At 36.4% G+C, this 244,021-nt stretch overlaps 3 protein-coding genes, 1 long non-coding RNA gene, 1 other non-coding gene and 1 pseudogene across 6 annotated transcripts; 4 read left to right on the forward strand and 2 right to left on the reverse strand.

Moving 5' to 3' along the window:
• The first annotated feature begins 3,139 nt into the window (after positions 1–3,139).
• Positions 3,140–36,308, forward strand: LOC144454368 (voltage-gated inwardly rectifying potassium channel KCNH7-like). The gene is made up of 5 exons (XM_078146162.1): positions 3,140–3,215; positions 5,741–6,007; positions 17,673–17,841; positions 28,395–28,587; positions 30,881–36,308. Exons 1-5 carry the CDS (start codon positions 3,140–3,142, stop codon positions 31,148–31,150), a joined length of 975 nt encoding a protein of 324 aa, XP_078002288.1. The 3' UTR covers positions 31,151–36,308.
• LOC144454623 (U6 spliceosomal RNA) lies at positions 17,162–17,265 on the reverse strand. Its single transcript, XR_013483136.1, has one exon. It is a non-coding gene; the product is annotated as a U6 spliceosomal RNA (small nuclear RNA).
• A 3,445-nt stretch (positions 36,309–39,753) lies between the features above and the next one.
• On the reverse strand, positions 39,754–79,188 carry GCA (grancalcin). Its single transcript, XM_021004886.2, has 8 exons — positions 79,041–79,188; positions 71,164–71,334; positions 49,962–50,031; positions 48,633–48,676; positions 48,178–48,325; positions 44,924–45,037; positions 44,483–44,541; positions 39,754–43,238 (listed from the first exon to the last, which is right to left on the reverse strand). Exons 1-8 carry the CDS (start codon positions 79,065–79,067, stop codon positions 43,212–43,214), a joined length of 660 nt encoding a protein of 219 aa, XP_020860545.1. The 5' UTR covers positions 79,068–79,188; the 3' UTR covers positions 39,754–43,211.
• Positions 79,189–87,443: 8,255 nt separating this feature from the next.
• On the forward strand, positions 87,444–105,999 carry LOC144454553 (uncharacterized). Its single transcript, XR_013483046.1, has 3 exons — positions 87,444–88,565; positions 93,534–93,620; positions 105,767–105,999. It is a non-coding gene; the product is annotated as an uncharacterized LOC144454553 (long non-coding RNA).
• A 15,248-nt stretch (positions 106,000–121,247) lies between these two features.
• IFIH1 (interferon induced with helicase C domain 1) lies at positions 121,248–233,383 on the forward strand. The gene is made up of 17 exons (XM_021004885.2): positions 121,248–121,338; positions 129,847–130,737; positions 139,153–139,324; positions 150,924–151,085; positions 180,308–180,412; positions 188,670–188,890; positions 200,289–200,499; positions 201,197–201,414; positions 205,302–205,418; positions 208,879–209,002; positions 210,734–210,994; positions 212,565–212,827; positions 214,849–214,998; positions 217,090–217,251; positions 228,453–228,643; positions 230,149–230,242; positions 230,335–233,383. Exons 2-17 carry the CDS (start codon positions 130,282–130,284, stop codon positions 230,512–230,514), a joined length of 3,087 nt encoding a protein of 1,028 aa, XP_020860544.1. The 5' UTR covers positions 121,248–121,338; positions 129,847–130,281; the 3' UTR covers positions 230,515–233,383.
• Positions 121,249–123,965, forward strand: LOC110220731 (protein mago nashi homolog pseudogene; annotated as a pseudogene). Its single transcript, XR_013483047.1, has 2 exons — positions 121,249–121,338; positions 123,349–123,965. The product of XR_013483047.1 is annotated as a protein mago nashi homolog pseudogene (transcript).
• Positions 233,384–244,021: the final 10,638 nt, after the last annotated feature.

The following is a 244,021-nucleotide window of genomic DNA, read 5'->3' on the forward strand; positions in this document are numbered from 1 at the left end:
TCCAAAGTTACAAATGATCTGTTAATTGAAAATTCCAAAGGCCTCTTCTTGATCTTCATAATTCCCTGTAGAATTTGAAACTGTTGACTATCCTCTCTTGTATAATCTCTTCTCTGGGTTTTCATAACACTGTCCTTTCTTGGTCATCCTCCTACCTGTACCACCACTTTTTTGCTGGATCTTCAGATCGTGCCCACTAAGTATGAGTATCACCCAAGGCTCTATCTTGTGCCTTCTTCTTTTGTCTAGGTCTTCCATCTCCAAACCAGGCGTTCTTAACTTGGGATAAATGAACTTTTTTGAAAATATATTTTTATAACTGTATTTCAATATAATTGGTTTCCTTTGTGATTCTATGTATCATATTTTATGCATTTAAAAACATCAACCTGAGAAGAGATTCATAGGCTTCATCAGACTGCTAAAGGAGCCCATAACACAAAAAGGCTTGAGAACCCCTGCTATGTACTCCCTCATTTGGTGATTTCATGAGCACCAATGTGTTCAACTATAATCTCTATACAAATGATTCCAAGATCTAGTCCTCGTCTCTCTTCTGAGTTCCAGTCCCACACAACAACATTTTAAACTGTGTACCACAAACATCTCAAACTCAACATGTCCAAGGTAGAATTCATTATCATTCCCCTGAAACCTTCCCTTCTTTTGGACTTTAATATTGTTAAAAGCAACAGTCAACCAAGATCACAATCTTAGTGTCATCATCAAGACCTCTCTCTTGCTCTTCACTGATCACTAGATCATCATTATGGAGATACTGATCTCCATAATGAATCTGTTGCCAAACCTTGTTATTTCTTTCTCTACAACATTTCTTATATAAGCCCCCTTCTATCCACTTACACAGCTGCCACCCTTATTAACCTCCTCATTGCTCTGACATCAGAACAATTTTCCCCATTACTATATTTGATCAAATAAAGCACCATTAGAAGATTTCTCTTTCACTCAAAAATAAAAATTGAAATGAGAATTCATTTGTGAATTTTAAAAGATAAAGATTTCTATTTGGACAATACTTCTCATTTACAGTATTGCAATAGCTTCCTAACTGGTCTGCATGTCTCAAGTCTCTTACTGCTTCAATCTATCTTCCACACAGCAGTCCCAATGATTTCCATAAATCATTTTGACCATGTAACACCTATCTACCCACTCACTCAATAAACTCTGGTGGCTCCCTATTGCCTCCAGAATAAAATACGAAACCGCTTTCTGGCAGTTAAGGCTCTTCACAACCTGATCCTTCCTGCCTTTACAATCTTGTTGCATTCTATTCCTTTTTGCACACTCTATAATCAGCCACATTGGCCTACTTACTATCCTTACTGGATTTGCTACATATAAATGACGCTTAGTTCCTAGTAATTACTCTGAGAAGACTTAAAGAAAATTAGTATAAGAAATCAACACAAAAGCACTTGCCCTCTGTTTGCTTGAGGTGGAGGGATTTTTATTTTATCATTTTTAGGACTGGAGGGTCAAATGCAATTCGTAGTTAAATCAGGACATGCCTGTGCTCTTTTATTCATTTGGATCCTAGGCAAGCAGCTGGGGAAAAAATCACAAATGCTTTTAAATTGGACCCTTTGAGAAAACAGGAGGTGATCAAAGAATCAACTTGCAGAGGGAGGGAGAAAGGAGGGAAAGAGGGAGAGAGAGAGAGAGAGAGAGAGAGAGAGAGAGAGAGAGAGAGAGAGAGAGAGAGAGAGAGAGAGAGAGAGAGAGAGAGAGAGAATTTCTAGTTATCTGAATCCTAAAGTGATTCCTGTATCAGTATAACAAGGGTAAAAAGATATCTTTGTAGGAATGTTGCCATCTGAAGTTATTATTCAAACTCAATTCCAGACAAAAGGGAAGAGGAAGAATAGAATGTGAGGAGACAGGGAAACTTAACAGCTTCACTGACAGAGAATTCACGGTACCATTTTCAACTAGGAGGCAGTGAGCCAGAGGAGGGGAAAGAACTAGCTTCTCACCTAAAACTATTCCATTTCAATTCAGTCACAGAGTTTAATTAGAAAAGCATGGAAGTTGGTGTATCTTGCCTGAAGACTTACCTAAAGGCCCAATTCCATATCTTCCATTAGTGCCACAATATAAATCAAATAGAAATCTTTATCTTTTTAAACTTAAAAATGGATTATCATTTTAATTTTCTATTTTTGAGTAGAAGGAGAATTTAAATCTTTAAATGATGCTTTTTTATCAAATACAGTAATGGGGGGGAGTTGTTCTGCCATCAGAGTAATAGGGAAATTAACATGGGATGTAAAGAAATTATTATATTGTGGAATGGAATATAGAATTATACTGTTTTGCTTACTCTGTACTTTCTCCTTCTGTAGCTGTATTGAAATATTTAACTGAAGATTCTAGGCTCTCTGTGTTTGCCTTGAATATGTTATGTTTCACAGTCACATTATCTATTTGGCTCTATTTGACTGAAAGGCAGCATGGTACAATGGTAAGAGATATGGCCTCAAAGCCAGTAAAACCTGAATTCAAGTCCTGATCCTGCCTGATAGTGTGATCCTGGGCAGGACTCTAATCTCATCTAGGCAGCTCTTTGTAAGTAGCAGAAAAGGTGACAATCTGCATTGATAGAGGGAATTTCCTCTTCTGGGAGTTCCCTATCCCAATGAAATCACAGATCTAGTACCAATCCTACTTGACTATTGGGTTAAATGATGGGAATTACTCTTGTAATATATTTGGTAGATACTTGGCTTGAATAAGCTAGCACTGGATGCAGTCAGGTAAATAATGTCTTGAAAGTATAATTCATTCTTTCCCTCTCTCAGCCTATTTATTGAATAATCATTGGGTGTTATACAATACTCTATTACATGTTACAAGTTAAAATTACATGGAAAATCTCTATGATACTTTCATTTCTCTAAGAATAATTAAGATTACAAGCTACCTATGCTTTCTCATGCTGTATAATTCTTGTCTGTGTTCTCACATAAATCTTCCATATAAAAGCTATTCAATGTGCTGTAGGCCTTTCTCCAGGTCTTTAACAATCTATGGGTACCCATGCAGCACTCAAGATGCCCATCTGTTATGTTTTGCTGCAGCAACTCTCTATGCAAAGATCTAAAACTCTAAATAGATGAGATGGTGTAACATCTTGCAAATGAAAACACATGCAGCTATTAAGCATGTGTCCACACTGATTGGGATTGATGGTATGTTCAGAACAATTTCTACTTTTTTGGAAAAAAAGCTTCATGAATGTGTTTAAGGGGTATTCAGATATGGTTTACTGGATGGGAAGAAAGGAGTTGCTCTAGTTATGTGGGTGCCCAATGTTAGAGACAGGGAATATGAAGAAGGCTCACCCTGTCCTGTTTAATGAGTGACTTGTGTCACCCACGTGGAGTCTAAGCAGATTCTAGGAATCCTTCACTTAACTCATGGATCATCTTTCCACCTGCCACCTTATCACTGAATGCACACACTTCACCTCTCCCATCCATTTTCTTTTCCAGTTATGGAACTATAATCAAATTAATAGTGCCATGGATACTGGAAAAGGTGTGTCGATCTATTCCCCTGAGGATCCCCTCATGATTCCTGTAATATTCAAAACCAAAATTTCCCTCCTTGGCCACCACTTTCCTATAAGTTTTACTTATACTCTTAAGAGTCTTGAGAGCAAAGACTGTCTTTGCTTTTATATTTTTCTTCTTAGAATTTAGCACAATGATTGGCATATAATAAGTGCTAAATAAATGCATTTTACTCATTCACTTAGAGCAGGGAATTCATGAGCCAAAGTCAGTCAGTCAATAAGCATTTATTAAACACTTACTTTGTGCCAGGCACTGTAACCAAGTGTGAATAAAATAAGAAAGTTAAAGCAAACCAGTAGATTGCCATGAAACTCATGATGGGGAATGTTCAACATATCTTGGAAAGAAATTGGGAGCCATTATAAGGTTTTGAGATAGGAAATGCTAAGTGCAAAGTAAACACTCATTAAAGCAAGCTCATTGATAATACCTGACATGGGTTAGACTTAGAGGTAAGCAAGCTTTTGAGAAGAAAATTTCATAGATACTATAAGACATGGAACATGTGATGTGGGTCCAGCAAGTAAGGGATAGAACTGAAAAAGATAACCTGAAGAAAAGGGAACAAGAAAATAGTGATTAACTAGATTAGTGGTAAGTAAATATCCATAAGTGGAGAGACTTTCAAAGCTTGACTGAAGAAAATGTCTGTGGTTGCCAGTAACAATAAGGTAGCTAGGCAAGTGGGAGGCCCTAAGTAGAAGAATAAGATCAGTTTTCATTGTGTTTAACTTGAGGTGGCACAACATGAAGTAACTCCTTAATAACAATAATTTTCCCATGTAGAGAACTTTAACTCAAATTCATTTTTGCTCTGGGCTGTTTTCTTGGTGAAATTATGATATTTAAAATAACAGAGAAAAATAGCTCTGTTAACAGTTTCTTTTGCCATATGGGAACTAAAGATTCTGTTGACAGTTTCTGTGGTATGGTCCTAAATCAATTAGTTTGGTCTTCTATGAATAAGCAATTAAGCATAATGTTAGGGAACAACAAAGCATAGAGTATATGGGGACACTTTTAACCATTTCTGTAGAAAATGCTATGCATTCTGGAATTATGTTGATTAGTAATTAGCAGAAACCAGATGGGAAATCATGCTGTCTCCCCAGGACACTAATGGAAACAAGTCACAGAATTTGTCTCTTGGAGCTTTTCCTGCTGAAATATGTTTTAACTCAACCTTCAGGGTTGGTTATCATCTTGACATTTCATTTTAAAACAGGCAACATGCACTAGTGGCTTTAATGTAATTAGATTTTTCAAAGTACCTTAATTACTGTATTTAAGTTTATACTCTTCACATCATGAAACACAGCCAAACTGTCCACCAAGCTAGGACTTCAAGGAGATTTTGTACATGTAATTGTAAATTGTAAATTGTAAATGCAACCTGCCTACACTTCAGAGAGACCATGATCTCATCTAGTGACTTTTATAAGGGTGAAGTCCCACAAGTGATAGACCACAGGCATAAAGAAAGCTTGTGCAATTAATATTTTGAGAACAGGGGCAATTTTTTATTCCTCTTTTTTTTTCCTGAAACAATTAGCTCCCAAACCAGATTTTTAGGACTTAAATATTTCTTGGGTTAGGTAAACAAGTTTTTTTTCAGTTTCCTACAATTTTGTTATAAAAAATAAAAGGTATCTCAAAAACCTCTAGCAAAGGTATATTTGATTTTGAAATGAATAACATGGTTCATCAAGGATTTCATGGTCTCTGAAGTTTGTTTGTTTTTCTAAGAAGACCATAGCCTAGAAATGAATAATAGAATCTCCATTTTCTATAGAAAAATAAAGACAGCTTATAGTGGTGATTTCTTAAAAGAATCATTGCTAAAGTTCTTTAAAAAAAATGCATAGGGGCAGCTGGGTGGCACAGTGAATAGAGCACCGGCCCTTAAGTCAGGAGGACCTACGTTCAAATCTGGCCTGAGACACTGGACACTTACTTGCTGTATGACCCTGGGCAAGACATTTAACCCCAATTGCCTCACCAAAAAGCCAAAACAAACAAACAAGAAAATGCATAGAAAGATTTAGCTGAGCAATAGCACAGTCCATGGTGGAAGCAAAGACTATTAACAAAATTGTACCTATTTAATTATCTTGATTAAAATGATTTCTTGTTGATAGATTATCACAAAGGAACTAGTACACATGATCCTGGAGACTTCGTAGACACCACAAGACGTTATCAGTGTTCCAAGAAACATTTTGAAGAGAAGAAAAGTGGATCATCATCATTTATCTCATCCATTGATGATGAACAAAAACCTCTCTTCTCCAGAATAATGGATTATGCTCCAGGAACAGAGAAAAGAACCAGCTTGAATTTTGAAGAACAAACTATGACCACTTCAGAAAGACTCCATCTTGATAAAAGAAGTCATTCTTACAAAGGTAATTAACTTTCTCACTCTCTCTCTTTCTTCAATACTGGTTTTCAGGTAGGGAGAAGGATGTTTTTGCCAATTAGCATAACTAAACATGTTACTTCCATTTTTTGAGGATTTCAAGACTTTGGTATTGAATGACTAAGGCATCTATCTAATTATATTGCATTGAAGGAAGGGGAGAAGCATTTATATATTACCTACTAAGTGCCAGGCACTGCCCTAGGCACTTTACAATTATTGTCTCACTCAGTCTTCACAACAATGCTGCGAGATTGGTGCTTCTATTACCCCCATTTTACAGTTGAGGAACCGAAGCAAATAGAGGTTAAGCGATTTGTCCAGTCACACAGCTAGTAAGTGTCTAAGGTCACATTTGAACTTGGGTCTTCCTGACTCCAGGCCCAGTGGTCTATCCACTGTACTACCTAGCTACCTCTGTAGTGGGACATTGACTAACAATGATTTCCAGCTAGGTGGCTCAGTGAGTGCTGGCCTAGAGTCAGGAAGATCTGAGTTCAAATCAAACCTCAGATACTTACCAGCTATGTGACCCTGGGAAAATTACTTAACCTCTGTTTGCCTCAGTTTCCTCATCTGTAAAATAAGGATAATAATAGTACCTACCTCCCAGGGTTGCTGTGAAGATTGAATAAGATAATAATTATAAAGTGCTTAGCACAGTGCCTGGCACATAGTAAAAGTTTAAAAATGTTAGCTATTATTATTAATATGCCACATGACACTTTGAAGCCTATAAAGATACTTTATTCCTTCTGTTTTGTTATTCAACAAATACTAGATGCCTTCTATAGCAAGTTCAAGACACTATGGTGGGCATGGAAAGGATAATATTTAGAACTTCAGCCCTAGATAAGAATTAGCATTAATGCCTACTTAATCACAAAGATCAAAGTTAAGGACAATGATATCTCCAAAACATTAAGAACAGTTACTTAGTGGAAATTATGAGGAAAAGAGAAAGATGATATGAATGGGAAAGCAAGACAAATAATTTGAAATCAATGCACTGTTATGCCCAATAGAGTAATGAGGAAAAAAATAGATACAGATTATATAAAATATGTGTGATATGTAAATATGTAAATATGTAAAATATGCATGAATTGAAACTAAGGAATACTTGAATTTAAGTGATCAAAATCTGAGCAGAAGAGGAATTCATTGGTGCATTATAAACTCTTCTCCTCCCGACAATTCACTGATCTTGGCCTGCCAGGAAACTATACATCCTTCAAACTCCCATCTCCAATGAATGAATGAGTGGAAAGGCACTTATTAAGCAATTTCAATATTTCAATCACTATGCAAAGCACTGGGGATACACACACAAATGAGACAGTTCCTACCCTCACAGAGCTAACATTTTAATGGAAAATACAGTCAATTAACTAGTCAACTAGCATTTATTAAGTGCCTATATTATACCAAGCACTGTGCTAAGCACTGATATACAATATATATAAGGCAGTGTAGTGGCAGCTAGATGGCACAGTGGATAGAGCATTGGGCTTGAACTCAGGAAGACTCATCTTCTTGAGTACCAATATGGCCTTAGATACTTACTAGCTTTGTGACCCTGGGCAAGACACTTAACCCTGTTTGCCTCAGTTTCCTCATCTGTAAAATAAGCTGGAGAAGGAAATGGCAAACCATTCCAGTACTTTGCCAAGAAAACCCCAAATAGGGCCACAGAGACTCAACACAACTCCAAACAACTCAATAGCAACAACAACAACAACAACATAAGGGAATGTTGGGCAGTGAGGGGTATATGTTGACTTGGAAAATCATAGGGGAATTGATTGTCATGGCCTTTCCAGAAGCAATGGTAGTTTTTATTTGATTGTGGTTTCAAAGTTAGAAAGCAAGACGGAAGGAGAGGGCATACACTAGGTATCAAAAACTAGGGTAGAATGTGAAACATATCTAAGACTGGCTAATATAGAGGGCTATGTGACATTGACCAATTCAGTCAGTCAGTCAGTCGATAAACATTTATTAAGCACTTATAATGTGCTAGGCATCGTACTGTGTAGTAAGGATGTAAAGAAAGGTAAAATGTAGTTCCCTTGCCCTCAAGGAGATCACAATCTAACAGGGGAAGACAATACATAAAAATAAGTTGAAAAGGGGAGGTAGGGAGGATACCTGGGGTGGGAGTATGATGAAATCAGGAGTGAAGCTGGAGGAAAATGATGAGAGGACAGCCCTGGATGTCCTCCTTAACTGGAGGATCTCTCCAATGTCCACCTTTCATTTTTTGTTGTACAGTTGTTTCAACTGTGTCTGGCTCTTTGGGACAGCATTTTGGGGTTTTCTTGGCAAAGATACTGGAGTGGCTTGCCATTTCCTTCTCTAGCTTATTTTACAGATGAGGAAACTGAGGCAAACAAGGTTAAGTGGATTGCCCAGGGTCACAAAGCTAGTAAGTATCTAAGGCCATATTTGAACTTATGAAGATGAGTCTTCCTGATTCCAAGCCCAATGTTCTATCCACTGTGCCATCTAGCTGCCACTACACTACCTTATATATGTTGTATATCAGTGAGTGGCTTGCCATTTCCTTCTTCAGCTCATTTTACAGATGAGAAAACTGAGGCAAACAGGGTTAAGTGACTTGCCCAGGGTCATACAACTAATAAAGATCTGAGGATGGATTTGAACTCATGAAAGTAAGTCTCTTCATGATTCCAAGGCAAGTACTCTATTCACTGCACCACCTAGATGCCCAAGGTCCATTCTCCACCCTCTCAAATTAGAGGGAGAGAGAGCCCCTGGGGCCAAGCAGTACGAAAGAGGTGTGTTTTGAAGTTAATGTGATTTTTTTAGGATGATGAGAATTAAATGAAGTCTGGGAGTAAAACTGGATGGGAAAATTCAGGCCCCAGGGAAGGAATCCTATAACTAAGACGGTTAAGTCCTCCAGAATGTGATCTGGTCCAGGATGGCAGGGACCACCTGTCCAGAAGGTGCAGTGGCAGGGGAAAAAATGGCAAGGAGATAGCCAGGGTGCCACTACTTCATGAATGAAGCTCTCCAAACAGGACATCTCTACTCCCTCTCTATTCCCATAACACTTTGCTTTTATTTCTTTTATGACCAGAGTACTGATCATATCGTGTCTTGTACTATATTTTTGTACATAGTTTATCCCTCTTCACATACGCTCACACATGCTAGACTGTAAGCCACTTAAGAGAAGAGATGATATCTTCATCTTTCTATCTCTCCCAGTATCTTGCACACAATGGGATCACAGCTTTAGAACTGCAAGTCACCTTTAAGTCCATGTACTCCAAATACCTCATTTTAGACATGAAAACTGAACAGTGTCATAAAGTGACTTGCCTGAGTTCATGCAGAGAGTTGGTAGCAAAGCCTCAATGAAACTCTGTTCAACGACAAATGAAAGAAAACTAGCTTTTGCCCCAATACCTCTTTGAAATATGCTAAGAATGTAGGCAAATGTTCTTCAGTCAATCTAAAATCTTGAGGAAATGAATGAAATAGTTCCTCATTTTTCACAATGGAAATGTGGAATATTAGCTGTGGCTACTAAATGTTTTATTTCAGCTATTCATGAAAAGTGGATATTTTGGGAACTCCAAGAATAGAAATAGAAGCAGGTTGTATAACCTAAGTCAGCAATTCTGCAAACCTCTCCACCCCCTCTGCCTTCTTATAAAGGTCAGTTGAGCTTGGTCCTGATAGAATATGTTCTAGGGCTTTTTTCCATTCAATTTTTTTCCTTTCATTTTCAATGTCTTGAGTGTCAAACTTCTTTAGGAAGCAATTTTAATATCTATAAGTGTTCACCAACAAAGAACATTTTCTTGTCCTTCAGCCTAGATTTTCTTTTGTCTTTTCTTCTAATTATTGTATCTAGCTTCCCCATCCCACCCACACAATTCTAAATAATTATTCTGCTAACAAATTTAATATCCACAATTCTTTGGTTTTCAAATGTTTGACAAATTAATCACTGTTCAAAAAATAACTATCTTAGCAGATGCATATCAAAGTATATGTCATACCAATTGGCTAAAATAATTGATGCCATGTGGCATCAATCCGTATAAACAGTTAAACCTAATTAAGGGGCAATTATTAACCAAATGTAGAGCAACAAACTTAATTAATTTCCCAGTAATTTTTAAGGGAGAATATAATGGAATGCCCAAGAAAGTGGATATTATGAAAGTTTTAGTTTTTGGAAGATTCACTTAAAGTAGCTGCAATTAGAACTATTTTCATAGAATGATTAGTTATTGTCCATTTCTCACATAATGCTGTTTCACCAACAATAAGGCATTTCATCAGATTGAATTTTTGACATCGGGTCAAAGGTTTCCCATGAGAAATATAACAGAATACCACATTTGATCTCCTTCTCCCTCCCAAAAGAAAAGTTAAGTAGAATCAGCTTCTTTTTAGAGGAAGGTCAAAAGTTAAGTCTACCAAAATTTTGTCCCCATAGCCATTTGAAAGTTTACTTTCTGTTCACTCATTTCCAGAAATGTGTCCTTGCAACTATAGCAACATTTTCCAAGGCAACCAAGTTCTGATTCTATTTTGAGCTATATTTAAAAAGTGTCTCCACAGATGTTCAGTTTGATTAAGACCACAAACCAGCACTTCCCCTTTGAACTCCTGGTTTGTTTTTTTTTAATTGCAGTTATTGAAAGTCAATTTTATTTCTTCCTATCTTAATAAAATTATAAAATTAAATCAAGATAGCTTCCCCAGAAGTATCTTGCTTTTCTAACATCATTTAGAGATCAAAATTTTCTCTTGAGGTATTGAAAAATAAAATCACCCACAATTTATTGTTCTGTGATTCAGTTTTCTCTTCTTTAAAAAATAGTAGCACCAAGAGCAGTTTAAATATAGGCTGATGTTATATGGTCTGCCTTGGCTCAATATTCTCCAGTACAATCTGTGATCACCATTCTCTGTTTTTGTCATCTCAGTATTCTCTTCAAAAAAACCAATCCAATCCAACAGGCACTTATTAAACAGCTTCTGCCCTCAAAGTACTTATACTCTACTGTGGAATACAGCCTGGTATGTGTTGGTAATGTTTAACAAGACTGAAAAAGGTAGGACACACTTTTCAGTTCAATTCACATTATTAACATTTTCTCCATCACTTTCTGAAGTCTAAATAATCAATAGAACAATGAATCAGGTCCTTATTTGTGGGTACCCATCAACTGTTAAATAGCCAATTCCCAAGGCATAAATGCTCACAATGAAAATTTAGCAATCAGCTCAAGCTGCCTCTGTATACAAAATATATACAGTAACGTTCAACAAATAAATATATTTTATGCAACATGTATATCATAAAATGCAATAAACAAGTATAATATATGGTAATTTGAGGAAGCCATATCTCCATTAACTAGAAATATCCTATGCCACATGAGCTGAACTTAGAAGGAAACTGGGAATTCTAAGGAAGCAGAAGTGAGAAGAGAATTGTATTCTAGGTATGAGATATAGCCAGTATAAAGTTATGGAGAAGGAAATAAAATGCCAAATTCAGAGAATGGCAAGAAGACCAGATTGACTAAAATATAGTGCGTAAAGGGGAGTAATAAGAAATAATCCTGGAATGATCTGTTCGAGCCCAATTATGCAGATCTTTAAATACAACCCCACCATAACCATAAGGCATGCTAAAATAAGGGTAATTACTGATATGGTTCACATAGCTATATCACCCAAATAATTTCTACATTCTGAATTTAAATTTGACTTCTCCAGGAAGCTGAAAAGCTAGTTGACAAACTCAGTAAAATAGTTGTCTTAAATTTTAAGTAGGTTCATTTAAAAAGGACATGTGAATAAAGAATTATAATTACTAGTGGAAATCTGTTACTAAATTACTCAACACTCAAACACAAACCATTTTCTTTTTTTTAACATTAATTTTCATTTTGTTTCCTCTGATAAAATATCTTCTTAAAAATATCAGTGTTCTGTTAGAAGAAATATCAGAGTTTCAATCCATAAAAGAAAGAAGATTGAACCAAAGAAAGTAACACCTATTTGAAATCTAGGGACCTTTACACTGGGGTCTATTCATCACTTTCATAGCACAAAGCTTTATTTTTCTCTAGATCTTTTTCTTTAGGCTGGCTCTGAATATGCTCGTTACTTCACATGAGCCAGTGTCAAAATTGCAGCTCTCTCATTAAAGAAATTTGTGTAAATCCAATGATAAAAGGATAACAGGAGAAAAAGTGCCCCCGCAATGGTTATAAAATTTTAATATGGTGCTGGAAAAAATAGACGTTTTTTAGTTGCCTGCCTGTATTTTTGGAGAAATAAATATTCACAGAATTATAGAGGTGGAAAAGACTTCAAACAGTCATCTAACCCAGCCTCGTCTCCAGAATTGCTTGGTAGGCAGCATAAACAACACAATGGAGATCGTGTGTTGGTATTATAAGATCTCCATTTAAATCCTACCATAAATACTTACTAGCTACATGATCATGGACAAGTTGTTTAACATTTCAGATCCTCAGTTTCCTTAGCTATAAAATGGGCATGATAATATTTACACCATTTATCTTGCATGACTATTGTGAATAAAGCCCTTCTATGACCTCACTTCACCTTTTTCTCACTGTTTTGCTGGTATGCTAAAGTCTTAGTACTAGATCAAAGCATATCATGACCACTCCTGACATCGATTTTCTCTCAATCTTCCTGGTAAAGTCACTTGTGGCAAACATAGAATTAGTCTATGGGACTAGAAAAGAACATAAAAATCATTTATTCAACTAACTTTACCTAATAATATCTAATCTCTACTCCCTTCTGGACTATGAAAGTATAGAGTTTAGCTTGATAAATGTTATTTCCAAGTAATCTATCAATTCTACAATCTTAAATAAATGAAACATGGGTCTGCTGTGACTGCTGAACCATGGAAACACATCTAATATTGTGCCTTGAAATACAAAGTGTCCCCAAAAATCTAAGAACTGTACTGTCTTGCCATAAAATTGAGAAAGTATACCTTGTCTCAGAAGTACACCTTGTTACATGGCCAGTGCAGGAATTCATTTTGCTTGATTATGCATATTACAAGGATTTTGTTTATCTTTTTCTTTCCAATGGGGATGGGGTGAGGGCAAGAGAAAACACACTTTTGTTCACTGAAAAAAAAATTAATTAAATTTTGAAAAAATGGAAGTACACATTATTTACCCAAAATGATAATACAGTTGGGCTATGGAGCATTCAACAAGACAAACGGAACAGTCTTTGAATTGTCAGGTTTTGGATCTAGTCGGATAAAAAGCCTTGAACCAACATTCTGTACGTGCATCTGAGAGGAAGAAGGACTGTGCCACTTAGTTGTGGTTTTTTTTTTTTATCAGTCATAGTTTCTTCCAATGGCACAGAATTCCAAAGGAAGTTTTTAAGTAAATGCTGCGAGAGCAGAAGCTAAGCCTTTATCTTTGTATCTCCTTCAATTCTCTGTAAGTAGAAGTCTCAATGATTTTTAATAGAATCGAATTGAATGTCAGAAATTCTTCCTTTTGGTTAATTGAAATCTTTTTTGCAGAATAAATGGTTGCATACAAACATGAGGAACAACCAGGAGTATTCTCCTTATAATAATGATAATTTTCCTAAAGAGAAGGGGAAAAAAAAGCTCCTTAAGTGTTTTCTTTCTCTGGATTCAAATTCCCATCTCCTGTGTTTTGTGGATAGCTCTGATCATTTGCCAGTTGGTCATTTTTTAATTTCTTCTATGAATTGGGGTGAGGGGGAGGAGATTTTTGTATGAATTACAGCACATGAGTTCACACTTTGAATAAAAGAAAATTAGAATTTGTCTTAAAAAGACAACTGGAAAATAAATCTTGTATAGGGAACTCTTGGAAAAACATGAGAGAAAACAGAGTCACTTTCATATACCAAATCATTTCCATATACCGTGATAATGCAGTGGAATAGGACATTTGTGAAAGAGTGAAACTTTAAAGGAAACTAATGAAAAATATTCAAATGGTTCTGTGAGCTCATTGGCAGGAGTAAACCCAACAGCAATACACATGTCAACCCATCTATGTCTGACTGACCTGTGTGACTCTCACATACATCCTCTTAATAAGTTCATCACTGAAGGTCCACTCTTCATGCTGCTGGCCTTCCTTATTTTCTCTGACATTACACAGAAGTCAAATGCATCATGCAGGATATATCTCCTTCTTTCTCTCTCATCATGTAACCAGCTTTTTTCCCTAACACATTTCTTTGATATATCTTTTACAATGCTCCTCTCTCGTAAACAAACATGCACAAAATAATTTGAGCTCTAAAAATGATTGAATAGATGAGATGAATAAGTAACATGATTTAAATAATGGATAGGACATAATATATTAATATAAAAGTATAAAAAACCAAAGATGCATGGGAAAGGTTTTTTGGTTTGGTTTTGTTTGTTGTTTGTTTGGATTTGGGTTTTTTTTAAAGAGCACGGTATGAAACGAGTATGAAATAATATTTATAGGGAAAGGCTAAATTAGGCAGATGGTTTGACCCAAAGAGATCTTTGAAGAAAATTTTTAGAATTAACATATTCTCATAACTAATTAAAAATATTTCATGATGCCTTTTTTGTTTTTGTAAGATAGACATTTCCTAATATGCTCTTCCCATTGAATCCCCCACTTTTTTTTTTTTTGAGTGAAGAATCGTTTATTACTGTTCTGGGAGAACCGGCACACCTCTGGGAAGAAAGCGCGCTGATTACAGAAGCAAGAGACAGCTTTATACTGTTAGAACACTGCGACTCCTCCCTTCCAGGCCCGGATTGGTCCGTTCCTTTCTGGGTCACACTCTTCCTGATCCGCCCATCCCATGTTTCTCCTTGTCCCTTGCTTGTTCAGTTAATCAGGCTCTAATTCTATGTGGGGTGTGTCAGTTAATTTTGTATCATCTAATTAAGCATGCGCAGTTCCGAAAGCCTTGCCCTTTGTCCTTCGTAGGGCTGGTTAAAACTGGTTCTGCGCTCTAGGAACTTTGGAGTCTATTAAAAGATTAGGGCCCTTCTCATTAGCTTGCCCTTTCCCCCGTTTTCCTGTTTTTGCAAGGTTTTACAAGCTTGTTAAAACAATGTAACTTATTATTACCAAATTCTTTGCTGAGAATTCCCCACTTTTAACAAAGAAAAACAGTTAAACAAAATCGACTGACAGAGACTATGTTTGACAGTTTATGCAACATTCTCTACCTGTAGTTCCCTACCTGTCTATCAAAAGGAGGTAATTATGTATTTTTATCTGTTCTTTGGTACCACAGTTGATTATTACAATTTCTTTTGTGTCGTTTTTGCTTATGCTAATGTATTTGTGTATATTGCTCTCCTAATTCTACATACTTCATTCTCTCTCAGTTCATATATAAAAATTCCCATATTTCTATGAATTCCTCATATTAATCATTTCTTATAGTGCAATAATGTTCCATTAAATTCATAGTACCTACTTTGTAGGTATTTTATACTAAGAAGGTGATATATATAGTTTCTGTCTATCTTTGACATCTTTATTATATTTTCCTAGTGTATAAACATTTAATAACTTTTCTTCTATAGTTCTAAATCGTGTTCCATGGTGGTAGGACCAACTAATAACTCCACAGTGAATATGTCACTTGGTAGCCCATCTAAATAACTCTTTCTCTTCTCATCTTTGCCACTTTGACTTTCTATAGTTTTTAAAGAAGCAGCTTTTTCTGAATCTTCTTAGCATCATATGCAAGTCCTTTGAAGAAAGTCACTGAAATTTCTTACTCCTTCAAGCAGAACAATTCAATCCACACATATAAAAACTACTGTGAATTCAGCAGTAGATTTGAGATCAGAGGACGATAGTTCAAATTCCACCTCTGTTCCTAAGTGTGTGATCTCAGGAGAGTCACCTAACCCCTATGGGACTCAGTTTCTTCATCTGTAAACTGAGATTAGACTAGACAACTCAATCATGTTTTTACCATGCATATTTGTTTTGTTTAATACTGGCCTACATTTTTAGAAGTGTACAATTTTTTTTTAATTTTTAATTTTTCAATTAGCAAGCATTTATTTTCTATCCCTCCCACCTCCTCCTACACTGGCAAAAAAAAAAAAGAAAGAAAAAAAAAGCCTTGTAACAAATAGGCATGGTCAAGCAAAACAAATCCCTACTTCGACCACGTCTAAAAATATGTCTCATTTGGCCTAGACCAAAGGGTCGATTATCATGTCACGAGGTGGGTTGCTGATGCCATCATCACTGGTCTCTTGGAATCATGACTGAGGCATTAGTCAGAGTTTTTAAGTTTTTCAGAATTATCTGTTTTTATAATGATGTTATCATATAAATTATTCACTGGGTTCTGTTTCTTCATTCTGTATCAGTTCATAGAAATCATCCCAGATTTCTCTGAAAACATCCTTTTCATTACTTCTCACATAAGCATCCATATACATCTCATGTTACATCCACATAATATAATTTGTTGTCATTCCCCTATTGATCAGTACCACCTTATTTCCAGCATTTTGCCACTACAAAGAGAGCTACTATAAATATTTTGTGCATATAGGTCCTTTTCCTTTTTCTTTAATATCTTTGGGAGAATGACCTTAATTGTCATATTGCTGGGGTAACTTTGCAGGCATAGTTCCAAACTGCTTTCAGTCACTTCTGACTCTTTGTTTACTGGCAAAGATACTGGAGCAGTTTATAATTTCTTTCTCCAGCTCATTTTACAGATGAGGAAACTGAGGCAGAGAGAATTAAGTGACTTGCACCGGGTCACATAACTAGTAAGTGATTGAGGCTAGATTTGAACTATATAGAGCAATTCACAGCTCTACCAACATAGCATTAATAATCCCGGTTCCACAGCCTCTTCAACATTTGTCATTTTCCTTTTTTTTGGTCATCTTTCTATCTTTCTGAGTTGCTTTAATTTGCATATCTATTTATGATTTGGAGCCTTTTTTATAAGGTTGTTGACAACATAGATTTCTTTCAAAAACTACCTGTTTATGCCCACTGATCATTTATCAAGTGGGGAATGGTTTTTATACTTGTAAATTGAATCCAGTCCTTATTTAAAAAAAAATAAGTAATGTTTTTCCAGTTTGCATGTCTTCCTTGCACAGAGGTGATAATAATCTCTGTATTGTTCTAGTTTTAGTAAGTGTTCTGCTGAAGTGAGCACTAAGGATACCATTTCTTGACTCATTTTGCCTAAGCCAGAATATACAACACATTTTTACTTACATACAGATGAACATGTGGAATGTAGAAATAGCTGCAGAGCCTAGAGTAACAGGTTCTGGACTAGAATTCTGGAAGCAGTGGATTGTTCTGCTCACGGCACAAATTCACTTCATAGCCTTGGATAAATCACTTAACTTTAACCTTTCTTTGTTTCACTTCCCTTGTTTGTAAAATAAGGAGGTTAGACTAAATGTTTGATCTCTAAAGTTCCTTCCAGCTATGACATTTGACACTTCTACAAAATAAAACCTATCTCAGTTCCTTAGATTTAGGAAGGACACTCATGCAAAGAAATGCTACCTCAAGTGTAAATATGTGTAATATAAACCTTGCTATTTTCCACAGATATCACTGATGCAAGAAATTGGGAACAAGAAAATTCCCGGGGACACCAAGAGGTCCCTAGTCCCTCAGCATACCACCGTGTTACCTGGGGGATCTGTGAAACTGAAAGTGATCTCACCTATGGAGAAGTGGAACATCGGTTAGATTTACTCCAAGAACAACTTAACAGGTATCAAAAAGCAAGTGCATGACATAAGAATGATAAAATGGATCCTTTTTCTGTTTCTAGGCTTACTGTCAGAAACTAAATCCATCCTGCCCCTCTCCCACCCTGTGTACATGCATTGTCTTTTCTCAGAGAATAGAACATTGAAGTAGCTCAGAATTGATAACCGAGCGATGTTTAAAAAAAACAACTCTCCTTACTCATCTTTTTGTAGCCTTTGGGTGGTGCGGCTGTATACTTTATTGCTACCTTAAAATTGTTCATAAAATGAACTTCATCTTCTGTCATACAGTTTATCTTGTTGTGCCATTTCATTCATGACGGAGATCCTGAACCTTGGTTTTTCCACTTACTCTTTGTGTGGCCCTGGGTAGATTCACTAAGCCTGATTTCTCACTTGCAAAATGAGAAAAATAATATTCTGTTATCTGCTTTAAAGGGATATAGAGCCAGAACTGGAGTCTTCCTGAGTTCAAATCTAGCCTCAATCACTTACTAGTTATGTGACCCTGGGCAAGTCACTTAATTCTCTCTGCCTCCGTTTCTTCATCTGTAAAATGAGCTGGAGAAAGAAATTATAAACTACTCCAGTATCTTTGCCAATAAAACCCCAAATGGGGTCACAAAGAGTCAGAAGTGACTGAAATGACTGAACAAACCTGCCTTAAAGTGTTCTTATGAGGAACATATTAGATATTATTTTATATTATTATTAAATAGATAATTAAGCTCATATAATATATACAAAGCAACATCTAATTATTAAGCTATAGGTTAAAGATTTAAAACTAGAAGAGATTTAGTCCAATGCACTTACTTTTTAGATGAGGAAATTGAGGCCCAGGGAAGTAAATAAAGTGACTTGCCCTACTAATAGAGGCAATAAGTACAAGAGGTAGGATTTGAACACAGGTCCTCTGCTTCAAGATGCTTCCTGATGTACTTAAATATAACAGGAAACTCCTGGCATGGCAACTCCCTCCACCAATAAAGATCACATACATACGTACAATGCTTCCCAACATTTTTTGTTCTGCAAACTCCAACAACAACAACAACAACAATTATTATGATGATGATGATGATGATGATGATGATGATGATGATGATGATGATGATGTTTACTATGTGCCAGGAGCTGTGTTAAGCACTTTACAAATCTCTCATTTAGTCCTCACACTACCCTGGAAGGTAGATGCTATTATTATCTCCATTTTACAAGTGAGAAAACTGAAGCAGACAGGGTTAAATGACTTGCCCAGAGTAACAACAGCTAGTAAATGTCTGAGGTGGGATTTCTATCAGGGCAACTAGGTGGCACAATGGATAGAGCACTACACCTGGAGTCAGGAAGACTTATCTCCCTGAGTTCAAACCTGGCCTCAGACACTTACTAGCTGTGTGACCCTGGGCAAGTCACTTAATTCTATTTGCCTCCGTTTCCTCATCTGTAAAATGAGCTGGAGAAGGAAATGGTAAAGCACTTCAGTATCTTTGCCAAGAAAATCCTAAATGGGTCACAGAGTCAGATACAACTGAACAACAATAACTAATTGGACTAAGGTACACATGACAACAGATGAAAAAAATAAGGCAAGATAGAGTTAAGTGACTTGCCCAGGATCATGCAATTAGGAAATATCTTAGGCTGGATTGAAATTCAGGTATTCCTGATGCCAGGAATAAAGCTCTATCCACAGTATGACCTAACTAGCTGCAGACAGCATTCTGTATCCATCCTAAACAGAGGCAGAAGATAAAAGCTTGCATTATATTTGGCTCAAAATGTCCATTCAAGTCCTCTATTCCCAGCTCTGCTACATATTACCTGTGTCACCTTAGGCAAATAATTTAACTTTGTTGGGCCTTGGGTTCCTCATCTGTAAAATGAGAGGCAGAATCTTAATCCTTTGATACTAGGGTTTGTGGTTATCTGTTGGGTGAACCTTTTTTTAAGTCATAAAAAGAGAATCTCAGTTACATTCTTACATGGAAAGATTATATTTGTAATTCATGAGACCTTTGTCAGTATTAGGGTAGTTGGAGGGGAAAAAAAATTACATGTATAGATAGATTGATAGAGGGCACAAGGTGAGTTGAAGATGAATGGGTGATATCTTGAGAATAAAATTAAGGGGTAAGAAAGGATTATACTGGGAGAAGGATAAAGGGAGAGGTAGAATAGAGTAAATTATCTCACATAAAACAGACAAAAAAAGGCTTTTACAGTGGAGGGGAAGTGGGGGAAGGTGAGGAGGAATGAGTGAATCTTATTCGCTTTGGATTTGGCTTAAGGAGGGAATAACATACACATTCAATTGGGTATGGAAAGCTATCTTACCCTACAGGAAAATAGGGGGGAAGGGGATAAGAGAGTGGGAGGATGATAGAGTAGATTGGGGGAGGGGGTAATCAGAAGCAAACACTTCTGAGGAGGGTTAGGGTCAAAAGGGAGAATAGAATAACTGGGGGACAGAATAGGATGAAGGGAAATATAGCGAGTTTTCCACAGCATGACTACTATGGAAGTGTTTTGCTGAACTATACAAGTATAACCTAAATCGAGTTGCTTGCCTTCTCAATGAGGGTGGGTGGGGAGGGAGAAAGGGAGAAAATTTTAAAAGTTTTAAAAACAAATGTTAAAGATTGCTTTCACATGCAACTGGGAAATAACATATACAGGCAATAGGGTAAAGAAAACCATCCTGCCCTACAGGAAAAGAGAAGAGGAAGGGGATAAGAAAAGGGGGGGAGATAGAAGGGAGGGCAGATTAGGGGAAAGGGTATTCAGAATGCACACTGTGTTGCGGTTGGGGGAGAGAGATGAGATGGGGAGAAAATCTGGAACTCAAACTCTTGTGGAAGTGAATGTTGAAAACTAAAAATAAATAAATTAATGGATTAAAAAAAACTTTTTGTAAGAAGGTTTTTACAATTCTCCTTAATCTTAGGTGCTCTCCCTCTGATGTTGTCGCTGTTGTTCAGTCATTTCAGTCGTGTTTGACTCTTTGTGACCCTCATTTGGGGCTTTCTTGGCAAAGATACTAGAGTGCTTTGCCATTTCCTTCTCTAGCTTTCTGATATCACCTCCAATTTATCTTGTACATATCTTTTTTTTATCCATAGTGGTACATATTCTCTCCATTAGGTTGTGAGCTCCTTGAGAGCAAAAACTGGTTTTTTGGGGGTGGGGGAAGGGTTGTTTCTTTTAGGGCTGGATTTTTTTTTGGGGGGGAGGTTGTCTTTCTCAGGCATTGGCACATAGTAGGTGCTTAATAAACACTAGTTGACTTGACCTGAAAAGTGCTACACTCAGCCACAAAAAAAGCAATCAGTCCAGAATGTCAAGAGATTCCATGGCAGATAACTTAGTGAATTAATTTCAGGAAGGTAGGTAGACCTTACATTAAAAGAAGTAATTACTCTTGTCAAACAAGATTCAAATGGTTTTAAGAGTCTAATATTAGCCAGTAAAGAGTTCTAGATCAGATGAGAGAGCAAGCAGTTTGCAGTCAGTAGAATCCACTTCAGCTTCATCTTTCTTCTTTTACATGTCAGTCTGCATGTTTGATCTTGCCTCCACCCAACTCTCAAGGTAGAGCAGAAGTCAACAGTTTGGTGCTTAGAGGAGGAGCCAGAGCAACCTTTAGCATAAGCTAGCTTTAGATTGAGCTCACTTTGACTCAAGACCAGTAAATACATATGTGTCTTTCTAAAGCAGAAAAGCAGAAACACTCTGATTTTCTATTATCAAACATCTCAATTAATCACTAATATCAACAAGTAATCATTAACTATCCCTACTCACAAGTTTACATTCTAATGGGGCAGACAACAAGTACACATAAAAATACATACAGCACAGCAATAAAGTTAATAAATATAGACATCTTTATAGAAAGTAGTAAAATACAAGGTAGCTTGGGAGGGAGAGTACTATCACTTGAGAGGATCAGGTGGTATCTGAGCTGCATCATCAAGGAAGAGAAGAATAGTTGTGAGTACTCACTACCTTACAACCTACTCACCTCCCTCACTTCCACTTCCCTGCTCCATCAGTAGTATGTTAGTGTCCCTATTTTGCCACATCCCCTCCAGCATTTGTCGTTTTCCTTTTATATCATGCTAACCAATCTGATGGCTGTGAGATGGTATTCCAGAGTTGTCTGAATTTGCATTTCTCTAATCAATAGTAATTTAGAGCATTTTTATGTGACTATTGATAGCTTTATTTTCTTTTTCTGAAAAACTGCCTGTTTGTATCCTTTGACCACTTCTCAGTGGGGAATGACTCTAATTTTTATAAAGTTGACTCAGTTCCCTATGTATTTGAGAAATGAGACCTATTTCAGAGAAACTTCCTGTAAAAAATTTTCCCCCAGTTTCCTTCTTTCTTTCTGATTTTGGCTATATAACTTTTGTTTGTGCAAACACTTTTCAAATTTCATGTAATCAAAATTATCCATTTTACTTCCCATTATCTTCTCTATCTCTTGTTTGGTGATAAACTCTTCCCTTATTTATAGACCTGACAGGTAAATTTTTCCATGCTCCCTTAATTTACTTATGATATTACCCTTTATATCCAAATCGTTTATCCATTTTGACCCTCTATTTTTTGTCAAATGCTTCCTACCATATTTTCTTTCTCTGGTCCATGGATTTCCTTATCTGTATTTTCTAGATATACAATACTATTCAACTTTTAATTAATCTATTCCCTACTTCCTCCCCCATCCCCTTTAAACTATTGAATATGGTATACCTTACTATCCCAAGTCTCTGAGATATCACTATAAGGTTAATTTACTTTCTTGTGTAACAGTCCTTATTTTTCTTCTTTATTACACATCAGAGACTATGGGTTTCATTATTCTTCTTCATGAATATTATCTCCTATAAATTTTTAGTCCTCAATCATATTATTTTTCATATGTCAGATTTGCTGTAGTTTCTGGTTTGATGGATATATGTAAGCAGTGTTTTACCTTCCCCTCTTTTTCAATCTAAAGTCTTCTTGGTCAGTTTTATGAGTGTTCAGACAAATACATTTTGCCTAATTATAGATAACTCTCATTAGATTCATTCCATCTCTGACCAAGAGCTGTATTGTGTATCTTACACCAAGGTCCCAGAATCCTAATGCCATTGTCAGCCATCATATTTTTATTTTAATTATCTTTAAAGAACATCCCAAAAAGAACATTTCCATGTACAAAGTAGAACAGAAAAAAAAGAGTGTTTCATGATTCACGAAAACACAAATCTCCATTACATACAGTTTAATTTTTCAAAGCATACAATAAATTCAACATGTCACTTTCAAGGCTATCTTGTATTTTTGTGTTTCCTTTTGAATTTCCATCTCTTCTGTACATCAAAAAAAAAAAGATTCAATGACCATCTCTTTCTCTTTCCCCCCCATTCCTCTTCCTCTCTCCCTTCCTCTTCTCTCTTTTTTGCCAACCCCGTCACTAGCTTCTACCCCACCTCCGTCTTCTGTCCCAATTGAAAAACACAACCCTGGCAACAACATATAGTCAAGCAAATCAAATCCACACATTTACCACATCCAAAACTGTATATCTAATTTTGCACCTTGAGGTGACTGGTCCTCTGGAGCCATGGTTGGTTATAACATTTAATCTTTCTAGTTTTTCTTTACAATGTTGTTAATTGTATAAGTTGTTCTCCTAGTTCTGATCATTTTGCTGTAGAAATTCATACAAGTTTTGCTAGGACTCTCTGAAACCAAGCTTTTCATCATTTCTTATGACACAATCAAATTCTGTTATATTCACATATCATAATTTATGGTTATTTTCCAATTGACGGGCACCGCAGTCCCTGTCTTCATGTTTCAGAATTCTGTCTTTCACTTCTTACTTACTTTTAATTGGCAACAGTGACGAAGATGCCACCTTATGCTCCTAAGGTCTCTAGTTTCTTTTTCAAAGGTTCCCCATTCTTAAAAGTACTTTCCTTCTGGTGGGGACATTTGTCCTTGTGAGAAATGGGTAGAAGTAATGAGGTTTAGTAAATCTCAAGAAGCTCTCCATGGCATCCTTGAATTATGCCAAGGGAAGACTGCATGTCATTTTATTCATTTCAGTGACTTATGACCACCTCAGTACCCCTGAGAGAAGGTCAGGACAGAGATTAAGGCTGAACAAATAGAGCTGAGGAGATGCTGAGACCACCAAGTGAAATAGTATAGCGGAAAAAGAGGAGACAGAGCCTTGAGGGACACCCACTGTTGGCAGTGCAAAAACTGGATAAAGATTCCCTCAAAAGATATTGAGAAGGCACAATCAGACAGGCAGGACAAAAATCAGGAGAGAGCAAAGTCACAAAAACCAAGAAAATGCTGAGTACCAAATTTTGCAATATTAGATCCAACAGATATAAGACTACTTACTTTTCTTTTAAGGAAGAAACTAGAATCCTACAGATTCTTTCACCATTTTTCTTCCTATTTGAGACTTAACAAGTTAGTCACAGCTGGGTATTGTTTCAAGCTAAATTGGGCAATGGCTGCAGGTATTTAAATATATCATGTGGAACAGTAGGGAAGCCTCACACTCTGAGCTTGTACCTGATCGGCAAGGTGATCATTTGTCCCCTGGCAGAATGACAAATGTCAGTGTCACAGTGATCTGATTCTACAATATAAAACTGCTGCCTATACTTCCTGGGTGTGTTTGTCAAAATCTGTCCTTAAAATAGATTTTTTTAAAAAAATCTACAGATATTGCTTACATAGACACAATGCATGATACCAAAATGCATCTGCTCTCAAAGCCTACTTAAGATACCTCCATCAAAGTTATAGAGAGCACAACAAAACTGACAATTTTTGAGTCTTGATTGGATTCTGAGTAGGAGAGGAAGTACCTTTTAAAAATATGACTGTTAAAATTACAGCACAGTGAATGATAAACATTTTGTTGTAAATAAAACATCTTTCAGGAGAAAAACAGGAGATGACAGTTTGGAACTGTAGCTGTAGAACAATAACATAAATGGTCAGTTTGGTCAGACAAGATATGATTCAGAAAAAAAAGTTACTATTTGTTGAGTATACTACAGACAAGTCAAATGACTAATTAACTGAAATTTTCTCTTTTTAGTGGGTTCTTGTCATATTGTGCAGGCACAGTCAGTCACATACAACTTCACAGACTGTAATTCAGGACAACTACAGGCATACTTGCCATGAAATATGGAGCCTATGAGAATAAAGTATTAGGAAGCATGGATAGCAAAAAAAAAACTTTTTAAAAATTATTATTTGAATGGAAAATTCTCAAAATGAAGATTCATTTTTTTCTTCCCTCCAGTGGGCTTCTATTCTTTTGTCAAATCAAAGGCTTTGTTTTCTTTTCATTCTCCCAGAATTGAATAAAAAATAGCGTGATTAATATTAGACAGAATTTAGTCCTATTCTTTTAAATATTATTTTTATTTCCCAGTTATAGGCAAAACAGAACTGATAAGAAATAGAGTTAGGAGAATTCTGTATAAAGACATGATCCAATTTTCTTATCCAGATGCCCATAAAATTCTCTTTGATTTTTAGTGCTAACAAATTCAGAAATGGGGAATCAGATTGATATTTTTTTCATAATTTAAACTGTAATTTTAAGGGAAAATTAAATTAGCTGTCCATTTGGCTATTTGTAAACTCTAACAAAAAATCATCAGAGTAGTAGTTGCACACCAGAGGTGTCATGGATATAAGCATCGATATGGCCTTAAGTTTGGGTCCTCAAAGAATTCAGAAGGGTAAAGAAAGCATTTATTAAGCACTTAAGTGCCAAGAACTGTGATTAGTTCTAGGAATACCAACCAAGATAGTCCCTGCCCTCAAGAAGTTTACACTCTAATAGGCAAAGACTACACATATAAAGATGTGATGGGCAGGGAAAGGTGTTTTAGTCTGGGAAGTCCCAGGAATAGTAAGTGAAACATAGGGGAGTTGATTGACCTGCCCCATTCAAAAGGCAATAATGAGTTGATTTAATTACAGTTCTCTGCGTAAGTGGAGGGACAATTAGGTGGTACAGTGGATAAGGTGCTAGGCCTGGAGATAGGAGGAAGTGAGTTCAAATCTAAACTCAAACACATATTAGCTGTGTAACCCTAGGCAAGTCACTTAACCCTATTTGCCTCAGTTTCCTCCTCTGTAAAACTAACTGGAGAAGTAAATGGCAAACTATGGTGTCACGAAGATTATGATATAACTAAATAACAAGAAGTTTAAGTGATGTAGAAAAAGGTGAGAACTGGAATAAGAAGATGAGCAGCAAGGCAGAAAATGGCTGAGGTGAGGAAGACATTGCCAGGGAGTCTGAAGCGCAGTGGCTTAGTTTATCCTAAAGACAGAATCTTGTCTTTTAAGACAAAATGTAAGTTCTTAAGCAATATAACACTTAAAACTTTGAGTTCTGGCTCTCACATACCTTGCAAAACTAATTTCCTACTACATTCCTTCAAACACCTAAACTGGCTTTCTAGCTGTTCTCCATACACATCAGTCTATCTAGTAGATTGTCTAAGTTCACATATGAAGCTCTTGCTACTTGTTCATTGTGTAAAACCAAGGTAAACGTTCTCTTGAAGGAATTTAGATCTCTCTTTTCCCCCAAAGGGGAAAATGACCAGACAAGTTCTCCAGACTTAAATTCCCCTTCTCCCTAAAAGGGAAGAAAACCAGAGGAAGATGATGCCTGTGAAATTAAAGAAAGGTTTTTATTAAGCAGGAAAGTAAAACAGGCACATGGGGAGTGCTGGTCTATGCTGGTAATGGCTGGGGAGAGTTTATATATATATTTTAATAAAGGAAGGTAAAGAATTTGGAGGGAAAGGTGGGCTTAGAAAGGAATGAGTCAATGAACACCATCCCTAAGGGGAGGAGGACTGGGAAATTCTAGGTGTCAAAGCTGTGGCCCTTTGAAATACAAATCAGAAGGCATCCTTGGTGATAAACAGTCCATAGCTCAAAGCTTGATAAGGAAATGTCTCTAAAAACAGGATAATTCCATAAGCCCCCTAACCAAAGTTAGGGGAGTCTCTGGAGATAAGGTTGGCTCCAAAACCCATTAAGTCTTTGAAGATAGAGATGTCTTGAAGGTCCATAAACCACCAAATGGCTCAGGGTCTGTCTCTAAGCTGGTATGAGCTTCACTGGCTTCAGAGGTGCTGATGTTCTGTGTGTCCAGCTAGGTTTACTCTTGGTCACTGTCAGCCAATTCAGCCAGTCCTCATATAGTTCTTCTGGTTACCTGGATAACTGGGGGGCTCGAGCAAATCAAGGTATCCATTTTCACAACTGGTTGATTAATTGATCTTTTACCTCCCTGCCTCTGCAAAAGTGGTCGTTCTAACTGGAATGCTTTCCCTCCTCGCATGAGCTTTTGAGAATCCCTTAGTTTCCTTCAAAGCAACGCTTGGCTTAAGTGCTACTTCCTGTATAAGACCTTTCCAGGTCCTGCCCTTTCTCAGCTGTTAGCAGTCTGTCCCTCTAGAAATTATTTTATATATGTAACCCTCAGTCATTAGATGATACTCCTGTTTGACGGGCAGATTTTAAAATGGCCCATTTTCATAGTAATTCTGCTCTTTGATGTGTCATTGTGAAATCTCTTGGGCTATTTCACCTTCTCCCTTTTCTCTCCTTTCCTTCCCTAGAAATATCCTCAAAACTCTTGCTATACAGGAAGACACCTGGCCCTCTAGTCCTGTCCTGGCATTAGTTCCCTCTCTTTCCAAACTGCAAAGAAATACAGCTCCCAAAGGTCTTTGAGAGGGTGGTACATAAAACTTTGCTTATGTTTAGCACATATTTACTTTTGTGAATGCTACAACTTCCCCAGTAGAATTTAGCTTCTTGAAGATGGCAGGACCTGGGATTTTCTTTTTCTTTCTTTCTTTCCTTCTTTCTTTCCTTCTTTCTTTCTTTCTTTCTTTCTTTCTTTCTTTCTTTCTTTCTTTCTTTCTTTCTTTCTTTCTTTCTTTCTTTCTTTCTTTCGTTTGATTTGGTTTTTACTGTATCCCCAGCACACTGTCTTGCGCACAGCAGATACTTAATAAATGTTTGTGGGATTAAACTGAATTAACCTTTTTCAAGATTTCCCAGAGACTGTCAAGTCAAATGTTTTTCCAAGAATATTGACACTGACAAAAGAAAATAGATAAATCAGTGTTGAAAAAATCATGAGGTACATGTTACACCCCTGAACTGAAAGGGGTTAAAAACAGGATCGTGATTGTGCTTGTCTATTTTCCTCCACCAGATGTATTCCCTATTTGTATCTTTTAAAAGTCTGAATCTTGGGAAATACTTTTTTTTTTAATTCCCTTTAAGTTGCATAAAAGAAAGCATAGATTTGGCACATAGCTTAGTGCTCCCCCTTCTGTCCTTCCTGGTTCAAGCTCAGCTTATTATCACTTTTGAGGATAGAATTTGAATTTTTCTCAAATACTTTTGAATTTCAGGTTACTTTAGGATAATTATACATGATTAGATCATAACGCAATTTCTGTCTTTCTTGCAGACTTGAATCTCAAATGACAGCTGATATTCAAACTATTCTGCAATTACTGCAGAGGCAAACTCCCGTGGTCCCACCTGCTTATAGTATGGTGACAACAGGGTCAGAATATCAAAGACCAACTCTCCAAGTGATGAAAACTCATCAAACTGTAGCATCTATTAAAACTGACAGAAGCTTTAGTCCTTCTTCACAAGTAAGTATAGACACAACTTAATTCTAAGTTAGTTGGAAACAATTAGTGTTATCTAAAAGCTCTTTTGGAATACTAAATTACTGAAGTTCTGGGAAGACTAGTCCCTAAAATATAGGGAATCAAGATAACTTCAGTTGAGTTGTGTTAGAGGGGAGGGTGTAAAGCTGCTGAAGTGGCTTCACCATAACTATCACCAAGGTAGAATGGATAAGATTGTATTGCCTTCTTCTCCCCTCCATGTCTTAATAAATGCTAAACTGATTTCACCTGTATACAAATAGGTGAAGGGAGATGAGTTACATACACTATTATATGTATAACTACGTGTGTTGGGGTAGGTAGGTGGGCCAGTGGACAGAGTGTCTGCCCTGGAATCAGGAGAACCAGAGTTTAAATCCAGCTTCAGACACTTGACACTTACTAGCTATGCGACCCTGAGCAAGTCACTTAACCCCAATTGCCTCACAAAACAAAGACAAAAAAAAACTACACATGTAATTTTGTAGCCTTGTTCTATCTCCTAAACTTTAACTTAATATTTCCAACTGTATGTCCCTAGGGCATCTCAAATTCAATATATCCAAAATGGAAATTATTATCTTCTCCCAAAACGTGCCCTTCCTCCAAGTTTTCCTATTTCAGATAAGGACACCTCCATCTCCCCAGTCACCCAGGTTCATATTCATGGTGCCATCCTCAACTCTTCCCCTCTGATTCACTTTCCATATCCAATTAGCTGCCAAATTTTATATATTTTTCTTCTACAATATATCTCACCTCAGTACCTTTGCCTTCTTACATGAACCCCTAGGATATTGCAACACCTCTAATTGGATTCATGGCATCTACCATTCTTCAACACAGCTGCCAGAATAGTCTTCCTAAAGTATAAATCTGACCATGCCATTGACCTTTGTTAATAATTTTCATTAGTTCCTTGCTGTCTAACAGATAAAATGTCAACTTCTCAGCTTGGCCTTTCACAGTCAGGCAGAATTCTGCCTACCTTTCCAGGCTTACTTCACATTACTCCCCTCAAGTACTCTGTTTCCCAGACTTAGCATTTCATTCCTATTTCCACAATTTTTATCACCTCTCTCCAGTGCCTAGAATGCATTCCCTCTTCACCTCTATTGTTTAGAATTTTTAGATTCCTTCAAGGGTCAGGTCATATATAATTTCCTACAGGAAGTCTTTCCTGAACTCCTTATTTATAAACATTCTTTCCCACCTCAAATCATCATGTACATATGTATTTATATATTGTCTCCTCCCAAGAGAATATAAGCTTCCTGATCACAAGGACTATTTCATTTTGTGAATCAGCTTGAGTATATAGCACTTAATTGTTTAATGCATATAGGTTGGATTGTACTGGACCTATTTTTTAAACACTACAAACAAAATTGATATTTGAAGTACAGCTAGAAAATATTAAGAGCTATCTTGGAAAACATTTCAGCAAAAATTATGGGAAAATTAGTGCAATGTGCTCTAGTCAGAAAAACTATGTTGGGGCAGCTAGGTGGCACAGTGGATAGAGCTCTGACCTTGGAGACAGGAGGACCTGAGTTCAAATCCAGCCTCAGATGCTTGACACTTACTAGCTGTATGACCCTGGGCAAGTCAGTTAATCTCAATTGCCTCACTAAAAAGCAAAACAAACAAAAACTATGTTTACAGCATGTGGTTATGTGCTCAGAAGAAAATAATACAAACTTTCTAAAATATGAAAGTAGAAAGTAATGTCTTTGTAGCTAGATTTAAAAGCTAAAAAACATACTGATTCAGTAGATTTTCTTTGTTTCCAAAGAATTATAGTACTTCTAATTCTACTTTATAACAAGTAGTTTTATTCCCATTCTCTTCCTTTGTGCTCCCTCCTGTCCTCTGGCCTATTCATACCTACTAAAGTACTCAACTCTCTCACACTCAGCTTTTCCTTGAATTTAAAATTCAAACAAATGTGGGGGGGAAATATTTTTAAAAGACTGGTTTCTTGTTTAATTTCCCATGCTCAGAATTCCCCAAACACCAATGTTTTGTAAATTACATGGAAACCTATTGAGGGGCAGGTTTGGATCTCCACTCCCCATCCTTCTCTTGCATCAACTTTTTTTGAGGGAAGAAACTATAAGACCATATCCTAAAAGAAATTTAGATTGATTTGGAAAGAAAACATTTTAACATGTTTAAATATTATAAATGATTTGAGAGGTAAGGGATGTGATATATTTTAGACAGCTATCAAAAGGATTTGTAAAATTGCCTTGTTTTCTCTTCTTCCCATCAGTGTCCTGAATTCCTAGACCTTGAAAAATCTAAACTTAAATCCAAAGAATCGCTCTCCAGTGGGGTGCACCTGAACACAGCCTCAGAAGACAACTTGACTTCACTTTTAGAACAAGAACCTGATCGCTCTTTAGAGCTCCATTCACAGCACAGTAAAACTTACCTTCATCCCATTAGGCATCATCCTTCTTTACCAGATTCTTCCCTAAGCAATATAGGAATCTTGGGTCTTCATAGGCATGTTTCTGATCCTGGTCTTCCTGGGAAATAATTGTTATTATTATTATTTTTTTTTACTATTTACTTCATATAAAATGTAAGTGCTTTTAATGGCTGCTTCCTTTTTTTGTATTTAAATCCTCTATACTTGACTCAGGGGCTAACAAGTTACCATTATATGCAAAAGTACTGTATATTTTCCTAAATTAAAGCTTGTAAGGTAAAGTTGAGCAGTTAGATGTAAATATACTTAAGAACTATGTTCACATGTTAACAACTGCCAGCATCTCAAGGCACCTTATATATTTTTTTTTTTTTATTTTTTAACACCTGCATGTTAGGAAACTCCAACTGATGTTGCATGGACAATATCATTTACTGCTTTCACTAAAACAGTACTTTGTTGTAAAATGCCTTCCAAGTAAATAAGAGGCCAGAGGATGATCTAGTTCACGGACATAACTCAGAATTTATTAAACTAGCTCATCTGGAGTTCAAAGGAGAACCAAAAAAAAATTTGTCCATTTTGAAAAGCTGTAATCATCTTTCCATATGGAGCATTTTCTACTCAATGGCACTTATTCCATTAAGGGATTATAAAATCACTAACAGGAGGAAATAACCTCTTCTAAGTAAGTGTAGGTACTTTAAGAGATTGAACTCTTTGACTTAAAGGACTATCACCAATTACACTGATAAAACACATTAATTTAGTAATTACCAGAGGCATATTTTTTTTACTACAAAAGGACACATTTATTTAATTTTCCTTTTCTTGACCCTCCTCAAAACTTATAAAACTTGGCTGACAGACTGATTCACACACTTCTTTCTTGTTATTCTACCTTAGGACATGTTGAACCACATCTATTTTCATGTCACTGTTCCTTTCAAAGGCTTATCCATCTTAACCCTCACTCTTAATCCCTCCAAAATATTGCATTTGCAGTAGAAGTATTTCTGTTTTTTTTTTATCTTTTGTGCTATATAGGCTAAAGAATATGTATATTATTTGACTAAAACATCATAGTAAAACCTCAGTTAAGTTAGAATGTTTACAGAATGGAGAATTCTGATTGGTTAGAAAAGGGTTTGAATCTAGGATTTTTGGAACAGAAAGGTTAGAGATCACCTACTCAAATCTCATTTTGCAGATTTGGTTTCAATCTACTGAACACTTTCTAAAGTGTATTAGTAAATTTTCCTGCCTTAAGTTAAATATACCAAAAGTAATTTCATCTTTCTTTGATGCTCCAGAATCTCACACAGCATCAAAGTCATTATTCTGAATATCATTTGTCATTGTAGAGAACTATAAAAGACAATAGAGATTAGACAAAATGTTTATTGGTTCCATGATACAATAACATACCCTGGAAGATATTTTTAAATATATCATTAAGATGGCATCCTATTTTTTTGAGTTTACCCCAAAAGAAAGGGCAGAATTGAGTTGAGTACCACTTAACTGAGGTTTTCCTCCATTTAAAAATACACCCTATGTCATTTTTTAAAATGTTAGTGTAGATGTACCCATAATTGGGGAAGGGGTTCTTTTCAATTTTCTTTAACAATTTTTTTAAACCCACATTGTCATTCATTAAAAGAGAGACTAAAAATGTGCTAGGATTCTGTGTATTACAATACTGACCATCTTTCTAGGATATACATGTAATGTTATTTATCTTTGTGTACAAATCTAACTACCTGTAAATCCAAGAGGTGATTTCTAAAGCTGCAAATTCTGCATACATGACCAGCACTTTGTGATTAGCTTGGCTTATTTCTTAAATATTTGATTGATTCACACATTGTAGATCAAGTGACCCTATTCTCCTACCTACATTTCACAACATGGCTGGGTTATTAGATAATCTTCTAAATTTTAGTTGGGCAGTGGAAAATGAATTTGCACAGATGGTGATTATATTTTGTTACTCTGCTTAATTTATGAAAAGCAGAGAAGCACAAATTATTAGGACTGGTTTACACAATGCCAAAATTTCTTTAAAAAATTCACACCAGCTCTTTGTTGTTGTGTAGACAACCTTCACAATAGGCATTTTATTGTTACATCTTCAGCTAAAATGACTTGGAAAAAAAAAAAGCTAATCCTTGGTTTAAGGAGCCTTTGATTATATTCACCAAAAAATTGCCATACAAAAAAGACTGCCTTGCCAGGCAAGGCAATTTAAACATGCTATGTTTGTAATGTTCTATTTTGGAATGTTTGTCTGGAATGTTCTATTATGTTTATTGTGAAGACAAGCACAAAACCTGGCCTTCCACAAAGACACCCATTTTTCCATAAAATTGAAGAATGGCATGATTGTAAAGATTGTGAAAGAATTTTACCGTATTTAATTTTTTGCATAAAAACAACTTTTTCTACTTTAATTCCTTTGAATTAAAATAGTGGGTTATTGTTTTTAAAAATTATAGCATCTTATGATTAGAGGGGTGACTTAAATATTAAATAATTAGAAGGATGACTCTTCTGACATTGCATTATAAAAATAGGATAGAGTAATGTATTATGATTGATTGGTCAGATGGAAAGCATTGGTATTGATAACATCTCCCAATAATTTACCACAGTTATCTAGCACTTAATTGGGAATGTGAAGCAGCCCAAGGAATGTGGAATGAGTAAAATACTCAGTTCTGATTTTCTTAAAATCATGTTTTCAATTTCCTTTCAGCTTAAAAAAATTTCTGTTCTGTCCTAGGTTACCGACTCAGCAAAGTGCAGCATATTTAGTCAGTAATAGCCTCATGGTGTTTTCTTCACCAATCTTTCATCTACACCTGGGTCCTTAAGAATCCTTTAGGCTTTCTTATAACATTAGAAATGTTACTTGGTGCCTGACCCAACTAAGTTTCTATCTAAATATATCCCCAATTCATTTAGATCTGTTTTTTCTGCTGTTACCATCAGATAGGCAGATGGCCTACACATACTTAGACTTAACATTTCATCTTGCTAGTGGATTGCCATTGTACCTATCCTTATCTAACCCCCTTTGGCTTGTTCTACACTTCAGTTATTAAAATTGAGAACCTAGGATAAAGAAACACCTGTTAATATTGTTCTCACAGTTTTTTAAAATTAATAAATGCTCACCCAACAGACACTAGGGACTGCTCTCTGTTTTCGAAGATGCACTGGTGCAAACTCATCAAGGCTACTAAGCAAAAAAAAAAAGTGGAAATTTTTCCTTCCATCCTAGACCATGCCATTTTCATACATCTTTAAACTAATATTTGATTTTCCATGTGCAAGAATTGTCTATTTTGGGGGGAACTCCTGCCAGAAGCTAACTTTTAGCTGTACAACCATAAGTAATGGCTCTAACTGTAACCACCCAGTAACTGCTGAGGGAAATTTATTGTTCCAAATGACATTTCAAATTAAAAAAAAAAAATTAATTGGGATCTGATCTACAGAGCTAATTTGCATTAAAAGCAATGATTTTAATCACATTTATGAGCATGCACAGACTACTATGCTCTGTGGAAGCTGAAAGTGATGTGATTGAATATGAATTGTTTAGGCTGTTTATAACATACTTAAGCACTAATTGTATCTGTTTGACCAAGAAGGGTTCTTAAATTGCATGACCACAATATAAAGGTGATTAATGAATTTCATTTACTTTTAAAATACCATTTTCCCAATGATAAAAATACTAAATTGCCATTAAACTTCCATTTATACATCTATAGGTTAAAAAAAAAGGAACATGCATCATATGCACGCAAATGCTTATGTCATACAGAGTAGCATGCTTGTTTTAGAAACTTCTTATAAAAAAAGTAACAGGAAAATGGCATAATTGTCCATATTTTATCAGTCATATGATACAACTAACAAGACTTTAAACCTTTCTCAAGATATTATTCTACTTGAATACAAGTCAGGAAAACTGGAATGGGTAGAATTAAGTAGTGGTCTCTCATGATATAACACCATTGCTATTCTTTGTTTCATGGTACCCTATATTTACTAGGAATGAGATTTTAAATTATATTACTACTAACTAATGATTGATTGGATTCATAAGTCTGAAGGCAAGTTCAACACTATGAGATAAAACAACTATGGGATAAAATTTCTCATTGCATATCTTTGGTGCAATAACTACAATGATTTCAACATCTCTTCTGTACCTGATTTTAATGGCCCATGGGAAAACTGTCTCCCTAAACTCACTATTGCCAGAATGCATTATTTGTAAAGGCCAACTAACTAAACAGCAAAGCAATGATAATATGGATTCCTGAGGTTTCTGACTGTCTGAGCTAAAATCATATCTATTAGCACAGAATGTTATACTTGAAATACAACTTCAAAATCATCAAGTCCAACTTATATTTATAGACAAAGAAAATGAGGCCCAGATAGATCCTCTTGCCCAAGGTCCCACAGCTAGTCAGACAAAGAAACCTAAAACTCAGGTTTCCCAGTTTGTAGGAGTGTTCTTTCTAGCAGTCCACATTGCCTTTTTGGCCCCCAAGAAATGTAAAAACTAAATGCTCAGGGCTAAAAACAACAGCAACAATTATTTTCAGGTAGGTATTCTCTTAGTCACTCCCATATCTGTCCCATTGACACAAAACACTACCTTAAGAGAACAACAAAGTGTTACACTAATATTTAAACTTAATACAAGCTTCCCCCATCCAAATATCTCAGTATTTTTTCCTTAAGTTACACTGAACTTAAATGAATAGTAATGGTAATTCTTTAGTTCTTAATTTAAAAGATGGCACTTATATTTAAATATTTGAGTAATGAATGGCAAATCAATGTGTACACTTAAAGCAGTTGACTCTGTTGTTTTTACCCAATACGAATATCCATTATAGAGTACCTATCTGTTATAGAAAAATACGCACTTTCAAAAACATAAATTAGGTAACTATTTGCATTGCAAAAGTGAATATTAGACACTTTTTAAAGAGGAAGCTGCCTTAATACAATTAAGTATGCTCACTTATATTATCTGATAAGGGATTTGGTTGGGAGGAAGCAGAATTGCAAATCAAAAATGCTACCAAACTGCCCGCTGAAGATCAAGAAGCATTGACAAATCCATGGAATGATACGCTTTAATTTACAGACCATTCTTCAGGAATACATGATTGCATACAGCAAAGCATGTTAATTTAAACATTAGTAGCACAGTAGCTTCTTCAAAAAGTCAAACTTAATTGAGCACAATAAGTTACTACAGTAGCAAAGCCTCTGAAATATTTTTGGTTTGCAAATAGTCAAGGGAAAACAACCCAAAACCAGGAAAAAATTAACACTCTCTAGATAAATCCCAACATTGTAAGCATGGGAATTCCATTCTTTTATTTACCTTGTGTTAAATGATAACATTTAATTAACTTGCAGTTTTAAAGCATGTCTGCATATGTTTAAACCTGTTTCCTTATAGCTCAGCAACCAGGTGTATTTGTATACATGTGAAATGGTGTGGCTGTCACTCTTTCCTTCTAAAGTCCTTCAATGACTCTTCTGTTATTTTTATCAAAAATCATTATGAAAACAAAGCTTTTATTTTACAGTAACACTTCTTAAGTCCTCTTGGAGTGTGCTGTAACAAAAGGTATTATTACTCTTTTGGAATTTACATTTTCCCTATTTTTAACAAGTAGATTCTCTGTGTGTCATTATAAAACATTAATTCAGGATTTAAGGAAAATATTTTTTCTCTAAAAAAAGTTCAAGAAAGTCCTTAAGAAAAACATTTCAAGAATCTCTAGTTGCAGCCATGTAATTCCCTTTGATTTTAATGGAAGGCATAGTATCAAGTGTGCATTTGTGACTAAAATATGAAATATTAGAATTGTAATTGGAAAAATAAGTTAGAATGTTTTCTGATGCTGAGATAATACATTTCAAAATACTAAACCAATGAAAAGTATATTTTGAAAGGAATGCTTTTTTAATCACTTAAAAGATTTCAACCATATAAGACGACTAAGGAAAAAATCTCATTCATTGTACCTTTGTTTAAGTAGTAAATATCCAGAATGTTTCTAACATAATGAAACAGCTTACCAAAACATGCTATACTGTTCCCTTTGTCTTTACTCATACTATGTAGCATGAAATCACGAAGGTGACTTTGAAGTAACTGTACAGAAATATTTATTTTTTAGCAAATGTTTTCTTCAAAGATTATGTGATATTGACAGCATAAACCATTTGCACAAATAGTTTTGCAATAACCCTCTGAAAATAACTGTAAATAGAAAAAATGTAAATTGCAATGTAAAAATTATTGCAGATTTTTGGTAGCTAAAAAAAGCATACAGGGAGTTAAACTGTAAAAGTTGTATTGATATTATAATGTACATATAGAATTCAAGAATGAAGGAAATCATTTCTGGACTATTTATATGAGACAATTGAGCTATTTCAAACACACAAATGAATATTGTTTAGAGGCATCAAAGGTGGTTCTCTGTCTTCTGATAATTAAGATAGAAACTTTTTGAGGGGCTAACTGCATTTCCAACATTTTTTATTAGGTATAGCACCAGACAGAGGCATGATGGTGCTGATTTATTTTTTTAAAAATCACTTAATTATAAGAACAGTGCTGCATTTTACTTGGGTTTATTAAGACACTGAGTAGTGGGACCGTATGGATGCATGATAAAACCTATTATGTTTAAAATTAAGGAAATGTCTTTTTTTTAAGTTCTTTGTTATAACTCAAAAGGGACTCACTAAAATAGCAATTTCCTTTGTAAAATCATTTGTCCTATTGTGCAAGATATCTAATCTTTAAACATACGACTTAATTTTAAACTGAAAAGTTTATATAACACACCATGTATTCATTTATCTTTTCCTTAGTTTGGAAAATGAAAAATGTCTGCTTTTTTAATTTACATAAATTTCTATGCATTTCTTAGTCTCTTCCCTAAGGGAGAAAACTGTATTTGCAAGAATTATTTTCTAATATATGATATAAAATCTAACAGTGAAATAGTTGGCCCTTCTATTGACAATGTGGACCTTTCAAATGCAAAGTCAAGTTAAGGAATGTTAGTAATTTATTTGGCTTGATATTCCTAACTTTCATTAACAAGAAACCTAAAACTGGCACAAGGAAAACACTCTTGCTTGTATAAATAAATGTTGAAACAAAAGCAAATATACTAAAGTAGCATGCATTGAGCAAATTTCATCAATGAACACTCCGCCAATTATTAGGTTCTAGACAGCATAGGACAGAAAGCCAAATTTTACAACTTCTGTGTTTTGTTATAGGGTTACAATTTTGGAATGATAGATACGGGAAAATTTTAGACCAACATTCAAAGGAGAATGCCACCTCAGAGTCAATCAAAAATTAGCCCATGATATCAAAGAAAAATGAATTTCTAATCTGTATAGTTTGGGGGCATGTTTCCTTGCACTGTTTGTTTAGTCCTTTGAAATTACAATTAACTGTAGCAATGCATATTTTTATAGTTAAGTAGTACTATCTAATTAAACTTGATTTGCTTGTAAAGGCCCATGGCTAGCTGTATTTGTATTTCACTTATTATAGGGCAGACTTTGGCAATCCTGGAAGTGTTGGAGGGTAGCATCAGGCCATTCTGTCCGGCACACATCTCAAAAATATGGCCACTGAAAGGTAACTTCATTACCCAAAAAGTTCCCAAATTGCCCATTTAATTGTATGTCTTAGTGTAATATGGAAACCATAAAGAAATGCTTCTACTGCTACCCAAGTAAATCACATGGCAAATTCAGCACCACACCCTGCCCAACTCACTTCCTAATAGTAAGCAATAGGAAAGTGTTGCCAAACCCTACTACAGATATGCTAATGAATTTTATTATTCCCAAAATACTATTAAAAGCCAAGTTGTCTTTACCAGACTATGTGAATAGAAACAACATTCAATTATGAGTCTTTTCATTATATATCAATGACATTCCCTATGTCCCCAAGAAAAACAAATAAATGGGCAAAAGTTAGCATAAATGATGGTTTAGAACTAGAGTAATATATAAACCCACATAGTGAGGATGTGAGATTTTGGAGGAAGCTTCCAAAGCTGTTGCAGGTAGTAGAGCAGTATCGACTACAGTGAAGAACAGCTCTGTAGCTCAATATATACATATATATATATATATATATAGCAATGTGAACTTGTAGCTTTAGGACCATCAAAAAGCATGTAAACATTATCCAAATATAATTAGTCTAAAGCCCCAACTAAAGTGCAGAATGGTCCAAAACACTTCCAAAACTGTAAGAAGGGCCAGCTGTCCTTCGTTGGTCTGATTCTATACACACACTAAAAGAAACCTTTATTTGAAGGAGCTAAAACAAATTGGATAAATTCCCTATATTAAGCTCTAGTCAAAAAAAAAAAAAATTCCAGCACACTTTTGATGTCTCTTTCAAGGGAAGTCAATGAACCACTTGTGCTGCATTTTCAAATGACTGGAGGAGAAAAAGATTTACCATCCTTGTGAGTTTTATTTCCTATACATAATTTCCTGGATTTTTGCGAAAATGTTAATATACCTGTTAATTTCCCAAGCACTGCTACCCTTTAACAGGAGAAAATACATTATTACAGATGGTGACTTTAAGAACTTTCTTTCAAAGACAAAAATCTAGTTTCTTACAGGTAATTTATTAAAGTTTGGTTAATCTGAGTGACGATAACATGCAAGATTACATTTCATTTGATTTCCCTATTTCAGTTAGAGAAAAAATCACAAGAGTGAATTTTAGTATTTTTTTAAAATGATGCATAAAGCATAAATCACAACGAAACCCATACATTTACTTCATGGATAAAATGCCTTTTCTAAATACAAATACATGTGGCAAATACTCATAATTCATGATTGCATTTTTTTTATTTTATGCTACTTTGCTTGCCGAATGCATGCTTATGAAGTTTAAAAGAGCACAATCCAATTACTTGGCATTAAGTTTAAGATGGACAAAATTAAGGCTGCTCATTAAGATGGCTCCACACTTCCTTATCGTTGGAACTGAAAATATGCTGCCACCTTAACAACATAGAATTGCAATGCCTGATATTTATAATCTGGCAGTTTTTTAGACCTAGGTGAACTACTGCACTGTTTTTATGAACTGTAACATCTCATAATATGTATGTTAACAGATTTTGTATAATGCAAAACTTTACAGAAAGCTATTTGGATGTTTATTTCTACAAAAAAATTCTCAAGATGACTTGGATCATTGTTTACTGTACAAATAAAAGCACTTGTACATTGACAGTGTAAGTTACTCAATAATTTACAACACTAACAAGAAGACTTAGAATATGACTGAATTCACAAAATCAACCAACCAACCACACTTATAATCCAGTCATGAGCACACACCAAAGTCTATATACATCTAAATTTTTAAGTCACTGATTTAGATATTTTATAGATATTATCGTAATTACTATAACACAAAAAGAGCTTCAAGAGCTGGTTGCATTTTAATATCAAAAATACTGAGCAAAATCATAATTATGCTTAATATTTTGTGAAAATATTTAATGTAAAAAGCAATATGATTATCTAGCAATTTACAAGAAAAATTAAAAATACACGAAAACTTCAAAACAAACCTTTAACCACCATGTGCAAAAGGCAGTGGGACTTTGAGTACACATCTTAAATAAGAGAAGTATAGAATTATCAAACTCAATAAAAAGGATGTTTAAACTGAGCAAATTAGTTGTCAACAACAGTTAGTTATAATAGACCGGCAGCATGATACATTGCAGTGGCGTCAAATTCAAACAGAAATGATTCCTGAAGGGCACATATTGACTTAGAAAACTACCAATTAATATTATCTATGTCGTACTGTATTTTTATTTATTTTAGTAAACATTTCCCAATTACATTTTAATCTGGTTCAGGCAGCACTACAGAGTTTACAGGTTCCAAGTTTGGCAACTCTGGTTTGGTTGGTAAACAGTAAGTGGGCCTTGAAGCCAGGAACACTTGGGCACTTGGGTTCGATACTTAATTGACACATAGTATCGGGTCAAGTACCTTACCTCTCTGCACCTTGGCAATTCTCTAAGACTGTCAGTTGCTGAGAGGTTGCAGACCTGCATTAGTACAGGGAGTGTCATCTCCTGGGATTTCCCTATGCCAAGGCAATAAAAGATCTAGTCCTTACCTCTACTGTTAGCTACAGCTTATGATTCTTCTATAAAGTCTAAACCAAAAATACATATTTTACTATGGCTCTGTCAACTTCTTCCCACACTGACAAACTGTTGTCATATGAAAGCAGACTGAACAGTTGATGGGAGTAGGCAGTATTTAAGAGGGGAAAGGTATTTATGGGAATAGAAAGAATTTAAAGACTGTGCATGGCTTCCAGATAAGTCCTCTTTAAACATTCAAGTTTAAAAATATACATATTACTTACTGAAATTTAAAGGCAACCAGTAACTGTAGACTAGCAATGTTAAATTGGCTATACTTTGCTTTTCAGAAATTATAAAAGTGAATGTTGATTTAAATTTCTATTTGTGCTATGAAAGTTTTTATCAATATGCTGCCATCTGCCCTCACACTTTAAATGGATAATTGTTATTTCTCTTAAACCACTGTAACTTTAAATGTTAAATTACTTTTTGGAAACTAGAGAAAAAACTGCGTATCACTTAGCTCATATACCACATGTTAACTATATTCTCTGTCATATAGCGCCACTAACCCTTCAGAAGGTTTTCAAGTAATATATAACTTAATCTTTTTCTATTTTCAAGTTCCTTGAAATGTTTAAGATAAAATTGGAAATGTCTATGAAGTAAAAGGGCTAGAAGCTTAGAGATAAATGGGACCATAGAAGTATTACAGTTCAAGCCCTTCAGTTTATAAATAAGGAAACTGTTCTCACTGAAGTGGTGACTAGCTAATGGTAGTGATGGGACTAGAATCCAGGTCTCCTGACTTCTACAGGGTCCTTTGTTTTTATCACCACATCAGGCTAAATAAAATAAAACACTTCCCCACAGTTAATTTATCTACTAATGGTAGGCCAAAAGGAGTCAATCATTCAGTTATTGCAACATGATAATAATATGGAGTTCTAAGTGAAGTTCTAAGTTTTTATAGTGCCTAGCACACTGCTGTTTGTTGCTGGACTGGTGCCAAAGCAATTCAACCAAATAAGTCAAAGCTGTTTTTAAAAAATACTGTTTAAACAAAGCAACTAGTTGGCTCATTTCTTTTAAATTTTCAACCATTATTTTGGCACCATGTAAAACTTACAGTAAATAATAGATGTTGACATTTTCATTCAAAGTACCTTCATTACAGATACTGGGATGTAAACCACATTCCCTTAACTTCATGTTTTCAGGTTTTACTTTCACTAATGAAAGAGGTCAAATAAAACTGTGAATTATAAGCTTGTCACTAAAATAAACAAATGAAACAGATGGAAAAATATGTTAGCAAAGAACAGCAAAGAAAATCTTAGGTCTACTGGTTCACATAAGAAAATACTGTGGTAACTCTCAGGCAACTGATCATCATCAAACTACTACTTCTGTTTTTCCCCTTTAGGTACAATTAGGTTTTTTCTTCCTAATTACATGAACAACAAACATTGGTACAAAAACCCAGTTTCTTCTTATTAATTTCCTACTGTTTATACATAATGTTTATAAACTACAGGAAAAAGTTTATTTTCAAGTTTTAGACTTTTTACCTAACCATTCTTCAATTTATCATTCTGGTTAAATATATTCCAAAGCCAAAATCACCCAAGAATGTAAAGGTAAAAAGATTAGTCTCATGCTTGGTATTTACTTTTCATTAATCATAACACTGGATTTTAAAGTATGCAGATAAAAAAATATGCAGTAATGCTTTTTCAGATTATGACATCGTAAACAAAACCACGTTTATTGCTCTGAACTGTGCACCAAGATTAAAACAGTTATACAGATACAGGCAGGAACAAAGAGAAATCCAGAAGAGCTGGAGTTCACAACAGGTTCAGTTACAGTTCTTTCTGAGTAGAAGAATTCACAGGATTCTCTCTCTCCCCCAACATTCTTTATCAGTTGGGCACTCATATGGCCATAGTACCCTGCAAAAACTAAAGCAAAAAGCAAAGTTACCACTTGACAGAAAGAAAAGTATGCTCAAAGATGATTCTTTAAAAAAACATTATTTTACCATGACCTGTCTTGGCAACAAGAAAATAAAGGTACAAGAATAACTGCAACCTTCAATTCTTGTCAAAATGTCAAAATTCCTAGTGTTGTTTTGTGAGGGTTTGTACTCTGATTTTAATTAAATCATCTGACTACATTCCCACAGAAGTATTTTCATAATTTCCCCCTTTGGAAATCTCAAAGGTCTGGCCATTCAAACCAGTTTCTAATAAAACAATAGTTCAAACTCCAGCTTGACAAAAGTATGCGTAACTAATATATTATTATTATGTCATGTTCTTGACAAAAACATCTCTATCACTTCTATATTTCAACAAGGTTAATAGCCACCAGACAGTGAGTTACTTCTCAGATAATAAAAATACAATTGTATGTTAGAAAATATATTTGTTAAAGCTTTTTTTGAGATGTATTTAGCTACTGATAAATATAAATCAAACCAGCATAAACAAAAATACCCTAAATATTAAAATGCAAGAAAGGCATATGCCAGTGTGTGTATATGTGTATGAGTGTGTACACAGCTTCAAAAATGAGGTTAGTAATAGAAATAAAAAGGTTAAGTTTAGAAATTTGTTAGTGATTATTAACACCAAGATTTGAAGTCTTATTTTTTTCTCCTAGAAGGAAACCAATTTCCAGTCAAATTTTATTTAAAAAAGAAAAGAATAGAATCTAGACCAGACTTATGATTTCCTTGATAATAGAAAATGACCAATGCAAATGCACATTTGCTCTCTAACTTACAGTAAGAGCGCATACTTTAAGAGTATACATAGAGGCAAGTGAGTCACTTGCCCAGGGCATGCAACTATTATATGTCAGAAGCCATGTTAACCCAGGTCTTCCTGATTCCAAGGCCAAGTTTGTTTATCCACTAAATCATGATGCCACTCACAGAAATTAAGATACCATATTCTCTTGCAAACACTTAGAAGATAGAGGGTATTCAAAAATAAAATGTTCAGAAAAGAAAGTATGCTTTCCATCTTCAACATAAAAATAAATTTTTATTTTATTTTAAAGTTTTAGGTTTTGTACAACTTATGAGAGGACAGGACAACATATTAAGGGGACCAAAGGCCCCTAATCATTTTGGACACTTGTCAAGAAAGCTAGAATATAATACAGAATGAATATTAAATATATTAAACATGGTACTCACATCATCATATACAAAGTTTACAAAACCTTGTTGCATGCTGTCTCTTCTCCTAAAGAAATCTTCAAACAGAAAGTAATTATAAATTTTTATACTTATTTTAGTAAAATTTGTATTTTTAAAATTTCTGGTACAGTTTTTAAAGTTTTTAGTAGTTATACATGCAATTAAATAAGACCTTTAGAATTCTTAGCAACAACAATAAACCTTTCATGATTAAAGTTCGAATGATTTTTTTCCTATGCTGAAGGACAAATCAAGTTCAGCGTTTTAAAATTAGCCCTAAAACTAGCAAAATATGAGAAGACATATCAAAATTATACAGGAAAGAAGTGCTTAAAAACTACAGATATTATTTATTCTGATAGCAAGTATTTAAGCACAAGAAAAGTCTGAACAACATTTTTATGCAGACAGAAGGAATACAATTTTTTAAATCAATACCTGTCAATGCTCTGAGCTTCACGCAGCAAGCAACATAATCATCAAAGAAGATTCTGCCATTCTTGCTATAACGCTTTACGATGGCCGTTAGCGTCTGAGGACTTAACCTATAACCTAAACAAGAAAGAGATAAAATAATGACCTACAAAATTTTGAGTCTTAAGAATATTCCTAGTGTTGAAAAAGAAATCCAAATGTCATTTCATCCACATAGAGAACTCCCAGGGAAGAAATTCTCACTATCAATGCAGATCACTAACTGTTTTGTAATCTGTCTTGGGGAGTTTCCTACCTAAGTGATTAATCCAGGGTCATGACCGATATATGGGAAAAGTAGGACTTTTCTAAGCTACTGTCCCTGCATACTTGCCCTGTTATAAAGGCCTCTATTTACTATGCCTCCTGCCTCTGCATCACATTTTCCAAAATGAGAGTCCCAAAAGACACCTTGTATATTTCTAATCAATTCTATTGAAAGCTATAACATAGTCAGCATTATAAAAGCTACTTCTATTGATATCATGACCATTTTATTCTCCCAGTCATCTGCCCATGCACATAACTTTGGAGTCATCCTTATCCCTCTTCCCACCCCTTACCTCCTATATGCAATCTGTTGCTAAGTCCCATCTATTTATGTTTTTAACCAGGAAGTCATGAACTTTTTAAAAATATATACTGTGCTGACATATTATAACATAAATGTCCTCCTTTGTGAAACAAATCTATTTTATTTTCTTTTAAAAATATTATTCTGAAAAGGGATCCAATAGGTTTCACCAGACCATCAAAGAGGTTCACAACATAAAAAAGGTTAAGAACTCTGCTGCAGACTTCCCCCACTCCAATTCACCTTTAACAGCACATTGCCCATGTAATCTTCCTAATAAAGATTTAATAATATCACTTCCCTGCTCACTATTATTTATATTGGTTTGTCATTGCTTAATAAGTAAACATTAATTAAAGACAACTCCTTACCCTAAGACCCTCCCTTTTCTGGCTCTACCCTTAAAGTAATATCCAGCTTCTTTCCCACCAAACTGGAGAACCCAATTGGCTCTTCCCCAAATCCCATTCCAGACATCTTCTACTTCCAAGGATTCTCATACCTTGAAGAGACATCCTTCCCATCTCTGCCTACTGAAATCCTTTACTGTACTTCGAAGTTCAACTTAACAGTGATTTTCTCAGCAGTGATTTGATGATCCACCTCTACTAATCAGAAGTGATACTTTTTCCTTTATCAGATCACCTGACCCCACTGTGTGTAAACTTGTACATAAATAATTATATCTTCCCCAACGCCCAGTCAGCTTCTTAAATGAAGAGACTATTTTGATTTGTATACCTAGTAGAGCCTTGAACAAAGAAGGCATTTAATAAATGTTTGCTGAATTTACACGAAACACAACACATACAGAATCTTAGCAGACAAAATTAATCATCAGTATGTACTAAAGAGATCATCAGTTTTCCTTGTCTTAAAAGTATAGCACAGCTGATGGAAAGAACATTATTATACCTACTAGAGCTTCATCTTCACTTCAAAAAATTGTAATTACATTCATAATACTTTATGGATTTTTGCTAACATCACTTCAAAGTTGCCTGTTCTCTACTTCTCCTCATGTATTAAAAGAATTGCCTTGGAAATGTGTAATTTGGCAGGACTTAGTACAGCTTTTGGAAGCCAGGGGATCACCACTGCTCCCCAAGAAAGCAGACAGCTAATCACTTTTATTTCTCTGTACCCTAATCTCCCACTATTGAGTGTCTTCACTGCTGTCCCCCACCCTTAGCTACTGAATTCTCACATTTACTCTAGTATTTCGTCATATTCTCACTGCCACCATACATTTTTGATACAGAAGACCTGGGACAACTGGGTAGGAAAAATACAAAGGTAAAAAATAAAGTCAATAAATGACACTGTGAAACTTTACAGTAATACTTTAATAAAATCTGAGTTTAACAATTGTCTAAGAATAAAGAGAAAAGCCTTCACCAAGAAATGTTAATTATTAACTAATGAGAATATAAAAAATATATGTAAACACATTTTGGGCTTTTCCTAGTTTTATAGTCATAGCTAAGATGTGGCTCTTCAGGAAAATTCTGATGAAGAACACTACTTTAAACTAAATTTCCTATATTACTCTCAACAAAATAAATATGTTCCATTAACACAGCTAAATCTGTTTAATTTAAAAACAAAATTACCTTAATATAAGAATCCATTCGAACAGACTGGATGTTTGTTTCATTTGGAAAGTACATTAAATTTCTAACAATTATATTAAGAACCAGGCTTCACTTGTTTTTTTTTAACCCTAATATATCACAAAAAGGATTTAAGTTTCATGTGCCAAAGAAAAAATGTTTATATAAGAATGAAATTATTTCTCTGTTGATAAAGTTTTCAATTCAAATTGTTGGTAATCATTAAAAAATCAGCTTTCCTATATTTACAGTTAAATTTTATTACCACTGCATTGGAATTGTGAAAAGTCAGCTTGAGCTAAACCAAAGTTTACTTCTGAAAGCTAACTCCATCTACAAGGCAGTTTGATAAACAAACTATCAGTGTAAAAAAAAGACTTAACAGTTTTCCTTATTTAAAATGTAATGCACTTTTAAGTCAGATTAAAGCAAGTTAATGGAAGCTAGTAATCCATGTGCCTTTTCATTAAAGCAGATGAAAAAAGACCCTTAGTTATTATAGCTGCTATTGTCAAATGTTTATTGTGCTGAATCTCTTTGAAAATATTATAGAGTTTGTGTACTTTTTTACTTAGTAAGCCCTTAAATGTCCGTGTGTAGGAACACCACAGAATACTCTGCAAACGATTAAGAAGTAGAACTGATAGCCATTGATCTTGAAGTTCTTAAAATTGAAACTTCTTCCTTTATATTTAGTATAATTAAGTGAGGTTTTAATGGATTAAAGAATATAACAGTATTTAAATATAACCTGGCAAAAATATAGTTGCAAGAGTAAGCACAACTCTTTTGTAAATTTATTTTGTAAAAATTTTTAACTACCATGAATGTAGTAATTATAGGTAAATAATTTTGCCAAAAGTATTCATCTACATCTGCAACTTGGGAATCAAAACCAGAAATCAGTGACCTTTGAGGCAAAATAAACCCCCTATATTTTAAAGTACAACAGCCTAATGCTAAAATGAATTCCATTTATTCAGAAAAGGGCAGTCATCTATTTAAATGCTCAAGTTTCCATGGTTTCTTACCCATAGCTGCAATTACTTGACTCAGTTCATGAAGTTCAACCGTCCCACTTCGGTCCTGGTCAATCATCATAAAGTTCTGCTTCCAGGCATTAAGAACTGCCCAAAGTTCCTTGAATTCATTAAATCCCATTTTTCCTGTGAAATCCCTCTGATATTATTTTCTTAACAAAAATAACTGTCAAGAAGAATTCACTAAATGAAAAATTCTAAATCAATGAAGAGAAAAACACATAGTATTTCAACTCTATAAGAGTTTAGTAGTCATAGCCAAATTCTGTATAATTTCTATGCAAACTCAGAAAGGTTGGCACTCAAAGAAGGTGTTACGAAATATTTTTAAACACTAGTTTCCCATAGCAGTTTTAAGCTACTAATTGGCTTAAAGTGATATTCAAAATGGAATTACTCTAAGTTATTCAATTTTCAATTCAAAACATTTTCTTATTTAAGGATACATCCAACATAGAGATCATAATTCTGCAGGTTTCCAAGCTGAATGCTGAAAAATATAATGAAAAGTTGAAATGGAGACTGCTCAACATCACTGGTGTCATTTTTGATAACTAATTCTTATGCTAAGCATATATTTTTTAAAATCAAGAATCAAAAATATAAAAGTAGAAATCTTATTTAATTATAAAGATTCCTAATGAAATACTAAAACTCTCATTTAAAAAATTATCCATTGGATATGATCCATTTTAATTTTTCAATCATTTATATATCACAAATACTAACTTGAGCATTGGTTGCTAATTTTGACAGTCAAATATTTCCCTCAACGGGACTATTGTGAAAACATTATGTTTCTGCTCTATTATTAATCTTCTGAAAACTGTATGAGAGATGAGGTAAAAATTGTAAATGTTCTGAATATAAATTTTAATATATACTTCAAGTTAAAAGTGATTTTTATTTAACAAACATTAGGTGCACACTATGAGTATGGCACTAGTTTAGATGTTAAAAATTTAAAGATGAAATGAAACAGTCCTTGATGTCAAATCCTTGTATTCTACTTAAGGAACAGAAGAATAACACAGCTAAGAAAATATAACCTAGTTGCAGGAGACAGACACTAACAATTTTGGCAGGGGGTAGGGGCAGAGGTGGACAAGTGGGAAGAAATCAAGGTCTTCACTAAAGGTGGAGCACTTGAACTGAGTCTCAAAGGCATGTAAGGATTCTGAAAATAAGACAAATAAGCCATGAATGTAAGGATTCTTAAAATAAGACAAATAAGCCATGAAGTTCTTAGGGCCATCCAATCAATACCTGAAAAAAAAAAAAAGAATTCCGTCTACAATTTAATTAACAAGTGATGACCCATGGTTTGCTTAAAGACCTCTAATGAGAGGCAAACCATTACTTCCTTCAGCACTGCATTCCACTTTGGGTTAGGTGACTGGATGGTTTATGCAAAATCATAGAGGCAGTTAACTCTTGAGTGGAATAGTCTGTAGGGCCCTGTTACTTTAAGTAAGATTCTCATTTCTGGGTATAAGTCAGAAATTTCTGGAAACTACATTAAGATTGTCTTTCAGCAGACTAAATAATGCTCTGCTAGGCTAATGCAGCTCAAAATTATGGAGTATGTAGTAATCTGAAAAATATAAGCCAAAAAGATAAAACTGCCATTAACCTAAGTGATAGATTTATTTTTCATTTTTAGTCTGGGACCCTACAAGTGTATACAGCATACTAAGCAAAAAAGGAATGAAGACCCAAATAAGTCTTAAAGTGAATTAAATTTCTATTTCAAAAGCAAAAAATTTAGATCTTACGAGAATAGGTTCCACTAATCCCAGACTGCGTTAAACATCTCTGAAGCTCTTCAGCATCCACTTCACCATCCTGCAGAATACGTTTATGGTTCATATTCACAGAAGATTACAGAAAAATATCATTTTGGTACTATAATCAATAAAATCAGTATGCTTTCATATAATTTCCAAAGTTTTTTTATACGCAACTATGAAATACAATAGAAAATGATTATGGAAATAAAAGAAAGATTTTTGTGGGACCTGTATAAACTGTTTTTTTCTAATAACAATGTAAATTTGTACTAGTGTTACAATAATATTTTTAAATAAAATTTTCTACAGTGATCTGGGCAACATGGCAGCCCTCCTTGTGATACAGTTATATTTTGTGGCAGTCACAGTATATTAATTTACACAGCAGATGAAAAAAATTATTAAGTAATTTATCTTGAAAAATCTCAAGCGCCTCATAACTCAAGTTTCTATTTCTTTGGGATTTTTTTCTATACAATAAAAGAAATCAGAAAATTTTACTTTTACTCGCCATTCCCTTGTTGAAATTTCAGGGCTCCCCTGTAGTTTTGCTGTTATTCTCCAAGTTATTTCCTAAACATGCTCCATCAGGAACTAAGCAGTTTTGTATGGTAAAGAAACTAACAATAAAAATAGGAAACCAAAATCAGGAAAGGAGCCACTATCAACCTATGGTAAAAACCTGAGCCATACTCTAATCTTGTACTGCCTCATTCCATTCCTGCAATCCTGTTTTATAAGGGCATAAAAACATGACATTAATTCAAATAAAAATTATACAAAAGAATATTTCACACAATTACAAATTACAAATGCTAGAGCAGAAATAGGAGATATGAGAGCAGGACAAGATGGAAAATCTGAAAGATGTACATTCCAAGGTATCCAAATATCTAAATCTGTTAAAACCACAATAGCTTTCCCTTAGAACTACGGTAAATACTTCTAACATAAATATATTATAATTTTGTCTCTGGCAAATGAATCCCAAACACAAATTCAAATTGCCCAAGCAGGGAAAGGAAAATGTTGTGAAAAGTCCCAAAGGACCACAATACATAGATTTTCCCTGTTCAGAGATTCCATGAAAGATCTTGGTTCCCACAGTATTTTTATCTGCCCTTAACTATAAAATTTTGAATACTATAAACATTAAAACCGCCCTTTTAGATTAAGCAGACTAAGATTGTTAGAATGCAAAGTTTTCCCTCAAAATTATAGTAATTAGCTAAAGACAGAATTTGTAATACAGTCTATTTTAACCAGATGAAACAGTTAAATTTCAAATATGGGCCACAGGGCAGTAGTTTCATAACAATTATACTGAAAGCCCACTTTTAAAACCCTTGGGCACACTTCTAAGGCAACCTGAATTGCCATCATTAATAGCAATGACAACAAATACAATGCAGTCTAATATATTAAAAATCACGTAATACTACCTTAGTAATAAACTTTAACTACTGTTATGGGTTTTTTTTTTCTTTCTGAAGAGAAAAAAAATTTAAAGCCATCGGTGTTTTTTTTTTAATTACTCCAAGAGTCGGGGGGGTGAGGGGGTGGGGGGAAAGAGTAAAAATCCCATTTCTACTTTTTTTTTAACTTTTCTTGTTAACTGCAAAGTAAAGGGAGAAGAAGAATATATGAAACCAACAACAACTGTGTTCTTTGAGAAAGAATGAGAATACTTCTTTAGTAAAAGCATTAAGCTAACAAGAACTTTTTAGGCCCCATCACAGCCTTACAGCCTTCCTTCAGTTTTCTATACTCGCCTATGAACAATACAGGCAAACAAAACAGATTCAGTCATAAGTTATCAGAAAGGAAGAATTTAACTTTTTCAAATCTGTATCAATACAATGGCAAAAACAAAAGAATATCAGGAGTGATCTAGTGGTGTAAATCACAAGTCGGACTCAAACTTGTTTTATTACCTTTACCTAGGCCTAAGGAAAACAGTGGGAGAAAAAACCCTTCAGCTCATAAAAGAAGCATCCATGAGCACTTTTATGCTCACAAGAGTACAGAAGGAACCTAGAAAGGTATCTATAGTGTAAGATTGTTTTTAAAAGAAAAGGAAAAGAACTTAAAAGGTTATAGGTTTAATAGATATCCAACAGTAAGAGACAAAATTAAACTTATTTTGAGTTGAAGAATAGTATTGCATTTCTGAGTCTTTTGTTGACCAGTCCCATTGAGAGTGGAATGAAAACTCAAAAACACAATTTCTCTACTTACCCTCCCCCCACCATGGAAAAAAAAGCGAGAAGAGAAAAAGTCAATAAACTCTGCATGTCAAATTTCTACCTGCTCAGTTCTTTGCAAGTCAAGGCCAGCGCTTCCATCACCCCACTGGTCTGCTTTGCTACATGGTAGATGACAGACTGTGGTAATGTGCCTCGTACATCAGGAGTGAGTATGTATTCCCCCTACAAAAAACTAAATTTACTATGATATTATCATAGTTGAGAATTAAATGCTATAAAAATCAGGAAATTCTTCATCATATTTTTTTATCAGGTCTTTAGCAATTTAAGTGTTACCACCTCACCCATAATAAAGATCTTTATTGAACATTTTATCCATAACAAAGATCTTTATTATACACTTACATGATTTATGTAAAATATATAAAATTTTAAGATAAAACCTTGCTGAGTCAAGATACACTCATCCTGAGTACTGGAATGTCTTTTCAAAAAGTGAACAGTTAAAATAGGCTAAATTGTGCCAATTAATTTATTTTATTCTATAAATATAAGATCATTATATATAACTGGAATGAGTTTGATGAATGGGAAGAATACAAGCTGGCATATAAAAGTTACAGAAAAGACTATGTCAGATCTTATTTCTCATTTATTAAGGAAAAAATAATTTTAAAAAGACAAAAGTCAGAAACAAAAGAAAGCACACCTGTCTTTCAGATTATAGATTCAATAACAGAGGCTCATAATGTTTTACCTAAACAATTTTGTTAAGAAATTTTGCTACATGTTAATTTTATACAGACAGAGAAAGAGAAACAGACAGACAGACAACCTTTGGAAAACATTACTTACAAGTGAAAACTATATTGCAAAATGGAAAAAATATCTGCTCCTCTAGCATCAGTTTGAATTAATATTATAAAAGCAAAGTGGATTATATAGTCTATTTCTTGCTTTCAGGAATACTCATCCATTAAGTGTATCTACTTGTCACATATTTATTATCTCATGCTTCTCAGATTTATCACCAAAGAAAAAGTAAGGTAACCTTTATTAAGTATAAGATGGAGGTTTTATAGTTATCTTCTATAACTATGGACCTCCAATTTTAGGTAGGTTAAATTTATATAACATGCATAAAAGACTCCACTACCTTCTAAGTCAAATGGGAACCAAATTAAGTTGACTTGACAATTCCGGGAAAATTAAACTTGTTTTTAATAATATAATTGATCCTTTACCAAAGGAAGCCTCACCATTCCTTTGAAGAGAGCTGGAAGTATTACAGGATTAATAAGGAGCACATGCACAGTAGTTTTCCAAAATAAAATCTGGGCCATGTGGTAAGACAAAAATGAACAAGGCTTTGAAAGTCTCGTTACAAATATATCGTATTTCCTAAAATTGAGATCATCTAAGAAAATCCAAAGTCGAGATAGACAACTGAGTCATTGTCTACCCTAGTAGAAGGTGTATAAAACTCTCTTAGTAAGATAAAACCTTAATTTCTATGACCCTCTCTGTTCTTTGGGTGTGAGAAGCCTAGTTCTTAAATAGTTGATAATTCTGTTATAACTAGATGGTAAAAGCAGATATATTAGTACTAGTGAAAAATGTATGGAATAACCCATGAATATATAGTTGTGTAACAAGGATAGTAGTACCTCCTACTGAAAGAATAAGCCCTGCTTAAATCTCAGCTTTCTGGATGCAGAAACTCATGCACAAAGAATCCAGTTGTCTTTTTTTGGATTTTTTTGTGCTACAGACACTTCTGACACACTATATGGTGCATAATGTATATATAGTATATAAAATATTAGTACAAATTCTCATTTATTTTCAAAAGTTGATTTTTAAAATTATGGCCAAGATACATGCATATTATACCCTTATGTTATATTACCAAAGACTTTATTTTTGGAAAACAGGATTAATAATTTACTGGAATCACAGACACCCTATAATCCAGAGAGATATTTCCTGTTTTCTTCCCCTGCACCCTCCCCCCAGCAAAACAGGGGAGATATGCATACAGAGGCACCATTATCTGTGCTAATTCTTAATCCTTTGTTTCTCAGGTTGGCTTTTATGTGTCATAGTACCTTCTTTTTACCTGCCTCCCTCTATGACTACTTGCTATTTGCACTGAAAAATGAAGCCTGATCTTAAAATTACATTAGACAAAAGATAAACAGGATGATGACTATCCTTTTGGGAAGTGGGGGAGAGGAAGCAATAAGGTCTACCATTTCAAAGCCAAATATACATGATTTTTGGATTATCTGCTGTAACACTCTCACCCCCTCTTTAATATGCGTAACTGAAAGTTGATCACAGTATTACTTTTGCCTCCGATTCTTTTCAGTTTTGTTAAAATTGAATCAATAGTTCCAGTTACAATAACAGTTGAAAAGAATTGCCAATCTTTTCAATTCCAAAAGAATGCTTATTTTGTCCTTACAAGCCTTATTTTCCAAATAATTCCTATTTACCTTAAAAAATTTTTCAGCAATTTTTAAAGATTTTGACAAGCCAATTTTATACTTTGATTGCTACGATTTATCCATAATAATAAGCAAAAGTTACCATGTACTCACAATGTGCTAGTCACTGTTAGAAATTCAAGTTAGTTAAATATAAGGAAGAAAGGGGAAATAGTTGATATGAACAAAGGACTGGAAATGGGAAAGGGATCCACAAGCTTCACCAGACTGTCAAAGGGATCATGACACAAAAAAAGTTAAGCGCTTCTGGACTAGATGGCAGCTAAGGCTCCCAACTTTGAAATTCTGGAATTCTGGGAAAACTGAGGAAATGTACAGGCAACAGCAAATAGTACAGTTTCTTTGACGTGGAGCACATATGAATCAGTATGATGTCAGCTAAGGCTAGAAAGTCAGAGCACGGCAAAATTATGGCAAGCCTTGGATTCCAAGCTGAGTTTATATTCTATTCAGTAGATAGTAGGGAATCATTAAAGGGTTTGCAGTGAATAATACAGTCAAATTAGTGCATAAGAAAGATGCACTTAATTGTAACATAACTGAAACAGAAGGCACTACAGACTAGGAGCCACAGTGAGGAGACTAGCAAAATGTTCCAGATCCTGTACAAGGATAGTGGCAATTAGACCAGAAAGAAAAGGTGTGCATGCCAGAGAATGTGAAGGTAGAGCCAATGGGTCTCAGTATTCATTGGAGACGGGAAGCAAGTGAGAGGTCTGACAGAAGTATATGGAAGAATGGGTAAATAGTAAAGCAACTCACTCCTTATTTTACCTGTGTTAATTTCTGGTAAAATTTGTACTCTGCGCTTAGAATCGCTCTGAACAGGTGAGCTTTCTCCTCATCTTACCCCGAACCAGGCCTTCACATCATTTCCTGGCCACCATTCCAAACCATGCTATTGGTCCCCTGAGTACCCCTTTACTTCCAGTTCCCTTTTATGTGTTTTCTTCCTCCTGTTAGAATTTAAGCTTCCTGAAGGCAAACACTACCTTGCGAAAGCAAGATGCCTTACTTCATATCTGTATGTCCAGTAATAGCACAGTGAGTGCTTAATAAATATACTATCAAGCTAACAAAAAGATCTACTACCAAGTTAGAAAACAATGGAATAGAAATGTACTGGGTTCTATTCATATCTGGAGCAGTGATTCAATGACCCTGACTAAATCATAAACGAAAAATGCTACTACCAATTACTAAAGAATAGTTGTACTGTTTTCTCCTGGGGTAGTAGCAATTAGAACTTGCTACCTGCCTAACCCACTGGTGTTTACAATACATGATTAGTAGTACATTATTCAAATCCTTTTCTCACCTCTATAAATAGCTATATACCTACATAATTTTGTAAAAAAAGAAAAAAAGAAAAAGAAAAGGAAGAAAAGAAAGGAAGAAAAGAAAAGAAAAGAAAAGAAAAGAAAAGAAAAGAAAAGAAAAGAAAAGAAAAGAAAAGAAAAGAAAGAAAGAAAAGTTACATTTTGATGTGGGAGATTGGTATAGTGCCCTAAGAACATTAAAAACTAAAAATTTCTTTATGAGGGATTAATTGATTACTGGATCTTAGATCTAAGATCTCAGAAAAGATTATTGATGGGAGTCTTTTTTTTGGAGGGGAGGGGAGTGACATAGACCAAAAAAAAAAAAAAAGACCCACTTCCCCCCACCCTGATTAAAAATCTCCTAGATTCACAGATACAGAATAGGTCTAAATACAGAGTACATTACCTACCCATCAACTGCTTGCTAAATATCTCAACTTGTATGACCCACATGAATTTCAACTAGATTAGACCTATACAATTCATTAAACCTAAAACCCATCCTTTTTCCAAATTTCCTATTTCTAAGGAGGATACCATCCTTCCAGTTCCTCTAGGTACACAACTACAAGTCACCCTATATTTTCTCCAAACTACTCCCACCAAATATCTAATCAGTTGCTAAGTCTTATCTATTCTACCTGTGCAACATTTATTGTATTGTTCTCCTTTTTTGCGCTCACAGAGCCACCACACTAGTTGAGGTCCTTGTCATCTCTAGTGGACTCAGGTTCTCTTCATTGTATGGAGAAGTGAACTCAAGAAAAACCCTCTGCAGAAAGAAGCTCCTCCAGTCTCTTTATTGCAATAGCTCCTAACTGGTATCTACTTATTTCCAATCTCTTTACCTCTATCATTCATTCTACATTACTGCCAAAATAATATTCCAAAGGCACAGGTTGGATCATGTTACTCCACAATTAAAAAATTTTCAATGGCTCCCTGGTTTCTCCCACATAAAATGCAAGTTTGGCATTAAAGCCCTTTACAATTTCATTTCAGCCTACTTTTCCAGACATTTCATATTGCTTCCCTTCATCTATTCTATGTCAAAGCCCATGTTCCAGTGTCGACTATATGCCAGGTATAACAATACTAACAACAGCAGCTAACACTTACATAACCAGGCACTTCGTAAGAGCTTTATAATTATTATTTAATTTGATCCACATAACAATCGTGGAAGGTAGGTGCTATTATCATCCTAGTTTTATAGATGAGGAAACTGAGGTAAACAGAGGTTACATGATTTGCCCAGGGTCACAGAGTTAGTAAGTGTCTGAGGCTGTATTTGAACTCAGGTTCTTCCTGTTTTCAGTACCAGAACTCTATCCACCATGTCACCTAGCCTCCTAGTTGATATAAAGACAAAAATAAAAGTCTCTTCTCTCAATGCATCTCCCTAACAAAGGAGAAAGCATTTACATGTCTAAGTATATAAAGAATAGACACAAAATAAATTCAAGGTAGTTTAGGAAGGCAAGGCACTAGCTAGTCACTGAAAGAGCACCAAAGGCTTCAGGTATTTTAACCAAGTCGCAGAAGAAGTTTTAATCGTTGTTCAGTCATTTTTTGGTTGTGTCTAATTCTTTGTGAGTCCATCTGGGGTTTTCTTGGCAAAAATACTGGAATGGTTTGCTGTTTATTTCATCAGCTCATTCTACCAATGACGAATTGAGGCAAACAGTATTAAGTGACTTGCCCAGGGTCACATGGCTAGTATCTGAATCCAGATTTGAATTCATGAAGAGGAGTGTTCCTGACTCCAGGTCTGGCACTCTATCCACTGCACCACCTATCTGCCCCTTAATTGAAAGAAGTAAGGAATTCTATTAAGCAGAGGTGAAAAGTAAGAATATTCATGGCATAGAGACAGCAGGTCTCTAGGCAAAAGACAAAGGTCTGGAGCCTGGAGATGAGTGCAGTATGTAACAAACAAGAAGGCCGGTTTGGCTAGACCACAAAGCAAAAGATCTTAACCTTTTTTTTTGGTCACAAACCCCTTGGGCAGTTTACTAGTTTACTATACTCATAAATGAGAAAAACACTAGATTTCAATTAGAGGCTAGTGAAAATAATGATGTAATTTTTTTCCGCATCAACTTGAGAGATCCCTTTGAAATCTTTCTAGGGACCTTCAATTAAGAATTACTTAAGAGTCTGGAAAGGAGGGTATTGTAACAACAACATTTATAGGGTTTGTAAAGCACTTTACAAATATTACCTCATTTGAAACTTACAACAACCCTGGAAGGTAGGTGTTGTTATCTGCTAGCTTTGTATTTTTACTCTTGTTCAAGGACATATCTTAAATACATTCTAACTACTAAGTGTGTTTGTCATGAGAACAAAACAGAAGCAAACAAATGTTGAACAACAGAGACTATTCAATGTCACTTATTCTGGTAGCAAAGTGATACAGAGCTGGACTTGGGGTCAAGAAGACCTGAGTTCAAATTTAGAATCAGATATTAACTAGCTATGTGACCCTAGACAAATCGTTTAAACTCTGTCTCAGTTTCTTCATCAAATGAGGATAATAATAGCACCTACTGTACAGGATTGCTGTGAGGATCAAATGAGATAACATTTGTAAAGTACTTTGCAAACCTTAAAGAGCTAGATAATGATGAGGATGGTGATGGCTACTATCTTTTACAAATAGTTTCTCTTGTCAGTAAAGTATAGAAGTTAAAATTAAGTACAAGTAAGGGAAAACAGGTACAACAAAAAAAGAAACAAGGAGCATGATTTAGATATTAGTGATGAAGATTTTCCTCTATTTCTGTCTGGTTGGACAAATCAGTCTGATAGTCTCATATCTTGGACTTCTTGTCAGCTATCTCCCAAGATGGGTGGGCAGAGGGTGGAGGAAAATTCAGTGGGAAAAATTCAAGTAATAAGTTATATTCACTAGAATAAGGTGAGATGAGTGGAATGAAAAACCAAGAGACAGGGGCAGAGCCAAAATGGCGGAGTAGAAACACAGGCCAGGAAAGGAGTAAACACCTCTCCTTAGATAATACCACTGAAAACATGGAAGAACTGAAAACTTACAAGTCCCTAGAAGTATCTCTGAAAACAGCTGCACAAAACCCCTGAAGCTTAGGACAGTGTGCCCTCCACACTGGAAGCAGAGCTCTACCTTAACAAAGAGTTAAAAAGTCAAGTAATTGGCTGAGAAAATGAGCAAACAATGGAAAAAAATCAGACTACAGAAAGTTACTTTGGTGACAAGGAAGATCAAAACATACAATCAGAAGACAACAAAGTCAAAGCTCCTCTATCCAAAGCCTCCAAGAAAAATATGAATTGGTCTCAGACCACAGTAGAACTCAAAAAGGATTTTGAAAATCAAGTAAGAGAAGTTGAGGAAAAACTAGGAAGAGAAACGAGAGTGATGCAAGAAAATCATGAAAAAAGAGTCAACAGCTTGCTAAAGGAGACCTAAAAAAAAATACTGAAGAAAATAACACCTTAAAAAATAGAATAAATTCACTATAATGTAAGAGCAAGTGATGCTGAAAAAACAGTAGTAAAAATGTTCTCTCTTCTATGTTTCTTGTAAGTATTGCCATTGTGGTGCTACCAAGAGTTTTGGTTTGGTTAAAAAGAAAAATGCCATGGGCTTCAGTCCTCTTCCGTGATTCTTCCTTACCAGTTCCATTAATATGCTTGTAACGCTACTGCCAGTTATGCTATTTTATAATGCTCGTTATGATATTTGTTTGCAATCCAATTTTGCTCAGTAATATAAGTGTAAACTGCATACCTGAAATAAATGTAAGTACTAATAAAATAAAATAGACTAGACCGAATGGCAAAAGAGGTCCAAAAAGCCAATGAGGAGAAGAATGCCTTAAAAAGCAGAATCGGCCAAATGTAAAAGGAGGTCCAAAACCTCACTGAAGAAAATAATTCCCTAAAAATTAGAATGGAACAAATGGAAGTTAATGACTCTTTGAGAAATCAAGAAATTATAAAACATAAAACAAAACCAAAAGAATGAAAAAATAGAAGACAATGTGAAATATCTCATTGGAAAAACAACTGATCTAGAAAATACATCCAGGAGAGATAATTTTAAAATTATTGGACAACCTGAAAGTCATGGTCAAAAAAGAAGCCCAGACATCACCTTTCAAGAAATTATCAAGGAAAACTACGCTGATATTCTCAAACCAGAGGGTTAAAATAGAAATTGAAAGAATCTACCAATGACCTCCTAAAAGAAATCCCAAAAGGAAAACTCCCAGGAATATTATAACCAAATTCCAGAGTTCCCAGGTCAAGGAGAAAATATTGTAAGCAGCCAGAAAGAAACAATTCAAGTATTGTGGAAACACAATCTGGATAACATAAGATTTAGCAGCTTCTACATTAAGGGATCAGAGGGCTTGGAATATGATATTCCAGAGGTCAAAGTAGCTAGGATTACAACCAAGAATCAGCTACCCAGCAAAACTGAGTGTGGGGGGGAAATTGACATGACATAGAGGAATTTAATGCATTCTTGAGAAAAAAACCAGAGCTAAATAGAAAAACTGATTTTCAAATACAAGACTCAAGAAAAGCATGAAAAGGTAAACAGGAAAGAGAAATCATAAGAGACTTATTAAAGTCGAACTGTTTACATTCCTACATAGAAAGATGATGTTTGTAACTCATGAGACCTTTCTCATTATTAGGGTACTTAGAGGGGGAAAAAAATATCTATCTATCTATCTATCTATCTATCTATCTATCTATATATATATATATAGAGAGAGAGAGAGACAGACAGACAGACAGACAGACAGCACAGGGTGAATTGAATATGAAAGGATGATATCTAAAAAATAAAATTAAGGGGTGAAAGAGGAATGTACTGGGAAAAGGAGAAGGGAGAGGTAGAATGGGGTAATTTATCTCACATAAAAGAGGCAAGAAAAAGCTTTTATAATGGAGGGGAAGAAGGGGGAGATGAGAGGAAATGAGTGAACCTTATTATTACTGGATTTGGCTTGAGGAGAGAATAACATACTCAATTGGGTATGGAAATCTATCTTACTCTAAAGAAAAGGAGGGGGGAACAGGATAAGGGAGGGGGGATGATAGCAGGGAGGACAGATTTGAGGAGGAGGTAATCAGAAGCAAACACTTTTGCAGAGGGACAGCGTCAAAGCAGAGAATAGAATAAATGGGTGGGAGGGGCAGGATAGGATGAAGAGAAATAATAGTCTTTCACAACAGGACTATTATGGAAGTATTTTGCATGTCTACACATGTATAACCTATATCGAATTGCTTATCTTTTCGATGAGGCTGGATGGGGAGGAAGGGAGAGAATTTGGAACTTAGTTTTAAAAACGAATGTTAAAAATTGTTTTTACAGGCAACTGGGAAATAAGATACACAGGAAAATCTATCTTACCCTACAGTGAAGTAGAAGAGGAAGGGGATGGGAAAAGTGGGGGGGGGGTTGACAGAAGAGAAGGCAGATTGGGGGAATGGTTAATCAGAATGCACACTGTCCTGGTGTGAGGGGAGGGGAGAGATATGGAGAAAGTTTGGAACTCAAAATCTTGTGGGAGTGAATGCTGAAAACTAGTAGGGGAAGTGGAGAGAGAGGAAGGAAGGAAGGAAGGAAGGAAGGAAGGAAGGAAGGAAGGAAGGAAGGAAGGAAGGAAGGAAGGAAGGAAGGAAGGAAGGAAGGAAGGAAGGAAGGAAGGAAGGAAGGAAGGAAGGAAAAAAGAGAAAAAGAAAGAAGAGAAAGAAAGCAAGCAAGAAAGCAAGAAAGCAAGCAAGCAAGCAAGCAAGCAAGAAAGAAAGAAAGAAAGAAAGAAAGAAAGAAAGAAAGAAAGAAGACATTTTCAAATTATTCATTTTAGGGTTTCTGGTTTTGTTATTTAGCAAAATAGGAGAAAAAATTACATTTGAAGTGATAAATTAGGGAATATTTGTATGAAAAAGAAAGGCAAAATTTAAATATTTGGTTGTTTTTAAGATAGTGTAGAAAAGTCAGTTCAGGAAAGAGAGTATGCTCAAACCAGAAAAAGGTTACCTAGTAGCATACCTATCCATACTTTATCTCTTCATAACCCAGATGTAATATGAATAGGTCTTAAGTAGGAATTTTCCAAAAATCTCTTTTTGAAAGAACTATGTTGAAAATTAAATATCTAATGAATTTTAAAGCAATATATTGCCATACAAAAAAAATTGAGTTTAACTCCATTTCTAAGTAACCTATATGGTTTTTATAAGAATGTCAGTAAGTACATAAATACATTTTGATCAGATTGAAAAAAATAGATTTTTATACTCATTATAATGCCTGTTACAGTCAAAGATGTTTGCCCTTGTTGGTTGGTTAATGATTATGGACAGCATACTCCATAGGGCAGAGGTTCTTAATCTGGGGTCCACACCCATGAATCTGTTTCAATATTTTAATAAATGTATTTCAGTGTAATTGGTTTCCTTTGTAGCCCTAAGTATTTTACGTATTTAAAAATATTATTCTGAGGATTCCATATATTTCACCATACTAGCAAAGAGGTAGTCACTACTAAGTCATTAAAAAAATACTTATAAATCCTAACTTTAGGGCTAAGAGAAAGCCTATTTCAAAAGGATATGAGGGAGATTAGTTGCAGGTCTTTGCTACTATAACTAAATTCTAGAAAGTGTTAAGGTAGATAACTATCAACAAGAGAACCCTGAATAAATATAATGCTGGCTGGACTCTATTATTAAAATTTCCTTTAAATCTCTGCCCTCAAGAATTTAAATGTTAGGGTGCCATTAACTCATGTGTGGGATGTGCCTACATAAGAATCAGTTCAAACTCCAAGCACCCAAAAATGATTATGTACCTGTTAGCCTGAGGGAAACTGTAAAAGACTGTTCTTTTCCCCTTAACCCTTCAATATTATATTTTTTCCCCCAAAGCCACTTTGAAATTTATTCTTTAGAAATTCACAATATTGACATAATGGATTATAGCTCAATGGATAAACTGATATGCTGGGGGGGTTTTTGTGTGGCAGGTTTCTTTTCAGCTGCAGCCTTCTTTTCTCCTAGCTTCTTTTCTGCTGATTTCTTCTGCCCTGGAACCTTCTTTGCTCACGCAAGCTTCTTATTACCTACAAGCTCCTGCTTCTTCTCCTCCTCATCCACTGCTTTCTTTGCCTCCATAATCTTCTTTAGTGCAGCAGCTCTTTTATTTTCTCTGATTCTGCAATTTTTAGCCTGGCATAGAATTGTATTCTGGTGCACTGTTTTGGCATATGGGTTCAGTTTCACTGTGATTCTCGAGTACTTGTCAATGAATCTTTTTGCGTGGCGCATAGAGGGCCCTCCGGATCTCTGTGCTTTTCAAAGTCCTGGTAAGATCTGTGTGGGTCATCTTACACAAGGGAAGATTATAATGACTCTTCAGAGTAGCAACATCACTAATGTGAAAATATGTTTAATAGAAATGTATATATTTAGCCTTGCACACCTTCTTGGAGAGGGAGAAAAATTTAAAACTCAAAAACTTATGGAAATGATTGTTGATAAATCAAAATAAATTAATAAAAAAAAAAAGAAAATTACTGTGCTGAACTCTTATCAGTGTAATGACCAAACATGATTCTAGAGGACTAATGATGAAACATGCTACCCACTTTCTGATAGAAAGGTTAAAGCCTCAGAATTTAAAATGAAGCAAATACTTTTTTATATTTAACAAACACGGAAAATTATTTTGATTGACTATACATTTATAATAGGTGGGGGTTTTCTTGTGTTCTCAACTGGTGCAGAAGAAGGAAGGTTAGAGTGGGAGTGTGAGAAGGTAGATTTTGGCTGATTAAAACAAAGAAAATATTTTTAAAAATAATTTGCCCTGCAAAACTAAGCAAAGAATATATACATATTCTTCAAAGAAACAGAGGATTTCTAAGCATTACGGATTACAAAGGAGTTAAGAGAAATATAAAAAGGTAAACATGAATGATCATAACAGACTAAATAAGGATAAACTGCTTATATTCCAATATGTAATATATATGTATATATGTATATGTGTATATGTATATATATATGTGTATGTATATATATATATATGTGTGTATATATATATATATACGTGTGTGTGTGTGTGTGTGTGTGTGTGTGTGTGTGCGTGTACATCCCTAAAACCTACAGTTATCAGAGGTCACAGAGGAAGTCTAATTAGACAGAAGGCATGGGAATGGTTCTGTTAGGTCTTCATGATCTTTAAAGAATGGAAAGAGAAGGAAAGGGGGGTAAGGAAAACTAGGGAAAATTATCTCATAATCACAAGTGCAAGTTATACACAAAAGAAATGACTAGGCCACCTCCTTTTCTAGTCAGATATATACACATGGTTTCTTTAAAGAAATTTTATTCTGGTAATAGGCTACATACTATTTATGCTCACCAAATAACTGTCCCTTGGGTGATCTGTAATTTAATTCTTCAGAGCTTTTGATATGTCATGATTCACACTCATAAAGCATCACAAGAAGGAAGCAGTGTTAAAAAGATAGGGTTTTGTTTCAGTGAAAAGCTTAGGATTATTAAAAGATTAAAAGTTAAGTGTAGTAAACTGAATGCCAGATTTGGAGTCAGTCACTTGCTAGCTGTGTGACCCTGGGCAAGTCATTCAACCTCTCTCAGCTTCATTTTCCTTGTCTGTGAAATAAGGATAATAATAGCACCTATTTCACAGGGTTGCTGTATTGAATAATATACATAAAACACTTTGCAAACCTGAAAGCAGTACTAAAATGCTAGCTATCATTATTATGATTCACTATTAAAAGCACTGCAAAGGTAATCCTTCTTCCTTCTAAAGTCCATCTTTAATTCTGAGCTGTTAATTGTGCAACCCCAGTGTTTCTCTGTGCTCTAGATTAACCAGGTTTATGGTCTATCCATTTTAACTGTGATTATAGCCTTACTAATAAGCATACTTCATCCACTTGGTTTTTCAGGGCTGTTATGAAAATCAAGTGTGAAGTACTTTGAAAACTTTAAAGCACTATATTAATGCTAGCTATTATTATTTTCTCTCCAATCAGACCATAAGTTCCTTGAGGGTAAGGACTATCTTTTGCCCCTTTTTGTATCCTCAGCACTGAGAACAGTAGGAGACACATAGTAGGTGCTAAATAAATGTTTATTGATGATGATGAGGGATCTTACTAGGAGGCTCCGTAATATCCCATGACTTGATAGAATGTCAACTCTAAATAAAAGCATGTGAAGTATCTCAATGTCTACTGGAAATCCTTTTTCCTCTTAAACTCTACTCTGAAAGTACTGATAAGAGTCAAAAAAAAAAAGTATCTTGAATGAAGGAGCACTTGAGCTGAACCTTGAAAATAGTGGAAGGAGAGAATTCTGGGAAGATGGAGAAGTAGATCAGAAAACTTTCAGCTCTCCAAATTTCCTCCATAAAAAAAGACAGACCATCACCACAGAAGAGCAGAAATAAATATGAGGTAAAGCAGTTGTCCTCCTAAGGCAATCTGACAAGACCCCAGGAAGGACCAACCTCCAAGGACAGAGGTTTGGCCTGAGTAAAATGCAAACACCTCTAGGCCAACTTTGTAGAATCAACAAAATACAAGTCCTGGAGGCAGCTGGGTTGAGAAGCTCAGCCTTAGAAACTTTCATCTAGCAAACAGTGTGGGTGTCTGACAGCTGAATGGAAGAAGACTAAAGGACCTTCTACTGTGGAGAGAAGTCAAGCATAGCTGTGCTGACTGGACAAGTCCCAAGGAATGGCTGTAGGGAGAGGGAGCCAGCACACACTTTGTGAGTTACAGTGGCGAGGGGCCAGGACTTTGCTGGCTGTGGGCATTTGCGAAAGAGCAGACTTCCTGGTTTCAGTTCCAGGACAGAGAGGACAGCTGTAGTTTGCTGCCACTGGAGGGACCACAAGGAACAAGCTCATTTGCAGGACATAGCTGGGGGCCCTGGCTATGGCTTGGGAGTGGAAAGGAGAGCCCAACGTTGGGCCCCAAGACAGACCTCAGAAAAGAAGGACCTGAGGCTTGGGGCAACGTTCCCCATATCTCGGGATTACAAGCTGATTACACAAACAGCTGCTAAAAACAAATAAAAATAAACAAATAAATTAATAAATAAAAATGAGAAGCAAAGGAGAAAGAACCTAACCATAGATAGTTACTATGGAGATAGAGAAGATCTGGGTTCATATGGAGCTAAAAGAACCACTCTTTTCTCAATAAGAAACATCAAATGGTCCCAAGTACAAAAGAGTTCTTGGAAGAATTTAAAAAGGACTTTAAAAATCAAATAAGAGAGACTGAGGAAAAATTAGGAAAAAAAATAAGAGCAATCCTAGAAAATCAAGAAAATTATGAAAAGCAAATCAACCAACTGGAAATAGAGAGAATCAAAAACTTAAGGAAGAAAATAATTCCTTAAAAACTAGATTGGGCAAGGAGAAGCTAACGATACTTTAAGACACCAAGAAATCATAAAACAAAATCAAAAGAATGAAAAAAATAGAAGAGAAGGTGAAACATCTCATCCAAGAAACAACTGATCTGAAAAACAGATCAAGGTGAAATAATATAAGAACAGCCAGACTACCTGAACATTATGATAAAAAAAAGAATCTTGATACAATATTACAAGAAATTATCAAGTTCAAGAACAAGAAGGCAAAGCAGAAATAGAAAAAAACCACCAATTACCACCCGAAAGAGATCCCAGGAGGAAAACTTACAGGAATATCATATCCAAGTTTCAGAGTTCCAGGTTAAGGAAAAAGTACTGGAAGCAACAAGAAAAAAAACAATTTAAATATCATGGAGCTACAATAAATATTACACAAGATCTGGCAGCTACTATGTTGAAGGACCATATGTCTTAGAATACTATATTCTATAAAGCAAAAGGGCTGAAGTTATGACCAAAGGTAACTTACCCAAAGTTTAGTAAAATCCTGAATGAAAAAAAAATGGACATTTAACAAACACAAAGACTTTCAGGTTTTTATGACAAAAACCCCAGAACTTAAAGGAAAATTCAACATATGATATCCAGGAGAAATATAAGGTAAACATTAAAGACCAATTATAAGGGCCTCAATAAGGTCAAATTGTTTACTTCATATATCAGCAGTACTCTTATGACTGTCATCATTATTTGGGTAGTTTTAAAGAAAGGCATGGGCTGAGCTGAGTATGATGGGGTAAATCTAGAGATAAAAAGAAGTAATTATACAAAAGAGGCATAAAAAGGAAAAAACAGTGTTACTTATATGTGTATGAATGTCTATGTGTATATATGTGTATGTTTATAGACATCTACATATGTGTGTGTATATATATATATATATACATATACATATATCTCCACATTTAATTGTAGCCTTCTTTAAGGTGGTAGGGGGAGGGAAGGGGAAAAAAATAAAGTAAAACGTGTACAGCAGAGAACAAAAGAAAACCAAACAAGAAAGCAAAGAAAAGCTGAGTAGCTTTGAAAATAATGTGTAGTATTTATTATATAGGCTTTGTTGAAATGGAAATTTTTTTTATATTGAATTCCTCTTATGGCCTGCTGGGCACATGACAATTCTTTTTCTTTTTTCATTTTGTATTTAAGTTTAAAATAAAAAAAAATTTAAAAAAGGAAAGAAAATAGTGGGAGTTTCCAGGGAAAGAGGTGAAAAAAAATTCCAAGCATGGAGGGCAACCTGGCACAGAAATGCCTAGAATTTTCTTTACTTCCTCATCCTCTGCAACAGATGTTGGGGCATAATTGCCACTTATCTCCACAGTGGTCTTTTTGAAAATGCTTATAAGTAGCTCTTTGACAATAAGGACTATTTAATTTTTGTCTTTGCATACACAGCACTAGGACAATAACTTGAACATACTTAGTAATCATTTAATAAATATCTGTTGAATTGAATGACATTTCCAGATGCCTTCGGAAACATAATAAAATCTATTCCTTTATTTCGTCTTTGAGAAGATCTTGTAAAAATATCCTTCCATTTAAATAATAGCAGACATTTACACAGTGCTTTTAACGTTTGCTTTCAGTTGATACAAAATCTCTTGTAAGCCTCATGAAGTCTTGTGAGATAGATAATAAAGGTTTATTAACTCCATCTTCTGAGGAAGGAGACTGAGGCTTGGAAAACGTTAAGTGAAAGACTTTCCCGGGGTCTCACAACTATAAGTAGGACTTCAATCCAGGTCTTCTTACTTACTCCAAAAGTATTCTGTTATAACTTCAACTTTCTTTTGTCTTCCGGCTTCATTTATAACAAAATGTGAATATTGATATAATTCAGTTCACCCCAAGTACTGTTAAGTGGATAAGGATCTCTCTCATATTTAGAAAACTAATAGTTAAGCTACTATTTATATACACTAACTACTCCAAAGGAAGGATGAACTGAAGGAGGACGAAATGAAAGAATGAGGATAAAATGAAACAATGGATGTGAAAGTACTTTTAATAATATAAAGCATTAAAATATTACTATATTACTATTATTACTACATTTCAATAACAGGAATTTTTTAAAGCCATGTTATTAAACTGACCATTAATCTCAAAGTAAATTACTTACTAAGAGGGCTTATATATAAAATACTGAATCTAAGCCATTAAGCCCTATTCCTTTATTTGTTGTTGCTGAGTCATTTTCCTTCTCTAGTTCATTTTACAGATAAGGAACTGAAGCAAATAGGGTTAAATGACTTGCCCAGGGTCTTGTGTACAGCTAGTAAGTGTCGGAGGCCAAATTTGAATTCAGGAAGATGAGTCTTCCCGATTCCCAGCCCTGTGCTCTATCCACCGATAAACTGGGCTCCTTAAATCCCTATATCAAAGTAAATAGAGACTGTAAGCATTTGGACTTGACTGGTGAAACCTAATATAACTAGGACAATAGTCCTTATCTGTGATCTGTATCAAAAAGCTCAAGTTGTAACAAAAAAAATGCAACTCTAAACCCTTATTGCAGGTTACTTTTTCTAATAACATGCTAAAATTCACCTAGAGTAATAACTCCCATAAGCAAAGCTTAAATTACCAATTTACTGCATAAGAAAAATTTATAAAGTATTTTAAGAAAAACACTCATAACATCCCATAAAAAAGTCTGATTACATTGTGATGTAATTTAGTATTTACTCACAATTTATGTATTTAAATATAAGATTTTAAAATAATAATTACTGAATTCAAAAGCCCACCTCCCTTTCCTAAAAGTCTCTTGCTTGTACCAACTTTCTCCCCACATAAGAAAAGTAGATGGGTTAAATGTGTTTTAGTTCAAAACTCCAAAGCACTCACCAGTATAAAGATTTCCCTAACTTTCAAATTATAGAAAAGGAAAGCAGCACAAAAAAAGTTTTAAAAGAAAAAAGTAAGGAGACAATATAAGTATTTATAATATTTGGGGGGTGGGGAGGTACCGACTTGTGATTTTATTGGTGTAGGGAATTCAAAGGAAGGAAAATCTCCTTGTTCTGCAACTTAATAGTCTTAAAGAGTTCCCAGAGGCATTGAAAGGTTAAATGACTTGCCCAGAATCACACAAACAGCATAGTAGACTTGAATTTAGGCCATCTTAATTATAAAGCTTGCCCTCTGTTCACCAAGCCAATACTGCCTATCACTTAAAGCTATGAACAACAAATCTACAAGAGTCTGTGGCAAAGATTTCCTGGAATGCAAAGGTAAAAGGTAAAAAAAAAATGAGAGATGAATTTTTTCCTCCTTATAATTCTGCACTGTCTATAGTTAAAATTTTAAAAGAAATATGTGATTGAGAGGAAAAAATTTCTGCACCAAGTTTCACTGATAAATGTCTCCTATCCAAGATATGTACGTAACTGATTCAAATTAATAAGAATAAGAGCCATTCCCCAATCAACTGATTGTCAAAAGATATGAACTTGTCAACGAAAGAAATCAAGCTATCAATAACAACATTAAAAAATGCTCCAAATCACTCATAATAAAAGTAATGCAAATTAAAACAATTCTGCAAAATTATTAATGTAATAACCATATCCATCAAATTGGGAATGATGACAAAATAGGAAAATGACAATTGCTGGAGGGACTGTTAATGCACATTAATGCACTACTGAAGAAGGTGTAAATTGATTCAGCTATCCTGGAAAGCAATTTGAAATCATGCCCAAAAAGTCACTAATGCCCAGTAATCCCACTATTAGTCATATGCCTCAAAGAAAGAGGAAAAGAATCCATAAGTATAAAAATATTTATAGCAGTTTTCTGAAGTAGCAAAAAAAAAAAGAAAAAAAAAGAAAACTAAGGGGATGCCCAACTGTTAGGAAATGGCTAAACAAGTTATGGTATATGAAATGTAATGGAATATTACTGCCTCATAAGAAATGATGAAATCGGTAGTTTCAGAGGAAATCAGGATGATCATAATGAAATGCTCCAACAGTGAAGCGAGCAACAACTGAATTAATTTCTACAGTAGCAACAACATTATAAAGAAAAACAACTTTGATAGACTGCAGAACTCTGATCAATGCATTAACAAACCAGGATTGCAGAGGACCAAAAATGAAACATGCTAGTCACCTCTTGCCAAAGAAATGATGATGGACTTAAAATGCAGAATGAAACATATCTTTTTGGACATGGCCAATATGGGAATTTGTTTTGTATGACTATATAGATTTGTTATGAGGATTTTCTTTTTCTTTTTTGTATTCTTCAGTTGGGGATATGATAATAATAAGAAGAGAAAATAAATGCTTATTAATGAGAAAAAATAATAAAATTAAATTGAGGGGAAGAAAAATACTAACTAGAGAAACAGATTTTTCATCAACTAGAAATAATCTGTATTGTCAGTTTTTTTTACTTTAAATTATACATTTAAATGGAAAAAATATTTTTATTCAGTTTAGTCAAATAAACTTACGCATCACATTTCACAAACCTAAAACTGATATAGTTGTCCTCACCTATAAACTATTAAAAAAAACTATTTCTAATAAAATTAAGATTAATTTACATTAGATTAGGATAAAGAGTTACAGTAAGTTTTTTAATACAAATGTTACCATACCTGTTCTCCAACACTAATATTACTATACAAAATTTGGTATTTTACCTGTCCAGCAATAGCAGTGAAGTAAGTCCACATAGGGTCACTTGCTGAATAACCACCAGAATATCCAGAGTATCCAGAGTATCCACCATGAGGCATATTTGGTACTGTTCCTGGCATTGGCTGTCCCATTTGCATCTGCATCCCAGGCATCTGACCACTATAACCTCCATACTTGTAAAAGAAGGAAAAAAAGAATTTAATATGCTGCATTACCTACTGAATTGTTAAATGATGTAGGAAAAGAGAGGGTCAAGAGGGAAAGAGCAGTAGTTTATTTGCACTGCTGAAATCTCCAGTAGTAGTTAAGAGTTAAAATACTCTCCATTAACTTCTAAGTTCATCAGCTACAGAAGCTCTATATATCAAATCCTGGAATTTATATGAGAAAACTTCCCTCCACACACAGCATTAAATAGGATATAGTAAGGTAACAAAAGAAACACAGGCACATCTTGCCTAATATAACTAACTGGTCTGGTAAAAAATGTTACCGAGTCAATTAATTTCCTAAGAACAATATTATAAATGAAAGATAAATTCTACAGTGACAAAAATTAAAACTATTAAAGTTTTAAAATAGGTCTTTTTGGGAGCTCTGAGACTATATAATCTTTATTATACTAATATATAAATATTAAATACAAGCAATAAAAGTAACATCAAATTTTAAAGAAGGACTTTTGTAAGATCTTAAGCACAAGGAGCATTATCCTTATTCAATATTTATTATTGTGTTATTCTAAAGTTTATAGAGAAATAGTATGTATTAAAACATTAAATAGCTTACCTTTACTAGCTTGAATTTTTGCTTATATAAAAGTGTGCACTGAATCATGAGGGGATAAAGTAGCAACTTCATAAATTTAACTCTCTTCTTTAATCCTTTTTGGAAATAAGCTATTTGTCACTTCAGAGTTCTGGCATCTAACTTTTAAGGGCAAAATAGTGATCACAGACACCTGAACAGCAACCTCTTCTTCTCATACAAATTATTTATAGCATTTTTATTTATCAGCAATACCCCTGTTTATTTTAGATCTTTATTCCACAACTGGATCACTTCTCAAAAATTTTATTAGCCTTCTCAAGACAGGTTAGTACCTCAAAGTTCTTTCAAGTTAATAATCAGACTCAATACCTCCTCCTCAGTTTTATCTTCTTCCTCTTCATGATTCTGATTATTCAATTTAATTAAATCTTAATTTGAACAGCCACATTGTGCGATAACTAATATTGATACACTTGTTGGATATTTCTCAGCAATACAAGCATCTAAGACATCTCCAAAAGCCTCCTGATGGAAAATGCTATCTACAAAGAAGAAGGAACTATGGAGTTTGAATGCAAATCAAAGCATACTATTTGCTATTTTTTTTTCTTCTGTTGTGTTTTGTTTCCTCTTTCTGGTGGCTCCTCCTATTGGTTCTAATTCTTACAACATCACTAATGTGAAAATATGTTTAATAGGAATGTATACATATAGCCTAAATCAGACTGCGTGCCGTCTTGAGGAATAAGGTGGGGAGGGAGGAGAAAAATTTAAAACTCAAAAGCTTATGGAAGTGATTGTTGATAATTCAAAATAAATTAATTTTAAAAAATCTTAATTTGTTAGTTCCTAATTGTGAGTTTTAATTATAACCTTAAAATTTCTGTTTTCTAATTCATAAAGCCCTAAGGATACAACTTCTACTTATGATTATAAAACCCTCTGAAATCCTTAATACAATCTGGTCACAACTTTTGCCTTGACAGTATTCATGCAATTTTAGGAGACTTCAATCCAGGTTTTCACATTGATTACATCTGTCTCAAAAATGTTAAATTCTTTCCAAAATTGTTTGATATCTCTATCATCAACTCCTCAGCTAAACCAGTTTGACAAAAAAACAGTGCTTATGACAACAACGTTTTAAGATAGTAATAGCATCTTGATCCACAGACTGCAATAATGATGATGTATTTGGAAGACAAAAACAGAACTTCCACTAACTTCAGTGATCTTTAGGATGCCCAGAGGCACTGTCAAAAACTAGCAAAACTGTTAGGACAGTTATTGTCAAAGCAATATTTAGTCACTGTAGGTCAAAAATATCCAAAAACCATTCCTAAAAAACATTCAGTTACCCAAAGCTGTCTTATTAGTCTTCTAAAACACTGACAACTTATGTTTAATCATTTTGGAAGTAATATTCTAAAATCTAGCTCACTTTTTTTCTCTCCACATAATTAGGCCAGTCTCAGTTACACTGAAATACTTGTTGAGCACTGTAATCACTTACCTTAAATATTTCTTTAAAACTATCTGGACAAGGCCTGACTCCTTCTCTAAACCCTAGAGTGCGCAACAAAGGTATACACAACATATGTTGAACAGAACATAATTTAGCACTGCTTTATCCAACAATCTAACAAACTACTTCCATCTTGCACTGATGATTCTGCAGCAAAAGACTCATAAATTATAATCCTATATCTCTTTCAAGTCCTAGAAAATACTATCTATACTCATTGCTCCCATTTCTTCTTACTTATTCTTCTACTCCTCCAAATCTGCTCAACATTCAAATGAAACTGTTCTAAAGTTAACCAAATTCTCTTAATTGCCAAATCTGATAACTTTTTCTCAGTGTCATACTTTTATCATATTTTATCACGCATTTAATGCTATTAACTATTCTCTCCCCCTAGAATACTCTCTCTTCCTTGAGTTTTTGTTACTCTTTCTTGGTTCTCCTACCCATCAGACGTCTCATCATCTTCTGGTCTATTGTACATATCACACCCCTAACTAGGAACATTCCCAAAGTTCTATTCTGGGGTCTCTTCACTTCTCTTCATGCTCTCTTGGTGACATCATCAGCTCCTATGAGTTTAAATATCATCTCTATGAAGATGTCTATGCAAATGATTCATATCTACAGATCCCAGTCTCTCAAGTGAGCATCCTTTCATCATCACCATTTATTGGTTGAAATGGATGTACTAGAGACATTTCAAACACAGAACTTATCTTTCTCCTCAAACCCCTCCTTCTTTCAAACTTCCCTATTTCTGCTGAAGACAATACCACAACTTTTCTTGTCTCTTCAATTCATAACTTTAGTGTTATGCTCAACTCTTTACTCTTCCTCATGCCCCATAGTCAATCACTTGCTACATCTTGCACCTTTGCACTAGTAATTCCCCATGTCTGGAATGAAACCTCTTTCTTCACCTCTTCTCACAAAATCCTTATACTTCAAAGTACAGTTCAAGCACCACCTACTGCATGAAACCTTTCCTGACCCCTGAAACAACAAGTGTCCTTCCTCTCTAACTACTGACTTAAACTGCCTTCCTTGTATTTATTCTCTTTATATTTATTCTATATATACACCTATATATTATATATGTACTTGTCAACTCTTCTGTTAGAATATAAACTCCATGAGAGTAGTAATTATTTCATTCTTTGTATTCGTGTCCCAACATCTAGGGCAGTGACTTGTATACAATATTGTTTGTTTAATGACTGATTAATAAAAGAATGTGCTTCAAGTGAAACTTGAAGGAAATAAGATTCTATGAAGCAGAGGTAAAGAATAAATGCATTCCAGGTATGGGGACAGCCAGTGCAAAGACACAGAGATGAAAGAGGAAATTTCATGTATGAAGATCATTAAAAAGTCCAGTTTACCTAGACTATAGAGTATAAGAAGAGGATCAACATAAGAGAATGGAAAGCCATGTTGAAGCCAGGTATTAAAAGAACTTTAAAAGTCAAAGAAAGGCATTTGCCTATAGGAAACAGGAAGCCACAGAAGCTGAGTGAGGAAGTGATCTCAGATCTATACTTAAGGAAAATCCCTCTGGCAGCTGTGTAAAAGTAAAAATGAATGGGAAGAGACTTGAGACAGGGAAGCCAATGCAATGAACTAGGACATGAAAAGTGATGAGGGCCTGAAATAAGATAGTAGCTATGTGAAAAATAAAGAGACTAATGTGAGAGATGTTGCAGACTTCAATTTTTAAAGAGTTGCTTGAGGCAAATGAAGAGTTAAAGTCTTTACCAGGGTTATACACAGCCAACATCAGAGGTAGGACATGAACCTCAGTCTTCCTGAGGCCAGCCATCTATCCACTATTCCACACTGTATCTAGGTTTACTTGTTTTAAAATCCCCATGTGCTGTATTTTTAACATACATACTAATATTTAAAATTACCTAATGAAAAAATGATCTTCCACATACCTACTAAATTAGTATTACTTCATAAGCTATTTCAAAACATACTTGCTTCGGTGTTAATTTTTTGCCACATAAATCACATAAATCAGAAAATACTAGTATTTGCAAATGTAATGCAAATAATTTTGTGTTAGTGTACATGCAGCTAACTGGTGATCATTCAACAAACAAAAATCTGTGAGGTTTTGTTTTGTGGCTAGAAGAAAAGGGGACAGGAGACCAAATTCTAGTATATCTATTTAACTTTTGTGAAGCATCTAGCAAAACAAATTGTTAATTAAATCCTTTTTAAAATGACAATTCTAAACCAGGACACTAATGGATTGTTGGTGGAGTTGTGAATTGATCCAACCATTCTGGAGAGCAATTTGGAATTATGCCCAAAGGGCAACCAAGCTGTGCATACCCTTTGATCCAGCAATACCACTACTAGGTCTGTATCCCAAAGAGATCAAAAAAGGGGAAGGGCCTTACACGTGCAAAAATGTTTATAGCAGTTCTTTTCATGGTGGCAAAATATAGTAAATTGAGAGCAATGGCTGAACAAGCTGTGGTACATGAATGTAATGGAATACTATTGTGCAATAAGAAATGATGAGCAGGCAGATTTCAGAAAAACCTGGAAAGACTCATAAAAACTGATGCAAAGTAAAATGTGCAGAACCAGGAAAACATTGTACATAGTATCAGTAACATTGTGAGACAAGCAACTATGAATGACTTAGTTCTTCTCAGCAACACAATGATCCAAGACAATTACAAAGGACTCATGATGGAAAATGCTATCCACATCCAAATAATGAACTGATGGCCTCTGAAAGCAGATTGAAGCCCGCTTTTTTTCCTTTTTGTTCCCTTTTGATCTGTTCCTTCTTTCACAACTGTGACTAATATGGAAATATGCTTTACATAATTACATATTGTGAAAAATTATTTTAATCATTATCTTGGAAATTCAGAGTTTCCCCCAGCCCCCTTCTTCCAAAGTGCAGTGGACATTACTGATAATGAGATTATATTGACTCTCCTTATCCTGGTCAAATCCCAAGCCAAGCTCACAAATAATTTAATCTAAGGTACAGAAGCCCCACTGTGTTCTGCTCAGGCTTGGGTGGAGACAAATTCTTTTGTCTAGATAGCCCAAATCCTGGGGGTAGTCTGATAGAAGAGGTATTTCTTTGTCCATAGATGAAATGATGATGAAATGATATCAGTTCCTGTTGGAAGGATTTAAAAACTGTGTACCTCAACTCCAAAGACAATTCAGTTCCACACTGGCTCCCATGCATGCATGCCACCAGCTTTAAGGGAAACAAAACCTAATCATGTTTTGTCTTTCTTAAACAAAATACTGAGGCTGACAACATATATAACCTACATCAAATTGCTTACCATTTTAGGAAGGAAGGGTAGAGGGAGGGAGAAAAATTTGGAGCTCAAAATATTGTAAAAATGAAAGCTAAAAATTTTCTTTACATATAACTGGGGGGAAAATGAAATACTATTAAAAATAAAATAAAACTACAATTCTAACTATTTAATGACTATGTATCACTTTCCAGAACTGATGATAGGGGGTTCATTCCCTAACAACTACAAGAATTTCCTGTCCATTTAAAGCAGTTTTTAGAGCTACCATGTTAAAAGACTTAACATGGCTATGATTGGTTGTGATTGCTTTAGGGCATTTTTAAGACTATTTATGAACAGATGGATCTTTTTTTTTAATTAAGTCAAAATGTGGTTGCCCTTTCTCCTTAAACAAGATATCTCAAGATTTAAACAGATACAATAGCAAGAAAACTGTATACATTTCAAAAAAACTCATTAAAAAGTTTCATTTCATGAAATTAAAAATATGGTTGTACTTACATCCATACTGATAAGTCACTTCTGCTTTGAAAAATCCTTTTAAACATCTACAATTATCAGACTCTGCTTAGTTCTATAATACTTTCATTTAATGAGCTGCTTCAGCCTTAATATTAGACTAAAATATTCACACAACACACAACCTTCTGATAAATTACTTTCAGAAAGTATGCATTAAGCAACCATTGGCATTGGTGCTTACAGTGCTACAGAAAAATGAGTACCTTTCCCTTGAGAAACAGTCAAAAGAGAAAATAATTCAAACACATTTTAGATATATTAAAATATATATGGGACAAAAGCAATTAAAATATATAGTATTGCAAGCTTATTTAGTGAAATGGTGAGTGAAGCTCTAGACAGAATATCTATGACAGACCAAATGGTAGGGAAATACTCTTTCATCATGCCTATAAGAAGAAATTTCTAGGAAATTCAAGGAAAGCTTCCTGAAGCAAGTAGGGACTTAAGAAACTAACTGATGAAAGAGGAGAGGGTTCACTGGAACAGTGAACAACTTAGTAATTTAGCTTTGGGAGTATGGAGCTGGAAAAAGCAGAGAAGACTATATTGAACAGAAGTCCAAGAAAAACTAAATAGCTCGAATGAAGTATCATTTGCTTGAAAAGCAAAGTCTTCCAGACAGTTAAATAGAGAGTTTTGAAGAAGACGGCAAGGATCTTGGTACAATTCATTCGAAGAAGTTATTATCTAACACCCTAGACAATGATAACAATTTCGAAACAAAAAATTTAAAACGGAAGCCCTTTTCCCACAATTCAAAGACGATGGTGCCTGATAATGATGAAAATAAGTATTTTATTCCTGCAAGAGAGTGGTGAGAGACACTGCCTTCCCTTTCTTTATGGGATTCTAGTTGCTGGCATTAACCTAAGAATGCGGTGAAGAATCGAACCCCTAGAAAGCTACAGGTTAAGTACTGAAGCTTCCTCAAATTTTAGCGACTTTTCTATATTAAAAAACAAAACAAAACAAAAAACTTATCAGGACACAAGTTCCACAACAACGAACTCAAAATCGCTACGTGGCAAGCACACTGGACAAATTATTTTGCCAAAAAACTTTGTTAGGGAGACAATACTTCCATTAAGGATTGTCAACATGCATCGTACGTGTGTGTGTGTGTGTGTGTGTGTGTGTGTGTGTACACATACAAACATAGAGGCAACTAGTCGGTTATTTACTCATTTGGATCACGGCTATGCAAAAGTACTGAACAGTGAGAAGAGGAAGTAGTCTGACTGGGGATAAGGGAAGGTCTTTCAAAAAAAAAAAGAGTAGGGCGGGTCTTGTGAAAGATTTACGGGAACCTGAGCAGTGTTTTCTTCTTCCTCAGCCTTTGTACAGACTGAAGAGGAAGTCTCCATCTTAGGAAACTGAATTTCACAAATCACCAGCTCAGGTGAAGCACGAACCGACCCAATTACCGCCTCTCCTTTTCTCCTCCGAGAGTGCACCACACTCGGGGGGGACACACAAATCCCCCCTCCTCCCCAGGGCCGCCCCCCCCGCCCAAAGCGGGGGGGCGGGGCCCGGATGAAGGGAGGGAGAGGAGGCACGGGCTCCAGAGAGGAGACCAAGTGAAGAAGCACGCGCTCAGCCCGGCTCCTCCACAGCCCCGCCCGCAGGGAGCTCTGCAGCCCGCAGGTGCAGGAGGCGGGGCCTAGCCGCGCTGGCACCGCCCGCTGGGAACGGCCACACCCCGAGGGGGGCGGAGGTCCACGGCCGCGGGGCGATGCTCTTGGCTACTTACCCCACCTCCGTATCCAGGATAGGCCATGGCGAGTGCAGCCGGGGCACACCGTCCGAAGCGAAGGTAAGGGGAGACAGAACAACACGAACGAGTTTCTTCCTTCTGCTCTGAACCCCGCGACCCCCCCTCCTCGTCCGGCCCCGCCTTCCGTTCCTTGGCTCCTGATTGGTTGCTAAAGATCTCGCGAGACTTCCTTCATCGGCCGCGAGGACACGCGTGTGTCCTGCCCCTTGGGCTCGAGGGCGCCCTACCTTTTCTCAGTCGCCGGGGGTCGCTGGGGTGTTTGGTAGCTGTTGTCTTCTCTATCTGGTTCCCTCGCCTTTCCTACTGGTCACTGAGGCATAGCCATCACCTCCCTCAGGCTTCCTCCTGTGAGCCGGGCTTTGCCGAGGTGAGAGGCTTCTCGCCCCGAGATATCAACCTCGTCCTTCATTGACGGGATAGTAACATGAAAGGCCAGCTTTCTTGTTTATGCTCAAACGGGACCATCTGTGTAAAGCGCTTTGCAGGACTTAAAATTGCATTCTAAACAATGTTAGCTGTATGATTGTGGGTGCTCCTTGATCCCCTTCCCGATACTATCCAAGCCTTGGTCAGTTCTCACATGCTTGGCACCAGTGATGAATCAAGAAACATTTCTTAAGGACTCTTACTATGGTAAGAGCTGGAAATAAAAAGAGTCAAAAGATAGTCACTGCCCTGGGGAAGCCTACAATCTATGGGGGTGGAGAAAATGCAAACAAATCAAACCAGAATAAATAGTAACAGGGGGAAGGCACTAGAATTCAGAGGGGTTGGGGAAGGAAGGTTTCCAGTAAAAGGTGGAATTCCAGTTGGGCCTTAAAGGAAGCCAGGGAGTAGTCAGAGCTGAGGAGGGAGGCATTCCAATTAGGGGAGGACAGCTGGAGAAAATGCCAGAAGCTGAGAGAGGGGGCCAGTTATGAAAGGCCAAAGAGCATTTTTGTACTTAATCCTGGAGCCAACAGGAACCATTGGAGTTTATTGAGTACAAGGAAGTGATCCATTGCTGGTGACGCTGAACTTGGTTCTAAATCACAAAATGGATTAGTTAACAAGGAAATCTGTTACCTTGAAAAGGAGGTGAGCTAGTCTTGGATTCTAATGCAAAACATATGCTTGCCAAAGAAGACTATTTTGTGGAGAACTCACACGGGGCAAGCATTCACATGTTGGTCAGAAGAAGCCATACAAGGACATTCTCAAGGTCCCTCTTAAGAACTTTTAAATTGATTGTATGACATAGGAGACCCTGGCACAGGCCCACTTAGCATGGCTTGCCCACATTAGGGAAGATGCTGTGCTCTGTGAGCAAAGCAGAATTGAAATTGCTCAAGAGAAACACAAGCTGCACAAATTTAGAGAATCTGCCCCAATGTTCATATGGACTATTTGTGCCGGACCTGTGGTAGAACATTCTGAGCTCATTTTGGTCTGATCAGCCACAACCAGACACACTGAAACTTGACTCTAACCTAGCAATGTCAGTTTGGTCATAGGACAACCAACCAGTAATATTTACTCATTGATGCTGGGGAGGAGAGCACAGAAAGTTATCCACCTCTGCTTGGAGCCAATAGCCTGAATTACTTTAAAAAAACAAATCTTCCCTAGGGTAACAGATATAAAGGGAAGGTAAATTAAGGATACTGGAACACAGACACTTTATTTTACAGATGAGAAAACTAAGCCTCTGGTTAAATGATTTGCCACGGGTCACACAAAGTTTTATACCTGTAATAGGAGCCCTAGTCCTAGAACTTCAAACTGCCCTCTCCTGTGGTTGCCTCTAAGTAACATTAGAATCTTAGAACATTAGTACTGAAAGGGTCTTTAGAGCTTAGAGCCACCTAGCAATAACATTTGTTAAACTGGGACACTTTGCAAACCTCCCTCCATCTCTGTGAAAAAAGGATTGGCTTTCTAATTTTCAAGTAAAAATAAGTGATGAATATTACTTGTTTAAATAGGCCTGGGGGGGGGGAAGAGGAAGGAATAGTGGAAAGACCCAAATGTTCCTTTAAAATATAGTGGCACGGTGGATAGAGCACTGGCCCTGGATTCAGGAGGACCTGAGTTCAAATGCAGATTCAGACACATAACACTTACTAACTGTGTGAGCCTGGGTAAGTCACTTAACTCCGTTGCTTACCAAAAAAATAAATAAAATAAAATATAATGGGGAAACAACTGAAGGATATAGTCCTCAGTTAACTTTCCCTTGTCATTTAAATTCCAATGATTTTTTAAAAAAACCTTTTTATTCTGAATTTAACAATCACCAAAAAAAGAGAATATTTAAGGTGAAACAGAAAAAGAGATGTATTAAAATGCACATCTCTTTTATGTACAGATTGCTTTTTTTTAAGTATACAGGAAATTCAATTTGTTCCTTTCAAAGCTGTTATTAAGTACCTACTCTGTGCCATGCTCTGGACTAACAGCTGAGTATACAAAAAGAGGCAAAAGACAATCCCTACCTGCTCTCAGAGAGTTCACAATCTAATGGAGGAGGCAATAAGCAAATAAATATGTACAAGCAAGCAAGCTATGTACAGGATAAATAGGAAATAATTAAAGAGGGAAAGTAGTAGAATTAAGAGAGTCTATATTTCTAAGTCAATGACCCTTCTTTCTTTCCTTCATTTGATTGGCAACCTTTCAGTAGGGTTCTCAATTCAAAAAAAAATTTTTTTAATTAAAACACAAAATCCTTGTAACAAATAAGCATAAGCAGGCAAAACAAATCTACATATTTGCCATATGCACAAATGTATGTATAATTCTGACGTTTAATTCCTTTGTTGGGAGGTAAAGTATTATGCTTTCTCATCAGAGTTTTTAAAATTTTCAAAGTTGTTTTTGTTAACAATGTTGTTACTATATCAAATATTCTGGTCCTGCTCAGCTCACTATGCTTCAGTTCGTAGGATCTCCTCAGGTTTCTCTGAAGCCATTCCTTTTGTTTTTTCTTATAGTTCAATAATATTCCATTAAATTCATATTTAATGGGCAGCTAAGTGTTGCAGTAGATAGAGTGCCAGGACTGGAGTCAGAAAGTCCTGAATTCAAATCCAGCCTCAGACATTTACTAACTGTGTAACCATGGGCAAGTCACATAACCTTATTTGCCTCGTTATCCTCATCTCTAAAATGAATTGGACAAGGAAATGGCAAAGCACTCCAGTATCTTTGCCAAAAAAAAAAAACCCAAATGGGGTCAGGAAGAGTCGACACAACTGAAAAAAAAATGAACAACAACAAATTCATATAACTATTTAGTCATCCACAAATTGATAGGCACCTCTACTGTCTCCAGTTTTTTGCTAAGACAAAAAGAGCTGCCTCTAAATATTTTTTGTACATATAGTTCCTTTTCTTTCTTTGATCTCTTGGTGTATAGGCCTAATATTAGTATAACTGGGTTAAAAGACATGCACAGTTTAGTGACTATTGGGGCATAATTCCAGATTGCTCTCCAGAATGGCTTAACCAATTCATAGTTCCACTTAAAGTATGTTAGTGTGTATTAGTGTATAAAGTGTATTAGTATTCCTGCAGCCACTCCAACAATTGATATTTTCCTTTTTTTGTCATCTTTGCCAATATGATGGGTTTTAAAGTGAAACCTTAGAGCGGTTTTAATTTTCATTTCTCTAATTGTTAGTGTTTTGGATCAGTTTTTCCTGTGGATTGCCTAGATTCCTTCCTTTGAGAACTGCCTGTATATATCATTTGTACATTAATCCATTGAGGAACGAATAGCTTTTTATATATTTGAATTAGTTCCACATATCACATATATAATATGATATCAGGCATTTATCAGAGAAACAAAGTAAGTCTGCTTGAAACATATTAAATAAGCGAAACTAAAGAAAAAGCTTCTTGTAAGGAGCAAGGCATCTCATTGTTTTTTGGACTTCTCAAAGAGGGATAAAAGCTACATAGGCCCTATAAAACATGGAACAGTTCTATTTTGAACAGGAAGAAGCAGAAAGGTCCATGGCAATGGTCCAAACAAAACTCTAGAAACAACTGGTAAAACCTAGGTTGATTAATACACCCAATTAAAGGTCTATACTTTTAGATGAAACTAAATTATTAATAGAAATTGGGGTGGCAGTTTAACAGATGGTTCTGTAGAAGTAGAAGGAAAATGTTGCTCATAAAAAGCTTCAAATGATAAAGTAAAATAAGAAAAAATAAGAAAAAAATTGTTAACAATTCAGGCATGAAAAACTTCCATCATTAAGAGAACTGCATATTTTTTAGCTTTTACAAAGAAGCATTTATTTCAAAGAAACACCAAGAACATAGGTACAGAAATGTCCCTCAACATATAGGGCCACACTCTTGATACTCAATACTGCCTATACTGCACTTTCTACCATGTCATCTTAATCTCTGGGGAAAGTGGGTTTAGCACAATGTCTACCTAGCATTGGTCCTACCAGGTCCAAATTTGGCTACAATGTAAGTCTTCATCTCAACTATTACCTCAAGGCCTTAATGCTGGGTTAGTTGCAAAACCTTTGCAAGGATTTGATTCCTAAACTCCCCTACTCCCAGATGGCTTGCTCTCCTGACCTTTCAAAACTCACAAGTTTCCAAGCTCCAACTTCATTTTCCTAAAAGAAACAAAGAAATGAAAAGGTAGGCAAAGAACAAAAGCTCATGTTCATTCAGTCATATAAACTGAAATTTTGTTTTATAAAATTTATTTTATAAAATTTATTCAGCCAAAATAAACATTTATTGAGCATCTGCTATGTGCCAGGCACTTTGCTAAACTGGGGATACAAAGAAAGTAAAAAGGCAGTTTCTGTCCTCAAAGGCATCCATGGGGGATGCATCCATGGGAGAAGACAAAGAAAACCACACACAGAAGGGGGGAGGAGAGAAGGTATAACCTGGAGGAGTGAAGCCCAGTGGTAAATGAAGAGATGGTTGACCCAAGCACACTCCTAAAATTAAGGTTCTGAGAAGAGCTCTCCTCCTTCCCAACAGAGAAGATACCAGTTCATGGGGCCACATTTCCAGCCTTGAATAAGGGAAAGCCAAAAGCTTTTCCTTTTATAGCTTTGTCTCTTACTGCAGGTCATCAATCAGGAAGAAGTCAGCCAAGGAAGTAAAACTAAAAGGGAAGGAAAGGCTGGAGCCAGGCCTTTTGAACTCATCCTCAGTTCAAATTCCATTTCTAGTTCTACCAGTACAGTCAGTCAAAGAGGTTGATATCCACCATTTGGTTGGCAAACCAGAATCAGCTACCAAAAGTCTGTGTTTGCTTCAAATCTCTCTAAGACATTTTTACTATATATCATCTTCTCCCAAAAGTAGGCTTTCCAGCCTCTTCTGTGTAGGGAATTGCATCATGGGTACTCTCTACCTACTCATAATAACTGTTATTTGAAGAGGACCACTGACATCATGGAGTGATGTCTTGACTTACACATGAGTTGGACTTTCCAGAGTCACCAAAGTCCAGTGACAAGACAACTGGCCTTGACTCAGGATGCAGTGGATGACCTTGACATAACTTTGGTCTGACCAAGTACTCCTCAGCACCTGCTTTGGCTGCCCTTCATGGTCATGGAAACAAATTGTTCTCATCTGCCCGTGGGGGCGAGGTAGAATCTTTATGTGTGTAGGGTAGACACTCCCCTAACTCACCCACAGGTTTGAGGTCCATTGGTTACCCTCAGACTGTTTTAGCGTATCTGCCTAGACAGTTTACCAGGTGTGGTGCCAAAACATGCTACAGCTTTTTGGAGCCACAGAGGAGAGTTGAGTATCTTAAAAAGGGCTCACACCAGAAATTCTGATCTTCCCTGAGGTCCCCATACTCTCTGTAATGACTAGGCTCATAGGCAAGACCTGTTACATTCTCCTCCCTGTCTCACTGTGAAAAATTCCCTATGCTTTGTAAGCTAGGGGAAAATTCAAATGAAAATAACCTGGAAGCTTCACTTTACACTTAGAAAATTGCCATAACAGACAAAAAACAGGTACAGTCATTGTAAGGAAAGTTGACACTATGAATTAATCTAACTCTTCTAGAAAACAATTTTATGTAAGAAAAGTTACTCAATTGTTCATGTCATCTTTACCAGTTTATCATATTACTGGGCATGTATGCCAGAAAGGAGTTATATATGTATATACCATAATATTCAGGGCAACTATGTGGCACAGTGGACAGAGTGCTGGGCCTGAAGTCTGGAGAACCTGGGTTCAAAGTCAGCCTCAGACACTAGCTGTATGACCCTGGGCAAGTCACTTAACTCTGTTTGCCTAAGTTTCCTCATCTGTAAAATGACTTAGAGAAGGAAATGGCAAACCACTCCTGTATCTTTTCCAAGAAAACCCCAAATGAGGTCACAGAGAGTCAGGACTGAAAACAAACGACAGTTATAATGTTCATAGTAATATTTTTTTTTGTGTGTGCTAACAAAGAATTAGTGGATACCCATCAATAGGGAAATATATAAACAAACTGTTATAAAATGAGGGTTCTAGAAGAGATTGCTGATAAGTTCCCTCTAACTCTAGTTCTGTGATTCTGTGATGCTCTTAATATAATGGAATATTATTGTGATAGAAAGGACATTGCAATTTATTCATCAATAAGCTTGTCAAATTAGTGCATGTGATAGTTTTTCCACCCCACTGGAACTGAACAATGATTAACTTTCTCAGTTTTTAGTAAAATATATGTATACTAAATTGTGAACATTGTTCAATTAAATAGAACTTTAAGGTCAGAAGATCAGGGAAAGACCTAAGCATTCCTTTAAAATGGCATTGAAACATGACCAAGACACCTTTCATATACTAAAATGTGAGGAATTCAGAGAAGCCTGAGAAGACTTATATGAATGAATGCAGCATGAAGTAGACTCAGGAAAACAATATAAAGGAAGAAAGGAAATGAGCATTTATTAAGTGCCTGCTCTATACCAGACACAGTGCTAAGCACTTTACCAATAGTATGTCTTTTGACCCTCACCATAACACTGGAAGGTAAGTGCTATTACTATTCTCAGTTTACAGTTGGGGAAACTGTGACAAAGGTTAAATGATTTGCCCAGGGTCACACAGCTAGTATGTGTCTAGTAAGTAGTGAGTAATATAACCAATGACTACCATATTTTAAAGAGCAGGGGGGAAAGATGAGTGATAAGTAATCGTCCCAGAGAACTGGTAACAAAACATAACTCCCACCTCTTAGCAAAGCTTTCTTCACTTTGTTGTTGTTGTTGTTGTTGAGTCAAGACACTGGAGCTGTTTGCCATTTCCTTCTCCAGTGAATTGAGGCAAACAGAGGTTAAGTTACTTGCCTAGGGTCACACAACTAGTAAGTATCTGAGATATCAACCCCACAGTTTGGTCTAAGAAAGACAACAGAATTAGGTTGTATGAGTGTTTTATTTCTCTCAAGCTGGTGGCATGTGTGCAGACCTGCTGTTGGAACTGAGCTAGCTTTGGGGTTAGACTGCACAGATTGTAAAGACAAAAAGAAACTGCAAAGCTGGTGTGGTCATATCATGCCCCAATCGGGTACTGCCACAGGGGGGTTGATTTTCTCCAAAAAAGGGTTGTTTCATATAAGTCATGAGACATCCCAGGGTACACGGAACAAGGAAGAAGTCCTCAAGGTCCTAGAACTGTGATGTTTGTGCTAGTTCTCTCCCTTAGAGCTAGTATGAACTGGCTTAAGTCAGTTCTATGGTCACTGAGAAAAGCAGAGGGAATTCCAGGTTGCAGTGAACACTACAAAGGATCTCTGGTATGTCAAGTTCAAGGGATGCTCAGTCTGCCTCCTGATTGGCTGATTCTAATTCCCAGGTTAGTCCAGGCTTCTCTAGATGGTAAAAACAAATCAAGATAGTAAAGTCATTAACCATTCCATTTCCACAGAGGTTAGATTTGAATTCAGGTCTCCCTGACTCTAGGCCTAGGCAACAATAAATTGTTCTGTCTCTCTGTTCAGGTAACGTTAAGCATTCTTTTGGCCAGCGCATAAAACTTTAGAGTAAAGTAGTAAAATTAATTTATATGTATTTACAAAAGGGAAAAAGCAACTACTCTCATGCTAATAGGGAAGAGAAGAAGGTAAGAACCAAATCATACCTGAGACACAGATAAATTTTGTGAACATTGTGTGGGACAAGTGAAAGTTTCTCATGTAAGATGTAATCTATGCTCAATAAATGTAGTAAGGCTTCAGGATGAGCTGGGCCTAAGTTTCACTTTCGTTTTTGGGGAAGTGAGTTGTGTACCAGCTGCCCATCCCCCTCCCTTGTTTTATAACCACCCCTCTCTGTTGTTTTGTGCCTTAACTTTACCAAATAAGGCAATGCCCTAGCTCCCAAGCTAGTTTTGAGTAAAATGTATCTCTTGGGTTCTAAATCTAGACTTGAGGTCTCTTGCTTCAGCCAATGAGGATAAAGAGATTGAGACAAACAGGTGGGGAGGGGGGCTTTTTGGAGTGGTTTGTCTAAGAGACTATATATACTGCTTGTGTTGTACCAAGAAATCAGCAAGCGAGACCCAGACATAATTTAAAACGTGGATTTATTGCAGCTGCCAGGGGTATGCACATCCAAGTCAAGCAGCCTGATCAGGGGTCGAGCTGGAGTTTATATGGAAAAGAGCATGGGAGAGAAATGCCAGGAACACTGATGAGGTAATCCAAAGGTGCAGGTGTCTTTGGGGGCTATGGATGGGAAAGTACAGGGAGTATACCGGACAGGGAGGAGGATGGATCTTTGGAGTCTGGCAGGAGGAAGAGTCCTTGGGCTGGCCAAGGACACCCCTCTCCCTCTGTCTTGATGAAAGAATGCTCTGCAACAAGGGAAAGCTTTCTCACAACACAGGAACTTACTGAAGAATTGGGAGGCTTCCAGAGACATGATCTGAGGGCTGGGGCCTGAGCAGCCCAGCTCTGTGTAGCTGTACCAGGGAGAGAGGTAAGGGTCATGCTGAGGCCCATGCATGAATAACTGCTAGGCATGGTGTCCTTGGGCTGGGGAGTGGTTGTCAGAGACAGTGTTTCTGAGACTGGGGAGAAATTGGGGCACAAGTACAAGCACAAGCACTAGAGCACCCCATTATTACGTGTCAGAGATCACACAAACTAGGCCAGGTGTCCTGGTGTCTGGTATAAACATAATTATCTAAAGCAATTATATTGCAAGCTTTCTTATCCATTTGCATTGGAGGTATGGGCTATGCTGAGCTATGCAAGAGTACATTTCACTATTGTTTGGATTTAGGAGGAAAGAGGCCTGGGGCAAGATTAAGCACCAACTTTTGCTTTCCATGGCTTAAAGGGCCCTACTACCTAAATGGCAAAATAATGTTCTGCATTACACTTGCTGTTGTTTGTGCTTCGCTGCTCTACACCAGTCTGGCCCAGGTAGGAGACGCCCAACTCTCCTGAGAGACTTGCTAGAATAAAACCTTCTGTTTTCCACCTGGAGATACCTCTGAGTTTTCATTTGGGTAAGTGATCTCTATTCTACTCAACATCCTAAAGAATAATCAGTTGGCATATAACATAATAATCAATCAGCAAGTGTTCAGTAAGGGCTGACTGTATTCCAGGAACTGTGCTAGATCCTGGGGATACAAGTACAAAGAATGAAACAACATTAGATACTATCATGTGTTTCTACTGTCAGATGCCATTGCAAAAGTGAGGGTAGGAGATAGGCAGGGAGAGAAATCTCCAAGAAAAAAAAGAACAAGAAAAAGTTGGAGAGCAAACTATATTTTTCCTCTATAACTGACATTCTGTTCTTCAGCAGCTCAGATGTTATCAAGGTCACCCCTTACTTTTGCACTCCATCTCTCTTTTTTCTGAACCTTTTCTCAGGTTAATGAATTAGAAGAAAAAAGGCTCATCTGGGGCAAATCCATTGTCTCTGACAGGCCTCTTGCTTAATTTCCTGATAATTTCATAGCACATAGGCCAGAGTCTGAAAGGAGCACACCTTTCTTTTTTTCTCTAATACCTGTTCCTTAATTTCATGGATTATGGGACTGGGTTGTTTAAGAGTCCACTGATCAACAAATCACAATCAACAAACAAATATTTATTAAGCACTTTAGGCCAGGCACTCCAGCTAGGTTGTGAAGATGCCAGTAAAAACGAATGAAAAAAATCCCTACTGGCAAGATTTCATTTTAATGGGGGGAGGGGACAAGTATGTGTACAAGTACATATACAATATAAATACAAAGTGAATGAATACAAATACATAACCATAGTTGGATGGGGATCAGAAAAATCTTCATGGAAAAGTTTGAACTGCATCTTAAAGAAAAAAGGGGCTTCATGACATGGATTTAAGAAGGGTGTATTCCAAACACATGAGACAGCCAGTACAAGACACAGAAAGTAGGAGACAGTGTGTTATGTGGATGAACAAAGAGAAGGCCAATTTGGCTAGATCAAAGGGTATGTGGAGGGGAATAATGTCCCGTGAAACTGGAAAAATAAGTTGAGATCAGGTTTGATAAGGCTTTGAAAGCTAAATGTTGTTTTTCAGTTGTGTCTGTGACCCCATTTGGGGTTTTCTTGGCAGATATACAGGAGTGGTTGCCATTTCTTTCTCCAGCTCATTTTACATTCGAGGAAACTGAAGCAAACAGGGTTAAACAACTTGCCCAGGGTCACACAGCTAGTAAGTGTCTGAGGCCAGATTTGAACTCAGGAAGAGGAGTCTTCCTGACTTCAGGCCCAGCACTGTATCCACTGTGGGCTAGTTTTAGGGGCTAGGTGCCCCTAAAAACTAAATAGAGGAATTTATATTTTATTTGAAGGCAAAAGGGAACCACTGAAGTTGCCTGAGTAGGTCTCAGGTCTGTCCTTGAAAATGACTTTGGCAGCAATTCCCAGGATGCATTTGGGGTGGAGAGAGAGATTTTAGGAAAGGAAACTAAAGAGGCAAAAATTAGGTGACAAAATCCAAAAGATATGGTCATTAGGCCATGGCCCAAAATATCTATTCACAATGCACAAAATATGGGTAATAAGCAAAGCACAAGAGCCTAGTACAAAACTGACCTCATAATATCACTGAGAGTTGGTTGGATGGGGCTTATGACTGGATATGATCCAGGAACCTCCATTTTGAGGAAAGTGCCCTGGCCAATTGTAACTTCACTCCTCTCCAGGCTCTATTCCTCATTCTCTGGACTTTCTCTGCTGTGTGCTACAAGCAGACCTGACCCTCAAGAAAGCCGTCATGTCCTGCCGCCCCCCTTCCTTTTCTGTGTTCTTCACTCATTAGGACATAAACTACTTGAGAACAGGAATTGTCTTTCTGCTTATATTTGTAGTCTCAACACTTAGTAGCCCAATGCCTGTAACATAGTAAATGCTTATTGACTTCAATCTGCCAGCTAACAAGTATTTATTAAGCACCTATTGTGCCTCAGGCATTGTCCTAAACTCCTTCAGAAATAAAAACAATCCCTGCCTAGGAAGAGCTCACAATCAGATGGGGGAGACAACATGTAAACAATTATGTATAAAAAAGCTATTGACAGAATAAATAGGAAATAATCAACAGAGGGAAGACTCATTTTAGCTGGGACTTGAGGAAAGCAGAAGGTAGAAATGAGAGGGAGAGAATTCTAAGCACTGGGGACAGCCAGTTAAAATGTCCAAAGTCCAGAGATAGTGTTGTTCCAGGAAAAGCTAGAGGTCAGCGTCACTGGAACCAAGGAGGGTTAGGTGTGAGGGGGGAAGATAGGTATAAGGTGTAACTAGACTGGAGAGGGACAAGAGAAGAGAAGGAGAGTTGCACATGACAGACTTTGAATGCCAAATAGAGGACTTTTTATTTAAACCAGTAATAGGGAGCCACTGAAGTTATTTGAGTACAGACTTTAGAAACTTGATTCTAAGATGTTGTTACTTAGTGAACAACTTTAAAATATCTACACAGAGAGAGATTATTAATGAAATACTTACTAAACAAAAAACAGTTAATTTTTATTATTTTATTATTAAAATTTATTAAGCACACAGAGGCTACACAAACTTTTTGAGGATGGGAACTCTGTGTTTATATTATTTTCTGTTCAACTCTGAGTTCACTTTCAATCTATAATAAATACTGAATAATAGCAATAAACCTAAAGAAATAATGTATTATTCAAATGAAATGTCGTCAGGTTACTTGAGTTTCAATATATATTTTTAAAAATCAATGTAAATAAATAACAGATAAAATTCAGTCAGAAAATTAGTATTCCAGAAATATATTCATTTCCCAGATGGAGCAAGATGGAATATTTTTGTTGGTAATTACCCTTTGAATGGCAGTTTATTTGAATGTTTAAAGTAGTTCTATATCAAAATTTTAAAACGCTTTCATTTAAGAATACAAATTATTTGAAAGAAATTAGTGACTAGCTAGCAGCTGAGCTCAGTCCATTATTAGAGGTCTCTTTCACAATAGCATTAAGGTTTTTTTGATGCATTCAGGAAATGTAGATGCAGAAAGTCAACCTATGGATGCAGGAAATTTCTGGTAATAATCTGAATATATAGAAGATTTTATGCATTTCATGTTTGTTTTTCCTTGTACTTCATTTAATCTTCACAACAAAGTTATAAGGTAGGTAGGTCAGGTAGATTTTTATTCCCATTTTGATAGATTAAGAATAAACCTAAAAGGTAAATAATAATATGTATATATATTTATATATACACATGTATATATATAAAATGTATATGTATAATGTATAATACTATATACACTATATATGTGCCATATATAAATATATAGTACTATATGTTATATATGTATGTCATATAAATATGTATATAATATATAGGTATAATATATAATACATAATATAGATAACATAATACTCGGGGGGGGGAAGCGTATAATATATAGGTGGGGCAGTGGATAGAGTACCTGGTGTGGGGTCAGGAAGACTCATCAACCACTGGGATGATGGGTAAAACTACTTGTATTACCCAAGTTATAATTTTAAATATGACCTGAACAAACAATGAGTTCGCATGCATCTGGACTCCAAACAAGTGCATTGTACTGGTTTGAATCCTAGCCTCAGCTTCTTACTATGTAATATTAGGCAAATCTTTGGGTCTCAGTTTCCTCAATGTAAAATTAAATGGTAGGACTGGATGATCTCTAAAGTCCCTCCATCTCTAAATCCTGTGAAAAGTGCTTCTTGACTTTTTCAGTGGAAAAAAAAGTAATATTTGAATGTTAACATTTAGATATTCCTAGTTATAGATCTCGATGAATAAAAGTCTTATGTGTATAGAAAACTCTCCATAATTTAATCACATTATTAACCACTGTTGGTATTAATTCTGATTCTATGGTAGATTGGAGAGGGGAGATACTTAAGGCAGGCAGACCCACCAGTAGGTTATTGCAATAGTCCAGGTGATAAAGGCCTGTACCAGAGTTGTGGCAGTGTCAGAGGAAAGGGCCATATTTGAGAGATGTTGCAAAGTTGAAATCTATAGGCCTTAGCAACAGATTGGATATTAGAGGTGAGAGATAGTAAGGAATCCAGAATAATGTCTAGGTTGGAAGCCTGAGGGACTGGGAGAATGGTGTTGCCCTCTTCTTGTTGTTTGTCCTTCCTTCTTGAAGAGGACCATGACATTAAGAAGGTGGTGCATGATATGAATTTGATTTAAGTGAGAGAGGGCTGCACAGTCACCAGCCTCACTTTCTCCTCCAGAGCCGTCTGGAGGCAAGATATAGATCAGGATGACTGAAGATGGCCCCTGATGCACTGGGAGACCTTGGCCTTTTTAAGCTCACTTTTACTGAGGCAACACCCATTCAGTGATTAAGGCTAAAGTAAGAAATGAGCCAAAGAATGGCCTGTTTTACCTAATTAAAAAAAAATAAATCTGGGAGGGGAAGACCCTCAAGATTTCTGGCCAAAACAGAAACAACTACTATTTGTATTAACTCATCGCCATCTGGGCCCAATGACCATTAAGTGGGACTTAGACTGGGACCTATTGTTGGCCAATCAACGAGAGCCAGAGTGAATTGGGTTTAAGGCATGCTCTTTAAGAAAGAAATCTAGCCTGTAAAGCCCAAGATATCTTGCTAGGTTCAGCCATCAAAATTTACATTCCTTTGAGCAGAGAAGGTAAGGGTATTGTATTACCTGTATGAACAGAGAGAGTGGAGGGAGTGAAGGGAAGAAAAAAAGGAGGAAGGAAGGAAGGAAGGAAGGAAGGAAGGAAGGAAGGAAGGAGGGAGCAAGCTGCATTGCCCAACTAGAACTAGCCAGTTGGGTCCATAGTGGGCAGCTCAGACTACTCAGCGGTTGTTGTTTGTCCTTCATTCTCAAAAAGAACCTTGACATCAGGAAGGTGATGCCATGACTTGCAGGTGAGTTTGATTTAAAAGAGGAAGGGCTGTGCAAAGTCACCAGCCTCACTTTCTCTTCCAGAGCCTTTGGGGCCCAGGACAAGATATAGATCAGGACAACTGGAGATGGCCCAGGCTGTTCCCCTCTACAGAACAGAGAAGGTAGGAGGTAAGGAGAGTGTCTTTGATGATCTCATTAACTCCCATGGATTTAATTACCATCTCCATGCAGATAATTCTCAAATCTACCTATCCTCAAATCTACCAATCTCCAATATCACATCTCCAGCTGTCTTTGAAACATCTCAAACTGGTTGTCCAGTAGACATTAATTCTAATTAATTAACCATTATTAGTAACCAATTCTAATGTAACAAATTTGTATACAAAACAGTAATTCTTTAAATATATTTTTTTTCAAATGTGCATGGACTTGTCTTTCAGAGAATGGTATTAAATTCTAAAAGTGTTTATGAAGCATCAAATTATGAATGACACACTATTATAAACTCCTCAAAGAACAGGACTCATGTTCCTTTACAGCTAGAAAAGTGCTATGCCAGTTATAGAAATGCAATACTTATTTGTTGGGTGACTAATTTATTATATAAAGAATTATCTTCAATTTATCCCTGGACTAAAAGAATTTTTATCCATTAGCAGGGACCAAGTCCTACGTATTTTAAAATTGGATACTTAGAAATCTATTTGGTTTTCTCGAAGTACTTCTTTCTAAAATTCTGGGTCAGTATCACAAATGGGGTGTGGTGTGAAATTAGTACAATTGGAGAGGTAGATGAGATTCCTATTTTTATACTGTTTGTTTAAACTAAATTGCAACTGCATTTTTATGCTTTCATTTGAAAATCTGGATCATCTGTTCTACTAACTGAGAGGAGGAGAGGAAATCCATGGAAAAACTATATATTATGCTATATCATTTTGCTTCATTGTTGCTAGCTAAATCAGACAAAACTGAACAAAAATCACTTCAATGTGGTTACTTTTTAAGAATGATGATTTAAATTCCACAAGGTGGCAGCAGAGAAAACTCCATGTACAATAAAGTTCATAGAGTACTGAATGGCCAGGGATTGTGTATTTCTGGTTGAAACCATAAATACAGCTTTGGTTTCTAGCCAGGTTTTTCGTGCTCTTAATTTTGATAGCTTCTCAAAGAAATCTACTCTATTAGCAATACAGCTAAAGTAGCCTCAGGTCACCCAACCTAGAGACACTGGATGAATATTCCTGAGTAGGCATGTACATAAATGTGTAATATAAGAGCTAGACAGGACCTTAGATGACATGTAATCCAGTTCCTACATTTTACCTATGAGGAAAAGCCCGCTTCAGAATGTTAATTCATTGCCCAAGTTCACATAGCTAAACAGCAGCAGAGCTGGGACTAGAACTCAGATCTCCAGTTTCTTGGTCCAGGGGATTTTCCATGATAATTAAGTTCTAGTATATTGTCTATGGACAGCTAGGAGGAGCAGTAGATAAAGCATTGGGCTTGGAATCAGGAAGACTCATCTTTCATGAGTTCAAATATGGCCGTAGACACTTACTAGCTCTGTGACCCTGGTAAAGTCACTTAATCCTATTTGCCTTAGTTCTTCATTTGTAAAAACAAGCAAGAGAAGGAAATGGCAAGCTACTTCAGTATCTTTTCCAAGAAAACTCCAAAATGGGGTCACAAAGAGTTAGACATGGCTGAAAAAGAATTTAACAACAAATACTATCTATTATATAGTCTGGTTGGTTGTTGTCCTTCATTCTTAAAGAGGACTAAAATGACATCACTAGGTTAGGGTCAAGTTACGCTGTGTCTGACTGTGGCTGAGCAGACCTATATAAGCTCAGAATGTTCTACCAGCCTTTAGAGGTAATTCTGGACTCCTCACTCTCTCTCACCTCCCATATCCAATTTGTTGCCAATGCCTGTAGATTTCAACTTTGTAACATCTCTCAAATATGGCCCTTTCTCTCCTCTGATACCGCCACAACTCTGGTACAGGCCTTCATCACCTGGACTATTGCAGTAACCTACTGGTGGGTCTGCCTGCCTCAAGTTTCTCCTATCTCCAACTATCCATTCAACCACCAAAGTAATTTTCCATGTTATCCCCCTACTTCATAAACTCATGTGCTTCCCTATCACCTCTGGTATTAAATACAAATGCTCTATTTGGTATTCAAAAGCCATTCATAATCTAGGCCCCTCCTCCCTTTCCAGTTTTCTTATATCTCATTCCCCAGCACATACTCTTCAGTACAATGACACTGGCCTCCTGGCTATTGCACAAACAAGACACTACATTTTCTTGGCTCCAGAGTTTTTTCTGGCTATCACCATTGCCAGGAATACTGTCCCTCCTCATCTCTTCCTACTGACTAATCTGGCCTCCTCTAAGTCCCAACTAAAATCTTATCTTCTTCAGCAGGCATGCATAACCTGCGGCCTAGGGGGCACGCCAAACAATTTTGGGGGACCTGTGAAAAATGTAGAGGGTGTTTTCCACTTAGAACCTATGGACCACAGATTATGCAGGCCTGTTCTACAAGAAGCCTTTTCCTAACCCCTCTTAATTCTAGTGTCTCTTTTGTTTTGTTTCCTATTTATCCATTATGTAGATTATTTACACATATTTGTCTGATTGTCACCTCCTCCATTAGATTGTGAGCTCCTTGACGGCAGGGACTATCTTTTGCCTCTTCTTGTATCCCCAGATCTTAATACAGTGCCTGTCACAGATTGAGTACTTAATAAAAGTTTATGGTTTATTGTTGTTTATTGGTCCACTCTCTCTGATTCTAGCTAAATACACTGTCTGCTACTTGTCTAGGCTTTCTAACAACATCAATAAGATAAGGAAGAAGAAAAAAACTAATTTCCACATTTTCCCTCAGCCCTAGAGATCAAATCTAGAGCTGCTAGTGGATAGAATATTGGGGCTGAAGTAAGGAAGACTCATCTTTCTATATTCATATCTGGCCTCAGACACTTACTAGCTGGTGACCCTGGGCAAGTCACCTTAGTTTCTTTTTCTGTAAAATGAGCTGGAGAAAGAAGTGGCAAACCACTGCAGTATTTTTGCCAAGAAAACCCCAAATGGAGTCACAAAGAACTGTGTGTGACTGAACAACAAGACAAAAAGATCAAATCCTTCTCAGGGCTTAGCTGCAACTCTTGGACTCAAACTATTATTCTTTGACCATTAGGCTGGTTCACTACGTAACTAATCAACTCTAAACTGGCTTTCCATGTTATGGGTAGCCCAAGAGATGTGACTTGATCTTTTCAATAAGTTCTTTCCTGTATGGGGTTATATGCCTTTCATCTGCCACAAATCCTGTAATCCTCTCAAATTGATCCAGAACTTATTCACACCTAGTTTACACTTTGGATAGAATAATTGATTCAACCTATATGTCTGGGCCTTCTGTGATGATATTAATTGGTGGGGGCAGGAGGGAGTATGGAGCTCACTTCTTATATAATCAGCAGAGTTATTAACACCTAATAAGCTAGGTTGAAGACACAAATTGACCTTTCTTAAAATACAAATTAAACTATCAGGTTTCACAATCCTAGTAGCCAGTTTGACTTTGTTATAATCTCTTAAAACCATTATTCTTATTTTCTAAAAGAATAAGTTAATGTACAGCTTCAAATTAAAAAAAAACTCTGACATTTAAAGTGTACAAAACTTACTAAACATGATCTCATTTTAGCCTTACAACTCTGTGAGATAGATCTTATTATAACCATTTTAGAGAGAAGGAAAGGAGAGCTCAGAGAGATTGAATGACTTTTCCAAAGTCATGTAACTGACTATCAGAGGTGGGATCTGACTACAAAATCTTCTTGACCACCAGTCCAGTCCTCTGTCTGCTGTGCCGCTTCTGTTGGAGTGTATGGGATGTTCAGGAGGACTAACGCCTCTGGTGTGAGTGCTTGCCAAGCCCTTTTCAGGGCTGCTCATCCACCTTTGGTGTCCACCTGTCACCCAGCTCTCACCTGTGGTTCCACGAAGCTGTAGCATGCATGTGGCCTCACTCCTGTAAAATCACTCAGCAGACAGCTAAACCAGATTGAGGGTTACTGATAGGCCTCAAACCCGTTGGTGAGTTGGGGGAAGAGGTGTCTACCCCAAGCATGTGAAGACTTTCCCCTGCCAGAAATGGGTGGATGAGAACAATTTGTTCCTATGGCCATGAAGACAGCTGAAGCAGGAGCTGTGGAGTTGCTTAGAGCTTGATCAGATATCAAAGATGCCAAGGTCGTCCGCTGCATCCTGGGCTATCAACAGTCTTCTTGACTTTTGTCTTACCACTGGACTTCGATGACTCTGGGAAAGAGAGAGTAAAGCTGACAACTTTGTGCAACTTTGCTTCAATTAAACCCAACCTACACACAAGTCAAGACATCACCTTGTGATGTCACTGGTCCTCTTTGAAAAGGAAGGATAGGGGCCAGCTAGGTGGCACACTGGATAGAGCATGGGCCCTGGAGTCAGGAGGACCTGAGTCCAAATTCAGCCTTAGATACATGATACTTACTAGCTGTGTGACCTTGAGCAAGTAACATAACCCCAATTGCCTCACCAAAGGGAAAAAAAGGAAAGAAAAGGAAGGATGAACAACAAACATTGGGAAAACAATAAAATAAAAAAAAATTCATATTTACATGGCACTTTTAGGTTTACAAAGAACTTTTTTTTATAACATCACTATGTGAAATATTACCACGGGGGGGGAGGGGAGCTAGGTGGCACAGTGGATAGAGCACTGGCCTTGAAGTCAGGAGGACCTGAGTTCAAATCCAACCTCAGACCAAACACTTGACAGTTACTAGCTGTGTGACCCTGGGCAAGTCACTTAACACCAATTGCCTTTAAAAAAAAAAAGAAATATTACTACAGGATGAATAATATCCCCATTTTACAGAAGAAGAAAATGAGAAACAGAGATTAAGTGACTGGCCTTTAATCACACATTCAGTAAATATTGAGGTAGAATTTGAACCCAGGTTTACAGACACCAAAACTAGGATTCTATCTAGTATGCTGCCTTTAAAATAAATTTGCCCAATTGGCAATCAGAAACAATAGGAAAAAAATAGTTAGCATTTATATAGTGCTTTATGGGCAGCTAGGTGGCACAGGGGATAGAGTATAGAGGATAGACTCCTTTTCCTAAGTTCAAATCTGTCCTCAGATACTTACTAACTCCATGATCCTGGGTAAGTCATTTAACCCTGTTTTGCTTCAGTTTCCTCATCTGTAAAATGTGCTGGAGGAGGAAATGGCAAAGCACTCCAGTATCTTTGTCAAGAATGCCCCAAATGGGGTCACAAAGACTTGGACATGAGTGAAGTGACTGAAGAACAACAACATATGCAGACTTTAAGGTCTGCAAAGCATTTCACAAATGTTATCACATCTGAAACTCACAAAAACCCTGGGGGGGTGGGGAGTAGATGCTGTTATTATCCCCATTTCACAGATGAGGAAATTGTGGCAGATAGAGGTCAGGTCACTTGCCCATGGTCACTGAGCTAGTACATGTCTGAGGACAGATTTGAGCCCAAGTCTTCTGGACTACAGATCCAGTGCTATGTCCACTGAACCACCTAGCTGCCTTTAAGCAATATAATATGTCCACCCAATATAATGTGTCTCTCATTATATTTTAAGTATATTTGAAGGTTAAAAAAATCTTCTACTCTAAATCATCTGCTTGAAATACTTTGAAATTTTTGCCAAAGGCATCAACATAATATAATACTTCCTTAGTTGGTATCAGACAGCTGTTCCTAGATCTGGCTCTGTAACTACTAACTTGCTATGTGACCTTGGACAAGTCACCTTTCTAGTATCAGTTTTTCTCCTCTGCAAAAATAAATAATAAGGAAAAAGGAATCTAAATGAAAAGATAACCTAGAAAGTCATTTCTAGCTATAATAGCCTATCTAAAAGTGGTAAAGGACTTGGAGAAGTGTTTTAGGCTTCCCTCTAGCTTCCTTCCTGACCCCACTCACCCCAATCAATGAGAGATTTATGTTCTGAATGCTACATTGGCAGCCTTGAATTTTTTTTTTAATAAGCAAGAGGAGGATTCAATTCATAAATATTAGAATTTGTATAGAATAATTCAGGTTGTGATGGGGCAGGGATGCACAGGATGAGAAGGCACATGTAATCTGCAAGGCCGGTTTTGTGTCCCCAACTTTTAGCACAATGCCTGGCACATAGTTGGTGCTTAATAAATGCTAACTGACCGACTGACCAACTCTACTACATGTAATTAGAAGTTTAATCCTTATTCCCTGATAGCTTTTAAGTGTAATCAATCTTAACTTTAAAAAATTTAACATATAAAAAAAAAATTAATAAAAAATATTTACTTATTTATTTTAAGGGATCATACAAAAACTTGCAAAAGTGAATGAGAGCCCATTTTATAATTTTCTTAAATTCCCAGAAAAGGAGAACCTAAAACATTCCTTTTTAATACACTTCAATATTTAAAAACTCTTCTTGTCAATTAGACCACATTCATGTTGCTCTTCCATGCTCTTCTATAATCCAAACTATGCTGAGTGAGACTGCAGAATACAGTACTCAAACTGGAGTATATTTTTCTGAAATAAATCCAAATACCATGTTAAGCCGTTTCAGTGGACTGACTCAGCCATATAAAAAGAAAACCTGCTTTTTTCTTCAGCAACCCTGATTACTGAGTAATGACTAGAGTCTTCCCTAAACAAGGGCACTATGGCAACCAGACTGCCCAGAGGAAAAAGGGAGGGAAGGAAGATGTTACTTAGCAACAGGAACCTTTATGCAAGAGGTTTTCTTGTTTTTGTTTTTGTTTTTGTTTTCTGCTAAATTGCTAAAGAAAATTGCAAGCAGTTGGTAGGATTAGAAAATGTAATCAAAATAGAGGAAGTACAAGGATAATAGACTGAGAAGAAAAATTTAGGGATGTTGAGCAGAGGAATAGGAAATTACTGTAAAGGAAAAAATACATGATTTTTATCAGTAACATTTATTAAGTGTCTACTATGTGCCATGCAGTCTAAGTGCTCAGGATACAAAAAGAGGTAAAAGAGACCTCAAAGAGCTTACAATATAATGGGGGAAATAAGCAACAAATGTTGCTGTTATTTTAGTCATATAAGATGATTATTATTATTATTATTGTTATTATTTGGCTAGACAATTGGGGTTAATTGACTTGCCTAAGGTCACACAGCTAGTTAAGTGTCAAGAGTCTGAGGTCACATTTGAACTCAGATCCTCCTGACTCCAGGGCTAGTGCTCTATCCACTGCACCACGTAGCTGCCCCCATGTAGGATTATTCTTGACCCCATTTGAGATTTTCTTGGCAAAGATGCTAGGTTTGCCCTTTCCTTCTCTGAATCATTTTACAGGTGAAGAAACTGAAGCAAAAGAGTGACTTGCCCAGTCAGACAGCTATTAAGCAACTGAAGCCAGATCCTGACTCCAGGCCCAGCATTCCAAACAAGTATGTACAAACAAGCTATACATGGGGGAAGTAGGAAATAAATAAAAGAAGGAAGGCAGTAGAATTAAGAGGAGCTGGGAAAGGCATCTTGCAGAAGATGAGATTTTAAACATTTGTGTTTATTTTTTGCTAGGCAATGGGGTTAAGTGACTTGCCCAGAGTCACACAGCTAGTAAGTGTTATGTGTGTGAAGTTGGCTTTGAACTCAGGTCCTCTTGACTCCAAGGCCAGAGCTCTATCCACTGTGCCACCTAGCTGGCCCAGAAGATGGGATTTTAGTTGGGACTTGAAGAAATCTAGGGAAGCCAGGAGGCAGAGATGAAAAGAGAGAGAGAGAGAGAGAGAGAGAGAGAGAGAGAGAGAGAGAGAGCATTCCAGGCTTGGTGAACAGCCAGAGAAAAGGCCCAGAACCCAGAGATGGAGTACATATCAAAGATTGTTATTTCAAAGGAAAATCAGAGTAATTAAATATTTAGTAACATTCTTAAAAAAAAAAAAAAGAAAAGAAATGTGGTAGTATAGTTACCATGAAAAGAAAATGAACTTCAGAAATAAAGAACAAATTGATCTGTGATCAAAAGGAACAAAGAACATAATTTTAGCAAGGTCATTGACCAATGATCATCTAAATGAAAATCCCCACATTTTATACAATAAAGAAATAACTCCATACCTAAAGTCAGACCTGTTTAGAAGGTAGTTAAACCTGCTGCAGTTAGACCTATACCGAGAAAGAATTTTTTCAGTGCAGATTTTGCACTATAAATGACGAATAGGCTATCTTTGAAGGTCACTTTTCAAAAAGATCTTTCCTGTGGAATGGTCAATTCCTATAGGGTGAGGAATCACCCTTTCATTTGGAGTTTTTGAAAGTCCTTTGCCCTTATCCACAACAACAGTTAGCATTTACTGAGTCCATTAAATAGTATACTCAAGGATTGGATCTTGACCTGATATTCTGCAAATAAGCCAAACATCTTTTGATGATATTCTTTATTTAGTTTGATAATGCTTTTTTAAAAGCATGCATAGTCCATGTATACGGAAGAGCAAGGCTTCATTAATATAGGGGTGGCCTTTGTATGAGGACATATGAGAGAAGGGAAAAGTAATATCTGTTGTCTCCAAAGCTCACTCAGGCTTTCTGAGTTGTGGTGTCATGAAAATTTGGCAAGGAAAGTCTTGTTTTGATGTAGAAAATTCAGAAAATCCAAGAAAGCAGTTGATTTTTCTATAGATACTAAATCAAGGCCTTGCTGTCTCAGAAAAACATCTGCTGCCTCAAGCTCAATGGATTTTCCACAAATACTTCCCTATGCAATTCAGATCTAATTATTGTGGAGAGAACTAGAAAACTCCCCCCTCTCAGGATGTATACCCTCTACCTCTCCAGCCTCATTTCATACTTCTTCTCTTTATTAACCAGATTACTAGCTATTCTCCAAACTTGTCTCCATTTATTTATATAATAGAGATACTCTCTTACCCATATGGGTTTTTCAGAAACCTCATCTTCCTTTGGAGCAGCTATGTGATGCAGTGGATAGAGCACTAAGCTTGAATCATGAAAACCTGAGTTCAAATTTGGCCTCAGACACTTACTAGCTGTGTGACTCTAGACAAGTCACTTAACCCTGTTTGCCTCAGTTTATTCATTTGTAAAATGAGCTGGAGAAGGAAATGGCAGATCACTCCAGTATCTCTGCTAAGGCCCGAATGGGGGTCACAAAGAGTCAGACACAACTGAACTCCTCTGGAAGTCTTCCTGATCCTCCTCTACCCAATGCACTTTATACTCCTCTTCCAGTAGAATATAATCCCCATGAGGGCAGGAGAGTTTTATTTTTGTCTTCCATAGCTGTAGTCTATTTCCCTCCTGCTATGCTTTTGTTGCTCCTCCGGTAAATGTGTTTTCAATAGACAAGTCAGACCAACAAACCAGTCTGGTTAGAGCAAGTAAGAAAGGAGCAAGAGATAAGATTGAAAATATAAGTTGTGGTCAGATTGTGGAGGGCCTTTGATATCATTGTAGAGTATCTGAAATAGAAGAAGAAAAAAAGGGAGAAAAGTGGCAAAAATTCAAATGACTCTTAATTAAGGATGGTCAAGAAGGATGACACATTAAAAAAAAATTCATGTAGTTACAGCGCTTTATATAAATGCATGAGTGAATGAATGAATTAAAAAAAAAAGAATTTAACAAGTACTTACTATTTGCAAAGCACTATGTGAAGTATGAGACACGGATAGGAAAATAAACCTGAAATAGATTAGAAAAGTGAGATAGTCCGTGCTCCCAAGTAGCTCACTTTCTTTTTTTTTTAAATTTTATTAATTTATTTTGATTTATCAACAATCACTTCCATATGCTTTTGAGTTTTAAATTTTTCTCCCTCTTCCTCCCCACCATTCTCCCCAAGACGGTACACAATCTGATATAGGCTATACATTTACATTCCTATTAAACATAATTAAAACCAATAGGAGGAGCCGTCAGAAAGAGGAAACAAAACTCAACAGAAGAGAAAAAAAAATGATAGCGATGCAACTTCCATAGTTCTTTCTCTGGATGTGGATAGCATTTTCCATCACAAGGCCTCTGGAGATGTCTTAGATCCTTGTAATGCTGAGAAGGGTTAAGTTTATCAATATTAGTCATTGCACGACGTGGCTGTTATTGTATACAGACTTCTCTTGGTTCTGCTCACTTCACTCAGCATCAGACCATACAAGTCTTTCCAGGTTTTTCTGAAGTCAACCTGTTCATCATTTCTTATAGCACAATAGTGTTCCATTATATTCATATACCACAGCTTGCTCAGCCTTTCCCCAATTGATGGGCATCCTTGCAATTTCCAATTCTTTGCCACCACAAAAAGAGCTGCTATGAATATTTTTGTACATGTGGGTCCCTTTCCCACCTGTATGATCTCTTTGGGATATAGCCCTAGAAGTGCTATTGCTGGATCAAAGGGTATGCACATTTTTATAGCCCTTTGGGCATAGTTCCAAATTGTTCTCCAAAATGGTTGGATCATTTCACAACTCCACCAGCGATGCATTAGTGTTCCCATTTTCCCACATCTTCTCCATCATTTATCATTTTCCTGTTTTGTCATGTTGGCCAATCTGATAGGTGTGATGTGGTACCTCAGAGTTGTTTTAATTTGCATTTCTCTAATCAATAATGATTTAGAGCATTTTTTCATATGACTATAGATGGCTTTAATTTCTTCATCTGAGAACTGTCTGTTCATATCCTTTGACCATTTATCAATTGGGGAATGGCTTGTAGTCTTATAAATTTGTCTTAATTGTCTATATATTTTAGAAATGAGGCCCTTATCAGAGAGACTGGTTGTAAAAATTCTTTCCCAATTTTCTACCTTCCTTCTAATTTTAGTTGCATTGGCTTTGTTTGTGCAAAAACTTTTCAATTTAATGTAATCAAAATTATCCATTTTGCTTTTCATAATGCTCTCTATCTCCTGTTTGGTCATGAATTCTTCTGTTCTCCATAGATCTGATAGGTAAACTATTCCTTGTTCTCCCAGTTTGCTTATAGTATCAGCCTTTATGTCTAAGTCATGAACCCATTTTGACTTTATTTTGGTATTTGGTGTGAGATTTGGGTCTATGCCTAGTTTCTGCCATACTCTTTTCTAGTTTTCCCAGCAGTTTTTTTCAAAGAGTGGGTTCTTATCCCAGAAGCTGGGGTCTTTGACTACTGTGTCTTGCATATTTAGCCTATTCCACTGATCCACTACTCTATTTCTTAGCCAGTACCAAGCAGTTTTGATAATTGCTGCTTTATAATACAATTTAAGATCTGGAATAGCTAGGCCACCCTCCCCTGAATTTCTTTTCATTAATTCCTTTGATATTCTGGACCTTTTGTTCTTCCACATGAATCTTGTTATTATTTTTTCTAACTCTATAAAATAATTTTTTGGTAGTTAGATTGGTATGCACTGAATAAGTAAATTAGCTTAGGTAGTATTATCATTTTTATTATATTAGCTCGGCCTACTCATGAGCAACAGATGTTTTTCCAATTATTTAGATCTGATTTTATTTGTGTGAAAAGTATTTTGTAATTGTGTTCACAGATTTCCTGGGTTTGTTTCGGTAGGCAGACTCCTAAATATTTTATAATGTCTACAGTAAGTTTAAATGGAATTTCTCTTTCTATGTCTTGCTATTGGGCTTTGTTGGTAATATATAGAAATGCTGGTGATTTATGTGGGTTTATTTTATGGCCTGCAACTTTGCTAAAGTTGTTTATTATTTCAAGTAGTTTTTTACTTGATTCTCTAGGATTCTCTAAGTATATCATCATGTCATCTGCAAAGAGTGATAGCTTTGTTTCATCTTTGCCTATTCTAATACCTTTAATTTCTTTTTCTTCTCCTATTGCTAAAGCTAACGTTTCCAGTACAATATTGAATAACAGTGATGATAGTGGACATCCTTGTTTCAGCCCTGCTCTTATTGGAAATGCTTCTAGCCTGTCCCCATTACATATAATGCTTGCTGAAGGTTTTAGATAATCTGATGCTATTTATTATTTTAAGGAAGACTCCATTTATACCTATGCTTTCTAGTGTTTTTAATAGGAATGGGTGTTGTATTTGGTGTCAAAAGCTTTTTCTGTATTATTCTTGTGATAAGTTGCTGTAATCTATTTGCTAATATTTTGTTTAAAATTTTTGCATCTATATTCATTTGAGAAATTTGTCTATAATTTTCTTTCTCTGTTTTGACTCTTCCTGGTTTAGGTATGAGCACCACATTTGTATCATAAAAAGAATTTGGTAAGACTCCTTCTTTGCCTATTTTCCCAAATAGTCTATATAGTATTGGAATTAATTGTTCTTTAAATGTTTGATAGAATTCACATGTAAATCCATCTGGCCCTGGAGATTTTTACCTAGGGAGTTCATCAATGGCTTGTTCAATTTCTTTTTCTGAGATGGGGTTATTTAAGTATTTTGCTTCCGCTTCTGTTAATCTGGGCAATTTATATTTTTGTAAATATGTATTCATTTCACTAAGATTGTCAAATTTATTGGCATATAGTTGGGCAAAATAATTCCTAATTATTGTTTTAATTTCCTCTTCCTTGGTGGTAGCTTCACCCTTTTCATTCTTGGTACTAGTAATTTGGTCTTCTTCTTTCTTTTTTTTAATTAAATTAACCAAAGGTTTATCTATTTTATTGATTTTTTTATAAAACCAGCTCTTAGTTTTATTTATTAGTTCAATAGTTTTCTTAATTTCAGTTTTCTTAATTTTTCCTTTGGTTTTCAATATTACTAATTTAGTGTTTAGTTGAGGATTTTTAATTTGTTCTTTTTCTAGTTTTTTTTAGTTGTATGACAAATTCATTGATCTCATCTTTTTCTATTTTATTTATATAAGCATTTAGAGATATAAAACTTCCCCTAAGAACTGCTTTCGCTGTATCCCATAAGTTTTGATATGTTGTCTCATTATTGTCATTCTCTTGAATGAAATTATTGATTGTTTCTATGATTTGTTGTTTGACCCAATCATTTTTTATGATTAGATTTATTTAGTTTCCAATTATTTTTTAGTCTATGTTTTTATATATTTTTTACATATTACATATAATTTTTATTGCATCATGATCTGAAAAGGATGCATTTAATATTTCTGCCTTTCTGCATTGAATTGTGAAGTTTTTATGCCCCTAGTACATGGTCAGTTTTTGTGTATGTGCCATGTACTTCTGAGAAAAAAATATATTCCTTTCTATCCCCATTCAGTTTTCTCCAGAGGTCTATCATACCTAACTTTTCTAATGTTCTATTCACATCCTTTACTTCTTTCTTGTTTAATTTGTGGTTAGATTTATCTAGTACAGAGAGGGGGAGGTTGAGGTCCTCCACTAGTATAGTTTTGCTGTTTATTTCTTCCTGTAACTCTCTGAACTTCTCCTCTAAGAATTTGGATGCTATACCATTTGGTGCATATATGTTTAGGAATGATACTATTTCATTGTCTATGGTGCCTTTAGCAGGATGTAGTTTCCTTCCTTATCTCTTTTGATTAGATCTATTTTTGCTTTTGCTTTGTCTGAGATAAGGATTGTTACCCCTGCTTCTTTTACTTCAGCTGAAGCATAATATATTCTGCTCTAGCCTTTTACCTTTACCCTGTATGTGTCACTCTTTTTCAAATGTGTTTCCTGTAAGCAACATATTGTAGGATTATGGGTTCTAATCCATTCTGCTATCCCTTCCCTTTTTTTATGGGAGAGTTCATCCCCTTCACATTCACAGTTATGATTACTATCTGTGTCTTTTTCTCCATCCTTTTTACCCCCTGTTTATGCTTTTCTTTCTCCTTTCTCCTTTTCCCCCTCCCACTAGTGTTTTGCTTTTGACCACCACCTCCTTCAGCCCCTCCTCCCTTCTATTATCCCTTTCCCTTTTCTTCCCCTTTACCCTTACTGCTTCTTCTCTCCCTTCTATCCCCCCTCCCTTTTCTTTCCCCTTTTCCCTCCTACTGCCATTTTCTAAGATCAGATTAATCCACTTATTTGGATCCATTTAACCCACTTGATTCGATTTTTTTTATCATTACATCAAAGTCAACTAATATCCACCCTCTTTATGTATACTCCTTTAACATGGTGTTATAAGAATGCAATTCTCAAGAGTTGCAAATGTCATCTTCCCTTGTAGGGATGTAAACAGTCCACCCTTATTAATAACATTTTGTATCTTTCTGTCCCATTTACCTTTTTATGTCTTTCTTGAGTCTCATACTTGAAGATCAAATTTTTTGTTGAGCTCTGGTCTTTTTATCAGGAAGGTTTGGAAGTCCCCTATTTTGTTGAATATCCATCTCCTCCCCTTGAAAAGTCATGCTCATTTTATCTGGGTAGTTGATCCTTGGCTGCAATCCAAGCTCCTTTGCCTTTTGGAATATCATGTTCCATGCCCTGAGGTCTTTTAATGTAGAAGCTGCAAGGTCCTGTGTAATCCTTACTGTGGTTCCATGATATTTAAATTGTTTCTTTCTGGCTGCTTGCAGCACTTTCTCTTTCATCTGGTAATTTTGGAATTTTGCTATCATATTCCTTGGTGTTGTCAGTTTTGGATCTTTTTCAGGTGGTGAGCGGTATATTCTTTCTATGGTTATTTTACCTTCTGGTTCTAGGACTTCCAGGCAGTTTTCCTTTAAGATTTCCTGAAATCCAGGCTCTTTTTTACATCATGATTTTCAGGTAGTCCAATAATTTTTAAATTGTCTTTCCTGAATCGATTTTCCAGGTCAATTGTTTTACCAATGAGGTATTTTACGTTTTCATCTATTTTTCATTTTTTTGTTTCTTTTTGACTGATTCTTGCTCTCTCATAGAGTCATTAGTTTCCATTTGTCCAATTCTACTTTTTAACAGATTGTTTTCTTCTGTTAGTTTTTGTACTTCCTTCTTCAAATGGTCAATTGTGTTTTTTAGGGACTTGTTTTCTTCAGTGTACTTTTTTTCCAATTGGCCAATTGTATTTTTTAAGGACTCTTCTACCTGTCTCATTTGACTTTTAAAATCCTTCTTGAGCTCTTTTAAGAAGGCTTTTTGGGCTTCAGACCAATTCATATTCCCTTTTCATGTTGCAGATGTGGGTTTGTTGACAATGTTGTCCTCTTCAGAATTTCTGTCTTGATCTTCAATCTTCTCATAATATGAATCTATGGTATGTTTCTTTTTACTCATGGTGTTTCTTTATTCCCTGGCCTTTAAAGAGATTGAACCCCTCCAGCTGGGGAACAGAGGGCACTGACCCAAGCTTCTTGTGTTGAGAGCCTAGGTCTTGGTCACTGGCTGTGTGCTGGGGCCTCTTATGTTAGCAATTGGAGGCTGTAGGGTTTTGGCAGCTTACCTGGTGTTGGGCTGGAATTGGCAAGGCTGGAACTTTCAGGCAATTCTAGGTTGCCTGCTTTTCCTTTCCTTTAGGTTTCTCAGCTCCTTTTAGATGCGTGCTGCAGGGTGTTTATCTGCCTGGGGCCCCTTGTAATGCTGCCTCCCTTATTTCTGCTAATGCACTGGGAGATTCCTTTGCAGTAGAGTGCCGAGGCACCTGGTGGTTTTCTGAGCTGTTTTCCACTGGTTCCCCCACCCTCATTGAGGCATTCAGAGGTCCAGGTGTTGGTGTTTGCCTGCTCTACCACCTGGGCTTCAGGATCTCTTCCTGGGGTTCTGATAGCTTACCAGGTATTGGGTTGGAATCAGCAAGGCTGGGGCTTTATGAAGACTTTAGGTTGCTTTCCTTGGCTTCTTTCAGATGGATGCTGCAGGGTGCTTATCTGCCTGGGGCCATTTGTAGTGCTGCTTCCCTTATTTTTGCTGAGGCACTGGGAGACCCATTTGCTGGGGTGCTGCTGCTGCTCCCCTCTTTCTTCTAGTTCAGTTGTTCCAGGGTTTTTTTCTGTGGTGATATTTTCTGGGTTTTCAGAGGTTGATAGGGGAGAGTGAGAGCAACTACCTTTTTACTCTGCCATCTTGGCTCCCGGAAGTGGAACTTGCTCACATTCTGATGCAGAGACCACACAAATAGAAGGTTTCAGCTGTGAATCAAATAGAAAGGTCTAGCGATCCTTTAGAGTGCAGTGGAAAAACATGATAATGTCTCACTTTTAATTTACATTATAAAGTCACAATTAATTCCAATACCAAAATCATATCAGTTTATGGTAAACTAGTTAAACAGTGCCAAGGACTTTGGTGGCAAGAAATTTCTTTTCTGGGCCTTCAGTAGTTGTGGCTGCAGCACCTAATAACTCTTAGTTGCTAGGTTGCATCTCCAGGAGAGTTCTTACTGGGATGGTGACTTCAGGGTTTGGTTTCAAAGCAGGGCAATATGGTGGTAGGGGGTAGCACCGCCACTCCCATAGCCCTTGGACCTACCTGTCTATCAGTGGCATTTGCTGGTAGTGGTGGTGATGGTAAGTCCTTTTTCCAAACTTTGAAATTGTAAAGTGCTACATAAACGTTATCTAGGATTATTTTAAGAAAATTATTTTTCTTAACCTTATCCACACCTGGCAACAGTACCACAGCAAATCTTAATAGAGAATTCTCTGTCCCTTGTCAATCCCTGAACAATAACAGAAAAAGAAAGGGCTTAAAAGTCCATAAATTGGATAACTAATAGCTGAATAACTGGAAAATAGTTATATTTACAATACAGGATTAATATGCCAGATTCTAGTTTAGTAGCATTCTGCTGCTGGACAGGCTATCTGGATACAAAACACGCTCCAAACCAATGTGTTAACTGTGATGTTTGTCATGAGAATAAGTATGGTAGTAATTCTAGTTACCTACTCAAAGAAAAAATCTACACGTTATTTGTATTAATCAAAATTTGCTGTAGTTTTCTTTGAACAAGTTGTTATTGCCTAAATTGGCTATATAATTTCAAAGAGTGATTTTTACCTAGTGGTCATATGTCATCAGTCATAATAGCTGCAAGCTATTCTGTTCTTAAATGTGGGAAGCTCTTCAGAGAATAAAAGGTCAGTTAACAGCAGTATCCTATGACTGCCTTCTCTTTCCCTCTATTGGTATTTAAAAGAACAAAATGTTTGTGGTGGTGGCCTTTGAAACATATTAAGAATGAAATTCTCCTTCTGGGCTTTAAGAATAGGTAAAGTTTGAAAGGGAAAACTCAATCAGCAGGATTTGCTTTCTCTACCTCAAAGATACAGCTGAAGAGACTTGAAAAGGAAACAAACTTCTTACATAAAAGAAAAGATGAAAATGAAAGTGATTAGAAGAAAACATTGTGAAGGAGATAGGAAACTGAAACCAAATTGAAACTAGAAGATAAAATAGAAAATGCAGAAAATCAGTAAAATAGACAAAAATAAAAATTTGAGAGATTGTAAGATAATGATGGTAGGGAGAACTAGGCATTCCCAAAAGGTGATATACCACAACCATGGGAAACTTCTAAAAGAAGACAGCACCCTTATTTTTCCTATACTCCATATACATACATCCTAACCCTAGCTTTCTCTCCACCTAGCAGAGTGACATAGTCTTTAGGTAGTCAGTAAGTGACTCTTGGTTAGCCAGGTGACTAGAGTGCCATGGATAGAGTCCCCTCCTGAGTCAAGAAGACTCATCTTCCTGAGTTCAAATCTGGCCTCAGACACTTACTTGCATGTATCCTGGGCAAGTCACTTAACCCTGTTTGCTTTAGTTTCCTTATCTGTAAAAATGAGCTGGAGAAGAATATGGCAAACCACTCCAGTATCTTTGACAAGAGAACCCCAAATGAGGTCATGAAGAGTCGGACACAAATGAAACAACTGAACAATAACAACAATAAAGTGAATCTTATGTTCTGTGTGTGGGTGTACTCTAGGGTTCTGTCCTGGTCCCTCTTCCTGCATCCCTTTATCACTGTCAGTGTTCTTATCATCTTCCATGGGTTTAATTATCATCTCCACGCAGTTACCTCCCATGTCTACTTCATGATGTAGCCCCATCTCTCTAATGAGCTCCAGTACTACATTATTAGCTGCCTACTAGACATCTCCAACTGCATGAACCATAAGCAAATCAAACTGAACTTGTCCAAAACAGAGTTTATTATCTGTCCCCCTAAATACTTCTTCCTAACTAGCTTTTTCTGTCAAGGGCTCCATCATCCTTCCAGTCACCTAGGTTCATACAGAGTCTTAGGGTCGGGCGCCATTCTTCCCTTGACCTCACTTCCCATATCCAAACATTTGCTAAGCTGTGTTGATCCTAGCTCTATTGCATCTCTTCCCTAAATCCCCTTCTTTGCATTCCTGTTGCCGCTCTAGTTCAGGTCTCCATCTCTTCTTGTGCAGAGTCCTTGCAGTAGCCTCCTACTTAATCTCCCTGTTGCTAGTCTCCTCTACTCCAGCCTTTATAGAGCTGCCAAAGTAATGTTCCTAAAGCACAAGTTGCCCTCCTGCTCAATAAACTTCACCAACTCCCTGTTGCCTCTGAAAGAATACAAGCTCTTCTCCTTGGCATTTAAAGCCCTTCAAAATCTGCTTCTCATCTATTTTTCTAGATTTATCCCACATTTGTCTTCTTCATCTGCTTTACATTGAAGCCAAGATGGCCTACTTCCTCGTAAATGAATAGGATGGTCCTTATGTGGGCCTTAGCACAGGTTGACCCCGTACTTCTCTCCCTGCTCACCTTTGCCTTTTGGAACCCCCTAGAATAGACTCATTCAAGACTGCTCAAATATCACCTCCTACATGAAGCTTCTTCTGATCCCCCCAATTGTTAGCACTCCCAAACCCCCACCCAAAATTACTTTGTATATGTGATAATTGCTGAGATCTATGTATACACTTGGTGGTTCTGCAGTAAAAATGACATGCTACACCTAAGTTGTTGCTCTGCTTTCTGCAATCTGCAGATAAGTTGGTTAAGTAAATTAATTATCCATCAAGAGAATATAGTTTATAGTTTGTCTACGAGGTAGTACTACACTTAAGTCACCTACCGTTTGGTTTTCTCTTCTCAGAAAGCATCCAGTACATCTCTGTGAGCTCTCAGTGCCTGTAGTATCTCCACTACTCATTTGACAGTGCTCAACTGCAAACTCTTAGACTATGGCCCCCTCCTATCACAGGCACAGCTGGGAAAGGTTTAATTGCCCTTACTAGTTGGATTCAGAATTCAGCCTAGGGGGGAAAAAAAGGAAATATCACTCTGAAATGTGATTTGTTTGTTTGTTTGGTTTTTTTTTTGTTGTTGTTATTTTTGCTTTTTGGTGAGGCAGTTGGGTTTAAGTGACTTGCCCAGGGTCACACAGCTAGTTAAGTGTCAAGTGTCTGAGGCCAGATGTGAACTCAGGTCCTCCTGACTCTAAGGCTAGAGCTCTATGCATTGTGCCACCTAGCTGCCCCTCACTCTGAGATGTGAAAAAAAAATTATAAAAATCTTGATTTGGCTCACTCACACCATGTATTTGGGAAACCTGCTTTCAACCAAACTCATTCATAAGACTCAGATGGTTGACTTGTTAGTGGTCACATAATTTATTAAAACTGAGTAAAAAAGATAACTGTATAAGAACTGTCACAGCCAAACTGATAGATGATAATAAATATGTAAAAGATGATAGATAATAGATAGATAGATAGATAGATAGATAGATAGAAAGAATTACTTCTCTGAATATTTTTCTCACAGTGGATTATGTGAAGCAAGAAAGTTCAGATAAAGAACAGAGAAACCACACAGATATAGTAGCAAACAAAACTTTATGTCTACGCCAAGTGGAGGAAGAAAATGGGTATCAATAGGGAAAAGTCTAGGCGTGTAGCTCTCATCACCCCTGGTCCCAAGATGAGGGCAGTATAAAGTGGAATGTCTTCTGGATGGAACCGTGTGATGATTTTCACACTCTAGTTAAAGGCTCAGAGACGTTCAGGGCTCAAACATATGCAGAGTTTTAGCCAAAGAACAAACTGGCATCAACAGGAGACTGCTCTGTGATCCATAAGACAAAACAGTAATATAGCTGGAACCAACAAAATTGTGGCATTTTCTACATTGACCAATAAAGAGTGAGAAATGAGGGTCAGGGATGTAGTGAACTTAACTCTTAATTCTGTCAGTCTGTCAAGAGTTTGGAGGGTAGAGTGTTGAGAGTTGCCACAGAGGTAATGCTCAGTCTTATTATCCTTTGCATACATGCGTCCTTGGGGGCTGGGGCCATACTTATCAAATCAGTTTTCACTGTTCAATAGATTTTAACTTGCTTAAGAATAGAGACTGTTTTCATTCTTGTCTTTCCATTCCTAGCACCTAGCATAGTACCTAGAACATAGCAGGCATTTAATAAATTCTCATCAAATTGAATTAAATGACATTACTGTTTTATTTGTTCATAAATGCTAATAAAATATGTAAAAGCTGAAATGACTAATCAACTATCAAAAACCATTATATCCCAACCTGAATCCAGAAACCTGCTTAGTCAGCCTAAATCAATTTACAAATGCAACACAAGGTCAACCTTTGAACCTTTGATTTTTGACTCTCCCAACAGGACAGATATGCTCTTGAAATAAACAATCAATCCAGAATTTGATCAGTGACTCCATTCCATTGCCCTTTATTCTCATACTCAATGAAAACGTTGGTACGAAAGGGATACTACTGTAATTTAAACTAGATTTGTTTCCTGGACTTCACTTCACTCCTCCACTTCAATCCAAAGCAACCTAGCCAGGGTACATATAATAAAGATTGTAACAGAAATCAACAATTTGTAATTATTTTGGAAGAGAGAAGATCACTTGACACAGTCTGACTGAAAGCATGAATTCTGAGACACCTGGTTACTAAGGCAACGTAATGTGCTAAATATCAAAGGGCAGATATACTGGATTATATGAAGACACACAAGGGGATGGGAGTAGATCAGTTGCAGCAATCAGACCACAGATTCAGTTCAAATCAACAAAGTTATTGACTCCCTATGTAGTGTCCAGCATCAATGCTAGATGTCCCGTAGGGATTCTGGGGCTTTGCTTTGGAATCAGGCATTTGAAATGTCACTGACAACACTTCTCTAAGAGAGAAGGCTGGGAAAGAGCTAATGGCAGAATAGTCAGAACCAGGATGGGCCACTCCTTCAGGGTCTAATACTAATGCTAACCCTAACTATTATTCTGCATATTCTGTCCCCCTCTTCCCCCCAAAAAAAAGGCATCCAAGAAGCCTATGGATGGAAAGGGCAAATTCTTATTGGCCCACAAAGAAAGGGATACATCTCAGAACACTATGGAGGGCAAGGTGCAGTGGTGAAGCCTGAGCCTAACTCCAGGCAGAGTAAGGCTTGGGAAGAGAGGGAGACCTTCAGTCTCTACCTTCCTGGTGACACTTCTGTGTCTCCTATCCTGGGAACCTTTTTCTTTACCTTTAAGATTTTCCCTTCCAAACCTCTCAAACTTTCCTGTTTTTAGGAGAAGATGGGGGTAGGGAACGGGATGGTGAACTTGGAAACAGAGTCAACTGCTCATCCTAAATCACGAGACCAAGGACCACTACTCTGGAAGGTCTGATGTCCCTGAGGGAAGCCAGATCTACAAAGCTCTGTGCCAAAAAGAGCTAGGAAAACTGATGTTCCTACTCTGAGACCAACTCTGTTTCCTAGCGGTCTTGAAGTTCCCCCTTCCAGCTCCGTAATGTGAGATTTTAGCTGTATTTGATTCCCCCTCATCTCAGTTTCATTTTTAGTAAAGCTGAATAAACTTCCTCTGTGAATTTCTCTATTTAGGGGGTCTCAGGTTCTTCCTCTATAAAACTAAATTGTATCAGAAAATTTCCAGTTTTTTCCAGATATAAGCAGTCCTCATTCAGCCCTCCCCTTTCAGTCTCTATTTGTTTAATATAAAGGTCACCACTGTCCTCTAAGTAATAGCTTCATTGATCTTAGCACCTAGTTATTGAGCACAGTTAAAGTAGACAGCTACCAAATAGCCTGCTTCCCTGGCTAGGGACAGGAGTGGAAAACCTCCCCAGGAAGGGCCTTCTGGCATCCCACAGTCTTTCCTCTTTCCTTTCATGAATCAATATGTGTGTCTGTCCTCTGACAATCTGATGGAACCTTTCATGTTGTTTGTCTCAGGTTTAAAAATTCCCAGCCCTGACTCTTCCTGGAACACTGTTATAGGTGATATAGGAATACAGAAAGGAAGGGGAGGGAGAACTACATAAAATGACTCCTATTCCCAAGATGGTGGGGGGCAGGGAGGGACGATAAAAAGGGAGAAGTGGGTAGATACAAGACTTAAATACATGACAATTAGAGGACAAGACAAGGTAATATTTAATAAAATACTAAAGTAAATTTTAGTTGTTCAGTCATGCCACACTCTTCATGACCCCATTTGGGGTTTTCTTGGCAAAGATATTGCAGTGATTTGCCATTTTTTTCCTCCTGCTCATTTTCCCTATGGGAAACTAAGGCAGACAGGGTTAAGTGACTTGCTTGCCCAGGGTCACACAGCTAGTAAATGTCTGAGGCCAGATTGGAACTCATGAAGATGAGTCTTCCCAACTCCAGGCCCAGCACTCTATCCACTGTGCCACCTAGTTGCCCTACCAAAAGGAATACATCTAATTAAATGCCAAATAAAAAAAAAAAAAGGAAACAAGAAGTGCTAATTCCTGTCTTTGTTTTAGATTGTTCTCCTCTCTCCTAATGTAAACCTACTTATCTTTTCAGGACCAGCTCAAGACTCACTTATTTCATAGACCTGAATGAGACCTTTGACCTTTGACACAAAGATAAGGGAATGGCTGAGACAGTACTATGAAAAATACAATTTTCACAAAGAAGCAACAGGGTAGAGTGATGAATCCAAGTTTGGAAGGCTTGGGTTCAGCCGCCAACTCTTCTGCTTACAAGCTGTATGACTTTGGTCAAGTCACACACTGTATCTAGACCTCAGTTTCCTCCTATGTAAAATGAGAAAGTTGGACTAGTTGATCTTTGAGGTCTCTCCCACTTTTAAATTGTGCCAACAATTTAAATTGTGCTCTGATCTAATAGCAAAGTACCCTGACAGCAAAATCCCTCTGATGTTCTTCTTGCCCAAGGCCTTGTACAGTTTGGCAATATGATCTGGCACACACAAAATCCCTCAAGGGAAGATTTACAGTGCAGAAGAAATGCATTCACTCACTGAGAGGGCAAGACACATAGATGCACCCAACCTCTATCACAGTTCTAACGTTAAGGAACTACAGTTGGTCCCAAGAGAATTGAGGACTGTTCCCACTTTCCTTTTTCCACTAAAGGGGTCCTTTCACTAGTCCAGACCAGGTTTAACCCCAATGGGCCATCTTCAGTATTTTGCCACTGGACTCAGATGGCTCTGGAGGAAAGAGTGTGATTGGTGACTTTGCACAGCCCTGCCTCACTTAAATCCAATTCACTTGCAAGATTTCACTTTCCTGATGTCATTGGTCCTCTTCAAGAATGAAGGATAAACAATAGCAGCCCTAGGGGAAACCCAAGCTCTAAAGAGAAGTTAGGTTTCCCTTTCTCATGTGCTTTGGCTAATTAAACCCCCACTTCAGAGCCCTGGGGAAAACTTGTTTCAAACTTAGGTGCTGAATCATATGTAAGTCTCCCCAGAAGAGACAAGTGGAAAAGCTATTCAGTGTACGGAACCAGTATTTATTTCCTATACACAAAAGAAAAGCAAAAGAACACAGAAGACCCACAGAGTACAATGATGAAAAGACTTAAAATAGGATTTAAGTAACTTAACTAATAACCATAGTCATAATCTTTCTGAAATATAAATCATTCTGTGGCCTCACTGAATAGGCATTCTACATTTCGCCTAGTCTTTGTACCATCTAAAGAAGGTCCATATCTTCTGATAAAACAAGTCATGCTTGGGGTAGGCCTCTTGTTGGTAGTTATCTTCTCCACAATCCTTGGAGCAGTTGTTGGAGACTCTTCTTGCTACCAGTCAGTTCCAGTCAAAAAGACCTAGAACATTTGGACCTCTTGAACTTAAAATGGTGCCTCCAAGCTTGGACATGGCCACTTGAAGCTTTTATAGGCTGTACATGTGCATTAGATACCATGTGCTTACAGCTTCCTGGCAGCCAGAGTGAGATATAAGACAAACTCACCCTCTAACACCCTGCCCCCCCTGAAGCACCTTCAAATTGTGCTGGCAAGATCTGTATCTGGAAGAGAAAAGAGCACTGAGGGTGAAGTCACTTCCTTGTAAATATTTATTGAGTCTTTAGCTCAGTGGCCAATGAGGGGATCTGGTTGTCATTATAGTACAGGTAGAAGGGCCTGTGGGAATGGTAAGCAGTAGCTGTAGCCAATATCCCTCCTGAGTATATCAGCCTCTCTACCCCTGGAGCTATCTACAGCCAGACCATGGAGAAGTAAGATGTTTAGAAACTAGCCTTCATCCTACTGGCTGTGTAGAACCTCTTGGTGGGGTGGGGAAGGGCGGTGGGAAAGTGGTGGGGCAATTGGAGGGGGTGGAGAAGGGAGGGGCAGGGTGGGGAGAGTATGCTGAACTGCCTTTAGTCTTTGACCCTTCCAATATGTCCTACATATTTCAGGCCAATGACTTCAAATATTGCAATAATTTTCAAGAAAGTTTTAGATTTATAGGCATGGATATTTCCTCCAGCAAAGCACATGGCAACTCTTCTTTAGTGAATGGGTTTTTAAGAGTTAATGTGGCTGAAAATGTCATCATTCTGTGGCCAGCCATGTGATTAGCCTCTCACTTGGCTGGTACTTACCCAACAGACATACAGTAGTCTATTACCAGGCCCATATTTGAAGCCTTTCCAGCTTGGTATCTTTTGAGAACCTTTGTTCAGAGTCTGTCACAGTCAATAAACATTTCTTAAGCACCTACTATGTACCAGACACTGTATTAAGTGCTGGGACTACAAAGACAAGCATAAGATGATCCCTTGCCCTAAAGAAGCTCACAATCCAAGAGAGAGACAACATGTAAAAAGAAGGTGAAAATTGAGGTTGAAGAGAACCTGCTCAGTGACACGGTCCTGCTGGAAAATTAGCTGAGGAGATGTGAATTATACAGTTGAATTCGTCTTGCAGAATGGAGATCAAGAAAGCAGGCTGGGAAACAATTACCTTCATGACATGTGGCTTCATTGACAAAGTTTCAGTGGCATCATAGCTAGATTAACTTTCCTCACATACCACTTTCATTATGTTATCCACCCACTTGAAACCTTCAGTGGTTCTCACTGCCTAAAGGATAAAATCCAAACTCCTTATTCTGATGTTGTGATAGTTAAAATCTTCCACAATCTAGTTTAATCTTTCCAGTCTTAAGTTCTGTAATTCCTCAATATGAATAGCCTTCTTCAATGAGTAGGTCTACTCAATATTCCTGAAATATATCCTTGCAATCTCCCTCCTAGGATTCTCACTCACTTAGAGCAAGAGTTCTAAGGTATAGTCTATGAATTAAAAAAAATATATATCTTGATAATTGCATTTCAATAAAATTGGTTTACTTCTTTGCTGTTGTTGTTTAGTCGTGTCTAACTCTTTGTTACCCCATTTGGGGTTTTTTTTGGCAAAGGTACTGGAGTGGTTTTCCATTTCTTTCTCTGAGTCATTTTACAGGTAAGGAAACTGAGGCAAACAGGGTTAAGTGACTTGCCCAGGGTCACACAGCTAGTTAAGTGTCTGTGGTCAGATTTAAATTCAGGTCTTCCTGAGTCCAGGCCTGGTGCTCTATCCACTGTGCCACCCAGCTGCCCAGTTTACTTCATAATCTTATGTATTTTATGTTATATATTTAAAAACACTATTTGAGAGGAGATTTATAGGCTTCAGATGGCCAAAGAGAGCTGACCAAAAAAAAAAAAACTCTTAAAGATCTATGTCTTCTCTCTCTACCAATGTAAATGCTATCCACCCTGGCATATTCAAGATAGACTCCACTCCTTCAGTGAAACTTCCTCTGACCATCCTAAGATTCTTCTCTGTCTCTTCTCACAACTAATATCATATTTATTTCATATTAGATTCATTTGACACATGATTTAATACTTACTATTGCTTGTTCCCTTTTTATAGTTTCCTAATTAAGTAGTTATCCTCAAGAACAGGGATTATGTTTTATATATTTCTGTGAGCCCCTCTTGATTCTTAACATAGTACTTTACTCAGTATACACTGAGTATGAACTATTTATTGACTGATGTCCTTCTTCTCATCACTCTATATAGTTCCTGAGTGGCGATTTGATATGGATCTCCAACCTCAGAATACCCCTTCCTGTGAAACTGAACTTTGTGATTCTAATTATGATAGTTGCAGTGACCCTGGGTAAGTCACTTCATTCCCTTTGCCTCAGTTACTCATCATAAAATGAGTTGTAGAAGGAAATGGCAAACTACTCCAGTATCTCTGCCAAGAAAACCCCAAATAGGGTCACAGGGAGTTGGACAGGACTGAAATGACACAACAACAATGCTATCAGAAATAATTAGGGATATTTGCAGGTCTTGGTTAGTAGCAGCTTTAAGAACTTATTTTCATGTGGGTTTTATATTGTAATGTAGCTGCCATTTTCTTGATGTGGGTGTCTTTTTTCCCTTATGACATAGACAAATGTTGATGTTTACTACAAGTTGCTACATTAGTTGCTAATTAAGTTGCTAGTTGCTTCAGCCAAAATTTGTTGTATTGAATCCAAGAAAAGAATGGCAGCTTTATCAAAAATAAAATTTAAAAAAAGAAAAGTTGTATATTAAAGAGAACTGGGAACCTACATGCTAGGAGACAGGAATCCTTCCCACTTGGATTCCTGATAAACATAAAACAACTTTACCCTTGTTAGGTCTGTGCTTGAAAGTCCCTATGCAAATGAAGGGGGAGAAACACCCTATTTTTGTCTGCAAGGTTCTAGGGAAAGCTATGCAAATAGGCTTTTGGTACAATGGAAAAGGCCAGCTGGGTGGTGCAGTCAGTGGAGGTGGATCTGAAGTCAGGAAGGCTTATTTTACTGAGTTCAATCCTGACACGAGCTGTGTGACCCTGGGCAAGTCACTTAACCCTGTTTGCCTCAGTTTCCTCATCTGTAAAATGAGCTGGAGAAGGAAATGACAAACCACTCCAGTACCTTTGCCTAGAAAACCCCAAATAGGGTCATGAACAGTAGGACAGGACTGAAAGAATTGAACACCAACAAGACAATGAAAAGAGCACTGATCTGGAGTCAAAGTATGGGGTTTCAAGTCCTACTTTGAACTGCTTAAATGACTTAAGTCATTAAACCTTCATGGACCTCAGTTTCCTTATCTGTAAAATGAGGAAGTTGGAGTAGATGACTGCTGAAGTCCTTTCCAGCTCTATCTCTTTCCGTCGCTGATTTTGTGATATGAGACAACATTTTACTTTGGGACAAATCGGTTCATAGGGGAGTTTAGGGCTTTTTCATAAAGTACCTAGGAATCTGGCATTGTTGTTTGTCCTTAGTTTTTCCAAGGGGTCCAGTGATCTCACAGGGTGATGTCTTGACTCATGCTTGAATTGGATTAAAATGAGGTAGAGATGCACAAAATTGTCAACCTCACTCTCTCTTCCAGAGTCATCAAAATTCAGTGGCAAAACAAAAGTCAAGACAAGCGGTGATGCAGTGTATAACCTTGGCATCTTTGATATCTGACTAAACTCTAAGCACCCCTCAGCACCTCCTTCAGCTGCCTTCGTAGTTGGTCATGAAAACCAACTGTTCTCATTCAGCCATTCCTGGGGTTGGAGGAAGTCTTCACATGCTTAAGGTAGACATCCCCTAACTCACCAATGGGTTTGAGGCCTATTGGCTATTCTCAACCTGGTTTAGCCCATCTGTAGACATGCTTTTACTGGGGTGTGGCTGCTGTGTATGCTGTAGCTTCTTGGAACCACAGGTGAGAGTTGGGGGACAGATAGATACCAAAGGTGGATGAACATCCCTTAAAAGGGCTGGGCAAGCTCTCACACCAGAGGTGTGAGTCTGGCATTAGGGATCATTCAGAAACCCCAGTCATGTCACTCTCCTCATCACCTTTCCCCACAGACTTCATCCCTACCAGGCCCTACACTTCTGAGGAAGAATGAAAACTTAATTATACTCAGTATGCAACACTCCAAAATAAATAGCCCAAATAACACTCATTTTATTCCTTGTAGCAGGGTCTGTGCCAGATGTTCTGTTGCGGCACCTTCTGTTGTTCAAAGACTGTTAAATGGCATAGTACATGGAGTGCCAGACTTGGAGTCAGAAAGCCTTGAGTTTGAATGCTGCCTCAGAAACTTACTACTTTATCTCTCAGTTTCCTCACCTATAAAATGGGGATAATAATAGCACCTTTTTACAGAATTGTCATAAGGATCAAATAAAACAATATTCATAAAGTGATTTGCAAAGCTTAATGTACTACATAGATGTTAGATATTATTATATTATCTAATGGTTTATATGAAATAATTTGAGAGTTAGTTAACAGGGAAATCTCAATTCCCATGTTGAAAGAAAAAATATGTGCATATATGTATATATATATATGTGTATATATATATATATAGATAGATAGATATAGATATATTTTAGGGCAACACATATAAATAAAGCCTAGAGCATTAACACAACTACTCTCAACAGCAATAAGAAAGTTAGGAAGAGAAAGGATTGGGGAAAAGATAATGATTTCATTTTTTGGACATGTAGAGTTGGTTTTTGGGTTTTTGTTTTTTTGGTTTTTGGTTTTTTTGCTGGTCAATTGGGGTTAAGTGACTTGCTCAGGTCACGCAGCTAGTACATGTTGTGTGTTGTGTGTCTGAGACCGGATTTGAACTCATGTCCTCCTGACTTCAAGGCCAGAATTCTATCCACTGTGCCACCTAGCTGCCCCTGGACATGTAGAGTTTAGATGTCAACAGGACAACCAATTTGAGATGTTTAATAGGCTGTTGGAGATAGGAAACTGGAGATGATGCGAGAGATTAGAAGGGAAACTAGGAGACAGGAGTGTCACAAAAACCTGGAAAAGAAAATATCAAAGAGAAGAGGATGATTAACAGTGTCAAAAGCTGGAGAGAGGTCAAGACTGATGAAGAACTAGCAAGTACATTGTATTTACGAAAGATTATTTTCTATTACTAAAAATAAGACAAAATAAAAAAGAGGCCTAATTTTAAAGAGAAATAATGAGAAAAGATTTTAATCAGTACCAGATGTGAAATGAATAGAGTAAGAGTGAGTTACCAGACAAGTGATGTGGTCAGTTACTGTAATATTAGTGTTTGAAGTGACATAGGCTGTGATACTGGCCAGAATGTTGTAAATAGTTACATATATCTTTATGCTTATTATTTTTTCACTCATTGTACATATGCTGTAATTTTAATATTTATTTAATAAGAATAATTGCTATTGAGAAAGGAGTTTTATCCATTCTATTTCATTTAAATAATTAATTTTTAGTGAATAGAGTAAGGGCTTGAGATTAATTAATATATTATGTTTGTTAATGTAAAATAAATTATCAGCAGCTCAGGATAATTGCATTAAATATATAGCAGGAAATCAAGTGGAAGTCTGAAGTTGGGCAATCCACAGGTGAGAGGGTTGACCAGATTCTGTATAATCTATGTTACACTTAAAAATTAATTCACATTGACATAAAAGAAAACTATTGGCCACCTATTTTCACTGCATTGATATGTTCAATTATTGGGTTTTGGTTTCACTTTTTTAAAGACTCCTCTTAGTAAGTTTAGAGGTAGTCTTCCTCTGCTGTATCCCACAGATTCAGGCCCAGCTCTGCTCTGTCCAGGGTCCTCAACTTCTACCTGTGCTATTACATGAGGCACAAGAGCAAATTTGGTCATGTATTCCTGAGGTCTGAGTTTGAGCCAGATGGACAACTGAGGTATGCCAACAACATCCATTACAAAAATGACGTCATGATCAGAAAAGTGGCATATGTCCATAAGAGTATGATGGAGGAACTGAAGAGACTCATTGATGACAATGAGATTACAAAAGAAGATGATGCTTTGGGGCCTCTGCCTGACAGGGTGGGCTGGCCAGGAGCTTGAAATTGTGTTTGGAGACTCACACATTTTTTTTTTTTATCATATCCAAAATTGGCTCCCTTATTCATGTGAACCAGTCCAAGGATCCTGAAAGTTTACAATTGTTTTATTACCTGGTCCAGGACCTGAAGTGTTTAGTCTTCAGTCTTACTGATTTGCATTTCAAGATTAAGCCTATCTAGGCTTTTTTGTTAAAGTTTTTGTGTATGCTTAGATGGTGGCTTTTTTTTTTTCATTCTCAATGTCAAGACACTTTTGTGTAAGCTAGGAAAATATGTTTTTTTTATGCTGTATGATTGTCTTTAATAAATATGCAGGCGAAAAATTATATGCTTTCTCTCTTCAGTGGTATACAAGGATCCTTCCCTTTCCCACCCCATATTTCATTGAAAGAGAAAAATGTCTCCTGTTTAAAAGAAATTTTTTCTCAATCTTGCATCATTCCCAATAATCAGAGGTCAGCTACCATGGGTTTTCTGCAGGGGAAAGAAGAAGCAGTAAGTGAATAATTTGGACTATCAATGAACAGAGAGAGCTCCTTTGTCAGGAATAGAGCAGGATGGGAAATTAAGATATCAGTTGCCCACTTTGGCCATGGCTCTGTGGTTTATCTCTTTTTTTTTAACCTCTAGTTAAATATTTTCTGTCCCAATCAACAAAACTGGTGTGCCTTTGGGTACACCAACTACTTCTTATCCTTATTCTTAATGGTTCTCTGGGGCTTGTGGAAGTTCGAAGAGTTGTCCTCATCTTGATTGCTTTCCCTAAAGCAGTTTTAGCAGTTTTCAAACTTTTTGTTCAAATGACTCCTTTACAATCACAAAAATTATTGAGGACCCCAAGGAGCTTTCTCTTATGTGGGTTATATCTATAGCAAAGGTGTCAGACATCTGGGCAGCTAGCGATATTACAAGCTGCAATGTTCTCAGTGCTGCCAGAACCAGATTAAAATGTACCTGGGAAACATTTAACAAAATAAATTTAATATACAGTAGAACACAGATAATGTTAATTTGTTTTCTAAGTCAATATGCTACCAGCTGGGATCCTTATATACAATTTAGTGACCACTATTTCTATTTGAATTTGACAGCACTGACTTATATTGACTATTTTAGATATTAAAATCTATATTATTTTTATAAAAATGGTTTTTACTTCACAGACCCCCTGAAAGGATCTCCAGACACTTTGAGAACTGCTGTTGTAAACTAAGAATCACAGGATGCCCATCAGACCCAGTTCTTAGACACTCCCCAAATTAATAATCTTTTTTGAGAGCCCAGACCCATTGCTATTCAGCATAGAAATTATACCAACACCCAAATCAATTCAACTAACAAAAAATGTATAAAGGGCCTATAGCCCATACTTCCTCTTGGTGTTGATAGGGGCCTGTCCCAAACCAATTAGAAAATAAAATTAATAAAACTAAAATAAGCAATTAATAATAATAGGGAAAAATAATAAGGAAAGACCAAGTTTCTCTTCTCAAAAGAAAAGCACTCAGGTGAACCTCAAAGATGTATCTGTATAATCATACATGCTTAGTGAGTCTTTCTTAAGTTATTCTAATTCCTGTCATAAGAGAACTAACAGTCCAAGTCTTCTCCAAAAATAAAACTCCTGTCTATGAGATGTACTAACTTGTTCCTTGCTAAGACAAATAATCTAGCTCTAAAAATAAAATAAAATATGATGAGCTTCCAAAATGTATAGGACTCTTCCTAAAATGGATTTGTTACTTGAGATGGATTGGAAGTTGACCCCTTACCCTCAGGTGAAAAATCAATTTCCCTGATGGATCCCTGCAACACCTATGGCAACAATTTATTCAATGGATCCCTGGAGTTCATAAGATAATCCAAAATGTAGACCCAGATGGATTGTCCTCACTTATCCCATGATAGGGCAAGATAAGTTACCTAAAAGAGAAAGAAAAAAAAAATTAAAGCTTAGATGAGTCCGTGTATGTGGGGAGATTGAGTGCTTGAAGTTAACTGAATTTAATTCCTCAGATTCAAAATGAGTACCTAAGATATAACCCATAGCCCAGGCTCCTCAGATCCTCTGGGCTCACACATGGTGTTTGCGGGGGGGGGGGGGGTGTTAATCCTGGTGGCTGATCCAGGACAATAATTTTCTATTTTGGGCTTATTGCTTCCACCTAGAGTTACTTTAGAAACATTCTCTTAAATAAAAGTATAGCTTTTATCTAGTTTTCCCTAAATATAGATAAACAGTATTCCCAAGTCCTATATAAACTGTCAATAAACAGCCTACATTTCACCCCACAGAAGCTGCAAACAATGCAGAGGACACACAGGAGCCCAGAAACAAATAGAGAAAATACATAATTCACTCAAACGTGTCCATAGACATCCCATAGAAGGTAGTCTCATTTGGGAGATGCTTGAATGAGTAACCCTTTTTCTTTGCCCTGTATTGTCTGAATCATTGTAAATGTGGACACTGGTACCTTATACTGCACTTGTAGCCTCAGTGTCCATGTGGGCCTTTATTTTTCCAAAAGGCAATGTTATCTGGGAAAATTACCTCTAGAAGACTAAGTTTCTCTTGAACTTGGGAGCTCTTGAACTTGAGCTTAGCCTTGAGGCAACCAAGAGTTAATTGGATTCTGCCCAAGAAGTCTCCCTTCTCTGGCTAGGAGGCAAGGTCACAGGTGTTTTGTTACATAAGAAGATCTTAACCACACCCCCAGCTCCTCCACTTAGGTCATTGGGGTTTATGAGAATTGTCCATCAACTTTGCTCTTGGGCTGAGAGGTCCATCATATCAATCTTATGTGGTGGTGTAGGAACTTAATCACCCTAGGGACTGTAATCTCTTGGAATGCAAAAATCCTTTATCAAGTTTCTGGTCTACAGCCTGTATTTAGAAAGTTGTAGACAAGCATAAGTGGTTCCCAAGTTCCCCTACTCTAGGCAGCCTTTACCAATTCCAGAGGCGAGGCAACTGGGTGAAATGACATGCTCCCTCTCCTTACCACCCTAAATAGAATACAGGCCTGATCTGCTGTGAACCTCTCTGTCTTCTAACAGGGAAGAGGTCAAAAGACAAAAATAGAAGTAAAAAGAAAAATACTTGGTCTCTCAGTTCATTTTTGTAGATCACAAGCAGAAGCAACTTTTCTAGTAAGATTTTGGTCCCTTGTTTTTACACGAGCCAATCATCTCCAGTGACTAGAAGCCAATCAGAAGTTGTCTTTGTCTTATTTAAAAAAAAAAAAGGTCAATGCTTTTTCTTTGGGGAGGTAGTTTCTTGACCCCAAAACAAAGGCTCCTGACCAGAATACTCATTAAATTGACTTAAATTGACCTCTGATAATCCTCCTTTGAAAATCTCCTCAAAAAAAAAGAAAGAAAGAAAATCTCCTCTAACACATAATACAGAAAATAACAAGTACTGCTAAATAGCATAAGTTAAATGCCAGAGTAGTACAAATAATGAATGCTACAGAAGTTCAAAGAGGAGGACAATCACTGATCTCAAGAAGGTCAATGGAAGAGTCTCTGAAGAGGAAACACAATTTGACCTGGGCCTTGAAGAACAGGTAGGACTTGAAAAAATAGATATAGGAAGGTATTTTAGAAATTCAATTCCATTCAACCATCTGATGTGAGCAAATATACCAAGAAATAACCATGTGCCTGGTGTACTAAAGGAGAAAAAAATGAATTGACCCATGGAGTTAGTGGTGAACAGTACTGACAAATAAGATTGCAGAGGTGGAGGACAGATTATGGTGAGCCTTGAATGTCAGGCTAAGGATCTGGAAATTTGTCAGTGGACTGTCACTGAAATTTTTTGAATGACTTATAGGTAATGATGTGCTTTAAACATTTTTATTGGAACGGTGTATAAGATTGATGGGATTGGGGATAGACTTGCAAGCAGGGGAGATGTCTACTCCATAGAGGAGTCTTTACCTGAGATGTTATTCCAGATGGTAGGGAACATATTCTATTTATATGTAAAAGAAACCTGGGGAAACTGAGTTCCACACCCTCCTCCCTTCCCCTCCTTAGGCTATATATAACAAAATAATAGGAGCATACTTTAATCTAAAGTTTTACCAATCTCTCTTTACCTGTTCATCCTGAAACATGTCTTAAACTGAAATGTTTTAAAAATCACTTTTATTGAAAACTAGTTTCTAAAGAGAAAGGCCTGATCAATCAAGGAAGGACTCCTGCTTGAAGTAATTACAGCAATGATTTATGAGAAGGAAGAAGTTTTTTATTAAGTCAGTTAAAAGAAGTATCTCTTGAGTTCACCAGCTACTGACCATCTGCCACCCATGAGCATCTAAGGCCAGACGTGGGAAACTTGCAGCCTCAAGGCCACGTGTGGCCTTCTAGATCCTTGGGTGTGGCCTTTTGACTGAGTCCAAGTTTTACCCAACAAATCCTTTTATTAAGGGGATTTGTTCTGTGAAGTTTAGATTCATTCAAAGGGCTGCACTTGAGGAACTAGAGGGCCACATGTGGCCTTGAGGCTGCTGGTTCCCCACTGCTGAAAGCCCAAGAACCCCAGGAATGGCAGCATCCCCAGATCACCAGTCTTGTTTCCAGTTCATTCCATCATTCCAAGAATTTCTTTTCCCTCCCCCACCCCAGGACATATAGCAACTGCTTCTGTGGGTGCTTCAGCCACAGCTACTGAAGGCCAAGAAAGGAAAATTATTGCTTCTCAAGTCTTTAACACTGTTAAATTGTTCAGCATCACAAACTGATATGAGTTAACCAATGAAAATGACATTGAATATGATGTATTACCATATGCTTTGCTATTACAACCTAAGGACCCAAGACTTTTCTATCTGACTTGCAATTGAAACCTTATATCTATGGATTCTTCCTCATTAAAATGTGAGCTCCTTGAGAGCTAGAACTGTCTTAAATTTCTATTTGTGTCCTTAGTCCTAACTCAGTGCTTTGCATATAGTAAGTTTTTAATAAATGGCATTCATTCATTCATTCATTCACCTTTAGAAGCAGTGGTTAAAGAGGGATTGAAAGTTGTTATATCATTTGGATTTGATAAATCTGAGTGTTACCTAAATTCTGAACCTTTGTTTAATCTTGACTGTAAAATTTTGTCCTTGTTTCTGAAAACTATAAAATGTATGAAGAGCTTGCCTGTGGAGGGAGAGTTTCAATTAATATGGGTAAATTTGCCATTTGTCTCCCTCTCCAAGAAGCAATGTGTGTGTGTGCACGTGTGTATGTGTGTGTGTGTGTGTGTGTGTGTATGTATATACATATATATGTACACATACCCACATACATACATACATGCATGTACATATATACTTATATAAATATATGTGAGTGTGTATATACATATATGGCTAGCTTTAAGGTTTGCAAAGTACTTTATATATGTTACTTCATTTGATCCTCATGACAACCTTTGTGAGATAGGCATTATTTTTATCCTTATTTCTATGAATAAGGAAACTGAAACTCAGAGAAGTAGAAGTTCCTGAAGTCACAAAGCTAGTAAGTGCCTGAGGCTGGATTTGAACTCAGGTCTTCCTGACCCAAGTCCAATATTCTATCTATTGTACCACCATATACATTAATAAAATGTCTCTGACAGACGAAGTCTAAAACAAAAGTACTAAATTTTTTCTTACACACACACACACACACACACACACACACACACACACACACACAGAGGAATTCCTTCACCTAACTCTGATGACTACAGCCTGGTCTTTATAAAATTTGACTCAACTGCCAGAAAATTTTCCTTACAACTATCCTGAATCTATCACTGCATCTGTTGGGAACAGAACAGTTGATTATATACGTCTTTCACAAACTTGAAGCCTTTTCTCAGTTTCCTCTAGAGCAAGCAATTGAAGTTAATTCATCTTTTTTTATGTGTTTTCCCCAAAAGCTTAAACTAAATTTGGAAGAGCCCCTTGAGATCATTTAGTCCAACTCCTGCATCTTACAGAGGAGAAAATTAATGTCTAAGTAATCAGTCAGTCCCTGGGGTGGCAAATTTGGGAATGCACTAGGCACTTCATGGACACTTATTTGCCTTTCATGCAATGCAGAGCTTCTTCTTTGTTTATTCACAAAAGGCCTAGTTTATTTTCCTTTGAATATGTATGTTTGTATGTATGCACCCTTCCCCCAACAAACAGCCTGGCTCCACCACTTTCTCTGTAGAGACGGAAACCCCGGAGACCAGGAATCGAAACAGAAACTGTCCCAGTTCAAACTTTAAACACTGACTTCCTCTCTGGGAACCAGTCGGAAGTTTGGCAACTGAAGCAGCAGAAACTCGGACCCTTGAAGCAGAACGCAGAGAGGGGACAGGATAGTGTCACTGTACGGAGCACCGCCACAGGTGGCAACTACCGGGTCCGATTCCGCGGAGTAGCCTGGTAGAGCTGTGTAGTTAGTTGTCTTTCAGTCTGCGCGGAGTCCTTGGAGGGCAAGGCAGAGGGCACTGAGGTCCCAGCAGGCAAGCAGAGCTGGGCGCACTTTAAACCCTACGATCAACTTCGAAGCAGAAAGAACGAAGTTCTAAGGACACCAAGGAACGCGCAGAGGTGAGAACGCTGAGTGACTGCATCTCCAGGGCCTGTCTACCTGTGAAAAATGTCAAGTGAATATTCCCGGGAGGAGAAGATTTTCCTTAATCTGATCCGGTGCTTGAGTCCGAGGCTGACACAATATATCCAAGTGGAACCAGTGCTGGACTACCTGACTTTCCTGGGGAGAGTTGAGAAAGAACGTATTCAGCACACCGCTGCTACTAAGGGAAACACGATAGCCGCAAGGTTACTGTTGAGCACATTAGAGAAAGGGACCTGGGGACCTGGCTGGACTCAAGTGTTTCTCACAGGGCTTAGGAAAGGGGGCTGCACTTTAGCTGCTCGATACATGAGCCCAGACCTCGCTGACTTGCCTTCTCCATCGTTAGAGACCTGTTATGATCAGTGTGCCCAGCTGCTGGACATTTTGCAACCCACCCTGGTCGACAAGCTTCAAGCTACTGATGTTGTGGACAAATGCTTGGAAAAGGCTCTGCTAACGAAGGAAGATAGGAATCGGGTAGGTGCCTCTTCAGATAGAGTCCTTTTCCCCCTTTGGGTGTGCAGTTGTTACAAATGGAAATTCCTGTGTGTACTTGTGTGTGTGCACATGTGTGTATTCTATTCCAAGCATTCTTTGGGGTACATTTGACCAAATTATTCTTTGATAGCTCGCCTGGGAGGGTGAAAAGAGAAGTTTGAGGATTAGAGGACCTGGGTTCAAATTCTGTCCATCTCTATGATCTTGGACAAATGTGAAATAGATGGGGCTCAGCAACAGATTTAATAATAGTAATAGCTAGTAGATGGAAGAAATGGGAGGTGAAAGATTTAAGATGAAAGAGGCTTGATACTTATGATACAGGTGTTCCAGAGGGCATAGTGGAAGGGTTGGGTGGTGTTCGGTTGAAACTGGGGTAGAAGGATTGACTGGAATAGGAATGAAGAAAGGATGGGAGTGGAGAATGAGGTTTAGATGAAGATAGGAGTTGAGTGACCTTAGTTGTAGCTCCAAACCTTTTGGGAAAAAAAGTGCAATAAGAGTGAAATCCTATTAAATCTATACATAAAGATCTAGAATCTTGATCTATGAACTGTTTTCATATAATTGGTTTCCTTTGTAATCATATGTATTTTATTTGTTCATTTAAAAGCATTATTCCAAGAAAGGGGGCTGTAGATTGCATCAAACTGCCAAAGGCATCCATGTCTCACACACACACACATAAAAACTAAGAACCTTTACTCTTGGTAGATATTTTGTTAGCCCAAGGAGTCAGATGTGTTCCTCAGACCCCATAACATAACTTTTTTGCTTGTTTCTTGGGAAACTACCCCAAGAGCATAATGTCAGAATAAATAATGAACAAGAACCTTTAAAAAAAATTAGTCATGAGTCAAAATCTTGTTCTGAATTCACGTTAAGCAATGTGTTCTATGACCAAAGTCAGAGGTCATGTCTTGAAGGTCTCACCAGTTCAGCAATTTTTAAGAGCAAATTAATTTTTTAGACCATCACTGCCATTGAGTTCCAGGGAATGCATTAATCGTTGTTAACAGTCAATTCGGTTTGGTCATTTTATGATTCATATTCAATCAACTTTTTATAGTCTTGGCAAAGATTGAAGCCGAGATATAGATTTAATGGCCCAGTTTAACTGAATTATTTAATTCTACTCCTCTGTAATCTTCATGTTGTTTTGTGTATTGAGAACCAGAAAGATCACATTACAGTAGTCCAGCTGGATATGACAAATGTGTACATCACTGTGGCAGAATCTTATTTTGGAAGAAAGTACGCAGCCTTCAAGCCAGCTGGAGATGGAAGATGGCATTTCCAGCCACGGTAGCTGTTAGGGAGTCCAGAAGCAACAGAGTCCAGTAACACCACAAAGTTGTTTATATTTGCTGGGTATACTCTTCCAATTGCCAGTGAAGTGGCACTTCTCATTATTTACTCTAAATACTTCTGCCTATCAGCATCACTTTTGTCTTGCCTGGGTTGAATTTCTGCCAGTGAGATTTCATCCAAGATCTGATTCCTGGCAAGCCCTAGGACAGCTGGGAATAACGCAAGGGGACTGACACAAAGGCGCTATGGAGTTAGGTGGCATTTGGGTATAGATGGCACTCAAGGCCAGAGCAACTCCCAACCCATAACCTCACCCAAATAAAGATTTCCAAAGAGGGGGACCATAACTAATGGAGAGCTGTATCTTTCAGGCTCTCTGAGGAAGATAAGTTTGCATGTGAGCCTTTGGAATATTTCTGAGACAAACAACTTTGCCCATTATAATGTATTTTTAGTTCTACTAAAGGATATGGTTGACATTGTCAGGGGTAGTATACATCTAAAAGACTACATATTAGCCCGTGGAAGTACCAGTGAATTTTAAATTTCTTACTAGAGGCAGGCTTTTTAGGCCATGTATCTTTTTTTTTCCATATATCTTTTTTAAAAGATTAACATGCAGATACTTTTCAACTGGCTTAAAATCTAGATAAAACACTTGTGTTGAATTTTGAGTCTTTACAGATTATATGTATCTTTCTGAATGATTCATGAAGAAAGACATCGTTCTGGCTTAAAAAGATAATAATGGATAAACTGTTGAACTAATTTGCCAGCATGCCTTACTTATGCATGTAAAATCCCCAATTTACTTTGTGGTGAAAAGTACATGATTTTTTGATATCTTAAGTTAAAATGTACTGTTTCCACAGAAGTCCTATTTCAGGGTCTCATTGTGGTATAAAGGTAACCCTGGGGTTTTGAGATTTCTGCTGGCAAAATTCAACTCAGATAAATTCCACCATGTGGCAAAGGAGGCTGTGAATACATTCACAATGACAGATTGAATCTACTTTTGGAGGGCCATCTTAGCTACACATGGAGAGGCTGATCACTAGTAAGCTGGTTATTAGATGATCAATGCCTTAGCCATAGTGATCTATGGGGAAATAAGTGTTCCCCAGGCCTATTAGCCCTCATTCTGCTTCTTCAATGACAGTGGTATGATGGTGCTAAGAAATCACAGTTTTTACACTATCTAGAAGCATGAATTTAATTATTGGTAACTTAAATGTCAGATCCTTTTCTAGTAACAAATGAGTTGACAGTGAGCTGCTATGGAAAGACAATTGGGCTTAGATTGAGGAGATCTAAGCCCTGAGCCTAGGTTTTCTACTACTCATGTTGGACAACTCATGAACTTTTCTTGCTAAAATTGGTTTTCTCATCTATAAAATAAAGGATATTGATATCCAAGGTCCATTCCAGCTCTAAATCTATAATCCTACCAGTACTGAAATTCTCATTAAAATTAAACCAGGAGACATAAAAAAGTAGTAGCCAAATGGAAGGATGGGTTACAGATTCTTCTTGCAGAGTTTAATAAAGAGGTGGTGGAATGTGTCCAAAGGCAACAAGAAACATAACTTTATGGGATACTTGGTCATCTAGTATTGCCATACTATTGAGCACCTTTGCAAAAAGACCAACGTGAAAACTAATTGTAGCTCATATGCCAACACCTTTTACAGAGTATGGAAAAGAGAGAAAGCAGCCCACAGAGAACTCTATAAATACCTCCAAATTAAATTAACTTTAATACTCCATGACTTCAAAGCAAAGGTGGGCATGAAAAAATGTGTTTGGAAATATGGCTCAAAATTAATACATGGAAGTGGCCAAAAGCATGTAGACTACAGAAGCATCACACCTATATATAGAAAATACCTTCTTGAACAGGAGTATAGGAAGTCAAGCACTGATATGATGACCATAGTTGAATCTGATTATGTTTTAATACAGAGGAAATGATAGCTTACTGATGTGGGAGTCATTTCCAGATCAGCTATCTGTATATAATCAGATCATTGACTTGCTAAAAAAAAAAGTGCAACATTTAAAAAAGATTAGAAGAAAAATATAGATGTTATGGCGTTTAATTAAAACAGCTCCATTCAGACAAATTTTAAAAAGTTATTTACATCCGCAGACAAAAATGGATGAGGGATAAAGCAACAGACATTGATACAGATATTCAATTTCTAAGGAAGTTTAGCTGATGTAAATCAGTTGCTAGAATAAGAAGTCTAGAGTAGCCCAGAAACTGCCTTAAACAGTTAGTTCTGGCCTACTCCTAAAATGGACTGTATGATGAGACTGTGTCTTAGTTAGCCAAGTCTGTGGAATCCTCTGACAAAAGGCTGGCCATTTTAAATTAAAGGATAAAGGCATGTGACATTTAAAATGTTTGAAACATTGTTTCTGGGTAATTAGTAATTTTATTAATAATGCTAGCATTTTATCAATAAAAAGGTCAGTGATACTCTCGAATGCCAAAGACCTCTCATGGAACCCACTCAACCCTTAAATGCCCTTGGAAAGGTGGGTGTTCCTGAGGGTGATGGTGGGCTCTGATTGGTTAAAAAGTAATAAAACAGACAGTTAAGTGGCACGTTGGATAGAGCACCGGCCCTGGAGTCGGGAGGACCTTAGTTCAAATCCCTTTTCAGACCTGATACTTACTAGCTGTGTGACCCTACGCAAGTCACTTAACCGCAATTGCCTTGCCCAAGTTAAAAAAAAAAAGTAATGAGAGAATACATTTTATAATGAGGTAGGCTTATTCCAGTGAGGGTCTTGAGGTATATCACACTGAGCACCCATATCTTGGTTGGGATTTGTCAATTTCCAGTTTGACAAAAGGGAGAATCTACATTTTCCCAGACCTGTTTGAGTAAACACAGTAAGCAGGAATCCACCCATCCACTTAAACTTAGAATTTCTTTACTGTCTTTGATTAGCTCTTACCCTGGTTAAATCTTTGCCCAAGATTTCCCACACTCGTTGATTTCTGGATGAGGAAGTAGAAAAGGGGGAAAACCTTGGTCCTAATTCAATAATTAATTATTGAATACAAGAGAGAAATAACATTTCTCTTAGCATCCTTCTACTGAAGATGAAGGAGAAATTGAGGAGCTCAAGGAAATGTTACTAAGCACAGAGACATGATAGCTGAGAGCAGTGCCAGTTTAGAATGTCATCTCATCTTTATAATCTGATGGAATAGAAGAGCAAAATATAAGCAGCATTACATCATGAAACAATGAAATGCACTGGATAGAAGAAGCAAGTTACAGTAGAAAGACTACTGGCTCTGGAGTCAGAGGACCTGAGTTCAAATTATGCCTCCTACACTGATGATCTATATCTATAAATAACTTGGGCCTCACTTTCCTTATTGATAAAAAGAGACTACTAGATGGCTTCTGAGTTCCCTTCTTGATCTAGTTTTATGACACTCTGAGCCTTTAAATATTCCAACTTCATAGGAAGTTTGGCAAAGTACCTAATTAATCTCTACCCATTAAAGGATGAAACAGGAAGGACAACAAAGAAACAAAAACTGTTAAAAGATATGTAAAAGTTTCTATAACAGTTTTCTCCCTCAGTGACCACAGGGCCACTACATTTGTTCACAGTCCCCATCCCCAATGTGCTACATGAGGAAATAGAGATGGCACAAAGAAAACCCATATAGAAGAGGACAAGACCAAGTGTGCACAAAAAAGATCCTGGCTGGAGGGGATATGATTTTAAGATCGTCAAGGGATCAGTTCCCAAGCTAGACAAAGGAAGTGAGGAGGGAATTTAATTTAATTTAATTTAACTTTATATGCCAACTTTTACTTTTACTCATTGCTTTTAAGTGGCCAAAATTTCACCCCCAAAATCTAGATTTATAGTAGAAAGTTCAGTTTGACCTTACCAAAGTTCTTACTAATTAACACTAGAAATTTTTCATATGGTTTCTTTTTTTGTAATAAGTTCTTTTTTATTATTTTATTTTCCCCCCAATTATATGTAAAAAAAAAATTAACATTCAGTTTTAGAACTTTGAGTTACAAATTCTCTTCCTTTCTTTAACCCCATACCCTTCATTGAGAAGGCAAGCAATTCAATATAGGTTACACATGTGTAGTCATTCAAAATACGTCTCCATATTAGTCATGTTGTGAAAGAAAACATAGACCAAAAAAAAAAGCCTTAAGAAAAATAAAGAAAGTTTAAAAAAAAGTATGCTTCATTCTGTATTTAGACACCATCAGTTCTTTTTTGGGGGATGGGTAGCATTTTCATCATAAGTCCTTCAGAGTTGTCTTGGATCATTGCACTGCTGAGAATAGCTAAGTGATTAACAGCTGATCATCTTACAATATTGCTGTTACTTTGTACACAGTACATTTCACTTGCATCAGCTTCTGTAAGTCTTTCCAGGTTTTTCTGAGAGCATCCTGCTCATCATTTCTTTTAGCACAATAATATTCCATCGCAATCACATACCACAATTTGTTCAGCCATTCCCCAATTGCTGGACATCCTGAGGAGGGAATTTTAAAAACAATCACAGATTAAGTTATTACTACTGAAAAAAGCAATCCAGATAGTAATAATCATAAGCTCAACCTTAGGAGAATAATCTGTTGTGTCAAAATGGCCAACATAGAGGCAAGGGAAGCTGTGCCCGATTGAATCCATGCTATAACCTTGTTGATCTCTTTCCCAACTGTGGCTAAATAAACTTCCTTAAGTTTTCCCTTAACTTTGATCCTGCTGAATACTAAAGCTTTATAGCTAATTGGCATTTGCTATGCCTCCTTTATAGAACCCTTACTCCAAAACCTCAACATGGTATGCAAGTGATGTTGGATTCATGTTAGCATGGTACATTAGTATAAGGCCTCAGATATCAGCTTTGTATAGACCCTAAGAAGGACTGAGTGCTCATTGTTTGAGGACCAACCTAGCTAATTATAGAAAAACTCATCATCAAAAGGTTGGCCACCATATGAAAGCTGGTTATTGTTTTGTTTTGGTTTGTTTTTTAGTGTTCCCGCCAACTCATAAAACCAGCATTGACAATTTTCATCCTTTTTGTTTTTCCCTCCATTTGCTAGTAGTGAGGCAAAACCAGTTATTTAAATTTGCATTTATCTTACAAGTAGTGGTTAGAAGTATTCTTTCCTATGGTTGTTGGTACCTTACTAGACATTTCTTCTTTGGAAAACTGCCTGCTTATATCCTTTGACAATTTTTCAAATTTTTTTGTTTGTTTTTGTTTGCTTTTTTAACTAGGGTATCTTCAGATTTCAATTACTTTTCAGGAGTTTAGTGGCAACTTATATATACATATGTGTATGCATATTTATTTCAAATATATATACATATATGCATGAAAATTAGATTTCTTTAGGCTCTTTTCAATAGATAATTAGGTAAAACTATTGCTTCCCAAGGATTTGATAAGTTTGCCAACACCCAAAGTGGAGGATTTATTTACCAGAATATTGATTAGGCTGCCCAAGTTATATAAATGGGATGAAGAGTTTCATATGAATATTAAAACAAAACAAAATCTTTAAGGAATAATAGTATTTTGAGGCTCAGTCTGCATGGATTCAGGGAAGACAAAAGAATCACAAATATGATTGCTTTTTAAAATCAAATTAGCAGATTAAAAGTAGAATGAAAAGTAGTAGGCTAGACTTGTAATAAGATATTCATTATAATTATTCATTCTTGTTAGAGAAATACTTTCTGATTTGCTTGTGTATGAGCTCTATCAGAGGGATTGAAAAGTGATTAAAGGCCAGTATAAATGAAAGATGGGAATGTCTTGGGTTAAGAGAAGGTGTACAGTCTGGTCATATTGAACATCTTTATCAATTATCTCTTAAATCAGAAGATAGTAGTACATGTGATATAAATACAAGGGAACAAGAAATTTACAGAGGGAACTTCAGGGAGTTAGTAATATAGAAAAGAGATTTTAAAAGCATCAAGCTATAAAATGATAAATAATAGGAAAAACAAGTCATCTTTTATGTATTGTTTAAGAGAATAGTTTAAGCTTGTAGGCAATGTAGCAGATAGAGGGCTGTTCTTGGAGTCAGGAAGATCTGACTTCTGTCTCAGATACTTAAAAACTGCCTCACCCTGGGCAAGTTATATAACCTCTCTCAGCCTCATCTGTTTCCTCATTTGTGAAATGGGAATAATAACACCTACCACTCAGGGTTGTTGTCAGGACAAAATAAGATAGCATGTGTAAAGCACTGTATAAAGCTAGCAATGATTATCATATTTATTAAAATAAAAAAACCCTTTAAATGAGTATCAAAGAGCTTGATTAAATGGTATAATAGCCTTTCCTTCACCCCTAGCCCCAGATAACTGTAAGATTTAAAAAATTTGAGTGGCAGTGGAGGAAAGGTTAAAGGTTGCCTATTACTATTGTGTTTTTACTGCCCTCTTTGGGGTGCAGCATGATGTATTGGAAAGCATGCTAGGTTTGGAGAGGAGAGATCTGAGTTCAAAGCCTGGCTCTGCCACTTATTAACTGCCTGGACTTGGACAACTGAGCCTCAGTTAAGTTAACTGTAAATTGAGGGAATTGAACTAGATGTCCTCAGAGATTCCTTTTGTTTCTAAATCTTTGGTCATATTACAGTAAATGGATTGCAGAAATTATGCACTTTATGTGTATCTAATAATTTGTATTATAAAATTTTAATATTCTTAACTTTAAGCAAACTATTAACTAAGGAAATATGCATATGTTATTTTAAGAAAAATGAGTGAAGAGATGATTTCACTCATTTATTATACTTACTTATTATTATACTTATTCAATCATTTGTTTATTTAAAAAGGGAGAGTGTTACTCCATAAAGTTTGGAAACCATTGCTTTTGGTGGTAAGAGCTGTCTCTTTGCCAGGTAGCAACATTCTAGTTTCTTTGTCCTAATCTGAGTCTTTATTTATATTTGTGACTAATTACAAACTTTTTTCTGATAATTACTAACATCATTTTGGATTTGTTAAGAAGTTTTAGATTCTTTAATTCTTTTCTTCTCTTTGAACTAGGTTGTTCATCTTGATGAAAATTATGGAAATGAACGTGCTGTCAGGGAACTGCTGAGCAGAATAGTGCAAAAAGAAGATTGGTTTTCTAAATTTCTGAGTATTCTTCATGAAGCTACCTATGTTCAACTTGCTGAAGACCTCACAGGCATTAACTGCTTGAAAGACAATGAAGGTTATTTCTTTTTTTTATTTAGATGTCAAATGAAAACAAATTTTGATACCTTACCAAAGCGTTGAACATTTAATGAAATTTCTGTTTACATAATGCCAAACATCTAAACTATTAGAATAGTGTCTTTGAGGGCTGGAAGAATTTTAGATATCGCCACTTAACCTCCCTAGGTTTCAGCTTCATCTTCTTTTTTTCTTTTTTTTTTGGCTAGACAGTGGGTTTAAGTGACTTGCCCAGGGTCACACAGCTGGTAATGTCAAGTATCTGAGGTCAAATTTGAACTCAGATCCTCTTGACTCCAGGGCCAGTGCTCTATCCACGGTGCCACTTAGCTGCCCCCAGCTTTATCTTTTAAATGAAGGAATTGGACTAGATAACCTCTGGGCAAGATATTGTAGGGAAGGATATTGTTGACAAGTGATCATTAACAAAACCAAAATATAATATAATACAATATGAAATATTATAAATGTATATGTAGAATAGAATAATATATTGTAAAATACAATATAAATATAATATAATACAATATAAAATATTTTATTTATTTTCAAAAAAAGATTTGCCTTACAGGAGGAAAAGTAGATGATAGTCCGAGTAAAAAGATAAGTTAATTTGGAAATAACTCCTACATTAAAGGTTTCTGCATGACATCTCTACATAGAGAGAAGGACTTCCAGAGCAGGTGTTGTGAGTGAAACCTTTGTCACACATACATTTTACATGAATGCCTCAGTATTATTATGGTCTAAGTTTAAGTCTACTCCTCCCATGGATGCTTTGTGTATTTATGGGAAGGAGAGAACCAGGTTTTAAGAGAATGTTTTCTATTAACTGGCTTTAGCATGTTATTATGTTATCTGAGCATAGTAGTTAGCTGCCCTCTGGGCATGCAAATGGACAATTTGAGCAGAAATTGGGGAATGCTGCTGTTTTCTCCAACTCTTCCCCCTCCCTCCTTCTTTCCCTCACTCTTTCTTCCGCCTTCCCTCCTCTTCCCCTTCATCTCTCTTCTCCCTGCTCGTTTTTTACAGAACAATAGTAGTCCCCAAATTGATGGAGATCACCTTAATTTCCAATTCTTTGCAACAAAATATTCTTGTACAAATGCATCCTTTCCCTTTTTCTTTGCTATGTGGTATAACTGAGTCAAAGGCTTTGCACATTTTAATAGCTCTTAGGGCATGGTTCCAAACAACTTTCCAGAATGACTAGACAAATTCACTACTGCACCAACAATGCACTGATGTACCTGTTTTCCTACAGCCCCTCAAGCATTTGTCAGTTTCCCTTTTTTTGACAACTTTGCCTATCTGGTAGGTGTAAGACAGAACTTTAGAGTTGCTTTAATTTTTATTTCTCTAATCATTATTGATTTAGAGCATTTTTATATATATCTATGAATTTCTTCCTCTGAAAAATGTGTTTTCATATCCTTTGACCATTTATCACTTGGGGAGTGATTCTTAGTCTTATAAATTTGGAATCAATTTCCTATATTAGAGGCATTAGATTATTTGAAGAGAGAAATAACAGTAAGAATGAGGGTGATCAGGAAAGACTGAGGTTACACATGGTTTAATATTAAAGCTGGGGATTCTGAGAATGAAGGGGATTTGAGACATTTAAGGCCTGGGAAGATGGCCCCTACAAGTGTCCTAGCCTATGCAGGAAAATGGAGGCAGAAAGGACTAGTTTGATTAGAAAACAGAGTGTGTAAAGGGGAATAACATGAAATAAGCTTTCAAAAGTAGGTTGGAACAAGATTACAAAGGGTATATTAAACTGAAGAGTTTGCATTTTATCCTAGAAGCTGTCAGCAGGCAATCACAACATCACGAGGCTTATGTGAAAACCGGATTTATTACAAGAGAAATGAACATGCATGTGGAACCCAAAGAGTTCACAGTCCTTAGAGAAGTCTGCATATTTATGACAGTAAAGGAGGAAGAGAAAACAGGAAGGGGTATGTCATGGGAGGGAACAGGTACAGTAAAGCCTGGAAAAGGCCAAAACCACTCTTGTCAGAGAGGAACAGGCAAACTGCTTGGGGACTGCTAGACTGAAGATAAGGGGAGAGTCTGCTTATCTGCAAAAGACCCCACATGTATAAGCATTTTCCTTGTCTAACACAGACTGGCTGGTACCTACCTTCCCTCCCAAGGACACACAGGGAATCTAGCTAGGAGTGTAAAGAACAAATTATGTCAGCGGCAGAGGAGGGGCTCTGTCCTTGACTCATTCAGGGCCTCCTGCATGCTCTGGTCCAGTGTTTCTGGAAAATATGGCAACTCATAAAGACGAGTTCAGGGGATCCTTTAACAGCCCTTAACAAAGCAATAGGGAATCTGATATTTCTTGATCAGAAGAGTGAGATAGTCAGATTTATGGCTTAGGAAGTTTATTTTGACAGCTATGTGGAGGATGGATTTAAGAGGGGAGAGACAAGGCAATGATAGCAGATAAGAGGTTGTTGTAATAGTCCAGGTAAGAGTTATTGAGGGCCTGATCTCAGATTTGAGCCATGTAAGTAGAGAGAATGAGACAGGCACTAACTATATTGTTGAGCTGGAATGAACAAATCTTGGCAACATTTTAAATATTGAGGATGAGGAAGATGGAAGAGAAGAAAATCACCTGAGGTTGAAAACTGGACTAATTAGAGGAATGGTAGTATTTTCCACAGAAATAAGGAAATTTGAAGGACATGTTGAGTTTAAGATGCTTAAGGGACATCAGGGACTTAGTGAGGTAGAATTCCAGCTAAGGAAAAGAATTAGGACTGGACATATAGATATGGGAGTTAAATGCATAGAAATGATAACTGAAACGATGAGAACTGATGAAATAACCCAGTGAGGGTAAAGAGAAAAGAAGAGAGTCAGGACAGAGCTGTATGGGTCCATCCTAGTTTAAGGGGCAGGATATGAGTGATAAAACAACAAAGGAGATTGAGAAGGAGCAGACAGACAGCAATGAAGAGAGCTAGGAAAGTGTGACAGCATGAAAATTCAGGAAAAAGAGTCATCATGAGGAGGGGGTTGTTAATTAATAATGTCAACTTATAGGTCAAGAAGGATGCAGACTGAGGAAAGGTTTTGATTTTGTTTTGCCTATTTATCATTAGTAACTAGACTGAGAAATTTCATTTGAGTAGGGAGGCAAGAGTTACGGCAGACAGTTGAGAAATCAATGGGAAATTGACAACAATATGTATTGCAGTTCTTTCTTCTGTGGCAAAAAATACCTGGAAACTAAAGGAGTAGCCGTCAATTGAGGGAAAGGCTAAACAAATTGTTGTATATGAATGTAATGGAATACTATGATGTAAGAAATGAAGAAAGAGATGGTTTCAGAGAAACCTGGGAAGATTTGTATGAATTTAATATAGAGTGAAGTGAGCAGAAGAATTTATACTATCTGTCAACATTATAAATAACAAATGATTTTGAAAGACTGAAAAAAATCTGATCAATTTAATTATCAATTATGATTTCAGAGGATCAACAGAAAGGTGATGACAGATGAGTCAAATTTGACAAAAGTCAAATGAGACACATTTTAGCTCATTGCCAATATAGGACATTTATTTTGCTTAACTATGCTTATTTGTTATAAGAATTTTCTTTCTTTCATTCTCTTTTTTTTGAGGAGTATAGGTGGCAGGGAGAGGAAAAATGTTTAATAACAAAAAATAAGTGAGTTAGAGGTGATAAAGGAGAGGTAGAAATAAGAGTTACCTTTCCTTAGAATTTGACTAAGGGAAAAAAGAAATGGGATGATAGCTTGAGGGGATGGCAGAGTAAAGTGAAAGATGCTATTACTACTTTAAAAAAAGATGATTGTGAGGCCATTTATAACTACTCACCCACATTCCTATTTCTTCATTTCTGGAAAACCTTGATAGAATGACCTACACATTTAAGTGTGTAGGCAAGCTTTAATAAATGTGTAAGGCAGGCTTTAATAAATGATATTCTACAGTAGTTCTTCACAATTCTTCACAAGCAGCAATTCTTCACAAGTTCACAATTGACTTGAAGATTCAGAATGTATAAGATAGCAGTTTCTTTAAAATCGATTTTTAAAAAGCAGCGGTAGCCAAGGCATAGTGGATAGAGAGCCAGTCTCAGATTTTGGAAGACCTAAGCTTACGACCCATTTCTAAGACATATCAGTTGTGTAACTAGGCAAGTCACATAACTTCTTAATGCTCTAGGGGTAGGCACATCTCTAAGACTATAAATTTAAGAAAAAATGTACTGACTTGCATCTTGAGTGAATTTTCTCTTCCAAGAATTCCCTTTATGAATGAAAACACTGATCCACTCTCTACCCCTTGAAAAAAAGTTTACTTGGTAAGGAAAATATGACCTTAAAGGCTTTCTTCTGAAAAGGAGTATCTATTATTGTCCCATATATATATGTCCCAAGTATATGTTATTATAAGTTCCTTTGAAAGATGATGTCACAGAGATAACTTTACTCAATAATACTCTGATTGTCAATATCTAATTAGACATACAACTAGGAGTCATATCTGCTTATCGGAAGTGTTCTCCAATGTTATGGAGGATCTTTGGCTGAGTCAAAATGGAAGAGGGAGTTCCCACAGATGCCTGAATTTTTCCTGGTATACCTGTTTGCAGGTAACACTCTGATGATTGCATCAAGCCCAAGAACCTTAGACAGACTCCTTACTGAGAGTCACTACCACTCAAAAGAGTTTGATTAATGAGTCATGCTGAAGACCTCAATGGATGAAGAATGTCTGTTGTCTGCTCTAGCCTTACTTTCCTCCTTTCTTAATCTTGACTGTAGTTAATCAGTTCAATATTACACTATCATTTTATTTATCAGTTCAATATTACACTTCCCTTAACTCTCTAACCCCCCACCCTGGATTATACCCACCTCTGCCATTTACATTTCTCATAGGCTGCTGAATGAAAATTATAATCAATGCTGAGTGAAGTCATGCAACCATGCAGACTGGGTCCACTACAAGTATTTCTAATCTCAACTTTGCCATCACTACTTAAAGGCAATGCTTTACTCTTCCTTAATTGATTCTTTATTTCACAACCCATGCTATTCCAGACCTTCTCTTCTCTCTTATAACTTCCCAAATCTCTATTCCCTCTGCCTTATAAGCAGAATTCACCTCATACTTTATTGAGAAAAGAGAGGTCGTTCATTTTTTCCCCTCTGTCCTGTGTATCAAAATCTCTTGATATCATCCCGAATTCTGACCTCCTTTACTCCAGTCTCAGATGATGAAATGGCAGCCAATCTCTCCACTTGTATCATTGATCCCATTGCTTCCTTTCTTCTCTGATAGATTGAAAGTATTCTTGATAAATTAGATGGGAACAAGCAGGCTTCTGTAGATAATTCACTATAACAGATTATACCTTCTTGGTTATACAATTAACTGGAAGGTTTAGAGAAAAAGAAACAGCCTAATGTATTTATTGGTTGTCCATTGCCCCCCAAAAAAGTTTGAGTTGGTAGTCAGCCTTAGTCTCAACCGCTCTTAGCCTCAGCCTCAGTCAAAAGTCAGCCTTAATACTCTTCTTCAACAACAAGATGTTTCACATATTCATATTGTGATCCTATAAAATTCCTTTATGGGTGCAACCACAGAAATAATTTTGTTTAGAGATCTTTAAATGACCCATATCAAAGAAGGCAGGAAACAGGGAGATAGAGGCCTACCAAAGGTATTCTCCAATGTCAGGGAGGGTATCCTGTGAAAAGTCCACATGGAAAAGGAATTCCCTGTAGTTGGTGAAGTTCTTTGAATGTTCTTGCTCATCATGAATGAAATAGAACATTTGAGGCCCTTTCTCAATGAGCTATATTAAGAGAAATCGGCCTAGTTAAAAGAAACAAACTAACTGGACAAAGACTATTTGGTTCCTAAATTGTGGCATGCGAGTATGTGAGCAGTGTGTTGAGTTGGTGCCACAGAACACAATTAAAATGAACAATGACTTTGATCCATGATTTAATACGAAGATGAGAGCAAGCTGGATTACGTTTGAGAAACCCAGAATTACTTTCAATGATCTTAAGATGCTCCTTGTCCCCCAAATCCGTATCCTTAATACTTTACTTGTGAGGCTATGTGGGTGCAAATTATAGGACACTACACTGTGAGAAGAACTAAAATTGCAGATGACACAAAGGACCATGAAAAGATGCATAGTGGGCATAAATACTCATATTACTAATGGTGACTTTCTTTTAAGAAATGACAAAAAAGTCATAATTAGGGACATTTATAACTGGAAAAGCAGGTGGTGATGGTCAGTCATATGATGAAAACATAATTCCAGTTTCTGGGAATTGTTAGCATCTTTCCTTCCCCTTAGAAATTTACAATAAACTCTTCAGTGCATTGATGGATCCACAATGATAAATTCATGGAAGGACATGTATGAGAATCACACAGAATAAGAAGGCCTTATGGACTTTAAGTTATGATCTGTACTTATAGAAAAAGGTCTCATGCTGGAGGTGATAGAGAAGGAAAATATTTTACTTTCATTGTATTTACTATGAGGGGGAAATCATTGATTAAAATAAATTTAGGCACATGGTAAAAATAATAGATGATGTTTGTATAGTGCCTCATCAATTTAAAAAGTTCTTTAAATATATCATCTCATTCTATCCTCAGAAAAATCCTGTTAGGTAAACAGAGAAAGTTATTATCCACAGTTTACAGGTAAGGAAATGGATTCATCAAAGGGAAACGACTTTGCTAAGGTCACATAAACACTGCCTGGCAGAGTTGTACCTTGAACTTAGGCTTTCTCACTACTTACTACCTTCTTAGACTACTTCTAGAAGTATTCATTGCCCATTCCAATATTCTTTTTGTCTAATATGTTTACATTTTAGAAATATAAACAAAAATTTTGCTGACTTTGTCTTGTAGAAACAGTGAGTACTATGTAGTCACACAAACTAACAAAGGTGTGTGGTAATGCTTACATTATAGATAAGTAATATGGGTGAAAATTGATAATTCACTTTGCTTTTAAACTTTTGCTCATATGATCTTATATACCCTTTGGTTATATATATATATCTATTAGTGATTATACACACACACACACACACACACACATATATACATATATATGTATATATATATATATATGTATATATATATACATATATATATATACATATACATATAAAATTCCATAATTTTATCAGTCCCTTGGAGGCAGATCACAGCTTCTCCACATTTCCATGAATTAGTAGTCAAATAATAAATAGGTAATCACCGGGTGATCAATTTTATGGTGATGTTCTGCTACAAACTTAGCTATGTTGATCCTTGGACAAGACATGTACTCAATAGGTCAATACAAGAAGCCTTACCATCTTGGTAAAACTTACCACAGCTAGAGATTTGCCATAACCTTTAAGAACATGAGATTACCCTATGCCATAATGAGACACTATAGTAAGGCATTAATGAAGGACATCCCTATTAAAAATATAAATACTGTTACTTATATACTTTGATGGATCTGTGCATTGACATATGTGCTCCCTTCAACAGTATGGTAGCAAACCCAACACAACTTTACATACTTCTTGCATGCTGTCTGTTTTCTTTCCTAAATCTTTCACAGAGGTACCACCCAACATGTTGGGAAATCTTTCTTCAAATCATTTGACATTGCACAGATACTATTAGGTGACGTGAGCTTTTCATTTAAGTATGCCTGGATCTTGCTATATGACTCATCTAATTTTCCATTATACATCTTTCTGATGGTATCCTTTGCAATTCTTCTCTTGTACAGTTTTTTGGTTGGTTGGATGTTGCAGCCTACTCATGCCCACCAGAGATGTCTGTCCATTATCCTTTGAGTGACCAACAACTTTAATTCTTTGGAGGCTGTGGTATTTTATATCTTTCCGTTATACAACATCATTGAAAGAAGATTGGGGTCATTGAAAGCATTGAAAGATTGGGGTCGTTGAAAAATTTCCAAAGACATTCTGGACAGTTATCTCCCTAGTATTCTATTCTATTTCCATTTCATTTTCCATTTATGGTTTCTTTAAAATTTTGTGTCGATGAACCAGCTCTGTGTGTTGTTTATTTGGTAACATGTTCTGATCAGGGTAAAAATTTCTTTTTATCCGCTTGGGTTTTTTCTGTGTAGATGGTTAGATCAGTTCTCTTGAGTGATTTTGGAGGTCAGTTAGAAGGCTCCACAATCTTCTGAAGCTTGATGACATCAGCACAATGTCAACAGAAAATAAAAGGATTTCCCCATCTATAAGGAACCCCATTTGTATTTAGATAAACTTCTGCATCTTTGATAACAAATGGCAAAAATCTCTGGTGAGCACCCTTCTCCCAATTCATATCTTGCTTGATATTCATATCCAGAGATTTTTTTTAACAAATAGCTATTAAATATTTCAAGGAATATTATATAATTTTCATATAGTCACGAGAAACATCTTTGCAGTCTGACCCCAGACTCATTGCTAAACTGAAACAGCTTTCTCTGAAAGTACTAGTGATCTCTCATTTGCCAGATCTGATGTTCCTTTCTAAGTTCTTATCTTCCTAGACCTCTGCTGCATTTGTTGCAACATTATTGACTGTCCCCTCTTACCAGATCTTCTCTTTGGAATTTTGTGCCACATCTTCTCTCTGCCTAGTTACTTCTTCTCAGTCTTTGTTGCTGGCTTCTCATATCTTGTCTCCTAACAGTGAGTATACCCCAAGGATCTGTCCTAGGCCCTCTTCACTTCTCTATTTACATTCTTCCTCTTGATGACCTCAACAGCTACTGTAGTTTTAATTATCCTCTCTATTCAGGTAACTCCCAGATGTGAATTGCTACTCTCTCTCCTAAATTCCAGTACTGTATCACTAACTGCCTAGAGGACATTTCCATAAAACACCCCCCCCCCAAACTTAAGACTGGGTCTCCCATCTCACCCAAGTGGAAAGTTTGAGGGCTACTCTGAGGCCCAAGATCACCATTGATTAGAAAAGCAGCTTTGACCTGTTTGACCTTTGTTCTGTTTCCAACCTAGGACTATTTGGCCCTCCTTAGGTAACCCAGACAGCTAATTAATATAAGCTATTGCAGCTCACAGCTCAGAACTCAGCCTCCACCTCTCTGGTTAGACATTTCTACCTGGATATCCTGGTGACATCTCAAATTCATTTTGATCCTCTTGTTTTCAGTTGTTCTTGTGCTGATGACATCAAATAAAATTCATTGTCTTTCACACCCAAACCTACCCCTCTACCTAATTGCCCTGGTTCTGTTGAGGGCATCACTATTCTTGCATTTTGTCAGGTTCCTAATCTTAGTTGTGTTTGACCCCTCATTCTGCCTCACTCAGTATATCTAATTACTTACCAAATTTTGTCATTTCTACATACATAACATCTCTCAATCTGTTCCTTCTTTCTACTCATATAGCCACCAAGTTAGTTCAGGTCCTTATCACTTCTTTCCTGGTTTATTTATTACAGTAACCTCCAAATCGGTCTCCCTGTCTCAAGTCTATCCCTACTCCAATGCATGGTTTATAGAACTACCAGGGTGATTTTCTTTAAATACAGATCCAACCATATCACTCCCATAATCAATCAATTCCAGTGGTTCCTTATTACTTGTCAGATAAAATACAAACTATGCGATTTGGCTTTTAAAACACCTTATAATGACTCCATCCTATCTTTCTGGCCTTATTAAATATACACCTCTTTCCACTTAATAAGGTCCAGCCAATCTGATCTTTTTTTGTTTCTCACACATGGAACTCCATATCCTTCTCAGTGGCTGAAAGTGATGAATTGGAATCATCTTTTGGAATCCTTTGAGAATTTACTTCCCCAACATTTTCAGAATTATGCTGCTTCTAGAACAGTGCAAATCTGAGTATCTTAGTTTGGCCAGCCTCCTCTTCCATTTTTGTTTTCTTTAACGAGATTCTGTTTCCTCAGTTAGGGCCTCATGCTACTGTAACAGACTATAATGTTAGAATTGAAAGGTGGTATCTCGGTTATTTTTCATTCTGGACTCTTTTATTGAAGAAACTACTCATGATACGTAGGTACAAGGATTCTTTATATTTTACAAGCCTTTTGTTTCTTATTTCTTACCCCTGAACCATGTTTCCAACATTTTTTGCTGTCATCTCCTATGTCTGCATTGGCATTGAAGTAACTGAGCATTAAAGTAGATGTTGATTTAATTAGAGGTTCCTATGGAATTCTTTTGTAGAATGCCTCTGGCTTCTTATTGTCTGTAAAAAATACTAATGCACAAACTGCAGTTATTTTAATGGTGCTTTTTTTTTTGCAAATGTCTATTGTGAACATTGAAATATAAGATGATAAAATGTCCCATGAAATGAAATTTCTTGTTGCCTTTGGATATACAATAAAACCAACTTTGTTAGCAGCTCCTTTATTTGTCTCTACAAGAAAACTCAGGAAGCCATCCTTCCATTCAGCTGGAATGTACTTTTGTCTTCTGGTTTCATTGGTAATGAGAATGTCAATATTTATGATACATTTACTCTAATACTATGTCAGTACTATGTTGGTCCCTGGACAAGATCTCAGATTTAGAGTACCAGGACATTAGATATGATCCAAAAAATAGCATGGTTTTTGGCACTCTTTGCCCAATTTAGCACCATTCTCTCCTGATTACTATTCAAATGGAAGTGGGCCACACAGGATTGAGGGCTATTTTGTATTTTTCATCATTTCATGGATTGCAGATCAAAAAATTCATCACAAACTGTCTAGCATGTAATGCAGCAGGGAATAAAACCAAGAACTTAAATAATTTAGAAAGAAGTTTATTAAGTTGTCAGGCCGAGAGGAGAGCAAAAAAAGGGTGCTCCCCTACCCAGGGTCTGTAAGTTATATATTATATAAGATTCAAACAAAGGCGCAAGGAAACAATAGCTGATTGGCCAGCATGGGGGAAGTTTAGATAAGACAAACAGGTTCCTTAAGATGTATAGCAAGAGGAAACTCCTCACATTCCATCCATCAATCTTCAGATCTGATTGGGTTTCTAGACAATATAATCTACATCCTGAGTTTTGCATTAAATAAATCTGGTCTCTAGGAAACAGGTCTGGTTTCTCAGCCAGGCAAGGTTAGGTTCAAACCATGCCACTAAGTATTACCACACTCAACGGTGATGAGCCTCACTGTACTTAGCTAGGCTGGTCCTGGAAAAAAGTATTACCACCACCCTACTTAAAACCTTTCTAGCTTAGGAGCAGCTTCCAGAACATGAGCTCCAGTGATAAAGCCTTTTAAAACCTAGGATCAATCCATGCCACAAGGAGGAACTTGAGTGAGATATTATGGAGGATAAATATTTTTATAAGGTTAAAATACATGATCCTAGCTTTTGTGAATTGAGTCAAGCATTTGAAACTAAACTTCAATTTTAAACAGAAATGTTACTTAATAGAAACGTTTCTGTTAAAGATATAAATTTATATGTTGTCTACAAAAAGCAACTTGTCTTGAAATATCATTTGTGTTTTAATATTTTTGCTCAAAAAACAGAGATTAAGGAAAATGGAATTGAAAAATTATCCCCAAAGGATGGTCATGTCATTGAAGAGACACTTATTTCTTTATCGGATCATCAAGAAGAAGAAAATGATAGTCTAACTGTTGAAAATGATGAATTGGAATCATCTTTGGCCGACTCTTCTGTGGTTTCAGGTAACATAGCAGTATCTGATATTATGAACACTTCACAGGGTCTAATCTTACACAATGAGTAATAACCATCTTATTAGGTACAGAGGAAATCAAGAGTCAATCAAAAAAAAAGGCAAATCATTTTGGCATACATGCTTTTCTGAACATTTAAAAAAATAAAATCATACTTTAAAGCAGAGATAACCAGCAACACTTTGGAGTGGCTAGAACTAGATTAAAAAGTAATTGAGAAATATTTTAAAAACTAAATAAAAATACAGTAGAACATAGTGTTAATGTGTGGTGTTTTAAGTCAATATATGACCCGCAGGGTCTTTATGTGTAGTTTAGTGCCTCCCTTTCTTTCTATTTGAGTTTGACTCCACTGCTTTAAAGGAATGAAACAAACTTTCTTTCCTTTGATTAATTTACATATACATATATATATGTGTATATATATATATATATATATCTTATTTAAGTTATTAAAACAAACTGGGGGCATTTGAAAAGATTTTAAAGCTATTGAACTTAAACCATTGCTGGTAATTTTAGGTGTAAAGACAAATAGCAATTATGAAGTTGCCTATAATTTGTGTGGTATTTTAAGATTTACAGTTCATTATTGATGAATAATTCATTTATTTGATGATTCAAATCAAATTAATTTTGCTTCATTTGAAATAACATTTTAAAAACTATTACAGCATCTTATATTATACATGGTATCTTATACAAAATAATGTATTTTTTGGGGGGGGAGAACAGTTTTAGCAGATAATTGCATGTTTATGTTATATCATTTGTAATTGATTGATAAAAAGCCATTAAAAACTATGTAAAGGTCAAGTTTTCATAACTAGAAAGAATAAGATTGGAATATTAGTTGTTATTAATTAGACCTAAAATTATAGTTGACTTGATTGATTATAAATTATATGATATCTACATACCAATAGTGCAATGAGCTGAATTTGGACTTGACTGACTGACCAGACTCAAATGTGTCAATGTCAACTTGGAGGAAGAAAAATGACTCAGGAGTACCTTCATCTCATGCTCTTCAACATTGTTATTAATGATTTGAATGAAAGTATAGATAGTATGTAGTTATCCTTATCAGATTTGCAGATGACACTAATCTGGAATACATAACAGAGTCTGGGCAGCTAGGTGGCACAGTAGGTAGAGCCCTGGGCTTGGAATCAGGAAGACTCAACTTTATGAGTTCAAATCCAGCCTCAGATATGTATTAGGTGTGTGACACTGGGCAAAGCACTTACCCCTGTTTGTCAGAGTTCCTCATCTCTAAAATGACCTAGAGAAGGAAATGGTAAACTTTGCCAAGAAAACCCCATATATGGGGTCACAAAGAGCAGGATACCACTGAAGTGAAACAACAACAACAACAACAACAGGGCCTAGGATCCAAGGAGATCTATTCAGGCTAGAATGATAGCCTGAATTTAATAGGGATAAACAGGATCAGTAGAATAAAACGCCTTTGTTCCTCTACAAGATATTGTTGTTATTTGTCCTTCATTTTTCAAGACCTGACATTACAAGGTGACATCTTGACTCATGTCTGAATTGGATTAAGTGAGGCAGTGTTGACACTTTTTCTTCCTGAGTCATCAAAGTCCAGTGGCAAGAGGAAACTCAAGATGGCTGGCAGTGGCCCAGGATCCAGTGGATGACCTTGGCATCTTGGATGTCTGACCAAGCTCTAAGGACTCCACATGCCTGCTTTAGCCTCCTTTACAGTTGTTGGAACAAATTGTTCTCATCCACCCATTCTGCCAGGGGAAGTCCTCATATGTTTTGGGGTAGACATCCCCCTAACTCAGACGGGTTTGAGTAGTTTAGCCTTTCTGTCAAGACTGTTGTGGCTGCTGTACATGCTGTAGCTTCCTGGAGCCACGGGTGGGACCTGGTTGATAGATGGATACCAAAGATAGATGAGCAACCCTGAAAAGGCCTTGGCAAGCCTCACACCAGGGGTACTAATCTTCCCTAAACACCCCATACACCCTCCCCTGCACAAGTACAGGGTCGGGAAGGTGTGGCTGGGTAACATCTCTTAAAAAATTCCGGGGGGAGGCGGAGCCAAGATGGCAGAGTGAAAGCAGTGACTTGCTTGAGCTCTCCTCCAAACCCCTCCAAATACTCATAAAAAATGGCTCTAAACAAATTCTGAAGCAGCAGAACCCACAAAAAGACAGAGTGAAACAAAAATTTCCAGTCCAAGACAACCTGGATGATTGATCAAAAAGGTGTATGGCGCTGGGCTGGGAGCGCAGCTCAGTGCGGCGTGGGTGTGGAGGCCGCCTCGAGCCTGGAGCAGGCCTCAGAGGACTGAATCTCGGGCAGCTGTGGAGGTTTCCAGACTCCTCAATCCACCAATGCCAAAGACAACTTAGAAGGTCAGTGGGAAAAGTCTGTTTCTGTCGGTGCTGAGAAAGGAAGGCGGGGTGTCAGCTCCATTCCCCAAGAGTGTGGCGCTGGGGGCGCAGCTGCTTCCCGAGCTTCTGGCCCACAGACTGAGGGGGAATCCAGTGGCTGATCAGAGAGGGATTGCAGGGATCTCTTTGCCAGTGCTGAGGCAGGAATCTCTTGCTTTGCCTGTGTGTGGATCTGGGTCACAGTTCTGGGCGGTGGTGCTGGGGTGAGGAGGAGCGCTGGCTGGTGGAGCTTGTAGTGCTGTGGAGAGGACCCTCCTCACAGTTACAGGACAGAAAGGAGTACTTGTGGTCACAGGCCAGGAAAGGAGTAAACACCTCGCCCCTTATCATACCACCTTGGAAGAACTGAAAATTTACAGGTCCCTACAAGTATCTCTGAAAACAGCTGTACAAACCCCCCGAAGCTTGGAACAGTACATTCTCCACATTGGAAGCAGACTCTTACCTTAACAAAGAGTTTAAAACTCAAGTAATTGGCTGGGATCATGAGCAAGCAGCGCAAAAAGAGTCAGACTATATTATCTTACTTTGGTGAAAAGAAGATCAAAATATACAACCAGAAGAAGACAACAAAGTCAAAGCTCCTACATCCAAAGCCTCCAAGAAAAATATGAATCAGTCCCAGGCCTTGGAAGAGCTCAAAAGGGATTTTGAGAAGCAAGTAAGGAAGTAGAGGAAAAACTGGGAAGAGAAATGAGAGTGATGCAAGAAAATCATGAAAAACAAGGCAACAGCTTGCTAAAGGAGACCCCAAAAAATACTGAAGAAAATAACACCTTAAAAAATAGCCTAACCCAAATGGCAAAAGAGGTCCAAAAAGCCAATGAGGAGAAAAATGCCCTAAAAAGAAAAATTGGCCAAATGGAAAAGGAAGTCCAAAAGATTACTGAAGAAAATACTTCCTTAAAAAAATAGAGCAATTGGAAGATAGTGACTTTATGAGAAATCAGACACTGTAAACAAATCCAAAAGAATGAAAAATTAGAAAACAATGTGAAATATCTCATTGGAAAAACAACTGACCTGGAAAATAGATCCAGGAGAGAGAATTTAAAAATTATTGGACTATCTGAAAGCCATGATCAAAAAAAGAGCCTAGACATCATCTTTCAAGAAATTATCAAGGAAAACTGCCCTGATATATTAGAACCAGAGGGCAAAATAGAAATTGAAAGAATCCACAGATCTCCTCCTGAAAGAGATCCCCAAAGGAAAACTCCTAGGAATATTAGCCAAATTCCAGAGTTCCCAGGTCAAGGAGAAAATATTACAAGCTGCCAGAAGGAAACAATTCAAGTACTGTGGAAACACAATCAGGATAACACAAGATTTAGCAGCTTCTACATTAAAGGACCGCAGGGCATGGAATATAATATTCCGGAGGGCAAAGGAGATAGGATTACAACCAAGAATCACCTACCCAGCAAAACTGAGTATAATCCTTCAGGGGAAAAAATGGTCATTCAGTGAAATAGAGGACTTTCAAGCATTCTTGATGAAAAGACCAGAGCTGAATAGAAAATTTGACTTTCAAATACAGGACTCAGTGGAACATGAAGAGGTAAACAGGAAAGAGAAATCATAAGAGACTTATTAAGATTGAACTGCTTACATTCCTGCATGGAAAGATGATATTTATAACTCATGAGACCTTTGTCAGTATTAGGGTAGTTGGAGGAAAAAAATTATATGTATGTATATGTAGATAGATAGATAGAGGGCACAGGGTGAGTTGAAGATTAAGGGTCATATCTGGAGAATAAAATTAAGGGATGAGAGAGGATGATACTAGAGAAGAAGAAAGGGAGAGGTAGAATGGGGTAAATTATCTCACAAAAAAAACAGAAAAGAAAAGTCTCTTACAGTGGAGGGGAAACGGGGGAAGGTGAGAGGGAATGAGTGAATCTTATTCTCATAGGATTTGGCTTAAGGAGGGAATAACATACACATTCAATTGGGTATGGAAATCTGTCTTACCCTACAGGAAAATAGGGGGAGAAGGGGACAAGAGAGCAGGGGGATGATAGAGAGGAGGGCAGATTGGGAAAGGGGTAATCAGAAGTAAATACTTCTGAGGAGGGACAGGGTCAAAAGAAAGAATAGAATAAATGGGAGGGCAGGATAGGATTAAGGGAAATAGAGTTAGTTTTTCACAACATGTCTACTATGGAAGTGTTTTGCATAACTGCACATGTACAACCTATATTGAGTTGCTTGCCTTTTCAATGAGGGTGGGTGGGGAGGGAGGAAGAGAGAAAATTTGAAACCTAAAGTTTTAAAAACATATGTTTTAAAAAAATGTTTTCACATGCTACTGGGAAATAAGAAATACAGGAAATGGGGTACAGAAGTCTGTCCTGCCCTACAGGAAAATAGAAGGGGAAGGGGATAAGAGAAGGGAGTGGGGAGAGATAGAAGAGAAGGCAGACTAGGGGAAAGGATATTCAGAATGCATGACATCTTGGGATGGGGGAAGGGGGAGATGGGGTGAAAATTTGGAACTCAAAAACTTGTGGAAGTGAATGTTGAAAACTAAAAATAAACAAATTTATATTAAGAAAAAAATCGGGTGGGGGGAGGTAGTTAAAAATAAGTCACAAGTGTGTCATGGCAGCCAAAATTGCTAGTGCAAGGCTATATTTAGGCTTATCATTATACTGGTCTATATTAAGAAGGCAGGAAGGAAACCAGCAAAGTGCCTTCTCTGTGCCAGGCTTTACAAATATTATTTCATTTGCTTCTTACAACAACCCTGCATGGTAGGTGCTATTATTATCCCCATTTTGCAGCTCAGCTCTGGTCATTTCCTCTGGCTGTTCCCTATGCCTGGAATGTTCTCCCTCCTGCTCTCTGACTATTGACTTCCCTGGCTTCCTTTGAGTCCCAACTAAAATCCCACCTTCTGCAGGAAGTCTTCCCTAATTCTAGTGCTTTCCTTCTTTTAATTGTTTCCTATTTATCCAGGATGTAGCTTGTTTTGTATAGTTTGCATGTTGTCTCCCCCATTAGATTATAAGCTCCTTGAAGCAGGAACTGTTTGTCTTTTGCCTCTTTTTGTACCCCCAGTGCTTAGCACATAGGAGGTGCTTAATAAGTGTTTATTGAAATGAAAACAGAGGTTAAGTGACTTGTCCAAGGTCACACAACTAATAATTATCTGACACTGGATTTGAGTTCAAGTCTTCTTGATTCCAAGCTCATTGCTTTATCCTCTGTACCTCCTACCTGCACCATCCAGTATCCAGAATAATGGTGGTTAGCATCCCTACGGTACATATTCTGCCATGGTCAGATCACATGCCGAGTATTTTGTTCAGTTTTAGGAGTGATATTTTAGAAAGGACATTGACAATACAGACTGTATTCCAGGGAAGGCAGTTGTGGTGATGAAATGACTGGAGATCATGTCACCTGAGTAGTGCTTTAAAGGAACAATTGAATGAGTAACAGAGGAAGGCAAAGCCTGTAGGGAAAGATGGCACCTATCTACAGGTATTTAAAGGGCTATCATAAAAGCCCTTTTAAGATGAAAGGAGGATAAATCTTGTTCTCTTTGGCAGAGAGTAGAAGTTGCAGAAAAGTAGATTTTTACTTTATTTAAAGGGGAAAATATTCTTTGTATGACTTATATCTGTTTTTTTAAAAATGGAATGTATCTCAGGAGATAATAGCTGACACTTGCATATACCATTTTAAGATTTGCAAAGTACTTTACATTTGTTTTCTCATTTGAGTCACAAATAACCCTGTGAGATAAATACTGTAAATATCTCCATTTTACAGATCAGAAAACTGAGCTTGAAAGAGGTCAGTAAGTCAGCTAGCATTTATTAAGTGCTTATTATGTGCCAGACTTGCCCGTGATCACTAAATTAGTACCATTTTGGGTCTAGAATAATTTCTTAAAATGTAAAAGAAAATCGATCAAATACTTCCCTCCTCCCAACCCTACTTGATTTACTATATTTAACAATACAGTCTCTTTAAGGAAATAAATTGCCCAAGAACAAATATTCCAGATCTAGAGGTTTATTGAAGGGTATTATTATTAGCTTGCCAAAGCCTTGAGAGGGCTGATTTAGAGGATGCTGCATATTGGACCTCCACTGTGCATCCTGTGGCATCAGATCAGCTCCTATGCATGCATTAGCACTGGTTACTCAACTTACCCTTGTTCACACAATCATCTGCATCTCTGATGTGTACTAAGAATGTTCCTTCAGTTTTCCTTGCTTCTCAGTAGCTCTAGGGTAGTATTTGGTAGCTAAGCAAGGTTTTAGAAATAGACTTTGAGATCATTAAGCACTGAAATTGGTTGAGTAGTTGAGGGAGGGAAAAGGAAGGGAGGATGCAGTCTGACTAGACCCATGCTTGACTATAGATTTATTAGGTCCTGTCCCATGACCTTGGTTGGACTCTGTGAAATATTTATCTACAAATTTCTCAGAGCCCAGAGGCTAGCCCTGCTATGGAGACAATTATAATTCAATGGAGAAAGGACTTTAAGGCTCAGGAATGACATTTTAGCAAAATGTGTATAGCTGCCATTTATTTTTCTCATGGTCTAAATTTCTGACTTAACTCTGGTTTCTTCCAAGTCTGTCTCAGTATACTATAGATATTTTATACAAGTTAATATTTATCCATTCTAGGCTTTTGTTCTTTACTTCATATATAGGTGTGTTTTGCATGTATGAGATGTATCATCGGGTCTCGTCTGGGGGCTAGCATAAGCCTTGTAATAGTCACATAATTACTGTGTCAAAGATAGAATTCTAGTTCAGGTTTTCTTGACAATGCATCCGGCATTTTATCCTCTCCATCTGGTAGTAGTGTCTCCTTTACTGAAGGTCTTAAATCAAACACTGGATGCCCATTTGTTGGTGATATTGTAGAAGTTATTTTTGTCCAGGTATGAACTAAACTAGATAAGCTTTGAGATCTCTGGGATTTATCTTGTTGTGTTGTTGTTTGTCCTTTGTTCTCAAAGTAGACCATGACATCAGGAAGGTGATGCCATGACTTGCAAGTGAATTGGATTTAAGTGAGGCAGGACTGTGCAAAGTCACCAGCCTCACTTTCTCCACCAGAGCCATATGGGTCCAGTGGTGAGGTATAGATCAGGATGACTGGAGATGGTCCCCATGATTTATTTAGCCTTTTTATGGTTAGGGAGGAGGAATTACCTTTGTTCCTTTAACTTTTGCATAACCAGTTGTTTTTATAAGATGCACCCCTAAATTAACAAGAAGTAATAACAAATGGAAAGAAAACAATATTTTTCTTTAACTTTAGGCCATTCTGGACATTATAATTTTCAAAGGCTAGACTAAACACTAGTGAAGGGAACTGGGATTTGTATCTTTGTATCAACATGTTATTTAAGCACAAGGGCAGAATTGTATAGTCTTTATACCTCAACAAAGTCCTTCATATTCCTCCCTGTAAATACGGGTGAGACATATTGAAAAACCAGAGGTTTTACATCCAGAGATATGGAGTTGTGTGAGTTTTGAGTTTGTCAGTTTTTTGAACCAACTCATTAAAACTTCTGAAAGTCAAAATCAGAGCACTAGATATGACAGACTTAGGGAACATTGTTTCCTGAGGTCCCAATTATGGTTCATGGTCTGGTGCAAAGGATCGCTCAGGGCCAGAGAGCATAAATAATGAATATCTTTGATAAAAATATACACAAATGCCCCTAGGTAAAAGCTGTTCCCAAGGCAGTTTGTTAAAGTAAAAGAAAGGAAACACCATTGTTAAGGGAATTGAAAACTATTGGCTGGGAGGTTTCCTGGGGTGTCAAGGCAGTATATTGTGTGTGTGTATGTGTGTGTGTGTGTGTGTGTGTGTGTGTGTGCGTGTGTGTGTGAATGTTAACTCATATCTGCCCAGTACTACCAATATCCTGGCCCACAATACTCTACCCTTTTACTCCTAGCCACCAATAATATAGGTGGCCAGGGTCACAAACCTCAGCTTTTAGGCACAGGAACCCACCCCCTCATCTTGGTCTACATATTCATTCTGCTCCACATGCCCCTCTCCTGTTTCCAAGACTGCAAATGGCCAGGTGGGCTTCTACCAGCTGCTGTGGGCAGGCCCTAGCCAGCTAAGTGGACCAGCAGTAAGGGCTGGATTCATTTTGCAGTTTCGATGGTGTCCCCTCAGCATTGCTATAAAAATGAAGAATGTGCTGGGCTGTGAAGCTGATGGTCCTTATCTTAGCCACCTTTGCTATAGGCAGCCTGATCAGAGGACACCAGGACATTGGTGGAACTGGGCAGGTGTGAGATAACCTCAAACACTCCCACAACATCAGCTGGGACAGTTGTGAGTAGAGAAGCAGGCCTGGAGTAGTTTGAGTTTGGCCCCATTGTATTATTTATGACCTAGCTTTGGGCCCTTCAGGCAAGAAAGAAGTGATTTCTAGGATTTCAGTGGGGTGGGCGTAAGACCTCGGAGAATCCCCTTGTCAATTACCTTAAATTTCCTTTCAGGGTCCTTTGACTTACCCTTATTTTCATGAACTGCTTTGGGAACTTCTTTTACCTGGGAGTATTTGTATAATTGTTTTTCTAATTAAAGTATTTATTATTTGAACCATCAGATTTAATAACAACAACAATAATAACAAAAACAAAAAGAGTAGAGTCTTTTTATAGGGTTTTAAGGTTTGCAAAGGACTTTATATGTGATGTCTCATTTGATTCTCACAACAATATTTTGACAGAAACTGTTATTATTCCCATTTTATAGATCCTCCTAGTACTAGATGTTGAACCATGACCAGGATGCATGGATAGAGCTTGCTGATAGTTATATTTACAAATAAGTATATAGTTAGATGAATAATTAGATATAGTTTATAAAGATAGAGGGAATAAGGAAATAAGCATTTATATAGCACCTACTATTTGCCAGACACTGTGCTAAGCCCTTTTTACAAATATGATATCATTCCATCTTCACAGAAGGAGGTGCTGTTATTGTCTGCATTTTGCAGTTGAGGAAACTGAGAGCAACAGAGGTTGTGACTTCCCATAGTCACATGGCTAGTGAGTGTCTGAGGCTAAATTTTAACTCAGGTCTTCCTGACTCCAGGCCTAGCAATCTATTTCCTGTGCCACTAGCAGATTAAAAAATAGTCAAATGATATCTTCCAGAATTAAAATTTCATTTGAAAAAAAATCAAGTTCTTTTTTAAAAATTCATTTGCTCTTATATTTGTTTCTCTTTTCTATATGACCTTGGCCAATTGAATGAAAACTAAAAAAAAATTAACCAAATTCTTTTTAAAAAGAATTTTTATTGGTTCCTTTTATTTTTTACACAAGTTATTTCCCAGTATACCCCTCTCCCATAGACCTCTTCTTTATAACAAAGAAAATCACTTAAGCAAAACCAGCTGACAGTAACTGTGATGATTTGGTATTTAATATTCTGCACCTATAGTCCATTATAAGGGTTGGGGAGCTCGTCATCTAGGACAGAGGTTGGTAAGTGCAGTTAATCAGATTTTGGTAGTCTTTTAATATCATTTTTATTACATCATTATAGTCATTCTGTTTGTCATTCTCCTGGTTGTGTTTTCCTTGCTGTATTAATACAGTTCCTTAGAAGGTTATGTTGGTGTCATGAAAAAGACAATTAGGAAGTTATATGATTTTACCATGTATATGAATTCAGTGAATAGCAGTCTATGGAGGCATATCTGTAGTATGCTCCTGGTCTACCTGTTTACTAACCCTGTCAACAAAAGAAAGACAGAAAGACAAGAAAGACAGAAAGAAAAGAAAGAAAGAAAGAAAGAAAAAGAAAGAAAGAAAGAAAGAGAAAGAATGAAAGAAAGAAAGAAAGAAAGAAAGAAAGAAAGAAAGAAAGAAAGAAAGAAAGAAAGAAAGAAAGAAAAAGAAATTAGATTGGCCAACCTCTTCTTCATGAAGCCATGTTGGCTCTTAGTCATCACTGCATCACTTTCTAAATGCTAATAAACCATCCCTTTAATAATAAATTCTAGAATAATCCAGTGAATCAACATCAAGCTCACTAGCATATTTTATTTTCCAAACTTCACCATCTTCCCTTTTTTGAAAATCACTCCAGCATTTGTCTACTTCTAGCCCTACGGTACCCTTCCTATTCTCCCTGGTTTTTCAAAGATTTTTGATCAGTGGCTCAGAAATCACATCTACCATTTATTCACTTTCTGAGTAATCTGAGGATCCCATCCAATCCAGAATGGCTCTGATCATTCTAAATGTAAAGAATCTTGGGGATGTTTGGATTGAGTACAATTATATATCCAAAGCAAAAAAAAAATTCTGGCTTTTTCTAGAGCAGATGCAAACTATGCCGCTTACGGTGGATGTTTTGGTCCATTTGTCTTACAATTCAGCATGGCTGTACCAGAGCTGATTTCATTGGGAGAAAAGAAAACCTATGGGAACACACTCATAAACACAAACCCTTTAAAGGGACTGAAAATTGTTGTTGTTGTTGTATAGTAATAAAATTTTATAGTGCCAGATTTACTTAAAATAAGTAGGCCCTTAGTAGTAGTTGGCAAACCTTTTGTCATGGAGATTTTTGTTGTAACAATTTTGCTGCAGAAAGTTTTGCCTGTCTAAAAATTCATAGAATAGGCAGTCAGAAGTAATACTAGTTCGTGATATATAATGCTTAAAGGTTTACAAAAGGTTTTCTCCATGAAATGCATGTGAAGTAGGCAATTTATCTTCATTTTCAGATAGGGAAACTGAGGCTTAGAGAAATTAAGTGGCTTACCCATAGTTGCACAACTAATTAATGGCAGAGCCTGGATTCAAACCCATGTCTCGACTCCAAAACCCCACTATACCATGCTCAAAGTCTTCCAGATCTTTACTGTGCATTGCTGCCTGCTATTGCCTTAGGTATTTTCTCAATACTGAATAAGCCTCATTTTAGATTCTAATGTATTTTATGAAGATTTCACGAACAGTAAAAGCAAAGAAGCATAAAAAAAACTTGTTACTCAAGCTGCACCCATTCTGTAAGTAGACAGAAGACCTCAGTTTTTAGAATCATCAATCTGGCATATTTACATGTGCTAAATTCACTTGCAGAAAGACAAAACTGGGATTGGCAAAATTTTTAAAAATGACCTGCAATTTCAGATTTAGGACTATCTAATATTTATTTTTGAACCCATTTAAAGATCTTAACACAAAGCTTTGTGAATTCATCCATTTAAGAAGGATTTATCAAGTATCTATTACATGTAGGCATTGTACAAGCTAGTGTTGTTCTGGATTAGAATGGTGTTGCTAATCTACATTAAGTGTAAATGTGAACCATTATTTGGAATTTTAATACGAAGGTTGGCAACACAGTTCAGAAATCCCTAATGGTTTGCATATCAATCAGTAAACATTTATTAAAGACCTATTATGTGTCAGGTACTGTGCTAAATGCTAAGGATACAAAGAAAGGCAAAAGATAGCCCCTCCTCTCAAGGAGCTCAGGGTTTAATAGGGGAGATACCGTGCAAAAAGTTATGTATAAACAAGGTATATACTAAATAAATTGGAACTAATCAAGAGAGGAAAGGCACTAGAATTAAAGGGGAATCAGGAAAGTCCTCCTGTAGAAGGTGAGATTTTAGCTGAAACTTGAAGCCAGTGAAGCCATGAGGTAGAGATGAGGATGAGGAATATTCCAGGTATGGGGGAGATAGCCAGTGAAAATGCCTGGAGTCAGGAGATGGAATAACTTGTTTGAGGAACAGCAAGGAGGCCAGCGTCTCTAGATCACATATTATGTGTAGGGGACTAAAATATGAAAAAGCTGAAAAGTCCAGAAGGGACCAGGTTATAAAAAACCTTAAAAGCTGAACAGAAGATTTCTTATTTGATTCTGGAGTTAATAGGGAGTCACTGGAGTTCCAGTAGGAGGGTGATATGGTCAAACCTGTGCTTTAAGAAGATCAGTTTGACAGCTGAGTGAAGAATGGACTGGAGTGAGGAGAAACTTGAAGCAGTCAGATCTATCAGCTGGCTATTACAATAATCAAGTTGTGATATGAGGAGGGTGTGTAACAGGGTGGTGGCAGTATCAGAGGAAAGAACGGGGCATATTCAAGAGATGTTGCAAAGGTGAAGTTGAGGGGGCACAGCAACAGATTACATATGAGAGAATGAGACATAATAAGGAGCCAAGGATGATAAGAGAGTTGTGAGCCTGAAGGGCTGGGAGGTTGGTGATGCCATTAACAGTAATAGGAAAGTTAGGCGGAGGGAAGGGTTTGATGAAGAAGGATGATGAGCTCGATTTTGGACATGTGTAGTTTGGGAATGTTCTATAGAGCATCCAGTTCAAGATGTCCAATATGCAGTTAGAGAAATGAGACTGGAGGTCAAAAGAGAGGTTAGGGCACATGTTGGAATTTTTTCCCCCATATGTCTAGCCAGAGAATCCAAAGAAATTTTCAAAGAAAGTGAACCTTCCCCCCTGTCAGAAATCATAGTAGGAAGTATGCAATTAATGATACATTTCTTTTTTGAAATTCCTGGTCACCTTCATAGGAGACTCAAGAGGAGCCTGTCTACAATTTCTATATTGCTAGTGAATGTTAACAACCAACATTAATATAGTGCCATACAGATTGAAAAGTGCCTTACCTTTGTCATGTCATTTGAACCTCACAGCATCCCTGTAAGGAAAATAATAAAGATATGATCATTTCCACTTTACAAATGAGAAAACTGAGACTCAGAGAAATTATATTTATCCATGAGAGTTGGGATTTGAACCTGTCTTATTGACTGTAAGGCTGAATCTCTACCTAGTATACTACCTCTTCTGAAGGGAACAGGAAAAAAAAATATTAAAAGGGTTACATAACATGTTTCTTATAATAATCCTCTGAGGTGGGTACTACAGGTAGTGTTTTCCCTTTTTACAGATGAAGAAACTAAGGCTCAGGTTAACCTGTAGCCACACTGTATTAGAGGCAGGTTCTGAACTTGGGTCTTTTTGATTACAAGTCTAGCCCCACTATGCGCTATGCCACACAAACTCTCTGTACCAGAATATTTAAAAATAAGTGGTCGCTGTTTCAATAAATTTGAGATCTGCATATCTAACTTAAAACTGAAAAGTGCTGCTTAAATTTATTGAAACAAATGACTACTTACTTTTAAACATCTTTTTGTGTGTGTGTGTTTTGCTTTTGGAGTGGTTAATGTAGCTTATTAAAAAAAAGAGCAAAGTCAAGTGGGTTAAAAATATAAATTTGGATTTGTAATAAGAACCTTTTCACCTTTACAAAATGAATAAAAAAATCCCCCCGCCCAGTTTTTGTCTCTGGATATTGCTTATGATTGCTCTAGGAATGTAATTCCTTACTGTAATAAATACCCTGCATTTTCCACCAGAGGGTGCTTTTGCATTTATAAAGACATGTAGTGTAACTCCATTGTAACTGCCTTATAATTTAGCACTGATAGAAAGTTAAGTTTTTGTGTATGAGAGTGGCATGTGTGAATGCCTAGTGCGCATGCATCTGAATACGTGTGTCTATTTTGATTTATATATTCTTTCACGTGAAGATTTTTAAATTCCACCCCAGCTAATGAGCTCACCAACCTGCTTGTTTTCAGACTTCACTACCTTCTTTTTCATATTTCCCCATATGTTCCATTCCTAAGGTTTATCTGGTGACATTATGTTCTGGGAGTTATCGTAGATATATTTTGCAAAGAGTAGATCGTGTTCTGTAGGAGGAGTTTAAAAATTGACCTTTATGGAAATACCTTCCCCCTCCCCCATCTGTTGTAGCATTTTACCCTGCATTTTTTATATATCAAAGTCCAATCTTGGGTCTGGTCTGAATTTATTTCTGGATAAGTCTCCCCTATCCCTTCTAAACCAAATTTCTTTCTCAACCAGCCATGTAAATCATCACCTAGTTTACCAAGTACCCTTGTTCTCCCTCCCCACTCCGTTCCCCCCCCCACCTTACCCAGAAAATGTGGACAGCATGCTTCATGAACTGCCAAAAATCAAGAACAGCATTGAAGGGTAGCACCTTAAATCCTAGCAGCTGCTATCCACTAACTCTCTAAGCTTCCCACACATTTAGTACATTATAATTTGTATTCTAGTTATTTGTGTACATGCCTTTTCCTTCCACTAGATTGTAAGCACCTTGAGGTCAAATCCTTCAGTTTTTCCATTTTAAATCTCAATTATCTAGAACTGTGCACTTGCTGTACATGGTAGCTCTTAAGAAATGTGAGTTGAATTGAATTCAGTTGAATTTTAATGTGTTTCATATCCTACAGGAAAAGGTTAGTGTTTCATTTATAATTTTTTACTTGGTGGCCAACTTTGAAATGATCAGTTTAGGAAGTATAGCTTTAAAATTTAAGTTTTAAGCTGCAGATTTTAAGGTAAAATTAATACAAGGAAGATTGCATCATTTGAATAATTAAATTCCAAATTAATATAAATATGTTCATAACTTTTCACATATTTAATTTTCTAATAATAATTTATAAATGGAAGATTGCACTTCTCATAAGACACAGATTCAGAGCTGGAAGACACCTTAGAAGTAATCCAGTCAAAATCCCATTATTTTACAGCTAAGAAAACTGAAGCTTAGAGAACTTAAGTGACTTACTTGCCCAACATTATGCTATCAAAACTGCTTGAAGAAGGATTTGAACCTAGATTCCCTCAGCCAACTTTCCAAACTTAATCTCCCCACATCTCATCTGTTGGGCAAAGGAAACATTCTGACTCATTCTCTCTTACCATGTATCTTCATTCCTAAGGATTGTTCACTGTTTCCAAAAAGACTTTTAATCTGTCACATATCCACAATACCTTGTGATAATAGGTACTTAATAACTAAGTGAATCAATGAATGTATATGCCTAGGTCTTCCTCTTCTTCCTGGAGGGCAGCCAGTGGAGCCAGTCATTTTTAATATGTGGATGTGGGTGTTCATTTTTTTTCTTATTTCACAATTTAAATGTACAACAGTTATATAAAACACTATGCTAGTTACTGGGTATACAAATACAAAACAAAACAAAAAAAAAAGGAGGCCTCGCCCTAAAGACACTAACCTCCTACTGATATAATACACCATATTAAAAGATAAGTATATGCTTGAGATAGGATAAAACACTAAGAATTAAGGAGATCAGAAAAGCTTTCCCCATGGAGATGGCACATGAGCCTTGAAGAAATCTAGGAATTCCAAGAAGTGTTGATGAGGAAGGCGAATGCTCCAGAACTTGGAGACAGACTCTACAATGGCAAGGAAGTACAAGTGGAGCACCCAGTGCAGGGGGGGAAAGCTAGTCAACCAGTTTGGCTGGAATATGGTGTGCATGAAGGTGAATACCATGTTGGATTGGGTTCCTCTGTCTCTTTTTTTGGGAGGCTCCTCATCTTTCTTCAGCCTCTTAATATGGATATCTTCCAAATCTCTGTCCTATGTTCTTTCTTTTCTTTTCTTTTTTTCTTTCTTTTTTTTTTGCGAAGCAATGAGGTGAATGACTTGCTCAGAGTCACACAGCTAGTAAGTGTCAAGTGTCTGAGGCCAGATTTGAACTCAGGTTTTCTTGAATCCAGGATCAGTGCTGTATCGACTGCACCATTTAGCTGCCTCTGTCCTATTCTTTCTATCCAAATCTGTTTCTCGTTCTAATTCTTCTATTCTTCTTTTTCCTTCTCCCTAATTTCCCCATCTGCATTCAATCAAATATCTCAGGAGCTGTGGCTTTTACCCTCATAGCATTTCACACATCCATCCTTATCTTTCTACTCATATTGTTTCTACTTTAGTCAGGCCCTCATTACCTTTGGAACTATAAATATTAATTCAACAACCATTTACTAAGTGCCTACTGTATGCAAAGTATTATGCTAAGCACTGAGGAAGATAGTCAAGAAGGAGTAGGTGACACACAGAGATTAAAAAAAACATTATACAACATGCAAGTTTAGTTTGGAATAGAATAGAATAAGAGCACAGAACTGGTTAAATTACTGTGTAACACTGGAGGAAGAAAAGGCTATTTCTGTTGATAGAGATCTGGAAAGGATTCCTGAAGGAGGCAGGAAATTAAGAATGAGTAGGTTTTCAGTAAGCAGAGCATTCTAGGCAAAGGCAAAAGTATGAACAAAGGCACACACATGGGAAGTCATTGAGCATGTACATGGAACAGAATGTGGTATAATTTGAGTAGAACACAGCACACATGGAAAGAACAGCGTAAGATAAGTTTGGCGACACCGGAGTTTGGGAAGGCCTTGAATTCTAGGCTAAGGATCTCAGGCTGTATTTGACAGATAATTGGAAGCCATTGAAGGTTTCTGTAGCATGATCAGCCATGGCAATGGTTTGAAGGATATGTTAGAGGGAAGAAAAACTGGAGGCAAGGAAAATACTTAGTCACCTAGGTGGTAATGAGAGGCTTATGCCAGAGTCTAGAACTGAGGAGATGGCAGAGAAAAATACCGTAGGGTTAGACTAATAGGAACTCAAAATGAAATAGAAGCAGGAGATGGAAGAGGATGAGACTGACGACTTTTGAATACTGATAATTGAGTAGGTAGTGATATCATCAAAAGAAGTGGATGGGTCATTATTAGGAAGCACTTATGAGGACAGGATGCTAAATGCTGTTCTAGACACTGAATTTAAGCTGCCTCTGGGATATCTACTTGGAGCTTTCCAATAAGTAGCTGGAAATGTGAATAAGGAGCATGAGGGAGAGACTCAAGTGGATCTACAGAGTTCCATAGTTTCTTGTTTTCTAATCCATCACTACTTCCAGAGCATCAGTTCTCTGCTTTAAAAAATAAAAAGCTATGATGACTTGTCACTGAACAAAATAAAATTCAAACCCCTTGAGCAGTAGGTACTCAAGACAGGTCACAATCTGTCTCCATACTGCTTTTTCATATTCAGTGACCCAGCTGAGCTACTCACTTTTCTGTCAACTCATCCTCTCCTCTTCTGCCTCACTCTCCTTCCCTTTAGACTTTGAGCTCCTTGAGAGCAGGGACTTTTACCCTTTTTTGGTATCCGCAGCATTTAGCACAGTGCCTGGCACATAGTAGGCTCTTAATAAATGCTAGTTGACTGGTCCACTGTTCTTGGGAAGATCCTTTACTTTCTCCATGGGTAATATGAGTGGATTGCGCTAGGTGATCTCCAGGGTCACTTTCTACTCTAAATCGATTATTTCCTGATCCTGTTCTGTCCCTCCTCCTCCCCTTACCTACCAATTTCTTCCCTTTAAATGCCACCAAGGGACAGCTCAGGTGTCTTCTTCTATAAAATCTTCCCTAATATCTCAGTTGGAAGTGTTTTCTCTCCCCTTTAACTTCTCGTGAGACTCTGTACCCCTCCTGTACATTTACTACATGGTACTTTGTGCTGTAATTACTTTTATTTCCTTATCATCTCCACTACTTTAGTCTTCTTCATCTTTGATTCAACCCTGGGGCCTAGCATAGGACCTTTACTAGTAGTGCATACTTGATAATTTTTTTTAAAAAATTGAATTGGATCCAGGAGAGAATGTGGGAGGCGGGTGGAGGAGGCTTTTCTCCCTTCTGCACTCAGGGAACACATGTTCCCTGGAATAGAGGGGGAAAATGTAAAAGACCAAAGTGTGTGTGTGTGTGTGTCTGTATGTCTGTGTGTGTGTGTGTGTGTGTAGGTACATATACATATCCTGTAAAAATAAATTTAAGCATGTTTGTCAGAAACATCAGGGATTTTTTTCAAAAGGAAATTTTTTACTATTAAAAATGTCCGGATTTCACATATGCCAGTTTGGGACGAAGGGGCACCTCTTATGCTTGTGGTCACCCCCTCAGGTGTGAGGGGTCCATCCAGGACAGTGAATGGCATCAGTGTGAAGACCAGTGTGTCTGAGGAGGTGGCGCTTCAGGACATCAAGAATGGACTAGCCATCAGAATTCGATGGGAAATCAAGTTCCCTGGAAAGGTGGGAATTCAATTATTTTAGGGCTGTTGTTCAGCTCTATAACCTAAAGTGGATCTGGGGCTCCAGTTCATCCTGTATAGCAGTCATTTAGATCTACTCCATTCCTAAATTTATTTATTTATACAATGCAAACTTGTGGTTTGGGGAAAGGGAGATTGTGAAGGTAAGGAAGAGACTGGGGAAAGAAAGGAAAGAAAGAAAAGGGTCCTATAAATAAAATGACGTGCTGATCCAGAAGCCTTGGTGAGAATACATTGTCAGGCACAATAGAAAGCTGAAATTTGAAAATTTTCTGTTTAGTACACTGCATCAGGTCTTTATTATTATAACATAAATATAAAATATACAATACATGGTTATCAATTTTGTGTCATTTTTTATTTTTGTCCAGCAGAGGGCACACTTCACATTGAGATAAATCTAAAATTAATTCATGCCAGGAAGTGTGTGTGTGTGTGTGTGTGTCTTAACTTTGGCATTTAAAAACTTTATATACTACACCGTATTTTACTTTGGGTCTCTAATTGGCTTAATACATCAATATGGTATTTTAAACTATTACTAAATCACACATTGAATTTGTCATTTGTCATTTAATGTGTATTTTTACGAGTATAAACTGATTGGGTTGATTTGTGTGTATGCCTTGTAGAACGAGTCCTATTTCTTTATAGCCATGCCACATATGTGTGATATAGTATATTATTTTGATAAAGTATCACAGAAATTCTTATTATTTAAGTTTAATTTCTGTTATTTCAATACAGTGAGAGGCAGTGTGGAGTAGTAGATAAAGTTGATCTTGGAATCCAGACTGGGTTCAGGTTCAAACATAATTGCCACTGGGACCCTAGGCATGTCATTGTCTTGCTGCAGACAATTTGATAATAAATAAAATAAAGATAAAATAATAAATAAAATTGATAAAGATTTTTAAAGTTGATAAGGAGCACTTGCTGATTTGCACTGATAGGATGAGTTCCTTCAACAATGAAGTAACAAATTTGGATTTTAAAAAATATGATAGAACATGACCTAATCAGCTACATTTTTAAAAATTAATATAAATTGATGCTATTTTTCAGGTCCAGGGATGAGGAACCTACAGCCTTGAGCCCAGATGTAGCCTCAAGGTTGCAGGTTTCCCACCCCTGTTCTAGTCTATTCATATATTACTTTGTGCTTTCCAAGAGAAACCATACTTAATTATTTCTCCATTCAATAAAACATCCATATAAAAATGTATAAAAGAACTTTGAATGTGTATTCTGCTTGTTGCCAAGCAGTTTTCCCCCAATCCTTTGTTAATGAATAATTCCTTGCAAGCATGTAGGGATACTAAGCTGCGTTTTGTAAGCCATGAACATTTTAGCAAGAAGAAATTTTGGGCCATAAAAAATGAATGGAAAATAGAGAATCATTGGATTGACCCAAATTAACTATTTCTTCAGAAAACCACTTGGGAGGGGGTTGAAAACCATATAGGGCCATATAGTGATCCAGTTAAGGCAGTTAACTTTTTGACCCTATGTCTTTCCGCCTGTATACACATATCTTCATTCATTAGTAATTAGTTATTAGCCTAAAATTTGGAAACTTGAAAGATATAAAGCATATGAAAGATACATAAATGATCATTTGAAAAAGATAGTGTCCTGATATCAAAACTTTGAAACTAGGTAGACTGACTGGATTTTGAGACAAGGTAAGAATTTCATTCAGGTAGTATAAAATCAACAATATGAATTTCATATCTAAGTAGATTCTTATTTTTGACACATTTCTGATGTTACAAATAATATTGTTAAATCTGTCAAGTCAAATGGACACTATATAGATGCATCTTATGTGTTGTATTTTTGAAGCACTGAAATCCTTCAGGATGACAAATATAAAAATCCTTGTATGCTGTAACACATAGCTAGCATGTGCATTAGATTTGCAGATGATGCTAAGTGGGAAGGGATGACACACTGGGTAATGGAGCCAATGTTCATTCAAAAGATCTTGATGGGCTGGCTAGAGCATCGGGGTTGAATCTAGTACCCTATTTAGAACACATCTAGAATTGTATATTCTGGGTGCCACAGTTTAAGGACTCTGATCAGCTCATAGGAGGACAGCCAGGATGGTGGAGATCCTCGAGTCTACTTCATATGAAGAAGGAACAGGAGATGTTTAGCATAGAAAAGGGAAGACTGAGGTGGGGAGAGGGAGGGTGGGACATGATAGATACCTCCAAGTATTTGAAAGCATAAGACTTGTTTTGCTTGGCTGTAGAGGGCATAATGAAAAGTAATGGGAAGAAATAGCAAAAGGCAGATTTAGGCTTGAAAAAACTTCCTAACAATTTAGAATTGTCCAGAACTGGAATAGGCTATCTCAGGAGGTAATGGGTTCTACCTCACCAAACGTCTTCAAAGGCTGGACGTCTGCTTGTTGAGGATGTTGTAGAGAGAATTCTTGTTCAGGTACAGGCTTCATTAAATGTCATCTGGTGTCCTTTTCAACTCTGATGTTCTGTAATTCTATAAAAGAACTACATCTGTTTAAACTGATATCTTTTAACTGTTGTTATAGAAAGGACACTAGAGTTGGAGTCAGGTGAGACCCAGGTTTGAATCCTGTATCTGACACTAACTTGTGATCTTGCCTTCTCTGAACCTCAGTTTCATCATCTTAATAATGGGAATAACAATCCCAATAGTACCTTTTTTTTGTTTTTTTGCTAGGCAGTGGGGTTAAGTGACTTGCCCAGGGTCACACAGCTAGTAAGTGTTATGTGTCTGAGTGCAGATTTGAAGTCAGGTCCTCCTGCATCCAGGGCCAGTGCTCTATCCACTGCGCCACCTAGCTGCCCCCCACCCCCAATAGTACCTTTCTGACAGGATCATGGTAAGATGAGTGTATATAAAGTGCTATAGAAATGTCTCCAAATATTTTTAATTATTTAAAGTTTAATGATAGTTACACTTTTAGACTTAGGATCAATCAGAAGTTAAGAGGGAAAACACTTAAGTGGATTCTGTCAAAGAAGAATGGTCTGAAACAAAGGGATCCATTTAGTCAATAGCTTACTTTTTTTTTTTGTGAGGAAATTGGTAGTTAAGTGACTTACCCAGAATCACACAGCTAGTAAGTATCAAATATCTAAGGCTGGCTTTGAACTCAGTTCCTCTTGACTCCACAGCCAGTGTTCTATTCACTGAGCCACTTAGCTGCCCCAGTACCTCATATTTTTTAAAAGTCTTTTAAGATCCAGCTCTTTCTTCAAGATACAACTTAAGTCCTTCCTCTTTAATAATAATGATGATGATGATGATGATGATGATGATGATAATAATAATGATAACAGCTTTTATAGAGCACTTTAAAGTGAGCTCTGAGAGGCCTTATGTCAACTCCCACTCTGAGGACCTGATTCCCAGAGGGGAGCAATTTCTCCCCTCTCTTCAACTTCTTCCTGGGTTCTAGAGATGCCCCTGAGGGACCACAGGACTCATTCTAAATTGGTCAGCCCAAGCCTACATTCTAGTATATTCCATTCAATATTAATGACCATTGATTACTTCCCCAGTGTCAGCTAGTTGATCTCTCCTTGATATCATTGATAAGCAGTTAACATCAATCAACTTTTATGAAAAGATTTTTACTGAAAACCAAAGTACAAACACACATCCCCAAACAGAACACACTCTCCCCTGCACCTCAGCCTCTGGGGAGAGTGAGATTAAACTTTATGCAATTACTATAAAAGATTCCCCTCCACCAAGTTCACTTCCAAATGTAGCATAACTGATGGATGGCGTCACTCCTTCACTTACAAGACATGGCATCTCAGAGGCCTGGTTGATCTGCTGCTGGGCTGGGTCAAGTGGTTTGGATTTCAGGGCTACCCTGGTTTACCAGGCTCAAATGCTGGTAAACTTATAGATTCTAGATCCTAGACCTCTCTGGTGGCCTGCTAACCTTTCAGACTTCATAAGGTTGTAGCCAAATGCAACCTATTTCCAACACGAATAAAACAATCGAGATTGAAGAAACAATGCCATGAACTCATGGCTTCACATCAGTTAGGGTGGGGAGAGTAAATGACAGGCATGACTTCTTCTGATCCAAAGGCTTACAGTAATCTATGCAACTGTTCTCCACCATAAGATCAAATAAGCTGGTTAGTTCTTTTTGTATGGGCTTTCAGCTAATTAAAAGGCTTTTCTTCATCACTTAGTTTGCAGCCAGAGCAGTCAGAAAATACCTGTGAGTGAGCCAAAGTAGAGAGTCAAGACCTTTCAATCCATATCACACACTTTTAGAGCAGGCACATCAAACATCCATGTAAATTGGCACCAGGCAGTTCACACTGAAAGTGCTTGAAGGACTGGGCTTTCATTGGGTCCACAATTTTAGTTCTACATACACACACACAATCTTTGTTGTTGTTTCGTTGTTTCAGTCATGTCTGACTCTTTGTGACCCCACTTGGGGTTTTCTTAGCAAAGATATTGGAATGATTTACCATCTCCTTCTCCAGTTCAATTTACAGATGAGGAAACTGAGGCAAATAGGATGAAGTTACTTGCCCAGGGTCACACAGCTAGTAAGTGTCTGAGGTTGGATGTGAACTCAGTTCTTCCTGACTCCAGGCCAGGCACGCTATCCACCGAGCCACCTAGCTGTCCATATACCCATATACATGTACATGTCTACCTGATTAGAACATAATCTCCTTGAGGGCTATACTATTTTCTTTTGTCTTTGTATCCTCGGGGCTTAGTACAATGATTAGCACACAGTTATCACTTAATAATTGTTTATTGATTGATTCTGTCAGAATTTATTAAACACCCCTATATTCCAGTCACTGTGCTAAGCCCTGGAGATACAAGGACAGGAACAAAAATAGTCTCTGCCCTCAAGGAGCTTCCATTTGATTGGGGGAGGGAGGAGAATGTTAGGAGAAACATGAACACAGATGTAAAGTAAATGGCAAGCAATTAGTGCGTTGGGATGGGAGGGCATCAGTGATTGGAGCACTCAGAGTAGTGATTGGGTAGGAGGAAGCATTTGAGCTTGAAGGAAGCTAGGGATTCTGAAAGGCAGAGGTGAGGATGAAGTGAATTCTGGGTGTCGGGGACAGCATATTCAAAGATGGGGATGGGGAGCTAGAATGGCATGTTTGGAGAATAGCAAGTGGGCTAATTTGGCGGAAATGTAAAATATGTGGATAATAATGTGCAGTAATCCTGGCAGTGTAGGCTGCAGCCAGATTCTGAAGGGCTTTAATGCCAAATAGAGCAATTCCTCTTTCATTCTAGAGATGAAATGGAGCCACAGGAGATTTTTGCTAGGTGTGACATGATCAGAGCCATGCATTAGGAATATTGAGTTGGCAGCTATGCTACCTTTACTTGAACTGTAATGATGGTTTTGTGAGTGGAGAGAATAGGACACATATGTAGATATAGGGGTCATAGGTATAAAGATAATACTTGAACCTATGGGAGCTGATGCAGTCACCCAGAGAGTATAGGGAAAGAAAAGGGCCCAGAACAGAGCCCCGAGGCACACCCCAGAGAAGAGAGAAGGATGTGTATGGTGCCTACTGTGTGCCAGGCACTATGCTAAATGCTTTACAGTTATCTAATGTGATCCTTACAACAACCCTGGGAGGTAGGTGCTATTATCCCCACTTTACAGTTAAGAAAACTGAGGCAGAGGTTAAATGACGTACCCAACCTCACATAGCTAGTAAGTGTCTGAGGCGGTATTTGAGCTCAGGTCTTCCTGTCTCCAGTCCCAGTGCCTTGTCTACTGTGTCATGTAGCTGCCCAAGGGAAGGGAACATGGATGAGGATCTAGCAAAGGAAACTGGGAAGGAGCTACCCAGAGAGTAGGAGGACAGCAAGCAAAGAACAGTGTCATAAAAACCCAGAGAGGAGATACTACTGAAAAAGGGTGAGCAACAGTGTCAAATCTGCAACAAGGTTAAGAAGGATTAGGCCTAAGAAGAATGCTTAACACTTAAGAGGTCAGAGGTCATTGCTGAAGTCTGGCATCACAACTATACAACTGGCAAAGGTGACAAAAGAGGACAGTGATAAATGTTGGAGGGGATGTGGGAAAACAGGCACATTAGTGCACTGTTAGTTGAGCCGTGAAACAGGTCTGCCATTCTTGAAATTTGGTGGGAACAATGTCCAGAAAGTTGCCAAACTCTGCATACCCTTTGATCCAGCTCTGCTAGATCTGCACTCCAAAGAAATCAAATATATTTATAGGAGCTCTTTTCATAGTAGTTCCGAACTGGAAACTAAGGGGTTCACTTCCTATTGGGGAATGCCTAAACAAATTGTGGTATGTAAATAGAACAGAATGTTATTGTGCCATAACAAATGATGAAACAGACAATTTATGAACTGATGCAGAACAAAAGAGCAGAAACCAGAAATAAATCAATGTAATTATAGAGAAAAATGATTTTAGACTTCAAAATTCTGATTGACACAATGATCAACCCAAGTCCAAAAAAAAAAAAATGAAGATGAAACATACCACTCACCTCCTGACAGAAGGGCTGAACTTAAAATGTAAAAAGAGATGTACATTTTTGGAGAGTGGCTAATAGGAGAATTTGTTTTGCCAGACTATTTAGTATATATTGAAGGATTTCTTTTGCTTTGTTTTTAATTTGATCAACTGGGGAAGGTGGTTAATGAGAGGAAAAGATACATTAAAAATGTTGGTTACTTGAAAAATAAAAATTAAAAAAATTTTAAACAATAGAAAAATCAGTTTTAGGTCTAAAGCAAGACTGCAATGGGTTGAGGAGTTAGAGGAGAAAGTAAAGACAAGATGCATAAAGATGTATAGGCAGCTTTTCTTTGAAAGCTTCCCTGAACAATCAGCAGTTTAATTGCTTAATAGATGCCAAAAACTGAAAATACAAAGCCACTGCCTTAGGAAGTTTACATGCTGAGAGAGAAATGACATCTCTGCTTAGCATGTGTAGATAATGCATATAAAAGGAATACCAAGGGATTCTGGGAGGGAGGGAGTACACTAACAGCTGGGAGGGCCAGAAAAGGCTTCATGTTATGGTGGCACAAGCTGAGTCTTGAAAAAAACACAAGACTTTGAAGAGGTGGTGATTAAAAAAAGAGAGAGAGAGGCATTCTGGACACAGGACAGTTGGTGCAAAGGTATGGAGATAGGAAATGGTGTCATGTGTTGAAGAGTAGAGGAGGATAGTATGACTAGAGCTCAGTGCTAGGAAGGAAATAATGTATAAGAAGACAGGAAAGGTAAGAAAGGGTCAGGATATAATGAGATTTTTTTTAAATGTCAAAGAGGAGAGTTTATATTTGATTCTGGAAGCAATATGGAGCCACCAGAGTTTATTAAACAGTGGCAAGATACTCAGATTTGCATTTTGGGGGTTTTCCCATATTTTTTATATTTAATTTCCCCCTCAACTACACTTTAAAACAATTTTTAACTTTTTAAAAAAAGCTTTGAGTTCCAAATTCTATCCCTCCCTACCCTCCGTCCTCTGTGAGACTGCAAGCAATCTGATATAGTTAATGCATGTGCAATCATGTAAAACATTTACATAATAGTCATTTTGTAGAAGATTCGAATAAGAAAAAATAAAGGAAGAAAGAAAAGAGAGAAGATCCCATGCTTCAGTCTGCATTCAGATAGTTTCAGTTCTTTCTCTGGAGGTGGATAGAATGCTTCATTGTGAATCCTTTGAGATTATCATTGCATTTTGGGAAAATCACTTTGTGACTATATGGAAGATAGAGTGGGGAGAAACTTAAGGCAGGGAAACCACCTAGGAGGCTATTGCAATAATCTAAGTGAAAAGTAATGCAAAGTAGGGTGGTGGCTATGTGGAGAGGAGAGGACACATGAAAGAAATGTAGAAATAGAAATGACAAAATTTGGGAAGTGGTTGGATATGTAGGGTGAGTGAGAGGGAGAAGCTGAGGATGGCACCACAGGTGCAAACTGGGGGACTGGGAGAATGGTGGTACCCTTGATAGTAATAGGAAAATTCAGAAGCAAAGTAGACTTGGGATGTGGGGGGTGGGATATGAGTTCTCTTTTGGACATATTGAGTTCAAGACATCTACGGAACATCTAGTTTGAAAAATCTCTTATGCAAGAGGAGATCTATTCTGATGAGACAAAGTAGGATTGGATATGGTGAAATTAAAAATTAGAGGAAGATGGTGATCATAGTGGGTCAATCATCTGAAAAAGATCGTATGGGATGGAATAAAAGGCATAAATAGTAAGGCTAGGATTCACATGGAGAAGGGTCACCTCTTTATCAGAGAATGGAGCAAAGGAAGAAAATGGGAAGCAATGTCAAGGGGGTTTTATATGCAGAACAGGGGAGTAGAGAGAGTTCATGAATAGCCTCTTTCTCAGCAAAGTATGAAGAGAGGTTCTTTGCTGAGAGAAAGGGCAAAGGAAAAATGTGTGGAAAGTTTGAGCAAAGAAACAAAGGTTTGGAACAATCACGGTGAGGGCTTAATTGGGGAAAAGTAAAGTGATTGCATCTCAGCTGTAAGAACTTACAAAATTGAACAGATAACATATATTTGTGATGGCCTTATGGCACTGTTCAGGAGCAGCATGCATGTAGGAGCTAAGAAGGTGGAGGTTGTGTAGTGTTGGGGTTTTGTAAGGGAAACAACAGTCTAGAGTGGAAAGAGAATTCAAAGGACTTAGGTTCAAATTCTGACTCAGATTGTGTGACCTTTTTCAAGTCACTTCAGGCTCTGTTTCCTCATCTATAGAATGAGGGGATTAAGACTAAATGACTTAAGATTCCTTCCAGTTCTAAACCCATAATCCTCTATTAAAACATAAATGGCAATCAGATTAAGGAGGTAAGGGATATAAATGAATCATTATGTTCTAAGTCCCTTAAGGGCATCAACTGTGTCTTTTTTTTAGGTTAATGTCCCCAGCACCTGGCCTTGCACATTAACAGTGGGCATTTAATAAATAAATTAATTAAATTAGATTGATTTAAGTTGAACTCTCCCTTCCAAGTATTGGATGAGATCTTTTTAGCTTATGAAACTTGGTGAATTACAGCCTGATCCAATAAAATATGCATATCACATCTCTTAAAAGTTAAAGGGAGCTGATAAGAATTTTATAGAAAAATTCTCTGCTAATATGCATATTGTTTAAGTATATTAGAACAACATAAATACACAAATGTGAAAATACTGTGCTTATCAGTTGTCACAGATTAGCTCCAAAACTCAGATTTGAAGGCTCCCTTATGATTGCATGGGAAAAGCTATACATCTCGCTGAGAGAGTTTAAATATGGCACTTTGCAATTCCCAGAGGTAACTCTTGTTAGTAGCTCCGAGGAGAGTGTGGGATAGAGTTGTCAAGTAGGAGAATTTTATGGGCAGATGTACCAATGACAGGAAGATGCTATTTAGTGGGAAAAGGCAAGGAATAAAATGAAATTTTAAAAATATGTATGTGTACTTCTTAATCTAGAAATTATTTTTAGAATAGGTTTTATATTTAATTTTTATCTGTTGGTTTTTGGTTGAAATTTAGTTCTAGGGAACCAGAGATCATAATAGCTATCTGGAAATAAAAATGAAAAATGACTTAGTCTCTCAAAACTATGTGTAATAAAAAACTTTCATAGTGAAGTGAAAATTGCATGATTTCCGTACAAACATTTAAGTTGATTGACTTCATTTATTCATTCAACAAGCAATTATTAAGTACCTATTATATACAAGCCACTTGGCTCAAGTCCTAGAGTTATAAAGGCAAAACTAAAGCAGTCTCTGCCCTCCAGGACCTTGGATTCTACCAGGGAAGTAGTATGTGCAGAGATAAACGAGTACAGATCTTACAAGATTTTGACTATTGATTCTGATTCTTCAACAGTGCTCTTTTGTAACCCTTGGAGAGAAATACGCAAAGGGAGGATGTTTCAAAGGATGGTGAAAGGGTTTTCCAGAGTTATTTTTTTTTGAGAACCTAAAGGGGGAAATCAGAGTGCTTAAAGTGATGCTAATAAATCCTTTCATTTGCTGTTCATATGAGCCCTCATTCTTTTAGTAAGATTAGCTTAATGCTAATAAAAGACAAAGTTGATTTCCAACCTCAATTCCTCCTTCTAGTAGGAATTTGAAATCAACCTATCTTTTTACTTATCAGTGGAAAGCAAATGGAATTTCATTTTGGTGATTTTAAATTGGATCTTTATTGTATTTTCATGGTTGATCAGTATATAACTAGACTTGACTAATATCTTGCAAAATTTATTATGTATAATAGAATCCAGTAAGTTCCAGACAATCTTTTTGATAGATAAGACAATGATATCAAATCCAGTTCTTCCTTTTGAAGCAAAACTTGCACAGATGGAAAAGGGTGCCCATTCCCAGTGCCATGATGGCATTAGATCTTCTCTATTTCCCTGTGGTGGGTATGTACTATATTGCACTTATGAAAAAACCACTATTTCATAGTGATAGTCAATGTTTATTTCCCTGTCCAGCAGCTACTTGCCCATAGTGGTGAATTTTTTTTTTTAAATGTAGTTGGCCAGAAACTCTTACCTTACCTTTTCAGTTATCTCTTTTGGGTGTGCCTTCACCACTCACACTGAACTGTATGTACTGTGTATTGTAGAGGTGTGCAGTTAAAAATACGTTTACGCTTGGAAATATTTTAAAAATATTTTAAAATGTTTTCCTTTGCAGAATCAGACACAAGTTTGGCAGAAGGAAGTGTCAGCTGCTTAGATGAAAGTCTTGGACATAACAGCAACATGGGCAGTGTTTCAGGCACCATGGGAAGTGATTCAGGTACCGCATAACTGTTGTGTAAACCTTAAAAAGTGTGAAATAAGACAACATATAGTAGCAAGAGTGGGGCTGCTGCTTATACCCTACTTAGTGTATTTATGGAAGTGAAACAATTCTTTTTCACTGTGAGGTCGTTTTGGAACTTTGCCATGTACCTTCTTTTGAAGTGTAACCTACAAAAGTCTTTCAGAACTAAATAATCTAATTTAGATTCAGAACCTGTCTTTTTGGTCTGGCACATTCTAAATTCCATAGAGTCATGGCTATTTTATTTATGAAATCTGTTATAATTTAATTTAATGCTTTTGGATGCTGTATTCCTTTTTGTACATGTGCCCAAATGCCCAGGGGCATATTTTTAATCCAAGAATTAATAAAGAATTGGCTAATGAGAGTCAAAATGTATGTGGTTTTGTAGATAATAATATAATAAAAATCCATATTCAAAAAGGATGCGTAGAAAGGAAAAAGAGCTTCATTCCTTTGTAAATATTGCTGGAAAAGAAACAAGAATTACAAATGATTTAGTCAGTTGGTATAGGGGAAAAAATTGTAAAGGCTTGTGTGAAGACCACTGGTAAAATTTGTCCACTGTTCCTGTTTTGGAGTTAGGAAAGTGGCCACATTAGAAATGAAATATTCCAATCCTTCTTTATTCTAAGAAGCTGTGTATATTTGGGAGTTCCTTGCCAAGCACTCAAAAGAATCCCATAAATACAAAACTGAAGGGATTTTCAGAGAAATCACAGAAATACTGAACTGAAGAAGCAACATTTAGAATCATCCCAGAAAGACAATTGTACATCTTTCTTAAAGATATCAAGAGGAGATTCATACTCTCTTTTGATCATGTTTCATTCCTCATAGTACTGCCTCTAAAATCACAATAGGGGAAATTGTTGTTTTGAATATCAAACTATGTATAATAATTTAAAGTCATCTTTATTTTCAATTAAAAAGAATTTAGTTTGGTATTTTTTATTTAATATTTACTATGTCCTTTCCCTGTGGAAGGAGATATGATGGTGAAATAAACTTGGAGCTGGGAAGAAAGCAAATCCTGCCTTTGGCACATACCTATATGACTTGGGCAAGTAGCAACCTCAATTTTTTTATCTATAAAATGGGGCTGATATTACTTTTACTACCTACCTCACATCAAGGGGACTTAAATATAAGTTATTATTATTGCTTATTTAAGATTATTATTAGATAAAATTAGATAAAAGAGTACTGTCATAGGAGAGCTGGCCCTAGAAGCAAGAAAAGCTTGATTGGAATCTCACCTCTGACACATACTGGCTCTGACCCTAGGCGAGTTGCCTAGGGTCTTAGTGCTCTGGTCAGCTCTGTGATTTGAAGAGTTGGTGCCAACCTACATTGGTAAATGGAATTTGCACACCTGAGAGGTCTCTCTACCAATGAAATAGCATAGAAATTAGGTATTTAGTCATATATTTTAAGTACCCACCATCAGAAATTGAGGTTGGTACTTCCCAGATCACCCTACTAATAAATGTCAAAGTGCTAAAAGAGGGAGGAAAAAAAAAAAAAAGATTGTTTCAGGAATATGGGAAGATCACTTCCATTGGAAAGGTTTTCAAGGAAAATAAAATAATCAAGTGAAATAGTGATATGGGGAGTAGATCTCAGGAAGCTTCCTGGTGGATTAAATAAGGAAAGAAAGGATATAATACAGGGTATCCCAAAAGTCTGTGCAGATTTCAACTATTAAAGCTATGTAAACTGCACTATGATTTTTGGGACCCCCTGTATATTAGAGTATGATAATATCTAGGTCAGTTAGGTTGTTAACAAGGGTAAATGAAGTAGGTCATTGGCAGGTTGAATGGGCACATTTATTAGGGATAACAGTGGGAACAATTTGTTTTGGAAGGAGTTATGTAGAACTAATTAGCTCAGGATTTCATGGACCTCTATAAACTTTATTCACTAGGTAGTAGGCCTGCCATGATGGTTTAATAAAGAAAATAATTTAAGATCTTACCAAATGCTGTTCATGTTAAATAACAAGCCTAATTTCCAGCTAGATTTCACAGTGAAGTATATTAAGTACCTTCATGGACTGTGATTCTCATTAGGCTTTTGATTCTTAGCCTTATTATTATTTATCTAAGTAAGGATTCTTCAACAGCATTCAATCATTCACTCAAGAAATCTTTACTATGCATTTTATAGTATTCAAGGTAGTCTCCTAGATGACTTAGAGATATTAAGAAGTTTTTGATGAATTTTTTTGTTCTGAAATGCAAGACTTGTTAAATTCAATCAGAAACATGCTTATAATATGCAAATTAGTCAGCTAACAATCATTTATTAAATAACCGCTATGTGTAGGCACTATGCTAAGTACTGGGGATACAAAGAAAGGCAAAAACAGTTCCTGCTCTAAAGAATTCACACTCTAATTGTGGGGATGGCAAAAGAATAACCTGCAAATTCTTAACATTTGCTATTTTTTCCCCTTACTTCAGACATGAATTGGGGTTTAAGCCATGGCAATAAAGACACACGTTCATAGGTGCTACACTTTTGTTTTTATTTAGATAACAATATCCTAGATTTAGAATGAGGAGGAACTTTAGAAATAATTAATCACATTCCCAGCCTACCTTATTTTTCAAGCAAGTTTCTTTGGTGACATACTTTATTTGCTTTGGTTCATCTTTAGAGTTCCTTGTTTGTTATATGTTGCAGCCTGCTCGTACATATCATGTGCCCCTCCGTTGACTATTAGGTGATACTAATTTTTAATTAATTCCTAAGAGACTCCAGTGTTCCATGACCCGTAGCCAAATAACAACCCTGGTAAAATATTGCTTTTAAAAAGATGAGTCTTTGTTTTGGGGAGAAGTTTGAGGCTATGAAAGGAACTTTGCAGTTCACTGAAAGCAAACTATCCCATTCTCCTCTTACTTAGTTCTGGACTTAACTATTTTCATCCACTTTACTATTTGTTCAAAATATTTACACTGATGGATGATCTCTATAGTCCATCTAACTGCATGTCATCATCTGGACAGTAGATATTCGTCATCCACTTGACTTTTTCTGTGCAAAGGATCAGGCTAAAACTCTTCAGTCATTATGAGTCTTTACAGTTTACCAGGGCTTGATGCAAAAAGCAGTATAATCTGAAAAGAGGAGCATTTGGGGGACCTCATTGTCCAGAAGAAATCTCTCTTCAACTTGGACTCTGGACTGCATCTCCTTCATGACAGGGACAAACACATTTGGCAGGCATAAATCTCTTTGTTTTATCATAGCTTGATATTTTACAATCAAGGAGTCATCAAACAAGGTTATCTCTGCTATACCTCTCGAGAAATCTTGAACAATTTTAATGTATCAATGGAAGACACCTTGTTGGAAGATAGCCTTTAAGACAGTGTTTTTCCGTATGGAATAAAATGCCTTTTTAATGATAAAAATAGCATAGTGAGATTTTGTATCTTAGGCATCATCCAGTCACTTGTATAATGATATATGTATGGCACATAATGGAACTTTGTATGCAATATATCTGTCCCCTCCTAATACCCACATTGAGGAGGTGCTTGATATATTTCCAGAAAAATTATATACAGATTAGAAAATAGTTTATTATAAAAAAGTAGACATTTAGTACAATCGTAATTGTTCTCTTGGTTGCCTTTTTGGTACTAATATGATCTAAGATTTTTGTTTATGCTTTTTAGCATCTTCCCCTCTTTCAGATACCTCGGGTAGCAATCCCTCAATATCTTCACAATTGTGTTGCCTCAAGCAGGGTTCTCTTCTAAGAACACTAGTCTAATCCAGCTGCTTTTCCCATGCTTGTGGGGTGTTTTTATACCATTTCTTCCATTTGTATCATTTCTATCTCCTCTTTAAGCACATCAGGGACCATGATGTTAGACACTAGATTTGTTGGCTGACTTGTTCTTGATGGTTAAAAAGAAGGTTTGTTACAAAGTCTTCACAGATCTTTTCCATTTTTCTTTTGTTTGCTGTTGTCATTACATTTTCATCCTTAAATTTCCTTGGATGACTTTTTTTTTAGTTGGATCTGTTCCCAAGCTTTCTTCAAATTGGTTTACCCTTTGTTTTTCTTCATTTTATTAGGTAATGATGTTCATAATCTGTCATCTTTCTTTGTGAGATTTTATGAACGAATTTATATTTAAACCCATATTCCCTATGGCAGCAATATTTTCTGCTTGAGACGTGAAATGTTTGATTTTTATAAAGATACTTTTTAGGCCTTTTTGGTTTGTGTTTTGGGGGGTTTTTTGACAACTGATTTACATCGTTTAAAATATTATATTCAGATACTATATAATTGTCTGTGCCTATATCCTTTTCTCCATATCCCATCTCATTTGAGTAGTTCTGGACTGATTTGTTTCAGTTATGTACCATATCTTTTTTCTGATTTTTATTCTTTCTTCTAATTTGTACTGATTTTGATATTTCTTTTAACAATTTGGTGTTTGGTATACACAGTTGATTCAGTAATGATTCCATATCAGTGATTTTCAGTTTATTAAAATATTATCATTTTTTCAATGTTAATTGGTTCTTTCTATGTCTAGTGCCTACTGATTCTCTCTTTGAAGAAGATATGCAGGCATGCGGCTTCTATGAGTATTAGGCTTCTTTAATTCCTTGTTTTTTCTGTGTATTTTCCAATATATTTTACATCATCTTTGTTTATTCTCACCTTTGTATTGAAGTTGTTGAGCATCGGGTTATATATTGATATAATTTAAAGCATCTTATTAAGCTCTTTCTTATAATCTTGCTACTTCTTCATCCTCCAAAGCCAATGTCAGTGAATTAAAAAAAACTTTTCATAAGTAGTCAAGCTAGATGATACAGAGGACAGAGTACTATCCTTAGAGTCAAGAACACCTGATTTTAAATTTTGCCTTAACCACTTACTAGCTGTGTGTGACCCTGAGCAAGTCAGTTAACTTCTCTAGACTTCAGTTTCTTCATCTGTAATATAGTATAATAATAGCACCTATTGTGTGGGTTGTTGTGAGGATCAAATGAGATATTTGTAAAGTTCTTTATAAACCTTGAAGCATACATAAGTTTAGCTATTATTGTTGTTATTATATGCTCATCAATAAGAGATGACTAAATGTCCTATGAAATATTTCTTGTTGTATTTGAGCACAGAGTAAAGTCAGCTATGTCAGTTCTTTTATTTGCCTGTCCAAGGAGAAAGTATAAGCCATTTTTCCTTTTGGCTGCCACTTTTTTCCTTCTGGTTTAATTTATAGCAAGAATATAAAGATAAAATAATTTAGTTCCTTCAGTCATGTGCTGGCACACCCTGAGAGAGAATTCTCATTGTCTTTTCATCTTCCCCAAAAGTGCTAGCCCTCTTGACCCATTCTCCATGCATGCCTAGCTAGGAGCAAGCATGTCACATTTAGAATACCAACACAGTAGAAAAAATTTAGATAATATCGAAGCAATGTGATTCTAAGCAACCTATCCTATCCCCTTTCCCTGACACTGGCACCATCACTACAAGAAGCAAAAGGTTAACCACACAGCACTGAGGTTTATTTATATTTCATAGATTTTATAGGCCAAAAAATTTCATCACCAAATGGCCAGTGGACTCAGTCTGTTGCCGGGACTGTACTCAAAGTCTTTCTAACATGGTAGAAGCTACCAGAATTTTCACTCTTTGAGGAATCTTTGAGAACCCCAGTTCACCCCCAAGATGAGGCATCAGAGTAGGATTTAGTGAGGACTTATTCATATCTATGTGTATCATACCCCAGAACTGTATAACCAGTTGATCTTTTGTAAAGGTAATTTAAAGATTTCTAGTCACACGTAACAATTTTTTTCTTATTCATATTGAGTTAAAATGATTCTCACAAAATGTTAATATTTTTAGCATTAAATATTTGCTTAATATGTAACTATTATTCCCCATAGATTTGTAGATAATACATTTCAGCCTGTCCAGCTGGAATGGTGTACTTTTCCATCATTACTTATTTTAGGTGGAGTTATGCTTTTTGGATTTCTAACACATGCAGTGACAGACCTTTTTTCTTCAAGAATAACTCAGCTGTCAAAATCAACTTGAGGCTGAAATTTGCCACATGGTGTGGTTCCAGTCGCATATTATTATTTAAAGAATATTTTATTTTAATTTGGACATTTACAAACTATAGAATTCTTAAAAGTAAGATGATTTTTGTGTTTTTAGACTCAATATTTGTTGTAGGGAGAGGATATTTTCAAAATCTTTGCCCATTTAAAATGTCATTTTCATTAATTGATCTCACTTTCTTGAAGGGAATAAAATGTATTTTTTAAAAAAAAACATCCACAATAAAACAAAATTCAAACAGTGATTTTTTTTTTAAATGGAAACTGGTTACTAGCTTGGTTAAATGAAAATCAGCTCAATTCTCTCCTTGTAACCACAAAAGGATGAAAACTCTTCCATTGTTGATTATGTAGAGAAATTCTTTTTTACTCACCTAAGGAAATATGATATGGTAAGAATCAAGCTGACCAGTTGGCAGTTACTAAGTAAGCAGGGCTTTTCACTTGGGTTTTCTATAAACATTAAATACACCTCTCATGCCTGCCTCCTCTATTTGCGCTTATCCGTCAAATTTCATAGTCTTCAAAGGGACTATAATAAATGGAAGAGTTATATAAAAATCATGAATGAGACTTAAACCTGACTACTTGAGCAGTAAAAAAAATCCACCTTGATTGGTTTATAGAATTTATAATAAACAACAGGATCATATAATGTTAAAATTAGAAAAGGACCTGAGAAACTGAACAGTTGGGCAAGTCGCATAACTTTCTTTGAGACCGAATTTCATCTATAAAATATGTGGGGTTGAACTCAACGCTCTCCAAGTTCTGTTCCTCCAATCACATTCTATATCAAAATGATCTATGCTCCATTCTGGGAAAGAAGACTTATAAAGTCACTGTGTCTTTCTCTGAATCTTAATATCCACAGATAGGGTAGCATGAGTTGGGTAGGAAGAGTGGAAGACAACAGGAGGAACAATTTTATAAATAAATTTTAAAATACATGTAACTATTTTGATGGAAGCAGCATTTTTTTAATCTGTGCAAAAATGTATGCAGATTGAAATAAAACAAAAGAGAACTGATCTTGTTGATACCTTTTAACAAACTGTCTAGCTCAAACAGCAAATTAGCAAAAGTAAATACACTGATCTTGAAGTTAAACACTGCTTAAAATATATCTTCTCTTACAAATGTACTAACTAGTTCTTATGCAAAAAGTATTTTTAAAAAGTGATGAATGTAGTTAAAATAAGTGAAATGTTAGTATTTTAGTGATCTATAAAGAGTCTTTTTTGAAGAAGTAATGGTGTTCTTGGATAAGGGTTCACCTTAATGTAAATAATTTAAATGAATTATTAATAATTGTTAACTAACTGCAAAATAAGCATAAAAAGAACTCAAAATATAGCATTTTAAAGTCTGGTGGGCTAGAATGAGAATTTGATGATACTGAAATTAAATGAATCAGACAGATGATCCAATGTTAGTTTAAATGTAATGCATCTGTTTGTATTCATTCATACAGAAGGCAAACTTCCTGCAGGGTTAGTAGATGACTATTACTAAGCACTGTTTGGTGTGAATTTTCCTACCGTTCAAATAGTACTATCAAAATAAGTTAAAATACATTTTGAAATGGAACCATCAGCAACTTTTTTTTTTTGGATGCTAATGGAGTCTCTTTGGTTTTATTGGAGTCATTGGTAGTAGAAAGTGAGAGCTTATTGAATATGTAATGTAATACTGATAAGTCCTACAATTTCATTTTTCTCTAGAGATTTCATAAAACTTTGGATGGATTTTTATTTAACTTGGAACAGTATTAACTTCATCTCAGTGAGGCTATTTTTTTCTTTGAGAATTAGTACATAAATAGATTCAGTATTAACAATTGTTAAACTCAGATGGTCTTTAAAACTTTCTAGAGGGAATGATATTGAAATAATTTTTTGACCCAAAGCTCCTTTTTTTTTTCCAATCTCGTAAATGCAAACTGAGAGCAGAAACTCCATCTGTGAGGCAGAGCAAGAAAAGGTTTGAATTAGACTGTACACAAAAAGGAATATGGGAGATAAGGCCCATATCTCATTCAGTGTTTACTAGTATACCTCATTGACCCTTCTTTTTTTCTCTCCCCTCTCTGCCCCTCCCCAATTTAATTCAGACCAAGATGATGAGAAGAAAAGAGCATTTCCTGAGCCGGAACTGGTCCTCAGGTCCTACCAAATGGAAGTGGCCAAACCAGCTTTAGAAGGGAAGAATATTATTATATGCCTCCCTACAGGAAGTGGGAAAACAAGAGTAGCCGTTTACATTGCCAAGGATCACTTAGATAAGAAGAAAAAAGCATCAGAGCCTGGAAAAGTAATGGTGCTTGTGAATAAGGTATATAAGCCACATCTAAATACTGGTTTTACTTTTTTGTTTTGTTATTCTAACACATTTAAGCCTCACAACAGTTGTTGTAACAATAAATCACACAAGAAGTTTAATTAAAGAGGTACTGTCATTTCTCACCTTATACCTGAAGTTATACATAACAGCTAACTTGTCATCCCCCTAAAATTTCTCTTAATGCCCAAAACTCACATTTTAATGGTTGTGACTTATGAATGTATAATGCATTTTCCTTGAGACTACTTAAGGTTAATTTGTGCTAGTAGAAATTACCATAACATATTAACACTGATGATCCCAATGGAGGAAACAGAAATCTGAAATTATGTACTTTTTTTTTTGGATGGACGATTAACTCTATGTGCCCTTGAGCACAATGTGTATGGAAAGGAGAAAAATATTACATTGCGTATGCAAAGGTTTGGGAATAGAGCATCCTGGCTTACGGAAGATTGATTAACTACAGGTTATATGTGACATGCATGGTTTATCAATTGAGTAATTTTATAATTCAGAAAGCAAAACAGTATATCTTTTATAATATATTAGGGGAAAACATACTTATTTTAACTTTTTTTGTTTGTCTATCAGGTAAATTACAATTTATTGCATATAGCCTCCTTCAAGTGGCTAGACTAAGTTAGAGATATCAAACCTGTAGCCTAAAAACTCATAAGTGTGGCCCAAACCAGATTAAAATATAATTGGAAAATATTTAACAAAATAAATAAAATTACTTGACAGCATAGATAAAATGTAAATTTATTATTTTCTAAGTCAATATGCAGCCCACAGAGATCTGTTTCTATTTGAGTGTGGTATTATAAGACTAGGTAATGTCTAAGGTCCCTCCCAATTCTTAAATTCAGTAATTCAAAGATTCTCAGTATCCATCATTTTCCATACTACAAACTGGAGATAGTAATTTAATATTGATGTACAATATTTCAATGGCTCCATGATCTCATGGATGTCCACAGTGTGGTTTGCAACCCATCCAAACCTCATACTGCGTAGTTCTTGTCAGTGCCCTTTCCATCTTCCTTTCATTAAAAGGAGCTTTCCAGTGTCCTTCCTCCAGGTCTTTTAGGATTATATAGTTACCAGGGTAGCACTTCAATCCTCCATATGTTATGCCTTTTTCTCATTAAGGGACTGATTCACCTTGTTTTTTTAATCACTTATTCCTTGGGTATCTTTTATTCTCCTATGCCTCATTGGCTATATGTTATAGTCAACTTAATGCCACCTGTGTGTATCTCCAGTGCCTTACAATTTAAATTCTTTGGAAGTTGTGATCAACAACCATATGATATCACCATATTGTATTCCCGGTAGAATCTTGGTGTTAAAAAAGATGGTTCTTTTTGTCAGGGAGCCACTTGAGGTCATTAAAAATACTGTTCTATTTCCCATATGCACAATGTAAGTCATTTACATTCCCAATGTAAAATGAAGCATTTTTGTGAGAAACATAATTTTCCTATCCAGTCTTTGAGATCGTTAATATATATATATATATATATATATATATCTCTGTGAAATGTAGCATCAACATTTTCCTTATATAAAAAAATCTTATATAACCTTTTAAATAACTGCTACTGCAATTAAAACTTTAAAATGAGAAATACTTTTCAATGCTAAAGTAAACATATATCCAGAAAAAATGTAGTAAAAACCCAAATTTTTATGTCATTTCCATTATGTGGCTCACAATGTATTTTGTACATGACATCTTTTTATAAGGAGTTCTTTATACAAAAAATCGTATGGGCATATGGTTTGATTTTTGTTTTTGGTTTTGCTTTTTTTTCCTCCCAGTAAGAGTGACATATTTGTGCTACTCCATTTACAATCTCTCACTTGGTCCCCCTTTATGACTAATGACCTATAGGAAGAGCAAGAGGTGCAGTCTGTGGCCTTAAAAAAAGATAAAAGCTAACTAGAACTTAACACTATTACTTTGAGATATCTTGGTAGTGCTATGCTACAAATTCCATCAACATGACATTATTGAAAGTAAAACTACATTCAGTCTAAATTAGACTGCATCATATTCTTTTTTTTAAATTTAATTTATTTTTTGTTACCTTTTAAGTTCCACGCTATCTTCTTTCCTCCTTCTCCACCCCACTCTAGAGAAGGCTACCATTTGACACAGACAGATGGATAGATAGGTAGGTAGCTAGATAAATAGATGATAGATAAATGGATAGATAGATAGATAGATACATATAAAACCATATTATGCATGTGTCTATTTATCAAGTTCTTTCTCTTTAGGTAGATAGCATCTTCTTTCTTGGGTCCTTTGTAGTGATTTATCAATTGGGGAATGACTTGTATTCTTATAAATTTGACTTAATTCTCTATATATTTTAGAAATGAGGCCCTTATCAGAGACTGGTTGTAAAAATTCTTTCCCAATTTTCTACCTTCCTTCTAATCTTGGTTGCATTTGCTTTGTTTGAGCAAAAACTTTTCAATTTAATGTAATCAAAGTTATCCATTTTGCTTTTCATAATGTTCTCTATCTCCTGTTTGGTCATGAATTCTTCTGTTCTCCATAAATCTGATAAGTAAACTATTCCTTGCTCTCTTAGTTTGCTTACGGTATCAGCCTTTATATCTAAATCATGGGCCCATTTTGACTTTATTTTGGTATATGGTGGAAGATTTTGATCTATGCCTAATTTCTGCCATACTCTTTTCCAGTTTTCCTAGCAGTTTTTGTCAAAGAGTGAATTCTTATCCCAAAAGCTGGAGCCTTGTACAAAATCTTTCTCATTTAATGTAATCAAATTATCATCTTGCATCTCACAATGCTCTCCATCTCTTGTTTACTCACAAATTCTTCTCCTGTTCATAAGTCTACTAGGTAACATATTCCATGTTTTTCTAATTTACTTATGATATTTCCCTTTATATCTTGATCATGTATCCATTTTGAACTTATCTTGGAAAATGGTGTAAGATATTGATCTATACCCAATTTCTGCCATAATGCTTCTAGTTTTCTCAAAAATTCTTACCAAATAGTGAATTTTTGTCTCAAAAGCTTAAATCTTTACATCTATCAAACGTAAGGTTACTATAATCATTTACTACTGTCTGTTGTATGTCTACTCCGTTCTACTGATCTACCTTTCTTAGTCAGCATCAGATAGTTTTGATTACTGCTTTAAAATATAGTTTAAGATCTGCTAAACTAAGAACTGCTAAACCTCTTCCTTTACTTTTTTTCATTAATTCCTTTGATGTTCTTGACCTTTTGTTCCTTCAGTGAATTTTGTTATTATTTTTCCTAGCTTAATAAAATAGCTTTTTTTTGGTAATTTAATTGGGATAGCATTAAATAAGTAGTTTAGTTTCAGTAGAATTGTCATTTTTATTACATTAGCTCTGCCCACCCATGAAAAATTAATATTTCTCAGATTATTTAAATCTGACTTTATTTGTATACAAATGTTTTATAATTATGCTCATGTAGTTCCTGGATGTATCTTGGCAGATATACTCCTAGGTATTTCATGCTGTCTACAGTTATTTTAAATCAGATATCTCTTAATATCTCTTCTTTCAGGGTTTTGTTGGTGATATATAGACAGTGCTGATTAATGTGGGTTTATTTTATATCCTGCTTTTTTGCTAAAATTATTTATTGTTTCAACTAACTTTTCAGTTGAATCTCTATGATTTTCCAAGTATATCATCATATCGTGTGCAAAAAGATGGTTTTATTACCTTGTTGCCCATTCTGATTCCTTCATTTTCTTTTCTTCTCTTATTGCTATTGCTAGCAATAGCTATTTTGCTAATAAAATGTGATAACATATCATATTATTATATAATATATACTTATATATTATATACATATATATAATTACATAATAACAATATAATTGCTAATACAATACTGAGTAACATTATTGATAATGGACATTTTTGTTTCGCTCCTGATCTTATGGGGAAGGCTTATCCCCATTACAAATAATGCTTGCTGATGATTTTAGGTAGATGTTTCTTATCCTTTTAAGGAAAAATCCATTTATACCTATGCTTTTTAGTGTTTTTTAAAAGGAATGAGTGTTGTAATTTGTCAAAAGCTTTTTCTACATCTATTGAGATAATCATGTGATTTATATTACTTTTGTTATTGATATAATCAGTTATATTAATAGTTTTCCTGTTAAAACCATCTCTGCATTCCTGGTGTAAATCTCACTTGGTCACAATGTATAATCTTTGTTATATATCATTGTAGTCTCCTAGCTAGTGTTTTATTTAGGATTTTTGCATCCATATTCATTAGTGAAATTGGTCTATAGTTTTCTTGTTTTTGCTCTTCCTCATTTAGGTATCAGCACAGTATTTGTTTCATAAAAGGAGTTTGGTAGTACTCTTTTGCTAATTATTCCAAGTAATTTATTTAATATTAGAATTAGTTGATCTTTAAATGGTTGGTAGAATTCCCTTGTAAATTCATCTGGTTCTGATTTTTTTTCATTGGAAGCTCAACTATAGCCTGTTCAATTTCTTTTTCTAAAATAGGTTTATTTAGATACTCTATTTCTTCTTCTGTTAATATAGGAAGTTTATATTTTGCTTAAATCATTAAATTTGTTAGCATATAATTGGGCAAAATAATGCCTACTAATTGTTTTTGATTTCATCTTCTTTAGCGATATATTTATCCCTTTCATTTTAGATACTAGTGATTTAGTTTTCTTCTCTCTTTTTAAAAATCCTGTTAACCATTTATTTATTGGTTTTTTTCATAAAACTAACTCCTACTTTTATTTATTAATTCAATGGTTTTCTTAATTCAGTTTTATTAATCTCACTTTTAATTTTTACAATTTTCAATTTGGTTTTTAATTGGGGGTTTTTTATTTGTTCTTTTCTAGTAATTTTTTAAAAAATTGCTTACTCAATTCATTGATCTGTTCTTTCCCTATTTTGTTGATGTAAACATTTAGAGATACAAATTTTTCTTTTATTACTGTTTTTGTTGCATCCCGTAAGTTATGGCATATGGTCTTATTATCATTCTCTTTAATAAAATTATTTATTGTTTCTATGACTTGTTCTTTAACCCACTCATTCTTTAAGAATAGGTTATTTAGTCTCCAATTAATTTTTAATCTGTTTCTATGATCCCATATTAAATGTAATTCTTATTGCATTATGATCTATAAAGGATGTATTTAATACCTGCTTTTTTGCATGTAACTATAAGTTTTTATGCCCTAATATATGGTAAGTTTTTGTAAAGGAACCATGTACCACTGAGAAAATGGTATATTCCTTTCTATTCCCATTCAATTCTCTCCAGATAGCTATCATATCTAGTTTATCCAAGGTTCTATTCATCTCCTTGATTTTTTAAATTTATTTTTGGTTAAATTTATTTAGTTCTAAGAGGGGAAGGTTGAAGTCCCCCACAATTATAGTTTTACTTTCTATTTCCACTTGGAATTAATTTAACTTATTCTTTAAAAATTTGGATGCTATAGTGTTTGGTGGCTACAGGCTTAATATTGATAATATTTCATTATCTATAGTACCTGTTTTCATAATGTAGTTTCCTTATTTAGATTTTCTAATTAAATCTATTTTAGCTTTAACTTTGTCTGAAATCATGATTGCAATCCCAGCTTTTTTTGTGTCGCCTGAAGCATAATAAATTCTACTCCAGCCCTTTATTTTCACTCTATTTGTATCTCTCATTTTTAAATGTGTTTCTTGTAAGCAACATATTGTTAGGCTCTGGTTTTTACATTCTGCTGTCTTTTTCCATTTTATAGATGAATTCATCACATTCAAAATTATAATTACTATTTGTGTATTTCCTTCCAACCTATTTTTCCTCACTGTTTATCCTTCTCTCCCTTTCTTTTTACTCTATCCTTCCTTAGATGTCTAATTTGCTCCTGACCACTGCTTTCCTCATCTGACCCCTTCTAAGAATCTCTCTCACATCTTCTCTCCTTTCTCTTCTATTTCTCGATCTGCACGCCCTTAAAACAATCCCCCTCTTATCCTATCCCTTTGCCCTCCTATTTCTATGTAAGTTAAGAAGGCTTTTTATGCCATTTTAGATGTATATATTATTCCTTCTTTAACCCAGTTCTGATGAGAATAAGGTTCTAGCACTACCAGGCCTCCATCCCTTTTGCCCTCTGCTTTAATAGTTCTTCCATTCACACTTCTTTTGTATGAGATAATTGTTCCATTTTAACTTTCCCTACCCAATTTCATTTTTTTAGTATCATTTTTCATACTCAGCAAGCCTCCTGTTATAATATACTCTTTCAAATTACCCCAGTAATGATGACATTCTTATTTTCCAATTAATTAATTAATTTTAGTTTTGATTTATGAAATAAAACAATCATTTTCATAACATAGTACAATAAAAAGATGATTGTAATGAAACTTCAAATCTACTATTCTCAACTTGCTATTCCTTTCAAATATACAACAGAATTATCAAGTACATTCCTTTTTTTTTTCTTCCCTCCCTCCCCACCCTAGAGATGACTACCATTAGACACAAATAGTGTGCATATATATGTGTGTGTGTGTGTGTGTGTGTGTGTGTGTAAATTTATTCTATATATGCTTCTATTTATCAGTTTTTTCTATGGATACAGATATCTTTCTTCATATGTTGTTTATAATTAATTTGGGTATTTATAATGTTCAAAATACCTTTTATCAAAGTCATTCTTAAAACAATATTGCTGTTACCGTATGTAACGTTCTCATGATTCTGCTCATTTTGCTCTTCATTATTTCATGCCTCCATGTTTTCTAAAATTATTGAGCTCATCATTTCTTACAGCACAGTAGTATTCCATCACAATCGTAATTCATTTCCCATTCACATTCAAAGTTAAAATGGCTATTTGTGAATTTCTCCATTTTATTTTTACACACTATTTTCCTTCTCAGCCTCTCTTTACATCATATCCCTGTTAACTTACCTTCTCCTCTTACTCACTTACAAGTTATTCTTGGTTGCATACCCAGCTCTTTTGCTCTTCAGAATATCATGTTCCATGCCCTTCAGTATTTTAATGTAGAAGATGCTAAATATTGTGTTATTCTGACTGTACCACCACAGTATTTAAATTATTTCTTTCTAGTTGCTTGTAGTATTTTCTCAATCTGGCAGCTTCAAAACATGGTTATAATGGTCCTGTGAGTTTTCATCTTGGGATTTTTTTCAGGTGGTTGGTAGATTTTTTTCAATTTCTATTTTACCCTCTAGTTCTAAAACTTCAGGGCAATTTTCCTTCTTGAAGTATAGTGTTTAGTCTTTTTTTTTGAAGTTATAACTTTCAAGTAGTCCTACAATTCTTATATTGTCTCTTCTCGATCTGTTTTGCAGAGCAGTTGTTTTTCTAATGAGATTTTCATATTCTCTTCTATTTTTTCATCTTTTGATTTTGTTTTATTATTTCGTGGTGTCTTATGAAGTCATTGGCTTCCCCTTGCCCAATGCTAATTTTTGTGGAATTATTTCTTTCCATAAGTTTTTAGATCTTATTTTCCAATTGGTTTACTTTCTTTTCATACTTTTCTTCATTTTCTTGCATTAGTCTTATTTTATCCCTAGTTTTTCCTGAACTTTTCTTATTTGATTTTTAAAGTTCCTTTTAAGCTCTTGCAAGAACTCTTATTCATTCATTCATTCATTCATTCATTTATCTATTTATTCATTCATCCATTTATTTATTTATTCATTTTCTATTTATTTGTCTGTTCACTTATTTATTTATTTATTTAGTCATTCATTTACTTATTTAGCCATTCATTCATACATTTGTTTGTTTGTTTATTTATCTATTTATCTATCTATTTATTTATTTATTTATTTGTTTGTTTGTTTATTTGTTTGTTTGAGGCAATTGGAGTTAAGTGACTTGCCCAGGGTCACAGAGCCAGTGAATATCATGTGTCCGAGATGGCTACGAGTTATTGGACCTATAAAACACAGGCCTTGGTTCCTGAGGGAAAACAGACTACTGGATCAAGGCTAAAATATCCTGGATAGGATATCCTATATGTAGGATATATAGGAATAGACATCGCCTAACATTCTGTTATCACATAACTTTTGTGACTGGTGAACACAAAATTTTTATATGTGAAGATGAGGACAGATTTATACTGGCTTTTACTCAACACACGCACATACACACAAAATAGTACATATCATTCATTGGATGCAGTAAGAGAGATGTGTAATGTGTGTAGAACAATTTTGCATTTCAACTGACTAATTAGTAAGTGAAGTCATTCAATGTATTTCTCATTCTCTTTGCCCTTCCCACTCTATTAGTGAAACTGTGTTCTTCCTTGAAATCTTCCCTTCCATTTGCTTCTTTGATGCTATAGTGACACTGCCCAAATTATCTTAACTACTCTTTTTTTTAATCATGTTTTATTTTAGCTATTCCTCTACTACATTCCCATAACTTTTGGTGTTGCTCAAGGGCCTGTTCTTGGCCTGTTTCTCTTTTCTCTCTATAAAACTTACCATAGGGAGCATATCTATTCTCATGGCATCAACAGTCAGCTCTGTGTTGATGACTCCTATATCTGAATCTCTGGTCCTAATTCCTAAACTAAACACTATTCCTGTGTCTCCAACTTGTCATTTCCACTTGTATTCCAAGCTTGAAAAGTTCAAAACTGAGCTATTTTCTATAATTACTGATAGATTTCTAGTCTTTCCTCTCTCCCTGTCTGTGATATCAGCATTCTCCCAGTCATTGAGAGCTAAGACTTCATCCATCACTCATTCATCAATCACATCCATCCCTTATATGTAGTTATATAATAATAGGATCTTAGCATTGGAAGAGATTTTAACAATCCTTTAATCCAAATCTCCCTCCATGTCAAGAATTTCCACACTATCCATAACATGTAGTCATCCAGTTTTTGCTTGAAATTCCAGTGATAATGGACTCATTATTTCAGAAGGAATCAAGTTCCATTTTTGGATAGCTCTATTAAAAAAAAAAAAACCAAAACAACTTCTTCCTTATATTGACCCCAAAGCTGCCTCATTGTAAATTCAACCCGTTAATCCTAGCACATCCCTATGGAGTTAGATGGAATAAATCTAATCTGTCTTTCATGTGACAGCCCTTCACAATTATTATTCCTCCCTAATCTTATTTTTATACAGCCCTAGTTCTTTCAACAATTCATCAAACATGCCACAGTTTGGCAACATCCTTCTCAAAATATGGTGCCCCGTATTTGAGGTAGCACTTTAATCTGCGGTCTGACCAGTGTGGATGTAATCTGATTAATGCAAGAGGCAACATTTAACTCCTTTGTTCTTTCTAGGCAGTCTAACACTATGCTTTCTTTGACAGCTGCATCACACTTACAGGGACCTTGTAGCTGACAAAACCCACAAGTTGCTATTGATGAACTACTAAGCTAGGTTTTCTTGATCCTGTGCTTATGTCGTGTTCTCTCTCTCTCTCTCTCTCTCTCTCTCTCTCTCTCTCTCTCTCTCTCTCTCTTCTCTCTCTCTCTCTCTCTCTCTCTCTCTCTCTGTATGTGTGTATTGGGGAATGATATGCAAGACTTTACATTTATCATGTTATTTTCAACATTATCATTCTACCTTGCTATCATCAATCAGCTATCATTTATTAAACATCTACTGTGTGCCAGGCACTGTGCTAATCTCTGGGGATACAATCTTGATTTTTGTCATGTGGCTTCTTTTTTAGCTTTTTGTCATACATAGATTTGATAAGCATGTCTTATTCTTTTTTCCTCTGAGTTGTTGAATAAGATATGTGAAACAGAATATGAAGTGCAGAGCATGAGTAAACCCCAATGTAAACTCTGTGATCATTGAATCATATCTATCTTTTGTGTAAGCATAAAAAAAATGCTTTTCTAAGAATCTAGCTTTCCACTTCCTTGGTGATTACGATCTTTAATATGATATACTTTCTGCTAAGTTTTTAAATTTCCATATCACCAACTGTTTCTTCCTTGATGTACTTTCCTCACCGTGTCCTTTTCTTTATCTATCTCCTTTGCTGACTCTATTCTCCTTGAAGCTAAATTTCTCATAAAGTTCTAATCTTTGCTCTCTTCTCTCCTCTCTCTACACACTGTTTTGATGATCTCATCCACTCTCAGATACAATCACCTTTAAATCCTCATCTCTATCCCCATACTCTAATCCCATATTTCCAACTACTTGCTGTACTATATAATTCCACAGGGATGGCCTCGCAACATCTCTGACTCAGCATAATCACAACTAAACTCTCCATCTTTGCTGTCCAAAGATGTTCATCCCAAACTTTCTCCATTTATGTGTTTGGTACCACCGATCAGGTAGCCCAGTCATACCATTATAAAATCTCGGTCAGTTTTTACTCTTTTCCCCATTGCCGCACTCCACACATCCAATCAGTTGCCAGATTCTATAGTTTCCACCTCTTTAGTATCTCTTTTATCTACTTCTTCCTTTCTACGCTGTCCCCGCAAAATAGTTCATCAAAGCCCTTGTATCTTCCTGCCTAGGGCCTCCTGACAAGTCTTTCTGTCAAAAGTCTGACCCCTCACCATTCCATTCTTTGTTCCACTGTACTATTTCAATTTCTTTACCATTCATGATTTCAGTTATCCTTAATTTATTTGTTCATTCAACAGTATGTCTTGAGGTAGAATTGTTATTCAAGTTAGAGCGAAACATCTGTAACTCTCAATGCAAATAAATTCAGTTCACCAAACACTAATTGTTTATAGGTACTGTTGATAGATATGACTTGAAGCTTATTCTCAATGATCTTAGAGTCCAAAAAGGAGAAGGGGATGCACAAATATGATGTAAAAGAAAGTGAGATAAGTACAAAGGAGAGTTTCAGGCAAAGTACCATGACTAATTGGAAGAAGAAACCAACTAGGAGACAGGAGTCAGGGAAATATTCATGGGAAAAATGGCACCTAAATTGGACCAATCAGTAGTTATCATCTGGCCCTGGATGCCAAAATTCCTGCTCACTAGAACAATCACACTTTCTTCCCCTTTATGGCCAAGATAGCCCTTCTGTTATAGGATATAACAAACATGGCACCAGTGTGAGGTCTACTGAAGGCTCTGCATTGGATTTGTTTTTCTATCCCATTTAGGAATCCTTTGACCCCTTTAGTTAAATGCCATATAGAGAGGCATTCCTTGAGTCCCTTTACCTTCTCAGGGAGAACAGTTTGCATTTGTAAAAGGTGAACGCCTCCAACAAGGAGTTTTCAAAGTAAGATCTCTGTAATTACTGAATTGATATTAAGGTTAACTTGGACATTTTTTTTCTGTTTTGGGTATGTTACTTAGGTACCGTTAGTTGAACAGCACTTCCGTAAAGAATTTAAACCATTCTTGAAGAAATGGTATAACGTCATTGGAGTAAGTGGTGATTCTCAACTGAAGATATCATTCCCAGAAGTTGTAAAATCCAATGATGTTATTATCAGTACAGCACAAATCTTGGAGAATTCCCTTTTGAATTCAGAGAATGGAGAAGATGATGGTGTCCAGTTATCAGGTAGTTATTGGCTAAGAGAGTTTTATTACTGTGAATAGAAGTTCAGAGGTCTTTGATATAAGGAAAAAGAAACCTTGATTTGGTTGACATTTTATGATTTTTTTCCATTTATTTTTCAATCTTTTTGTTAGGGACTGCTATATTTTCTTTGTTCACAAGAGAAGGTCCGTTTATTAGATCTACTTGTGGAACAAAGTCATTCTCAGTTGTTGGGAGAAAGGGGAATGTACTCAAGCAATGAAATGGAAGATAAAAAAGATGTTAAATATTAATCTTCTGTAACATTTTGAGAGAATAAAACAATTTAGTATTTTTGGATTTGGGAATAGAAAACATGGACTTGAATGCTTATCCTAGTTTTTGCTATATGCGTGACTTTGGACAAGTTTCACCCCCTTTTCTAAGCCTCATAGCCTCATTTATAAAATTAAGAGGTTGAAGTTGATGATCTATAAGGTCCCTTCTAGCTCTAATTCTTATTAAACCTATAAGGTAATAATTATTATCTGAAAATCATGTTATAATTCTGTGACAAATGAAATTTTGCCACTCTCTAATTAAAAAGCAAAAAAATCCCCCCCACAAGACCTACAAATTAAAAATAATTTAATGTGTTCTAAAAATTGTAGTTTGACACTATTAACTCAGAGAAGTTCATTTGAAAGAATAATTTGAACAATTTTAATTTTCTTTCTAGATTTTTCCCTCATTATTATCGATGAATGCCATCATACCAACAAAGAAGCTGTCTATAATAATATAATGATACGTTATCTGAAACAAAAGATGAAGAATTGTCGACTCAAGAAGGAAAATAAACCAGTGGTACCTCAACCTCAAATACTTGGACTGACAGCTTCACCTGGTGTGGGAGGGGCCAAAAAGCAATCTAAAGCTGAAGAACATATTTTAAAAGTAAGTAATTATTTTGAAAGTGAGTAATTTAAGAGTAATATTGTACACCATAGAAGAAGCAGTGTCATAGAGTGGATTAAGAGCCAGCCTCGTGGTCAGGAAGATCTGGGTTCAATACTGCCTCTGATATACTGGCTATGGTCAGAGTGGTCAGTGAAGTCACTTATTCTCTTACTGACCAAAGCAGCTATCTTAGACCATAAATTGCAGAGGGAGGTGCTGAGCTACGTTGTTAAAGGGAGTTCCCTCACTGGGAGTTCCTTATCCTAATGAAATCACGGATCCAGTTCAAAGATACATTACACATTGTAATTTTTACTGATGTGTTGGTTTGAAATTTTAATTTATGTTCATTAATATTTAATGGAATGAACAGAGGAATGTTCAATGATTTATATTTAAGAGAAATGAGTATGTATACACAGAAAATTTGTGTAGGTAAATCTGCAAAACGTCGATTTGCCTATTTATATTTGAAAGGGAACATTATCACATGAACTATGGAAGACTACCATATTTAATAACCTGGGGCAAAATTAATATCTTCTCTTTTTTTTAACAGAAAGGCATTGAGGTATCATAGGAAGAACACTGTACTTGTCATGAAGACACAAGTTAAAATCTGAGATTTGTCACTTGCAAGACTTGAGGTTTGAGTCACAGCTTCACTACTACTTGTGTGATCTGACGCAAGACGTTTAATTTCTTGAAGCTGTCACTTCCTCATCTGTGAAAAAGGGATAATAATACCTGCCCTACCTGGATTATATGCCTTTTGTGAAGCCCAAATGATCTTTGAAAGTGCTTTACAAAATGTGAAAGGCTATTCAAGTGTATTTTTTTTTGCAAATTTAATAACCTTAATGCCCAGTTCACAGTCTTTCTCTTCTCTCCAACTCCTGCCCTCATACTAGGGAACTTCAAGATCAATGCTGAAATTTCCTCAAACACCCTAAGCTCTCCTATGACCTACTTCTCCACCCTAACAGAGCTGCATACAGAGATGGCCATGCATAGAAATATGCATCAGCAAAGGTATAACATTAAGTATGAAAGCTTCCACCTTACACTGGGTGTATGGTATTATTCCCCAGTGACATGGATGTCTGAAAAAGTGACATCCCTCTGAGTTGCTTTCTATCTGATACAATCTTAAGCATTCTGATTTCTGACTTAGACAGAATCTACCCACAGCACTATCCTATCAATTTCACACAAAAAGTAAGTACAGAGAGGAAAACACAGACCTGATGACCTTTTCTGATGAAAGAAGTGCAACATCCCATATTTTATAACTTCAGATAGTGACCACAAAGAGAAGTTCTGCAATTTGTTTGTAGATCAGAAAGAGTACTGGGCCTGGAGTCAGGAAGACCTGAGTTCAAATCTAGACTCAGACACTAACTAGTGTGACCCTAGGCAAAGGTCTCTCCACCTCAGTTAACTGAACTGTAAAATGGGGATAATAATAATACCTACCTCCAAGGGTTGTTGTGAGGATAAAATGAAATAATACGTGTGAAGTACTTAGTACAGTGCCTGGCACATTGTAAGCATTATATAAATGTCAGCTATTAGTTATTGTTACTAATAGCTAACATTTATATAGTGGCTACTATGTGGAAAAAATGAAATTTACATGATAACTTATATATTTAAAGGAATAGCAAGTTATATGTAATAGATTTGCAGTTTCATGTACAATCATCTTTTTTTAAAATTAAACTGTATTATGAAAATACTTGTTTTATTCCATAAATTAAAATTCAGTAAAAATTCAAAAAAAAAAGTTAGCTGTTAGCTATTATTATCATCATGTGAATGTTTAGGAGTTACAAGGAACATCAAGGCATATGGACAGACATAGATTTGATTTAATTCAATTCAGTTCAATAAACATCAGTAGTCTGCTACATACCAGGCCCTACACAAAGGAATCACAGATTAAGTTTTGTATCATAAACTAAACTTAGTAAAATTAGTGGAACACAATTCCATTTCTCATATCTATATTTTGGTTCCTAAAGCCAAGTTGTTATTGTTTTTTATAGTGTTAAACCAGTAATGTGATAAATGTGATAAACCTAGGCCCAAAGCCAGAACACTAATACACACTGTTTCTATCATTATCAAAGAGTTGCTGAACATATCTCCCAATAAATCTGTAGTGGATGCAGTCATCATGGTATTGTAATTTTCTCCATCTCCATTCATCAGCATGTATATGGGAATGAAGGTGGCGGATGGGGGGTAGTGATCTGAGGTTGAAGCTTCCCAGAGCAAGATCTACAGTAGGGTAAGAGGACGACAGACTCAAGAGAGAAGGATGGTGTAGAGTTGAACTAGCTCATCATGGTGTCAAAATGGGGAAGGAAGGACGGTGTAGCCAGTGCAAGGGATGATAGTCTCAGAAAGAAGGATTGGAGATCATTGTAATAACAGCTAGCATTTAATATATATAATATATATAATATATATGTATATATATATATATGTATATATGTATATATGTATATATATGTATGTATATATGTATATATTATATGTATGTAACATAATATATATATATATATATATAAATATGATTTCATTTTTTTCCTCACAACAACCTTAAGATGTAGGTACTATTATCCCCATTTTATACTTGAGGAAACCAAAGCAAACAGGAGTGAAGTGACTTACCCAGGGTCATACAGCTAGTTAGTGTCTAAGGCCAGATTTGAATTCAAGTGTTCCCCACTCCAGGCCTAGCATGATAGAGATCCAATGAGCCACCTAGATGTCTTGGTAAATGAAGAACAAGTTTTGGAGCTACATGTAAAAAAGAAGTAGGATGACAATAGATTCTGATTCCATAAAGGAATTTCAGAGTTCATGAACATGAATGCGGTACATTTGTGGTTAATAGCAAGATCAAGGATATGGCCATCTCTGTATGTACATGTGGTGGAGTGGAAAAGTTGGTCATGGGAAATGAGTTTCTTAGAGTGTTTGAAGAAAGAGAGGTATGGATCGTGAAATCCCCTTATGAGGTTAGGAGTTGGAAAGGAGAGAAAAAATGTGATCTAGGCACTGAACCCATTGAAGAAGGAAGGAAGGTGTCCTGGAGGTCATTAGACCTCTAGAATCTTAATTTGGGTTTTAAATATAGATTGAATGAACATGAAAGGAAGAGAGGTTACTGAGTTTTGGTGGTAGAGGATGAGCCTTAAAGTGACAGTGATGAACAAGGAGTATTCTATCTCCCACAACATGATCATGGAATGGGAGATGAGTGAAATTGTAGGGGTGTACTGGTAAATATGTAAAAAGTGGCTTTCTGAGAAAAACAATATACACATGACCCACTATTAAGTTTAACCTACATTATCAACTTCTTTTCCATCACTTTCTTAAGTCTAGACAATCAACAAAACAACATATGAAGCTCTGATTTGTAGCAATTTTACAATCAGTTTTCACAAGCTGGTGAAGCTGGCTCCAGCACCTCCCTGACTTGAGGGGTTTAAGAAGTGAAAGAGCAGGGTTTGAACACTGGCAATCTAGGTTTTCAGAATCACTTGGGTGAGGAGGGAAGTATGTTAATCGTTGAGGAATGAGTTCAGATAGATTATCATTGCCCATAGACATTCAGCCTGGGAGTGGAGTTGTCCCAGCAACAAACAACAGTGTGTGGTTAGAAGGAGCAAGCAGGGGGATGTGCCCAGGCTGCGGCAACTGCTGTGGGGTTTGCTTAGCTGGAGAGAATGCCTGGAGAACCTGTAAGCAAGTAAAGCAAGTAAAGAATGTTGTCTGTTTCTGACATGAGAAAGACTACTATGCCAAATTGAATCCAATATGTGAATGGAGAGTAATCATTTAAGTATTGAAAACTTTTCTTTTTACAGATATGTGCTAATCTTGATGCCTATACAATTATCACTGTTAAAGAAAATGCTGCCCTTTTAAAAGAACAAGTGAAGGAACCCTATAAGAAGTTTGTGATTGCAGATGACAACAGAGAAGTAGGTTTGGAAATTTCTGTACTGTCTTTGTTTATATAGATGATGTTTTTAAAGTTGAAATTAATCATTATTTCAGGTTAAAAAAATTATACAAGCTATTTTACCCTTCCCTCCTAAAATACTGTCATCCAAAACTATCAGAAAATAAAACCTCAGTTTTGTGATTATACATTGATAGCAGGAAAAAAAACTATAACAAATATTTTCTTCTTTTCTCATTTTTAGCTTTCTGTTGTAAATAGGCTGTCAGAGAATACTTGCTAGACTAAAATTTAGGGTACTAATTCACTTTAACCTTGATCATTTTGCAGAATTCCTTTACTATTAAGCTAAAACACTGTTACTCTTCCAACAATTCTGAAATAATAATAATAGCAATAATAACTAACATTTATATAACACTCTGTGCCAGGCACTGTGCTAAGTGCTCTAAAATTATTATCTCATTTGATCTTCACAATAATCTTGGGAGGTAGGTACTGTTATTTTCCTAATTTTACATTTGAAGAAAGTGAGGCAAACAAAGATTAAGTGATTTGCTAAGCATCACACAGCTGGTAAGTGCCTGAGGCAGGATTCGAATTTTACTCCAGGCCCAGTGCTCTATCCATTGCACCACCTGGGATACAATGATGGTGGTAGTCCCGACTTCTGTAAACTATTTTGGATTTTTAAAGAAAATATTACTCATAATGAAAAATAAATGAATTATATTCGTTTGTGGGTTTATTGTAGGTGTGTATATGTATAGTACAAACTCTGGGACTACTATGCCTGTCCTTCACTTGCACTGGCAGGTCAAATGCCCGAAGATAGGCCAGCTACTTCTTGCCTCAGGGCTCTAGGGGACCCTGAAGAGCCAGAGTACTATAGCACATGAGCCCCTACCAATGTGGTTTTCCTGTTGATTATCCATTGATATCAGTTAGCCAGCCAGACTTAATTGGCTTTTAGAAACAGGCAGTTAATAGTATAGTGTAGTATAGTAATAATATAGTACAGTAATAGTATAGTATAGCATAGTACAGTATAGTACAGTAGTAGAATAAGTTGGTAAAAACATCACTCCAAACTGGAGCTTAAGTACATGCAAAGTCCATGGGAAAGTGAGCTCTCCAGAGTAAATCACATGTGGCAAACAGGGTAACTTCACAGCTCCTGGAAGTCATTTTGCCATGATATAGATTCTTCTGGGCCCTTTGTAGAGTCCTCAGGCCATCTTTCCTCATCATATATAATTTGTCCTGGGATCCAAATGCAAACAGTTCCATTGGCTGTTCTGAGAAAAATATGAGAATATCTATGAGAAGTCTAATTCTTCCATACTTTTAAAGTGTATAAGGACCTCTGTTCAAATGGAGGGGGGCAGGCAGAGACAGAAGCTTTTCTCTTCTTCCTTAAGTGATTTGGTCTCAAGGACTTAGCTAGAGCTACTCTCTTCTCTAGGCTCCAAGACACAGGAATGCTAGGTTCTGAACTGATTTTACTATCTTATAGAAGGCCCACAAGCAACAATTTAATCCATGCAGTGTCACTCAGTTTCAAACAATGGCTTTTACTCCTTCCAAATTGATCAGTGTCTTCTCATATTTGATCTAATGTGCTTGATTGATTGATTAATTCAGTGGGGGTATTCTCACTTGATAAGGTATAAGGGCACATCATCTTCTCAGTTACTTCCTTTGGGCTGGAGATGAATAATTGATTGATTCAGTCAACCTCCACCCTTGCATTTACAATTAATTCACTTCATGGAGATTGACATAAATATATACCTCAGTTTGGGCCATTATGATTACATAGTTAGTCAGCAATTTTATGTATAAGATTAAAAACTAAAACGAACATATATTTGACCTAACAGTTTTTGTGTTGCTTCCAAGTATACTTAGAGCCATCATTTGAAATTTGCTTATTTTCTTGCCTTTTATTCAGAACCATTATATATTTTACTTAGTTTTTTTTTTTAAAAAAAACCTTAACAATCTAGTATATCAACTTATATAACAATGGCATTAGCACTACTGTTTTTCCCCTCTTTGGTTATTTCATTTGTCAGACTTAATAGATTGAATTCTGGTTTCGGCTTCTCATTTGTATGAAAACAGTTTCTAATTTTTAAGAAGTTAAAATTGTTTTTGTCTTTATACTAATCTTCAGCTCTTTAAGTTGGCAAAAAATAAAAGTGATACCAATTCTTCAAAGAGAAATGTTTTCCTCAAGTATACTTATATACTTTCCCACCAAATATGAAAGTTATTTATCATTCATTAACTTTACTCTGTGAAACTATTGGATTGTTTATTCCAATAGGGGCAGTATGTATTGGTGTATTCTGTGTGCGAGATAGAAAAATGGGAAATGAGGAGGTGGAGGAAAAAGACTAGAGGCTAAGAGGGAGACAAAGAGAAAGAGAACATATATGTGCATGGATACATAGGCATGTATTAGACAGCTAGTTGGCACAGTATATAGAGAGCTGAATCTGGAGTCAGGAAAACCTGAGTTCAGATCTGGTTGTCTACCTCATTTTCCTCAACTGTAGAATGGGAGTAATGATAGCACCTACCTCACAGGGTTGTTGTGAAGATAAAATGAAGTACTGATTGTAAAGCACTTAGCACAATACTTGGCATATTGTAAGCTTTGTATAAATGCAAGTTTACTACTACTACTACTACTACTACTACTACTACTACTACTACTACTACTGCTGCTGCTGCTGCTGCTGCTGCTGCTGCTGCTACTACTGCTATTACTCTAGATCATCAGAAATATACCTGTAAATAAGGAGGACTTGTTATTCTTTTTTAGATTACAGTTCCCAGGATCCATGGCCAAAACAACATGTACTGCAGCTGTGCAGTGAGATATAGGGATGGCATAATGTAATATTTACTATATTTGTACTGTGCTAAGTTATGATGATAGTGGTAAAGTTAATTTGTGAAGCTATGCTGGCAAATCGCCTTCTTTGTGTGCTTCTCTATAAATCAAGAGAACACTGGTCAGTGAGTGGAGTTCTGGGGAATGCATAAGGAAATGCATGTGTGTCTGCCTCAACCGGCCCCCACTGAGGCTTGAGGGGACCTGTTTTGATTGGGCCCTCTTAAGATGTAGGAGTTATTGCCCCCCTTCTTGCCAGACCCTGTGAGAAGAGTGATTAGGGGATCCTGTAGGAATTGGTGTTCCCATTATCAGGAACCCATTGAGATAGAGAAGAATAAGAATAAATTATTATATAACTCCTCCGAAGCTGTCTTCCTGTCCTTCTGGCTGCCCAGATTAAGAGTGAACTTGTTAGAGGCTGGAGTCCGGAACCTCCAGTGGGGGCTCCTGTGTTACAATACCCTTTTCCTAAATAGTTCTGCTAAAGTGTATGGTTATATAGATATTATTTTGACAAAGGTCTGTCAGTCACCAGTATTAAGTTATGATTGTTGTATTATTTTATTTTTAGAATCCATTTAAAAAGAAACTTCTAGAAATAATGACAGACATTCATACCTTTAGTCAAATGAATCCAACATCTGATTTTGGGACACAAACCTATGAACACTGGGTCATTCATCAGGAAAAAAGAGGTAATTTTGGTTTTTACTGAGTACCTTTTAATTAGATTTATCATATTAATGTTTCAGAAACTCATGTTTAATACTATACTTTTTATAAGATTTATTTTTCTGTGCATTGCAGCTGTAATACAGTGTCAGGATAAAGACCAACATGTCTTGACATTTTGTCAAAGGAAAGAGGCACCAGGCTATCTGGACTTCTTTATCATCTCTGTCTTATTATGCTTCCCCCAAAAAGCCTTCAAGATAAATATTACAAGTTGATATTAAAAGATAAATAGACCTAGCACATTTCCCCCAGTGTTAGTCGAAGAAAAGCAAGCAATGTAGCTGAATTGCTTTAAGGGAGGGATGAAGTTGCAGCCCAAAACCTCGGAAGTACAGCAGGGTTTCTCCTTTGATAGGGAATGGAATCAGCCAGTGCACTTCCATAGGTCTCACTGGGTGTTGGGAGTATTTTAGTCCATGAACAGTTGCTACAAATCCATGTTCAGTGCGTGAGAACTGAGGTTGTCTAATCTAGCCCTCTCGTTTTTCAGAAAGTGAAACTGAGTCCTAGAGAGATTGTGGCTTGACCAAGGGCACACAGGTAGTCAGTGGCAGAAGTGGAGATGGGCCTCAGCAGGGCCTCAGACTGCCCTCCTAATGAAGAATTTCCAGTGGAGTGAGACAGCACTATTATGGTTTCCTGGGTTCACAATGTTTGCACAAGAGGAAAGGCAGTGCAGCAGAATCATAGAATCAGGAAGGGAGCAAGTATGGCTGTTGGCACTGGAAGAAAGTACCTTAATGTTTCCATTCATTCAGAGGCAGCCTGCTGCTAGCTTCCATATATACGTGCATGCACATGCATAATACATATGTGGCAGCCTACAGCTAAGATATAGAGGTAGACAATAGCTATAACTGCCTGTGTATATGTATATATGTTAGCATGTTTGTGTGTATGAATGTATATATGTATAGCCACACATATATACACACATATACATATAGCAGAATTATAAGTTATGTGCATGTATGTGTATATTTACACAAATACATATATGCATGCACATCCAGCACAATCATTTATATATGTGTGTGTGTATACTGTATATATATGTATATGTACTCACACAGACATACATATATATGTTGGAAAGTCATTTTTTGTATATGTGAGGGTGGCCTTTTACAAGCCTTAGTTGTAGAACATTATAGTGTGAAAGTAGAGGGAGAAGGCAGAAGATGGGGTTGTAGTTGTGGTAAGGCCCACGGCTGTGGTCATCTTCAGTCACTGGGTATATGCCTTTGTGTGCCCTACTGGCACACCAACCTCATTAGAAAGCAGCCAGGAGAGTAGATAGACAGTGTGTGTGTATGTGTTTACTCCCAGCTTGTGCCTTGTATCTGTAGCTATATTAGCAAAATAAGTACTATTTGAGAGTGATGACTGCCTTAGATTCTGTGGAAATACCTTTTAGAAATGTCTGACACCACCCCTTTCCTTAGGGCATGCCTGGTACAGATTTAAAAGTATTACTAATATGCATTTGTGCTTTATACTCTCCTGGCATGCTTTCAAAAGCAATTATAAAGTCTAGAAAACTTCAACTAGTTATATCAGATATAGGGCAGCATGGGGGATCGCCCTCAAAGAAGAGTAGATTTGGAAAAGAGTTAGCATTTTCTACAGAGATGTGTATAACATGACCCTAGGGAATATTTTCTTTTATGTCACTCTTTTTTTCTTTAAAGCTGCAAAAGAAGGGAATCGCAAAGAACGTGTTTGTGCAGAGCATTTGAGGAAGTACAATGAAGCTCTACAAATCAATGACACGATCCGAATGATAGATGCATACCACCACCTCAAAAGTTTCTATAATGATGAAAAGGAGAAGAAGATAGCAGCCCAAGAGTACGATAGTGAGGAGGAGGAGGAAGAGGAGGAAGATAATAATAAAAAGAAACTGTTGAAATTAGATGAAACAGATCTGTTTCTTCTAGAATTATTTTATGGTAAGAATCATTTTTTGTTTAAATTGCAGAGAATCAGAATTAAATTTGATGTAAGGAGAAATTTCCTAACAATTAGTACTATCCAATGGTGGAATGGGCTACTTTAGGAGATAATGGTGATTTCCTTCCTCATTTGATGTCTTCCGTTGAAGACTAAGACCACTGGTTGAGGAAGTCATAAGAGGGAGATCAGTCAGGTGTAGTTTAAAATACAAGACCTCTGAAGTCATTTCCAATTCAGAGAGACATAAACTTAAAAAAAATCAACATTAACTTAAAGTTAAAATTTTAAAAATTAACATTAGCTTAAAAAAAATCACCCCAATGATATAACCCCAATCTTCTTTTCCAGTTGTAAACCTGATCATGTTCCTCAACAATTCTAAATTTCCAACCTTAAGAGATTTTTTTCTGTTCTCCAGTCTTTTTCTATACATTCCTGTCTCTGAGCAGTCATTCAAGGTGTTCTTCCATGCCTGGAGCACATTCTGTATCTCTGCCTGCTGAAATCTTTCTTAGCTCAGATACCACTTCCTCCATAAAAGCTTTCTTTATCACACTAACAGAAAGTGTTCTTTCTCCTTAAGTTTTCTTGCTTGAATCTCTTCTTTGCCTTTATCAAACTCTTGTATAATACCCATTTGTGAATATGTACATATTATTATGCAATATTTCCCTTAGTTTGTAAGCTCCTTGAAGACAATACCATTTTTATTTTTACATGCCTAGTGCCTAGCGCAACACATTGTGTATGTTGTTGTCTAGTCATTTCAGTCATGTTCAACTCTTTATGATCCCATTTGGGGTTTTCTTGGCAAAGACCCTGGAGTGGTTTGCCATTTCCTTCTCCAGCTCCTTTTACAGATGAGGAACCGAGGCAGACAGGGTTGAATGACTTGCGCAGGGTCACACAGCTAGTAAGTGTCTAAGGCCAGATTTGAAATCAGAAAGATTCCTGGGTTCAAAACCAGTTCTCTATCTACTGTGCCACTTAGCTGCCCTACATTGCATATAATATGGACTCAATAAATGTTTGTTGAATTTGAATCCATGCATGATTCACACATGTGTATCTCTTTGGTAAGAACCTACTTCTAACTAGTTTAGGTAGAACTAAGTCTTGCCTCAAAATCTTGCCTCTAACACTTCACTAGCTTTGTGGCCCTGGGCAATTCATTTAACCTTCTTGTTTCATGAATAGCTTCCTATAATTTATCATCTAAGTCATAGACAGGCTGTGAGAATTCCATATCCTGATAAAATCACAGATTCTTTGCATATTCATATATGTTCTGGATTCTTCAAGGAATCACAGAGCAAAAAGTAATATGGGGAGTGCTTTGTTTTTTAGCCTGTTTTTTTATGATGTGACTGAAATTTCCACAGTATGGGCTTTGTAATTAATTGGGCTTTTAGCATGATTGGTATTGGATTTTCTGCCACATCTAAGTTATACTAACTGAACCTTGAGTTCTTGTGCAGTCAGGACACTTTTTGGTTGCTAATTCTAGGAATTTTTAAAATAATTTTGTATATTTCATTGATTTTTTTCACTAATTGCTTCTTAAAGAAAATAAGAAAAAATTGAAAAAGCTGGCCATCACTCCAGATCATGAAAATGAAAAATTGACCAAATTAAGAAACACCATAATGGAAGAGTTTACTAAAACTGATGGATCTGTAGCGCGAGGAATAATCTTCACCAAGACTCGGCAAAGTGCATTTGCTCTCTCTCAGTGGATTAATGACATTGAAAAATTTGCTGAAGTAGGAGTAAAAGCTCACCATCTGATTGGGGCTGGAAATAGCAGTGAATTTAAACCCATGACACAGGTATCCCATTAAGTATATTAACTAAACTAAAACTCTAATATAATTTTATTTATATGTGAATTATTTATACTTTCTTTTTGAATTTTGTTCTTGAAATCTGGCTGGGTATAGTGGTGAATACCTATAAACTCTACTCCTCTAGAGACTTAGGCTGGAAGATTTCTTGAGCCACTGAGCTGCTGAAAGAAGGGTGAACTTGCCTAAGTCAGAAACTGGGAGAGTGACTACTGGACTTCCAGCCTAGGCAAGATAAGGGAGACTTGGAAAGAAAGAAAAAAAGAAAGAAAGAGAGAGAGAGAAGAGAGAGAGAAGAGAGAGAAGAGAGAGAAGAGAGAGAGAGAGAGAGAGAGAGAGAGAGAAGGAAGCAAAGAAAGAAAGAAAAAAGAAAAAAGGAGGGAGAAAGAGAAAGAAAGAAACAAAGGAAGGAAGGAAGAAAGAAAGAAAGAGTTTGGATTTAATAGACATCTATGTTTTATTATACAGTGGCTAGAGTATCAATTCCTGTGATCCAGACCCTTCAATTGTGGTCTCAGTTGTGGTACAGAATCAAAAGTAGCAAGGACTTTTTAAGTGCTCCCTATGTGCCAGACACCAAGTTAGGCACCAGAGACACAAAGACAAAAGTGAAATGCCTCTCTGCCCTCTGGGAGCTAAAATAGAGCTGAAGCAACCAGCTGCACATTGAGTTTTCTACTCCTAGAAAAGTGTCAAGGCACAGAGCCTTCAATCTGAAATAAAAGGACCTAGGTTGAAACACCAGCTTTACTGTTTACTTTAGGCATGTTCTTGGGTAAGTCATGAGATCCCTCGGAGACTTCAGTTTCCTCATCTGTAAAATAGGATAATAATTTATATTAAAAGGTTTTTAGGTTGAAAACACACCATAAACTTAAAAGTGCTATATAAATATTAACTATTCTTGTCATGCCCTTCTTCATTGCCTTTCTTTTGGAAGTATAGGGAATTCAGGATTTGCCCCCAGGTAAAACCAGGAGAATACACTCTCATGTCATTTTTTGGATATTTCTCCCTTAAATACTTTCTTAAATTGGCTGCTAGCTAAAAGAGAGCATTTCCTGAGTGAATACTTAAAAGGTGAAGTTTTGGTATCTGGGAGTGATGGCAAAAAGCAGGTGATAAATCCTGAAAGACCCATATAGGGCATGGCAGTGCCCTGTCTTGGAATCTGAATGGTGGTAGCTTATGAGGGGCCTGGGAGCCTGTGGAGGTTATGGAAAGAAAACTAAAAGAAAGGATGAGAGCTCCAAAATGTATCAGTACCAAAGAAAACCTAACTTCACCAACATTTTGCCTTGAATATGAAGGTATTCTACCACAATATGTTATTGCTATTTTACTTCATCATTTAAGAGATCAAGGTTACAAAATATGTTTTAAAATTCATACGTAGCACCCTTATATCAAATTTGAGATAATAACTATTTGTTTTAAATTTATTTGAAAAAGTCATATAAATAATTTTATGTAAAATAGTCTATTTTATGATTTAATCACTTTTGAAACTTCAGTGGCTTTGATTTTTTTATGTTGTGTGTTTATTTTATTCAAAAGGTTCAGATGCTATATACTTTATTGTTTATTTGAAACTTTCTTTTTGACTTACAAGAGATCACAAATATCCAATTGAGCCACTATATTCTGGACTTTTGAAAGGCTACGATTCTGAAGTTAATGCAATGTAAATATCCTTTACAATGTTTTAGTGACTATCTAATATTCCCATATCTAACATCTAATACTTCCTTTCCACCCCCAGTATGCCCACCATTTCATCTCCATAGCTTAAAATTATAGTCTTCCAATATCCAGACTAAACATTGAAGCTGTTTATTAGCATGTCATGTAATCAAAATGAAAATCAGATGTTAATTTGCTCAAAGACCAAAACTAGTGACACCATTTGATTTATACCTAGCCTCAATTTATAATAACTCTTCCAATGGGGAAAATATTTAATGTGTTCAACAACATAAAATTAACTTTTTGAACTCTTTCTGCAGAATGAACAAAAGGAAGTAATTAATAATTTTCGTACTGGAAAAATAAACCTACTTATTGCTACCACAGTAGCTGAAGAAGGCCTGGATATAAAAGAATGTAATATTGTTATCCGTTATGGTCTTGTCACCAATGAAATAGCCATGTTACAGGTATATTTAGTCAACCTTAATTTCTTTCATATTCTATTCATTTTTTCCTTTTGTCTGTTTTTTTATTTGTCTTCAAACAGCACAAAGTATAGAAGAATAGAATATTAGAGCTGAAAGTGACCTTAGAATTCATATAGGTATCTCATTTTACTAATAAAAAATCCAAAGTCTAGAGAGGCTAAGTGTTTTAACTCAAGTCAGGCAATAAATTAGTGTATCAAATTGATCGATAAGAGATGGGAACTGGGACCGGATCTGTGATTTCATTGGTCTAAAAAACTCCCAGCTGAGGAAATGTGCTTTGAAATCAGAGGAATTTGTATGTTAGCGTAGAAGCAAGAGAAAGCCACTGGGAATCTTGAATTCTGAAAGGTACCATGGTCAGACTTGTGTTCTAAGGAAATCAGGCTGTCAGAAATATGGAGGATAGATTGGAAAGGGGAGAAGATAGAGACAAGGCTGAGGGTCTGAACTAGGGTGATGAAGACAGAGAAGGAAACAGTTGCAAGATATATTATGGAGGTAACACTGACAAGACTAGGCAGCTGATGGGTGTGAAGGATGCAGGAGATAGAAGAATTAAGGGTGATCCCAGTTGACACCTTGAGCGATGGGGAGAATTGTGGTGTCCTCAGCAGAAATAAAGATGTCAGGAGAAGAAGGAGGGTTTTGGAGAAGAGATAATGGGCTCTATTTGGGATATGTTAAGTTTGAAATGCTTATAAGACATCCATTTGGAGACGTGTAATAGGGAGCTAGTGATGTGAGACTAGAATTTAGGAGAAAGGCTGGGATTAAATATATAGAGCTGAGATCCAGCTGCATAAAGGTGAACATTGAACAGTTGGGAGCTTATGAGATCCTCTAGGTCTAGGATAATGGTTTCAAAGTTTGTTTTATTTTGTTTTCCTGGTAAAAGAGAAAGCATAGACCAATAGCTTTATTTTTGTTTAATTAATGTAGTTATCATATTAAAAGCTTTAGCCCAGTTTTTAAGGCATATGACACTTGAATCTTTTTTGTCTCTGGTTACTAAAATTTTAAACAATATAGTATTGTTCTTTTGCAAAGGTGGAAATAGGCCATTTCATTCTTAGGATGTTTTCACTATCTCTATTCTTGGACTTCAAGATTTTCTAGAACATTGAAAGATTTTTAAATTAAAAAATTACTTAGACTAGATTTCTCTATAATCATTACAAAATCCTCTACTTTTGTGCCCATCTACCTTTAGAAAGTTTAAAAAAAAGGTCATCAGGATTTGTATTACCAATTTTTCTCCAGTTTTCTCTCCTCTTTAATTTTCTCTTACATTATAAGAAGACCAATTATGTTGGGCAAGAGATTATTTTATCTGAGTGTATTATCAACCTGTGGGAATAAGGTGGCCATGTATGCCATTGATGCTAAACTGTGCTTTTTGTTGGCACTTTTAAACTGCCAAATATTTTTGGAACTCAGAATATACCCTCTTCTTCCTTCTTGAAAATTCAATTTCACATAAATAAAAATGTTTGATACCAGCATTTTCAACAAGCCAAGACTTTACAAGAAGAGTATTTACCAATCTACAAATAAAATGAATTTGGAATATAAAAGTATAAAGTACCCAAAAAAAGTATAAAAATAAAGTATAAAAAAAGTAAAAGTGCAAAATCATTGCTAAGAAAACTTGCAAGTACCCTGAAGAGACTGGTTTCATTGTATTTTGTATTGGTGGTATTTTTAAATAAATGTGAATTCAAAGAGGCAAACAATGGGATGTATGGAGATTTGATGGCAAATATTTTATGTGCTAGTTGTTTGAAAGTGTTCAAACTAGAAAGTAAGCTACGTCAAAGCAATCACCGTCATATTTTTTTAGGCCTCCCCTCACCCAGTGCTTTGCACACAGTTACCTAATACTGTGTCACATTGGTTGTCAAATACATGCAATAACCTGCTTGACTTCTATTGTTTTTATTGCAATGTTTTACTTCCAGCATAATGATCATGGGGCAAAATGTACTACCATCCCATATTTTGTTTTAAAGGGAGGTGGGTAGAACCAAGATTTTTCATAAATAATTATTTTCTTTGATGTTTTTATAGGCCCGAGGTCGAGCTCGAGCTGATGAAAGCACATATGTGTTGGTGGCAAGTGGTGGCTCAGGAGTGGTTGAACGTGAAAGTGTTAATTTGTATCGTGAGAAGATGATGCACAAAGCTATTGACCGAGTTCAAAATATGAATCTAGAGGAGTATGCTCATAAGGTATTGCTAGTGGCCATCTTTACTTTTCAGTTATTTTTCATAAAGCATCATAGAATCTCAGTTGGTAGGGACCCTTAGTGTAATCTGTACCTGTATAGGAATCTTCCTCTCTACAGTATCCTTTTCCTTTAAAAAAAAAAAAACCTTTTACTAGGCATGATAGTCTGCACCTGTAATCCCTGATACTGAGGAGGCTGAGGTTGGCGGATCTCCTGAGCTCTGGAGTTCTAAACTGTGGTAGGCTAAGCCAATTGGATGTCTGCTCAAAGTGTGGCACTGTATGATGAGTGCCAGGCAGTTGGGGGCCACTAGGCTACCTAAGAGTATTAAAACCAGCCTACGTTGAAAATAGAGCACATATAAATTCCTATGCCAATGAGTAGTGAGTAGAATTGGGCCCATTAGTGGCCTGAGTGAATTAAGGAGATCCACTCACAAACAAGAAGAACAAAAAGAAAAAATTGTCCATATGTGGTTGTGATACCTATCTCTTTGGCTAAAAGAGGAAAGATATATTTCCATTGGAAATAGTGAGTAATGCCAGGCTTCCCAAATTCAAATCCATGCACAAATGTACTTTCAAATTCTGTAGGATGCGAGAAATCACAAATGAATCATGTAGGCCAGATTGTGCCAATGATGGGTGTCAGCGCCTCAGTTAATGCTAACCCTAACCCAAGGAGTCTAGTGTAGCTCACCAGTTCAGCTAATGTTTGTAGTACTAGAGTGAACCAACCCATATGTGCAATGACAGTATTACCATATTCCAGCATATTGTAATTTAAGGTATAGGTGGTGATAAAATGAAAGATTCAAGTGCTGTTGCAGAAGAATTTAAGGAAATTCATCACTTCAGAGGATCTAAAGATACATCTGCATAATAGTAAATCAGTATTTTGGGAGGAAATTAACCAGAGGGTATAAATGTGGGTGTTATTTTACTTAAACATGAAATCTGGTTCTACCCTGTATAATATTTTGTGGATTCCAAGTTGATACATGTTGCCTTATGGAGAGGACTTTTTTTTTGTCCAAAACCGCTTAGTCAGACTTCTGTCCCATCTAAGTATCATAGGATCATAGGAATAGGCCTAGGGCCTGGACCTATAGCCAGGGAATTCCCTGATGAAGAAACTCCTTTTTGCAATAAAGATCAACACCTTCTTTGCAACTCGAGTCTTAGATAGTTGCTTAGAGCACTAAGAGTTTAAGGCATTTACTCAGGGTCACACAGAGTTAGGATTTTGAAGTGTAATAGGCCTTAGAGGTATTTCATTCTAACCCCCTCATTTTATAGATTGGTGAAACTGAAACCCAAAGGCATTAAGTGACTTGTCAGAGGGTACATCCCATATGTAGCTAAGTATAAGTCTTCTAACTCCAAATCCAATGCTACCCTACAACATACTACCTTATCTTTAAAACTTTCAACTTTTCATGGTCAGATCAGAGGACAAGCTAAATATTTGTGGACTGATAATTGTTGTTGTTGTTAAGTTGTTTCAGTCATGTCCTACTCTACTTGACCCCATTTTGGGATTTTCTTGGCAAAAATACTGGAGTGGTTTGCCATATTTTTCTTCAACTCATTTTATAGATGAGGAATTGAGGCAAAAAGGGTTAAGTGACTTGCCCAAGGTCACACAGCTAGTATGTGTCTGAGGCCAGATTTGAACTCATGAAAATGAGTCTTCCTTATTGCAAGCCCCATGCTCTATCCATGCGCCACTGAGCTATCCCTAGGACTAATAATACAATTGGGAAATTATTATTTTGGTCAACATGTCCTGACATTTAACAAATATTCATTAAATTTCGGAGTGTTCAGGATGCTGTGATAGATGTTAGAAGAGATAAAAGTTTAGATAAGAAATGTACTCTGCCTTCATGGACTTTATAATGTAGTCATTGACAATTAAAGAAACTGGGTTTTTAATGAGAAATGAAAAGTCATACCTAAACATTTGAGTTATTCAAGTTAATTCCTTGGTAGCAACTTCTAGATCAAACATAGACTCTCCAGGCTTTCCCTGTACCAAGCCTCAGTCTATACAGTAAACAGAGAATTGAGTCAGCGTCCTTTTGGTTTCTCTACTCTGTTCCTGACCTTAAACTTCCTAAACCAAACCAAATTGCTAGGGACAAGAGATGCTCATCTACTCCTTCTCCCTGGAATTCACCTAGCACTTTCCACTTTATTTTTATAGTTTCTCTGTACTTAATCTGACTGCAACAATGCCAGCCACCACCACCATCATCATCTTCATCATCACAATGTCTATTGCCCTATTTTCATTTTTTCATACCCTTGTGATATTTCTGGGCTGTTCTTTCAGTTTCTTATGTAAATCTTACATAGTCTTAGTGAATTCCTAAAAAGTTTCTTCTGCCTACTGTGTGTGATTCATCACATAGTACTTCGTAAGCGCCCACATGAACATGGTGCTATGCTAGAATGCCTCCTCTCTTCAGTTCATTGAACTGTAAATGTCTTGATATTCACTTCTGGCGTGACCACCCCAGCTAACATCCTGGTGAACATAATACTTCAATTCCTCATATTATTTTACCTTATGTATAAAAATTATTTATGCTTGATTAAGTCAATGTCATATAGCCTTATAATGTGCATATGATTTGATTTGGAGTTTGTTTTTTTCTTTTGGTCACCTGCTCTCATCTAAAGTTTAACTTAGTCATCCATTGCCCCAGGCATAATATAATTATCAGGGATGCAAGGTGGCCCATAACTTTCTTTCAGTCCTGAGGTATGTAGAAAAATAATGCTTAAAGCTTGGGTGGATAGAAGGACATTTGGCCAGATTCTATAAGCACCAGTCAACAGAATGAGTTAAAAACCTCATCCTAGCATGACAGAAAGGAGGGGCTTACACAACAATTTGATCTAAAAACTTTCATTTGAAAGATAAGATTTGCTCATTAGAATATGCCTATAAGCTCCTGGAGAATAGGGATTGTTTCTTACCTTCCTTTGTATCCCCAGAGCTTAGCACCAGTGCCTGGCACATGGTAGGTTCTTAATAAATGCTTGTTGACTGACAGTATGGGTCCAGGATCCACATGTCCCACAGTTGTTACAATTATGTACTGTCAATACATGTTCAGAGTTCCTCTGTAATTCAGTTCAGTTTAACAATTATGTTGAGTATGACATGTCTGTATACCTGTGTGTGTGTGTGTGTGTGTGTGTGTGTGTGTGTATGGCACTGTGAGGGAATACAAGGAAAAATGAAGTATGATTAATAACTTCAGAGAACTTAGAGTGTAACAGAAAGGTATAAAACATATATTCAACTCAGTGCTTTATAATATGGAGAATAAATGTACATTAAAGGGTGCAAAGTACAATGAGCATTCAGAGACAAGTGGGGCCATTTCTGGGTAGATGGATCAGGGAAGGCTCCCTCAAAGAAGTGGCATTTGCCAGAAAAACAGGTGTCCATTGAAAGGAAAAAGGTTATAAATAATATGTACAGCGTAGTCAACTCTCAATTCTGTGGTCATCATAGGAACTTTGGTACATCTACACTAAACTAGAAATAATCCGAAAGCAAATAACACAATTTTAACAACACATTATAAACCCCCTGCCATCTGTGAATTGAGTTTTACTGTGGAATCATGTGTTTTCATACAGCTAGGGAGGCAAAGGGAGAAAACTACCCGGGGCAGAACACACCAGGAGGAGGCACAATGAGGATTTTTAAAATATACATAATTCACTGTCAGAAAATTGTAGTCCCCATGGCCAATTAATTCCTTGCCAATTCAATTAAATTCAAAAAAAATTTATTAAGTGCCTACTGTGTTTTGGGCCCTGTGCTTAGTGCTCTGTATACAAAGACAAAGAACTCAATAGTCTCTACTCTCAAGGAACTTGCATTCTCCTGGGAAGATACAACATGTATGTGAAATATACTCCAAATAATACAAGTCATTTGAAGAGAAGAAGAGGACTAACAATTAACCAAGACAAACTACCCTCCTTGTTCCTTTGTATCTCTTTTTTCTCTCTCTCTCTCTCCTGGAAGCTTTTTCCCATTTATCATTATTCCCTCTCTTATCTTCAGTGTCTCCCTAACTATTGGATCCTTCCTACAAATATGCTCAGGCTTCCCTCCATCTTTAAAAAAGAAAAAAGTCATTTGACCATGCCATTTTCCTAAGCCATATCTTAAATCTCTCTTCCTTTTTATTTTCTTTTTTTAAAAAAATATTTATTTATTTTTAGTTTTCAACATTCACTTCCATAAGATATTCAGTTCCAAATTTTCTCTCCATTTTTCCCCTCCCCCCACCCCAAGATGGCATGTAATTTGATATAGGCTCAACATATACATTCATATTAAACCTATTTTCACGTTAGCTGTGTTGTAAAGAAGAATTAAAACCAATGTCTCCTCTTTTTTCATTGGCACATTTCTAGATCTAGGAAAGTTTAGAGGTTTAGCAGAATGTTGACAAATCTATTCGAAGACATGTTGATTTTGAGGTGATAACAAGGCTTACAGTAGAATTTATCATCATTTGCTACAGACCTCCAAACTTCCCTATTTCAGTTGAGGGCACCACTATTTTCCAGCTCGTCTAAGCTGATAATTTCTGAGTCATCCCTGACTCTTCCTTCTCTCTCATATCATTTGAGTGAATCAGTTGCCAAATCCTATTGATTCTGCCTCAACATCTCTTACCCTTATCTTTTTTTAATAAGTATTTCATTTATTTTGTTTTAAGTTATAATTTTAGTTTTTTCATTTTTTTAAAATTTAAACTTAAAGTTTATTTACTTTTAGTTTTCAACATTCACTTCCACAAGATTTTGAGTTCCAAATTTTCTCCCCATCTCATCCCTCCCCCCACCCCAAGATGGCATGCATTCTGTATACCCCTTCACCTAATCTGCCCTCCCTTCTATCTCTCCCCCTCTTCTCTTGTTCCCTTCCCCTTCTATTTTCCTGTAGGGCAGGATAGATTTCTGTACCCCATTTCCTGTATTTCTTATTTCTCAGGTGCATGTGAAAATAGCTTTTTTAACATGTGTTTTTAAAACTTTGGATTCCAAACCCTTCCTCCCTCCCCACCCACCCTCATTGAAAAGGCAAGCAACTCGATACAGGTTATGCATGTATGTCATGCAAAACACTTCCATAGTAGTCATGTTGTGAAAAACTAAGTATATTTCCCTTCATCCTATCCCACTCCCCATTTATTCTATTCCCTCTTTTGACCCTGTCCCTCCTCAGAAGTGTTTGCTTCTGATTACCCTCTCCCCCAGTCTGCCCTCCCCTCTATCATCCCTCTGCCCTCTTGTCCCCTTCCCCTCCTACTTTCCTGTAGGGTAAGATAGATTTCCATACCCAATTGAGTGTGTATGTTATTCCCTCCTTAAGCCAAATCCTATGAGAATAAGATTCACTCATTCCTTCTCACCTTCCCCTGTTTCACCCTCACTGTAAAAGCCTTTTCTTGTCTGTTTCATGTGAGATAATTTACCCCATTCTACCTCTCCCTTTCTCCTTCTCCCAGTATAATCCTCTCTTACTTCTTAATTTTATTCTCCAGATATCACCCCTTCATCTTCAACTCACCCTGTGCCATCTATCTTCTATATATATATATATATATATATATATCTATATATATATATATATATATATATATATATATATCTATATATATCACACACACACACATACATAAATTTTTTCCCTCCAACTACCCTAATACCGACAAAGGTCTCATGAGTTACAAATATCATCTTTCCATGCAGGAATGTAAACAGTTCAACCTTAATAAGTCTCTTATGATTTCTCTTTCCTGTTTACCTCTTCATATTTCACTTGAGTCTTGTATTTGAAAGTCAAATTTTCTATTCAGCTCTGGTCTTTTCATCAAGAATGCTTGAAAGTCCTCTATTTCACTGAATGACCATTTTTCCCCTGAAGGATTATACTCAGTTTTGCTGGGTAGGTGATTCTTGGTTGTAATCCTATCTCCTTTGCCCTCCAGAATATTATATTCCATGCCCTCCAGTCCCTTAATGTAGAAGCTGCTAAATCTTGTGTTATCCTGATTGTGTTTCCACAATACTTGAATTGTTTCTTTCTGGCTGCTTGCAATATTTTCTCCTTAACCTGGGAACTCTGGAATTTGGCTACAATATTCCTAGGAGTTTTCCTTTGGGATCTCTTTCAGGAGGTGATCGGTGGATTCTTTCAATTTCTATTTTGCCCTCTGGTTCTAAAATATCAGGGCAGTTTTCCTTGATAATTTCTTGAAAGATGATGTCTAGGCTCTTTTTTGATCATGGCTTTCAGATAGTCCAATAATTTTTAAATATCTCTCCTGGATCTATTTTCCAGGTCAGTTGTTTTTCCAATGAGATATTTCACATTGTTCACATTATTTTTTCATCCTTTTGGATTTGTTTTACAGTGGCTTGATTTCTCATAAAGTCACTAGCTTCCAATTGCTCCATTCTAATTTTTGAGGAAGTATTTTCTTCAGTAAGCTTTTGAACTTCCTTTTCCATTTGGCCAATTTTGCTTTTTAGGACATTCTTCTCCTCATTGGCTTTTTGGACCTTTTTTGCCATTTGGGTTAGGCTATTTTTTAAGGTGTTATTTTCTTCAGTATTTTTTTGGGTCTCCTTTAGCAAGCTGTTGACTTGTTTTTCATGATTTTCTTGCATCACTCTCATTTCTCGTCCCAGTTTTTCCTTTACTTCTCTTACTTGTTTCTCAAACTCCTTTTTGATCTCTTCCATGGACTGGGATTGATTCATATTTTTCTTGGAGGCTTTGGATGTAGGAGCTTTGACTTTGTTGTCTTCTTAAGATTCTATGGTCTGACTTTTTTTGGACCTTTGTTTATTCATGATCCCCAGCAATTATTTGAGTTTTAAACTCTTTGTTAAGGTAGGGGTCTGCTTCCAGTGTGGAGAATGTACTGTCCCAAGCTTCAGGGGTTTTGTGCAGCTGTTTTTAGAGATGACTTCTAGGGACCTGTACATTTTCAGTTCTTCCAAGTAAACACCTCCAAGGCAGGGTGTTTACTTCTTTCCTGGGCTGTGCTCTCGTCTGTGAGTGACCACAAGCACTCTTTTCTGCCTTGGAACTATAAGGAGGATTTTCTCTTCACACCACCACTACAAGCTCCACCATGCCAGCACTCCTCCTCCCCCCAGGATTGCCACCCAGAACTGTGACTTAGATACAAGCATGGGCAAAGCGAGAGAATCCTGCACCAGCAGAGATATCACTGCAATTCCCTTCTGATCAGCCACTTGATTCCCCCTCAATCCATGGGCCAGAAGCTCTGGAAGCAGCTGCTGTCCCAGGGCCGAGCTCAGGGACTGGGGCTGGGACCACAACCATACTTCTCTCTCACCATAGTCACAGACTTTCCCCCTGACCTTTTAAGTTGTCTTTGGCATTCATGGGTTGAAAAGTCTGGAAACCACCAAAGCTGCCCAAGATTTAATCCTCTGAGACCTGCTCCGGGTTCACTGAGGCCTGCCTTGTCTGCGTGCCCATGCTGAACTGTGTTTCTCTCCCCACCCGGGGCAGTAGACTTTTCTGATCAACCATCCAGGCTCTCTTGGGCTGTAAATTTGTTTCACTCTGTCTTTTTGTGGGTTTTTGCTGCTTTAGAATTTGTTTAGAGCCATTTATTACAGCTATTTGGAGAAGTTTGGGGGAGGGCTCAAGCAAGTCACTGCTTTTACTTCTCTTACCGTTGTCTTACCTCTAATTAGATGTCTGCTGCTTCCAATCTCAACTCCCTCACCTCATTGCCAAAATTACCTTTGTAGGGCACAAGTCTGACCATCTTACTTCTCTGGTCCAAATCCTTCATTAGCAGTTTTTGGCTTTCAAGACCCTTCAAAACCTGAATGTCACCTACTTTTCTAGCAGGTTTTGCATTAGTCCCCTTCATGCCCTCTTTTCCTAAACAAACTGGACAATTTAATAGCAGTTCTGCGAACTCAACTTTCCATCTCTTTCTTCTCTGCATTTCTATTAGTTATCCCCTGTGCCTAAAAGGCACTCTTTCCTCATCCCAGTCTTTCAGAATCCTTATCTTGCTTCAAGATTCAACTCACTTAAAAAATCCTCAAGTAAAGCTTTCCACCAACCTCCTGGTTAATTATCATATGTTGTATCATATACAATTATCATAAAATTACTTAATTTGTAAACTGCTGTATTTCCCCAGTAAGCCCTTCAAAGGTAGAGTCTGTTCTGTTTTTGTCTTTGTTTCTTTAGTGCCTTGTACATAGTAGGAACAGTGTTTATGAATTGAATTGAATCACTTTATGAAAAGTCTTCCTTTATTACATTGAATTGAAAGCTCAGAGTCTCTACTGGATAATAGTGGAAAGCTTCAAATGGAGGATTCCAATGGGCAGGCTATACCTTGATGTTGTGGTTTCATGGTGTGTTGTGGCAGCACCATCTCGAAGAATTCAGTCAGACCACCTCTAATCCAAGTATAGGCATTTATTGAGGATTGACATCCCTCAGAAGTGGGCTAGGTTCCAAGAGGAACCAACAATTTAGTAAGACCACACAGGCAAACTTATAGAGTAATGTTGCTGATTACACAACAGAAATTACGAATATTACAAAGGCAGGAGGGGTTTGTTAAGGGATTAGGTAATGGGGAGGGGTCCCTTCTGTGGTTCAGTGGTCCAACATCCTGGTAGTGCTGCTTTCTGATTGGCTAGCTATTGTGATACTATCTGGTCAGGGTGGATAGTTAGGTGTTGTGGTCCTGTGTTGGGCTAAATGGATGATGTGATTATGGTTGAGTACAAGGACACACCTGTTCAAGTATGTGAATTAGATCTTAGGGCTGTGGCTAGCTAGAGACAGTGGCTTTATTGAGTGGAGGGGCTTGAGGTGTACTTAAAGCTAGATTAAAATAGAACCTGTCTATTGTTCAGTGGGGCCCATAAGGAAGTTAGAACATTAAGGCTGGGGGACGCTTTTATTAGGATTCCATCAGTGAGAACACAAATGTTACTAGCTATTTGTGGACTAGGGATGTGTAGTATAATTTTCCCTCTCCTACAATAAACATTTCTAACCTGGGGTGTGTGAACTTGTTTTCACAAACGTATTTTTGATAACTGTATTTAATATTGTTTCCTTTGTAATAATATGTATTTTATTTTATTTTATACATTTTAAAACATTCTGAAATTATTATTATGGATCCTTATTCTTGGCTTTCCCACACTGCTAAAGGAGTGTATGATGCAAGAAAATGTTAAGAAACCTGTCCTGGAAGATTCACCTTTGTGAGAAATTATTATTAATAACCAATATCTTAGGGAGATTCAGAGGCTCTCCCCCTTCTTCTAAATTCCTCATTTTAAAAGTTCAATTTTTCTTAGGAAGGACATTACTGATAATTAAATTGCATTAACTCTTCTATATCTTGCTCAAGGCCCCACCCTGGTGGAAGCTATTGTGTCCTGCTCTTTGAATTCTTTGAATTGATAGTCTAAAGCTATGGGTGCCCTGGTATAGAGATATTTTCCTTATCCAAGAGATACTCAGCCCTTCATTTTAATATAGTCCCCCTCTGGTCACATTAACCAATTAGATTTGATTGCTGTTTGATGGACCACCTACTGTTCTGAAGGTTAAATAAACTGTGAGTTGGCTCCATGATTGTCTTTGGTCTAAGAGAAGACCAAATGACCATCCTTTTATTAATAACTTGCTGGCCTTATTAATAAAATGATTAAATTACCCGGAAACTGTGTCTCTCAAACCTTTTTAAATGTCACACCTTATGTTCCTTTGAGCTAACATTAAGATTGTTTTTCATTAACAGAGAGAAGTACTACTGGTAGCATGAGACAAAGAAAAACCAGTCTAGAATTTAAAATGTTGATGGTTAGTCCCTAAAAATATATAATGAACAAGTTTATTAATTCTCCTAGAATATTATGGCTGGATAGGACTTAAGAGAGTTGTTGTGATCTGCCCCATTTCACAGGTGAGGAAACAAAGGCCTAGAAAGTTTCAGAAACTTGACCAAATTTCTGCCTTTATTAAGTAGTGTAGACTAGAACCCAGATCTGTCTCCCAAGCCTGAATATATTCTTTCCTCACTTCTGCCTCATAGAATCCTTACCTTCCTCCACCATTTAGCTCAAGCTAAATTTCCTATATGAGGCCTTTCGTGATCCCACGTATGCTAGAGCTGTCCCTCAAATTACTTGTTATTTTCTCCGTGTGTGTGTGTGTGTGTGTGTGTGTGTGTGTCTGTGTGTGTGTATACATAGGGATTCCCCTAATATAAAAGAACCCCATTAAGGTCAGGGACTTTTCTATTTTTGTCTTTGTATCACCAGCATCTACTGTGGTTCCTGTCACATCATGGTTGCTTAGAAAATGTATGCTTATTGACTTCCTGACTCCTAGTCCAGTCATCCTCTCACCAGGTCTAGCTGGTTGAGGCCTACTAACTGAGTTACTTTTAGTTACTGGCAGGGTGTGCTGGCTGGAACCAGCTCCAACCACTTGTGAGAGCTGATTGTTAAAATTTCAGTATGACTATTTGCACTTCAGAAATTGGCAATTGCTACAAATCAAGACTTGATTTCTGATATTGTTAAAAATGTTAACAATAGGAATTTAACGTGTAAGAGTGTATGCATACATTCCCCACCCCCCTCCAGAGGGCCCAGTTGTTAAATAGTTACCAGTACACCCCTGTATTGTTGCCTAGAGCCTAGCAGGAGTGCAGTAGAAGCCTCAGAGTCCAGGCTGGAGGACTCTAATAATATTGCTGATAATAACTGATATTTACATATCGCTTTGAGGTTTGCAAAGTGTTTTACATCCATCATCTCATTTGAGCCTCATAGCATTCCTGGTTATTGGCCACAAATTCAACAACTTTAACAATCATTCATGAAGCACTCACCCCTGTGCAGAATACTATGCAGAAGAGTCGAGTATTTATTTTCTCTAAGTAATGTAGTTGTTTTGTTGTTGTTGTTGTTGTTTTGATTATAAAGCTTACAATCATCAGAGCAAAAGACAGACATGTCAGTGTTTTCATGGTATGTAAGTGACCCAAAGCCTAGACATTTTAAAGTATTCCAGGATTTAAAAAGTCTGACTTTCACTTCTGGGTTTTTTGTTCTATTTTTGGTGCAGATTTTGGAGTTACAAATGCAAAGTATAATGGAAAAGAAAATGAAAACTAAGAAAAGTCTTGCAAAGCAATTAAAGGACAATCCATCATTAATTACCTTCTTCTGTAAAAACTGTGGTGTGATGGCCTGTTCTGGAGAAAACATCCAAGTGATTGAGGACATGCATCATGTCAACATGACACGGGAATTTAAGTAAGCGTCTCCCAATTAATATTTGAGGTTTTTCTTGAAGGGTGCGTTGTAGTTTTAATCATAGATATTTTTAAAATGCATTCAGCATATGTTGATTACAAGATTTTCTGTTCTCCACTCTCCCACCCTTCCTAAAGTTCTAAAACAATCTTTTAGAGAAAGAGTTGTTCTGATTAAAAACAAAAAACAAACCAAACCAAATACCCCCTTTTCTCTGTAAGTGAATGTGTAACTAACATAGAACTTAGCTGCTAGTCATTGCAACAGTGCAATGATACTCTCTCCCCACCCAAAAAAAAAATCTGGGATATTATTCTAACTCACCATATCTCTAGGACAAGGCCACATGTGGCCTTCTGGGTCCTCAAGTGCCTCAGGTACTCCACTCCTGCTGTAGGATATCTCTGCCTGTTTTTCAGAACTATGTTAGAAGTTAAATTAGTTACAATCTTAATTTCATGGCGTCATTTAAACAATGAAATACCTAAGTAGACTTTTTGGGATACCACCCAACAAGTGATCATTCAGTCTTTAATCTAAATCAAGTTCAGTGTCTTTGAAAACAGCAGGCATGTAGACTGCACAAAGGCTCTAATGTTTGTTATTAAGAATCTAATGAGATCCCTTGGGTGTGACACGGTAGTGGGTACTATACATTTATATTAAATAATATATGTGATTGCTTCAGATAGATTCATAATCAAATGTGGAAGATTAAAAAAAGAACACAGTCTTAGAATTGTGAATTGGATTTTAGAAGTGAAAGGATCATGGAAATTGGTATGGCATGGTGCAAAGCCATGGAGTCAGGAAGCCTTAGATTCAACACAACTTCTGATATTTACTTGCTTTGTGAAATAAGGAAAGGTGCAGTCTTCTAGCCTCAGTTTCTTCATGTGTAAAATGAAAATAATATCTGTATTATCTACTTCACAAAATTGTGAGATTCACATGAGATATGTAACGTACTATCAGTATCTTTGCCAAGAAAACCCCAAAAGTAGTGACAATGTGTCGGACATAATTGAAACAGCTGAACAGCAACAAAAATGCCATATAATTGTCAGCTATTACCATTATTTTCTAGTGCAGTCCCTCAGTTTATACAGGAGGAAACTGAAGACAGGAGAAGTTAAGTGACTTGTTCACTGCAGTGAAGCTAGTGCAAGGCCAGTGTGTGAATATAGAGTGCACTTGGGGAAATGAGCCTCAAAACTAGTCAAAGAAAACGTTCAGGAAATCTGAGCAATGCTTTTAAGATTGGAGGGATGTCTTTTGGTAGAGGGGAGAAAAAAAGCTGTCTGAGGTATTCAGAAGAACTTGAGTAAATGTTGGAAAATAAAGGCCACTGTAGGGAACATGAAGTTATGTTTCTTGATTGAAGAAGAATATCTGGGATATTGTATACAGACTGATACTTGGTCTGGCAGGGCAAAGCTCTAATACCCATTCAGACTTAGCAAATGCAAAAGTACTTGATTGATATATCCCTTGTCAAATTTTAGGAAACTCTACATCGTAAGAGAAAATAAAGCACTTCGAAAGAAATTCACAGACTATCAAACAAACGGTGAGATCATTTGCAGTCAGTGTGGCCAGGTAAGCCTGTTGTTTTTGTCATTTTTCAGCCAACAATCAGACTTCATATACTATGTATATAACTTATGCCTTTTCTTTTCTTTTCTTTCCAGGCCTGGGGAACTATGATGGTGAACAAAGGTTTAGACTTACCTTGTCTCAAAATAAAAAATTTTGTGGTGGCTTTTAAAAATAATTCCCAAAAGAAACAGTACAAAAAGTGGGTGGAATTGCCCATGATGTTTCCAAAGCTTGACTACACAGAACATTGTATGTTTAGTGATGAAGATTAACATGGACTTGATATTCTCTAAATTCTTTAAACTTTATATTTTTACAAAGAATACAGTCATATTTTTGCAATGATTGTACCAGAGCATTGGGAGAATGAATGAGAACATTTCTTTAAATCATTTTGAGCTCTTTGAAGAATGATATTCTGTCAGTTTTCATATTATCCATGTTATTAGTGAGCAGATGAAAAAAGAATCCACAAAGCCATATTTGATTAATATAGGAGCTAGCATCACATAATGCTGAGAAACTTAGAATAGGCTTGGTTTGTAACTCACTACCCTAGTATTTTCTGCGAGGGTCATGACAATTGGCAGGAAAATTACCAAAAAAGACAGAAACTCAGAAGGAAAAGAATCGAAAGAGACAAGTCTTAGCAAATCAGGATCTAAATAAATAAGACATTCTTATATATCAGTCAGTGCTATTATTTATTCCCAATTTTCATTTCCTCATCTCTGCTAATATATACAGCAAAGAGATAATGTTTGCCTCTTTCTTTTCAGGAGTAGCAACCTTCTTGTGGCCATTCCACTCTCACATTTCCTAGTTCCCATAAAAGCCAATGAGAACAAGCAAGCATTGGTTATGTGGGTCATTGAACATTCCCTGAGCAGACAGAACAACCCCAGTTAAAAACACTCCTCCCTTTTCCTCAAAAAAAAGTGAGGACCAGCAACTATAATCGGTTTTTGTCAATGAACGATAATTACTGAATTACATTAGCTGGCTTGCTACAAGAGTACAGTTCTCTCCTGATATATCAAGAAGAGAAATTTTGGCTACTTACTGAAGATTCTTCCTTCTTCTCTACTTCAGTTTAGAGACATAAACTTGATTAGCATCATGTTCTTTTGATTTTTTTTGATGATATCTAGATCTGTATGGATATTGATTAACAATATTTATCATATGAAATGCAAAAAGGATAAGTTAAGCTATTCTTCCCCTCAAAAAAATGCCTCCAAAGAACTCCTACAAGCTATAGAGGAAGTAGAATAGTCTTTAAGTGGCCTCTGGAAACTGTACAAGAATTTATTGTTGTTTAGTCGTTTCAGTTATGGGAAGCTCTTCGTGACTCCATTTGGAGTTTTCTTGGCAAAGATACTTGAGTGGTTTGTTATTTCCTTTGCCAGTTCATTTCATAGATGAGGAACTGAGGCAAACAGGATTAAATGACTTCTCTAGCGTCACACAGCTAGTAAATGTCTGAGGCCAGACTCTTAGAAGATGAGTCTTCCTGATTCCAAGCCTAGTGCTCTATCCACTGTACTACCTAGCTACGTCTGTACAAGGGTAACAAAACATAAAAATAGCTAAGTGAATTGCTATGAATTTTTGAAATATCAGTAAACATCAGATTTTTTTCATCTAGGTTTCCCAGTGATTTCTTCAATTCAAAAATCAGTTGTTTTTCAAAAATCTCAAGATACATATCTCAAATATTCCAAATTTTTATGTATAATAGTGCCTAAAAATGAAAATTGGTGGTGACTGACATTTTATTCAGAAAGAAAAACTAATCTTCATTAATTTTCATACTTATTATTGCTGCTATTGAATAGTAAATGTCCAGAAGCATGTTAGACACTTTATAGAACATGCACATACATTATCCCTGTCCTACAAATGCAGTTCTCTTAGGTTGATTATGCTATTGGTGAAATATCTGCAAAGTACAATTCCACATTGGCATTTTATCATGTTTCACAAGAGAGGAAAAAAAGTGTACATGGGGGGAAAATCTATTGCACTTTCTACTACTTTTATACACATATATTTTATTTGTCTTACACTGCAGTGTGTGTGTGTGGTATCTTAAACGGAATTGTAAGCTTCTTGTAGACTTATTTTTCAAGCATTCATTAAGCAACTCCTATGTAGGTATGAACTGTGCTGATATTTGCATCTCTCTTCTAGCTCAGTGCATTGCACGGAATGGAAGCTTTAGAATGGGGTTCTTAACCTAGAGTCAATGAACTTTTAAAAGCATTTTAATAACTGCATTTCAAGTAATCATTACCTTTGTAATCCAATGTAGTTTACTTTATGCCATTACAGACATTCTGAGAAGGGATCCATTGGCTTCACTACACTGCCAAAAAAAGTCTGTGACCCAAAACAGGTCATGAAGCACTGCTTTAAAATAGAAAGAAGTTCCTTAAGAGCAGGAATTGTTTAACTCTTTGTTTTTGTAGGCATAGAACCTAGCACAGTGCCTGACACATAGTAGGTCTTTAATAAATGCTTGTTGATTGACTGATGAATGCTTAATTGGAAGTGTGCATGATTGAGCCTGTAGTGTTTTATTTTCATTTTGTAGTAATGGTGCCATATCACCCCAGTGTAAGTCACAGCAAAGAAAATAGCTTATTAACATCTAACAAGGATGCACCATTTGTGTACATTTTTCCTTTTGCATTTTTGATTAGATACAATTTCACCTTATTGCCCATTCTCAATAAACCTTGTATAAAGATGGGTAGTCCTAGATTTCAGGTTGCTTAGATGAATATAAGGAGGAATTAAAACCGTTGAGGAAAGAGATCTAAAAAGGAAGTACGGTGACAGAATCTTTCAAGGAACCACAGTTCTCAGGGTTATTCTAGAGAAATTGCAAACTGATCTTTGTTGATCCCTAGCTTCCTTCCAAGCACAACTCAGGTACCACCTCTTCTATAAGGCCTTCCCTGATTCCCCAAATTATTTGCACTTTATCCTTTTTGAAATTACTTTGTATTTACTTATTTTTGTATATGTTATTTCCTCCAGTAGAATGTAAACTCCTCAAATCTAAGGATTGTTTTATTTTTATCCTCTGTAGTAGATAATAAATGTTGGTTGAATTAAAATGAATTACTATTTCCATTAGTCTAAATGTTCATTTTGTAACACAGACAATGTTAAATTATCATGTGATATTCAATGCTCAGGTACTGTTTTCAAATTCTTACTTTACCTAGAAGCTAGATGCTTGCTCAAGAAACTAGCAGAATTTTAAAGGAACTACCCACATTAAAAGAAAAAATGAATTATAGACTAAACATGGAACTCATAAATTTGTTTTGTAAACTGTGTTGATAGTGGCATTTTAGATTGGTATCCTTTGTAATCCTATGTATTCTATATATTTAAAAATATTTTTCTGAGAAAGGGTTCATAGGCTTCCCCAAACTGCAAAAGGAAACTGGGACCCACAAAAGGGTTAATAACTCCTGGATTCAGTCATTACCCGTTGTAGCTATTATTCAGATATTTATCCTAGCACTTGAGGGAGTCTCACACTCATGCCTTTGTGATCACGAATAGAAAAATTTCTGTCACTTTCATTAATAAATAATTATTGAGCATCCATAGGGGCTAACTGGATCTATGAGGTTTGAAAAGTTTTAATCAGATATGGTCTTTGTCCTCTAGTACTTGTAATGACTATTTTGTTGATCTAGCCAAATAGTAATGGAAAAGCATTGAGCTTCAAAAAAGAGTAGTCAGATATTAAATGGTGAGGAGTATCAATATGAGAAAATTTCATTTCTTTAAATTTCTTTAGAGTGCAGAATTCATTGTTAACCAAGCAAGTAGAATTTGGCCATTCTAGTCCAGGTTCCCATAACCTCTGGCATGGACCACTGGAATAGCCTCCTGATTGTTTTCCTTCTCATTTTTTTTTTCTAATCCATCCTCCACATGGCTGTCAAAGTGATTTCCCTAAAGCACAAGTCTAACTTCCATAAGTAAACTCCAATGGTTCTCTACTGTTTCTAGGATCAGGTTTCTAGGATCTAGGATTTTGGTTCATATGAAGCCCTTACACAACACTATGCTAATCCACCTCTTTAGTTTTATTATACAGTACTCACTTCACACACAGCCAAACCAGCCTTACTGGTTCTCATGGGACACTCCATATCTCATCAATCGTCATGCTCGTCCCCTGTACCTGGAATTCACTCCCTCCTCAGCTTAAGCACCAAATAGACAAACTTCCTTGCCAGAGTCTCACTCCTAGCTTAATGCCTCCACCTCTCCCCACTTTTTAAAACTGTTTGATAAATACCTAAGTATGTATATTCTGTGTCTCCCAACTGGTAGTTCCTTGAACTGTTTCACTTTTTGACTTTGTATCTTCAGTACCTAACCCAGCACCTGACTCAGGGTCCATCAGTGTTCTGATTTGTTAGAGTAAGGAATCCCCTGAAGTGGTCCTGTGGATTTGAATTTGCACTATGCAAATTTTAACTATGAAAATATAGTAATTAGTTCCAGCCCAGTGGAAATACATATGCCAATTCGACTAATATGAACACTTCAAGGAATTTATTTATTCATAATAATTGGGACTTAGCTAATAAATGCTCATGGTCTGATTGATTGTCTTTGATATGTTTTTGAATTCCATACTTCATATTGTTTTAAGTCATTGGTTATTAAAAAAGAATAATAATAAAAGCCAAAGAGGAGATTTGTAGTTCTTTAAATTTTTAGATGTTTGCTACCAAATGTGTCATAAACTCCTTTTCTTTTTGTTATGTTTACTTTTGATCTTTTGGCATGTGGGTTTTATTTATTCACCTCTTGCAATGACATTCTCTTATTTGCTTATACTGAGACCTTGAAATCATTTTTGATTTCTCCCTTAGCTCATCCTTCATTCTCTAAGTCCTATTGATTTTACCTCTGCGATAAAAATCCTATCTCTGACATTTACTGAATGAGTGACTCTGGGCAAATAAATCCCTTATCCTCCCTGTGATTGAGTTTCCTCATCTGTAAAATTTAGGGGTTGGAGTCTATGGAATCTAAGGTCCCTTTCAGCTTTAATCTTTGATCCTATGATCTTGTGATCTGACATCCAATCCTCTCCCTTTCTTTACAACTTGCCTGCTCAACCCCTTGAGTACCTCTTAACTGTTTGCAGCAATAGCTTCTTAGCAGATCTCCCCACTTCCAACCAATCTTTTCTTCAACCCATCCTACACCCTACTGTCAGGTTAGACTCCCTAATGCCCAAGTCTGATCACAATCTATCCCCCAAACTGCCCATACTTTGTTCTTGCCTGAAATACTCTCTGCCTTTTTAAATTCTATCCATCTTTCAAGTCCTTAAGGAAATGTTACCTTTTTCGTCAAACCTTCTTCGACCATCCCAATCAGAAGTGGTAACTTCCTCCCATGAGCGCTTATTACACATTATTCATATTTTATCCAATTATGTCCTTTAAAAATAGCTGATGTATTTGTCTTATTGTATTTTACCAACTAGACTATAGGCTTCTTTATTTCCGTGGCTTCAATTATTTCCATGTATTGGCAGTGCATGGAAGTCATACAGATGTCTCCCAAATCTATATCTTTCACTCTGACCTCTCTGAGTTTTAGGCTTGCCTCCAAGCTGTGTCCAGGACACCACTGGTGCCTCAAACAAAATATGTCCAAAGTTGAGCTTATTATCTTCCCTGCCCCTTGCTCTGTATTATTGTATTATTTATGTATTATCACTGCATCATTTCTCTCTGTGGTACCACCAGCCTCCTATATTCACAACTTGAGGTTCTTTTTAACTTTTCTCCCATTATCTCTCATGTTTAATGTTTGCCATCTCTGCTACCTCTCTCATTTCAGCCCCTTTCTCTCAAGAGTAATGTGCTTCCACCCTTTTACATGCCCTCATTTCCACCTTCATGGATTATTTATTGCAATAGCTTCCTAACAGGTATTCCCATTTCACCTCCAGCTGCCCTCCAATCTATTCTTCATGCCATGGCCAGAATAATCTTTTTTTTTTCTGTGCATAGGTATATAGTTATATCGCTTTGCTACTCAGAAATCTAAAGTTTTTCTCTACTTGAGTTAAAAATCAAAGTTCTTTCCCTAGCATGCAACCCAGAACAGAAAGAAGCAAAAAAGTAAACTGTTTTCAGCCTAAAGTCATTACCACCCTCTATACACTCTCTATACCAGGCAAATGGGACTATTATTTTCTGGCCCCTAACTATGTATATGTTTTTCCAGTTCTGCCTTTACTCATGCTATTCCCAATACCCCCTTTTTTTGCCTTTTTGAGTATTTTCATCTAACTATTACAGTGTATCTCAAATGCCACCTACTTCAGGAAGCCTTCTTTGCTTCTCTTTCAATAACAAAAAATTATCATTGCTCACATTTATATGCTACTTTTAGGCTTATAAAGTACTTCACGTGCATTTTTTTTCTTTTCATCTTTACAATAGCATCATGAGGCAGGCAGGTACTATAGATATCATATTCATTTCATAGATGAGGAAGTAGCCTCTGAAAGGTTAAGTGACTGGCCCCTGGTAATTACTGGAAATGAGATTCAAAGCCTCACCTGACTTAATGGTCTAAAACTCTTTCTATTGTAACATATTGTCTTCCCCAGAATTTTTGTGATAATAACCATTGCTCACCCCAGACCCTCCCCAGACTTCACATAATATTTAGTCTTTACAACTTTCTAATGTACCTTCTGTTGGTTGGGAGGATGTGGTTGTAGCAACATCCACTTTCACCCCCAGCCTGCCAACACCAGAGAAATAGGCGGGTGTGACCCAGAGCTAAGCTCTAGCCAGTGCCTTGCATATATACATGTTCTTATTCAACATACATATACGTACACATATCATATTGTGTACACATTAGAAGGTAAGATCTTTGACAGGAGGGATTATTTGATTCCTTGTCTTGCTATTCCTAGCAGCTACCACAGTCCCTGGTACGTAACAGATGATGGAGTGCTTATTGATTAATTTATTGAGTATTGTGGTTATCTCTGCTTGAAACATCTTTTTGTACCAGAGATTTTATACTCTACAAAGGCTAGCACTGTACCCTTATCTAAGCTTTGTGTCTTCTCCAGTGCTCTTCACACACTTAATAAATTTTGTTGAATAAAGAAATGAATGAATAAATGGGCAATACTCTATCTTATTTTGGGTTTTTTCCAATCTGCCCTGGTATCTACCACAATGCCTTTAAGCACAAAAAAAAAGTTGTTTAATAAATGTTTGACAATGAATAAAGAGATTCAATGAGATGCTCAAGTGCTTTATAACTGTTAAATGCTACATAAAGGTAAACTTTATTATTCCATCATGGGTCCCATAAAAAAAGACCATCTAGCTTGGGCAGGATGTGCCACAATTCTAGTATTGAGACCTGAGGTTTACTTCCAGTCCTCCATTAGGTATCAGAATAATACTGTGTAGAGGACATGAGTAAAAAGTGTAAAAAATAGTAATGTAAAAAAAGTTTTTAAAAAATGGAGTATATGCTGGTGATCTTAAGGACAAACCTAGTTCCACTTGGAGAGGCTCATTGCTAGAATGTTGGCCACTACGTGAGGTTTTTTTTTCTTTAAAGCAATTCAATGCTCTCTGCTAAGAATAATTGCGATCTACATTTTCAGAAAGAATTCTGTACCTGGCAAAATGATGGACACTTGAAATATTATTGATAAAACATGCTTATTTTTCAAAGATTTTCATTCATAATCAATTTGATACTTGCCAAAGAAGCCCTGAACTCATTTAATAATTAGGTTACATAAGCCCTTTGGGTGGTAGAAGCTTCCCAAAATAAACATTCCTTGAAAGTAGTTACTTCAAAACTAATCTTCTGTCCTTCTTTGTACTTATCCTCACCTCTTTGTCCCATCTGCCTTTGACTACATATACAAGAAAGGAACAGATCACTGAATTATGTCTACACATTTTGACCATCTTATTAAGCAGTGCAAGTTACTACACAATATATATTCAGCTTCAAGCACTGGAACATAAAGATGTTTGAAATGAATGGATTAGTCATATCACTGTCTGCTTTTTTTCTGAAGTGAATTCATGTAGCTTTATTTTCATTGGCATTATTCAATAATCAGAGCTACTTATCCTGTTCTTCCTCTGAAGTTGTCTTATAGTATCAGAGCTTGATCATACAGCCTACCCTATCTTTATGAAATTGATTGACTATGTTCAAATTTGTAGAATTATAGGTTATCATTACTCTAAAAGGTATTTATCTTATTCTAAAAGTACAATCCGATCCATTCTTCAAGTCACTGATTGGGCAGGTATATTAAGTTAATTTTGTTACATAAGGCTGGACTAGGGAAAGATTTTGTTTTGGTTTTTCCTGATTAAGAATCCACAAGAGAAAAACATCATCAAATGCCAAAAATAAACAATAGGTGAAAAAAGTTTTAAAAAAAAGTTTTGGGTTTTTCTTGTATATAGATTTCTTATGTCATAAGGTTTATTTGTTTCAGTTTAGCTTTAGTGCTAGAAGATTCTCATTTTATGCATGAAGCAACTGAGTCCTAGGGATGTTAAGTGACTTATTCTTGTATTATGGTTGGTAGTTGTGATTTTTCATTCAAGAAATACAACAAATAATAAAAGGTAAACTTTTTGTCTTCATATGTACTTATTAAGAACAAGAAATGAAAGGAGTTAGCAGGAAGGGGAGAGGCAGAGACAGACTGACAATATATATGCATATTACATGTTATATATAAAATATGTACATATGTGATATATATATATATATATGATATATAATATATAATATAAACAGACACAGAAGGAGATGGGAAGACAAATATAGTTTCACTGGAGAAAAGTAAAGTAATAATATGTACATGGTCAACGACATACAGTAATTGGAAAGATATGGCTGCTAAAGATTTGTTAAGCCATACTGCATTTTCCAACTATTAGCATAAATAGCCATTGAAAACTGTCTTATGGAATTAGAAGAAGGAGTCAGTATGTACACTGGAAATTTCCCATTAAATACTTACTTGCATTAAATACTAAACTTGTAGCTTGTCCAATTCAAGTCTATGAATATGGTTAAAAATTTATTATATGAAGAATATTATAATAGGTGCTGCAGGAGATAACAAATATGAGTAAGAAATAGGCCTTGCCCTCACGGAACATAATTTGAGTCAGTCTAGGGGCAGAACAAGTTTAGTTGCTTTAAGAAAATATGAACTTGCTATAGGTGAGGAAAGGTGAGGAGTATTATATTCTGGTGGAAGAAGCAAGCTTAAAATAACAAGAGCATAAATAGTCAAAGGATATGAGTAGCCAGTTTTCGCAGAAGGAAACACAAGTCATTAATACTCACTGGAAAAAATGTTCAGCTTCACTAATAATCAAAAAAACGTGCAAATAAAAACAACTATGAGGTACCACACATCCAGAAAAATTCCAGTGATTTGCTGGTATGGAAAGAGCCCTGACTTGAGAGTCAGAAAAGCTAGTTTCAAATCCTGCTTCTACAGCAAGTCTTTTTCCAGCTCAAGCTCTCTGATTGATTCAGTGAACTGAAAACAATGCAATAATGGCAGGGTGTGGTAGACCACAGTGTGATATTATTAAGCTGTGAAATGTCTTGAGAGGCCCAGATCCTGCACTGACTTTATATTTTATGTGGCAGACATACCCTTCTCAGTTTTGTTTTCCACTTATTTTCCACACTCTAGAAATCACTTGGCTTTCCCGTCCAGTTTAGGGCAGGAGTGTATCCCTCACTTTGAACCCATACTTCATGTTTGGATTTGTTGTTGTTGTTGTTTGTTTGTTTTGTTTGTTTTGCACACATCTGTGCAAAGCCAGCTAGGAAGGCCTTGAAAAAGTGATAAAGCCACAAACCTAACATCACAGGCATGTTTGCATATCTGCTTTGTGGAAACTGGCTTCAATGAAAAGACCAAGTACTTTTCCACTGAGCTTCTAAGAGGTATGAAGGCCTCTCCCCTGTGGATACCAGACGGTTTAGGCTTAAAGGCATTATAGTCTGGACTGCCAGAATGCATTCCTAGAAGATTTTGGATATGGAGTCTACCATGCCTCCATAAATGGGAATCTGGCATCTGAGATAGTGTATAGCTATTTGGGCCTGCTCCGAGTTAGACTTACTGCAGACTGCGCTGCTAGTTGAAACCTGTTCCTGTTTATCATTACAATAAACCTGGATTACATCCATAACTATAAGTGCTTTCCTGAAGCTTTTAATACAAACTTGAACCCTGATTAACATGTCCATTGGGTTATATAGGGTTATGGAGATGATATGATATGGAGAACAATCTGGCACTAGACTGTAAAATTTGCAAAAAACAATTGTATCCTTTGACCCAATAATTCCATCATTGAGAATATAGCCGGCAACTGTTATTGGAAAAAAAAAAACAACTCTCTGTCCAAAGATTTTCATAAAAGTATTATATGTAATTGCAAGAAAACTGGAAGCAACCTAATGTCCAACAATACAGGTATCATTGACTACATCATGGTACACTGATATAATATAATCCTGTAATTCCATCAAAACTGTTAATAGGAAGAATACCAAAAAAAAAAAGATCTTTATGAAATAATGCAAAGCAATAAAATGAAAAACAGAACCTGGAGAATCAAATATATGAGAACTATGAAGAGGAACAGTTATTAAAAATGAAATACATAGAATTTTGACAGTGATCTAGAAGAAATGACCAAAAAGCCATAATACTATATACATAGTAATTGATTAAAATTTAAATAGTTACTGAAAAGTTCAGTTCATTGTATTGATGTTCAATGATAAGTTTTTTTAAATGAAATTTAATTTTGAAATTAAATACAACATCAAAGGGAAAAATAGCACCAAAAGACAAAGAATAATTTCATGAGAATTTGCAATTTTCAAACATTCCTCTATTCCAGTGTATAAACTCTGTATTCCACAAAGGAAATGACTCAGGGGTTTATGACCAATTCACTAACAAGATGATCATTTGGGAATGGAACACAAAACTGCAGTCTTTAAAAACATGTTTTGATAGCTAGATCATTTCATGGTCTGAATCCAAACAAACAACAAATCTTACAATAGAAAAATTTATGAATCTCATAACCAAAAAGCTGAACCATCTGCCTGAATTCACTTCTGTCATTATTGCCAATTAATTAGCCTTACCATCAATGCACTTAAAGCATAGAAAATACCATTGTTAAAAAATATATATAAAATATATGCTATAATAGTAGTAACTAGCATCTATATAGTGTTTTAAGGTTTACAAAGTGCTTATAAACATTTTCTTGTTTATATCGCAACAACCCTGAGAGGTAGCTGCCATCATTATTCCCATTTTATAGACAGGTTAGGTAGGTGGGATAAGTAACTTACCAGGGTCATATAGCTAGTAAGTGTTTGAGGCCATATTTGAACTTAGGTCTTCCTGACTCTAGATCCAGTGTTCTATCCACTGTCCTACCTAGCTACATACGTGGAATGCCTAAATTTCAAAACATGAAGAATTCATGTACTTTCCAAAGAGTACTAAAAATTGAGATGTGAGGAAGGGCAAGTCCAGTTGAGCCATCAGTCCCACAGAGACACTGCATTCTTAAGGAGCCGAGTCATCTGAACATCAGAGCAACTCATCCATCATCCATACCCTCCACAGAATGGCTAAAGACCCTCCAGAGAGACCTGCAGGTCCAGAATTGTGAGTTGCCTCAGTCACATGTGTTCCCTACATGCCTAGCCTCACTATCACCTATACTTTAAGAAAGTCCATTCTTCCTCCCTCCTGGATTCAGTATATATTTTTGAGAGATTGTGTTCCTGGTTTAAGAGGAAATGCTTTGTCACTACAACTCTTGCCTACTATTTCAGTAGTTACCTTTGCTAAAGAACTGAGTCTACTCAATTTGTGAAGGAAATTCAAAGGGGAAGCACACCAGAAGCGGGTTTGTGATCTATTGTTTAGGAAGATATAAAGTGTTTAAAGCTCTTTATAAATGCAAAGTATTATTATTGAATAGGGTTGTTCTCTAATTGTTTCGTGTATTTGTGTCGTTCCTTCCTTCTTTCCTTCCTTCCTTTCTTTCTCCCTCCTTTCCTTCCTTCCTGCTTTCATTGCTTCCTGCCTTCCTTCTTTCCTTCCTTCCATGCTATCTCCAAGAATATTGTAAACTAGGGCAGACTCTTTCTTTTCTCTCTCCCTGACACCTGGTGTAATGCTGTGCACATAATAAACATTTAATACATACTTATTGAAGTAAGCCAAGGCAAATCACAAAGTAATTATAAAATGTTAATTATATGCCTAGGACTATACTAGGCAGATAAAGGATAAAGAAGAGAAGTTTTTGACCCTGTGGAGTTTATAATTTTCTTGAGGAGATATGAATTACACAAAAATATAAAGCATCATGTCAATTGTACTTGACAGTCTACACAGACTATTAGATCAACAATAGAAGAGATCAGATTGGGAAAAATGTCATGGAAGAGATGGAATGATGGGTTTTAAAGAGTGGGTGAAATTGGAATAGGCAGAGGAGAGAATACTTGCTGACCTGGGGAAGGGACAGGGAAGGAGAAAGAGGAAACAACATGAACAGAAGTCAAGGTGATCATGAGTATGGCATGCCAATGTTGGAAGGGAAGAAGGGGGAAGAATTAGGGTCAAACAGACCCTTTATTGGGGAAGAGTGGTAGATAATCCTACACAGATACGGGCCAGGTGGAAAGCATGGTTAGCATACTAGGGAGTTTAAAGTATCTCTGGCAGATAATAAGAAGCCACTCTAGACTCTTGAGGAGGGGAGTTATACGAGGAAAGAAATATTCTCAAGAGAACATTTTGGCAAGAGTTTACAGGATGGATGAAAGGGACGGAGAAATTGGAGAGATTGTCCTAGGGGGCCCTTTGTGGTAATTCCCACACAGGCTGATGAAGTTCTAGCCTAGGACTGTGGCAGAGAGAATGGAGAGGTTGTATCAGAGACACTGAAAAGGAAGAATTAGTGCAACAGAATGAAGAGAAATGAGAAATAGGAACTCCACCGTGTAGGGGTGGTGACACTATAAAGGATATAAAAATATAGTATGACTGGAGAGTAGAAAAAAGTCATTTTTGTACTAAATATGATTTATAATTTAGCATATTTTTTTTATCTTGTAGCTATACCAGTTTTATTAGTGGTGTATGAACTGTCTAATACTAGAGGCAGCTGGTGGTGCAGGGGCAAGAGGTCTGGGCCTGGAGTTTAAGACTAGAACTGAGACATTTAACTATTTAACCCTGGGTAAGTCACTTAACCTCTGTTTGCCTTGGTCTTTTTCAACTGTCAAATGAGGATAAATGAGATAATATTTGTCAAAAGTGCTTAGGAAAGTGCCTGACACATAATTGGTGCTATATAAATGCTTATTTCCTTCCCTAATCTCTAAGGTCTGTTGAGCAATCAGCTGTTTTGTTTTGTTTTGTTTTTTTCACTTTCCATATATTGATTGCTGAATTATATCTGATAGAATTCTCTTACCCCAACGATCAGGTTTAGAATAACTCAGAGTCCTTTTTAATTTGTGGGGTTTTGTAAAGTAAATCTTTTTACGCTTCAGGTGTATTATGTCCCCACCACACCCCTAGGCCCCCAAACCAATAACTATAATACACTGTGGTTACTTTCTGTTTCCTTCTCT

This window comes from Phascolarctos cinereus, unplaced genomic scaffold, assembly GCF_003287225.1.
Source record: "Phascolarctos cinereus isolate Bilbo 61053 unplaced genomic scaffold, phaCin_HiC Scaffold_726;HRSCAF=1367, whole genome shotgun sequence".
NCBI lineage: Eukaryota > Metazoa > Chordata > Mammalia > Diprotodontia > Phascolarctidae > Phascolarctos > Phascolarctos cinereus.

Coding starts and splice junctions, on each gene's coding strand:
- LOC144454368 (XM_078146162.1), top strand. CDS start 3,140: ATGAGATGGTGTAACATCTTGCAAATGAAAACACATGCAGCTATTAAG. Junction 6,008..17,672: donor AAGAAGTCATTCTTACAAAG/GTAATTAACTTT, acceptor TATTTTCCACAG/ATATCACTGATGCAAGAAAT. Junction 28,588..30,880: donor GCTTTAGTCCTTCTTCACAA/GTAAGTATAGAC, acceptor TCTTCCCATCAG/TGTCCTGAATTCCTAGACCT.
- GCA (XM_021004886.2), bottom strand. CDS start 79,067: ATGGCCTATCCTGGATACGGAGGTGGG. Junction 71,335..79,040: donor ATCCTGGATACGGAGGTGGG/GTAAGTAGCCAA, acceptor TTCTTTTACAAG/TATGGAGGTTATAGTGGTCA. Junction 45,038..48,177: donor TCAAGTAATTGCAGCTATGG/GTAAGAAACCAT, acceptor TTTCTTGTTTAG/GTTATAGGTTAAGTCCTCAG.
- IFIH1 (XM_021004885.2), top strand. CDS start 130,282: ATGTCAAGTGAATATTCCCGGGAGGAGAAGATTTTCCTTAATCTGATC. Junction 130,738..139,152: donor CGAAGGAAGATAGGAATCGG/GTAGGTGCCTCT, acceptor TCTTTGAACTAG/GTTGTTCATCTTGATGAAAA. Junction 209,003..210,733: donor CATTCATCAGGAAAAAAGAG/GTAATTTTGGTT, acceptor TTTTCTTTAAAG/CTGCAAAAGAAGGGAATCGC.